This window comes from Biomphalaria glabrata, chromosome 7 (genome assembly GCF_947242115.1).
Source record: "Biomphalaria glabrata chromosome 7, xgBioGlab47.1, whole genome shotgun sequence".
NCBI classification, from domain to species: Eukaryota; Metazoa; Mollusca; class Gastropoda; family Planorbidae; genus Biomphalaria; species Biomphalaria glabrata.
Window position 1 is genome coordinate 5905107 of NC_074717.1, and position 214681 is coordinate 6119787.

Here is a 214681-nt window from a genome sequence, read left to right on the forward strand (position 1 = left end):
CGAAGAAAAGCTGGCTGGACAACGTCAAAGTATGGACCTCTCTCTCTCTCTCTCTCTCTCTCTCTCTCTTGATATCCTGCTAAGAACAGCTGCTGACCTGGAAAAGTGGACGGACCTTGTTACGTGAATCGTCACAGCACCCCTACGATGTGAGTCAAGGGACATGTCACAGCTGATGATATGTCTCATATTGTGTGAGAATTTATTGGATTTTTAGTTTTAGATCTATAATACATGTTCATCTAGATCAGGGGCGTAGCTAGGAATTTGCCATCATTTGGGGGCCCCCGGGGGGGTGACCTGTTTGGGGGGCGCTTGCATTTTGCGTAATATTTAATGATTATTGTAAAAAAAACACTCATTTGGGGGCCTCCCCTCAAGTGGAGGCCCCGGGGGATTTTCAAACTCTCCCCCTCCACCCCCCACCCTAGCTACGCCACTGATCTAGATCTAATCTCTTATTATAAATCACAGACGTTCCTTTGACAGAAAATAGTCTTAATAAGATAGTACTTCAGATGCCAAAGACTTCTTGTCCAGGGCTACAAGGGTTAAAATGAAACCTCTCTGGTCGACGATGAAACTAAAACTGAAACCAAAATAAAAATTACGGAATGTGCTCAACGTCACGAAAATTGAAACATGAAAAATTAAATCAGAAAATTATAAATATTAAAATTATAAAATATATTTAGTTAAAATAATTAAAATATGATTGTTTATATATATATATATATATATATATATATATATATATATATATATATATATATATATATATATATATATATATATATATATATATATATATATATATATATACTGGTAGAGGTCACTACGTGTGACCCCGGCGAGATGACACAGCAGAGAGTGTTCTCTAGAATGCACGTGTAGGCCTATAAACAAAGACAGGATGTGACGTGTCCTCACGTGATGTTTCAGAAGGTACTAGCAGTGTTTTTGCAAATTTGGAGAAGCGATTAGGGACTCTATATAAACCAGAGAGTTAATGTGAAAAGGCAATTGTCGACTTGTCGGTGGAGTCGTCGGTAGAGTCGCCTAGTGTGCGAGACAGTAGTAGAGAGACGTGTACGACTCGATGCGAGTTAACTGGAGTGGACTACTGTCGTTAAAGTCTATACATCGAACTACAGTGGACTTAAGCCGTTAGAGTCGAAGTAAGACGTGTACGGCTCTGATTTGGTAGACTTGAGTACGACTCGGAACCGCTGAGTAAAGCGGAATGCGGCTCGATGCAAGTTTAGAAGAGACGAATTGCAACGAAGTACAGTGAACTATTAACTATCAGATAATAATAATAATAATAATAATCTTTATTGTCCGTATGGAAATTTGTCTTACAATTTGTGCATTACACCAGACAAAAAACATTATAACTATAAGAAACCAAAGTGTACATTCACACCAGACTCACTCATAATTTACATGTGACAAGGTTTATACCAGATTGTTCTTATTTAATGATTTGATTGCCAGGGGAACAAAATATATTGTACAGACTTCTACGCTACTCGTTACAGTGACGAGTTTATAGTCAATAAGATTATATGAAGCTGAACGTTGAGCTATCAAGTTCTTGCATTGTTTTAATTTGTGTCTATTAGTACATTTAGCCAGAAGAATGAGAATTTAGAGAAATATGTAACAATATATATAATATAAGAAGGGTGAAAATGCAACGGTGCCTGGTGATTACATATGCCCAACCTCTGACCGCAGCTGTGTATCAAGGATTGGCCTCTTTAGTTACACAAGACAGACATATATATATGTTATATAACTATATATATATATATATATATATATATATATATATATAGTTCTTCCGCCGTGGTTCGATGATGACCGCTTTTGGGGTTTTGTGCCTCCTCATGTGGCTGGTGATCCCGGAATGTTCGGCTACACACAGGGCAGGTTATTCCAGCTGGAGCTGGTGTCATTGGTCCTGTTTTTTTGTTTTCTCTGGACGCTTTTCTTCTGCCGGCGCTGTTCTCTTGTCCTCAGCAATGTGTGTGCCAGTTTTCACAGCGCGAAGCCATGATGCTATGTCGTGTACTTCCGTCTCCCAGGTGGCGGGGTCAATGCTGAGGGATTGCAGAGTGGTTCTGATAGTGTCTATGGAGTTTTTAAGGATGTTCCTGATCAACCCAACTTTAGTGTACCCGACATTATTCCATGCTAAAAAAATATGTTGTACAAAGATATTTTTGTAAAATAATTATTTGAATAAATTATAGTTAAAACGTTTTAATTTATAAAATCTCTATATGTATTTAATTGTTTAAAATTTAGCATTAAAATAAAATTTTCTTCATAAGATTGATCAATTATGATTTTTAAAATGTTCAGATTTAGATTTTCTTAAGTTTAAAATTGTACAAATAACAAACGCACTCACATTATTCACGATAATTCTCTCCCTTTAAAGTGAAATATTAAAAAAAAAAAAACCGGATCTCTCTCTTTTGGTGAAAGATAAATTATTAAAATACCCGAGTATCAGTCAGAGCCTTCTAGTTACACATTTTATTTCGCAACGAAAAAACAAATTTCAACAAGTTCTTAGTACTGTTATTCATCTATGTTTAATATATGTATGTATCATTTGTTTCAGCACCTAGCTTCAACTCCATGTTTACATTTACAGCATTATTGCTCGTACCCACTGAAGCTTCTATATGTAATGTGTTTATGTTGTCCACTTGTCTTTGTGAGAGATATACAAAATACAATTAGATAGAGCCATCGTTTGTCTAATACATGCCTAACGGCTGTCTGTGTCGGCTCTATCGAAGTTGTTAGTGAACGGATGCTGCGAGGGTGGGGAAGGGCCATCTGGGGCTTGTGACCTTTGACCACTGGGGTGGTAATTTGCATACTGGATCAGAAGAATGTTTTTTAGGACATTCCGATGGTCTAGAGTCTAGAGGTTAGTTTCGCTTGGTGCGTTATCGCTAGGCGATATTGTCGAATCCCGAGTCACAGGTTCGAGCCTCGGTCGGCGCATGCCCTTATTTTCGTAGCATTTTAATTCACTACTTTCTCTCTTAAAAACGTGGTCCCTGGTGCTGTTATTCATTTATGTTTAATATATGTAAAATATAATAATAAGGCTAGTCTTCGAGTACGAAAATTAGTGAGGAATGCAGTATTTCCCGTGGCGGCGCAATCCCAGCAGTGACCTATATATTTTGCCACATCCAGACTGTCTGCAGTCGATTTAGATTTTCTTTTCGCCGTCTACGTTTGTCCTCGGGAGTGGATTTTCTTTTGGTCTCAAATGTGTATCCCGCGGCCTTCGTGAGTGACCTCCAGCTGTCTCGTTCTGAGGCCTCATGCAACCAGGTGCTTTCTTCTATGTCAGCCAAGGAAAGTTGACGCCTAAGCTGGTCTTTCCGTGGGGCGCCTCTGTTACGTCGACCACCTTTTAGTTAAAAGACTGCTTTTGGCATACGTTCGTCTCCCATACGGGATATGTGCCCTGCCCAGCGCAACTGTCGGACCAAAAGAAGTCCCTCTATACTGTCCATGCCGGCGTTCGCAAGGACATCGCTGTTTGTAGTGCCGTCTTGCCACCCTATGTTTATGATGGAAGCGCTCAAGAAGTCTACAAAATATATATAGATCTATATTATCAAATCATAATAATAATAAGGCTTGTATTCGAGTCCGAAGATTAATGAGGAATGCAATATTTCCCGTGGCTACGCAGCCTCAGCTACGACCAGGGGCGGACTGGCTATATGGGCATTTGGGCAAATGCCCGGTGGGCCGGTAACCAAATGGGCCGGTTGGGCCACCGAAAGGTCCGCATGGATGCCACCATGGTTGCTAGGCGACAGCTGTGGGCCCCTATTGGTCTTTGGCCCGGTTTCATTGAACTCTTTCGCGCCATGGATGCTACGCCACTGCCCCTACTGTCGTATGAAACTTAGGCTAACTTGATATTTTAATAAACATCAACTTACATCTATTTAATTATTTTAAATGTTGGTGGTTAACGCCTAGTTCTATATAAATATCTCAATTTCAAATACATATTTGTGTCATGAGTGTGAGATAAGAATTAAAATAATTATTAACTATTGTGTTTCTTGACTTTATCGTCATCTCTGATATTACCTTTATACATTATATTAGTCCAAGTAGTGAGAACCACTCTAGCCATCAAGAGCTGCTATCAAGTTCTTGACAGAAAACACAAACTCTCTTTTGTACTCTTGTAGGTTAGACTTTTAAACCGATAACAAACAAACAAATAAACAAACTTCGTATGGATGGTTTTGAGGTCATACGATGAGAATTCGTCGGATTGGCATCGTATTGGTTTCAAAATCAACCACCGCAAGAAAACAAACAAATAAACAAACAAACAAAGAAAAAAAAACTTCGAATGGATGGTTTTGAGGTCATACGATGAGAACGATTGGGATTGGCATCGTATTGGTTTCAAAATCATCCACCGCTGGAAAACAAACAAATAAAGAAACAAACAAAGAAAAACTTCGAATGGATGGTTTTGAGGTCATACGATGAGAACGATTGGGATTGGCATCGTATTGGTTTCAAAATCAACCAACGCTGGAATCTGCTATCGGAATAATTTATATCGGCACACTCTGAACCTCCAAGAAAACATTTAACATATTGCTGTAACTCAGCCAGCAGCGAGCCCGACGAACCTCAACGAAAGGGATATATCAAAACTTCCCATATGCTAGGACAAATTTGTACAAATACTCCTTCTTCCCTAGTGCTATTAGAGCATGGAATGGGTTGCCTGAGCTAGCCAGGAAAACCAGTGACTTGGCAGAATTTAAGTCATTGGTTAATATGCATGTCTAAATGCATGACGCGTAGGACGTAATCATCTTCTTTTTTGAAGTAACGTCTATATTATATAAGATAAGAAGATAAGAAGAACAATAGTAATGCAATAACAAATATACCACTAGAAGAACCAATAATAGCAGCACTTATTTTTGGTTTACATCCTAGATTTAATTATCGGCAATCTTCGACTTCCTCTTAGTGTGTCTCTGTCATGTGTCTCATGGTGCACAGTCTCGCACCTAATGACAGTGCGCAATGTAGGGTCATAACAATATATATTTTATTTGGCCTTGACAAAAATTGTTTAGATAAGGATCGAACCTAGGACTTGTGTGTCCTAAGCGAGGCGCTCAACAACAAGTCATTTAAATATGTGCAGCATTTTATTTTGAAATAAATGATTCAGTCGTTGGTCTTTTATAATACCTACATCTTATCTTATATAATACAGACGTTACTTCAAAAAAGAAGATGATTACGTCCTACGCGTCATGCATTTAGTCATGCACATGAACCAATGTGTTGAACTGTTATTTCTAGAATCTATTTTATTTCTTTCCTATTCTGAAACATATTGTCAATCTGAGTTAGTGATTTTGCAGATTTTCACATTATGGCCTCATGACCAATCTACCCGCCCCCCCCCCCCCCCGCCCCATCCCACCTCCCGGTGTGCTGTCGGCGATAACGTTCAGGACCTTAGCGTGTAGGACAAAAGGTTGGTTGCCACCTAAATCAATTTAACATTGAAAAAAAAAAATTAAGACCGAAAAACACGCAATGAAATAAACACCGTCCTGTATCAATATCTAAATAAACAAACATAAGCTTAATTCATATAGGGTTGATAGCACGAATATGCTTCATGGACGATCCATGATCAGCAGAGTAGAAATAAAGTTTAAAACATTTCTTCAAAAGCAAGAAAAAATGGTCTTCTAGCATATGTACTCTAACAAGTAGATCTAACCATTCGTGAATAAATCTTAAATTGTATTAGAGACTTAGAGCTACACTAGTAGAGAGCGCCCTGAAGTTCTGATATGTTTGAGATCTGTTTCGTGTTTCGCAATTTAAAAATTCTATTTAAAAAATTCTTTGGGTTTTGTGCAAGGCCCACACCAATAGTCTGTGGTATAGCAAGGTACCCGTGGGTCCGGGTTCAAGAACATCTTTGTGGGCCCCTCTCCAGCCAATAAGACAATTTTAGTGTGTAAGAAAAAAATAAGCAATCTAAGTGTAAAGACATTCCAATGTAAAGATCGTAACTTAAAAAAAAAAATAAGTAGATATGTCATAACCAGGGGCGGACTGGCTATATGGGCATTTGGGCAAATGCCCTGTGGGCCGGTACCCAAATGGGCCGGTTGGGCCACCGAAAGGTCCGCATGGATGCCACTAAGTATTAAATTGATAAAGGTTTTATAATATTCTCTTTAAAAAAAAAGCGGACATCTGAGTATCGTATTTAAAAGAAATCACTCTACAGTGTAATACTAATTTGTTCTAGTAAACTTTCCGAGATAACGTAATAGCCTACATCCGTAGACAGCGCTACTAGTAGTTGGCTTCACCCTGGGCTATTAAAAAGCAACATAAGGCCCTTTTTCAAATATGGAGCTCACAATTATCGACACTCAAACTTAACATAATGATTTTGAGGACAGGTAGGCCTATATTTGGATGCCCATCACATGATAGGTAATTTATGGGCCCGATTGTATGGAAATGCCCGGGCCGATTTTGACACTCAGTCCGCCCCTGGCTACGACCTACATATTGCCACATCTAGCGCAGTCTATGTCTGTCCTCAGCAGCGGATTTTATTGTTCTCTGTAAATGTGTATCCCGCGGCCTTTGTAAGTGACCTCCGTGTAGCTGTAACGTTCTGAAGCCTCCTGCAATCAGTTAAAGCAAGCTGGTCTTTAAAGACCAACTGAAGAAGTTTTCGGGTCAATCACAGAAACCGTTTTAATACCTGTTATCTGTAATATGATGCTAAAAATCAACAACATGTATACAAAATATTTTCAATAACTCAAATCTCAAATGTGTATCCAGCAGCCTTTGTAAGTTACATCCAGCTGTCTGCAATCAGGTGCTCTCTTATATATCAGTTAAAGCAAGTTGGCGCATAAGCTGGTCTTTGAAGACCAAGTGAAGAATTTTAGGGTCAATCACAGAAACCGTTTTAATACTTGATATCTGTAATATGATGCTTAAAAAAACATGTATCCGAAATATTTTCCATAATTTTTAAGCCGTTATTTAGATATCAGTTAGTTTTTAAGAAACAAACCAAGATTCTAATCTAAATCTAGTCTAATTAATTGTCTAGATCTAGAACCTAGTCTAGAAGACGAAGAGAATAAAAATTGAAAAAAAAAAGGTTACAAAGAAAGTTTGTGTGGAAACACAAACTCAAAATCACCCCCCCCCCCCAACCACCTACCTCCGAAGTGGTCCGCTCAGGTAGATAAAAAAGGCAGGTTTCAATATTTTCAGAAAGAATATCAGAAACTATGAACTACAAACTATCAACAACTACAACCTTATCTCCGTCGCTACAAATAAAATGAGACGTGCTGTTGTAATGTTAATTCGACTAACGACTTTCTACTACAGGATACGACAGCCATTGCTATCTTTCAACCAGACATGGTCAGAACTGTTACAAATGAATTACAAATCATTTTACAAAGCTTTTGTGTTTCACATGACATTAGACAGCGATTGATTCCAAGCCCTTAGGTCAATCTGACTTTAATATTGCTGCCACGCCGACGTTTTATGGACTTTGGGTCAAAAGAACGCGGTCATGTCTTGGAAGCATGACTTCCTTTCAGTAAGTGCAATAACACATCGTGTTGCAAGTGTGCACTACACATCAATGTGCAGTCATGCGACATTTATCAATGGTAGATTTATGATGTAAAGTTAGGCCTAGCAGGCGGGAGGGGCAAATGGGTAGGCAGAACTACCAGTTGGAAACTCGAAATGTACAGGATATTATGATTAGAGAGGAACGAGGACAAACGAGGAACAGGAGCGTAAATAGCCGGGGAATAAAAAGGAAGGCAGGTATTTCGAAACACCTTTATTGACCAGTTTTTGGAAGAGATTCTATCGTTAACAACTGAATAATCCGAAGAGAAAACTACGTCAACGCTGCTTAGGGCCGGAAGTATGAAACTCCTTCCCTATCACAATACCAAGTGAGATAACTCTTAACTTTAACGTTATAATTAATGTACGAAATTAAATGATGTAAAGGTCATCTGTTTCTATGGCCGACTGGCAACACTAATGCAGACTCCTTGGCCCACCAGGGAGGGCAAATTCCATCCACTGAACAGGCTGTAAGTTTTCATCTTGCTCTGGCTATAATAAAAAAAAAAAAACAGAAATGGAAAAGTGGTTTGAGTGCTGGGGCAAAAAGCCCGTGGATGCGCCCTGACCGCTCTTCTTCGTGGTGGAGGCTTTCCAGGCCTGAGCAATCTATTATAGCACTGTCCTGTTGGCTATGGTTAAATTTCAATTCACGGTACCCCCGCTGCGGGGAAGAACAGGAAACAGTGCCTCATATTCTGTTAGACTGCCCCAGACTTGTTGATCTCCGCCTCGACAGGTCTGGGAAAACAAAAATCCTCGACCTGAATGGTGACGTGTACACACTACGCAAAACAGCAGGGTTTCTGTCCAGGGCTTTTGCAAGAGAGGATTTAAGCCTCTCAAGCCCTCACTCAAATGGAGTTTGATGATGATGATGATGATGACGATAATGACGATGATGATGATGATGATGGCCGACGGTATAAAAGGTGTAATTTGGTTAGCACAGCGACCAATAGCCTTTGCTTTTCTCCATCCTATTTCAGGTACCCATTAGAGTTGAGTAGATTTAGGGGCTTTCTAAAAACAATCAGAATCACCGGGATTCGAACTCAAAACCAGTCGGCTCAAGCCAAGCGCTGTTCCACTCGGCCACTATGCAACATGATTAAATATATGATTGAGTTTAACAGTCATAGCATAAAAAGAAGACTGATTTCTAAATATCTGAGTAAGTACTGGGGTCACTAAGGGGTGCGGTCCGCATCGGGTGACACCGACCTTAGTGACGCCACTGTGAGTAAGTACTGATTATATCAGCAAAAAAGGGCAGCAAAGATTACGATTACTAAGAAAACTGTCCTCGTTTAATGTTAGCAAAAAGGCCTTGGTTATGTTTTATCACGCTCACATCTGCAATATTTTAAATTTCAAACAGAGACTTAATCCACGTTTTAGTTAAGGGAGACTTCTCTGTGCTATGTGTCAGCACTATTTGTGCAAAGAATATACTTACTTAGATGAATAGACCTACTTAAATGAATTGACCTACTTAAATGAATTGACCTACTTAAATGAATAGATCTACGTAGATGAATGGACCTACTTAGTAATATTTGCGGGTCATTCACGTCTTCATTCTCATCATACTGCAACTGCTCGCAAATCTCTTGGGCCTGAGGTCCAGCACAATGTAGTATTATTGCTTTTTGTCTGATTTTAGGTTTTTCTTCAGCTCCTATTGCTAACAGAAACAGTTCCACTTGTCTTCTCCATTGGCGAAAGTTTTCACTGACATTACCTTCAGTCACATTTAACTCTGTTGGTGGTTTAAGTAGACCTTCTGCCATCTTCAATGAAAACTTCACTCTAGTATATCTACCGTAACTGAATAACCCCGAGCCTCTCGATATATATTCTAATTCTAGATTGACTAGATTCTAGACTAAAGACTGGGACTCTGGAATCTACTAGATTCTAGATCTACACTTTAGATCTATTTTTTTTTCTTAATTTAACTAGATTTGTATCACTGATATAAATCTAAATATAATTCTTGTTACCGCTGCCACCATGTTGATTATTATGAACGAATAATAACAAGACTCTGGATATAACTTATAAGACATGAAATCAGCTGTTTAATCTAACGCCATATTGGTTGACAACAACAGTTACAAGGGATGTTACTCCCAAACACCGATTGGCGATTGGTGCAACCTATATAAAACACACATCAACACTTAGATGAATAGATCTACGTAGATGAATGGACCTACTTAGATGAATAGACCTACTTAAATGAATAGATCTACGTAGATGAATGGACCTACTTAGATGAATAGATCTACGTAGATGAATGGACCTACTTAGATGAATAGACCTACTTAAATGAATAGATCTACGTAGATGAATGGACCTACTTAAAGAAGTTTTCTATACAACACTTTCATAGAAGGGCAGATCTAGAGGGGGCGCAATAACACTGCACGCCGGCATTCCTTCCTGGACGACAAAAAGCATTTTCGGAAAACAAAATGCCCTTGACACTGTCAGCGCACTCGTGTAATGGAGCGAGAAGCACGGGATAAGTCAGTCAGTCATCGTATGATACTGCAGTACACACTTGAATTGCACGTACACTATAAGCCAGCCATGCTTGGAATAACAGGACAGTGAGACGTCTGCGCCGCGGCCTTCCCAGCCCTCTCACACATCCATAATACGAGGACAATAATTTGTGTTCTATATAAAGATATTTAAGTAAGCTTGAGAACAAAGTAATATTCATACTACTAGAGCAGGGGTTCTCAACCTGTGGATCGCGACCCCCTTGGGGGTCGATTGACGATTTGCCAGGGGTCGCCAATGACCATCGAAAAAATGGATTATTATTGTCTATTCTTCTATTGCTGTGTATGTGAGCAAGAGGTGTGTGTGTGGGGGGGGGGGGGGTCGCGGCACAGTGGGGGATTGTAAAAAGGGGTCGCCGAGCTTAAAATGTTGAGAACCGCTGTACTAGAGTAACATCATAAGTATATTCTATTATATTACTATAGAATAAAAAGTATAGTGGTTATTAACCAAGGGGTCTCGGGGTTCCAATCTCGTTGGAGACTGGGATTTTGAATTTCGGGGTTTTAAGGACGCCGGTGAGTTCACCTAACTCTATATGGTACCTGACATTGAGGAAAGTAAAGGCGGTTGGTAAGTTGTGCTGGCCACGTGACCCCCCCCCCCCTCGTTAATGGTTCGGCTGTAGAAACAGATGACCTTTACATCATCTGCTTTTCTGCTTATAGATCATATAGTCTAAAAGTGGCACTAATAATACACACAATACTGAACCATAACCTAACGAAATAGTCTTGAAAAACACACACACAAAAAAGACGAAGGGACATTTCTTATGCCATATGCTAAGACAAATTCGTACAAGTGCTCCTTCTTCCTTAGCGCCATAAGAGCATTGAACTGGTTGCTCAAACCAACAAACGACTAAACAGACTTTAAGTCTCTTATTAACATGCACGACTAACACATGGATAGGACGTATCTTCTCTTTTAAAGACGTTTGTCATTTATAAGATAAGATAAGATAAGATAAGAGTGTGATCTAGGACTTAATGGAAGGCACCCATTTATCAAATAATAAGATACTATCGGAAAGTAACTAAAGAAGCTACACAAATGTAACATCATATGAGCATCGTCATGGCTTCACAATTTAAAAGTAGGCTGAACGGTCACATAATGTTAAAACTAAACAGCATATACCACTTTTAGGCTAGCATTGATTTGTTTAACTCTCAAATGAAGCTCCTTATGTAATATTCATTCCTGTATTATTTATTGCATATTACCAAACCTCATAGATAATATGTCACTAGGTATTCTTTGTTAAGTCAGTCTAAATCAAGAGCAGGGGCATTTTTTTACTAGCCTCGATCTAGTAACCGAAAATTCAAACCCAGTCGAGCCAACAACCTTCTGTTAGCTGGGAGGTGAAATCCAGGACAGCGCATTCGCCTTGACCTTACCGGCGGGCGGTGTGGCCAAGAACCTTGACGCTGATTGGTCGGCTTGCTCACACCCCCAAAACTGGATCAGCTGTTCGCGTAAACAAAGTGTTTTTCGGACTGTAAAATGCAAGAAATTGTCGTGCAGAGACCTTGATGACGCTGCAAATCGTCTGCTACCCCTCTGACATTAACTTTTTTTCTTCACAAGCAATTATTAAAGTATAAAAAAATTTAAAATAAAATTTGGAAAATCAACGAATTTTTTTTTTGGTCATGTAATCTTAAAAAAAAAATATTATTTGAATAGAAGCCTTAACAGTGAATCAATGAAATGTGAAAATGCCTTAGAATGTTTGTTTTATTGATGTCGCTATTAAAAGACAGCCACTTATAGCAGTGGCGTTCTAAAAAATTGAAGGCCCGGGGGGGGGGGGGGACTTGACCTCTTTAAGGGCCCCTGCATTTTGAATTCGTCATCATGACATGAAATAATCGTATAATATTGAACGTAAAAAACTACTTTCGGACACTCATCTGGGGAAACCCGGGGGATTTTCTTATTCGGACCCCCCACCCCACCCTAGCTACGCCACTGACTTATAGCTGCTGTAACATAGCATATTTGCATTTTATATTAAAGTGGACCCCTCCCTCAGCCAGTAATGTTTCGTAAGAGTCACTTTCTAATTTCCAAAAAATCAACAAATCAACACCATCAACTAACTTTTGTCTGTTGACAGTTGGTGCACCACGTATGATCTGTCGACCGTCTTTCTCCATTCCTCTCGACTTTCGCCTTGATTTGAATCTCTTTCAATGATTCTTTTCTCTGGTACTGTCCCCTGCAGGAAGGTCTTTGCAAGCCCCGATGACCACGTGATATGGCCATTCAAAGTTTGCTTATTTTGACACTCGTCAAAGGGTCGTCGTGGGGCCCAATCACTATTGTGATGATTTTTCGAATTTCCTCATTATTGATGTGGCCACAAGAAGTAATCTAATCCTTCTATTAATCTAATCCTTGTATTAATCCAATCCTTCTATTAATCTAATCCTTGTATTAATCTAATCCTTGTACTAATCTAACTTATCTAGGTCTAACCTTGTTCAGTTTAGAGGCCCTATACCTTTCCAACAATTTGGACACACCATCGTTGATTCTAATGGAACTGAGACTGCGGCTTTATCCTGTACTGTAGGCAAAGGTTTTTGAGGGACCGAATAGCCCGCATGCCGGGCCGGTTATGGCCCTCGGTTCGTAGTTTGGGCATCGTCACTAATCTAACTGGTTAAACAAGTCAAATTTTTAAAAAAATACTTTTAAAAACCTACAAAGAACTGCACATTTACAGCCATATCTCACAATACTGTAAGATGTATTTCCCTCTTTCTATATCAAACAAAATTAATTACTTACCACTAATTAATTAATAAATTGGTTATTTCTTTATTGATTCATGTTTTGTTAGGAACAATGAATAATTTTTTAACGTGATCGGAGAATGGGAAACGAGAGCAATAACGTGTACAAATTATTTAAGGGGACGAAACCCTACATAGTTAGCCGTATATGTTAATACTGAAGGATTAATTTCTCTCGTTGGTATCAAACCCAAAAATTAATTAACAGTAATTAATTGACTAATCGGTTAATTTTTTTTTTCATTGATTCATGTCTTGCCTACGCCAATGATCCGAGAATGGAAGAGGGAGAAATAACGTGCACACCTTTTTACTAGACAGACAGACTGACAGACAGAGTGAGTTGGTATTAGCTTTGTAAAAAAACAACTCCTCCTTAGGTCTAGATGTTTAAATATTTTTGTTTCGGGACGGCTGGCCACTAATAACAATGTACTCGTTGAGTTTTGCATATTGTATATTAGTGTACGTTTAATTAATACAAATTATAATTAGGAAAGTGAAGACAAAATGCTTTAAATACTTTAGGGTTAGGCCGAGTGATATATCATAAAGCTTTGTTTGATCTGTGTAGAACTGGGGTTTATCTGAGGGCTGGTTCTTATGGTTTTGTTTTTTTAACTTTTATAATACTTGGGTGTAAAATACAGCGCCAATAAAAACATAAAACATGTTCTTTCTTTCACTATGTTTCTACCAAGGACTGATAAGTCTCATTTAAATATTTTAGTCTCCCCTGATTCAAGGCTGTCCCTTAACTCAGCCCATCCCTACGAATTTTTTTTTTACGCTGCAAGCCTAATCACATACACATATATAGCCTATACATACACACACACACACACTTAATAAATATGCACTCTCACGAGATTTTTTTTTTTTACTTTAACGTAATTATTAGTAATCCGAGCATGCGCAAACAGACAGCTGTGGTATATCGGTCAAGGCTGCTGATTTTGAAGTATTTTATGGCTTGTTTTAGTAACCCAAGCACGAGAACAAAATATTTAGTTGTTTTTTTTTAAGGAATCAAACCTCAGCCCACTTGATATATAACATTCAAAGTATTCTAGCTTTTACTCTCCGATTTGAATGGTGGTCAAGTGTTAGAACAGAACATTCAGGCCGGTGAGAGGGAGCTCTTGTTCACTTTCGCTGGCCCAGAGTTCCAAGAGCCGAAGGCTCAACTCTACCTGACAGTTTCAAGAAGAAGAAGAAAGTATAGTAGCCCCTCAGAGATCATTTCATTTCTCACAGTTTAACAATTTTATTTTGTTTTGCCACAAAGCACAAGTGTTACAAAGTTCAGTCCAAATTAACAATACACACATAATCATAGGGAAACGAAACATAGTAATAACAATTGTAATTGGTAATATAAATTATAATTATAACAATAATAATGAAGGCCCGAACACTGACCTGCAGCGTCGCATCCTGTAGGGAGCGGAGACCAATAGCTGGTTGCCACGTCACAGGTCGTACGACGTGGCAACGAGCTATTGGTCCCCACAGCCCACTGTTTGCGACATGGCAGGTCAGTGTTAAGGCCTTCTCGAACAAGTGGTCTCAGTTCTCACCACTGCTTAGCTGATATTATGAATACCGCAATAGGGTCATTATAATTTTAATAACAGTTATTATTTTTATCATTAGTGTTTCATCTTGAACGAAAATCGCATATGTGTCGATGTAGGACCATGGCCGGCCTGAGGCATAGGCAAACTAGGCAGCTGCCTAGGCCTTCCGATTGAAAGGGGGCTCGCACATGATTCGAGGTAATTTTTTTTTAGAGAAGAAATAGCGAGACTTGTGCCCAATATTATTGTTGGAGTCACTAGGTTTTAAATATTTTGTGTCATTTTATTTTTTCGCTGTTTATTTATTTATTTATTTTTTTATTTGGGGCCACCAAATTCACTTGCTTTATGGCCTCCAATCTTCTAAGGCCGGCCCTGCAAGGACGCTCTATATTATGAGCAGTGGTAGCAGTTAGTGTATAAGAAATTCCCTAAATCTAAAAATATTTGACTATGGCTTACTCTACTCTTCTTATCTTAGCGTTCGATTCCTAAAGCTATCTTGCGTGATAAATCTTAACTTCTTTTAAAATAGTTAAGCTTTGATCTATTTATAGATCTTGTGGTGTATTTTAAAAAAGTGAATCTTCCAAGCAGAACAAAAATATATTTTTATTTTATTTTATTTATGACGTAAGGTATATTTCAGTTCCGAATTGTATTCGTGTGACGCCTCTAGGTAAAAATGTGAGATCCTGCGATGTAAGATAAACCTGATTACGTAGCTACAACCTTGAAGTACTTAGAATGAAGTTACTGGAAAGGAGAGTGGTGGAGACGGCGGGGTCGTCAGTATGCGCCTTGTAGTTACGTAGTGTGATGACCTAAAAAAAAGAAAAGGTATCACCTTTAGGATCAGCTGATCTCATGACCTCGTTTTGAACCCAACTGAAAACCAATTTCCCAAGTCGCAATTTTACGCATGAGATACTTCCAATGCAATGGAGTTCTAGATCTAGATCTAGACTAATAGAAGTCGAACGACGAAATAATACAATATATATAAATTCCTCTTTTTAGCTTGCAAACTCTTCATGGTTGGAACAAAAAATCTGGAACCTGGAGTCGACCTGGACAAGGATTTTGAAAACGGTTCTAAAGATTTTTGTAGAAACTTGACATTTTATGTATGTCTTCAAGGGAAAAAAAACACTACCTGATTGGTCTACAGTGAAATCTCTGGTTCGACCATTATAATTTTTCAAAATATAATCATCTTAAAATTATATTGCGTCTCGTTTAAAGAGTCGGCGGGTGTTCACGCTTGTCGTCAGTAAAGAGTCAGGAACAATTTGAAAACCGTCTTATGTAGACATTAGTCGCTGGACTGCTAGAATTAATTTGTGATAATATACATGTGTATATGATACTTGATTACTTCAATTATTCATTAATACACAATATCAATACTATATGTTTAACTAGTTCCAGTAGGCCTATTTTAGTATAGTCTACTATCGTTAAATGTTTCTAAATCTGGGTCTATATTTTTTAAAAGCACAATTTTCTATACTCTGATTAGATTTTTACATGGGCGTAACCAGGATTTATTTTTCAAGGAAATGGGAAGGGAATCTTGGGTGAAGTAAAAAAAAAAGACAAACTTTTTTTTTTATCTTTTGGTACTTGTTTTAATGCTTAAGAATAACTTTTCAAAGCAAACTTTCTATCAGATATCAGTTCATGTTGGTGATTGATTGATCTTTTTTTTTCTTGTCAAAAAAAAAAACGGTCTTAATCTTAATCATTATAATGATTTTAACTAAACGTGTACTAGACATGTCAAGACGTACTTTTTTTTTCTGTAACAGCTGACGTAGGCCTGGAAGTGATAAGGTTTGTAAGCTTTCAAATTGGAAACAAATTTGTTTTATTTGTTGTAGTAATACAATCAATGAGAATACATTTGCAAAGTCGGGAAGGGGGGGGGCGGTTAGGGAGAAGTGGGGGGGGGGTAAATAATAAGAATAAACTAAATGGGTCACTTAGTCACTTGGTGCTATAAAGCTAACCAGTAGGTCACGTTTACCATTCCTTTGTTTTTATCGTAGAACACAGGGCCTCAGTAAAAACACGTTCCTCGTGGAACACAGGGCCTCAGTAAAAACACGTTCCTCGTGGAACACAGGGCCTCAGTAAAAACACGTTCCTCGTGGAACACAGGGCCTCAGTAAAAACACGTTCCTCGTGGAACACAGGGCCTCAGTAAAAACACGTTCCTCGTGGAACACAGTGCCTCAGTAAAAACACGTTCCTCGTGGAACACAGGGCCTCAGTAAAAACACGTTCCTCGTGGAACATAGGGCCTCAGTAAAAACACGTTCCTCGTGGAACACAGGGCCTCAGTAAAAACACGTTCCTCGTGGAACACAGGGCCTCAGTAAAAACACGTTCCTCGTGGAACATAAGGCCTCAGTAAAAACACGTTCCTCGTGGAACACAGGGCCTCAGTAAAAACACGTTCCTCGTGGAACACAGGGCCTCAGTAAAAACACGCTCCTCATGGAACACAGGGCCTCAGTAAAAACACGTTCCTCATGGAACACAGGTCCTCAGTAAAAACACGTTCCTCATGGAACACAGGACCTCAGTAAAAACACGTTCCTCATAGAACACAGGGCCTCAGTAAAAACACGTTCCTCGTGGAACATAGGGCCTCAGTAAAAACGCGTTCCTCACGGAACACAGGACCTCAGTAAAAATACGTTCCTCGAGGAACACAGGGCCTCAGTAAAAACGCGTTCCTCATGGGACACAGGGCCTCTGTAAAAACGCGTTCCTCATGGAACATAGGGCCTCAGTAAAAACACGTTCCTCATGGAACACAGGGCCTCAGTAAAAACACGTTCCTCATGGAACATAGGACCTCAGTAAAAACACGTTGCTCGTGGAGCACAGGGCCTCAGTAAAAAAAACGCGTTCCTCGTGGAACACAGGGCCTCAGTAAAAACACGTTCCTCATGGAACACAGGGCCTCAGTAAAAACACGCTCCTCGTGGAACACAGGTCCTCAGTAAAAACGCGTTCCTCATGGAACACAGGACCTCAGTAAAAACACGTTCCTCATGGAACACAGGACCTCAGTAAAACACGTTCCTCATGGAACACAGGGCCTCAGTAAAAACACGTTCCTCGTGGAACACAGGGCCTCAGTAAAAACACGCTCCTCATGGAACACAGGTCTTCAGTAAAAACACGTTCCTCATGGAACACAGGTCCTCAGTAAAAACACGTTCCTCATGGAACACAGGACCTCAGTAAAAACACGTTCCTCATGGAACATAGGACCTCAGTAAAAACGCGTTCCTCATGGAACACAGGACCTCAGTAAAAACACGTTCCTCGTGGAACACAGGGCCTCAGTAAAAACGCGTTCCTCATGGGACACAGGGCCTCTGTAAAAACGCGTCCCTCATGGAACATAGGGCCTCAATAAAAACACGTTCCTCATGGAACACAGGGCCTCAGTAAAAACGCGTTCCCCGTGGAGCACAGGTCCTCAGTAAAAAAAAAAACGCGTTCCTCATGGAACACAGGGCCTCAGTAAAAACACGTTCCTCATGGAACATAGGACCTCAGTAAAAACACGTTCCTCGTGGAGCACAGGGCCTCAGTAAAAAAAACGCGTTCCTCGTGGAACACAGGGCCTCAGTAAAAACACGTTCCTCATGGAACACAGGGCCTCAGTAAAAACACGCTCCTCGTGGAACACAGGGCCTCAGTAAAAACACGTTCCTCATGGAACATAGGGCCTTAGTAAAAACACTCCACTCTCCACGGTCTCTTGCTAGTTTTTAATGGGTTCCCAGCTCTTTCCTGTCCTCTAGGCTTCATCTAGTACACTACGACGCCATGTTCTTTTTGGTCTTCCTCTACGTCTTGCTCCCTGGGGGGTACCACTCTAAGCCCTGCCTAGCTCTGTTGCTGGTATCCTTTCTTACGGTGAGACTAATCCATCTCCACTTTATTTCTAAGATCTGCACCTCTATATTTCTCTGTCCGCCCATCTCCTGGTGTTTTCTACTTTGTTACACCGGTGTATTTACACGATATTTCTCAGACATCTGTTGATGAAGTTCTGCACAGTAAATATGAAGGCATCAAGGCAAGCACATGTGCTGGAAACAGATAACTAACGCAACTTAAGCTCAAGTTGTTCTTAAACATCTTCCCTTATCTCATCCTCTCTGCCTGTGATTCCCGTCTGGGAAGCATCAGTCACCAAGAAGCTTCTCCCAGCTGTCTCGGTTCTGGGCGAGTCTCTTCAACTGTTGCCAAATCTTGCTTCCAAATCTCGGTGACATCTATTTCTGGGCCGTCCCCTAATCCTCTTTTCTTGGGGGCTCCGGCTCCGGGTGAGGCTCTTGTCTTGTAATGTCGAGGCAAAATATTTGCTTCGCCATCTACATCTAATCCCAGAAGCCCGCATTCATAGCAAATCTAGAAGCCTGATAGTAGCAGACGTCAATGTAGATAAACGACATCGAGGCAGACGTGATAATATGCCTATGTAGGTAACAGGTTGTTAGGGAATTGAAACAAAATGTAAGGGTTGTGATGTGAGGTGATGTGTGGAACGAGACAGGAGGGGTAATGCGTGGGAGAAGATAATGCGTGTGTGCGAGTGTGATTATTGAGATTATGTAGGAGTAAAAACAGAAGAATGCGGCCAGCATAAAGATCAAATCGCCTAATCCTTCCCAAACAAATGGCGATTGTCTATTAGAGTTTGGTGGCTCAGCTCAGAGTCGGTTTTAACATACCGGTCTTTATTAGGATTCAAACTCTAGGCCCCTTGTTTCAGGAGCGCTTTACTACTCAGCCACCATGCTCGTGTGTCACGTGTTACAGCATGTAACTTATCTCATTCACTAATCCGGTTGGCTCAAATTTAGAACAGTGCTTCTCAATCTTATTATCTGTGTACCCGTGTGTTTTTAAATACTCTTCTTAATAATATGCACTAAGGCGTTCCCAATATATCAGCCAGTTACTGCCAAATCAAGACTTTTATCTTATCTTATCTTATAAAATACAGACGTTACTTCAAATAAGAAGAGGATTACATACTACGCGTGTCCCTAGGTCAATCTAGTCAAGCCTGTTAATCAATGATTTAAACTCTGTCAGGTCAATGGCTTTCATGGCTGACTAGGGCAACCCATTCCATGCTCTAATAGCACTTGGGAAAAAGGATTATTTATACAAATGTGTCTTAGCTTATGGAACAATGAATTTGCCTTTATCTTTGTCTTTTGAGTATTTTAATAGTTGTTTTTTTTTTATTTGAAGGTTACAGTTCAAAATGATTTTTTTTTTTGTAGGATTGCTACTTTACTTTTAAGTCTTCTATCCTCAATGATTTTTACTAAAGGTGTTACTCTAGTCAAATGTGAATATTCGTTTGTTATGAATCTCGCTGTTCTATATTGTGTCTGTTCTAGTTTCTTAATGTTTCTTGTATGTCCATGTACACGCTCCCTTAAAACATGTTTTCTAACTACCCCCATGTCATGGAGTGTGTGTGTTTCTATGGTGACGGCGAGAAGAAGTTAACGATTGGTTGGTGGCTATGCAGTGTGAATGATGCAAGATAAGCTGCACTGTCGTAAGCTGTCTCCAGGATGCCAGAGTGTAAAGACGTGTTTGTACTATGAGTTAGATTTGTTTAAAATAAAAGTTGCTTTCATTTCATCTCAAGAGAAATAAGTTTAAAATAATTAACAAAAATTCAATTTCTTTTGTTCACAAAGAAGTTGTTCAGGTTAGTTCAAATTGTATTAGTTTAAATATAATACACGTACAGCGGTTTTGTTGTCTACCTGCAGTTTGGTGCTACACGTCAACCTCAACAGTTTAGTTGTTCACTTTGAGTATACCCAAACCAAGGCGTCCAACAGTAGTCACTGGTTAAGCACTGCCAAGGCCTGCAACATTAGACACTGGTTACGCAATGCCAAGGCCACAGAGCGGTCATTGCTACTTCACTTCTACTAATCTACTAAACTAGTCCAAAGGCCACGGCCCATACATTTGACACCCATACAAAAAGGAATGTTAGAGAAAAATAGCTCTAAAATAAACCCCCGACATAAAACGGCTTTGTCAGCGCCAGATGTGACAAAAAATGTAGGTAACATCTGGGTCTTTAAAACCATGTGAAATCCATTCTACATTGTTACCATTGTCAAAGGGGCGAGAACTTTGCCTCAGTGTTTGGCTAAAGCTAACGCCCCATTCTACTGCTCCCCCAATTATGGTTTAAATTAATTGCAGTTTGGGACGTCAACTCATTTTATCCCATCCTGCCCCCCCCCCCTTTTTAAAACAACAACACAACATTATTATTAAGTGACTCCATCTCTACATTAAGCTTACTTAACTAAATTTCTGGCCTACCTCTCCTGACCCTTGCGGTTCTTCAAATTGGTCACAGCTGACCTACTGGCATGGTTCACATTTTTAATTCGCAACGGTAGGGGGTCACCATTCACAGTAAAACATGACGCCATACTTCCTGTCTCAACCAAAGCTACACGTCCTTTCGTATTCCATATGCTCGGACGAATTTATATAAGATCTCTCTCTTTTGTGTGCCATCGCGACATGGAACTGGCTTCATAAATCATGAAAACCAATGAGTTAACAGAGTTTAAGTCTCTGGTTAATATGCAAGACTAGATCTTAGAAGAGTTTAAGTCTCTAGTTAATATGCATGGCTAGATCTTAGAAGAGTTTAAGTCTCTAGTTAATATGCATGGCTAGATCTTAGAAGAGTTTAAGTCTCTAGTTAATATGCATGACTAGATCTTAGAAGAGTTTAATTCTCTGGTTAATATGCATGACTCGATCTTAGAAGAGTTTAAGTATTTAATGAACATGCACAACTAGTTCTCTGGGGAGTTTAAAAATCAGGATAGAGGGCATTTAAATGTTCAAATATAAGTCAAAACAGCTTACTGACTGTTTGATTGTTTTAAATTTGGAAATTGTGACAATGAGCCCCTTTGATATGTTTTGCTTCATTAATACAATTTCTGAGATTGTGCAATTTTAGGTTATCACCATGTTATATCACATTAAATTTATATAGCCATTCCGTTCAACATATGCTGAGTTTCGCTTGATTAGTTTCTTTTTTTTTAAAAAAAAAAAGGATCTTAAGCTTCCAAAAATTCTGAAACATTGTTCAAAAGAAAAAAAAAAACATTGTAAAAATCATTTCTTTTGACAGCCATCGTACTATAGTAGAAAGGAGCAATTGATGACATTTCACAGCAAAGAGAAGTTCTTGGTGAATTTCTTATCTAACGAACAAATGCTAATAATATTGCTTTATTACTAGGCAAAAATTGTAGAGAAATATTTTGTTTGCAGCTTTGAGTGTCATAACTCATTTCACCAATCACCTTTGAACTGTTTTGTTAATGATGGAGTCACACTTAATGAATGTCAGACACAGGTTTATTTATAACAGTTTTTGAAACTTCTTCAAGGGCTGGAAAATCAATTCTTCGCCAACAGTGAACGATCTTCTTTGGTTAATATGCATGACTGAATGCATGACGCGTAGGACGTAATCATCTTCTTTTTTTTTGAAGTAACGTCTGTATTACATAAGATAAAGAGAAAGTGTAAGAAGCTCGCAAACCTTTTCACTTTGGGCATATTCTGAACTTTGTCTTTGAGTTCTCCAAAGTATCTCTATCGATGCCTGGATAATTTTTTTCTTTAATCAGGAGGAGATAATTCTAAGAGTTTCTATACACAATACTGACAAAAATTTCAAGTTGTTTAAGCCATTTTTAGCGTTATGTAAATATTTTAAAATTCAATAATATATGTAATGATAATTATTTATTTCTTTAATTTATACAGTTGTATGTAACTGAGGCTGACACTAATGACAGCGAAATAGCAGAATACTGAAAAGGGGATTGGCTATTTTTGTTTTAAAATATAATTAATCAATTCAAAGAAACTTAGATTTACATAAAAGATATTTCTAAATTCTTTGTTATAAAATATGCTGTGTAGTATCAATCTCATTAAATTAGTTGTAGAACGCAAACGTCAATATCACATCCAATAGCATAGGCCTATAAATAACTAACTTTACGGATTTACTAATCATTTTTTTTTAAGTTCAATAGATTTACATTCTAAATAATTTTCCTATGGTCTTTGTTAAAAATAATAATATTGATGTTATATTAATAGAGTTGTAAGGTGTTCAATGATCTTTTCATTCGAGCGCTTATACAGCCGGCTTTATGTCTTGACCAACTGGCAATTTGGTTGGAACCGGTTTGGATTGGAGTAGGCCGAAACAGAACCAGAGAGTATCGTTGTTTACCCGTGGCTATTAATATCGATACTTTCGTTTTAATTACATGATACGAATCCGTATTATTACACGCCTACGTTAACACACAAATAGGTCAAGAAATTAAAAAAAAAAAGCATGCCATTTGAAAACAATAGATCTAAATGAGCACCCTGTGTTCCACACTAAGGCAATACTGGAAGGGGGAAAATATGCTTTGTAATATGTCTAATATCTTAACGTGACCGACAAAAAATGGAGAAATCCCCTGCCCGTAAAAGTAGGTTAAGGGGAACTCCTCACTAGTCGTCACAACAACAAGAAGAAAAAAAAAGTAGTTCGCAGGGATTCCCGCGTTACTAGCATAAGTGAAGTTAGTGGACAAGTGGGAACATAGGTAAAGAGCGGGTGATTTTGAAACAGGACTAAACCAGACAAGGTTAAACTATGCTACGGTCCAGTGACTGTCCCCTATGTCCAGATGTGGATGACATACATAGATCTGTGCTGCTGTAATGGGTAATGCGGTAGGCCTATAACCCACTTTACATGACAATTCTAATGCAATGACAGGTAACAAAGAATGGGACAACAGGCCTATTTAAAAGGTCACAAGAAAAATAACTCCAGCCTGTTGAGAAGGCTGGGTATGTGTTGAATGAAGCGACTGGACTAACTTACTTTCTAAATTATTATAGCAATATGGTGTTTGATTTGTTGCTAAGACATTTAGATCGAACAAGGAAGAAGGATATGAAGAGTTTATGCCCCTGCGCATTTCATTGCGAACTTTGGAGATACTAAAAATAGAAACAATGTCATCAAGGAAATGACTCTGGGAACTGTACAGGATTTTTTTTCCTTGATTATTTTTTTTTTTTTTACATTTTATTTTACCCGGCGTCAGGAAATTTAGGCACCGGTAACTTAAGCACAGGACCTGCAGGGACCCGGAAAGCTAGACACCGATAATATACTAACTAACCCCCAGAAAAAAAGACCTTTAGAAAGTCAACTGAAAGTGGATATTTTCACAAAAACATTTGGATTCTAAAAAAATGTTTACACCGAATACAAAAACAAAATTTAATAAAATACCCAGAAAGACACAAAAATAAAGGCACATTCCTCATCCCATATACTAGGACAAATTTGTACAAATACTCCTTCTTCCTAAGCGCTATTAGAGCATGGAATAGCTAGCCAGGAAAACCAGTGACTTGGCATAATTTAAGTCATTGGTTAATATGCTTGACTGAATGCATGCCGCGTAGGACGTAATATCTTCTTTTTTGAAGTAACGTCTGTATTATATAAGATAAGAAGACGTTTAGGTTCATAGGTCATTGTTGCCAACAAAACAGTAACAAATAAAAAGTACAAGTGCTTGTCTATTTGATTTTGGACTGCTAGAAAGTGCCCAAAAGTTATCGTGTACCTTCTAAACCACATAACTCATCAAGACTTCCATTTTTTTTATTACACCGGATACACCAAATAACTAGCTATTTATAGTTGTCCTATAGCTCGTTACCACGTCGTACACACCATTTACCACTATTTAATCAACTCACTGGTTAATATTTTTGTTGATTCATGTGGCGTCAGACCTGTGACGTGGCAACGAGCTATTGGTCTAAACTGCCCACAGGTCGTGACGTTGCAGGTCAGTGTTCAGGCCATCTATAACGATTGGGCTCGACTCCAGCGCGTTTCCTCTATGGCTGTTTTTCTTCCTTCGGTTGTTTGTTTACCCTTGCAGCAATTAATCTTTTTTTACTTTCAGTAATTAAACGAGTTTCCTTCTTCCGAGTTCATTGATTGGTCAAAACGACCTAGATTATCAGACTTGACCTTTAGCACTGATAGTGTGTTGAACTAAAGAAGCTGAACATGACATCACGTCTACAGATCTACTCGAGCCGTGCTGTGACCTAGAAACTTTCGTTACATATAGTACTAGCTAGAGAAAGTAGTCTACTTGGTTCAATGCAGCCAAATTTAGATCAATTCTCCCTACAGAAAACAAACATGACAATCAGATAACAGTAATGCTAACTAACTACCGTCTGGTAAAGCCATGGTAAAGACTGTAAACTGTATATCTTACAATTTTCAGATCTATAATAGAGGAACTATCTAAAGCAAGGTTGGGCAACCTTTTTCTATGGAGGGCCGCATTTTAGAAATAGTGGGCCGCATAAAACGCTCTGGCGGGAGCATGTGGCCCGCGTGTCGTAGTTTGCCCACCCCTAATCTAGAGCACATGATTACTTTAAAAAAATCCTACAAAATTAGAGAACAGATAGTGGCATGAAGGCTATATACAACTTTTTGTGTAAATATGTAATGTTTATGAATAATTATAATAATAAGGCTAGTCTTCGAGTCCGAATATTTATGCGAATTGCCGTATTTCCCGTGGCTACGCAACCCCAGCTGTGACCTACATATTTTGCCACATCCAGATACAGTAATACAGTTTATGAATAGAAATGAAGATAATTAATGAAGATAATGGAGGAGAGCTGTGTTTCACATGACTACGCAAACCCAGCTGCGACCTGCATAGTTTTCCGCAAAGCCGTTGTCTTCTGCGCCTGGCTTTTCTTTGAATCTCAAATGTGTGCCCCTCAGCATTTGTGAGAGCTCTCAAACTCAGGGGCTTAGCTAGGAATTTTCCATCGTTTGGGGGCCCGGGGGTCTTGACCTCTTTGGGGGCCCCACCATTTTGCGTAATATTTATTTTTAATGTAAAAAACTATTCATTTTGGGGCCCCTCTCAAGTGGGGGCCCGGGGAATTTCAAATTCTCCCCCCCCCTCCTTTCCCCACCCTAGCTACGCCACTGCTCCAACTGCACCTTTCAAGGGCCATCTGCTGCAGGTACTTTCCACTATTCCTTTAATGCCAGTGACGGTGAAATGGTGCCTAAGTTGATCTTGATGAAAATATTAGGCAGGCGAAGATACTAACATATATAAAAGTGATTTACTGATGAAGTAAATAGATATGAAGAGGATAGATATGAAAGTATGAGATTACTATATTCGTCTTATTAGATAAAGATAACAAGAAGATAACAGATGAAGAAAATATATTTCAAGATAGTAGATGAAGATTACAGGGGAACATAATAAATGTATATATTACAAGTGAAGAGAATAGATGAAGATAACAGAGGAAGAAAATAGATGAGTTTGGGTTGGTAAAAAATAATAATAATAATAATAATAATTTTATTTATAAAGCGCTGTTAACAAACAAAATGTAGGCTCAAGGCGACAGGAAAATGAAAGAGAACATAGTAAGGCGTGTAATTCAGTGGGTGTTTGTGTGTGTGGAAGGGGGTTTGTTGTTTGTTTGTAAAAATGTTTGACATGTTTCGGATGTTCCTTCAGAGTTGAAGATAGTTTACTTCCTAGTCCAAACCTCCCGCAGGACGACGGGGGATGAGAGCGGGCAGGGTATGAACCCTCGGCTATCGATAAATCCGAACGACAGTCCAGCGCGCAAACCGCACGACCAGGCAGCCATTGGGCTTATGGTGTGTGTGTGTGTGTTTCCAAGGTGATCATGAAGAAAAGGGAGCATTAATTGTTAGCTTTGTAGACTGATGAAAGATAAGCGGCTCTGTCATAATCTTAATGTCATAATGTTAAGGACGGGAGACGACCCTAGGGAGCGACAGTGTAAGACGTGTTTTTAGAGTGAGTTCAATTTATTTTTATATCAATGTATTTCATCTCAAGTTGAATTTGTCTATATTGTAATCAGTGGCGTAGCTAGGGTGGGAGGAGGAGGGGGGAGAATTGGAAAATCCCCCAGGGGCCCCCACTTGAAGGGGGCCCCCAAATGAGTGTTTTTTACATAAAAAATTAAAGATTACGCAAAAATTCAGGGCCCCCAAATAGGTCAAGCCCACGGGCCCCCAAAGGATGGAAAATTCCTATCTACGCCCCTGATTTTAACATATAAATGTGTTCATTGAAGAGGTTTATTCAAGTCATTTCAATTTCTAAAATGTAAAATATACAAGCAATCTTTGTGCTCAACCACCGTCATGAACGGGGGGTGTGGGGGGAGGCGGTGGAAACGGATCGAAGAGTAATGGAAAGGTCAGGAGCTGTAATTGTATACGTCTGCAAAGCCTTGACAGTGTAGGTTGAAAGATACGACACTGAAAAAAAAAAAGAAGCTAACGTCTATTACGTGTTACTTACTTAATCCTGTGTACTCCCAGGGGAGCAACCACACCTCTCGTTCTGAGCAGCTTTCTTCATCTGCTCCAATCATTCCAGTACCCTCAACTTTACTGATGACTGACCTCTTCCAGGTTTGCTTGGGTCTGCCCACTTTCCTCTTTCCTTGTGGGTTCCAGCCAAGTGCCTGCCTTGCAACATTGGTAGCTGATTTTCGCAGGGTGTGTCCTATCCAGCTCCACTTTCGTTTTGTGATGCCTTGGGCTATGGGCTTTTGTCTAGTTCTCTCCCACAAATCGATAGTAGTTATCTTTTCTGGCCACCTAATTCCTAATATCCGGCGTGTTAACAAAAGTATGGAGCTTTTCCAAATTTGTTTTAGTGACTCTCCAAGTTTTACGTGTTACCAATCTTAAATTGGGCGGGGAAAAAAAGAAAGAGCTCTTCAATGTCCTAAACCCACTAAAGATTTTTTATAGGTTTTTACATGCAAAATTATGATTCAGTGGCCAAGAATATCCTTGAAGGTAGCGCAGGGGGAGGACATCATCGGTCGATTAGAGCGACTTTTGTTCAAGTTGCCTACATCGTCCCAGCATGCATCAGTCAAAGATTTAGTGAAGAGAAAATAGTACTACATCTAGCTGACAACGTTTTATGGAGTGTGTATGCGGTATTCTTATTCTAATGTAAATTTTAAAAAAAAATACCCTATTCAGACCTTGCGATCTATAGGTAATAGGGCAGATGATGTAGAGGTCATCTGTTTCTGTGGCCCACGGTTTACGAGGGTGTCATGTGGCCAGCACAACGAACAACCGCCTTTACTTTTCCTCAACTAATATCAGTTACCATTAGTGCTGGGTGGACTCAGAGGCGTCCAAAGATCCCGAAATTAAGAACCCCAGTCTTCACCAGAATTCGAACCCAGATCCGCTGGTTCGAAAGCCAAGCGCTTTATCGCTCAGACACCGCGCCTCCATTCTGATGTAAACCTGATTAAGTTCATCCCAGTTGAGGTTATAAATAAGGGATTGAAAGTTAGAGTTTGGGAAAATGGGGGAGGGGGAGAATCTGGAGAGGAGTGACAGATAGAATGGTAGTTTTTAGAGTGAGCTGTTTTTTTTTAAAGTATAATTCTTTCACTTGTGTTTCTACATAGTACAAACATCTATATTGAACAGGAACGCTGTGTATATGTCTATGGCCTCCTTTAGTCGCGAAGCGACTATGGATCATCTCGGTGAGACGAATGCCTGGGCATTAGCTGTGGTCAGAACGATGACGCCCACACATCAGTCCCCCCCTCCTCTCCACGCATCTGATGTATCCAAAGGAACGGCAGTGCCGATACAGTTTGGGGTCAGCGGCGTCGCGAGTAATTGGCGCCTTAACCAGTAAGCTTCGGGCAGGAGGGGCTCGTTAGCTATGGCTGGCTACCCACCTAGGAGAAGGAAAACTCTGAATTCAAACCTCTGTTGCCTTGCAGCTATACCCAATCACGGGAAAGGCTTCGGGAGTCATCCCTGAGAAAAAATCAGGAGCTGGCGACCCTAAGGCAGTTTGCAGCACCCAGTGCAACACTCTTGCTGTGTATATATAGTCAATAAAAGTGATGGTTTAAAAAGAAGTTTGTTCAAGTTTTATACAAGTTCTCCGTTAAGGATTGAATGCGCATACAAAGGTTTAGATGGACTAACTGTCTGAATATGCAATTCAACTACTGTGTATTAACATATGGTGTCAGAAGAAAAATATTCAACTCATGGTTAGTCTGTTTAACATTCATAAAGAGTCTGTGTAACATTCATAAAGGCTCTGTGTAACATTCATAAAGTCTCTGTGTAACATTCATTAAGGCTCTGTGTAACATTCATAAAGGCTCTGTGTAACATTCATAAAGTGTCTGTGTAACATTCATAAAGGCTCTGTGTAACATTCATAAAGGCTCTGTGTAACATTCATAAAGGCTCTGTGTAACATTCATAATGGCTCTGTGTAACATTCATAAAGGCTCTGTGTAACATTCATAAAGGCTCTGTGTAACATTCATAAAGGCTCTGTGTAACATTCGTAAAGGCTCTGTGCCTGTCTGGGGTCTAATAGTTCAAATCCCACACCAGCTAACACTTGTCTGGTATTGTTTCAATACCTTAACAAGGTTGTTCTATAATTAGAAATCATGTGCTGCTTGAAGGATGACATTGATCTTCCCGAGAGACACACATGCACTTCACCCACCGAACCACACCCTCACACAAGTGCAAGTGGAAGACTGCGTCATGACGACGCTCAGTAACGAGTCAGTATAATCACAGTGTAATACTAACGTTTGGGGTCAAAGTTCATGTAATTAGACTAACTCAGCGTTTGGGCTAGAGCTAGGGAAATACTAACATATAATCACAAACACACTTAGCACGATAATAAGAAAATAGTAAATCAGCGATAGGCAGAGGAGTAGTGAGGGGGGGGGGGGCAAGGGGCACGATGCCCCGTACGCCACCAATGGAGTCGCCACATACAGTGAGGCGCCAAAAAAAAATATTGTAGTAATTTAAGTTAAGTAATACATTCTAGGGTTGTTTGTATTATATTATTATTAAAATCGTTTATTTATAAGAATATATTTCTATGTGATGTTAATGAAAAATGGGGTTGGGCGGGGGCGCCAATAAAGTTTCTTGCCCCGGGGCGTACGTTTTGCTCACTACGCCTCTGGCTAGAGGTATTACCAAAGGTATTAGTTTCATGACACAATTGAAAGAGATGAACTATCACTCTGGCTCATCAAACTTTTAGGAACTCTTAATCTGCACGAGTCTGTCACTCTCTTCGTAGTCTGACATTCCTGGAAATTTAGTCTGAGAACCGACTTCCTTTTTACAGAGCTTATATCAACTCACTTCCTTTTTACAGAGCTTATATCAACTCACTTCCTTTTTACAGAGCTTATATCAACTCACTTCCTTTTTACAGAGCTTATATCAACTCACTTCCTTTTTACAGAGCTTATATCAACTCACTTCCTTTTTACAATGCTTATATCAACTCACTTCCTTTTTACAGAGCTTATATCAACTCACTTCCTTTTTACAGAGCTTATATTAACTCACTCCGTCTGTCAGTCTGGTACAAATTTTGTACAAATTATTACTCCCTTGTTTGATATTGAAAAAGGGAAATTAATATTACAATATTTAGAAATATGTCATTAAGGGTGCAGTCCTTTACTTTATATGCGCTTTTTAAAAATATTTTGTTTGATACTGTCTTGTTTTATTTTATCCGTTCTTTAATACTGTCTTGCCACCCGACAGCCCTCTGATGCAGTCCTGACATCCCGACAGCCCTCTGATGTAGTCTTGACATCCCGACAGCCCTCTGATGCAGTCTTGCCACCCGACAGCCCTCTGGATGTAGTCTTGCCACCCGACAGCCCTCTGATGTAGTCTTGCCACCCGACAGCCCTCTGATGCAGTCTTGCCACCCGACAGCCCTCTGATGTAGTCTTGCCACCCGACAGCCCTCTGATGCAGTCTTGCCACCCGACAGCCCTCTGATGTAGTCTTGCCACCCGACAGCCCTCTGATGCAGTCTTGCCACCCGACAGCCCTCTGATGCAGTCTTGCCACCCGACAGCCCTCTGATGCAGTCTTGCCACCCGACAGCCCTCTGATGCAGTCTTGCCACCCGACAGCCCACTGATGCAGTCTTGCCACCCGACAGCCCTCTGATGCAGTCTTGCCACCTGACAGCCCTCTGATGCAGTCTTGCCACCCGACAGCCCTCTGATGCAGTCTTGACACCCGACAGCCCTCTGATGCAGTCTTGCCACCCGACAGCCCTCTGATGCAGTCTTGCCACCCGACAGCCCTCTGATGCAGTCTTGACACCCAGACAACCATCTGATGCAGTTTTGACATCCCGACAACCCTCTGATGCAGTTTTGACATCCCGACAACCATCTGATGCAGTTTTGACATCCCGACAACCCTCTGATGCAGTTTTGACATCCCGACAACCCTCTGATGCAGTTTTGACATCCCGACAGCTCTGATGCAACGATTGTGTGTGTGTGTTTGTGTTACTGGACGTGACTTGCGCTATCCGGCCCCTAAAACGTCTGCCCAGTACGGACGCTGGCGATCGGTTCCAACGGAATCGAACTTTTTTTTTTTATAGTTGTTGATGTGGCGCGTGACACATGCATCGGAAATTTAAAGGGTTCCCAGACTGTAAAAGTGATAGACAAAAATTTAAGTTGTGTTTTTTTTTGTTTTTTTTTTTAATTTCTCACACACACGCACCCATTTTAGGTATAAAAATAGTCCAGTTGTCAAAACCATTGTAAATTTAAGATCCTTTTACAATAACATAAGAATTAGAATAATATAAATTATTTTATAACACCAGCAGAAAGGTAACACTGCATCAAAGAGAAAGGAGTCTACAAGACTAAGGAAGCTTCAATAAATGTTACTTCCTTTGAATTAACCTGGATCCTGGCAGCGCCAATGGTGATGGCTTGTAGCTCATCATTCATGAAAATAATGTCTAGTTCAGTGGGGCAATATGAAAGCATATGAGCGCAAGCATTATGTATAGCTGACAGAATTTCTGTTTAAAATAAAGGTGTGTCAGTACTTGAATATTGACGCTTACGGATCACGTGACCAGCATTAGCTGATGACGTGAAAACCGAAGGTCACTGCATGTTCCTGGGCCCTAGATTTAAATATGTAACGAAATCATTCAATTGTATAAAGTGTGTCTTCTCTCATTTCTATTTTTAAATCGGCCTCTACAAAAAAAATCTATTAATCATTTTGCCGGCTGCTAAATTTAAACTTCAAGGGGAAAGATCTAGTCTTCGAATAGGCAAAAATTTGTGAGATCTAGAGATAAAAGTGCACCGGGTGTATCCATCTTGGAAGAGATGAAATTTATTTAAAATAACCCAGGGGCGGACTGGGTATCAAAATCGGCCCGGGCATTTCAATGCAATCCGGCCCATAACTTGTCATATGATGGGCCTCCAATTCTAGATCTTCTTGTCCTCAAAGTCATTACGTATCGATAACAGTACACATGCATACAATGAACTCTGTATCTTGAAGTACAGTTACGATCATTAAGTGTATAGGTCCTAAAAGGATGAAGCTTACTAGTAGCACTGTGTACGGATGTAGGCTATTACATTATTTCGGAAAATGTGTTACATTAAATTAGTATCCATGGTATTCCATGCTACCCTTTCGGTGGCTCCACAGGCCCATTTGGGTACAGGCCCACCAGACATTTGCCTGAATGCCCATCTAGTCAGTCCCCTCAGAAGTGACCTAGATATACAAACGAAAAGAGCTTGTAAAAATAGTTCATATATCATCCTAGTCATCATCCTCATCATTGCCATCATCATCATCATCATCATCAAAATCACGATCCTATTCGTATCGTCTTTATCATCATCATCTTTATCATCCTTACCATCGTCTATATCATTTTCATCATCATCATCTTTATCATCCTTACCATCGTCTTTATCATTTTCATCATTATCATCTTTATCATCCTTACCATCGTCTTTATCATCTTCATCATCATCATCCTTACCATCGTCTTTATCATCTTCATCATCATCTTTATCATCCTTATCATCGTCTTTTTATCTTCATCATCATCTTCATCTTTATCATCCTTACCATCGTCTTTATCATCTTCATTATCATCTTCAGCATCATCATCAGCTTCGTGAGTGTGCTTTGATGAAATCAGCTACAAACGTCTTGACGGCCTCCAATGTGGAATCATAAAACTAATAAACCTTCTGGCTTCACTGTATTTTACCTACATGGTGTCCAGATGAATATAAACAACTAGTCGACCGGTGGCGTAGTATACTGCGCTATTTTGCAGGGCCGGCCTTAGGACACTGCAACCTATGCGACCGCAGTGGACCCCGCACTTTCATAGGACCTACGCTAATTCAAGGTGTATAAAATATTAAATTAAACCATTTTATAACTTAAAAGAGATTTCCCGCGCCCTCCTGTCGATTTACCAGAAGCTCCTGGAAATCTCCCGAAATTGCAAAATATACCAAAACGTCCTTAAAAGATACAGAATATATAGACAAAAATTGTCGTTTAGGGGTGTCATTGAATATGGAAAAAGCCAATCCTACGCGCGATAAATAAAAACGCCATTATGCATTAGCCGTAATGCTTGTGGCAAAATATGTGGGTTAGGGCTGCGTATCCACGGGAAATACTGCATTCCTCATTAATCGTCGGACTCGAAGTCAAGCCTTATTAACCCTTAAAGAGCTGAGCTTTTTTTTTACAATTAGTGCATACAAATCCTAGTGTTTAGACTCCTTAGAGGCTAAATTACAACACGAGTCTAAAGGGTAAAAGCGGAAGTCTAATTTTGTAGCCTACTATTTAACATTTGCATGTCGCCTATATGAAAAATGCAATTGAACGAACTATGGACGAACCTGACAACAAAAATACATTTATATCATTTCGGGGGAAATTTAATGGCTGTCGTTTCGACCAAGAAAAGGGTTTAGCTGTTCTCTGTAAACGATAGTCTCAAAGGGTTAAATTTTCGTATTTATTCATCCAACGAATGTGAGAGGATTAGTGATGAGTCAACCATCGAGCTAGGACTTTGGCTTTTATATACAGAAAACAATAATAATAATTAATAGATCAACTAATGAATAAAAAAGCAACAACAAACAAACAAAGAAAAAACCGAAACAGATGACACCAGCAGTTTAAAACTCTAATCGTAAAACTCTTGTTTGACCTTTTAGCCGATAAGACAGCAGACGTCAGATTCTCTTTCAATCTAGTTCAGCGGTAGATTAAAATTGTAATTTTTTTTTAAATCGACTTTTCGTTAGTTCTAACTTAACATTGACCTGGTTAGTAGTGAATCAATTTTATGCTCAGGGGAAGGGGGACGGAAACAAATGGAGCTTCCGTTGTGTGCGTGTGTGTGTGTGTGTGTGTGTGTGTGTGTGTGCGCTCGCATAGGAAAAATAAATATTAAAAAAAAACAGAAAAAAAACAAAAGTGACTCCGCCCTCTTCGCGATTTATTTTCCATTTAAAACCATATTTCAAACTAATTTAGAAAGTTTCTTAAAAGTTTCTTAAAAACATGAACTTTTTGGCGGGAGATTCAAAGTAGAGTCCAGACGTGTACTTGAGGTGTTTTTTTCGATTCCCTGGTAGGCCAGGCTGCCCTTGAACGCCCCTCAACCATCTCCATATCCTGCATCCAATCACAAAGTAATAGATCAATACTCATTTTGATTCTTGAGATAAATTTTTCTAAAATAGATTTTTTTAATAAATTGTGTATGTTAAAGATTAAAACTTTCTAATTAACCTTTGTAAGTAGATTGAATACATTTACATAAATAGTTTGTTTGTATACTATTTTTACTATTAATAGGCTAACTAAGGGGTAAAAAAAACAAAACATCATAACAACTATTCCCCCTACCCAAAAAAAAAAATCGGCCGACATACCAGAAAAGAAAAAAAAAAAGGGTGGGGGGCAACCAAACATAAAAAAAAAAAAAATCAAATATCAATAAGTAGTCTATATTATTAAGATAAGTAAATATTTTTGTACACATGATATCTCTACGAAAATTAAACGTCACCCCCTCACACACAGAGATGGGGGGCAGTTGAGGGGTGGGGGTCGCCCCTTACCACCCCCACCAGATCATTACATCTTACTTTAATCTATGAGTCATTGGATTTTAAAATTATGTTTCATACAAAAATAAATTTAAATGTCATAATTAAAAGCATGTTTTTTTGTGTTTTTTTTTCTAAATTTTGACTTGACGTTGGCCCCATTCTGATCACGTGAACACAAAGTGGAGGGTCCATTAAAAACGGCATGTTATGCTTGCTTGAACATTTGAGGGCTAGTGACAGAAATAAATCGTGTTATGTGCACATACAAAACACAGACACACACTATACACATATATATACACACACATGTAGCCTATTGAAAAACACATTAATTCCTCCACGTATATCCCTCCCACACACACATCACACTTGTTGTATTCCTATTAGAATTATGCCTATTGCCTAAATATAAAGATACGTCGGCTGTTTATATTTGAGAAAATATACATTTTAAGATCAATAGAGTGAATGCTTTCAGTGGCGTAGCAAGGTATCCGAAGGTCCGGGTTCAAAAATATCTTGCTGGGCTCCCCTCCCCGCAGGGCCGGTCCTAACGAATGCGGGGCCCTATGCGAAACTGATTGCGCGGGGCCTAGTCTGTGTGGCAATACGGATGATAAGTAAAAATTAAGATTTTGTATTAGAAAAAAAAATCGACTTTGCATTTTATTCATTCTTTACTAAGTACGAAATAGCGATCAAATTAACTTTACTTTACGAACCTTGCAACCTTTGACATATTGATATGCCAGTGACTATAAAAGTAAATAAGGTATTGGAACTTTCGGTTATGGTGAAAATTCGTCCGATTATTACATTTTATTACATGAAAGTTGACAAAGCCTTTTTTTTTTATCGCACGTAGGTTTGACATCCACAAATGACAATTTTGTCTATTTTTCAGGAATTTTTTTTAAATTTTCAGGAGATTTTTATGAGTTTTCAGGAGATTTTAATAAATGCAGGACATTTCCATGAATTTTTCGTATAAATTTTGCAATTTAATATTTGCACATAGAATTAGCGCGGGGCCTATGAAAGCGCGGGGCCCACTGCGACCGCATAGGTTGCAGTGGCCTAAGACCGGCCCTGCCTCCCTGAAATAAGACGAAGGTAGTGTGTGACAAAACCACTGAGTAATCTAAATGTATCGGTACATTCGCCAAAAGACATTCCAATACTTTCTGTTCTTTATGTACATCTTGCTGCTCAATTTCCAACATTTCCAACACAACGCTGACTGCGCTTACAATTTTATACTCGACAATAAGCAGAACAATAAAAACGAATGTTTCTAATTTCCTCCTAATTGCTGCAACCTCCTGGCGATCTTTTTCTCCTAGAGGAACACAAAGTAATTTGTGTGCACAGCTTTACGACATCAAAATATCTGAATGTCGTTTGTGTGAACAGCTTTACGACATCAAAATATCTGAATGTCGTTTGTGTGAACAGCTTTACGACATCAAAATATCTGAATGTCGTTTGTGTGAACAGCTTTACGACATCAAAATATCTGAATGTCGTTTGTGTGAACAGCTTTACGACATCAAAATATCTGAATGTCGTTTGTGTGCACAGCTTTACGACATCAAAATATCTGAATGTCGTTTGTGTGAACAGCTTTACGACATCAAAATATCTGAATGTCGTTTGTGTGAACAGCTTTACGACATCAAAATATCTGAATGTCGTTTGTGTGAACAGCTTTACGACATCAAAATATCCGAATGTCGTTTGTGTGAACAGCTTTACGACATCAAAATATCCGAATGTCGTTTGTGTGAACAGCTTTACGACATCAAAATATCTGAATGTCGTTTGTGTGAACAGCTTTACGACATCAAAATATCTGAATGTCGTTTGTGTGAACAGCTTTACGACATCAAAATATCTGAATGTCGTTTGTGTGAACAGCTTTACGACAGCAAAATATCTGAATGTCGTTTGTGTGAACAGCTTTACGACAGCAAAATATCTGAATGTCGTTTGTGTGAACAGCTTTACGACAGCAAAATATCTGAATGTCGTTTGTGTGAACAGCTTTACGACATCAAAATATCCGAATGTCGTTTGTGTGAACAGCTTTACGACATCAAAATATCTGAATGTCGTTTGTGTGAACAGCTTTACGACATCAAAATATCTGAATGTCGTTTGTGTGCACAGCTTTACGACATCAAAATATCCGAATGTCGTTTGTGTGAACAGCTTTACGACATCAAAATATCTGAATGTCGTTTGTGTGAACAGCTTTACGACATCAAAATATCTGAATGTCGTTTGTGTGAACAGCTTTACGACATCAAAATATCCGAATGTCGTTTGTGTGAACAGCTTTACGACATCAAAATATCCGAATGTCGTTTGTGTGAACAGCTTTACGACATCAAAATATCTGAATGTCGTTTGTGTGCACAGCTTTACGACATCAAAATATCTGAATGTCGTTTGTGTGCACAGCTTTACGACATCAAAATATCTGAATGTCGTTTGTGTGCACAGCTTTACGACATCAAAATATCTGAATGTCGTTTGTGTGCACAGCTTTACGACATCAAAATATCTGAATGTCGTTTGTGTGAACAGCTTTACGACATCAAAATATCTGAATGTCGTTTGTGTGCACAGCTTTACGACATCAAAATATCTGAATGTCGTTTGTGTGCACAGCTTTACGACATCAAAATATCTGAATGTCGTTTGTGTGAACAGCTTTACGACATCAAAATATCTGAATGTCGTTTGTGTGAACAGCTTTACGACATCAAAATATCTGAATGTCGTTTGTGTGCACAGCTTTACGACATCAAAATATCTGAATGTCGTTTGTGTGCACAGCTTTACGACATCAAAATATCTGAATGTCGTTTGTGTGCACAGCTTTACGACATCAAAATATCCGAATGTCGTTTGTGTGCACAGCTTTACGACATCAAAATATCTGAATGTCGTTTGTGTGAACAGCTTTACGACAGCAAAATATCTGAATGTCGTTTGTGTGCACAGCTTTAGGACATCAAAATATCCGAATGTCGTTTGTGTGCACAGCTTTACGACATCAAAATATCTGAATGTCGTTTGTGTGAACAGCTTTACGACATCAAAATATCTGAATGTCGTTTGTGTGCACAGCTTTAGGACATCAAAATATCCGAATGTCGTTTGTGTGCACAGCTTTACGACATCAAAATATCTGAATGTCGTTTGTGTGAACAGCTTTACGACAGCAAAATATCTGAATGTCGTTTGTGTGAACAGCTTTACGACATCAAAATATCCGAATGTCGTTTGTGTGAACAGCTTTACGACATCAAAATATCTGAATGTCGTTTGTGTGAACAGCTTTACGACATCAAAATATCTGAATGTCGTTTGTGTGCACAGCTTTACGACATCAAAATATCCGAATGTCGTTTGTGTGAACAGCTTTACGACATCAAAATATCTGAATGTCGTTTGTGTGAACAGCTTTACGACAGCAAAATATCTGAATGTCGTTTGTGTGAACAGCTTTACGACATCAAAATATCTGAATGTCGTTTGTGTGAACAGCTTTACGACATCAAAATATCCGAATGTCGTTTGTGTGAACAGCTTTACGACATCAAAATATCCGAATGTCGTTTGTGTGAACAGCTTTACGACATCAAAATATCTGAATGTCGTTTGTGTGAACAGCTTTACGACATCAAAATATCTGAATGTCGTTTGTGTGCACAGCTTTACGACATCAAAATATCCGAATGTCGTTTGTGTGCACAGCTTTACGACATCAAAATATCTGAATGTCGTTTGTGTGAACAGCTTTACGACATCAAAATATCTGAATGTCGTTTGTGTGAACAGCTTTACCACATCAAAATATCTGAATGTCGTTTGTGTGCACAGCTTTACGACATCAAAATATCTGAATGTCGTTTGTGTGAACAGCTTTACGACATCAAAATATCTGAATGTCGTTTGTGTGCACAGCTTTACGACATCAAAATATCTGAATGTCGTTTGTGTGCACAGCTTTACGACATCAAAATATCTGAATGTCGTTTGTGTGCACAGCTTTACGACATCAAAATATCTGAATGTCGTTTGTGTGAACAGCTTTACGACAGCAAAATATCTGAATGTCGTTTGTGTGCACAGCTTTACGACATCAAAATATCTGAATGTCGTTTGTGTGCACAGCTTTACGACATCAAAATATCTGAATGTCGTTTGTGTGAACAGCTTTACGACATCAAAATATCTGAATGTCGTTTGTGTGAACAGCTTTACGACATCAAAATATCTGAATGTCGTTTGTGTGCACAGCTTTACGACATCAAAATATCTGAATGTCGTTTGTGTGAACAGCTTTACGACATCAAAATATCTGAATGTCGTTTGTGTGCACAGCTTTACGACATCAAAATATCTGAATGTCGTTTGTGTGAACAGCTTTACGACATCAAAATATCTGAATGTCGTTTGTGTGCACAGCTTTACGACATCAAAATATCTGAATGTCGTTTGTGTGCACAGCTTTACGACATCAAAATATCTGAATGTCGTTTGTGTGCACAGCTTTACGACATCAAAATATCTGAATGTCGTTTGTGTGCACAGCTTTACGACATCAAAATATCTGAATGTCGTTTGTGTGCACAGCTTTACGACATCAAAATATCTGAATGTCGTTTGTGTGCACAGCTTTACGACATCAAAATATCTGAATGTCGTTTGTGTGCACAGCTTTACGACATCAAAATATCTGAATCTTGTTCTATTCCTTGCGGGTAAAAGTATTTGAGTGTTCTATTAACTATGCTCTCTCTCTATTGGTTCAAGACGCGCCCATCTTGAGATGCTGTCAGCAAAAAAAAAACCCGCACATACCAAGCCATATAACAGCTGCGACGTTTTGAACACAGCTAACGGAATCAATTAGGACCAAGTTAAAGTCGTGGTTAAAACGGTGAACGCAAGCGGCTTCTTTTGATGAAGCAATGCCCGAAGGCCATTGTACTATCCACTCATATTGGAAGTAGCACCATAGTTTTAGCCTCACAGTTTATTCTGTTCTAATGATGACATCAACATTTTTTTTTACACTATACCAGGGGTTCTCAACCTGTGGATCGCGACCCCCTTGGGGGTTGATTGACGATTAGACAGGGGTCGCCTAAGACCATCGAAAATATGGATTGTTATTGTCTACTCTTCTATTGCTGTATGTGTGTGTTTGGCCGGGGGGGGGGGTCGCGGCAGAGTGGGGGAATGTAAAAAGGGGTCGCCGAGCATAAAAAGTTGACAACCGCCTGCACTATACAGAAGACAAAAAAAAAAAAGCGATGTGATGAAAACTTCCGAGGATGCTGTCGTCTTAATTAAGTGTTAGTTAATGCAAGTGTTTTATAGTATCTACTTTATTGGTTAGGATACACAATTTTTAGAATCAAAACTAATTCTCATCAAACCCAGTAGCCACAAGCCCTTTCCACAAGCCCTTTCTTTTTTTTTTCTGTACCACACCTTAAAATTTTCTTAACCAAACTCTCCCCCCCCCCTTTTTTTTTATTAATACTATATACTAATACTATCAATGGGACGGTCTGGCAACAATAGCCGCAATAGCCGCCACTACAATAAACCTGATGGAAAGATGTTCCTTACATTAAAGCAATCCAAGCCGCTGATGCATACACTCTAGCTTAAAAAAACGGGTTAATGTTTTAAAATGAATATACAGTTTCCTGTAACGCTTAGGACTTTTTTGAGGGAGCTTTTCGGGTTCTTTTTTTTTTTTATAGGCCTTTACTAAAGTACATCTTTTTCCCTTAGTGTCATTCGTAAGTTCTCACGTAGGCCCCAACTAGTCAAGAGTTATGGCCCCAAGTGCAATGAACCCCTTTGCGCCATCTTCGTTACGCCACAGGCTTTGGACCCCTAATCGTCGTGGGCCCGGGTTCATTGAACCCCTTAGCGTCATGGATGCTACGCCACTGGATGATCTGTTCCTTTATTCGACGATTGTTAGCGGCCCCGAAAGGATAAAAGATGATATTAGTTTTGTGGGGTCTGACCGTCTGTCTGTCCGTCCCGTTTAGACACCAAATACTAGAAAAGAAATTGAATATTCAATTTCTAGAAAACTTTGCAGCTTGAAAAGTTCAGGTGAAACGAACAAGTTTACCTTCTGAAAATGAACCGTTTTTTTTTCTTTTCATAAATTTTTTTTTTTAAAAATAAAAACACCATTTTTGAAACTATTCACTACTAATAGTAAAAAACAAAAACAAAAAACAGAGGAGGCTAAATTAAGAAATGATTATAGACATACTGTCATTTTTATAACACTTCTGAATATAACTTTATCATTCGCCAAAACAATATATATATATATATGAATCAGTTTTGTTTGAATCAGTTGTCTGTGAATCAAATGTCTGTGAATCAGTTTGTGAATCAGACATCTATTTTGTACGGAGGAAAGCAACATTGTGGCTATTGATACATTGTACTTCATAGCTTCTGATATTCGTGCCTCCTTAGCTGCATTGGCTATCAAAGAGATTGCCAAAGGACGGTGACCGCATTTGAGTTGGTGTGAAAAACACAAACTCTATTAGTAATTTTATTTTTTTTAGTGATGCCACCCATTGCGAAAAAGCTTAAATTGGACATCATTGGCCTAGGCCTAGATGGTATTTAATAGCCTCTTCTTTTCCTTTCCAAAACTGTTCTACATGAACAATTCATTTTCTATTTGATGGAACTATTGCTAGACATAGAGTGACATAGTTGTTCTGGGAATAAAAAGAGGAGGGGGGGGGACAGGGGCGTAGCTAGGAATTTTCCATCTTTTGAGGGCCCGGGTGGGGTGGGGGCTTGACGACCTCTTTGGGGGCCCCTGCATTTTTGTAATATTGAATGTAAAAAACAATAATTTGGGGCCCCCCTCAAGTTTGGACCTGGGGGGATTTTCAGATTTTCCCCCTCAACCCCCACCCTAGCTACGCCACTGGGGGGGGGGGATGGGAACGAAAAATACATTGATTTCTTTCTATAGATTTAAGATTGCCAAGTGCAATTAAACTAGGGACTATTTTCTGTCCGCCTATTATTGTAGTTATCACCATGCACATGCATTTTTTGCGGGACTATTTTAATTTGACCTCTTTACGTGGAATAAATTAACTCAGATGATATACAACTTGGCCTATTTTCAACCGATCAAGGGAAGACAACACTTTGTTTACTCCAAAATCGCTTATGCTATTTACATTTATTTTTCTGTTTCCATCATGCAGAGTTGTCTTTCTTTGCATGCGAACAAGCAGATTACAGGGCGACACTTTATAACGCTAGACTGGACGCGTAACAAAACCAAAAGTAGAGTGAAGAAATTATTTGTAAAGTGTGTCAAGGTGACAGCTAATGAACACAAGCGTACCTCTGCAGCAACCTTTGTTCTTTTTTTTTTCTTTTTACATATAGCCTACTTTCTGCGAAGTAATTTGCTCACTGCGTATTTTTTTATTCTGGCCTTGAACGAAGTATTGGAAGAAAATAAAAAAGCAGACGGCTGCTAGCACGCGCACGATTGGAATAAGTTCTCTATTGATTCTCTTAACGCTGGACCAATACATGTAGTTCATAAGGGCTATCTTTCTTAATTTTGTTTTCTAATTTTAAAGAATGGATTTCTGGACTGCCAGTATCTAATGCAGATATGCCTATATGTATATGCTACTTAAGTCCTCCTGTGGGCTAAAGACTTTGCACTGGGGTTTTGTGCCTCCTCATGTAGCTGGTGAGACCTAATTGAGCCCTGAGATGAACTCCAATTGGTGACAAGGCAGGGAGACCTAGGTCTCCCGTAGTGCCCTGGTAAGGAACTCTGCTGTTTGGCGTAGAGCCTCATAGCTTCCGTACAAACATAGTGAACCACTAGATACGTCTTCCCGCAGCTCGCGGTGCTGCGGACACTCTTGCAAGACGTGCGCCACCGTCTCTTCTGATTCCCCGCAGTGTCGGCAACGGGCATCAAAATTTGGCCGAACCGGGCGAAGTACGCACCTATGGGGCAGTGTCCCGTACGCCACTGCGCTATTGTTGTTTGTTCCGACCTTTTTAGCCTCCACCACGGGTCCTCTCGATTTGGGTGGCGCATGTGCTGCCAGACTCCCCTGGCAGTGTTGGAGTCATCCCAGGATTTCAACCACTTTTCATGTACCCACTCTCGTATTACTGTCGTAGCCTGTTGGAACGTACTTGGTGACTCGAAAGTGGGCACGGCCAGCGCTCCTTCTCGTGCTAGAGCGTCAGCCACGGCATTGCCCCTCACGCCGCAGTGCTGGAGCTTCTGTCAGTTGCCCCAATTTAAATGGCAGCTAATTAACTTTACAAATCTTTATAAATTCTAAAAAAAAGGATTTTTTTTTTTAAATAAAAGCCAGCCTATTAGAATACTGACATATTATAAATTCAAAACTTGTTTTAGACATAAACAAACGAAGCCGGATATGAAATAGGGCCCTACTCTATTTAGGCCTCGAAACTTTTTAAAATCCAGGCCTAATTAATTGACGTTATATAGATTTATCACTAAAAAGAGTTCCATTTAGCTCTAAATATTGTAAAGAAAAGTTCCCCCTTTCAGACCTTGCGATCTATAAGGCAGATGATGTAAAGGTCATCTTTTTCTGTAGCCTACGGTTAGCGAGGGTGTAAAGTGGCCAGCACAACGATCAACCGCCTTTGCTTTCTCCAACTGATGTCAGGTACCCATTAGAGCTGGGTGAACTCAGAGGTACCCAAAGATCCCTAAATATGAATTACTTTAAAAACGAAGTGTACATATGAATTGATAATAGCAAATGAAAACTGTTTATGGCTTAACAAGTCAGGTAGAGGAAGCTTCCATTCGGTATTATCACATGAAGAATGTAAGGGGTTCTTCTGTTTTAATATGACGAATTCGTGTTAAAAATATAGTAGGGTATGCTAATATTACCTCCCCTCTTTCTCCGCTTCGTGGCGCTCGTGTCGTTTCAGATAAAAACAATAATTAGGCCCTTAGTTACCAAGAAAACAACAGAAGGCAAGGACGTAGTATAAACAGACCTAGAATGTTCTAGATAAATATATGTATTGCGTTGTTGGATAGCATTCATTTTTCGATTTACTTTTTGTGAAACTGTTAAAATAGATTTAAACAGTGATTTGATCTTGCAGACAGCAGACGAAGTGCAGACGTTTATTCTAACACCGTGATCTGTGGCGCCATCTATTGCTGGTGTGAAGGCCGCACACTCCTTGAGAACCTTTCTTACATCCTCGGCAAGTGCAATTTACTGAAGCCTTCAGGATGCCTGATTCGATTACTAGTCGATCCATTTTGTAAGATCTATACCTTTTCATTGAAAAGATGTGGGTTTTTTTTCCTTGAAGATCTTCTGAATATTTTACCAAATCTTTGCCAATGCTGACTATTCAATTTATATTGTTGCCTGTCATGATATATCAACTCCTATGGTATCCTTCAGTCGCGAAGCGACTATGGATCATCTCATGGAAATGAGATGAATGCCTGGGCATGTGGTCGGAACGATGGAGCCCACACATCAGTTCCCCCCCCCCTCTCCACGCAGCTGATGTATCCAAAGGAACAGTTTGGGTTCAGCGGCGTCGCAGGTTCTGCCAGGGTGTAGCACTGGGTGCTGCAAACTGTCTTAGGGTCGCCAGCTCCTGATTTTTCCTCAGGGTTGACTCCCGAAGCCTTTCCCGTGATTGTGTATGGCTGCAAGGCAATAGATGTTTGAATTCAGAGTTTTCCTTCTCCTAGGTGGGTAGCCAGCCATAGCTAACGAGCCCCTCCATCCCGAAGCTTACTGGTTAAGGCGCCAGTTACTCGCCTTTGCCCCTTCTCCTGTTAGTGAGAACAGTTCTTCCGGACTCAATATCTGAGCCACACGTGAAGGCCAGGAGTTGGACTGGTTGTCAGAGGCTATTTGAGACGCATGCCATTAGGAAGCATTTTGTAGGTAGTGGAATGCTTACATCCATTACCACTTCCGGCAATGACATCCTTGCGGAACCAACTGCATGACTCGTTTAAACCTTTAAACCATGGTTTAAACATATAAAGATAATATTGGCTACTCAGTCAAAGGGAAGTAATCATTTTGCCTAACCTAATTTTTATTTATACATGAATCGGATCTATTTTTATATTTTAATCTCTTCGGTTTTACTGAGAACTAACAATAAAGTTCTTTCAAGCAAGAGTTTAACACTTGAGGTCGAAGATTGAAGTCTACATCGGTCCATCTAAAAAAATGACGACCTATATCTAGAGCTACTGTGATACTTGGTGCAAAGACATGCCGACCAGATTCCCCCCCCTCCCCCCCCCCCCCCCCGGCTTGTATCCTCGGGTAAACAAACCAAATATGTCGGTTAACATCAGTGATAAAGTAGCTATCAATATATTGACAGTATTATCACTGAACCACTGCTTACATTAAAGATCGATCTAGAGATGTGCAGTGGCGTAGCTAGGAATTCGCTATCAATCGGGGGGCCCGGGGGCTTGACCTCATTGGGGGCCCCTGTATTTTGGGTAATATTTAATGTAAAAAAAACAATTTCGAACACTCATTTTGGGCCCCCCTCCCAAGTGGGGGCCCGGAGAGATTTTCAAATTCTCCCCCTCCTCCCCCCACCCTATCTTCGCCGCTGGAGATGTGCGTGGGAAAAAGAAGTGACTGTTAGTGGTCTACTACGGTCTTCAGTTGGCTAGTATCCCCAACTGTTTGTGATTATGAAGGTGGTATCAGTGGTCCTTAAAAGATTTTTGATTTGACAGAATAGAAAGTTTTGGCCGGGCTACACGGGGCCGAAACAGTTTGAGCATATTAAATTACTGTACCACTAGACACGTTATGTGGGGGATTTTCATAAATGGAGTCTTTGGTGTATCCGGTGTCCAGGATACGGAAGTATTAATAAGCATGATAGTTGTTTTTTTTTTTGTAAATGTTTAACACGTTTCGGCTGTTCCATCAAAGTTCCACGTTTCGGCTGTTCCATCAAAGTTCCACGTTTCGTATGTTCCATCAAAGTTGACGATAATTGACTTTCTAGTCCAAACCTGCCGCAGCACGACGAGGGATGGCAGCGGGCAGGGTATGAGCCCGGGACCATCGACAAGTCCGAACGACAGTCTATCGCGCATACCGCACGGCCAGGCAGCCACCCTGTGCACTTTTTACAAAGCTTATGTGAACTCACTCTTTCTGTCTGTGCGTAATAAAACATGAAGCAATAAACACAAATACTCAATTAATGAATAAATTACTTGTATTTTATTAGCCTATTTTTATTCGATATGGAATGAGGGAAATGACTTGTACATTATTGATAAATATAGTTTTAAGAGCAGAGTGTTTCCCCTTTTGATAAGCTTTGTTGTTTTTGAAATGACTGAATAGATATAAAATAAGACTTTAAAACATGCGTTCTTAGCACAAAGTAACTGTATAATTTAGTGGGTAACAATGATCTTACAATATGGCGTCCCTGCCAACTTTGTTTAGTTTGTTTATTTCTTAATATGTTCCAATCTTCTTAATACATTTCTTCACATTGCTTCCTCTTCTTTTTCTCTTTGGCAGTATTTTATTGATTGACGAACTAGAGCCGGATTGAGAAGGTGCAATTGTAAATTTAAAAAAAAAAAAAGAGCATGTTACTGTGATTAAATTAAATATGAAAGTTCTATGTAAACGTTCCCCTTTCAGACCTTGTGGTCTACAGGGCAGATGATGTCAAAATCATCTGTTTCTGTGGGCTACGAGAGTGTCATCTGGCCAGCACAACGACCAACCGCCTTTACTTTTCCCCCAACTAATGTCAGGTACCCATTAGAGCTGGGTGGACTCAGAGGAACCCGAAGATTCCGAAATTTAAAAAATCCCAGTCTTCACCAGGATTCGAACCCCGGTTTGGAAGCCAACCACTTTACCGCTCAGCTACCGCGCCTCCTAAAGTTCTATGTGATCAAAGTTATTTCACAATTAAACACAATACATACACTATTTACTGTACACGACGGTATTGCGTTATCCAAGTTACGAAGCCATTTAATCTCTTCAGGTTTTCCCGATGACATCACCATTGATCAATATGAAGAAAATGACGTATTAGGTGGTGAAATTTTAAAAGGGAAACGGTAGGGGTCAAGGGGTTAAACAGACTAGGATTAGAATTTGGTTGTGCATTTGACACTCAATGAATCCTCCTCAACTGAACAATCAAATTTTGGGGTCATTTTTAATTTGCTATCCTAAAAAGGGAGATAAATAGCCTACATTTGATTTTAACCCTTAAAACGCGTGTGGTAGTTTATTTATTGTAATTTCATTTTGTATGCACTCATTTTAAAACAGCTCAGCACTTTAAGGGTTAAGGAGGGAAAGTTCTAAACTAAGTTTTTTTAAAAATCATTACGTTAGCAAGACAAGTTGAATTTTTGACATTCTTGACCGAAAAAAAACAAGTGGAGTTTATGATTATCTATGCTTACTTTAGTAACAGACAGATAAAATGAATACCTGGAAAGATCAAAGGTAGACGTTTTGCACAAATGTTTAAGGCAATGCTGAAATCTATTTTTAATAGCTCTTTTTGTTAAAACGGGACAGACGGACTTCGCAAATACAATAGCGTGTGTCGCTAAGAACGCATGTTGTTATGTCCTAGTTTTATATCTATTCAGCGGATGAATTGATTTTGCCTTGACCTACATCGATGCGCTAAATGTGTGATTCGACTTTTTATTTTAACCTGGCTAGGTTTAGAGACTTTATAATTGACACGTCTTGTGGCTGTTCCTTCAGGACTGATTGATTACTACGTCCTAGTTCAAACCTCGTGCGTGACGGCGGATGTTTTGGGGGGGGGGGGGGGAAATGTGACGGGAAAGGTTTAAACCCGGGTTCATCGAGTCGTAAGGGCGCACACGGCACGACCAGGCATCCACCCGCTTTCCTGTAATTGGGGGGGGGGGGTAGATTTAGGATCTACTTTTCTAAGCCAGCTCTATTCTTGAACTGCAATTAATATGGTAGCATCAAGTGGACATTCTTTTAAATTGCATCAAGAGAATAGAACCGTGACCTTTTTTTTTCATATAAACTTCTTAATGCAAACCACACGCCCATCCAGCAACCCAGCCATGTGGTTTATACACACTGAACTGCTGAGAGTCTCGAGTTTGATTCTTGATGGATGCTGTGTATTTAAAGTGATCCTAGTGTCCGAAATATTTTTTTTTCTTCTTTCCTTTACGATCATAAGATTGGGTCGAAGTGATTCAAGCATGTTATGATAGCACAGAAACCAGTGCGCACTGAAAATGTTATAGTAGAATGTAGACCAGAGCGCAATGAACATGTTATAGTAGAATGTAGACCAGAGAGCAATGAACATGTTATAGTAGAATGTAGACCAGAGAGCAATGAACATGTTATAGTAGAATGTAGACCAGAGAGCACTGAACATGTTATAGTAGAATGTAGACCAGAGAGCACTGAACATGTTATAGTAGAATGGAGACCAGAGCACAATGAACATGTTATAGTAGAATGTAGACCAGAGCACAATGAACATGTTATAGTAGAATGTAGACCAGAGAGCAATGAACATGTTATAGTAGAATGTAGACCAGAGAGCACTGAACATGTTATAGTAGAATGTAGACCAGAGAGCACTGAACATGTTATAGTAGAATGTAGACCAGAGAGCACTGAACATGTTATAGTAGAATGTAGACCAGAGAGCAATGAACATGTTATAGTAGAATGTAGACCAGAGCGCAATGAACATGTTATAGTAGAATGTAGACCAGAGAGCACTGAACATGTTATAGTAGAATGTAGACCAGAGCGCAATGAACATGTTATAGTAGAATGTAGACCAGAGAGCACTGAACATGTTATAGTAGAATGTAGACCAGAGCACAATGAACATGTTATAGTAGAATGTAGACCAGAGAGCACTGAACATGTTATAGTAGAATGTAGACCAGAGAGCACTGAACATGTTATAGTAGAATGTAGACCAGAGAGCACTGAACATGTTATAGTAGAATGTAGACCAGAGCACAATGAACATGTTATAGTAGAATGTAGACCAGAGAGCAATGAACATGTTATAGTAGAATGGAGACCAGAGAGCACTGAACATGTTATAGTAGAATGTAGACCAGAGAGCACTGAACATGTTATAGTAGAATGTAGACCAGAGCACAATGAACATGTTATAGTAGAATGTAGACCAGAGAGCAATGAACATGTTATAGTAGAATGTAGACCAGAGAGCAATGAACATGTTATAGTAGAATGTAGACCAGAGAGCAATGAACATGTTATAGTAGAATGTAGACCAGAGAGCAATGAACATGTTATAGTAGAATGTAGACCAGAGGGCAATGAACATGTTATAGTAGAATGTAGACCAGAGAGCACTGAACATGTTATAGTAGAATGTAGACCAGAGCACACTGAACATGTTATAGTAGAATGTAGACCAGAGCGCACTGAACATGTTATAGTAGAATGTAGACCAGAGAGCACTGAACATGTTATAGTAGAATGTAGACCAGAGCACAATGAACATGTTATAGTAGAATGTAGACCAGAGAGCAATGAACATGTTATAGTAGAATGGAGACCAGAGAGCGCAATGAAAATGTTATAGTAGAATGTAGACCAGAGCACAATGAACATGTTATAGTAGAATGTAGACCAGAGAGCAATGAACATGTTATAGTAGAATGTAGACCAGAGAGCAATGAACATGTTATAGTAGAATGTAGACCAGAGAGCAATGAACATGTTATAGTAGAATGTAGACCAGAGAGCAATGAACATGTTATAGTAGAATGTAGACCAGAGAGCAATGAACATGTTATAGTAGAATGTAGACCAGAGGGCAATGAACATGTTATAGTAGAATGTAGACCAGAGAGCACTGAACATGTTATAGTAGAATGTAGACCAGAGCACACTGAACATGTTATAGTAGAATGTAGACCAGAGCGCACTGAACATGTTATAGTAGAATGTAGACCAGAGAGCAATGAACATGTTATAGTAGAATGTAGACCAGTGCGTACTGAACATGTTATAGTAGAATGTAGACCAGAGAGCAATGAACATGTTATAGTAGAATGTAGACCAGAGAGCACTGAACATGTTATAGTAGAATGTAGACCAGAGAGCAATGAACATGTTATTGTTATAGTAGAATGTAGACCAGAGAGCACTGAACATGTTATAGTAGAATGTAGACCAGTGCGTACTGAACATGTTATAGTAGAATGTAGACCAGAGAGCAATGAACATGTTATAGTAGAATGTAGACCAGAGCGCAATGAACATGTTATAGTAGAATGTAGACCAGAGAGCAATGAACATGTTATTGTTATAGTAGAATGTAGACCAGAGCGCAATGAACATGTTATAGTAGAATGGAGACCAGAGCACACTGAACATGTTATAGTAGAATAGAGACCAAAGCGCAATGAAAATGCTAAAGTTACAAAAACATGCAATATTCACACATTATTGTCCCATGCAATTCAATCATAAATCTATACACCATTTATTAAGGAACCTAAGAAGTTTCCATAGCAACCTTTGTCATCGGGAACTACACAAAAAGAACATATCTTGTACTGATGAAGTGAATCCGATTACCCACCGTGATCTTGCCAGGAATCCCAAACAATCTGATGCAGTAAGCCCAGAGATTACTTTTTGAATGCGAAGTTAATCCTTCAACAAATACACAGAAACAGATGTGACTGGCAGAGAGAGAAAAAACAATTTACAAACAAAAGTAAAGAAACCAAGAGCCGTAGGCCTAAATCCATATTCCCAGGGGCATTAAATCCTTAGAAAAAGACAATATGAACATAAATAAATGTAAAAGAAAAACACACTTATTGTGTGTGTGTTTTTTTTAAAGACCACATAAAGAGGTTGTGGGGGTCAAGCCGGACACCAGTTTTAGTAGGCCTACTTTTTTTTTCATCAAAAACCCTTATTAGAGATTGTCATTAATGGCGGGAAAACTATAAATAGCTAGCGATTACGTATATCCGGTGTTTAAAATTTTGGATGTCTTAATGTTTGGGGCTAACACCTTAAAAAGACTTCTTTTTTGGCACTAGCACCTTAAAAAGACTTCTTATTTGGGACTAACACCTTGAAAAGACTTCTTATTTGGGACTGACACCTTCAGATTTATTTGACTTGCTTAAACAAGTAGATCCGAATCGTGTCGGTGGTGGCCTCTCTTTGCTCTTTTCTTGACCTTTGATCTCCACCGCTTTAATAACAATGTTTTGAACACAAATGCATGACCTATATAAACAAAATGACATTAATCGTATGTCCCCTGTTTACATTTTTTTTTAACTTCCTGTGATAACAAAGTTGTCAGGGGAGATAACTTGTCTCCAGACGTCTGTCACTAGATAGTAATCAGTGTTCTTATTTAACATGGCTAGTGGTTAACTTGATTGCACTGTAATGTGTAGATTTATGTACTGATTGAATGCATGCAGCCACAAACTAAAGGTAAAAAAAAAAAATAAAAAAAAATTTAGAAATATCAGGGGATGTGTCCAACAATCAATGTCAATATGCGTACCGTATGTGTGCTACTGATGACGTATGTGTGCTACTGATGACGTACTGACAGAAATAAGGGAATGAATGCCAGGAGGTAGCCACCATTAAGAGCGCAACATCAAGGAAAACAAAGAAAGCTTCATACAAAGCATAATTAGCAGTAGCCATGTACTGGTAATGTATGCAAGTGAAACCTGGACACAGAAAATCTGTTTCATACTTGAGAACGGAAAATACTTTTAAAAAGTCTATGGTGCTATACAAGAGGAAACTGAGTGGAGGACACCGACTAACCATGAGATATATCAATTGTATGAAGACCCACACCTACAGTGACGGAAATGAGAAAAAACTTCACTGGACAGGTCACCTTGAAATAATGCCGGAGAGCAGAGGAGCAATAATTGTATACGGACATAAGCATCCCAAAGGTAGACCACGAACAAGATGGATCGAGGATCTAGATCTACAACGTCAAAGTTCCGGCATGAAGATGAAAAGCTCAAGAGAGATTTGAATGGACGGATGTGCTTAAGCAGGCCATGTGCTGTAGCGCCACTGGAATGGATGGATGTGTTTAATTTATGTGCCACGACTTGTGGTATGGGTTTGAACCCTAGCCGCCATCAGCAGTAAGCTTTGGTTAGGATGAAAGTCTTCCTTTCTATTGGAAAGTCTGAAGCAGTCTCAAGTCATCTGCTAACATCCCTCCTAAATCCAATGATACATTATCTCGAGACAAACTTGTTACATGGTTCATCAGATTTGTTGTTTTTGGATGTTTGCAAAGAATTATTGAGATTATCTGCAGTTGCTAAAACGATGAAGGCAAAACAAACTCAAAGACAAATTTAAACTTTTAAAACACTAAATTATGTTTCTACCATAAATAAGTTTACACAACAAACATAAATAAGTCTACACAAATTTTACAACAAATCATTTTTTTTATGTAATTTCTTTTTTTTTTAAGGAACTAGTAAAAAGCCAAATTATTTCTTTTCTTCCTCTATTTCTAAAGAGGGACTTGTAAACTGGAACAATTTAGAATCAAAATATTCTTCTGGTAGTGGCTCGGTTGCATCTTCTTCAAACCAGGTAGGCATGGGCACTGACTCGTAACTGGACTCTGGCCTCTTCTTGCGGGGCAGCACAGTGTCATACACTCTGACAAAGGTGTGCGGCCTGCCACAGACAGCAGCGCCAGTGACATACAAGACATTATACTTTGTGTTTATTCTCCAGATCTGAGAAGACAAAATTTAAAAAATTAAATTAAAAAAAAAGAAGATAAAAAAAAAGATTAAAAAAATATCTTAGCTAAGAAACACTATCCACTGCTTGCATTGCCATCATTAGAATCTCGCCTCGTCTAACGAGGGAAATTTCCGTCCTTGAAAATATCTTACCATCAGTCTTTTGGCTGCCTATTTTCCTTTTTACTGGTATGTTTTTTGTTACAAAAAAATATCTTTTGCTAATCCTAACAATTTTCTGACATGGTCGTGCTGCCAGAGTTGGTGTTTAGGACTTTTTGATCCTGTTGTGAATTTCTTCATTTGTGATGTCTTTCCTATAAGTTGTGCCTAATGACTTTGTACAATAACTCAACTATGCATCATGCATCCAGTCATGCATCCAGTCATGCACTTTGCACTCCATTCTGTTGACAGAATCCAAGATTGACAGGCACATAGAAATGTGGATTCCATTTTGGTGCACCCTAGTCTTATCTTTAGGTTTAGATTTGTCATTACCAAAACTTGAAGATTTTCTTATGTACATATGAATCCATTAACAAAAAAATGACACCCAATGTTTATATTAATGAACAAAGACATGCATGTATTTGTTTCATTTGTTCTGGAGATGTTTGTTCGCTTGAAGTCAAGCGGTAGTTATTAGCTATTCATAAACAAAATTCCTAGGTCTGTATTAAGATCTTATTAGTAAAAAAAAAAGAATGGATCTCATTCACCAATCAAGCGGTAGTTATTAGCTATTCATAAACAAAATTTCTAGGTCTGTATTAAGATCTTATTAGTAAAAAAAAAAGAATGGATCTCATTCACCAATCAAGCGGTAGTTATTAGCTATTCATAAACAAAATTTCTAGGTCTGTATTAAGATCTTATTAGTAAAAAAAAAAGAATGGATCTCATTCACCAATCAAGCGGTAGTTATTAGCTATTCATAAACAAAATTTCTAGGTCTGTATTAAGATCTTATTAGTAAAAAAAAAAGAATGGATCTCATTCACCAATCAAGCGGTAGTTATTAGCTATTCATAAACAAAATTTCTAGGTCTGTATTAAGATCTTATTAGTAAAAAAAAAAGAATGGATCTCATTCACCAATCAAGCGGTAGTTATTAGCTATTCATAAACAAAATTTCTAGGTCTGTATTAAGATCTTATTAGTAAAAAAAAAAGAATGGATCTCATTCACCAATCAAGCGGTAGTTATTAGCTATTCATAAACAAAATTTCTAGGTCTGTATTAAGATCTTATTAGTAAAAAAAAAAGAATGGATCTCATTCAACAATCAAGGGGTAGTTATTTGCTATTCATAAACAAAATTTCTAGGTCTGTATTAAGATCTTATTAGTAAAAAAAAAAGAATGGATCTCATTCACCAATCAAGCGGTAGTTATTAGCTATTCATAAACAAAATTTCTAGGTCTGTATTAAGATCTTATTAGTAAAAAAAAAAGAATGGATCTCATTCACCAATCAAGCGGTAGTTATTAGCTATTCATAAACAAAATTTCTAGGTCTGTATTAAGATCTTATTAGTAAAAAAAAAGAATGGACCTCATTCAACAATCAAGGGGTAGTTATTTGCTATTCATAAACAAAATTTCTAGGTCTGTATTAAGATCTTATTAGTAAAAAAAAGAATGGACCTCATTCAACAATCAAGGGGTAGTTATTAGCTATTCATAAACAAAATTTCTAGGTCTGTATTAAGATCTTATTAGTAAAAAAAAAGAATGGACCTCATTCAACAATCAAGGGGTAGTTATTTGCTATTCATAAACAAAATTTCTAGGTCTGTATTAAGATCTTATTAGTAAAAAAAAGAATGGACCTCATTCAACAATCAAGGGGTAGTTATTAGCTATTCATAAACAAAATTTCTAGGTCTGTATTAAGATCTTATTAGTAAAAAAAAAGAATGGACCTCATTCAACAATCAAGGGGTAGTTATTTGCTATTCATAAACAAAATTTCTAGGTCTGTATTAAGATCTTATTAGTAAAAAAAAAGAATGTATCTCATTCACCAATTGTAAACAAACAACATTGAGCCCCGTGTTTCTCTTCTATACAAATTATGATCTAATTTTAATCAACAATGGTTATCATGTGACAGTTTTTTCGTTGTTTTATCAATATTATCATGTGATCGTTCATTTTGGTGAATGAGGGCCATCCTCCCAGTCATTGGGTCAATAAATAAAAATCTTAATTTCTTTGTAAAACTTTCAATTGAAAACCTTTATGTAAAAAAAAATATTATTCAAACTAGGTCTGATTTGTAGAATATTTGCCTTAGGGCTGTAAGATAAATCCTTCAGGATTAAATTTTATATTCCCCTACCAACATTCAAAGTTCATAAGTGACAGTGATGAGTTAGAGACAGTGTCTTCTCTAGTTTTAGCTTGCTCAGTGTGCTCTGGCCCATATTTACATTTATTGACATTTTGGGGAGGAGCTGGATACTTAGGATTCACTGCTGACTCTTAAGCACTTGAAAACCATACCTCATTCATATTAATCTTGAAACACACAGATCTGATTTTTTTAAACTACTTGACCACCCAGAGTTCAAAGTAACGATTTCAACTGAGCATTCTTCCATAACACACAGGATCTTCGAACAACTACATAAGACAAGTGTAACACTTCATTAAGAGAAAGCCATTCAAGGACACCCTGAAGTGATCCAGTTTTCAGAACCAGTTCGTCAAATATTTGTTGACACAAGATAAGAACATTTCACAAAGCTGAGGCTACAGCTGGTGCCCAGTGGTTCTCAGCTTACCAAGTATTGATTCAACAAGGATAAGTATTCAACAGGACCAAAGTTCATGTACTCTGTGTATCTAAACACATCCAAACATTCAAGCTCTCACTTCTCAGTATTCTCAACTTAGCAGGGAGTCTCACTCAATGAATATGTTTATGTCCTGTCAATCACATATGGGTTTTAAAAAAAAAGCTCTTATTGATCATGAATAATATTAACACAACCAGGTCATTACAACAGATTAACAATATCCAGGAGTTGAATGTAAAAAGCTTAAAAACTCCTGCCAAAGCAAGTACAGCATTTATTTGATCATACTTGATGTCATTAAAGGTTTTATTTTTTGTTTTAATTAAAGATTTAACCTTTTTATTCTACCCTGTAGATCTAGAAAGATTGCAGGTGCCAAAGTAGCTGTTTTCTGCAGAAGGGGGGTAGCAGCTGATTGGGCCACATTTCTTTTTTGAAAAATTTAATATGGTCCTCACAGCCAGAAGATTAAAGTCGGGACAAACGAAACTTGCCCTTGCGGAGCATCAACAGAGAATGCTGACCATGTTCTTCAAAGCTGCATACACTATCAAGAGTCACGAATAAGACTCTGGCCCCAAAACCCTCCTATAGCAGAAAAACTATTTGGAGAACTGCCTGATCTAGAAACCACTGCGCGGTTCATCTCAGATATAGATTACTAATCTGAACTCTCCAACATAAAAAATGAAAGAAGAAGGTCCTCACAGCATGTGCCCCCTTTTTGATAGAACTTTTGAAACATGTGCTTCTTTGTTGCAATACCCTGTTTTTGGCTCAGGAAATATTTATTTTCTTTTTAAAAAAATCTAGTCTCAAAAAAGGGATCTTCATATCGACCAAGTAATGCAGTCCTGTTTAATCTGGGACAAATATTACACCACAAAGTTGATGAAGTGTAAGAAACAGTAGGACTAGTGTTTCAACAAGAATCAATAGTTATGTGCAGGACTTATTGGTGTTTCTGTATTTCTGGAAGGAAAGCAGACATAAGATGGAGAGTTGTAATAACTAGATCTATATATAATTGAAGCATAGCAGACAAATAATAATTCAGGCTGTTACATAAAGTTTCTAAAAAAAAAACACACAAAAAAAAAACCTAAAAACTCATCAAGGAAACAGATGAAAACAGAATCCTATGGTAAGTTTTTATTTTTGCTAACTTTATGAACAGCACAAGTACACTTACTTTCAGACCATACTGTGTTCTCAAGATATCTCCCATAATTCCAGGCATGTGCTTGCCTTTCCAAATACCATCTTTATCCTGGACAACAAGAAAATGAAAGAAGAAGATAGTAAAAGAAGTTTGCGTTTGTGTTACACAAACTCATATGCAGACCAGCAAGTCAGTTTTACTGAATATATTGCAATGAATATATACTGTATATCAATATCTATATATATATATTTAGTTTTTAAAAAAAACAAAGTGTACACTTTTGGAAGATCATAAGTAGCTGCTGCACCTAAGAATACATCCTTAACATTTTAAAGTTTTCTTTACTTGACAAATGCCAAAACAATTATAGACATGTCAATGGCAACAATGGTGGCTGAGTGGTAAGGTACTTGGCTTCCAAAAAGAGAGGTCCTGGGATTTTTAATTTTAGATCTTAGGGCACCTGAAAATAGTTGGAGAAAAGTAAAGGCATGTGTTGGCCACATGACACCTTTATTAAACTATGGGCCACAGAAACAGATGACCTTTACATCATCTGCGCCATAGATCGTAAAGCTTGAGAGGGGGACATTATTTTACTTTAATGGCAATAAATTTGTGTGATTGTAACTGTGAACCAGTATACTTGGTATATTCTTTATAAGACTTTTTAATCTTGTTTTAAAAAAGGTATGAGTTTATTTAATTTTGAAAACAAAAAGAATTACTCCCATTGCACTATAACAACTATTAGGAGCAAGATACGTTCAGTGATCAAATCTGATTTCTTTTTGATATAACATAATGTGAGAACATAAATAAGCCAAAAGGCCACCTAAGAACATCCCAGCAATAATTATATCAAGTTGATATGTCTGTGAAAAATGATGTAACTATAGTAAAAAGCCTCATTTAAGAAAACATTTTTAATGCATTTGTTGATGGTGAAATTTATGTAATAGCCTATATAAAATTAAAACTTTATTAGTTTTTTTTTAGCCCCAGACATCTAGAAAGATGGATGCCGCATGTGGTGAACGACAGATTGAGAACTACTGATCTAGTTTACCAAACTAATGTCTAAAGGCAGTAAAATGTTGACTTACACCGCCGCCGCCTGTAGAGCCCATCTTTCTGTGAGACTTTGTAACACCATGAGATGCAGGCATTCCCTTCATGCCCCACCTTTTGCACACGCCCTGAAATCCCCAATCACGTCTGCAAAATGAGGGGGGAAAATAAAAATGTTAACTCATTACTAAAGAAATGGAATTCAAACCACAAGAAGATAAATGTGGCCCTAAGAGTTATAAATATATTATGGTTATTTGTTACAAGGACTTGTTACAAGGTTACAAATACAACATGAATACAATGCAGGCTCAAAAAAGGAAGACAGGAACTTGGTGCTAAAATGTTAATATATGTATATAAATTAGTTACATGAAAGAACCAACATAACCTATAGGAGTTGTATCCATTGATATTCATATTGTTGTAAATTTCATATGAACAGGCACAGCAGTTTCCCCATATACAATGATTCTTAGTAGTAAAGTTGCATTCTACTAAAATCTAGCAAACAATCTCATTTCTCTTTGAGATACAGACAGTGTGCGTTCCCATTCATCCCCGATTAAATGAAAACAGAAATTTTTTTTTTAACAGTTTGATTAGACTTTAAGAATCAATGCTCTCCCCACAAACCCCTTTAAAATAATTCAGAAGCATGAAAGAGAAACAACAGCATAGCTTAGCCTATGAATGATTTTAACCCGGTGTCTAACAGTTTCATGTTAACATGATCACCTCACTAACTATTGTCTTAATGAACTTTTTCTTTCTTCTATTGCTTAAAAAATTGTGTGGGAATTTCATCCAAGTGTCAACATTTCATCATCCAGCCACCATTATATACACTACTAGGTCAGTGAACTGGACCTGACAGGCCAGCTGTCGAGTTGAAACATAAACAACGACATTCAATACATCAACCTAAACAACAACATTCAATACATCAACCAGTCCAAAGAGGATGACGCAATGCTGAGCACACAAAACTAGTAATTGAATGAACAGCTAGCAGGAAAGGGGGGGGGGGGGGGGGGGAGTTGGTGTGTTATGAAGATCTAGCCAATATACAGAAACACTAGCCCTACAGATTGGGGCATGATGATAGGATCCAAATATACTGAGATATGTAATCAAGCTTAGTAAACTGGCTCACTAATTGGCTGAGTGGGGGATAATTAGTGGAGAAAATTAAAGGGAAGCAACTAGAAATGATCTTCAGCTAGCAACTAAAAATGTGTATATGTGTTATATGTGTATGATTAAAATATAACATATCTTTTGCTCAACATGTCATTTGTGGGATGCACAAAGGCCCATAAAAAAAAAGGATCTTTTAAAGCCTTTGATAATACTGACAACAGCAATGGAATCATAAAAAATGGCTTTTTTTGCTTCTAGATAATGAGCATGACACAGGAACATAACTTTCATTATAAGATAAAATCATAATGTCAGACTCTAATCTAATGTTCATGCTAATTTAGCTAATACTTTTTATTGTTTTTCCTCAACTTCTCAATGTTTTCATAAAAGTTATTGTTCTTTCTACATTTCCCATGTGAAGCACTCCTTTGAACTTTCCCTCAACACAAATATAACTTTAGCAGCCTGTATTTTGACAGAGAACTTATGAAGAAGTCGACAAAGTTGATTCCAAGCTATGATCAAAGTATTGTGAAAATAGGAGTGAATTTAAATAAGGAACTTTAACCTGATACTGTTTTTTTTTTCCCATCAAAATATCTCTCATAGACGGGACTAAAGTTATTTAAGTTGCAGAATTGAACATTTATTTGTATAGCCACTATGTAGACAACTAAAAAAGCTTTAAGAAATATGTAATGCTTGATATAACTTTCAGACATTGGTATCAATATTTCTACACAGGACTATATTTATGTATTTTCTATTAACTGGAACCTCTGTCAATATTTCATTGTCTCTGCTGTTAAAAGAAAGATAATGTTCTATTGTTGACTCTCTCAGAAGTAATTACATTCCTGACAGAATACAGAAATCCAATATATCAGCTCTAATAGTATATAATCACATCCTGCAGAGATTCATAGAAATTCTTATCAGGGTCTAAGTTTAGTTCTATTTTGAGATATTGTGACCATAAAACAAAAATTGTTTCATATTTAAATTACAGTTTTCATTTTGTTATTTCACATTTATTGCCTTGACCTTTCATTTCACAATCATCTATACCTTTTTTCCCCCAAAATTTAAAGGATATTTTTAAAAAAAAAAAAACATTAAGAAAATTTCTTAACAAAAACTACAATTTAAAAAAACAAACTGTTTTTGTCTTTTTTGACATAAATACAACTTTTTGTTAATGTTTTATTTAGTATTTCCGAATGTTCTCAGACCAATAAGGGTAATGGAAATAAAAAACTGATAAATATAAGTGTTTTGTTTTTAAATACTTTATACTTATATCTTACATACTATAATGTTTTAAAAGTAATGGCTATCAAAGTAAGAATGATGTAGTTAAGGGGACACTAACAAATGTCATTAGTTCAGTTTAGTCTTCCTACATGCTAATCAGTAAATGATTTTGATTGTCTGGCTATTGATAATATCAATACAGACTGATTGCAGAATTACACAAAAAATAAGAGGGAATGATATAGCAACTCACGTTCTTCCTTGAATATCCACATATTCGCCAACTTTGAAGTGATTTACACTCAGTGGTGTGCCTAGAATAGAGTACACAAAAAATAAATAAATCAAGAAGTTGACAACTTTAAAAAAAAAAAAAGTTGATACATAAAAGAGTTTAGCTATAATGCTTAAACATGGATGGCTGCCTGGTCGTGTGGTTTGTGGGCTGCACTGTCGTTTGGATTTATCCATGGTCCAGAGTTCAAACCCTACCATCTCCCATCCCCTGTCGTCCTGGAGGAGGTTTGGACTAGGAAGTAAACTATCTTTAACTCTGAAGGAACATCCGAAACATGTAAAACATTTTACAAAACATCACATTCATAAATGAAATATTTAAAAAATTTAAAAGCCCATAAAGCAACAACTAAGTTATATCTATGTATTTTATAGCTGATACTGTGAAAATGTTCAGATTCGATTTCACGCAAGTTGAAAAGAAAGTTTGATGGCTTGAAAATTTGTTTGTTTATTATGGAAATATATTTTTTGGCTCTCATAATACCATGCACCAACATGTACACATCTTAAGCATGTGAACTCTAGTAGCCCTATAAAATGAAATTCCTTTTTTTTCTTATTTAAAAGTAGTAGATAGTGTAATGACATTATTTTCAGCTGGATTTATAAGATTGATCAACCAACCACAACAAGTTCATCAACAATAGCAATTAAGTCACCATTACAGGGCAAAAAAAAAAAATTACTAATTTCAAATTCACATTACATAAACCTTTAAATTTAAATGCCAAAACAAAGAATGTCTTACCAGGTTGGCAGGCAGCGTTTGGTGTAATTAAAAATCTGGTCAACCAACGTTTGGGTGGGACACCAGCTTTGATGAAGAGATTGTTGTAAGGTTTAGAAAACTGTGATATATAAAAGTGATACACAAATGAAGGTGAATTGAATTTCTGGACATTTATTGCATAGAAATAGTTAAATTAAATTAAGGCAGTTAAACAATAATTACAGCAGTTTCATTTGGTTGTACACAAAAATCCCACATCACATATCTTAAGAATACATTGACCAAGAAAAGTTCACGTCTGGCATCTTTAGAAAATACTTAACACATAGTAGTGATGCACTCACTTGCCCTGGTGGTGGCTCAGTGGTTAAGCACTGGGCTTCAGAACCTGGAGTCCTGGTTCAAATCTCGGTGAAGACAGGAAATTTAAATTTCTGGATTTTTAGGGCGCCCTAGAGTTCACTCAACACTAATGGGTACCTGACTTTAGTTAGGGAAAGTAAAGGCGGTTGGTCATTGTGCTGTCCACATGACACCCTGCTCATTTAACATTGGCCATAGAAACAGATGACCTTAACATCATCTGCACCATAGATCTGAAAAGGAAACTTTTTAGTTTTGCCATGGCAATACTTCTCTGCCTCAAAGTGGCGCTCAGGTGAAAATGGTCACAAGAGGAGACAATTAGGGAAGCAGAACACCAGGGAAATAAAGTAATCCTTCCCACCTGCACATAATCAACAGAAATAACAGAAACCTATAAAAGCCTTATTAACCCTACTATTTGTTACTTACCATTCTAGGGTCTGAACTCAATGCACCAACAATTTGTAAACCAAACTTCTGTCTGTGGTGGGGCAAGTGACTTGGGTAGGTGGCGTAGACCTCAGGGGGCACATAGTTAATCACATGGTTATCTAAAACCTTGGGAAACACATAAGTTACATTAAAATGGGGAAAAAAAATTAATTAATAGGCTGTTTATTTGATACAAATACTTCAAGTAGTTATTATCTAGATCAGTGAAATGATGAAGCTACTCAAATATTTATACATGGACTCTGTCACTAAGGCAACAGACTATGTTATAGTCTCTAATACTATGGCTAGCGGTTATCTCAAAGACTAAGGCTAATAGCTATGATATAGTGCAAACGTTCAGTTGTTTCTTAAGTCTAAGAAACATACTATTTTACTTTTTATACTTTTGTATTTTTATCACAATAGAACAATATATAAATTATTAAAAAAGGTTTTAAAACAATTATAACATAAAATATTTTCAAACAAACATCTACCCTCTTGTACTAGGAGTTGGCTTGAACTTAAGTCAGATAGCAGTTTGCAGTTCTATATATATATATTTTCTTAATTTTAATAAAATTTTTAAAATCAATTTATAATTTGTGGTCAAATGACATGTTAAAAATGCTACCCTATTTATGCATTAGCAATAGTTTAAGTATTCCAGAGGAAATTTTAATTTGGGTAAAAGTAATTTAATTAGCAACTCAACAGTTAAAAAAGCCGCACCAAACATACCTTTACTTTAATATAAATCCTAATTTAACTGCCTAAAACAGCAATGTGCAAACTATGGTCTTATTTCTATATCTTAACAGTGATACAGAGCAGGGCTGGCCTTAGATATTTGGTGGCTCCAATGAAATAGAAAAATTAAAAATAAACAGAGAAAAAATTAAATTATGCAATTTATTTAAAACCACCATTCAGAGGCCCTAGAGAGCTGCCTAATTTGCCTATGCCTAAGGCCAGCCATGTATAGAGTATACGTTAAAATTTTTTTGTGGCGATGTAGTAAGTGATACAATTAGAAAATAATATGGCCTCAGACACCACTGGGCTAATGCGCTAGAATTATGCAGTGAGATGGATGTATTTAAAACAAAAACAAAAAAAGTAAATTACTTGCAGCAGTGTAACCATGAATGGCTTGCCCTCCGTGGTCCATTGTAGCATAGTACCCAACTTCAACGCCAAGACTCCAGTTCTTCTTGTTCTGAATATAAACAAATTTTACAATGAAACAAAAAAAAACAACATATTTGTTATTGCTAACTACTTATCTAGACCTTATTACACCCAAACAAAATGGGGGATCATCTTCATGTATTCATTTCTTAGCACCCTTAGTGTGACACTTACATATAGTAGGAAAACAAAGATGGTAGAGCAGATTAATGTGATACAGCATAAATGTCTTTAATTTTTCTGTATGTTGTCTATTCAGGTTATCAAAAAAAAAAAAAAAAAAAAAAAGGTTAAACTGATAGTAGTTGACTTTATAAAGAGATATGTTGTGTTCCGAGAATGTAAGAGACATTTCAAAAAATGGGAGAGAAAGATAAAATCTATGATCACCCAGAGAGGAGGACAACATTTAGACAGGCGGGTAAATAACTGACATTCTCCAAGACCAGTGGCAATAAGAGGGAGAGATATATCAACAGTTTTGACTCCCAGTTGAGTTGAAACAACAAAAAGTACATTAAAAATGTTTCAAGCAATCTGTGAGACTGTGATAAAGGACTTAAGAACCAATTGAACAAACTTGTTTTTAATGGTCTCGCAAAAGATGCTTACAACAGTGTTAGCCTAAATGTAAAGTCAAACAAATATTCAACATATAAAATGTAATTGTATAAATTACCAGTAGTAGTAATTGTATTAGAAATTACCCATAGACAGCAATTGTATTATAAATTCCCCATAGACAACTATTGTATTATAAATTACCCATAGACTGTAATTGTATTATAAATTACCTGTAGACACTTACTGTACTATAAATTACCAGTAGACAGCAATTGTATAAATTACCTGTAGACAGTAATGTACAAAATACCCATAGACCGTGATTGTATTATAAATTAACTGTAGATAGTAACTGTACTATAAATTATCCATAGACAGTAATTGTATTATAAATTACCCATAGACAGTAATTGTATTATAAATTACCCATAGACAGTAATTGTATACATTACCCGTAGACATATGGGTTCCTGTCCCAAGGAGCATCTTTGAGTGGACTATCAGAATTTTTGGCGTAGTTTTCAACAATCACATCTTTGATAAATTGTTCATTGCTTGTGAGAAGGTTGTCATCGTACTTTTGCGTCCATTTACGAACATGCCATGTTTTGCGCTTGTTTTGGCGTACAACAAATTTTGGGTAGCGTCTATGCCTTACTTGTTGAACAGAAACATAGCTGAAAAAAAAATTAAATAAAAATAATAATAAATGTCACTAAATATGCAATCACAAGGAGCATTTTCACTCAAGAATCAAGAATACCACCTCAACATCCCTAATAATAGGCAGCATTTACAGACCACCAAATTCTAGTTTAGAATACATGCAGGAACTATGTAATCAGATTACGACACTTAAAGAGACAAATAAAAACGCAGTTTTTTGGATTATGGGTGATTTCAACCTACCTGATATAAATTGGAAAACACTAACCATAGATAAACACCAAAACCTTAAGGACATAAATGAGCTTTTCATAGAAACTTTACACAACCTAAGTTTAGATCAAATCATTAAAAAGCCAACTAGATTAAACAACACATTAGATCTCTTCTTAACCAACAGACCTGGATTAGTAGTTGATTATGATATTATCCCTGGTCTATCAGACCATGAGATTATAAAAATACACAGTCAGATAAAAGCAGTAGCCAATATAAAACCCAAAAGAAAAATCTTACTCTGGAATAAATGTAACCTAACACAACTACACCAAGCTGCATTAAACTTTCAACAAACATTCTTATTAGAAAAAGACATTAACCAACCAGTCGATGACCTCTGGAATTTCATTAAAAACCATCTGAAAAGCATTATAGAAAATCAAATACCAACTAAATACACATCAAACAAAATAAATAAATGCTGTTTTAATAATAGACTAAAGAAGCTTTGTAAGCAGAAGGAAAACCTATATAGAAAATTTAAAGAAACTAATGCAGAAAGAGTTTACAAAAAGTATATAAAAATTAAACACTTAACCCAAAAAGTAAGCAGACAGCTGCAGAGTGAATACATAAACAATGTAATATCTAAAGACAACAACAAAAACCTATGGTCATACATTAAGTCTAAGAAAATGGAAACAACAGGCGTAGCGCCATTAAAAGATGAACATAACATAATACATAATGATAATGAAACTAAAGCAAACATTCTAAACAAATACTTTGCATCAGCATTCTCAGCCCCAGGAGACAAAGACATATTACTGAATTTGAACCAAGTAGACAACATAGAAGATATAGTAGTACAAGAAAATGGAATTCAAAAACTATTAGCCAACACCAAACCAAATAAAGCTTCTGGACCTGATGGTATTCCAGCTAGATTATTCAAAGAACTAAGTAATGAGCTAGCCCCAGTGTTCAAAATACTCTTTCAGGCTTCACTTAACCAGGGCAGAGTACCAAAGGACTGGAAAGAAGCTAATGTCACCCCCCTATTTAAAAAAGGAGAAAAATCTGACCCAGGAAACTACAGACCAGTATCACTTACCAGCATCACATGTAAAATCCTAGAACACATAATATGTAGCAACATCATAAACCACTTAGACAAACATAATGTCCTCACACCATACCAACATGGCTTTAGGAAATATAGATCATGTGAAACACAACTAATAGGACTAATTGATGATTTTTCAAAAGGTTTAGATAATAGCGAACAAATAGATGCTATCTTACTAGATTTTTCTAAGGCTTTTGACAAAGTTCACCACCATAGTTTGCTTAAAAAATTAAAATATTTCGGCATTAATGGTCCACTGCATCAGTGGATTAAAGACTTTCTGATAGGGAGAGAACAAACTGTAATAATAAATGGCTCTAAATCAACACCGATAACAGTAAACTCAGGTGTACCTCAAGGAACAGTCTTGGGTTCACTACTATTTTTAATTTACATAAATGATTTACCAAATTGCATTACTTCAGGAACAAAAGTCAGATTATTTGCAGACGATTGCATAATATATAGAACAATAAAAACAACACAAGACACAGATATTTTACAAAGAGAATTAGATGAATTACAGAAATGGGAATCAAATTGGAGCATGTCTTTCCACCCAGAAAAATGTCAGTTGTTAAGAGTAACAAAAAAACTAAAACAAATTAATTCCACTTATCTTATTCATGGCAAACCAGTAACACAGACAAAAAACGCAAAATACCTAGGTGTTATAATAAATGAAAAACTGTCATGGAATCCACATATTGATGAAACTACAAAAAAATCAAACAAAGCATTAGGATTTATTAAAAGAAATTTCTATAAATCAAATAAGAACATAAAACTAAAATGTTATTTAACCTTGGTTAGGCCAATAATAGAATATGCATCCTCTGTTTGGGACCCCTCAACTCAAGAAAACATTAAGAAACTAGAACAGACACAAAATAGAGCAGTGCGATTCATAACAAACGAATATTCACATTTGACTAGAGTAACACCTTTAGTAAAATCACTAAATTTAGAAAGCCTTCAGGACAGAAGGCTCAAAAGTAAAGTATCAATAATACATAAAACACTGAACCATAATCTTCAAATACAAAAACAAAATTTAATAAAATACTCTGAAAGACACAAAGATAAAGGCACATTCCTCGTCCCATATTTATAATCTATCTATTTTCTATGATATCTATGATTCTATCTCTTTGACACGCGTCTTTGTATCTGACTGATTCAACTGATTCTCATTCTGATTCTGATCTCAGATCTGAGATTTCTGACTGAATAAAACACGACCTACTGACCTAGATCTATACTAAATTCTACTTTAAAAAACAAGTATATTTAAAAATTTAGAATAGTATATTTTGAGTATTAAAATACCTTGTGGGAAGAAGAGATGCCACTGTTCCATTGCTGCCAAGTAAAGTTGTACATGAAGGTCGAAGAAAGCAAGTTAGAATAGACTTGGACGCCATTTTCGTTTCGTATTTTCATGTACGAGCTTCCGCTTTCGGTTTTCTAATGATGTTTGGGGGAATTAAAAATATAAACGGAAATTTCGAATCATGTCTAGATCTAGATCTAGATCTACATCTTACATAGATTATATATCTAGATCTATATTGACTATATAACTTAAATAATTGAATATCTAGAATGTATTCTAATCTAACGAATCTCTAGATGTAGCTTTCTAGATTAAATGTACACCTTATTACTTTAATATATATATATAATTATAAAATACGTTATAATAAAACGAAATCAAATTAGATCTAATTCTTCATTTCATTAACAAGAATGAGCAGCTAATCATGGCTCACTCATACTAATGACTAACGAACTAAGTTACTAATGCCAATGGACTAGTCACTAATGGCTAATGACTGAAATTCTATTTCTAAGTCTTAAAGGAGAATTCGATGAGCTGTGCCTAATATAAGAATCTACTATATATATAATATAGATCTAGATGTAGTAATCTAGATAGATCACTGCCAACAGCTTGGCAGCCACTTGCCATCACTTGGCTTTTGTTTTGTAAACTACACTCTTGTTTAGTTGTTACTATCTAAATCTAAGTCACTACTATTAACTATAGTATAGACTATGACTATAGTGTCACTATAGATTAGGGACGCCTAGTCTACAGTACACTAGACTCTATAGTATAGGCTTAGCTTAGGAGTATAAGGTAACTAACTGTGACTGACTAACATGTGATATTATATTATTATATGTCTTAGGACTTAGATCTATATGATAATATTTATATCATTATTATTTTAAATTTATCAATATTAAAAAAAACAACAACTTATAAGACTTATATGGATGAGTCTTATAAATTATTATGAATATCGTAGACCATAGACTTATTCTCACCTATGTCAAGTTACTGTACAGAGTGTACTTTGTCGATTTAACTAATTTAAGTATTGTGTATATTTTTATATAATATTAAATTTTAATATTATATTTTTAAAAATATACACAGTAGGTATTATATACAAAGGTCTGCATGCGACCTACTGTTTGGATGACACGGGTTGGTTAAAAAATGTGATGTAACAGTGACAATCGTAAACTTATTGGAAATTGGTTAACATGCATGATTAGACGTAGTCTTCTTTTTTGAAGTAATGTCTGTATTTTATAAGATAAGATAAGTAGTCTACTAATCAATACTAGATCTAGAACTAGATCTATAATTTAGTATAAATAATATATATAATTAATATAGTATATTTATGATTATATATGCATGATACTGATACTCAGGTGTGACATGTCATTTTAATCATACTAGTCTCATTGGAATAGAGGAGAGTAGCTGGTAGCAGATGGCCCCTGAAAGAGACAGTCAGAGAGCTCCCACGAATTCCGTGGGAAACACATTTGAGGCTCAGAGGAAAGCCCTTGTAGAAAACAGGCACAGAAGATTTAAGATAGCTTTGAATGCATGGGATGTGAAAAATGACTAGTGACTTGTGCTTGAATTTTGATTTAAGTGAGGAGAATTCGTGCAACACGTCGACCTCACTCCCTCGTCCTAAAGGCCATCCTTTTCTGGAAGCAACATTTGGTCAAGACGTCCCAGGATGAGTTTGGTTGCAATGGATGACCAGAGTCTTTCTGTGTGTCTTGTGAAAAATATGCAGGTCGCAACTTGTTTGCGTAGCCATGTGAAACACTGCACTCAACTTTAATTTTTGGTATCAAAGACATTGTCATTGATCTATAAGATGTCATGATTGTAGGGTAGATCTAATCTAGATGTAGTTCTATGGATACCATCCATTATATGATTATACACATAATTGTTGTTTTATGAAGTAAAAAAATCAAATTATTAATAATTTTTTTGACAGCCATGGAGCCCAAAAAATTAACAAGATTACAAGAAGAACAACTAAAGGCTATAGATGACACTAAAACTAAGATCACACAATTGTAAGTTATTGCAAGATTCTATAATTTAGAGTAGATTGTTTATTAATTTTATAAAAATATGAATGAATAATAATGACTAATCTCTCTGGAATTGTATCAAAAGCCATCTTAAAAATATTAAAGATAATTCAATACCAACAAAATACTCATCAAATGAAATAAATAAATGTTGGTTTAATATAAAATGTTATTAAAGAAACTTTGCAAACCGAAAGAAAACATATTTAAAAACATTAAAAGAAACTAATGCACAAACATAAAAGAGTTCATAAAATTTACCATAAAAGACATCACTTGATCAGAGTGTAGTACTGAGGGACTGGAAAGAAGCTAACGTCACTCTGAGAAAAATCTGATAGGAAACTACAGACCAGTATCACAAACCAGTAAAACATGTAAAATACTGGAGGACATGATTTGTAGCAATATCATAAATAAAGATAAACAGAATGTTCTTACTCCAGCATGGCTTTAGGAACTATAGGTCATGTGAAACACAACTAATAGAACTAATTGATAATTTTTCATAAGAACTAGATAATAATGATCAAATAAATTATTATTTTTAGACTCTTCTTCTAAGTTCATTACAGTAACTAGCTTAAAAAATTAAAATATTTTTGAATTACTGGCTCATTACACCAAATTCAGGATTTCCAAATAGGGAGAGAACAAACTGTAATCATAAATGTCTCCTAATCAACACCAATAATAGTAAACTCAGGTGTACCTGAAGAAGCAGTCTTAGGCCCACTACTGTTTCTAATTTAACTAAATGGCCTACCAAATTACATTAGTTCAGGAACAAAAGACCCTGTTGGAAAAATAAAATTAGGATCTGTACATTACAAGGGATATGAACTAGAACTATTTTAATTGTGTCGTTCCCCCAGGGAGAAGTATAAAGAAGACTACACTGCGCTACGAAACAAACTCAAGACACTTCCTGATAAATTGTCTCATGAAATTATGGTAAGCTAGATTTAAATAGCAATGGAATATATGACATGCCCATAACATACGTACATACAAGCATGTGGACCACCTAACTCTATTGGGTACCTAGCTGTACTTGGTGGGAGGGAAAGGTGGTAGGTCACTGTGCTGGCCACATGACATCCTCATTAATCATGGGCCACAAAAACAGATGAGCTTTACATCATCTGTCCCCTGGATCGTAAGGTCTGAAATGGGTACTTTATTTTTGTGAACCTGAGTGGCAAGTCATGTTGTACTTATAGAATTAAATGAAAATTTAAAAATCTCAGTATCAGAGGTATACTGCTGAGTAAGATCATAAGAATGGTATTCATGTCCTAAATATAAATTATTTCTCTAGCCCACAAAATCTATACTTGTGACATCTTTTAAGTTGTGACATAATTGTATCTTCAATAGCTATTATATATATATATAGAGATTTTAGTGGATCTTTTATTCTCCCATAGACACAAAAAGTCTCAGAACTAAACAAGTCTCAGAATTTAACATGTTCCAGAACTAAGCAAGTCTCAAAACTTATAAAGCTTAGAACTAAACAAGTCTCAGAACTTACTAAAGCTCAGAAGAAATCCGAGAATAGAAACTCAGTATACTTAATTAATGGAACCAACAAGAAGAGCCACATAAGTTAGAATCACAATATTGAAATCATATAAACTAGTTTTGTTTAAGGTTAGATCTCAAATGGAAGGCGCAGTGGTCAGGTGGTAAAGTGCTTGGCTTCTGAACCGGAGGGTCCTGGGGTTCAAATCCTGGTGAAGACAGGAATCAGGATCTTTAGGGTGCCTGTGAGTCCACCCAGCTCTAATGGGTGCATGACATTAGTTGGGGAAAAGTAAAGGAGGTTGGTCATTGTGCCCTAATCCACAGAAACAGATGACCTTTACATCATCTGCCCTATAGACCACGTGGTCTGAAAGGGGGAACTTAGTTACAGCTAGGTCACAATGCCTAGTGTCTGCTCATTAATGTGACAGATATGAGATTTAAACTTCAACAAGTGATTTAGGAAATACAAATTATACACAAGTAGTAGATGTCTGGTTGGGATGCTAGAGACTACACAAAAATAACATGATGTTCTATCTTGCATTCTTCAGGTTCCATTTGGCAAATTGGCTTTTATGCCAGGTAAGATTGTGCACACCAATGAGATTCTGGTCCTCTTAGGAGATAATTGGTTTGTTGAAAGATCAGCCAGTCAAGCTGCGGAAATAGCCAACAGGAGAATCAAAGGTATCAGACAACTAACTTTTTAATTAGAGCTATCTGTTTGTGGAATCTAATTTGTATATATAAAATATATAATGAAACCTTGTTATATAAAATAACTCAGAGACCATGGGACCAATAAAGGAATCTTTTAGCTTTCTAAGTGTTGCACAGTTAAAAAGACCTTCAAATGTCCGCACAACGACTGTCTTTTAGTTACCACAAGAAATGCCAGGCACCTCCAATTTTCTTGTCTTAAAATTGTAAATAACAATAAGTTTCTTCTCTGGGATTCAAACGGAAGACCTATGGCCATTCATCTAAGGTCTACCAATCATCCACAAAATCGCATCATCATAAGAAATATGTGCTATGTTCAATTAAATTCTATTTCAGGGTCCAGTTTCGAGTATATTTTCACTGAATAATGTAATCTTCAGACAGTTTTTTCAAATAACTTTGTCTGTATCTAATGTGACAAAATATGCAAGATTTGCATATCCACATAATTACTTCTTTCCTAAATCTTTGGACCCAATAACATTTACCATATGATCATTATAAAAGCAGTCCCATAACATTTAATATAGTTTTCAGTAATGTAATTTGTCTAATGCATTGATTATCTTTACTCATTAAGCTGCTTTCTCCTTGATGTTACTAGATCTTTTAGTGACAATAGCAAATCATCTTCATATGCTTCTAAATTCAAAATAAGCACTTTTAAAACTTTTTGATTTAGCAAATTAAAAATGTGTACTTTCAGATCTTGACACAAAGCTTGTTGATTTAAATAAACAACGAAAACTCCTAGAGCCTCGTTTAAATTTTACATCAGAATTTAGAACAGCTCTTGAGGTAAACTTAGTATAGATGACTCATCTTGTCGTATGTTACAATTTAATGGCAGAGGATTTTTTAAATTCAATTTAGAACTTTATAATGTTTTGTAAATTTTATAATTATAGGCCTGGAGGCACAGTGGCTGAGTGGTAAAGCGCTTGACTTCCGAACTGGAAGTCCCGGGTGAAGACTGGGATTTTTACTCTCAGGATCTTTAGGGCGCCTCTGAGTCTACTTAGTGCTAATGGGTACCTTACATTAAATGGGGAAAAATAAAGGCTGGCCACATGACACCCTCTTTTTTTATCATCTGCCCCATAGGTCGCAAGTTCTGAAAGGGGACTTTACTTTTTTTTTTTACTATAATTATAGGTCTAAAGTATTTAACAATTATTTATCTTTTTCAACAGAACAGCAGTGAAGTGAAGGAAATAGTTGAAGAGTATGATGAAGAAAAAGAACGCCTGTGGGATGGTAATTATTATTTTAATTAGAGATCTTAGAGTAATGTAAGTTTCTGGAATTAGTTACCTCCCTCTTGTACTATATGATTTGTGTGTTCTTTTTTTATTAGATAAAAAAAAAAAATTTAATTTAAATGTTTCTACCCAAATTTTATTTAGAGCAACATCGTAGAAATGTAAGAAAGTACAAAGCCGAACTAAGACAAAGCTCCACCAATAAAACTATCAAAGAGAACAAAGCTGAAGGCAAGCCAGCGACAGATTCTGAGCTTTGGTCTCGTCTGGATGAATTAGAAATGTTGGAAAAAGAAAAAGGAGAATTAAATAGGCCAGTAAAGTTGTCATGTATTAAAGACTATACTGTAGTGGATGTGGCTAAATATGTAGGTCGCAGCTGGGGCTGTGTGAAAAACTGTACTCCTCATTAATCTTCAGGCTCGAAGATAAGCCTCGTATATATTTGAGATAAATATAATAGTTACAAGTTATTTTTTTCCCCAAAGTGTTTTAGTACTGCCATTTACACCAGTGCCCTACTAGTTCTTGTATATGTGTGAGATAAAGTAGCCTAATAGTTCTTAACTGTGTGCTCACTACAGTTTCCTAATAAATTCAAACCTAAATAACATGTACTATTTATTAGCAAATATTGAATATGGTCTAAAATTCTAGAAGAATTCCCTACACTTGTTATAAATGGTTTTGAGACATTGTCTGAATTGCTTTGCAGTTAGAAAGAAAGGAAAAAGTATTTATGAGTATTTATTTGAATCATACAATGATCTAAAAAATGTCTATTTAAAAGACTAACTAGGAAAGGCATACACTATTTTTCCTTGTTTCTATTTCAAATTGTATGTTTTGTTCATCATGGCTGCCTTGTCGTGCGGTTTGCGCGCTGGACTGTCGTTCAGACTTATTCCCAGGTTCAAACCCTGCCTGCTCCCATCCCCCGTCGTCCTGCGGGAGGTTTGGACTAGGAAGTAAATTATCTTCATCTCTGAAGGAACATCCGAAACGTGGCAAACATTCTACAAACTAACAGACTGAGATATAAAAGCCAGATAACTACATAACTCAAAATAACACTAATTTTCTTTATCATCAACAATTATCAGTCACAATTAATGAGAACATTGATCAGAAAATAGAATTAATTTGTATATGTTTTATAAAGTTACTTTTCACATAAAGGCCTAAAAAGCAAGGTTATTTCTCAGCATTGAATTATTTCTAATTTCCTGTTATCCCAATTTAACTACTCAATTGTATTCTTTGTAATTGTCCCAAGAGTTGAATGGCAGACTCCTGGAACTCTAGGCTCACAGAAGCTTCATTTGTTAGTCTGAAGAAACTGTCTGAGAAAGATCTAAGGAGATGTACATTTCATACATCCCTGTTATTGATGGTTTGTTTCCCATGATGCTTAGGTTAGAGGCATGGTTAAAGGACACTAGGGAAACTCCCTCATATTCTTTTTCTTTACCGCATCATCTGTATCGGTGTCTGGGTGTCTGCCATAATAACGGCCCTTTAAGAAACGGTGTGTGGATAGCGACAGGTTTTTTAGGCTTTCATCCATCTCTGCCAGTGCAACAGACTCTTTCCTTAGGCGCTCCAATGTGAGTTCTGTTTTGTTTCCCTATTGGCCAAGTTTTGTCTTGTAACGACTGTTTACACCCGAGCCCCACATTGAGACTGAGCAGTGTCCAGGCTGCTTCATTGAATAAAATAGTTAATTTTTAAAAATATTTTCTTTAAGAAAAGTAACAATAAACAGAGCTTTCTTTGACATATTCAGTGAGTTTGATGGAGATTCCAATGGATCTGCCGATGACATCTCAGAGTCTGATAAAGAAAAGATTTTAAAGAGACGAGTTAGTTGGGCGGATGTTGAAGAGAAAACATTACAGAGAAATTCCCCCGTTGACCCAGATATACACGAAGCCCCCACAGATGAAGATGACACTGATGATAGCGATGACGATGAAACAAATAGACCTGTGCAGCGGGTGATTAGATTTACTCACACACCCGCACCAACAAAGCTTGTAAGTATTTACCCATTTTATTCATCCCAACCCAGTGGCCCTAAAGCCTATGGAGGTCTCTGGCCTGCTTTAGAACATCTCTCCATTCGGATCTATCTTGTGCTTTACATCTCCATGCTCGGACTTTGAGATTTTATAGATCTGCCTCAGCGGCTACCTTTCAGCTCTCTGGATAGCTGCCTTTATTTTTGAGTGCCATTGCCTTTGTGGTTCCTTCCACTTTCTGCAAGGCAACACGTTTGATTGTGGTCCACCCCGGGTATTTTATTTCCCCGGTGCCCACCTTATCTGGAGGGCATTCCCCTATCCTCCACCTGGGGAGGTGTTCGATGAGAGATCAAAAACTCCACATGAGTATTTACCCAGTAAGTAGTATTTTTAAAATTGCTTTTGTATATTTTATGCTTATAGCATGCTCAGTGGTCTAGGGTCCAATCTCTTTTTGTGGGGTAAGGAGCTATATGGAAGAAGGTTTCAGTGCTACTTTTAAGCGCTTGAGTCGGGTTTCAAACTCAAGCACCCTTGATGGGTAGCCAAGCAGTTTTCACCTCTCAGCTTCACATTGTTCTTTCAATGTTTTTCTGCTCTTCTTGGGTTGTAAGTATTTTGTCTGCATGTGTGTGTGCAGGAGCTGGGAAGTGGAGAGATGAATTAGAAATTAAAAGATCTTCAGGTTACACTAAATCTGCTACCTGGTAATCTGGCATCTGCTTTGGACTGTTGCCATGATGGTTCTGAGTTCTGGCCCCGACTGCCATCATCCCCTGCTGTCCTATAGAAGTTTTGGGCTAGGATATAACAATCTTATGAAGAAATGCCAAAAACATAAAAATGCCCTTTAGTATTGTAACCATCCTTACTTGAATTCTCATCTCCTTGTATGCAGACACCTGGGGATATTTTCATATAAGTTTGGGTATTGTTTTGAATTTTGTGAATTTTATGTGAGTGAGTTTTTAAGATCAAAATCTTTCTGGTGAGATATTAGTACTATTAAATTTGATGTTAACTTAGAGGCAAATTATGATAAAAATTAAGGGTGTAGAAAAGGTTTATGCTGTAATGATTTATGGGACAGATAATGTTAGATATTATATCTCATTCTATTGCATTTAAAAACAAAATCTTGATTACTTGATATACACAATGAAATCCAACTTGTTAACTCAAGATGTATTCTCTGGACTAATTAATACAATACTCTGATGAATGGTAAACTAAGGTTAGGAAGTAATTGAAGAGACTTATCATTAACCTTTTTTTCCCCCTAAGATTGTCACTTTTTTTGTTTTCTTTAGCTATTTAAATGTATACTCTTCAGTCACACCAAGTCAGTGATAGCGGCGATGGAAGGATACAGAGCCCAGCAGACCTTTATAAACTTTACAGTCCAAAGTCCATTCTAAAAAAGACGTCAGGCTCTGGTGATGTTTCTGTTGCATGTGTGAAAGAGACTGACTCAACATTCTGTGATAACAGCGGAGCATTGGAGCCATTCCATCTTTCAGAAGAAGTAGAGCCACCTAAGGTTATAACAGAATCACTCCATGATGCAGATGTGCCTCTGGCATTTTCTAAAGACATTCTTCCACCTTCAAGTTCACAAAAGGTAGGTGACAGTACTTACAGGCAAGAAAATATCTGTTAGGTTGTGTTTGTGATATAAATATATCTATTGTTATAACTCTGCTCCTGTACCAATGTCTATGGTGCGTAAAGGGCACTGTTCAACGCGAGTGTTAGAAGACATGTTGATACTAGAAAGAAGTACTGTTGAGATCTGGCTGAAGTGTTCAACCGGAAGTAGTAGTTTGAGCTGACTGGAACTAAGAACCATCCTTTGTGCTACCTGAGAACTGGATTAACGACCTGGAACGACACTGGGAAGTGTGTCAGTGGTCTGTATTAAGGTTTGGGTTGGAAAGGACTGGTGAAACTAAAAACAAGACTCCTTGTGTATTGATGGCTGAAGTCACTGTCTGTGTGTTTTTTAAACACATCATCTATTATTCATTTCCTTTAATTGCTTGACTTGGATTTTTTAAATTTAATCTAATGGATTTTCTTTCAGGGTACTAGTTAGTGACCATTCTATTAATTCATGATTTAGCAATGAACTCGTACCAATTATGATTTTTGTATTGTCACAATAGTCTTAAGTATTGTCATTGTAACTTGCAAATTTACTTTCTAACTGCAATTTATATAATTCTGAATCAAATTAACTATATGCAAAGACAATTTATAAATAAACTGCTTTGAACTTTTATATGAAAGTAACTTTTACTGGAAACACCAAACTTGGTTGAGACTGTAATTTACATATACAATGGACCTCATTCACCAATCGTAAACAAACAACATTTAGCACGTGGTGCTCTATATCTTCTATATAATTTACGATCTCATGTTTAATTCATGATGGTTGTCACGTGACAGTTTTTTTCGTTGTTTTATCAATAAGATCACTTGACTAAATGTTTGTTTACGATTGGCGAATGAGGTCCATTAAAGCATGTTAATGAACCTAAGTAGCTTACATCACATTTATTAAAGAAAGTAAAGATGGTTGATGGGTGTTGCTACTTTCTGACACCATTGTAAGTCATCAATCACCAAGAAGACTGCATGTATCCTATTTCAAACTTCTACAGACTATTTGATCTTATATGAAAACCAACTTAGTGTAACATGATTAGTTACGATCATGAATGGATGATTATGTTCTAAAATCGTTGTAAAAAATCTTTGTGTCTACAGGCTTTCACTGGTTTGGTTTTAGAAAAATCTACAACCGGACCGTTGAAAAGTATAGAAACTGAGAAACATATAGTGTCAGAAGTCAAAACTTCTGCTCAAGATCCTCCAAAGAGAATTTCTAAATTTAAAGCAGGCAGAATGTCTCAGCAGTCACATTAAGTTTGAAGCTAATTGTTGATACAAAAAATGAACATTTTAACTTGTAAATGGTACATGTTGATGTATGTATGTTAATGTATAAATAAAAACATTATTTTAAATACTGATAAACATTGTGTTATCATTTATTTGTAAGTTTCCACAGAGAATAAATAATCTTAGTTCTATGCTAGGCTCATTTTTGGGCAGCGATTAGTTTTTTGAATTGCTTTTGTTTAGTAAATATTTCATGAAATAAGGACCCATGGATTCATCCAGCCAAAATATGTTTCATTGGGACCAATGGTTCTCAAACTGTAGAGGGTCCACAGAAAAATGAAATGTTAATTAAATTAAAATAACTACTTGAATAATTAACTCGCCCCACACTATGTCTCTTGTGTATTATTCTATGACAACCTAAACCAGATATTGGAAGACATTCTTCACTTGGATTTCCCGGCTGGTTGTTAAAACTCTTTTGGGCGTGGACAAAGTCAGATCTCAATCACAGATGAATCCATTCTGATACAGGAGCAGCTTATTAAAATACCCACCAATGAGAAACATAAACCAATTCTGGAACAGGAAGACCACAAATTCAAATTCCAATTGCATTATTAAAAGATTCTAATTTCCTGTCTTCCTTTTTGGTGGAACGAGGATTTAGTGCCGATACGAACCTCATCACAAATAAAATAAACCTACTAGAAATTTGTGCTGTTTGAGATTTGCAGTTGCTACTTACAAGCATTGTGGGGGACATACATACACTCACAAAATCTCATTAACCCCCCATTCATTAAGCAATAGTTCAACACTCCTTCAACCATTTTTTTTTACATTTGTAATTTGTATACTATGCATTTATGTAGCTTTTTTACTTAAGGATCTGTGGTCAAGTTTTTACTGCATAAAGGGGTCCTTGGGTCAAAAAATTGTGAGAACCACTGATTTGGACCACCTCTAATGACAGCACTTAGAACATAATGTGCAGCTGTTCTTCATTCCCAGAGCATTTACAGAGACTCTACAGGTGTAAAAGGAAAAGAGTATTACTGGTCCTATTGGTAAGGGGTTTGCCTGGTGGAACATACAAAACTTGAAGTTTATAAATAATTCAAAAATGATAAGTAGTTGTTTATTTACACTGCATCATAGCATCCCTAATATAGCTTTGATAGTTTGTTTTCACTGCATGATAGTATCACTAATACAGATGTAAGTGAAAACAAAGTGCCTTCAAGTGGGTCTTAATGTACAGAAATTATACACTGAGGAGCTGCTGTGACTTCGGTGCAAAACATGATAAGGTATAACCCCCAAAGTTTACATGATTGAAAATTACAGCTCTGCAGTGTCCTTGATCAGTAGGATCACTCTCATGGGGTTGTTTGGCAAATTACAAAATAAGATAATTGGACATATTAAACAAAAAACTTATTTTCTCAAAAATTTTATTTTCAAAAGAAGAATTCCTTTGTTTCAGACTGTGAAAAGGCAAAGTACACACATGTTAATAAGCTCTATAGCAGTAATTTGAAACAAAAAAATGCCAGTGCCTAACACTGAACTAAATTCATCAGTTGCTAGCTTCAATGCAGCTACATACAGGCATACATTCACTGGACTGCTACATGTCTTGATAAATCACTCATCAAAACATGACCATTTCCTGATTAGTTGACACAATATCTACTTGCCAAGGGGCAAAAATAACAGAAATAATTACAGAACACTTATAAACTTAAGATAGCCAAAATAGCTCAAAATAAAATAGAATTTAAAAAAACATAACACAAAAAACAAAAATTGGACTAAATTGTACAAGTTTGAAAACAAAAGTTTTAATAAAATTTCTTTTGTACTATAAAAACAGAATCAGATTAAAAAAAAAAAGAAAATCTTTCAGTTAAAGATAAAAATTAAGTACTGGATCCAAGCCCAAACAGTACTAACACAACTCAAAAGACTATGCTCACATTTAATATGCTATTGCAAATTAATATAATCTGACAAAAGGTGATATAAAGGTTGGAAAAAATTAAAGGAGTTTTTGTAAGTAGCTAATGTTAAAGTGTTACAAACACACAGTATGAAGAACTGTTGATAAATGTTCATAAAAACATTATTATATTTATATATAATTTTGTAAAAAATGTGTATTTTAATAAATACTCTTTAAAATGTGTATATTATTTATAGATATTTATGGGCCCAATTATGCAGTATTGTTGTAGTATTTATTAGACATCAGTAAATGATGACACTTTTTGTTGGAGGTCTAGGTTTTAAAAGTTTTATCAAAGCTCTGGCTGAAAAAAAAAACAACCTATGCCTTGTCAACTCTTTCTTTCTTAAAGTTATCATTAAGTTGTGGCATTTCTTTACACTTTCGATAATAATTTCTAATATAAAAATAAAACGTATGCAGACACGGTGAGAAGGTAAATTATAAGTAGCAGCTTGTGATCTCTTGATACCACTAATAATCACTAGAATGGTCAAAATCAAGATGAATGTGAAATGTTTACTGTATAACAAAGACATAAAGATTACAGCTTAGAATAAATATAAACCTACAAACTAGAAATGATTTTCTTTCAAAACAACACACACATAAATGGTTTAGAAATAATGGGATTATTTCACGTGGAGTTTTTATGAAGCACATGAGACGATAAAGTAATTGACCTGCAACACATAAAATAAAGCCTACCTGACATGATCTAGACAAAGGTGTACTCAATAAAAACCATTTTCAAAACAAATCTTTGATAAGTTGCCACTGTTGAGGATCTATGGAAGACCCATCCCACCATGTCCAAATAGTCTATGAATATAAATAGGCAACGAATGAGTGTTATCTACTCATGCAATAGGCATTGAAGGGCTAACTGGCAACTTTTGCTGCTTCAAATGTACAGCATCCAAATAAGCCAATCAGACAATTAGTATGAGGGATCAAAGAATATTGTAATTGCATTCAAAGCAACACTGTTATGACTAGAGTTATCCACCTTTTTTTCAGTGCTATGAAACATTTATAACACCAATTGGCATGCAACAAATCTACCAATCCACATTCCCACAATGAAAAAACAAAATTAAATTGCACAAATAACAAGATGCTTAATATAGACGCAGGTATGTACATCAATACCAACCACATAGGATATGAATCTGTGACCCACATGTTGAAAAACAACAAACAAAAGCTTGGAAATGACTGTGCAGAGCTTCAGCTCAAGTCAATCCTCCCTGATAGGCATTTCGCTGATAGACATGCCCATCATTTGCGCAATGAATTCTGCTTTAAACTAATGAAATGCCACCAAGAAGAACTGACTATGAGCGTCATAAATTGCTCAGATACACAGAGTGAGTGTTGCAAGTAAAAGTTAGACCCAAATAGTGGATAGCCTCCACATTGCTTGCCAGGATAAATACATTAAGGAAAAATGTTTAAAAAAAAAAAGGTACATGAATCTTGATTGTGTGTAAATAGATATAAAAACAATGTTGAACAAATAATCCAATAATTTAGTCAAACATTGGCTCACTAGGTGATCAAGCCACTGTTTGAGGGAAAATAAAATGCACATCGTCAGAAGCCTTGGGAGAGGTGCAAAGACTTGGGAACAGAAAACATTCAATGTTAGCTGCCTAGAGGTGGTGGAGCATGTGTACCATAGAAGCAAGCTGTTACACTTTCTGTACAAATGTATCACCTAGTGATATCCAGTTTGCTTTTACTGTTTATAATGCATTACATTTTAAAGCTTTACCACAGTTAACAATTAAATGTCTCTTAATTAGAACGAAAGATTATACATAAAAGATATCAACCAGATAGACCACTTAGTGTATGCAAATAAACCTAAGTAAATGTATTTTAAATAAAAGCTTAATACAGTTCCACAGTTAACTTGTAAAAAAGGATTGTATCATTACATTCAACTATACAATCATTCAAAAATATTAAAACATCATCAAAGTACAGCTTTAATAGCTGAAATCAATACTTGATTAATTCAGCTTCAAGGGACAGAACAATCTATGAACAATTTCCTTTAGAACTATGGGCTCTCAGCAGAAGTTCAGGTTTTAGTGAGATCATCATTGGTCCATAGACTGCTGACACTTTGGTCTGGTGTATACAAAGCAGAAACAGCAAGGAACACCATTGGGAAGGTCCAGAAATCTCTTTAAACACAAAGATGGATCTAATCTATCTACCAATCTATCTATCTATCTACCAGGACCACACAAAAGAAAAAAAAATTAAAAGCCAAAACTGGCCTGTTCTGTTATGGAGAGTTCAATTGAAAAGGCTGGGCTGTAATAGATGAAAATTAGTTCAAGCCACAATTATAGCAAGACAATTGTAGCTCTGCACATTACTGTCCTATTGAATCAAGTTACCATAATTATTTAGTCTTGGCATGGAGGCAGAAAAAAAAAAAAAAGCTTTTAGATGGCACGGTAAATATTCATACAGGAAGGCACATCAACAAATACAGTCTCTGTAAACATACTCTTCACATCAAGAAGAGTAAAAGTTCATCTGACAATTAACACAGAGCAATGAAATCAAAGATTTTAAAATATATAGTATTTAGAGAGAGCGAGATAATGCTTACAATATTATTTTTTTCAAACATATATTTTGGCCACTTAAGATAAATACAAGTTATTTGTGTAAAAGTTAAGGCTTTAGGATTACTCTTCATAGAATGTAAACACTTTTTAAAAATTTACCTTTTTTGTATTGTATAAAGAAATACCCCTCAAACCTTTGTTTAACTCACTAGAATGCTGGGTCAGCCCATGTCAAGAAACACACACACACAATAAAATATGCAACACAAACATATCGAACGTTTTCTTTTAAACCTTTGTTCAGTTCACTGGAAGAGGGTGCCTGAGAAATTTTTATCAAAGCTAAACGCTGAAGGGAAAAACATATTTAGACAAGGGAACTTATTTCAGGAAGCCTAGCTATTTTCTTATCTGATAAATGTTATACCTCTTTTGAATTCCCTGATAATCTATGTTTCTTTAAAATAAATCTATTAGAGAAAGATTTTTTTTAAAGCAAATGCAAGTATCAAACAAATATTGGATTTCTATAACTCTTCAATACAGTTGAGCATCAGTACATAGAAAAATTCATTCCACTGACATATATTTATAGATAATTTGGAATGTGTCTGGTTGATATTTTTGTTATTTAAACCTAAACTTTCTGTATTTGTCATTATTATGAATAAAATTGAGAGATTAAAAAAAAAAAACAACTTGTTTATATGAATATACAATATCGATTTTGTAAAAATTTTTGCTATTCCATAATTTGTATCTGAATGTCCCCAGAACAGTCAACGTTATGAACTCTAATGAATGATTTAGTTTGAACATACCAAGCAATGAATCGATAAATACGAACATAATGACTGGATTGCAAAGCTGGTTAGTGCAACAAAGTTACGCAGGTAGATGTCAGGTTGTAGGACTCAACACTGGAGGTTTCATTGCCACCTTAACATCTTGATACAATAAATTAAGCATTCAGGAGGCGATGGCGGTTTGAAAAAAAAAAGGAGGGGGGAGTGGCTATGGTTAAAATGCCAATAATATATACCCAACACGACTATAATACAGTGCTAATGATTCAAACAGTGTTAGCCTATATAAAAAAAGAGCAACATGCAGCCATATTAAGACTTACAGTGAGCCACTGTACAGCAACAGCAGATGAATGTATCACAAACAGAAAGAAACAGCTGTACAGCTAACAGAGAATATCAAAACAGTTATTTGGTAGACATTAACTAGACCAGGCTTGTTTTATAAGAAAAAGAACATGTATGTTCCATGAATAGACTAACATGTATGCTCCATGAATAGACTGTATGTGGTCCATCAAGGAAAACTGGTCAATCCTATGTAAGTTAACTCTTTCTCTCCGTAATTATTTACTACATTCTGGTGGAATCAACGTTGGTATCGTCAGTTAGGAGAGAAAGAGTTAAGAAGAGCTTGGTCAGACAAGATACTGAACATATGATGGGGAGCCTAACAGAGGAAAGCTGTCTTAAACCTTTTCTGCTGGACAAGTATGTTACAAGAATGATGGTACAGAAAGCTAGAAAATGTTACAGAAAAATATAGACAATTTTAAAGCCACAAGTCTATGCAATACAAGTATATACCAAGTATATAAATATATTAAAAGCCAGAGTTGAAAGCATTAAGAAGCATTTTATTTGGTTGTGCTAAGCTATAAATCTGGTCAGTCACCATCCACTTTCCACTAGAAAAAAAGTTACAAACAATAGAAAACTAAAACCCTCTAACAAAACATCCTTGTCTTGGAAATTAGTCCTAATTATTGTCCCATTGGAAACTTTACATCAAGTAGTTAAACAGCCAATGAATCATGACAGCAACCAGAATGATTTTTTTCCCTTCCAAGCCACACCTATTAAAACCAGAACAACCCAGAGGTGCTTCAAGGCTACGGATGTCAAGGGCTTCATCATAATATTAAATGCCTTGTATCTTATATTCCGTGCTATCCTACATTTTGTTTTAGTTTTGTTTCTGGCAACTAAGTCTTTACTTTGTCCCCTACAGCACATCCTGACAACAATTCACACTAACTATATACTCTATATCTGATCAACAAACAAACAAAATATTGCAATTCTTATTGTAACATATGAAAGTAATTTTTAAAAAAGAAAGGGAGGGGGGGGGGCAAGACAAAGGAAACTCAATCACCAATGAGATGGAGGCGATGTTATACTCTTATCTCTTTTCACAATATAATTTTACAGTTGTATTGTGAATATCTTCCTATCAATGTAATTTGAACTCAGTTACTGCTACTTGGAAAGTCATTTTGAACAGAAACACTAGAACTGTCTACCAATTTCTTTTCTCAGATGCCTCAGTTATTTGCTGAAGTAATTATGACACGTGAATACCAAACAAGAGTTTTAGTTGGCTGTATGGCTGTGAACAAATGTTGATCACTTCTACAAATCTCATTATCCTATGCAGATGTTAACTTTGAAGTAGTCAGCAGAAATTAAGAAACACAAATAACAAATGTAAACAAAAAAACTGGAAGAGTAACACACAAGAACACCATCACCAGCATTGGTTTAGGTTGACATATTATGTATAAGTGTCATCACAAGTTTGAATTTTGGTGCACCGGGGGATGGGTGAGCCGTGCCAGACATCCATTCAATGTTAGCTTAAAATTATTTCGCTACAACTGAACAAAATGGCTATAAACAAGGCAGCACATCTTGCTAAAAAAGGCAGCACATCTTGCTAAGATTTGATTTTGATTTTAGGCACATCGGCACAATTTAGGCCATGTCGTGCCTGCAGTCCCTCACATCTTGCTAAACAAGGAAGCATATCTTGCTAAACAAGGCAGCATATTTTGCAAAAAAGGAAGCACATCTTGCTAAACAAGGCAGCACATCTTGCTAAACAAGGAAGCTCAATTCCGATGGTGAATAGAGAATTGAAGAGCTAGAGCCATTTCCAATTCATGGATTATTTCTCTTAGAGTACTTTCCCCGTATTTAAAGTTATTTCATTCTATACTTCATAATATTGTGGGCACTGATTAAAACACAAAGCAAGGTTATGAATCAAACAAGGTTGAAAACCTCAGGTCTTAAAAAATCTACCTCAACACAGACATGACAATGAAAATGTCATCATGCAAAACAAGACTTTCATAATGACCCCAGGGAAACCAAATACACATGCGATATAGAAGTACGGAATTCAATAATTATGCTAGTGATTATGTATTGATGATAAATTCTGGCTGGATGCTAGCATCAGTATATCACAATGTACTTGCTGACACATAAGCATATTCACTATGCTACTGTTTACCAACAAACACTTAACATCAGCACTGAAAACTTAAAAGTTGACAAGACTTCATATCGGCATAAAATGAAATGAATAAACCTGAAGGAAGATTTGAGAACGCTGATGAAGAAAGTTTAGGCTAATTAACTCTGACACACAAAGTGCTGGATTTCAGGTAACTAGGTTAAAATACTCAAAACAATAAGGGTTAAAGCAAACACAGCAGTACTTCGGCTGATTCGTTTGTCTTAGAGTAGGTAATCGTTTGCACTAAAAACAATGGTGAGATTTAATACAAATCAATACAACTTTTAACACAAAATTTTTTTTAAATGCTGACAAAGGTACATGGTAAAAAGTGACAACAGAATTCAACAAAAATTAAGCCAGGGGTGGGAGAGCGCCTGGAGAAAGCATGATGAAACAGAGCATGAAATGAAACACTTAAATATTGCCTAGGATGAAAAAGTGTAAATAATCATTTTCTGTTAAAATTTGATAGCATAAAAAAATCAATTTCAATTACCGCAGTGACATAGAAAAAATTATCAACATGCATTATTAAAAAAGAAGCTAAATAAATTTTAAAAATAAATATATTTACATAATACATAAATACAAGGTTTTCAGCTACAGATATCTTTTCTTTCCTTTAGTATATTTTTGTTACTGGGTTACAAGTGATACATGATAAAGTAGTACAATGAAATCTGTGTTAATGATATTTTTAAAAAATTACAGTCAACTTGTAGAACTAATTAAAAATTTAAAAAAAACAAAAACTACATAGACTTTTATTTAATACAAATTTGAAATTAAAAACAATCTCATAATTTGCCAACAAAATCAAACTGTAATGAACACAAGAAAAAAAAAGTCAATACAATGATAGAACAAAGTCAATATCATCGGAAGGTTTAAGTCTACGTTAGTCCAACAAATATAGTTTATAACAAACTGAACTGAAAATCATATCAATGAAAAAATTACATAAAACAAACAGTTAGCTTAACTACTTTCATATATTTGTTCTATGTCCTTACAGGGTGGTGTCAACAAATACATCACTTAATGTATAAATAAATAACATTATTCTAAAGACTTATAGAATTGTATGGTACAAGCTCTCAATAACAAAAACAGTTTGTGAAAATGCATCACCAAAAAACAAGAGTGTGTATATAACAGTGAACCAACAAATCAGCATAATATGCGATGAATAACCAAAATAAACACATCAAATTTAAAAAAAAAAAAAAAACTGGTTTAAATTGGATGTACCTGATTGAAGCCGCGCTAAAATAAAATTTAAAAAACAAAAATTGAGGGAATAGTTCGTGAACAATCACAAAATATGGGAGGTGATTCTATGAATGTTAGGGCGTGAGCAACATGAGCGATTTGAATTGTAAAACTTGTGATTTTGTCTACTTTGTGTCTCGAGTGGGTTCAAGGTGAACAGATGGAATAAAATTACATTCTGCTAGTGCAAAGTTTAAAATAGGGACGAACTGGATAATTTGTGTGAGAGACTGTGATGGGGAAGAACTGAATAATTTGTGTGAGAGACTCATTGTGATGGGGAAGAACTGGATAATTTGTGTGAGAGACTCATTGTGATGGGGAAGAACTGGATAATTTGTGTGCGAGACTCATTGTGTTGGGGAAGAACTGGATAATTTGTGTGAGAGACTCATTGTGAGACAGAAGCGTTTATTGGAGATAATTTGTATTGTACTAATATAATGCTTTGGTTTGAAAAGCTAACAGTAAAACTTGACACCCTTAGCACAGACTACATTTATATCATAGAAAGGTCATATCTTACTCTTCACAAGGGTCAAGATTGAAATGTGAGATGTATCAAGTGTGTGGATGTTTGATCAATCACACCAATTGATATTTGACAAGTCACATGTTTTGATGTTTCACAAAGTCAAGTGTTCATCTATGACTCATGAAACAGATGAAAAGACTACATTTAAAGATCACAAGACTTTTTTTTTTCATTGTATTTGAATATTCCAGGGAACAAAATTAGGGCACGACTGAACTTTTGTTTTTGTTGCAACAACTACCCCATTAGTGAACTGATTAGCTGAGAAAACAAACAAAACCTAAAATGACATGAACTACACTAACATGAAAAATACTTAAGCCCTAAATTGTAACAAACTATTAGACAAACAAAACTGATTGAGCTAGGTATGTTGATCATTGTAATTTTTTGTCTGACTCATCCACCTGTCCATGCCATTGTTTAAAGTCAGTTTGACCTTTGCTAAAGAGCTCCTTCTCTTTGCCAGTGAAACAATTCTGTTCTTTCAACTCTTGATATGTCATGAACACTCTGGCGTATTCTGGTTTCTTCTTTGCATAGTTTTTAAATTCATCTGAGGCAGAGAAAAATGAAACATTAAAAAAAAGGCCTTACTCTAGAAAAATTAAAAATTCATAACAGTGATAACAGAGTACTACTTATTATATGAGGTGAGTGGTTACATATTCAACTGCTCATTTAAATGACTCAGGTTCAAGCCCTGGTGAAGACACTTTAATTTTTATTCAGGATAACAGAACTGGACTAGATAATCACAGTGACCCAGATCTACATGGGTATTTGAGAAAGAAGGCAACTGGTCTTTGAGTTGCTACTTATTAATATTAGGTTAAGATAAGAAAACACACATATCAATGTAATAATTTCTTTGACAAACATCTCATTACTATCAGTTAGTTACATAAGGTGTCAAAAGGATCCTACCTAAAGTTATTTTACCACTGTGGCTTGTGTTCAATTCCTTGAAAATGTTATCAATGTCTTCATCAGATATCAGGAAAGCTCCCTTTAGTATATGAGTCAAGTCGCTCTCTGTGATGTAGCCCTTGTTGTCATCGTCAAACAGCTGGTTTAAAGAACATTATAACACAACTATTAGAGAACCAAGACAGTAGAGAGACAATTGTTGACATATAGTCTGCATGTGAGTAATGGTGAGATGGATCAGAGGTAAAAAGTCTACTTAAGGTTGGGACTTAAGGGAGGAAAAACACACACACACACAAAAACACAAATAAACTAGTGGGATGTCTCCGTTAATTGAACTGTTACGAATCTCACTATCCAGGCTCTCTGCAAACTGCACCATACACCACCAACTTAAAGAACTTGACAACTCAGGGCTCCAAATTAACGTAAAGGTTTAATGTCCATAAATAACAGCCAATACTGTACAATTGGCAGCACGTAGAACAGTACAAATAGCTCTGCGATAACAAATATCTCTCCGATAACACCGTTCCGCCGTATCAAGTCTTGCACTGGCCTCCCCGTCTCGTTCCGGGCTTGCACTGGGTTCAACAGTTCGGGACTGACTTCACACACTTGGGCTCGTTGTGTCGGACTCGATCACAGACCAAGATCAAGACGCCGTTCGTCTCAACTGTACTGACAGTACTCCGCACTGAACCGTCGTAATGCTCCGTACAGAACCACACCGTTGAACTGTGCTGTAGTCGACCGTGTTCTGAACTCCTGTCGTGAACCCGCTTTCTGAACCGTCTTGACTGCGACACCTCCGCTCTTTATATAGGGTCCCTACTGGCCTTCTCGAACCGGACAGAACGCCGCTGGACGTTTCTAGGTGGTCAGGTGACTACAACTCTCGTGACGCTGCGATCCTTCCCGAACCGTCCTGTTGACACGACTCGGCTGACAGTCGTGGCTCGTCACGGTTGACCGCTCGTCTAGCGCTGGCCTGGGGCGATTTGCGTCGGCTGACTACACACACACCACTACACCTCTCTGTGCCACCACCAGGTTTATAACACTGCCCCCTCCTTAGATCTGTCCGTCCCGGACAGAATCAACATCATGACATTGGCTGTAAGGTTTCATCGCTGCAGGCGGGGGTCGATCAGTGGCAGCCGGCTTGCCTCTTGAGCTTGATGGAGCCATCCATGTTGCAGTCAGCTTCCTTCTTCTCCTCCAGTTGGCCTTCACCTGTTTGCCTCGACGTCGTGCTTTCATCGCCACCCACGTTGAATTTAGTAAACGTTTTCTTCTTTTCCTCCAGTTAGCCTTCATCTGGTTGCATTGATGTCGTGAGAGCATCGTCATCCATGTTGCACTCAGGAAAAGTCGGCTTCTTCTTCTTCTCCGCCAGTTGGTCTTCATGTGGCTGCAGTTATTTCTTGGTTGAATCACCATGCACGTTGGACTACGCAAACGCCGCCTTCTTCTTTTCCTCCAGTTGATCGTCCTCTTGTTGCAGTGACGTTTTGGTTGCATCGCTCTCTTGTCTGTCGGTACTGAGGACAGCCACTTGACACATGGAGGGGTATAGGATGTAAGGGCAGGGATTACCAAGATTGTTGACCAAAGAGGTGGCTTCATAGGGCTTTGCGAAGAAGGACTGGGATGGGCTTCAAATCCACAGGACAGGGAATTGTGGGACAGGTCATCATCTTCAGCCTTGTCTGGGGGGCATGCTCGTGGGGCAGGTTGGTAACACTCCTCGTGCAATGGTCCCTCGTCTTCGGCTTCAGGCTCCATTCGGCTTTCTTCTTCATCATCAGGACCTCTCTCTCTCGTCTCAGTATCGGGCCAATCGCCTGTTGGTTTCAGACCTTGTCGATGGCTTTCATCGTGCAAATGTCCATCATCTTCAACGTCAGGCTTCCTTGGATTCTCTTGACCACCATCAGGGCTTCTCTCGCTGATCTTCGCATCTGGACGAGCGTCTGTAGGGTCCAAGCCTCGCCGGTAGCTTTCATCATGTAAATGTCCCTTAGCAACAGGCTTGTAGGCAAACTCAGCGTTCTCTTGATCTGTCTTGCTGTTTGAGGTGCTCATATCAGGTACAGCTGCATCACGACCTTTGATCAAACTATTGGTCTCTTTTCTCGTTTCTTCATCAGTCTCCTTCTGCTTCTCGTTGAGAGCACAATCTTCATCAGCACTACACTGGTTCCTGCCTGTTTCTTCAAAACTTTGGATGGGTTGTAGTTCGACGTTGAATGATGGTGCGGCTCCTCCATCTTTCAAATCACTCTGGCAGCATTGGGTTTCTACCACGTCTTCCGAATTTCTCAGCATGGGTCTCGTCACTTCCTTCACCGAAGTATACATCTGTTCGAGCCCGGAACAGGTCTGTTCATTCAACATGTTCCACATTGTACTCATGGCACGAACCCCTTCTCGTACGGCGCTCATCTGCTCTTGCTTGCTACTGGCGATCTGTCCTTGCATAGCTGCCATCTGTCCCTGCATAGCTGCAATCTGTTCCTGCATGATACTGGTACTGGTGATCTGTTGCTGCATGCTACTGGTGATCTGTTCCAGCAAGTTAGGTTCGACTTCAAAAAGATATGTGTCCGGATCTTCTTTTTCTTCCAACATGTCTTCTCGGAGGCGTGCTTGTAAAGTTTCCTTGTTTCCATATACCTTCAGCCTTCGTCCACGGAGTTCTTGCTTCAGTTCTCTAAAATCAAGTTCGTACAGCAGTTTCAGACGAGCCATAGTAGATCCGATCCAATCCGATTCCGATCCGATCCCACTTCTGACACCAGTAGTTACGATCTCACTATCCAGGCTCTCTGCAAACTGCACCATACACCACCAACTTAAAGAACTTGACAACTCAGGGCTCCAAATTAACGTAAAGGTTTAATGTCCATAAATAACAGCCAATACTGTACAATTGACAGCACGTAGAACAGTACAAATAGCTCTGCGATAACAAATATCTCTCCGATAACACCGTTCCGCCGTATCAAGTCTTGCACTGGCCTCTCCGTCTCGTTCCGGGCTTGCACTGGGTTCAACCGTTCGGGACTGACTTCACACACTTGGGCTCGTTGTGTCGGACTCGATCACAGACCAAGATCAAGACGCCGTTCGTCTCAACTGTACTGACAGTACTCCGCACTGAACCGTCGTAATGCTCCGTACAGAACCACACCGTTGAACTGTGCTGTAGTCGACCGTGTTCTGAACTCCTGTCGTGAACCCGCTTTCTGAACCGTCTTGACTGCGACACCTCCGCTCTTTATATAGGGTCCCTACTGGCCTTCTCGAACCGGACAGAACGCCGCTGGACGTTTCTAGGTGGTCAGGTGACTACAACTCTCGTGACGCTGCGATCCTTCCCGAACCGTCCTGTTGACACGACTCGGCTGACAGTCGTGGCTCGTCACGGTTGACCGCTCGTCTAGCGCTGGCCTGGGGCGATTTGCGTCGGCTGACTACACACACACCACTACCCCTCTCTGTGCCACCACCAGGTTTATAACAGAACCTAAACACTACATTCCACACAAATAATAAAAATAAAAATATAGCTTTTATATAGCGCTACTTTTATGCTTATAGCATGCTCAGAGCGCTTTGGTCCAATCTCATTTGTGGACCAGTGTGGGGGGGGGGGGGTGTATCTAGGAGGAAGTTTTTCCGTGCTGCCTTTAGGCGCTCAGTAAACACAACTCTGTCGAACCTCGAGCCCCCTTCATAGGTAGCCAAGCCAAGCTAAGTTCAACCCCACTTAGCCTCTCGACCACACTTTTGACTAAGGATAAACATGAACTGCCTTTTTAATCCAAATGACAAAAAAGGATTGGAGAGAAACTTTTCAGATCATGTGTGGTGCCCCAATGGTCTAACATGCAAAGGGACAGGTCAAATGATTTTAAAAAATGTTGGTGCAATACTCCTACATTTGTTAGAATAAAAAACGCAGACTTCTGTAAGAACCTAAATAGCTGTTCAAACTACATATGCACACATTTTAATTTTTAACGTTTTTTAAACTGTTCCATTTGTTTAAAAATCTACCACCCAACAGTTAATGTTTCCAAAGGAATGGCAAAAGCTAATACTGTTTGGGATCAGCAGCATCACAAGCTCTACCAGGGTGTATCCCTTTTGCTGCAAGCTTCTTAAGTGTCACAGTTCCTGATTTGTCCTCAGGTTGACCCCTGAAACCTTTTGTAAGGGAACTCTGGTGAGTTCCTTACCACTTACATATGGCTCGATAATCTAGGGTATGATTCTCAATTACACTTGTCAATACTTGCTTAACTCAAATACGAACACTTAGTATACATCAACTCTAACTCCTTATATTCATGAATATCGATAATACTTTAATACTTAATAAAGCACACAATTATATCACTCTTATGAAATACACAAAACACCAGCACCCTACTCAGACCAGGTCAGCTCTCCAACTGCTTGACTGACCGCTAGAAACCTAATTATCCCCCCTTGAAAATCCCGTGATAAAACAATTCACACGCCAACCCATAAAATAAACAAACACACACACAATCTCACATCTTACGCACCCACGCTCTTGACACCTTTCCCATGTTTGGGTATAGCTGCAAGGCAGCAGATGTTGGAGTTCTCCTAAATGGGTAGCCAACCAAGGCTAATGAGCCTCTCCTGCTTGAAGCTTATCTTATATAATACAGACGTTACTTCAAAAAAGAAGATGATTACGTCCTACGCGTTATGCATTTAGTCATGCATATTAACCAATGACTTAAATTCTGCCAAGTCACTGGTTTTCCTGGCTAGCTCAGGCAACCCATTCCATGCTCTCATAGCACTAGGGAAGAAGGAGTATTTGTCCAAATTTGTCCTAGCATATGGGACGAGGAAAGCTTACTGGTTTAGGCGCCAATTACTCGCCTTTGCCCCTTCTCCTGTTAGTCATAACAGTTATGCCATAACCAATATGTAAACCACACCTGAGGGTCAGAAGATGGCTATTTGACCATTTTATATATGTGGGTGGATTAGTTATACAAAAATAAGACAAAAAACTTGATTATTTCCCTTCTTACTACATTACATAGCTTACTTTAAAATAGTATAACTATATTGATAGTAAATTATTTTTAAATTGCACTCTCAGTTATTAAGCTCTGAATGTAACAAAGAGTCCACCATAAAGATGCTGAAAATAGTCCTTTATCACTTACTAAGCTAAAGATTTTACTATCATTTCGTTAACTATCGTTACCTGGAAGGCCAATAATATTGTGTCATCATTGTTTGCTGGGGCGGCGACTAGTGAAAGACCAATCACATACTCCCTGAAGTCTATAGTACCTGAACCATCCTGTGACAACATAAGCACAGTTAACAAAAAACTATAAGACTACATTGACATTGATTAGCCATGCTACTAGACAATCAAAATTAAGTAGTTTACACATTATTGCCCTGCCCTTTCTTGCCATGAAAGATGTACTGATTATTATTAGCACCTGAAAGATGTTCTGATCATTAGCACATCTTTTAAAACAAGAATTATAGCAGTGGGGGGTGATCACATTGTACATTGCACAAGAGTAGAGCTGTCATAGAACGTTGTTAAGTTGATAAAGAAATACTGGTTGCTCAAAGCCAGCATAGTGATAAACTATAACAGTGAATTGTGTATCAATTATGTAAAAATAAATTACACTATTGCTTTAATGTAAGATCCAGATGAACAACAAAAAGTGAACTATTCAAAATTGCATTACAAAGGGATAATGTGTTATTGTACATTTATTTAACATATTATTACATTGATTTGGGTCTAGAAAGATGAACTAAATAACTCCTAAGAATGATATTGGTGCATATTTAATCTCCATAACATATAAATCTAAACAATAGTACTCTATTTTAAACCTACTGACTATAAAGCTTAGAGGATGACAACTAACACAATGAACACTTTGTAGAGAGACCAAGATTTGAGCTGAACATTTTTTGGGTATTCTTAATATAAAGTTAACATCCAGCTAGTGGTCATTGGGATGGACACACAATACTCTTTCACAAGGACAAATGTGAACTTGAATGAGCTTGTGCCACTGATTGTAATGTCTGGAGGAGAAGTTTTCTTCTTGGTAAGCCAAAAATAGCTGACACAAAAAAGGCTGACACAAAATAGCTGACACAAAAAAGGCTGACACAAAATAGCTGACACAAAAAAGGCTGACACGAAAAGGGTGACACAAAAAAGGGAGAGTACTGACCCTGTCAAAAAGTTTAAAGACTTCCAAAAGAGCATCAGACTTGGGGAGGTACAAGTACTGGCTGAACTCATCGTATGTGATCTGTGCCACTTTCTCTTTTTCTTTGCTGCCTTTGATGTCACGAAACCTTTTCAAACAGCCCTGAACTTCTTCGTAAGAAACACTGAAATCAAATAAAAGACTTTCATTGCACAGCATTAGCCACAACATATCAGGAATCAAAAGTGAAAGATTTCACCAAAAATAAAAGCCAGAAGTAGGGACAACATGCAATATAAAAACCTTGAATTTCTTTACAAAGAAAAAGGCTGGATAAAGTGAAGCCTCAATGTAACTAATAACATTAGCAAGTGTTTCAGATTAAACTAATAATTTTTTTTGTTAAATTCCTGCTTGATTGTCAGGTTGTTTCATAAATATTTTCACAACTAAAGGGTGGGGGAGAAGGTGGGATGAGGTGTTAAGCAAAGAAAACTCAGGTGTGTCAAAATAAACTATTATTGTCTTCAGGTTTCAAACTCTAGCTCCCTTAGTTAGCCCAGCTGTTGATTTCCACTTGTTTACACAAGCCACAAAACCCATCTAGTTCAAGGTTTCCTACTGAAACATTTCTATTGAACATTCTAGTGAACACTGCTATGGAACATTCTATTGAACACTGCTATGGAACATTCTATTGAACACTGCTATGGAACATTCTATTGGACACTGCTATGGAACATTCTATTGAACACTGTTATGGAACATTCTATTGAACATTGCTATGGAACATTCTATTGAACACTGCTATGGAACATTCTATTGGACACTGCTATGGAACATTCAATTGAACACTGCTATGGAACATTCTATTGAACATTGCTATGGAACATTCTAGTAAAACTAAAAAAAAAAAATTAATGAAGTAAACACAGAAGTAGATTGGAAAAGTAATGTTTCAAAAAAATGTTTTTATTTAGATTTCGTAAACTAACCCGAGCTTTGAGTGAAGTTTCTCAAATTCAACAATACCAGCATTCATGGGTAGCTTCATTTTCTCGGCATCATTCATCAGTCGACAGTCATCATAAGTGTGGTCAGTCACTGGTACCCCGAGGCAACTAAACAAACAAATAGTGGCATTAGTAGAGAAGCAAACAAATAGTGGCATAAGTACAGTAGCTTAACTGCTTGGGCCAGCAAATGAATAACTTAGTCAAATTTAAGCTTCAATACTGATTCTCTGCTAGTCAGTATTCCAAAGAGATGGGCATTGCATCATGGAAGATGTCAATGATGAATGTTAAAGATGTCACCAAAAAATTGTGAAATGTAGTGGGTAAGTCCTTGATGGACATGACAACCAATCACTGCATTGAAAAACAGTGCATAATAGAATAGGTCTTTGATAGCAAATAGCTATAGAAGGATAGGCCTTTGCAGGCTATTTGGTCACAGAATAAAGTCAATGTTTTGTAAATAATTAGGTAGGACTACTGATTTACAGCAAACAACATTACCAACTTCATTAATATATTTTCATGTACTAAGATATCTTTGTTATAAAGGAAATCAAATAGCATCTGAGCCCAAAAACTAAAGTGTGCAATTTCTTTATTTTATGCTTTAACAGCAAAGAAAACTTAGTTTCGACAGCTTTTTGTTTATAACCAGAACATTTCTACAGCATCTTGAGTCCCTAACTATAAAAGTCTTTATACAGAAACTAGTCCCACATGTTCTGTAAGATATTACACAGTCAAATTAGTTTTCACATTTATATTTAGTACCAATTTGACTCCAGCCAAATAGGGTTCTAAAGTAGTTCCGCTTTCAGACCTTGTGGTCTATAGGGCAGATGATGTAAAGTTCATCTGATTCTGTGGCCTACCGTTATCGAGGGTGTCATGTGGCCAGCACAACGACCAACCGCTTTTACTTTTCCCCAACAAACGTCAGGTACCATTAGAGCTGGGTGGACTCAGAGGTGCCCGAAGATCCTGAAATAAAAAATCCCAGTCTTCGCCAGGATTCGAACCCCGGACTTTTTTTAAAAATAGGATTCTAACTCTCCACAATAGTCTACATTCACAGTTGCTGATTAGCTCCCTTTCTTTCATAAACTAATTCTAATCGAGACTAATCATTTTAGTAGGCCTGTACAGTGACGTGGCAACTTGTGGTCAGTGAAGACCAATAGCTTGTTGCCATGTCTGAGATGTAGCAATGAGCTACTGGTCTCCACTGACCACTGGTTGTCATGTTCCAGCTCAGTGTTCAGGCCAATTATGATGATTGGTCTCACTCTAACAGATAATAACTTGAGCCATTCTATCTTCTTTCCAAGTCTTACAAGGTGCTAACAAGTATCCTAAAAATACAAAGTATCCTATAAATAACAAGAATCCTAAGTTTATGATTTTCATAGTCATCAAAATCTGGGAATCTTCTTATGACATAACAAAATAGCTTGCTTTCTCAATTATATTTCAATATGTGTAATAAGTAAGTCTAATAAAATATACGCCAGCACATTACCTGGCCATCTTCTCTCTAACATTATTAGCAAAAAGTTTTGGATCTTTCTTTTCTGCTTCACTAGGAGTGTACACAGGTAAATACTGGAAATATATGAGCAAATAATTGTTATGCAAATTTCACAAAGATATTTTTTTTAATCGTGATCTCAACTTAAAAGTCAAGTGGTCTTATAATAATGGGAGTAATTCCGTAAGAAATAACAGAATTCACAGACAGAAAACTTTCAAAAATCTATTGACCAAAACAAAGCACCAATTATGCAACATACAGGACAGTTTTACTTTGGAAACCTAAGTAAAAATTTTTTTTTAAATGCCATAAAATAATATAGAAATAAAATATTACAATGAAATTCTGTTGAATATTTTTCTTGACGACATAGATATAATAATCCAACTATAAAAATTAATTTGGTACATACGAGTACATATTAAAGAAACTTTAACAAAGATTTGATAAGCTGCAGAAAAGACATCAATGAATCCCCAGTGACCCCCACACACACACAGTCACACACACAAATACAAATATTACAAAATGTTTCAATAGTAACTATAAATGGCATGGGGGGAACAAGAATTGTGCTCACCTCTATTTCTATTCTTGTATAAAATTGACAAAGAGTAAACCATAGCTGTGAAAATCTGTAGAAACAGGAATAGAAGAGAATATGTATCAGAATTTTTTTTATTTAAATTCACTACAACCAAAATTAATGCATTTATCTAATTTACAAATTCAGACACTAAAGATTGAACCAAATAGATATACACTTACGCTCCTGGTCCTTCCCATGTCCAGGTCACAGTATCCTGAAATCATAGCATTTTTTTTTTGTTAATACAACATTGAAAAGGGAAGATAAATAGGTTTTGTTTAGCTGACACTGTCATTGAGCTAGAAATATATGTCTGAGTTGAACTTCTACTGCAGAAATATGTTTATATATATGCTGCCATAATAATGCCAACACTTACCAGTCTATTGGGATACTTGACACACACGGGCTGCACAGGGACACCAGGATAGAAGGCACCTAACACACAATGAGAGCACAATGTTAAGTCACAGAGTTCTTTCAAATACAAGTTACTATGTGGCTATAAATAGATTTACATATTATTATTATTATAGCTTTTATATAGCGCTACTTTCATGCTTATAGCATGCTCAGAGCGCTTTTGGTCCAATCTCATTTGTGGACCGGTGGGGGGGAGGGGGTATCTAGGAGTTGGTTTTCCGTGCTGCCTTTAGGCGCTCAGTAAACACAACTCTGCTCGAGTCGGGTGTCGAACCTCGAGCCCCCTTCTAGGTAGCCAAGCCAAGCCAAGTTCAAGCGCACTTGGCCTCTCGACCACGCTTCCCACATATGAAATACAGGAAGTCAAAATTCTTTTGTTATTCTTAAATAGAACTAATGCCAGGTACCCATTAGAGCTGGGTGGACTCAGATGCGCCCAAAAATCCCGAAATTAAAAATCCCAGTGTTCACCAGGATTTGAGCCTTAGATCCCAGATTCAGATGCCAAATGCTTTTCTACTCAGCCACTGCACCTAAGTCACAATAATATCTTTGAATGTTTTCTTCAATCAAATAGTGATTTTTTCCACTTCTTTTGGCACAATTCTGGAAGCGAAATGGTGTGTATAAAGTTAATTGTCATAATTTATTGGAGAATAAAAGCTCTGGAGAATAACCCAAGCTTCTCTTTCAAAAAAAGTTGATTCTATAAAACAATTACCTGCCCCAAACTTGAATACAACTTTCATATAGACAAGCCCAAACAGTAGCTTTGTAAAATAAAAAACCCTTTACCAAACTAATTTGAAAGAAGTCTTGTACATATCTTTTGCCAAACTATTTAAAAGAAATCAAGTCTTGTACTAATCTTTTACCAAACTTTTTAAAAAGAAGTCAAGTCATGTTGTACAAAATCTTTCACCAAACTTATTGAACAGAAGTCAAGTCATGTTGTACAAAATCTTTCACCAACCTTGTTTAAAAGCAATAAGACAGGTTCTGTTTGTGCAAGTCCCTTCTGGGAAGATGATAATCTGTGGCCACCGGCCACCTGACTGGGCCCTGCGCTGGATTTCTTTGATGGTGTTGATTCTGGAATTAGGATCTTCACGCTTAACAAGGACGGGTTGAGAAAACTTTGTAAGGGCTGCAACCGAAAAGCATTGAGTCAGCACCTAGACAATGTGTTGTTTTGTAAAACCAGACTAAAAATTAGACTAATTAACCTAACTGTGTGAATTTTGGGTGATAAATTTAGTGAACAAAGCCAAGTATAATTTACATATTGTGTATATGTGTATATTGTATATATATATATATATATATATATATCATAAAATAACCAAGAGGTAGAAAGGTAATGACTAGAAATAGTTTAAATAATAATAACTCAAAATGGAAAAAAAAATACTTTGAAATTGAAATGTAATTTTCTTTAGATATATTAACTGAAACTTGTTTTCAGACTACCATTAAAAAAATTAACACTTTTTGCCAAACAGAATTTTAAATAAAAAAGTCCTTTTCCCTACATTAATTATAATTAACAATTAATATTTAACTTTCTTAAAAGCAATCTTGAGATCAATATTTCAAAAATTAGGAATGAAGGTTTTCAAAGATTATACCTACAATTAAGCAATACTAAGTAGAGTATTTCATTAGAAACACACACACACACACACAAAAGAAGTAAAAATAATTGTGGACATAATAAGCAGGCTCAACAAGTTTTCTAAAAATAATTATATAACCTAGATATACCTTTCATTAAATTTATTTCAAATTATTTTGTGAAATAGAATGATATAAAATCATACTCATTGCCCATATCAAGTACTGTTTTATTTGCCTTACAAAGTAATTTCAAGTTATGATGTATATTTAAATAAACAATGTCTTACCTAACATAAAAATAAAAGCCAAAGACTTAATTACTTAATTATCTAAACTTATGTTAGCATGTGCTGGATAGGTTAAAGTCATAAAACAAAATGTAAACATTGAAAAGAAAATACTGAATCAGTGATCAAAGCCTTGTGTTGTTTTTTTTAACTATTGCATTGTTTCCTCATTGCTTATTAGATAATGGTAACCATGGAAATAGCTGTATGCATAAAGTACTGTTTTGTAACTTTAAAACTGGAGTTTCTTCTAACTAGCAAATTGGTGAGAATAAAAGTAGTCAAGTGTGAATAAGATCCAAAGTAAATTTAAAAAATAATGAATTATCCAAAAGTAGTTATAATCAATATAAGTATATAACCATGGCCAGTACGTGTTAATGTTATGTAATGTCTTATAACTTATTTTAAAAACTTTGCTTAGAATTTCTTCTTCATACAATTCATTTTATTTCTTTTATAAGTGATGATTATTTGAAAACGTTTCTTTTTTTAATAAAAAGGATTAATAAATGTATTGAAAAGAAGAAAAAACTACATATAAAGAATTTATATTTATATATATATATTTTATTATAATTAGTAAATTAGCAGTACTTTATGCTACAGCTTTGAAAATTTAATCTTCAATACACACACACACACACAGACAATTTTAACACTGTGAAAAATTTGTAAAACTATATATATAAAATTGGCAAAACAATACAAACAAAAAATTCACATTGAAAAGTAAAGAAGATTATTATTGGCTAGTTCAATTACTTAAGACACATAGAAGACATTGAACCATCAGGACACATTTTTATCATTTCAGCTTAAACACAAACATTGAAACAATAAGAAAACAAATATAATAATAGCCCCCCCCCCCCCACACACACACCCAACAACCCTGTTTAAAAAAAAAAAACAGAGTAGGATCAAACCTACTGACCAGCCAGTAGAAACACATGAGCAACCAAGAAATTTACATAGCATGGACAGTGAGAACAAAAAAAAAAAAGATTCCTTTTTGCCAAACATGTTTGATAATCAATTATACAATATTTGTATTAACATGAATCCATAAGACATAACATGTCTTTTGTCAGAAATAGCAGCAATTCTGAGATGTAGACATGGACAAGTTTTGAGCATATAATTGAGTCTGCAAATAGCAAGGGGAAACAAATCCATAATAACTCTGATGGAAGCAAACTAAACATAAACATCTGCATGGGGAGACAAATCTATTTCTAGACAAGCGTGATGGTGGTGATGGCTGCCCGACACCCTCCATAGGGGACATATAATTATACATAAATACAACAATTGTGAAGAGAAAACAACATTTCTTCCCACACAATGACATGATGGAATGTTATTTCTGTGACTTTAAATAGCAGATTTCAAGAGATCTTTATGGCTGAGATGCAGAACAGAGTATTACAAAATAGTTGAAATAATGTAAAGGTTAAAATTGAAACAGAGCGGGATAGTGAGTGCAACACCAATGAACAAATGTATAGCCCAGTAACTACAACATTGGAGATTATGCAACTCAATAACTTTCAGGAGTCCTCCACAACAGACGTCAATGGAGTCATCCAGATAAGTTATATTTAATACACTGGCTTGAGATCAGTAACTAAAACATTGGAGATTATGCAACTCAATAACTTTCAGGAGTCCTCCACAACAGACGTCAATGGAGTCATCCAGATCAGTTATATTCCATGCACTGGCTTGAGATCATCCAGTAAAAAATATCACTTAAGAAGAGCACGAGGAAACAAGGCGAGAGGAAAAGGAAGAAAAATGAGGACATGTCGCAATATTGAAAGAAGGTCACGTGTTTCTTCTGGCCACCCCCCAAAGCAACAGATCATGTCACATCTACATCGTTTCTCTTACATATATATATCTTTTTTTTAAAAAAGGGGGGGGGGGGAGGGGGTTGAGTACTTGGGTCTTTCTGTTAGTGTATATTATTAGACCTCAGCCTAGTTCTATCGTATCCATCCACACAATGGTGGCAGCAGCATCTGCTTGGTAGGTCGTTAGAGATTCAACAAACTTGACATCCGAAATAAAAAGAAAATCAGCCTAGAAACATCGTGACAATATCAGCCAAGAAACATCCTGACAACTTAGACTTGCCGCTTTAACAAAGAATAAAGGCAACATAATCTACAATGTACCCGGGAGGGAGGGGCAGAGGTAGATCTAGACGTCACCAAAGGATGTAAAATGGGGGGGGGGATACAATAAAAAGGACTCAGGAGAAGGTACATTGTTTCCGCGTGTCAATCAATAGGATAATTAGGTCATGACCTTATCAGAAGACAGATCCAGTCTTCCCGTTACCCACATCTTTCATATGACTAGCGTACCGACACGCACGGGTCAGTCAGTCCTGTAGACTACGCTTTCCTAGATTCTTTAGCCTAATTTATACACAATTCTGTTTAAAAAAAAAAAAGACAATAATCTAACTGTCTTATACTCGGCACAGGTAAAATGTGGGTCAAGCGGTGCGTTTTAAAGGCGACTGACATGTGTGAGAAAAATTTTGTTTCCTTATTTGTGGTGTTCCAATTTTTTTAAAAAACCATTTCCCTCTTGTATCATCCATTGAATCCGTCACTGTCAGGCTGTCACTAGCACATCTTTCATTGGACAATTAGATCCACACACAGTGTAACCGTTAACTGATGAGAGTATAGATTTCTAAACCTGTTGAGACTAAGTGTTAAAGTAGGGCAAGATGAAATCACGATGCCTGCTGGGCGTATATAAATATATAAATAGACACTTGTCCATAGTTTCGAACAGTGGCGTAGCTAGGGTGGGGTGAGAAGGGTGAGAATTTGAAAATCCCTCCCGGGCATCCACTTGAGGGGGGCCCCAAATGAGTGATTTTTACATTAAAAATGAAATATTACGCAAAATGCAGGGGCCACAAAAGAGGTCAAGCCCCCCCCCCCCGGCCCCCAATCGATGGAAAATTCCTAGCTACGCCCCTGGTTTCGAATGGAGGGAGGTAAAGGAGTTAAGAAGGAAGTTATCCCTGTACTAGGTCAATGATTACTTAGAATGTGTCGGTTACATGCCGACAGACAGATCAAACTAAAACATCTCATTTAACTCACACAAGCATTCAACACACAGGTAAATCACTATCTACTAGTCTATAGCCCATAGGCCTATCTTAGGCCGAGGAGGGGGGGGGGGGGGGGAAAGATCATCCACTCCTGACGTCCAGGTGGGAGAGAAATGGCGATTACACGCAAACCCAACTTAAAACATCTCGCCTATATTTTGATAAACTGAGATTTTTTTTTTTTCAAATAGGGAGATAGTGATGGGAAAGATTCGCATTTTTTCTGTGCGATAGTTCTAACAAGAAGAGTGTTGCAACAACAAAGTGAGCCAGGCCGTTCCACCTTAGCACAGTTTCGCCGAGTTAACCATTGCACGCACACACACACAACAACAGGCTTATAGTATATTGTAGTAAACCATAAATGGGTCAAAGTGAGAGCAAAAAATCCATAACGTAACTCTTAAGGCGTTGACATTTCTTGCGCCCCCCCCCCAGCTACTTCAACCTTTCGACACGGGAATTAAGACTACTATCTAGTATTACCGGGGGAAGGGGTGGTGGTGGGGAAACTTCACATTCTATTTATTCAAGCGAACTGATCGATTAATCTGAGCGATGATCGTTTCCGTGGGTAGATCGATCTGCAACGTCACGGGGGGGGGGGGACGTCGCTAAGGAGCTGCCCTATTTTCAGCCCACGATACAAAAGGTCCACGCGGCATGGTTACTGCACTGGTCATATCTTCCCACCACCACCACACACGATTTTTTTTAAAAATTCTCCCTCGGTAACCAGGTGTAAGTTCCCCCCCCCCCCCTGAATGTCAGTGTGACGCAGAACCACACAGGTATGACAGCAGACAAAAAGGAACCTATTTAAAAGAGAAAAAAAAGTTGTGACAGGCAAGAAGCTCTTCAGACATACGTACTCTTACACTACACTACAATGCAACATTGACACAATAAATGTTTTATACTTGACAGACTAACGGAATGGCCGCAAACTTCCAACGCGTGTTCTAAGCTTCAGTTTCAGAAGCGGGCCAGATACGGTGAAGTGGGCCAGATACGGTGAAGTGAGCCAGATACGGTGAAGTGAGCCAGATACGGTGAAGTGGGCCAGATACGGTGAAGTGGGCCAGATACGGTGAAGTAGGCCAGATACGGTGAAGTGGGCCAGATACGGTGAAGTGGGTCAGATACGGTGAAGTGGGTCAGATACGGTGAAATGGGTCAGATACGGTGAAGTGGGTCAGATACGGTGAAGTGGGTCAGATACGGTGAAATGGGTCAGATACGGTGAAGTGGGTCAGATACGGTGAAGTGGGTCAGATACGGTGAAGTGCTCCAGATACGGTGAAGTGGGCCAGATACGGTGAAGTGGGCCAGATACGGTGAAGTGCTCCAGATACGGTGAAGTGGGCCAGATACGGTGAAGTGGGTCAGATACGGTGAAGTGCTCCAGATACGGTGAAGTGGGTCAGATACGGTGAAGTGGGTCAGATACGGTGAAGTGGGCCAGATACGGTGAAGTGGGTCAGATACGGTGAAGTGCTCCAGATACGGTGAAGTGGGCCAGATACGGTGAAGTGGGCCAGATACGGTGAAGTGCTCCAGATAGGGTGAAGTGGGCCAGATACGGTGAAGTGGGCCAGATACGGTGAAGTGCTCCAGATACGGTGAAGTGGGCCAGATACGGTGAAGTAGGCCAGATACGGTGAAGTGCTCCAGATACGGTGAAGTGGGCCAGATACGATGAAGTGCTCCAGATACGGTGAAGTGGCCCAGATACGGTGAAGTAGGCCAGATACGGTGAAGTGCTCCAGATACGGTGAAGTGGGCCAGATACGGTGAAGTGCTCCAGATACGGTGAAGTGCTCCAGATACGGTGAAGTGGGCCAGATACGGTGAAGTGGGCCAGATACGGTGAAGTGGGTCAGATACGGTGAAGTGCTCCAGATACGGTGAAGTGGGCCAGATACGGTGAAGTGCTCCAGATACGGTGAAGTGGGCCAGATACGGTGAAGTGGGCCAGATACGGTGAAGTAGGCCAGATACGGTGAAGTGCTCCAGATACGGTGAAGTGGGCCAGATACGGTGAAGTGCTCCAGATACGGTGAAGTGCTCCAGATACGGTGAAGTGCTCCAGATACGGTGAAGTGGGTCTTCGTAAGAAATGAAAGATGGAGAAACATCAGTACCATTTAGTATTAATGTGCGTAGCAGCGGTAATAAAAAAAAACAAACAAGGTTACAAAGATTGTTTGTGTGGAAACACAAACTCAAAATCGGTCCCCGAAGTGGTGCACCCAGGAAGGAAAAAAGGCAGGTTTCAATAATCTCAGAAGAATATCGGTATTAAATTCTATCAGAAGTGGTCCACCCAGGCAGGTAAAAAGACATGTTTCAATATTATCAGAAAGAATATCATCAAAGGCAAATGACAGAGAAGGGTGGAGAAAGAAGGTTGACAGATCCTGTGTGGTGCCCCAAAGGTCCAGCAGACCAAGGGATAGGTGAACCTAGCCTAACTGATGTCTTATGAGTATCTAATTAATCAAATTGTTTTGTAAAGGGTCAATCTCTTATCCAAAGCCTCAAGAAAAAAATACATGGTGCCATATGTACTCTGCAGTTCACGAGATAATATGAAAAATTACTTATTAATTGTTGTTTTAAAAAATGTCCAACTTATTTGCATCGTAAATAGATTTGTTCTCTTTAAAAAAGAGTTAACATTTTTTTTGTAAATGTAGTATTTAGTATCACACTATTGACAGAACTTAACTTAGCAATACAATTGTAAAAAAAAATAATTTTTTATCAAAAAATCTAAAACTATTTGCATAAATGTATTTAAAAATGGTAAAGCATTATCTCTCTTACTAAAAAAGCCTCCAGTGTTTGTTACTATTAATAGTGAATAGTTGTAAAATGGTATATTTTTATGAAAAAACGGCTTGCATAATGGATTTAATAATTCGATTTTTCGCTTTCCGAAAAGAAAAAAGTAGCCGTTGCATCAGGACTTTGAATGATCTAAAATAGTATGATGTCCGATTTTCATTTTCTCTTCTAGTTTCTGAGATCTAAACGGGACGGACAGACAGGCCACACAAAACTAATAGCGTCTTTTCCACTTTCGGGGGGCCGCTATAAACCATCGCTAACCCGTTTGTCGTTCGTAGGCATGTGTATGGCTTCACTGAACTATAGAATTTATCTCCATGGCGCTAGGCTGTGACGCGTAGGAATACAACGCGCAAGCACATTGTACACGGCCAACGTTGTCAGTCAGTTCAATGACCCATCCAGTAAGAAAACACACACAAGCGAATGCGTGCAAATCCTATTAGGATGCCACGAGCTTTAGCAGTCTAGACAAAACAATGATGAATAATGCATGAGGCGATACTAGTCTATCTGAGCATGGGTCACCACGTTCTAAGGCCTGACGTAGTTTCAACCAGGGCCGGGCCTTAGGCTGTTTGCTCAATTTGGGGCCCCCCGCGCCTGGTATGGGCCCGGCAATTTAAATTTAGCATATCACTATCAGTCATGGCTCGTCACAGGCTTTTGAAGATGTAGGACTTAAAGGGTTAACATATTAGTGTATCATACGATTGGCGTCACTTTAAATAACCCACTGGCGCCCACTGCATCTGAGTTGCTTGCTACACATGTTGTTTAATAAAAGACGATATAATGATAAGGATATGATCATATGATAGTACGTTTGTTTTAGTACCGGTAAATAATTTTTGTTTAAACTAGAAGAGCGGCCTAGCAAGCTTCCATTATATTGGGCCCCGCAATTAGTAAGGCCGGCCCTGGTTTGAACCCATAATCCAGCGGTTCTCAACCTTTTAGGCTCGGCGACCCCTTTTTACAATCTCCCACTCTGCCGCGACCCACCCCCCCCCGGTACACATACATACAGCAAAAGAAGAACGGACAAAAACAATTCATTTTTTCAATGGTCTTAGGCGACCCCTGGCAAAGCGTCAATCGACCCCCTAAGGGGTCGCGACCCACAGGTTGAGAACCCCTGCCATAATCCAATAGCATTCACACTAAAAGTATCAACGATTGTCACCGTTTCTCTGCTTATGAACCTACGCTTATCATCTCCTATAATCTAGGTCTAGAAAAAGTAGAATAGACTTTCTAATCTAGATTATCACAAACACAATTGATAAGAAGGTAGTAAAAAAAAAAAAAAACTTTTTTTAGGATGTAGATAGATCTATTCTTCTTTCAACCTAAATATTTTAGTTACCGGTACGTCAAAGTGCATCGGCCTCTAAAATAAACTTTTGGCAGACGACTTTCCATACGCATTTCAAATGGGCACACGTGACCGGAAGAGGCGAGTAGCGCGACCTTCTATTCCACGCTGAGATCACGTTTGTTAAAATAGGGAGTCGAGGGAGAAGAAAAAAAAAAAAAAGCAGCATGTTGTTGCCCAATATTATTATTTACCTTGGCAACGAGGCGCGTGCCATAAGTTAAGGGCACATTACTCGCAGCGAATGTCGGGGCGCCTTGATAAACAATGAAGGAATGGCGATCACGTTGGATAAAGATTAAATGCATAATGCATCCTTGTAAAATCGATTTTAAAACAAAAAATGAATTCTACAGGACAGATGGTTTCAGCACGGTGATGGGCGAGTAGAAAGTGGAGTGGTCCCCCTTTCAGACCTTGCGATCTACAGGGCAGATAATGTTAAGTTCATCTGTTGCTACGGCCGACGGTTAACGAGGGTGTCATGTGGCCGGAACATCGATGGGGTAGTGAGAAAAAAAAAACGCGGAACCAATGTAGCGCATACTGGAGAATTTCACAATAAACTAAACAATGTCAAGGTCACTTTACGGTTGCCAACTAAATTATAAATATATATATATATATATATATATATATATATATATATATATATATATATATATATATATATATATATATGAAAATTGACCAATAATTTTAACACTCAATGCATGACAGTTGACCTTCGCATCAACTCCTTAGGTACCGCTAGTTTGTTTGCTCATTTGTTTTCAACTAAGTTTGAATTCGTGGAGTACACGTCTGATGCTTCTTCCACATTGAACTTACGGAAGAATTGGTAGAAAATGTAATTCTGCAGTGCTAAAAATAGGGCACACAAATTATCAATGACCTATAAAAAAACAAAAACATATATCATAAACACTTCCTTTCATTGTGTACACCGGATACACTAGAAAGCTTGCTATTTATAGTTTTTTTCCGCCATGTATGAAAATCTGAATTACAAAGACCCGCTTAGCTATTAGTATGCATGTGGTGTCTTATGAAAACTCCGTAGGACTAAGAACCTTTGTGTGTAGATTTAATCGTGAAATCGCATCAAATATTTTAAATGTACCGTGTAATTGATTTGTAATAGGTGTAGACAAACAAGAATAAATTCTTCGCCATTGGAAAAAAAAAATTAATTGTTACAAAATGTCTAGTGAGCCTTTTGTAAACCAGATTCTTTTTTGTGGGTGGGGTTATGGTGACTAGGAGAAGGTTTCCATGCAGCTATTTAATTTTTTTTTTTTAAGTTGCTCACGTATGAATGGTAACTCGGGGTCTCGGGTCTCCTTTGTGGAAGGCCGACGAGTTAGCCACTGAGCTATACAACTACTTTTTTTTTTTAAGTAGGTTTAATGGTCTAAACAAAAGTCTATAGTTTAAAAGTGACCCGATTCTCTAATTAAAAAAAAAATCACTGCATATGGCTTATCTCACTTAACATCGTACATTTATATATAAAACAAAATTAATTAATTATCGGGTACAGTTAATCTGTATACTAGTGTATACTTTAGACTTTTGTTTAAACTATTAAAAACCTACTATTTTTAAATAAGTACTTGTATAACTAATTGGTTGCTTATTTTTATGGCTCGTGTGTTATCGTCGACGATGAATAGTTTCGCAAAACTTGATCCGAGAATGTGAAGAGTCAGAAATAACGTGTACAAGACTCCACCCAGACAGACAGAGCGGCTTGATATAAGATTTGTAAAAATACAACAACAGATTCACGGGCGGGGTGAAACTTCCCCTCCCATTATCGAAGGCTGGTGAAAAGGGCGAGGGGAAGTAAACAAAGCCCCCCCAATAGGTAAACAAATACAGCCCATTTCCCTACATCCCTTTTGCACAGGTGTCTGACAGCCAGGTGTGGACAGCGGGCATGTTTTTGAACATCAGCAAACAAATCAAGGGGCATGGCCTCAGACATCGGTAGAACAAGAGACACACTTATAATGACCACGACGCAAACATCACAGGTGTGTGTTTGTCCACCTTGACTTAGTCTACTGATTGATGACCTCGTCCAATAGACAATTCACGACAAATAAATGCGCACAAGAGAATGCGTTCTTTCTCAAAATACTGCACGCTTTTTTTTTTTCACAGTTTAATCACGGGGATGCGTTATTTTTCTCTCTCTCACTCGTAGTTTAATCAAGAGAAAGCTCTTATGAATACATTAATAAACAATGCCTTTGTTTTCCATTTTTTTTTTAAGAATAGAGATTGCATGTTTTACAATGCCAAGGCACCGTGCGTTAAACTGTATGTTAAACTGTGTGGGCTGTAGCAGTGCATACGTTTATCTAGAGCTGGTCTAACAGCGTAGCATCACCATCAGAGATTCTGGTTCAACGAACTACCCTGTAAAATACATTTAGCAAAAACAGCTATATATAGCACTTTATCATGACAATGCGCAGGCACTTGATAATATGGATCGTTCCATGGAGTCAAAAGTTCAGACCACAGTTAAGGAAGGGGCTACCTTTCTTTAAGACACAATACAAAGACATGACAGCAATAAGCTACGAGATGATTAAACGCTTAGCGTTAAAACAGACATGATGAAAGAAGAATTAGGAATCGGAGATAGTAATTACTGTAATCTATTATAATTAGTTTCTAAACTGTTCTCCATTACAACACTTCGCTGAACACGTCCAAGTGCTCCGGGCAGACATTTCAGAGAGATGTCTGATACATATATTGTGGTTGGGGATTACAAAGACTCACTTTTTTTTTTTTAAATCAGACTTTTTCTGTCTAGAGTCTTTTACACGTTTTTCTCCCTGTTTCCATTCTCAGATTAAAATAAAACTTTGCACAATTATTCATTGCTGATGTCAGCACACGAATCAATAAAAAAAATATTTACTTAATTAGTGATAATTAATTAACTTTGTCTTACATAGAATAATTGTAACATTGATATTCTAATTATTTCCCTTCTATAGGCTTTGCTTTTTAAATAATATTTTGTATATTCTGCTTTTTTTATTTTTATTATTATTATTTTTTTTTTTTTTTGTGAATTGCATGTAGACTTCAGATGTCTAGAATAACATAAACAATTAAATATTCTACAGATTGCAACCAACTGGACTCGAGGAATAGATGTCTCGCTGTGAAAGACCACGACAAAGAGAAGCGTTGTTTTTTCTTTAAGCAACTGTTACCTAAACAAAGTGTATCGTGATCAGCTTCAGGCCATCCAATCATAAACAATCACAGAAACTCGGATATGTGTTTACATAAACATCTCGCAGTGAACACGTTTACATGTCCAACAAATAGAAACTGTAAAACTGAGAGCAATGGTCTTGTGTGGGATTTCGAAGGTCTGCAGTGCAACAGAAGTACAAAGTAATCGAAACTTTCTCAGCAGAATTAGAAAGTATAAAATAATGAAAACATACTCAGCAGAAATAGAAAGTACAAAATAATGGAAACATACTCAGCAGAAACAGAAAGTACAAAATAATGGAAACATACTCAGCAGAAACAGAAAGTACAAAATAATGGAAACATACTCAGCAGAAACAGAAAGTATAAAATAATGAAAACATACTCAGCAGAAATAGAAAGTACAAAATAATGGAAACATACTCAGCAGAAACAGAAAGTACAAAATAATGGAAACATACTCAGCAGAAATAGAAAGTACAAAATAATGGAAACATACTCAGCAGAAACAGAAAGTACAAAATAATGGAAACATACTCAGCAGAAATAGAAAGTACAAAATAATGGAAACATACTCAGCAGAAATAGAAAGTACAAAATAATGGAAACATACTCAGCAGAAATAGAAAGTACAAAATAATGGAAACATTCTCAGCAGAAATAGAAAGTACAAAATAATGGAAACATTCTCAGCAGAAATAGAAAGTACAAAGTAATCGATACATTCTCCACACGAAAGACAGGGCTGAAAAGAAGCTCTCTTCAAAATCAGCCAGGAAGATGGCGTGGAACTCGCCTGTGCTCAACAGATTATGAAAAAGTCATGTTGTTAACATTAAGACAGACCACCTTAACTCACCCACATTCTCCATTAGTCCTGTTAACTAGTAGAGGCTAAAAAAAAAAGCCAGGAACATATAATAACTCTGGCTCGTTTTCAATGAAAGATAAAAAGAGAGAGGACGAAATATGGACAGAAAAAGAGACAACCGAATGTTAGAACTATCCACTGGTACACCATCACAATTACACCAGCCGTGGAAGCTTCGGCAAATGAAATGAAAACATGAGCTGACATGTTATTTATCGGCATCTCGGGATGCATCATTTGTATTGGCAACCTGGAGAGTAGGTTTTGGCATCACGGGATATGTGGCCGCTTCCCGTTGTCCATCACAAATCAACAAAACAAAAAGAGTAAAAAATAAAAAGTGCAAAGAGAGTTCAATTATAAATATCATTGGTGAGTACAGTACAATAAAAACAAACGAAAAGAGATAATATATCTATATTTCTAATGTTCTGAAATTCGACACCTTTCCATATATGCACCATATGCCACGAGTCTAGCCTTGTTAAGGTGATCTGTTTACGGTTTTGTTGTATAAAAAACACATACACTCTGAAGACCTCCAATCACAAACACACACGCACGTAAGTACAATACTTAATTGGTTGGGACGACAGATACAAACAATAGTACTAGGAAAATGTGTCACGTGGCTAATAATAATCTGTGTCACACTGGTGTTAGTTTTGTCTTTATTTACTGCCCCTGGAACATTTTAAAAGCTTTTTTTGGTAAGGACTCGTCGAAGTGTCCTAATATGGTCGAGAAATTTCCCTTTTGTGACACTTTGACACGGGGAAAGGCTTTTACTGCGTGGCTAGAATGAAAGGTTAGCTCTTCACAGACCTCCCTGTCTGGAGGCCCCCGAAAGAGGAAACCCCATATACCTAGAATGTACCGACGATTTCCGTATGAGGACACCCCCCCCGTATGGTCATCAATCGGTGCGACGGATGAGACTGGGTTAGTAAGCCTTTCTTAAGTTTCTTACATACTCCGCCCATGCACTATTTGTTTGCTAGAACGTACTGTGGTAGTCAGCTGAAGCCTATCTTCGCTCACGTTCTTAGCCTATCCGACATTCGGAGGTGCCACGCAGAAGCGACGGGAGCTGGAATCCTCCCTTGCTGGTAAGAACTAGAAAATGTGAGAAATTAGTCGTTTGCAAGAATGGCTTGTGATGGGTAGACTTGGTGGCTTGTGATGGGTAGACTTGGTGGCTTGTGATGGGTAGACTTGGTGGCTTGTGATGGGTAGACTTGGTGGCTTGTGATGGGTAGACTTGCTGGCTTGTGATGGGTAGACTTGGTGGCTTGTGATGGGTAGACTTGGTGGTTTGTGATGGGTAGACTTGGTGGCTTGTGATGGGTAGACTTGGTGGCTTGTGATAGGGGGACTCGGTCTTAGAAACCAAAACCACACAAGAATATTTTTGTAACATTTCTAATATAATCACACTAAGACAAAATGTCCACTGTAGGGTGGCAGTCGAAGTGGATGGACATTGCCCCGATGAAGAAAGTAGTCCTCGACGTGAACCCTACCACCGCTGTCGCTTTCTACATGACCCGATACAACCAACGAGGTTGAGATAACACCAATCCACCGATACTAAAACGGACAAGAGCCTAGAGTTCACAGACAGTTGACAAAGTGGCACTAGTCATGATAACCGAGTAGTGGCAACATAAACGGAGTTACAACAGCAGAAACTGAAAGTTGCCAGATGCTCGGATTACTACCTAATTTATTGCAACAATTCCTCCAATAAGATTGTAAACCCTTTCATGGATGGACCGACCTGTGTGTCGAAATTTCCTAGAAATTTGACAGATTATGTAGCTTACGTCATTGTATTTTGCACACGGCTTTAGCGGGAATACCCAAAGTCGATTTGTGTTTAGGAATGGGAAAAAAATAAATAGACAAACATGCGCAGTTTGCGCACCGCCCACGTGCTCTTGTAAAAATCATGAGCTGGGCTGTTAATAGAAGAACTTGATTGTACAAAGCTGACTGGAAAGTCTCCTTGCAATATGGAAGCATTACAAGAAAGAACTAGAATGAGAAATTGAAGAGCGTGTTGGGCTTCGTAATGGAGGAATCATTTTGTTCCCAACTCTTTTTATGTTACTAGTTTTTGGGGGTGTTGTTTGTTTTTTTCAATAAAGTCTTTTTGGTGTTAGTAATATAGTCTAAACAAAAAAATCTTCAAGGACAAATTGACAATAAGATGACGATGTTACATCAATGTCAATGTTCGTTTGACAAAGTAGAATTGACGCTCAAATGACCATGAAGGTCATACGAAGACCATTACAAAAGCCATTCAATGGGTTTACCGGTTAAAAGTGAAATCAACTCGAAAGCCACTTAAAAAAAATATGGCCAAATTATTATTTGCGTAACCACTTCGATTACAGGACAGATGTTCTGTTCTTGAAAAAAAAGTGGGTTATCTGTGTCCTGACTTACATATAGACATAAAAGCTTAGAGAAAGATAACTCTATGAGAGATTAAGCTCGTTCAACATTCCCACTCAGAATGCACCGACTAGGGTCAAGGCCACTAAGTTGAATGCCCCTAAACACATACTACACTCAATGGTGTATGATGCACTACTGACGGGAAATTCAAGTCTAATGTGTTGTTTTTTTTTTTTTTTCATTATTATTTAATATTTGAAGTGGTATCGTGAGGCTAGCGTCAGGGAGTGTTCAGTGTTGGTCCAACATTCGGAGGGCTTCGAATGTTTCGAGATTGAATCCCAACGAAGACAAGGATCCTTAGGACATCCCTACGTTCTCCTTATTTTACTTATCGCTCATGTGAAATTCAACTTAAACCTGACAAATAAATGAAAACATCCACCAGTGACAAAATGGTATGTGACCGAGGACTGTCGTCACGATTATGTGACCGAGGACTGTCGTTACGATTATGTGACCGAGGACTGTCGTTACGATTATGTGACCGAGGACTGTCGTCACGATTATGTGACCGAGGACTGTCGTTACGATTATGTGACCGAGGACTGTCGTTACGATTATGTGACCGAGGACTGTCGTCACGATTATGTGACCGAGGACTGTCGTTACGATTATGTGACCGAGGACTGTCGTCACGATTATGTGACCGAGGACTGTCGTCACGATTATGTGACCGAGGACTGTCGTTACGATTATGTGACCGAGGACTGTCGTCACGATAGAACCGACTTGAAACCCTACCCCCCCCCCCCAAACAAGAGTTTTGGACACGGACAATGAATCTAAAAGTCTTCTCTTGGGGCGTTCAAAACGTATAGACTATCTCCCACTAAGCGATGACAGGGAAACTCAAATCCTTCACCTTACATCTCCCTTAATGTGATCTCATGTCTGTCTTTATGGGGGGGGTCGTTATTGTATATTTTGTATCATATGTAGGCTACTATAAATAACTGCAACTATGTGATTATTTCATTCCCTTCCATCTTTTTTTTTAGCACTAATTTTTTTTCCCCTCTCTACTTTACCGAATTTCATATATTTGCTCACCACTCTTAAAGGATTGTGTCACGTGACCAGAGCCCCCCCCCCCCCAGCGATGTTTGAACACACAGACGCACGCGCTCGTTCCAGACTCGTTGTTTATGGCTTGAGAGTGTTTAGACGTTTTCGTTCAGTGCTCGCTGCATAGTCCGAATCCTTTGAGTTATGGCCCCTGAATGTGAGCGCGTCTTTGGGTTGAGGGTTTGTTTGAAAAGTTGGCCTCTTGTTATACTTCTGCAGTTCTTCGATAAATGAAAACCTGTGATTGATCTAAATGTTTTGAAGTAAGGATTAAAAAGGGTGGGGGGGTCTAGACATTCTTTCTATGGACAAAGAAACTAAGTTTTCTCATGCCCACCAATTTGAACAGTGTGATATGCTTCTATGTGTCCCTTGTACTAAATGTCAGCAGTTATAAGATATTAATCTGGCGTTTTGTATTTAATGGATGGATACAACAGTTGGACTCCACGATAAACTGCGAACTGCTGTAAAAAAAAAAAAAAAAAAGTTAACTTAAACTATATGGCCATATTACAAGGTCTTCGTGGCTCAGAAAAGACTTTCCTTCAGGGAAAAGAAGAGACAGAGAAAGCCAAGATAATAGAAAGGACTGGCCTGCCATTGAAACCGATTCTATCCAAGGCAAAAAGACAAAGAGGGATGGAGAAAGGTAGTCAACTGATCTTGTGTGGTGCCTTGTGTGTGATACGCCAATTTCACAGAATGAAGCGATTGATTCCAAGGTTTAAAACAAGTTATCAACATCGATCCCATCGACTTGTGGCTAAACTACCCATTGACATCTACTGCCAAGCTACATTCCCTCGAACCCCATCAGAGGCGTATTGACATGTATATTTATTTTCACAATCTTCCATACACGGTGTTCTGAAACTTCTAATATGATCTCAAGGATCATCCTATGTGGCTGGTATAGGTTAGTCATGTGTGAATAGTATAGCTTCATCATGTGCGAATGGCATAAGTTAATCATGTGTGAATGGTATAGCTTCATCGTGTGTGAATGGCATAAGTTAACCATGTGTGAATGGTACAATCCTGTTTGAATCGTATAGCTTCATTGTGTGTGAATGGTATAGCTTCATCGTGTGTGAATGGTATAAGTTAATCATGTGTGAATCGTATAGCTTCATCGTGTGTGAATGGTATAAGTTAATCATGTGTGAATCGTATAGCTTCATCGTGTGTGAATGGTATAAGTTAATCATGTGTGAATCGTATGTGAATGGTATAGCTTCATCGTGTGTGAATGGTATAAGTTAATCATGTGTGAATGGTATAGCTTCATCGTATAAGTTAATCATGTGTGAATGGTATAGCTTCATCGTGTGTGAATGGTATATATTCATCATGTGTGTATCGTATTATTATCATCTAGTACTATTGTTTGGTAGACGACTACATTATAGTCACGCGACACAGAGCCAATCAATTAGCCACAGCCAGCTGCATGGTGTACTATTTTTTCTACTAAACGGTGGCACACATGTACACACATCAGAACCAAAACATTTGCTAGGGTGAGGTTTATCGGAAGGGAAATAAATGGGTGGCAGAAAAGGAAATGGGGCAAAATATTTTTATTAATATATATATATATATATATATATATATATATATATATATATATATATATATATATATATATATATATATATATATATATATATATATATATATATATATATATATATATATATATATATATATATATATATATATAAAAGATATAAAAAAGATAGGTAAGAATCGTAAAAGGGAATGGGGCAAAGATGTACAAGATGTTTGTTAATAAAAATGTTTGGGTTTTTCTTGGGATAGAGGCAGACAGGTTTCTACTTGCGATCCTTGTTTTCATTACTTCCAAAGATTGGGATGTTTCCATTTTCATTCCTGGAGACCGGGCTCGACATGGGTATTACCAGAAAGTACAATATGATATCGAAGATTCCCGAGTGGGGCGCAGCTACAAGAACAGGCGCCTGGCTGGGTGGCGCTCTGTTGCCCTTGATCGGCCATACGACAAAGCCCGCAGCAACAATGATGGCTCTCCCGATGTAAACTAGCGGCCAGTTCATAAACCTGGTATCGAAAAAACGATCACATAAGGAACAAAAAAAGGAATAAATCGTGCTTCCACTGCTCAGTATCGATACGCTAATATTCAAATGCTAGCTTCCATCTGCCTGAGTTTTACTTTCAGAACTCAAGATTTTTAGTTACAAAATATCCAGATCTACATAATTCAAGAGTTGTAAAACAACTGTATAAAAGCACCAAATAGAGTAGTTTCCCCTGTTCAATGAATTAGTAAAAGGATTACTTAAAAAAACTGTAGTGCTGAGAATGGTTGTAAAATGTCAAGCTTTAGTAAATCACGTAAAATCAATTTGTAAATGCTAACTGCTATGTACCACACACTGAATGAATTATTGTTTTTAAGGCCTACTGAACTATATGTAACAGTCACATTGAGGCAGCTGCTGAAACATTACTGAGACTTTTAATGCTGGTAGTTAGTTGTTTGTTTATGTTTAAATTGTATTTCTCCTTTGTCAAAACATAAGATGTGTTGTTTTATGTCAATAGTAATAATAATAATAAACATAATAGGCCTACCATTGTATTATGCATATATGTCTAATGATCAATACGAATGAAAGGGAGGTAAAAATGTCACAGGAAAAAAACTTTCTTTTTTTTTTGGAGAAAGAATATTATTATTTTGTTTAATTATTATTAATTATACAAAACAACAAGGAAATAAGTCATCTCATTCCAGATTAAGCCAAAAGCTATTAAAAATAAGCGGGAAATTGTGTTGTATAGGAAAGGGGGGGGGGGAGGGGAAATAATGAAAACTACCTATAAAGTTGAATGCACAAGATAAGGGTACAATTAAAGCATAAGATTGCTGGTTGAAAGTTATAGTTTTATTTGATATAGGACCATAACAAAGATTCCCCAGGTCCTTTTTTTATAAGTGTTTACAAAATTCAAGCAAAGAATCTAGTGAAACAATCTATTAAATTTAGAGAAACAATTTCTACAACCTAGTAAAATAATTCCTTAAATCTAGTTAAAACAGCTTTTCTTTATTATTGTGAATCCATTTTGTTTTCAAATACTGTTTCTGGAGAAGTGGTTCTTAAACTTTGGTGAACCAGGACTTCATTACTTCAAGTTGCCCCCACTGAAACTACAATACAAATTTTAAATAGACCCACGCTAATAACCACACAAGAAAATACAGATGAATTGTTTTAGATTGTAAACATTTTAGCTTATATATTGTTTGTAAAGCACTATAGCATTGAAAGGGTTAAGCTGGGAATGTGAGAAAACTTTAAAACTGTGAGCATAAAATTTAGTTTGGCTCGCCAAACTGTTAACCAAATAGTTTTGTTTGGACACATGATTAAAAATCAAAAAAAAAATATTTAAGGACTATAACCCACTATCAATATAGCTCCTCCTTCTTGGTTGAAGATGAGCACATTTCTCAGTTCCTATGAACTGGAAGATGGCTAGTTCAATCCTCACTATAAAAAGCCAGTCATACACATGGCATGAGTAAGTTGGGTCTAATGCAGATAAGCATGCTTCTTCTCTCAGCCTTTTGTTAGCTCTGCATTCTTTCATGCCGGCTGCTCTTCTTGCATCACACATTGAGACATCGACACTCATGGCTTCACGCCATGAGAAGCGATCGAGAGCTAGTGTTTTCCAGTCGTGAATGTCAATATCACACTCCCTGAGAGAGCTCTTAAGGGTGTCCTTGTGACGCTTGTGTTGACCCCCACCCTCGAGAGCACTTTCTTGCACAAAGCTTCCCATTAAGAAGTCATTTGGGAAGGCCCACAATCTAATATAATGATAAATTATTATGGGTGATTAGCAGCTATTGACCTATTGTAAAACAGTTATTTCAAGAACTCACTATTCTAACACAATTTCATGTATCATTCAAAACTAAGATCAGATAATGATAGCAAAGTTCGTTAAAAATAATGAATAATAACCAAGACCAACAGTGCACCAAGTTTGGTTTTCTTCTACTAGAATTCAATATATATATATATATATATATATATATATATATATATATATATATATACACAGAAAGAGAGATACACACACAACACATTTACTTGTAACAACAAATCCAAGTAAAAAAGAAAATTAATACCAGATATAAAAAGAGAGCGAGTGAATCCAGAGACCTATTAATACTAGTGAACAATACACAAGGCCTACTACTATAGCTACTTAAAAAAAAAAGACTGCCAACAAAAGTACAATGCTTTAGACAGGTTAATTAGATTTACAACATGATACCAAAAGAAAAAAACAAGAGAGCAGGATTATCTTGTGTGTATATATTATATACTGTAGTACAACTTAATATCAACCTCTCACTTTTGACTCCACTCATTGGCATATATTTCAGTCTTTCAATAATAATGACTGAGACAAACACACAAAATGGTAGATCTAGAATGCAACATTTAAAAAACAAATGCATTGCCTTGTATTCTACTTTATGTTGTAGAGAAGAGGAAAAGATTTTATGGCGAGAAAACTCTTTTGTTTTCGACACATGCCTCATTTGATCTCATCTGTTTGAATGTTGAGGAGATGTCATTGATAGTTGAACAAAAAAATTGAATCTGTCCAGCACATGCCAACAATCAATAAATAATTATAAGACAATATATATAAACAAAATTGATATAAATATATAAATGTATGTAGCAAAACCTACTTCCAAATAATATCATATCTTGAGTGGAAGCTTTGGCGACTACAGACGTCAAGCCCAGAAACACTGTCGGCAAAGCATCAAGGAAGGATGAATGAGGAGCCAGCAAAAGCAATGGGGCCTCTTTTGAGCTGGCCTGCTTGCCTTTTGTTTTTACCCAGTACAGTCCTCCGGCGAAAAACACCCCCCGACAAAGAACTAGCACTATAGGTCTCAACAATCTAAAAGAAAAGTTATTTTTTTGTTCTGTGTGTTACAAATAGAGAAAAAAAAAAAAACAGAGTGCAGAAAAGTGTATAAAACATATTAAACTAAGTGCTTTGCTTTCTTTCATGACAGAAAAACTAGAGTGATTCTAGCCAGTAACGATGATTAAAAGTTATGAAAAGTCAACAAAGTCTGCGCTAGCTGTTACTCACTGCACTGTTAGAGATATATGTGAGCATGTTCAAATAAAAAAAAAGAAAACAGGAAATTCACTGTCACTGTGCTTTACACTATGTCTATTAAAATTTGGCATAAAAATAGGAAAGGGATGTAGCTTTTAAAAAAATCAAATTTAGGGGAAAGACTAGGGGTGGGGAGTATAAAGCAGAACAATTCTATTGTTTAAGCAAAATCTAGAACTTAAAAAAAAAGAATACTTCTGGTATAAATATATAATTTACATTTTATACAAATACTTTTCTTGTTCCGTACTTATATGTATATTAATTATACTTTCAATATGATCAATTAATATCTAAATCATCCTATAAATGAGAAAGTATAAAACAATACCATTTATATATAACTTTGGTTTAGTTTGTCTTTATGGTTGAAAAAATAACAAACTGAACAGCTCATTCTACAGCAGATTAGTGAAGCAAAAAATAAAAAGACTTACAGACGCCATCCTGTAATTGGTTTTAATTTATCCTCTTCTGACCGAAAGGCAACAGCAAGAGCTGCAAAAGGCCATGCCAGGAGTAATAAAAGAAGAACTAAAACAAGCCGAATGGGCGCTATTGTAACAGACATTATTGCAATCTGGAAAAGAAACAGACAAAAAAATAATAGAACACTTACAAGATCAAATAGAATGGTAGATATCAAGATCTATAAATATTATTTAATTACAAAAAGTGTCTTAATAAGTGAACTGACTATAGGCACAGAGTATTAATATAAAATAAGTATTACATAATTAAAGATGTATTATAATATAGCATCTAGAGACTAGATCTATACTCTAGATACAAACTACTAAATAAAATGGTGAAGTTAAGTGCTGAAACAATGAATGATGAATACATATTACAGGGCAATATATATAAGCTTCAGTAAGTACTAAGCAATTAAGCTGTAAACATAATTTATGCAAATGTGAAGCTAACTGCTTCAATGGTGTATAATGATGAATACCTATTACACATACCGGTATAAATTTTAAATGCACTTTTTATGCAGCACTAGGGACCACATTTTTTATGAGAGAAAATGGTTAATAACGAAATAAGGTACTACTCCACTAAGCAGCAGTGCTAAGCAAGTTGTCTCTCTCTCTGGTCTATACTAGTCTATAGTATTTATATATATAATATAGTTAATAAAAAAATAGTCTATGTAGACTGTACTGGTTACTAGTAAACTGTGTAGTGAAGTTAACACACTTACTACACAGTCACAGGCTGACTCACTGACACTTCAAAAGAACGTTATTAATATTTATTATAGATTCTATTAGTAAAAAATAAGTTTTCACTTACCTGAATTTTATCTCTCAAACTTAAATTAAGTTTATGCACGAAGGGATTTAAAACCTCAGGAGTACTTAACGATTTTTGACGAGGTATATTGTTTCTTGACATGATTTTTTTAAAATCCAAATAACTTTAAAAAAAAAAAAAGAACAGCAACAGTCAACGTATAAAACAACAAGTGATCAATTCGACACCGCTTCCTGATTCATCATAGATGTGTACTAGCCTCTTTGTCGTCAAATGTACACGGAACTAAACTTCCGATTAGACATGCGCATTAAAGCGTTGTGCAGGATTATGGTAAGATAGGAATTGTGGGATACTATTGCTGTGCTGCAACACCCAAGATGGCAACCAGATTCTGTTAATGAAAAGGACTTCTTTAGATTTAGTCTGCTCTGATATTTATGAATTTTCACCATGGAACAGCCACAAGAACGAACGGGAAAACAATCTGGCGAGTTTATAGTTGGCTTAAAGTACAGACTGGTCCGTAAAATCGGCAGCGGGTCATTTGGTGATATATACCTTGGGATCAACATAACAAACGGAGAAGAGGTTGCAGTGAAACTCGAGTCATGTAAAGCCAGACATCCCCAGCTACTTTACGAAAGTAAGTTGTACAAAATTTTACAAGGTGGAGTAGGTATTCCACACATCCGTTACTACGGCCAGGAAAAAGAATACAATGTTCTCGTTATGGATCTTCTGGGACCAAGTCTGGAAGACTTGTTCAATTTCTGTTCCAGAAGATTTACAATGAAAACAGTTCTCATGCTTGCTGATCAAATGATTGGGCGTATCGAATATGTCCATAATAAGAACTTTATTCACAGAGACATTAAACCTGATAATTTCCTAATGGGAATAGGAAGACATTGCAACAAAGTCTTTCTGATTGACTTTGGCTTGGCGAAAAAGTACAGAGACAGTAGAACTCGTACTCACATCCCTTATCGTGAAGATAAAAATCTGACAGGTACTGCAAGGTATGCCAGTATCAATGCTCATCTTGGTATAGAACAGAGTCGTAGAGATGACATGGAGTCTTTGGGATACGTTTTGATGTACTTTAACAGAGGAAGCTTGCCTTGGCAAGGACTCAAGGCTAACACAAAAAAGCAGAAGTATGAAAAAATTAGTGAAAAGAAAATGTCCACTCCTGTTGAAGTTCTCTGCAAAGGTTTCCCTGCCGAATTCGCCATGTATTTAAATTACTGTAGAGGCCTGAGGTTTGAAGAGGCTCCTGATTACATGTATTTACGTCAACTTTTCCGGATCCTCTTTAGGACCCTCAACTACCAGTATGACTACACATTTGACTGGACCATGCTGAAGCAAAAGGCAGCTCAAGTTGCTCAATGTACTACAGCTACTGCACCAACTGCAGGAAGAGGATGATCTTGAACGCAATCAAGTTATGAAAATGTCATCTTTCTTCCTTGCTTTTTTTTTTGTACTATAACTCTTTAAAAAAAACACCATCTTACCATAGCTATCAGGGATTTGGTGATATTTGTGTCTTTATTTCTTGATATGTATTTTTAAAAAAGGAAAACAGTGCTGGAACAATAGACATGAAGAGAATGTAGAGATGGACATGAGGGGAAAAACAAAGTGTGTATAACAAACAATGTAATAACACAAATATATATACAAACAGAAACTTGATGACTTCAAACATGTTTTGGAAATTTATTTCTTTTTACGTCAAGATGCTTGTCATTGAAACGAGATAATGGAGCCTCTTGTGATTAAAACAAGATACTCCGTTAGACATTTTCATTTCTTACTTTATTTTATTTTTTTTTATCCTTAGTACGTAATTGAATGATTGATACACATTTCTCTCCATATATTGGAGACAGTAAAAGATAAAGATAATATTACAACTGCTCTGATCTATTCTTTTCTTTATTTTTTGTTATTGTGATTACATTTGTACAATTTCCAGTTCAACTGCAATGTTCTTGTTAAAGTTTTGTTCAACAATTCATATTCATAGACATTTTTTTTTAAATTATTATTTGAAAGCGATATAAATCTTTCTGAATGATAGGGGTTTTTTTTTTGTTGTTGTTTTTTTTTTGTAATATCAATCCAATACATGGAATTTTAGCTTTTCATTAATATCAATTATAAAGAAAATTATTTTTCGCTTTTTTTTTTTTTTAACAAAACAGTAACCAAATTTCGCGTTTTCTTTTTTTTTTTGTTTTAAGTTAAGAAAATGTCAAAATAAAAGAAAAATAAGTTTCAACCCTTAAAATTTAGTTTAAAAAAATAACAATCTTAATTTATTATGAATCCAATTACTTAAATTTGCTAGAGAGTTTCAAGTGAGAAAGTTACTTTCTTTTTTTTTTCCTTGTGGTTTGTGTTTTATCTTTTCACCAATATATATATTTGTACTATATATATAAATGCATAAATATACGCTACCCTTTCTAGTGATGGTAGTTTGTATGGAAACAAAAGAAAATTAATGAGTACATTTACACCTGTTTACTTGTTCCTGTTAAACAGAGGGCAACTTGTATTTTGGAAAACAGACATACTGTATGCCTCGTATCGGTTGTCATTGTTATATTGACATCCATGTGCATTACCCTTTTCAACAAATAAATGATGGCATGTGTATTCTTAGGTCTGTGGGCATAAAGATGTATTAAAAGACAGTTGACAGTACCCAATTCATTGATGGCTGTTTGAATACAAAAACAAACAAAAAAAAGATTGTGACCCAGTATGTACACTATACCTGTGCTACCTCCTTTGATTCATGGCTCTCTCTGTATTGTTCACCTTAACTTCAATGTTCTTTAGAATCATTAATTTATAATTAAACTACCAGCGTAAAGAGTTATGATTTGCAGGTCAAAATGATGATTAACTTACTCGTTTCGTGTGTATTTTGATTCAGCTATTGTAGCTTTGCTGTATTGGTCTGCCTAATTGCAATAGGAAAACTATTTTTACATTTAGGTTTATATTATTGTGTTGAGGTCTGGTATGCATCTGTTTTTTTAGGACCACATAATTATGTCTGGCAGAAATGTTGAACTTATTAAAAAGTAAAAAAAAAATTAATAATAATTTTCTGACAAAATCCTATTATTATTATTTATTTTGTAAATACTTTCCAAATTGTTCTAATTTCTTTTAATCAAAAATATATTTTTTAAGAAATAAAATATAGATCTATTATATCTTCCTAAGTTTGAAAGTAAGCCTTTCAGTAGAATCAACACTTTTAATCATCAGTCTAGTTGTGACAGTAAAAAAAAAAAAAAACTGTGGAGAGATGTTCATTATTATTACTATGTAATTGCCATTATTTATAATAATTGTTTTTTAAATATTAATAATAGATTTTTTCTTCCGATTAATTGAAAAATATACTGATTTCATAACTATGTCATCCAGATGTAATCAGAGTCAATGTGTAATTAAATCTGTTGTTTCAAACGCTAACACATGTATGCATGTTCCTCCTCCTTTAATGGCTCAAAAAAAAAAAGGTTATTTATTATAATACATTTTCTCTGCTACTTGTAATTTTATTCTATGGTACTGAAATGAGTATAAATAACAGTAATGTTTAAGGAATTCACTTTTCTTGTTTAAGCTTATTGATGTACTTTCAAATTTGTTGGTTTACATTTCTAAGTTTAAAAAAAAAAATGTACAGAATGGAGTAGTTAGAAAAATGACATTCGGCCACCTACGCCATATGCAGAGGTTTTGTTTTAATCAAGATGTTGTACACAAGTGTCTGTGGGGCCAAAACATTTGGATCCTTAACAGACAGGATTTCAGACATAACCAAAGCAAAGGCCATGTCCTTTGAGTATGCTTAACACACACAATAGTTAGTGTGGCTGGTGATTGGATTGGCCACACCATACCTTTGCCAACTTTGTTTGTAACAAAAGTTTTTGGCATTTAATAATATTTTCATTGGCCTTTAAAACCACGAGGTTTTGAAAGGTAAACTGGAATTATTGACTCTATTGCACTATTTCAAATTATAGTGTTACAATTCTGTCCAGTATGGCTATCTTGTCTTTTAAAGATGTGACTGGAACTTTCCTTTTCGATAATGTATAGGTCGGAACAGAGGGCTTGTTATCAATATGTCCAAACAGAATTTTACTATTTAACACTAGGTATTGTAAAGGTTTGCGGCAAGGAAAACAGCTGTTCGGTTAAACTCTTACCTTGCTTGTTTTTTTTTTCAATTCTAATCACTAAAAAAGTATATAACTTACAATACGTTTAAAAGAAAAAAAAACATGTTTACCAATTATCATTTATAGTGATGGGATGTCCTGTACATGTTCATCTTATGTAAGTTATTTTTTTTTTATATCCCACCATATGTACACTTGGTCAGGCATTGTTTTGTTGAGTAACTGAGTATACACCTTGCATCCTTTCTTTCTTTTTATTTATATACGTACGGAGGTTTAGGTCTAAATATTTCAAAATATAATGTACTTTTTTTTTTTACTGTAATTTTTGTGGGATTTTTATGTTAGCAATCTTTATATAATGTGTGTTTAAACCCATTAAGGTCTGCCATATTATCTTATTTGGGACATGTGGAAATCATGAAGTTAATTAAGCTTTTAAATTGACTAGATGGTAATTAAGAAACTAATAGGTTAAAACGGAAAAAAAAAATATGTAATTACTTTTTCCTTAGCTAGTTGCAATTTTTAATTATTATTATTTACCAGAATTTCTATACTATTTGTGTTATTCTTCTAATAGTCTAGCTTGACATTAATACTTGTGCACATTGAACAATATGCAATGCAACTTTCCCACTTTAGCAAATTTTCTTTTTTTTTTGGATTGATTATAGTTCACCAGAAATAATATAGCAGGATGTTGTAACCCAATGTTTATCTGAAATATCAAAATGTTGTCATGCAAGTACAACACAATAGAAATACAAAGCATGCCCCAGGTGGAGTTCAAGTGTCCTCTGGTTCAAGTTCAAAACTCTTGTGTCCTCCCTTGTTGTTAGCAATCAATCCTGCCAGGAATGTCGAATTGTAACATCCGATTTAGCATGTTTCAGAATTCAGCTTGAATGAATTCCTACATGAGCATTGTTAAATCTTATTCTTGAAGAATGCTTAGTTAAGTATTTTTGAACTGATTTTTAACCAAAAAAAAAAATTTTGATAGCCCCTATAAGAATTTCTTCATTTACATTTGAACATATTTTTTGTGTGTAAAACTTGTGTATGGTGGTATCCGATTTTTTTTTCTCTTTGTGTATTTTTTTTTTTTCACGAACTCTTGTGGTCTTGTAAGTTTTAAATGTGTACAGATGTCCAATTTTACTGTTTCTGTATATATATATAAAATATGTTCATGGCCACTCTGTGTGCAGTGCATCATTGTCTCTGGTGCACACCAACACCCTCTTGTCATTGTGAAGTGCTAAATAATGCCATGGTTTCAAAATACATTTATTCAGCAGTGTGTGTATACATGGATAAAGTCAAAACACAGCTATTCTACAATGTTTTTTTTTTTTTAACTCTTTACAATTAAATCTACATTCCTTTGTTAGTTTTTTTTTAATGAAGTTCTTGGCATAAAAATATGTTCTGTACACAAAGAACAAAGAGAGAAAAAAATGTAGCAGTAAGCAAGTGATGGTAAGGCCATGATTTACAAAACAACATTGTAAAGCCATGATTTACAAAACAACATATTAAGTTGTGATTCATGGAATTGTATATTACTACCCAACATTTCAATTTTTTTTTTTTTTTGCTCTGTAGAAAATAGGTGACTTTTGTTTTTTTTTGATGGTACTGTATTTATATCAATCAAAGCTTCAGAATGAGTGATGGTTCTACGACATAGCAGAAAACACTATAAAGTATCTTCTTCCATTTATTGTAGAGAACTGAAGACTGCTTCTGGCATCGGCTGTAAAATACATATTTGTGTGTGCTTCATATCCATGGAGAATAAATGTAGACAATTATACATGTGATTGTGGATGGCTTGGCTTGTCATTTGTGTGCCAGTGATTGTCTAGTTTAGTTGTATCATAGAAGTGCTCCATCAGTTGCTTGCCTTGTCATTTGTGTGCCAGTGATTGTCTAGTTTAGTTGTATCATAGAAGTGCTCCATCAGTTGCCTGTTCCCAAATAAGGATTGTACTAATCCAGTGACTAATGCTTGATGAGATTTGTCATAGTTAGCTCATTTATAACTTCCTGCATTCTCTTCAAAATGAACTATTGGAAAAAGACATTTAGTTAGTTCATTGATAACTTCCTGTATTCTCTTCACAAATGAACTAATAGCTAGTGAATTGAGTAACTAGGAAACATCTTTGGATCATATGTTAAAAAAAAAAATACTTGTATCACAAGTTGAACTCAAAACCTTCAACTCAGCAGCCTAAAGCATAACTACTCATCATATCCTATTCCGGTATGTATAGAAGAACTTGCTATCACTTTTTTTTTTTTAACTCTGTCTGTCTAGGCTAGCAGAGAATTATACACTGGATAAATATGAATTGGATACACTTGTTACACTTCTTTTGAACAAGCTTATTCAAGCTCACCACGTCTATCTGGTACAAATTCTATACACGTTATTTCTCTCACTTCCTATTCTCGGAGCAAATTGAAACTTCGCACGATTATTCATTGTCCCTAAAAAAACATGAATCTTATCTCAAAATTAACCAATTCATGTATTTATTATGTAGAAAAAGGAAATAAATATTACATTATGGAGACTTGCTGTAAATGTGGAGATATTTTCCTAATATGAACTTTTCTTAGTGTTTTTAGCGGCCCGAAAGGGGAAAAGACACTATTAGTTTGGTATGGCCTGTCTGTCCGTCCGTCCCGTTTAGATCTCAGATACTAAAAGAGAAAATGAAAATATTTTAGATCATTCAAAGTTGATGCAACGACTACTTTTTTCTTTTCCGAAAGTGAACCATCTCATTTTTTAAATTATATATGCAAGCAGATGTTTCAAAAATTACAACACTTTACAATGAAAAACTTCAGGGGAGGAAACCTTTTTTTTTTTTTTAAAGGTCATGTACTTCTTCATTACCCAATAGCTACTAATGCGCTCATCCCCAGCTTCATTCATAGATTCGCGCATTTGGTACAAAAAAAAAAATATCTAAGGTCACAATGGTAAAGTGTCATTGAATAGAATACTGATTCAAATGTTAAGAATTTTTATACGAACTTCGTTTTAGTTATAAGTTTTAAAAATAACGAACTACTTATATAGCGCGCAGTTTTGACATATCCTCATTATAGGGGCCTACACTTGACACTCATAATAAGACTAAGAGCCTAGATCTAGTTATATTTATAATAAATGTATGAATAATTTGATGAAAATTTTAATTATTAAGGTAATAACTTATCTTCTGACAGCTTAGGGGTGCATATTTATTTATGTAAACAAGAGTATCACATTAAGAAATGAATCGGATACGAACAGCATAGTATGCCTACACCAATAGTAATGGCATTACCCGGTAACAAAATGATTTTGAAAATGCCTACTATTCATGGTCATAACATTGGCCTAGGTCTAGTAATTTTAAGATTAAACGTGTAAATTCATACGAGTTCTAGTCTAGATGCCGTATAGTAGATTCTAGATCTAGAATTAGATTTGTACACTTAGATCTTGAATCTAGATTTATTTCTAAAACTAGGTCTAGATCTAGCTAGAGATCTATGTCTAGCATGGGCGTAGCCAGGATTTTTTTTCGGGGAGGGTTTTGGGAATACCCCCCCCCCCCCCGACCCCGCGGAAAAAATTATATATATATATATATGTGTGTGTGTGTGTGTACATAATTAATCTTTATTACATTCTGACCCTTTCGGAAGACGTCTATTGTAGACTCCCCGCCCTTGCTAGCAAGGGGGTCTGGGGGAGTTCGCAGCGCTCCCCCAGCGCGGGGCGAAGCCCCGCCGCCGAGCACTATTTCTGGTAAAATGCATATTCTGAGGTATCTACAGTGCATTATCTTGCTATTAAAAAGTTTTATTTCAAAAACCTAATGTGAATGTGCTATTCTTACTGACTTAGACCCTCTCTCGCCGTTCGGCGCATTTTCCGGCAAGCTGTTTCCGCAACTCTTATTTTGCGTAATTCATTTTGTGTGAGAACATGTCCCGCAAAACCTCATGCGACGCTCTGTCACAACCTTACTAAGGATTTGACTCCCAGTTCGGCATATGATTTCTTTGATTTAGACCCGATCTCTATGACTGACTCCTAAAATATCTGTCTTAGCCATCTTTGTTGAGACACATTTAATGATTTTCAATTTCGGCAGAAGACTATTCACACTTTATTAATGGAGCCCAAGCCACTGGTAGAAATTTGTAACCTTTCTTGACTAAGCTCTTGGAATTACATGCCTGTATTTCGCTTTAGATTTTATATCGAAAAGGACAGTTTTTTCGTCAAATCATCTGTTGAGGGGTTTTAAACTAAGAAATCCGGAGTTTTTTTTGTTTTGTTTTTAATTCAAAACCCCATTTAGCTACGATCTTAGAATTTGGTGACTGTAGTTTGCTTTAAAATAATATTGAAGAGAGAGGTTTTCAACTCTAAACGCTCTGTATGGGGAATTTTAAACTCAAAACCATCTGGAGGGGTTTTAAACTTTAAAGAAAAAGCCATCTGGAGGAGGGGGATTTAAACTCAAAACCCCTTTGGCTACGCTCATAGATTTTATAGTGTGTAATTTGCTTTTTTTTATATTGAAGAGGTACTTTTTAGCTTCAAACCCCAACTGGAGGGGGGGGGGGATTTAAACTCAAAACCCCTTTGGCTACGCTCATAGAATTTTGAGTGTGTAATTTGCTTTTTTATATTAAAGATGGGATTTATCGTAAATTTTGGAGGGGGTTTTAAAATCAAAATCTTCCTCAACTATGCTGTTGGAATTTGGGGATTGTTGTTTGCATTTTTTTTTTTGTTTTGTTTTATAGAAGAGGGGGATTTAACTGCATAAACCTCTGGTAGGGGGGTTAAAATTCAAAACCCCCTGTAGGGGGTTTTAAACTCAAAGCCCCCTGGTAGAGGGATTTGTATCTCAAAACACCCTGATAGGGTTTTTTCAAATCTCAAAACCCCCTGGTAGGGGGATTTAAACTCAAAACCCCCTGGTAGAGGGTTTTTAACTCAAAACTGCCTCGGCTGTGCTGTGGTAAGTGATGATTTAGTATTAAAATCTCACCTAAAATAAACAAAATGAAAGCGAAAATCAGTCACTTAATTCCGTTCCCCCCCCCCCCTGCGGGAGGGGGGGATTTCATTTCGGGGGGGTTTGAACCCCAAGAACCCCATCCCTGGCTACGCCCATGATGTCTAGATTGTATGACAATGGAGATATTAATTTTTATTTTGCGAGGGGAATGTCTGGTCCAGGTAGACCTACTCCAAGTCTTTCAACTCATTTCTAGCTTGCTCACTACTTAACTAAAAATAGGTCAAGGATTTATTAATTTTTATTTTTTTTTTGTGTTGCCAATTTATCTAATTATGTAAGAAGAATAAATCTTTTTTTAGTTACATGTTATTAATTTTGAATGTTTAGATACGGTTAATTATTATTGTTTTTTAAAAATAAGTGTACGCTAAATGAACATATGGAGATGCTGTGGCTGAGTGGTAAAGCACTTGGAACCAGAAGTCCTGTGTTCGAATCCTGGTGAAGACTCTAGGTAGACCACTTCGGGGGCCGATTTTCAGTTTGTGTTTCCATACAAACTGTCTTTGTAACCTTGTTTATACCTATCCGGTTTTTTTTTTCCTGAAACGAGTTTAGTGTGATATGTAACGAAATGAACTTCACAAAAGCCTACACCAAGTCACGTGGCTTCTAGTGATTCTAAATACCGGTACAGGTATATTGAGAATCAACGTGTAGTATAGTGTGTATGAACTTGATATATTTTAGCTTAAGTCTAAGTTTACTCAAGTGTCTGGCATTTTTATGAAAGACTGTCTGGGTAGTTCATCGCTCCATTTTGTGGACGTCATATAACCCTAATAATAGTTATTTGAATACACAGTCAAACCCCATATGAAACACCTGGTTACACTATCACATATTTTTTTTTAAACAGCCCATTCAGGAAGTAAACTTACCATCCCAGGAAACTAAACATAGAAATTAAGCGGTACCGGTAGGGCCTACTCGGACTTGGAGCTTGTGAATTGATCTTTAATGAAGAAATTAATTAGTTGACTATAAAAAAAAGAAGCTTTTTGCTGACATGGTGACTGAGTGATAAGACACTTGGCTTCCTAACCGAGAGGTCCCGGGATCGAATCTCGAAGACTATGATTTTTTTTCCGGGATTTTCGTCTCTCCCGAGTCCACCCAACCTTTAGGTAACTGTCTTTAGTTGGGGGAAAGTAAATGCGTTTGGTCGTCGACCACATGTCACCCTCGCTAACCCATAGAAACAGATGACCTTTACTACTACTGCCTTATAGATCGCATGGTCTGAATGAGGATTTAACTATTGTTTTTTAAAGTAGTCTCTGGTTTGAATATAGTTCGCAAGGTCTGAAAGGGGAACTTTACAATTGTTTAAAAAGTATTGCTGTAGCAGTGGCTGTCTGTAGGCCTACTGATAAAAGAAATTATGACCCCCCCCAAAAAAGTCTCTCCCTTGATGTCACACCGAGTCACTTCTAAGTTGTATAGATCGAGTCGCGTTAATTTGACTGTTAGAACATGGCACACATTGTATCAGACTTTGTAAAGGGAAATAGCTTTTGAAAGCCTGTCTGTTCGAGTCGACCAAGTGAACACACTACCGGGTACCGTACTGGAGGGGCTGACACATTTTCTGTGCAATTTTACCGACATGTAGGCCTATTACGGTACAAGAGTCAGCTATCAGAAAGATATTAATAGGACTCTTAAAATTGTTAATGCTAGAAACTTCCTTTAATGGTGAAGCTATTCATTTAACATCTCTTTACTTTACATGAAATGAGGTGGGATAATTAATTACCGGTATAACTTATTTCACACGAACCCAACCACCCCCTAATAGACAGTTCGTTAGTGCATTTTAGGCATACTAATATCGACAATGGTAACACTTGGGGAAAAAAGGGGGGATCTAGGGTAGGCACAAACTGACAAAAATAATTTATTTGATTATATTGTTATAAAATAGGGTTACCTCTCATACGCTCATATCGTAGATACTTTTATAAAAGGGGGCGCGGTGGCTTCCGAACCTGGGGTCCTGGATTCGAATCTCGGTGAAGACTGGGATTTTGAATTTCGGGATTTTTAGGGCGCCCCTGAGTCCACCCAACTCTATTGGGTACGGTACCTGAATTCAGTTGGGATGCGGTTGGTCGTTGTGCTGGCCATATGGCACCCTGCTTGTTAACCGTTGGCCAAAGAAACAGGTGACCTTAACATCGTCTGCCCTATAGATCGCAAATGGTAACGACTTTTATAAGAGAGAATCTCCTCACTCAGTCAATGGAGGTAGACCTTATATTGCTCTATGTTCTCCCATTTGTCGAGCAGTCGGCCTGTTGTTGCCTATGAGGCGAAGGCAGCCCTTTTTAATCTAGATGTGTACAATATCACCACTATCGTGGAAATGGGACACCTTTCGTTGATTAGGGAAAAAGACAATTGCACAGGTCTTGGGAGCTCTGGGTGACAGGTTTTTACAAAGAACAGCCTTGAGCCTTCGAGCATCAGAGTTCAGAAATAAGAACAGACACACACACACACAAATGAGTTCACGTTGCGGTAAGCCCACTCATCCGTGACCTCCATGACCACATCGAAGGTGCCGACTCATCACGGCCCACTCATTATCACGTTGTACGTATAGGTCAATGTCTGCCGGAAAGATGACACGACTTCCTTATACCTTACAGAGTGGCGTAGCATCCATGGCGCGAAGGGGTTCAATGAACAGCCCGTGGAGTAGCAACAATGACGCGTTAGGGTTTCGTTGCACTTGATCATGACCAATTAGGGCCCACATGAGCCCTAGCGGCTGACACCAAAGTGAAAAAAAAAAAACGCACTTTAGTAAAAAGCAGACGCATCATTTCACGTTATTTTTTTCGTGGCCTCCCATGGTTTTAAGACTCTTATTAGATGTACGGAACAATAGCTGAATCAAACGTAATGACATTATTACTTTATTGCATTGGAATGTCTTCTGGTAAATGTCCCGATACATACAGGCTTTTAGATTTTTGTCACACGCTAAATTTGTTTTATGGGGGAAGGGGCCCACCAAAATATTCGTGAACCCGACCCACGCGCGTTCCTTTCTACGCCACATCTTGTATCTCTTGTTGTATTTGATAAATACAACATTCCTTTAAAAAAAAAAGGGGGGGGGGGAACAAACATTGGTTGCATGCATCAATCTCTTCATTAAACGAATTTCTCTAGTAAATAAACTATGAAGTGATATCGTTAAAAAGAGATACAATAAATCGCTAAATGAAATGTAACAATTGTGTAGTGAATAGCACCTTCTGTGCTAATATGTTTATATTGCGTCATTGTTTGTTGTGAATGTTTGAGAAAGACAAACAATGGGAAAAACCTTCAGACAAAATCAACGATTGTAAAACAAGAGTTTCGAAGTGGACATCTCTGGGTACTATAATACCGATGAAGACAACGAACAGCAAATTGTAGTCTATGGAACTTGTGCCAGTCAAGACAACCAGAAGTGGTCGAAATGTTAAAGTTCCTAGTCTTAAGAACTTTAAAAGGAAGGATGTGATAACAACTTAAAAAAGGAAGGATGTGCTAATACGTTTATATTGCGTCATTGTTTGTTGTGAATGTTTTGTTTGTAAAATGTAAAATGTTTTACATGTTTTGGATGTTCCTTCAGAGTTGAAGATAGTTTAATTACTTCCTAGCCCAAACCTCCCGCAGGACGACGGGGGATGGGAGCGGGCAGGGTTTGAACCCTCGACCGTCGATAAATCCGAACGACAGTCCAGCGCGCAAACCGCACGACCAGGCAGCCAATGTTTTGTGAGACAGGTGAATACTACTTGTTCTCACCCCCTCTTTTTTTTTCGCCGCTTAAGTTACGTGGGGTAACTCTAGTCCGACTTGCAGAAATAAAAGAGTGATCTTTCCTTTATTTCTTGGTGTCCAAACTGTTGAGCCATGAAGAGACTTATATGGCAAAAAAAAAAATATATATGTGTGTTTGTGTGTGTACATAATTAATCTTTATTTAATTCCGACACTTCAATCTTTCGGAAGACGTTTATTGTACCCTAGAATATGTTCTTCCTGGAGTTAGTGGAAAAAATATTAGACTCCTCGCCCTTTTCAGGAAGGGGATCTGGGGGCGGAGCGCTGGGAGCTCCCCCAGAGCGGGGCGGAGCCCAGCCGCCAAGCACTATTTCCGGTATTAAAAGCCAACAAAATGCATATTCTGAGGTATCTAGAGTGGATTATCTTGCTATGAAAAAGTTTTATTTAAAAAACTTATGTGCTATTCTTACTGACTTCGGCGCATTGGGTGGCAAGCTGTTTCCACAAAATCTGTCACTGGCAATGTCTGAAGCCTCTTCCCACCTGCTCTGAGGACCTCCATGAAAGTGTGGCGCCTAGCTGTACTAGGATGTCCCTGTTTGCGCTTTCCTCGTAATGGCCTCCATGTCATCGCAACTCTTATTATGCGTAATTCATTTTGTCGGAAAACATGTCCCGCAAACCTCATGCGACGCTCTGTCACAACCTTACTAAGGGGTCGACTCCCAGTTTGGCATAGGATTTTCTTGATTGAGACACAATCTTTGTAACTGTCTCCTAAAATCTGTCTTAGACATGTTTGTTGAGCCACTTTTAGTCTTTTTCAATTTCGGCAGATGACTATCCACTGCACTTTAGTAATGGAGCCCAGCCACTGGTAGAAATTTGTAACCTTTCTTGGCTACGCTCTTGGAATTAGGTGACTGTAGGTTGCTTTAGATTTTGTATCGAAAAGTGAAGTTTTATCGTCAAAATCATCTGTTGGGGGTTTTAAACAAAAAAAAATCTCTGGAGTTTTTTTTTTATTTTAACGAATTCAAAACCCCATTTAGCTACGCTCATAAAATTTGGTGAGTGTAGTTTGCTTTGGAATAATATTGAAGAGAGAGGTTTTCAGCCTCAAAACTCTCTGTAGGGGGATTTTAAACTCAAAACCATCTGGAGGGGTTTTAAACTTAAAAAAAAAAAAAACATCTGGAGGAGTGGGGTTTAAATTCAAAACCCCCCTTGGCTTGGCAATGCTCAAAGAATTTTAGTGTGTAATTTTCTTCTTTTTTTTTTATATTGAAGAAGTATTTTTTTAGTTTCAAACGCCACTAGAAAGGGGGGGGGGGGTTAAACTCAAAACCCATTTGGCTACGCTCATAGCATTTTGAGTGCGTAATTTGCTTTCTTTTTATACTGAAGAGGTATTTTGAAGCTTCAAACCCCACTGGAAAAAAAAAGGGGGGGGGGTTTAAACTCAAAACCCATTAGGCCACGCTCATGGCATTTTGAGTGCTTTTTTTTTATACTGAAGAGGTATTTTTTAGATTTAAACCCCGCTGAAAGGGCGGTTTAAACTCAAAACACCTTTGGCGGGGTCACTAGTAAACATTTGAGAAACACAGTTTTAAATCTCACTAAATATACCGGCATTTACAAAATACAATTTTGGTTTTAAAAAAGTGTAAGTTCTTGTACCGTTCTAGATATGGATCTATCTATAGATAAAACTGCACAGAATCAGTTCAGGACACCATAAGCAAATAGTTTTATGAAGGTATAAAAAAATCCTTTCAGGATTTCCGCCTACTCACTACCAAAACATAAACAAATCTGCGCACTACATTTAGGCCTACAACACCCACTTAAAATACAAGGAAAGCTTGCCTCTATGGATAATAGTAGGTCGTCTGTTACGAATAACAAAACCTTCACCTTTGTCCCGAAGACAGTTCAAACGAGTTGATCAGGATCTCAAAACTGGACTACTCCTAGCTTGAAGTTCGCGCGCGCTTACAGAGTGTAGGGCAAAGTATCCTGTTCGCCTATACCTATACCACTGGTACTATAATATTATTAGATCTATAGCTATAAGTATATAGTCTAAATCTATAGAGAGGGAGAGAGAAAGATTGTTTTATTATCTTTTGTTTTCGAAGGCATGTAAAGGCTACAATTAATAAGAATTGGGTTTCAATTTGTGTTAAATTTCAAACACCATGGACAAGAAGTTACATGCAGGCCTGACCTATACAAAATCTTGTCAGTTCTCTTAGTTTTGAGACGTAGGCTTTGAGAAGAGTGTAAATCCGGCCCGGATATTTTTATAAAAGCAACGTCCTACTTTTTCTTACAAACCTTATATCAACTCACTGTCTATTAAAAAGTTTGAACATGTTGTTTTTTTCTCTACCATTTACCATTCTCGGATGAAGTTAAAACTTTGCACAATTATTCGTTAAACCTGACAAGATTTTAATCAATCAATAAAAAAAAAAATTAACCATTTAGTTAAATAATTGTTGGTGATTAATTATTTTGTTTGATTTTGAAATAATTAAATACTACTAATGAGAGGTGAATATATATATATATATGGGTTTAATCCACTTATGACGTTTTTTTCTCCCACTCCCCATTTTCGTATCAAGTTGAAATTTTGTACAATTATTCAGTCAATAACAATATAGGAATCAGTTAATTAATTTTTTTTTTTTTTAAATATAGCCGAAAGGGAGATAAACCACATAATTTTCAGACAAATGCAGGTACTGAGCAGTTTCTTCCCTTTGATAAGCTTTGTTTCTATTGCTGGTTTTTCATTTTACACACTAGCACTAACTTAGTGCATGTTTAGTCTGAATGGCAAAAAAAAAAACACACAACTAATACTATGGTCAAAATGGGCATACATTTATCAAAAACTGGTTTCCTTTAAGCAATGAATGGTGTGACCAATAAGTTAATCACCACCTTGAGGCTCTGTTTGCAATGGTTCAAATTGAATAATATGAAATAAGTCCAAAATGGAAACAAAAAATAGACACTGCATACAGCCAAGAAAAAAAAAAAAAAATTTGGAATGAATCCTACTATATTGTTTTATGTGAACAGCATTTTTTTTGTTTTAAACAGATGCAGCATCGCCATTAGAGAATACTAAAAACTTCTGTATGACGATGTTTTGATCAAAATTTCTTTTCCGTTCCCCTATCGTTGAGTTTAAAATAAATCACTGACCAAAACAGAAGCTTCTCAATTTATAAAGCAATAAAAAAACAGATTTCTATAAATAATTAATGTATTCATATATAACCCCAACAACAAAATTGTGTGTAAATTGTCAAACCTTGTCAGACACCTGATATCAGTACCCCATTAGCTGAGCATGCAAGAAATTTCCATATACAGGAATAGTTCACAGCATACTTGAGCATCAAACATAAAGTTCAATATTTAAAACAAGGTTTTATAGTACTGGACTAAAAAATATATATTTCTGTTTAAGGCATGTAGGTCTCTTCTGTAACTAATGGCTAATTCTTTTGTCATCTGCTGCATCCATCTTTATCAACATCACTGCCTACAGCGCATTGTTTGCTAAGAATAGCGTCAGAGGAACCTTCAGCCAGTTCACTTTTTATCTCTGTGTAGGACTGAGATGCTACTTTCTTCTCAAGATCTGCATCGGTTGCACTACAAAGCCTGTTTTCTGCGTCCTCATCCGAGCAATGGCTCGGTGACACAATCTTAGAGTTGACGATATCCCTCCACTTCCTACGCAGCTCTTCCGTTTCATTTTTAGGCTCTCCAGTTCTGCCGTCATCCAAACCATTTACAACCAAGCAGCAGACGGCAGCACTCTGTTCTGCCAATTGCTTTGAACGCTCCCTGAAAGAAAAAAAAAATGTTTTGTTATACATGTTTCGGATGTTCCTTCAGAATTGAAGATTATTATACATCCTAGCCCAAACCTCCCGCAACATGGGGGAGGAGAGGGTTTGAACCTGAGATCATTGAGACCACAGTCCAGAAGACATATCACATGGCCAAGCAGCCATTCAGTTGAAATAGTAGATAACAATTTTTTAAAACTCAATACCTCTTTACACAAATAATTATTATATTAAACTCAAAAAATATTTCCCAGTCTTTATAAAAGTTTTTTTGTTAGTTTTGTTTTCATAAAACTCTCAAATAATTTTTGTACAGTAATTTTAATTTCTTGTCAAATTTGGTCACATTATACGATTCTACTTTATAAACCTTTTTTAGACAGGGAAACTATTAGTACAAAATTTAGACATTTAAAGCAAATGCAATCCACAAATATGACAAGTTTTAAAGTTACAATAGAACGTCTGTGCAAATGGAATTACATTTTAAAGAATAAAGTTTTGTAGTGTACGGGTATCTTGCAACCAATTAATAATACATGTATAAAGTATCCAGACTAAAACTATTGTACCTGTAACTCATTATTGACTAAGGCTCAAACCACTATATACAATTAATGCGCACCAGAGATATTTTTTGTGCATTTCCATTGTATCCTAGTAAAAAGAAAATTTGTATTCTAACATATTTCATTACCACTTCATATCACATTGTTTAGAAAAGGCTAAAATAGTGTTCAACATTTGAACTAGGGAATGAACAATTCTTAAAATGATCTATTTACCAAAATGGATTTGTGTACAATTTGCCTTCCAGTTGCACAACACTTTTGAAAAATCTGTCCTGATACCTCTCAGTCTGAAAGCACGAAAAAATACACAAAAGAAGTGACTTTTTTTAAGATTGACAAACTTAAGATTGTATTGAATACTAAGAAGTCAAAGATCTCATCCTGACATGTCAATACTACACAGAAACTTACTGTGCTGTAAACTGGTTTCTCCTTTTGATGTTTGATACAGTAGTTGTTTAAAATTTGCTTTGGAGTCATCAGTGAGTTATAGAGCGTCCTGGCGAAAGAGGAACATTCTCAACGTATTACAAACTGGATAGAATGGTTTGTTGGTTCATAATAAATACAATCATAAGCTAAACACAGAACTGCTCCTAGTGCTAATAAACTAATGAGCTCAGAGCTTTTACAAATGGGGATATGAAGTATATAAAATTAATTTATTGCACAGTGAAAAACTAACTACCTAAGTCATGCTGCTAGAGTAATTTAAGTAAAATTACTAATGCCAAGCATATAAACCTTTGTTAATTGTAAAACAAGATGTGAAGTGTACAGCAACAGATTTTTTGGCATAAAAGGCTAAGGGTAAACAAGAGAAACATGATGCAACAAGACATGAGATTCTACCCAAATATACTTTTAGGATACTAGGCAAAGGACAAAACAAGAAAAACAATGGTCGGGAGAAAGCAGCACCACAAGATGGCTGCCTGGTTGTGCAGTTTGCGCACTGGACTGTCGATCAGACTAATCGATGGTCCCAGGTTTAAACCCTGCCCGCTCCCATCTCTGTTGTCCTGCTGGAGGTTTGGACTAAGAAGTAGAGAAGTAGATTATCTCCAACTCTGAAGGAACATCCGAAACATGTAAAACATTTTACAAGAAAAAGGATCTCAAGCTCATCAGGTCTCACACCAAGGAGCATTATCAGTTTTTAATTGAAATAGTTTCTTAAGAATATCTTAATATGTATGGAACCTTACAATCTAATGATAGCAGTAAATAGAAAAATTGTCAAAGGCTTATTCTATGTAGTTTTTAATTAACAACTCACTTGTCGTATCTCACTGGCAACTCAATTAGTTCAAGACCATTTTCTGTTTTCTTTTTCTTCACCCCTCGACAATCTCCACCTTCGGCAGCACTCAGCTCCATCTCTTTCTGCTGCCTCTCATGGAGGATAACTCTGTAGTCCTCTTGCAGATGCCAAATGTCACTGCACATTAAAACAAATAGTGATTTCACAAGAAAGCTAATATAGATTACTAATAGTTTAGCATCCAGCATATTAAAATTTTGCAAAAGAATTGTCTTGTCTTTCGAATTAATGTTTATAAAAATAGAAGTCTGCCTTGTCGTGTGGGTTGCGTTCTGGACTGTCATCTCAATGGACCCATGTTCAAAGCCGGCCTACTGACATTCCCTGCCGTCCTGTGGACTAGGATGTAATAATATTCTTTTCTGAAGGAATGTCCAAAACATTTATAAAAAATGTTGTCATAAAAGAAATTTAAATTGTTTGCATCTTATATTAAAAAAAAATTATTTTAGTGTATATTCCACATTAGTCACTATTCAAAGTTTTGACTGGTGTACAGGATATTAGGAAATATGGACTAACAAAAAGATACACATCTGTACAACAACATGCTCAGCTGAATCCTTTTGTTTTCGATCATTCTAACTTGCAGTGGTCTTTTAGCCTTCTAGAATTAATAAGAAGCTTGATTTTAGTGCATGATTATTTTTTGTCAACTATTGATTTATTTCATTATCTGTAGAATATTAGTTTCATGCATCAGTTGATATAATAAAGATAACTTTATCTGTTTACATTTTGATTGATTTGGTTCAACAAAAACACTTATCCTGTTCTACTCTGACTTGCAGACAAAAATATTGTTCCTATTCCTGAACTGTTATTTCCAAAAAGCATGTACCCTAATGTTCCTATACCAGTATGCCCAGACACTGATTAACTAATTAAAATAACTAAAATTTCAGCTTATAATATAAATGAAATCTCTTTATATAAGATTGAAAAAACATGGCCTTTATATCACTAGCCAAAAGTTCACATTCTGATATAACACCCAAGTTAATGAATGATTAGATATAAGCCAATACATTCACACAACTTACGCAAATTCTTGCAACGACTTGGCAGAGAGAGAGAAGTCTGCTTCAGGAATTTCCGTCATTTTATCATGAATAATTTGTAAAACACAATATTTTGTATTCATCACATTGTTGTCATACAGAAAAGCCTAGAAATATAAACATAACTTTATAAATGTGTGGATTTAGAATATATAGAATATAACTTTAACCATATAAATGTGGATTTAGAATATAAACATAGTCATATAAATGTGGATTTAGAATATAAACATAACCATATAAATGTGGATTTAGAATTTAAATTTAACCAAATAAATGTGGATTTATTTTTCAATAAGCTAACTAATTTGTTGCCCAATATATAGCACAACATTCCTTTGGCTCACACTAGAAAGTTTAAAATAGGGTCCATAAGGCATACATACTTACATGAAAGATAACTTACTAATGAGCTTACATAATATATAAAACTTATTTATTAACTTATATAAAAAAGAACTTACTACTACTACTAATAATAATAATCTTTATTATCCATAAGAAAATTTGTCTTACAATTTTGTGCATTACACCAAACAAAAACATTATAGAAAACCAAAATATACATTCACACTAGACTCACTCATAATTAACATGCGAAAAGTTAATATCAGATAGTTTCTATTTAATGATTTGATTGCCAGGGGAACAAAAGAGTGTTTGTGTCTGTTTGTCTTTGCTATCAGTGTCTTGTATCTCTATTGTGATGGTAAAATCACAAAATCCTGACCAAAGGGTAATTTTTTATTTCTATAATCTTTTTAGCTTTTTTATGAATGTTGGTCTCAAACAGCTGCCCTAATGGGGTTTGTTTTAAGGCCAATGATTTTACCAGCAGCGTTTAGTATTCTATGAAGTTTATGAACTTGCGTCTAATCTTATAAAATACAGATGCTACTTGAAAAAAAAAAATATGATTATGTCTAACGCATGTTCCTAGGTCAATCATGTTGTTATGATTTAAACTCTGCTAAGTCATTGTTTTTCCTAGCTTATACAGGCAACCTTTTCCATGTTTTATTAGCACTAGGGAAGGAGAAGTATTTGTACAAATTTGTCCTAGCATATGGAACAAGAAATGTGACTTTATCTTTGTGTCTATCTGAGTATTTTATTAGGTTTTGTTTTTGCATTTGAAGATTATAGTTCAGTGTTTTATGTATAATTGCTACTTTACTTTTTAGTCTTCTATCCTGAAGTGTTTTTAAATTTAATGATTTAATTTACATGATATACAAAACTGACATAAAACAGAAAGCATACTAAAAGAGAGTATTTACTCATGAACCTACATGAGACAGTGCACTCATGAACTTACATATCTAAGATAACTTTTCAAAACATCAATAAAAGGTAAAGGTCCATCTCTTCTAAACACAGAGCAGTTCCACATGGCTGCCCGAGCCAACATGACAGAGCTGGCTTCTGTATTGAGTCTAAAACTTTCAACCTCTGACAAGTTGCTGATGTTTTTAGAGCCTCCACTATGAAATAAAAAAAAACACCATTAAAAAAAAAAGACACAATAGACTACCGTACATGTATTTATACAGTACTAAACAAAGTTTTACTAATGACTTAGTAAGTTTTTCAATGCAGAATTACAGTTTACTTATATAAGTAGGTAGATACCAAGCAGATGGGAAGGAGACACTGGGAACCAAGATGCCTGGAGGAAGCTGGTTGGAAACCTATGCCTCAGGACCATAGGCAGAGATGAGATGACGTAGGCAATGATAAAAAGTGAAGTTTCCCTTTCAGATCTTGCTGTCTATAGGGAAGATGATGTAAAGGTCATCTGTTTCTGTGGCCCACGTTTACAAGGGTGTCATGTGGCCAGCACAAACAGCCTTTACTTTTCCCCAACTTATGTCAGGTACCCATGAGAGCTGTGTTAACTCAGAGGCGCCCAAAGATCCTGAAATAAAAAATCCTAGTCTTCACCGAGATTTGAACCCAGGATCTTTGGTTTGGAAGTCAAGTGCTTTTTACTGCTCAGCCACCGCACCTCCTAGGCAATGATACTCAGTAAAAAATTATATTTTCTCTCAAATGGCATCATAGCAAACTAAAATTTACCAACATTAATAATTAACATTTTTTACTTAATATTGGTGCTTCTCAATCAATGGCATAATTTCACTTAGTAACATGTGTCCAATGAAACATATATTGCTAAAAGTACTTTACAGACTCCAAGCACTACCTTATTTGTACTGAGCTCTTACAAAGAATAAAAAGACAATAATGCAGTGACTAATGGTAGATGCTAGTCTTACTTGGCAATGACTGGAATACTAACAGCATTAGACACAGCTTTGATGTAGTCATCGCGGTTTGGATCCCTGGACCTCTCAGACTTGGTCCTCCCATGAACACCTATTGCAGACACTCCTGTGGACTCGATCAGCTTTGCCAAGGCGACTGTCTCTTGTATCTGTAATAAAAACAATGCCCTAATAAAAATGATTGTACAACCATGACAATGGTTCATATAATGCAGATAGGGATTTAAAGAAGTAATATTATATTATTATATAAAGTTTAGTACTTCCATGAGAAATTGAAAAAATGAATTTCAAAATGACTTTACAAATAGATTTCCCTTATATTAAATTTCAGTTTAAATTTTCGGTATTAAATAAAAACAACAACAAAACATTATAAGATTTATGAAGAGGATTTTTAGAAAAACATAATAATGAAATGTGTTCGAAACCAGGATTTAAAAAAAAAAAGTGCAGCTTTGAATTTTTTTGTTGCGAATTGTCAAAATGTATGTTGTTGAGAACTGTGTGTTAAAAAAATAATAAAAAAGGAAAAAAAAAAAAAGAACTGTACAAGTAGAACTGACTTTTAAATTTATTTAAGAACAATGAGCAAAATGACTTCATATTCAATACAGTCACACATTTTAAAATAATTTATTAACTTGAAGAGTAAAATAAACTTACATCCGGAAGCACACGAATTTTACAAGTAACAGGCACATCCAAGCCATTGACTAGAGTTGTCAATATCTGTCATACAATTGAAATAGAATACTAATTGTTATTTATTCTTAGAAGCTTAACTTTAAGGTTAAATTATTTTTTTTAATATCACAAATGTATGATTTAACTTTTAGAATAGATGACATCAACATTTTCTAATTGTAAGTACTGGTATTGATAAGAAATAAATGCAGAGAACCTACACTCTTCACTTTGTCTTGCTGAGTTAATAGAGCAGCGCCCATCCCACCCTGAAAAGAAAAACAAGTTTGCATGACTGTCATTAGAAAACAGTAAGGAAAACAATCTTCTGAAAACTTAAAAGAATTTTTCTGACCTTGATAGAAAACTCTTTTGGGCATCCCATATTGACATCTACACCAGCAACAAGATGTTGTCTTTTTTTGTTTTTGAAAGAATAAGAAGCAAAATATTAGAGTAAAATAAAGACATACATTTTTACAATGTCACAGCATTTCAAGAACAATTAATACAAAATGCTTACACCTCAACTGAATTTCACAGTTAAGATGAATGCTTCTGTTTTGTTATTTTAATTTTATTGCATAAATAATTCTTCAAGCTAACAAAATCAGTCGACTGTCTTTCTCCTAGCAGAAAGGAATGTTCTTTTTATTTACCTTGTAAACCAGACTTCATGTGTTTATCTTTTATGTTAGTTTGATAATTAAATTGTTTTCTCCTATGCTTGAGAAATACAAAGAAACTTACATTTTCTTAGCTGCAGCTAGAGCTCGTTTAGCATCTGATGTTCCCTAAGAGGAGAAGTCAAAAGATTAAACAAAATGAAAAACAAATTTGAAAATAAAAAAAAAGTATTGAATTAATTTATTTTTCTTTCTATTTTCCACAAACAAGATAGACCCAAAGAAAAACTCAAATCAGCTTTTAGCAGGAATTGTTTTTGTATGCATAGGAGTTGTTAAAATATGTAGGACAAAGCTAGGTTTGAACAGCCATGTTGCACTTCTTACTTTATTTTTAGACTCTAAAACAAGCTTTATTATAGATTAGACATTTCTTTTATTAAAAAAAAGAAATTGACGAATAGAGCAATCAGCTGCCAGTTCAACAGACTTAGAGTGTAACTACAGACATGTAATTAAATATGTTATTGAAGGCAGGATGTCATTCAAATGATGGTACCACAGTTCAATGATTTAAACAGTTGTTCATTGTAGTGAAAACTGAAACACTTATCAAGCTTTAAAAAAACATTTTGGCTACAAATAACCCCTACAGATGATCATAACAATGGGTCAATCTTAAATGGGGTCTGGCGCCTGGCAAATAAAAGTTCTTAGCCTCAATCTTAAATGGGATCTAGCAAATTCTCAGCCTCAATCTTAAATGGGATCTAGCAAATAAAAATTCTCAGCCTCAATCTTAAATGGGATCTGGCAACTAAAAGGCACAAAAATGTTTACAACGAGATACTCACTAATTGAAAAATGACCTTTCCCCTTTCAGCAGCACATGTACGGAAGACAACGGTTCCATCTGACATTGTAAAATCTATTGTGCCTAATAGCTCTAAAGAAAAAAAAAGTTTTTCATAGATTATACGAATATTTTAAAAGCTGAGCTTTGAAAATATTCTTTCTAAACTAACACACATTGTACAGCAGTTCTTAAACGTTTGTTTCAGGAAACTATTTAAAATTTTAAATTGCCAATCACCACTTGACAATATGAAAGGCTTCATACACTAGAACTGTAGTAGCTATAGCAAGTGGTATGTTTGATGTATGATATTTATAAGTACTGTACCAATGTAGCAAACCATTTTCAAAGAGCATTTATTTATGAATGCGTTTATCATTATTATGCATATTATATAATAAATTAGTATTACCATTTTTATATTCATGACAAATCAGAAGCTTTCTGTCAATTATTTCCTGCAATAAATAAGATAAATGACTAAATACCGGTATTGCAATATCTTAAATTTACTTAAAATACTTAAAAATAGCACAACTAAGGACTTAAATTGTTAATTCTGGATTGAAATCTAAAAACTATTATTAAGTTATGAATTACAGATTTTCCTTCGGAAAAAAAATGCCCTATGCATATTTTTTATACCTGTTAATTACAGATTAAAATTTTACAAATGCCCTATGCATATTAGTCATACTACCTGTTAATTACACATTGAAATGTTACAAAGTCATTGGTTTTCCAGGCTGATTTAGATAATCACCCATATGCTCTAATGGCATTTAAGAAGAAAGATCATTGAAATGAAATGAATCGGCGCTAACATTCGGAAAAAAAATGTGCCTTAAATTCTTTTGACTTATTGAGTATCTTATTGGGTCATGTTTTTGTATTACTGGGTTATGTTTTTGTATTTTTATTTACTATAATTACCTCTGTATAAACCAGATCAGCTCCATAATCCAACGCCAAGAGTCTCATGGGAAGGCTGCACACTCTCACCATTGGAGCCAACATCACCTTACCACTGTATTGACTGGACTGTTTTTCTTTAGACATCTTAGGTTATTCAAAAGCGCCTACACCAAAAATTATCTCGAGAATCATTCTGCAAAATAAAAAAAAATTTGTGGGCTGGACCATGAAATTTTAGCTCATCTGTCCATTAATAAAAAATACACTGCTTTCCAAACTACTTTGTTGCACTTTGTTTTAAATGGTGAAAGAATCTTCTTGTGCCTCAAACTAATACAGAAATACTTGAGGTCAACAATTCCCAAAGATAGATTCAACAATTAGGCAATTCTTGCTTATTGAGTGTGATCTATGCAAGGAACAGAATTTTGATGGTATACTGTATGTCCGCTACAGGCAAGGCTCATGAAGATAAGTTAATTTGATCGTGATTTTGTACTTAGAAAAGAATAAATAAAATGCAAAGACGAATCTAATTTCTAATACAAAATCTTAATATTCACTTATTATCCTTATCCCTACTCAGACTGTGCTCAGTGCAATCCATGTCGCCCAGCTATTGTTAGGACAGGCCCTGCCTGCCAATTTTTTAAATTAAATATTCCTTCTACATCCATGTAGAGGAAGATTGTACTTTATGCAGGGCCATATTAGTTGCAATAAATTTTTGCTATCGATTCATGAATTAAAAAAAAATCGATTTAAAAAATTCAGTATGAGAGTTCTTTTTAGCACGTAAAACAGTACAGTGTAGTACAGCATTTTGTAGAAGTAAACTTTATTTTAGTTAGGTAATACATTCTAACCATTCTAAGGTTATTTGAATTTAAAAATTATTATTAAAACCATTTTATTTACAAGTCTATATTTCTATTTGATGTTCATGGCACTGGGGGGGGGGGGGGGACCAATAAGTTACCTTGACCCAGGTGCAAGTTTTGTTCACTACCCCTATGATCATATGGCATACAATTTGTGGGCCTGATTGTATGGAACTGCCCATGCCGATTTTAACACCCAGTCCACCCCTGACAGCCTCTAAAGTTACTCTGGCCTCTGGTATTACAATTCAACATGTTTTTTTTTTAATAGTAATTTATTAATTTATACTAGATTTAGACTAGGATCTAGACTAGATCTTACAGATTTAGATCTGAATAATAATATATAATTAGATTTCTTAGATCTATATTATAATAGTACATATATAGAATTATAGATCTATATTGTGAGGACAGTCTCATTTACTGAGTTAGGTGTTAAGTCATTAAATTGTTATTCAGTAATCATAATTGTAATGCCAATCAATAAACAAATTAATCAAACTTATTTATAATTATATATAAAATAGATCTTATTATAATTATATTGTCTTATCAATCATCATTATCATGTTCATGTCTTTCTAAGACAAGATATATATATACTCTAGCTAGAGATCTATCAATCTAAAATTCTAAATCTATCGTTCTATTTTCTATGCTGTCTGCCTTGGCTAAGCTGCGGCATGAAATAACAGATCTACATCTAGTCAATCTAGACCTGTCCAGTGTCCTGTCCTATGTCAATATGATTATTCTCAATGACATTGCTTTGATACTTTGATCAACTTTGATGATGATCGTCTGATTATGACTGATACTAGTTTACTAGTGATACAGATCCATATATTATAAATATACACTTCAAAATTTATAGCTATTTAGATCTAGATCTATACAGTCACAGTGATACTACTCATTAATTTAACTTATGATAATCATATCATTATCATACTCTGGGACTGGGATGCCGATGGGTGACACTCATCAAGACTACTCTAACTCTCTACTCTCTCAAGACTCACTCAGAGTCACTGACAGCGTTGTTAAAATGTTACTCGGTAGTTTTATTTTATGAGACTCATGATTATGATCATCATTCGCATGATAATGTCACAATGAGGATATGAATATAAATAATAGCCAATGCATACTTCTAAAAGTAATAAACTTGCCATTTATTTTTAGATATTTTCAATAAAAAATCATTTTTCCGAAACATATGAGATCGAAAGATCAAAAAATAAAAAATTTCCGGAATGATTTCCCTTACTCAAACTTACTGCCTTAGCCTTAGCCTTAGGAAGTTAGGTGCGTAAGCCAAATACTTATACGTTATAATAATCAAAAAAATTAGCTGTAAACTTTTAAAGCTTATTATAAATTGACTTACAATATTTCGAAACAATCGAATTTAGATGAAACTGTTTTAAAGTTTTTAGTTTTAATTAAGTTCTGTATTATCTCTCAATTCTTTTATTTCTAGATAATGTATAGATCTATCTAGACTATACAGCAAAAATTATTTTCTTTCCAGGCATAGAAGATCAATAAAGAGACAGGCTCACTTCCGTTCTCAAGAAAACAACAACAAAAGATCTCTTAATTGGACACCGGGAACTTCCTTCAAGGAAGTAACAAAGTAAACAAACAATGGGGGACTTTGAAATAGATGCAGTTTTGCAATTCATGCTCTCTAAGGGAGGTCGTGTCCGAAATCACGAGTTGGTCACACATTTTAAAAATGTTTTAAATCACCCTGTTAACAAAGGTAAGAGTTAGAGTACTTATTAATTATTTATTTTATTACTAATTTTTTTTTTTTTTTTAGTCTTAGACTAGAGTCAGAAAAGAGTCTTAGATTAGAGTGTCTTACTGTCATAGACTTAATAAGACTTAGACCAACTTAGGTTAGACTTAGACTAGATACTAGATCTACTTAGAGTAACTAACTTAGTCTAAGAGTAGAGTAGTTAGTTTAACTTAAGTTAAGTTAGACTGTGTAGACACTAGAGTAGACTATTGACTTTAAACTTAGTCAACTTAGACTAACAGAGCTAGGCAGGCCATAGAGTGGAACCCCCAGGGAACAAGACGCAGAGGAAGACCAAAAAGAACATGGCGACGCAGTGTACTTGAAGAAGCAGAGAAGACCGGGAAGAGCTGGGACACCATCAAAAAGCTAGCAAGAGACCGTGGAGAGTGGCGTGTTTATGTCGAGGCCCTATGTTCCATGAGGAACTCAAAGGAATGATGATGATGATGATGAACTTAGACTTAAGAGTTAGACGACTTGATAGTGAGTTAGTCTTAGACTAAAGTTGTACTCTTAGTGTTAGATTAGATTAGATTTTACTTAGTTTTAGAAGTTAGACTGTTGACACTCACACACTGTCGTCTGTGACTTTACTAAAACTGTACTGTAGTCTTCGTTACTCATATTACTGTCATTACGCCATTAGTGTAGTGTTAGAACTTAGAGATAATAAAGTTGTTATTTTAAAGTTTCACTGAAACTGACTAGATCTATATTCTATATAAAGTATAACATATTATATCTAGAATCTAGACTCTAGATAGTAGATCTAATAATACTATAATAATAGTAGACTCTAATTAGTAGTAGTAATATTAAATAAATATACTGTAGACCTAGAATTAGGGATGTGAAATAAAATATTTATCTTTGAAAAAACAATTTTTCGTTAGTACATCATTAAAATACTTTAACAGAGCTTTCCAATGGGTGTATAAATTATGACTGTTTATTTAACAGTTAGAAAGTTATGATTTTTTTTGTGGTGTTTTGACCTAACATCGGTTGACATGAAACAAGAGAGAGGAGAGCTTGTTGCTTGCTAAGCTGGTGAGACACACCCCCAGCTCAAAAGTTAACAAGTTGAAATTGAGTTTCATAGGCGATAGATCTATTTATTAAAAAAGAAATTTAATAGTAGATCTAGTATTAGTAGTACATTTCTAGCTCACAAAGCTGATTTCATTTATAGTTATGAATTTCACTTATGAGTTTCAAGAAATGTCAGAGAGTTGTGGACAAAATGGCGGCGTTGTGATGGCAGAAAATAACAAAATATTTTAAAAGTGGGAGCAAAATCGTCTGAAAACTTTTCTTTTCAAATGCCTTTAAAATTCTTCACCATTCATGCATAATTGAATATATGCAGAATATTAGGCTTTACAAAGCCTGACTTGTTTTTTTTTTTATTGTTCACAAAATTTTTCTATATAGACCAAAACTGTCCATGGCCATTATTTTCTTTGTTAAATGGCATTTTCCACTGTTCTTACTGTTGCTTCTGTATGATACATAACGTCAGTAAGGAGTGACCTTGGTTACCTGAAGTTGTAATTGTGTATGCAACTTACAAGATGAGCTCTAGTGTTTCATTTCAGAGAGGAGGCCTGTTCTTCTTCTTCTGCTTCTAGCCAGCTTTTTGCTGCTGAGCTGTCAGCTCTTTTGCAGACTGTGCCTAGGAAAAATAGTGTGCTGTTTTCTTCAGTTGTTCAGCACTGCCGTACAGGGTGTTGGTTATGTTGGGCTGTAGTGGAAGTAGGGTCTGCCTAAGGTGGATTAGGAAGGGGCATTCAAAAAGGATATGGTTTACAGTTTCATAAGGGTGGGCGCAGTGTCTACAAAGGGGGAGTTGTGTGGGATTTATTTTATTGAGATGGTAATTTAACAGAGGTGTGTGTCCTGTCCTTAGTTGGAAGATTGTAGATCGCTCTTTGCGGGGGAGGAAGTTAATACTGTCCAGTTTGTTAGGCATGTTCATTTCTTTGTATTGGTTGAGCCACTCCTCTTTGTGATTGTTGATTAACATTGACCTTAGGGTAAGGTAGTTAACAGGTCTATCTGGTTGTTCCGTAGATGATCCTGCCTTTGAAAGTTTATCTGCCCTTTCATTTCCCCTGACGCCAATGTGTCCAGGGATCCACTGTAATGTGATGTTGATGTTTAATTTTGTCATCATCTGGTGTATTATCACTATTAGTGTTGTCAACTCTCTTGGGCTTTTTGAGGTGCTGTTGTTAAGTGCTTGAAGACTGGATTGGAAGTCTGTAAAGACAACATTATCTGATGGTGATTGTATCCCCTTCATATAATTTGTTTTCAACTGTCTGCAAAGCTATGGTAATTGCCTCAATTTCGGCTTGGAAGTTTGAGCAGTAGTCAGCACAGGGTACACTTATTTCAAAGTGTTTATTTTTGAGGAAGACCAGGAAGGCACTAAGACCAGCATTGATGGTGGCTTTGAAGGCTAATCCATCAGTGTATGTTGGATGATGGCTGTTTTTGGATAGCTTTCAATTGTTTCGAGCATGCCTACTTTGAGCTCCAGTGGATTTGATTCTTTTGTTAGAGTGTTATTTATTAAATGTGTTTTAATGGTTGGTTATTTGTAGTTAAGTCCAGGAGTTATGTTTGAGAATCTGGTAATTTTTTCTCTGTTATTGGTTAGATGGTGTTTTAGGGCTAGTTCGTCAGTAAGTTGGATCAGAGTTCTTTGCTTTTTTTGCTTGTTTTTCTTATTTCTCTGTGTTAGTAATTTATTTGGATGGTCGTCCTCCAACCTTCTGTATCTCTCAATAGCTTCTAATGCTGCTCTGTTGCACCTTAACTTAAGAGATTCAATATTGGAGTCTATTTCGCAGGCTGCTGTGGGAGTAGTTCTCATAACTCCACTGATTAGATGCAAGGCTTGGTTTTGGATTGTATCTAATGATGATTGATAGGTTTTGTTGGCAGCTACTTGTATGGAGAGACAGTTATCCATTACAGATCTGATGTATCCAGTGTATAACTGTCTTAAGGTTTTCTTTTCAGCTCCCCAGGATGTTCCTGCTAAGTGTTTTATTATGTTTAATCTTTGTGATGCCTTTTCTTTTAAATCTACCATAAAGTGTTTTAGAGACAGTCTTTGGTCTAATTTTACACCAAGATATGTTGGATTTTCTTCTTTATTTATTGGCTGTGAGTCTTTTTTTAGGATGTATTTTCTTTTTACTACTTTGTTGCTGTGGCTAAAGATTGAATAAACTGACTTTTATTTGTTTATTTCCATTTTCCATAAAGGCCTGTTCTATATAGATATATATAGTTCGTTCATCGGGGTTCGATGATGACCACTTTGTCATCCAGGGTGCTGAGGGCTTTGCACTGGGGTTTTGTGCCTCTTCATGTGGCTGGTGAGACCTATGTGAGCTCAGAATGTTCGGCTGCACACTGGGCAGGTTATTCCAGCGGGAGCTAGTGTCATTGGCCTTGCTGTTCTTCTCTGGTGTTTTTCTTCTGCCAGCGTTGTTCTCTTTTCCTCAGCAACCTGTGCGCTAGTTTTCACAGCGTGACGCCATGATGGTCTGTCATGTGCCTCTGTCTCCCAGGTGGCTGGGTCTATGCTGAATGCCTTCAGAGAAGCTTTGAGTGTGTCTCTGAAGCATTTTCTTTGACTGCCTTGCGAGTGCTTTCCTTCACTTAATTGATCATACAAGAGTCATTTAGGGATGCTGTGGTCTTCCATTCTTCAGACGTGTCCTGCCCATTGCAGCTGGAACTGGATCAGGATTGTGTGGATGCTTTGCAGACCCGCTCTTTGACGGACTTCAGTATCTGATATTTTGTCTTGCCATTTGACATTCAGTATTTTTTTTAGACATGTCATGTGGAAGTGGTTCAGTTTCTTTGCATATTTTCTTTACATTGTCCACGTTTCTGAGGCATAGAGATAGAGCAATGTAGGAAGGATGACAGCTCGATAGATCCCTAGTTTTGTATTTGTGGTGATACCTCGTCTGTTTCAGACGTTTTTAGACAGTCTGCCATAGGATGTACTGGCCTTGGTGATACGCAGGTCAATTTCATTATCGATCTTTCCGTTTTTGGAGAGTGTGCTGCCAAGATATGTGAATCTGTCCACTACGTTTATATCATGTCCATTTATCTTGATGCTTGGATCTGAGTAGGCTTTCCCTGGAGCGGGCAAATATAAGACTTCAGTCTTTTTTTTGTGTTAATGGTAAGGCCAAAGTCTGAGCATGCTCTTGATAAGTCACTGACGATGCTCTGCAGATCATTTTCAGAGCAGGCATTTAGAGCACAGTCGTCAGCAAATAGCAAGTTCCTGATTTCTGCTGATTCTATTTTTGATTTTGCTTTAAGCCGCCTCGGGTTGAATAGGCCACCATCAAATCTGTATGATATATTTATCCCATTGTTTTCTCTTTTGTGAATGCATCTCCCAGCATAGCAGAGAACATGATACTGAACAGTGTAGGTGCTAGGACACAGCCTTGTTTTACCCCGTTTGATACTTCTAAGCGCTCTGATGGTTCTTCACTGTCCTGGACATGAGCCTTCATGCCATCATGAAATAGTCTTACCATGGTTATGAATTTTTGTGGACAACCATACTTTAACATAATCTTCCAGAGTCCTTCTCTGCTAACAGTGATGAATGCTTTTGTTAGGTTGACATATATTGAGAAGAGATCAGCATTTTGTTCTTGGCATTTTTCTTGGAGCTGCCTTGCCGCCAAGATCATGTCAATGGTTCCACACTCTTTTCTTAAGCCGCACTGGCTTTCTGGTAGACCATGTTCTAGGTCTGTTATTAATATTTTGAAGAAGACATTTCAATAAGTTTTCTAGAGTATACCTGTTTAAGTCAGAATGGTCACATTTCTTCAGAGTGATGTACTATTATATTGTTGATACTTTTTTTATGAATAAATGATTGAGGTTTTGCTGAACATTATGGTGATTACAAAGTATAAACTCTTCAGCTTCAGATGTCTCACAGTTTTGACCTGTCCCACACCCTCTTGATTTCACTTTACTTGACTCTTCTTACTAGGAGAAATACTGTACTGTAGATGACAGTGAAAGGAATTTCTGAAGCTTTAAATGCAGGAACACGTTTGGAGCTTCCCAAAACTCTCTAGTTAGCTAAATAGGAAATAAACATGCATCTTTTGACCGGGGAGGTCACTAGGAATAGTTTGAGTAACACAGCTCTAGATCAAATCTTGAACCAAAAAAACAAAACTCTGTTGGCACTGAACCTGAAAGTCCAGTGTGGAAGTGAATTACCCTAACATATTGGATTACCCTTTAGCATAACAGCTGTAGAAGACAAAATGTAATTATGTAATTGTTTTCAGTACCTGAATATAAAAGAACACAGTAGTGCATTGTATAGGCTGACATCATCATCATCAAACTCCACTTGAGTGAGGGCTTAAGAGGCTCAAATCCTCTCTTGCAAAAGCCCTGGACATCATACTAGGCTGACATCAGTCCTAGTAAGACTTCTGTAACTGAGTACATTTTGTTACATAATGTAGCTTCAAACTGCATGTCCTTTTTTTCTAATTCTTTGTTCTCAACTTTAAAACCAAGGATTAAATAACTGATAATTTGTCTGTAGTTTCCTTTTTCTTCATTATGGACAAAAATGGGATATTATATTTCAAATTAAATATAGCGGAAAATACCCAGCTTCAAAATCACTACTCTGTTTTCAAGAGATTTCAGATTAGATATAGTGAAAAATACCCAGCTTTAAAATTACTGCACTATTTTAAAGATATTTTAGATTAAATATAGTGAAAAATACCCAGCTTCCAAAGTACTGCACTATTTTAAAGAGATTTCAAATTAGATGTAGTGTAAAATACTCAGCTTTAAAAACACTGCTAGACACTATTTGAAAAATAGGAAATAGCTACTTAGCCAAGTATAGGTCAAAATGAATCAGGATTCAAAAGATTTATTTTTAACTTTATGGTAATCCCATTCCATTAGAAAAAAAAACTGCAAGAGACTTGTACATTTTGTATTGTTAAATTGTTTGATTGAAAAGATAAAACAAGGGGAACAAATGTGTTCAAGCTGGAGACTTTCTCTTGAAGGCTATGTATAGCTCTTTGAACATAAAAATGTCAACATTGTAAAACTTTTCTAAATTAGTGTGTAAATAGTATATAAACTTATCCTATATGCTGGATTTTGAAGACAAATTTGGTAGTAAATTAAGTTTATAGCTTTTGTACTTAGAATTGGTGGAACACACCCAGTAAGTAGAGGTTGTTTTTTTTTTACTTGGTTTAATAGAGACAAATCACTTGTTAAATGTGAGTGGATAGAGATAGTACACTGACATCACATGCACAGAAGGAAGTTTTATTTTATTTGTTATAGGAAGGACAACATGGAAACTTCATAGACTAAATATGTTTAGAAGCTGAGCTCAACCATAACACATCTTGATATCAAACCTTTTTCATTGTATTAAAGATATTTGTGAGAAATTTTTTCCCTAAGAAACATGGCTCACTTCGAATGTAAAATTTAATTTATAAATAACTGAGTCCACCCAGCTGTAATAGGTACCTGACATTAGTCGGGGAAAAGTAAAGGTGGTTGGTCGTTGTGCTGGCCATACGACACCCTCGTAAACCATAGGCCACAGAAACAGATGACAAAAGAAAAAAAGATGGTGATTAGTTAAGACTTATTAGTGGCAGCCACTTCAGCTATCCTAGTTGCATCATTGTTGTAATAACCATGAGTCCTGAAAAGGGAAAATGAACCAAATCATTTTTTTAAATGGATATTTTGTTCATGTTTGTTTATCAGTTAACTACCATGTGGCATACTAAATATCTGTGGTCACATATACACAAAAATCAGTTAAATCCATATAGGCAAGAGTTTTAATGCAGGGGTTCAAAATGTCTTGAATCCATCCAGCTATAATTGGTACTTGAATACTGTAGGGTTCAATTTAAGAGGTTTGACCATGGAACTGATTTCAAAAGAAGGTTTACTTTGACTTTCTTACCTAACTACACAAAAAAGCCAGCATTTATATAAATGCAATTTGGGTTTTCAAGGTCATCATTTGTTTTCTTTGTGAGCATGGCTGAGCCACAAAGTTTGAAGATATAAATGCATAATATTGACTGATCTCTTAGATAATTCAAGCTTTGTTCTCTAAGATGTGGGAATGCCATCTGTATTTTTATGTTTCAAACTCTACAGTGCTGCTATATGAACAGCCAGGGCACCATAACTAAAATTCTTTCACCTAATTATTTTTGTGAGAAATATTATAAGAGTATATCTAGTGTTAATCAAATGGTACTCTAACAGTTTATAAATAAGACACAAAAGTCTTTAGAATGATTGATTGATACTAGAATTCAACTAAAATATAATTCTGCACTGGATTTATTAATTTCTTAACAATGTCTTAGCCTTACATGAGAATGCAAAATAAAATTAGTTTTTTTATTCATCTTATACCTCAAAATTACTAAATTAAAGTTAGTCATATGAAAAACAATAAAAAAAATGTTAGTACTATGTAAAGCACTACAATGATGTGAAATATTTTCACTGTTTGCCAACCACTTCTGCATCAGTACAGTTGGTCAGTTCATTGTATCTAGTTTTTCATGATTACAGATGTTGTGAGAAAACAAAATATAATTAGCAGCAATGAATGAATTAATGACAAAACAATCCTTAACATAATAGTCTCATAATTTTTCTTGTTGTGACATTTAGTCATTACTGCTGTATGGTTGGCATAGATCCATAAGCTTGAATAAACAATCATTTGTGTTAGCAGAAATCTTTAGCTGTCCATACTAATAAATAGAATATGACATCCACCTCCATATGCTAGGACATACAAATATATAGCAAGTGTTATCCGCATCCATATGCTAGGACATACAAATATATAGAAAGTGATATCCACACCCATATGCTAGTACATACAAATATATAGAAAGTGATATCCACACCCATATGCTAGGAAATACAAATATATAGAAAGTGATATCCACATCTGTATGCTAGGACATACAAATATATGTGATATCCACATCCGTATGCTAGGACATACAAATATATAGAAAGTGATATCCACATCCGTATGCTAGGACATACAAATATATAGAAAGTGATATCCACATCCGTATGCTAGGACATACAAATATATAGAAATTGATATCCACATCCATATGCTAGGACATACAAATATATAGAAAGTGATATCCACATCCATATGCTAGGACATACAAATATATAGAAATTGATATCCACATCCATATGCTAGGACATACAAACATATAGAAAGTGAAATCCATATGCTGGTCATTCTTACTTTATTGTACAATTTTTTTTTTTTTGTTCATAAGGAGTTATCTCTCATTTGTTAAGTTAATATCTTTATATGATGAGGTAATATTTCTTCAATAGTTAATAGCAAACCCCAGAATGCTTAGAATTTTTCTATGTTTTTGATAATTTGAGAATCATTCATTTTGATGCTGTGCAGTCTGTAATCTGTGCAGTCATCTAATTAAAATGTGAGCTTATATAGACTCTAATACATTTTATATTTGATTTGATATTTAAGATACATAAGTGCAATGTACCAGCCCTTGTCATTCAAACCAAATTACTTACCAGCACTATTCTCACCTACAAGTGCTTGAAATGCTGCCTATCATACATATCATTTGACCTATCAACTTATAAGAATTCTGAACTAAACTTTTCTATACAGGAAACGGAATTATTTTGAAGAATTTAAATATTGAAATTTTTTTTTTCTTGCAAATATAGTTATATATAGTATATGATAATCAAGGAAAAAAAACAAACAAATTTTACTATTCTGTGTTTGTTCTTCTCCCCTCAGCACTAAACAGAGAGAGATTTAAGGATTATGTAAATGAGTTGGCAACAATAAAGCTTGATTTGGTGAGTTACTCTTTGTTTAGAAATTAATGTGAAACATAAGCTCTACACATGTTTGTTTAGAAATTAGTATGAAACATAAGCTCTAGCCTTGTTTGTTTAGAAATTAGTGTGAAACATAAGCTCTAGCCTTGTTTGTTTAGAAATTAGTGTGAAACATAAGCTCTACACATGTTTGTTTAGAAATTAGTGTGAAACATAAGCTCTACACATGTTTGTTTAGAAATTAGTGTGAAACATAAGCTCTAGCTTTGTTTGTTTAGAAATTAGTGTGAAACATAAGCTCTACACATGTTTGTTTAGAAATTAGTGTGAAACATAAGCTCTACACATGTTTGTTTAGAAATTAGTGTGAAACATAAGCTCTAGCTTTGTTTGTTTAGAAATTAGTGTGGAACATAAGCTCTATACATGTTTGTTTAGAAATTAGTGTGAAACATAAGCTCTAGCCTTGTTTGTTTAGAAAATTATGTGAAACATAAACTCTAGCCTTGTTTAGACATTAATGTGGAACTTAAGCTCTAGCCTTGTTTGTTTAGAAATTAGTGTGAAACATAAGCTCTAGCCTTGTTTGTTTAGAAATTAGTGTGGAACATAAGCCCTAGCCTTGTTTGTTTAGAAATTAGTGTGGAACATAAGCTCTAGCCTTGTTTGTTTAGAAAATTATGTGAAACATAAGCTCTAGGCTTTTTTATGCTTTTGTTTTATTTCTTCCAATATTAAAGCAGTGACTTTATTGGTTTACATCCATTTTTTTCAGGATGTAGAAATGTTTTATTTTTTCAGGTTATATGGTGGCCAAGAAGCTGGGCTTCTGAACCATTGCTCTTATCAATGAGGTTTTAGGACATAAGTCTCTGTTGGGTATACGACATTGGTTAAGAGAAGTATAAAATGTGTTGACCACACAACATTATTATTAACCACAGAAACGGATTAGGCTTACATTATCTGCTTAAAAGCATCCAAATCGTCCTTTTTCGGTCAACTCAAAAGAGAAGGCATGTCATTATCATGTGTAATTATTAATTGCAGAATCTCATATTAAATTTTTAGTTCCCTGGGTTCCTTACTGGTTAGTACTTAGTCACACAAAGCAATACAATGGAACTAAGTGACTATTTAATGTTAACAGCGATGCTATTTGATTACATAAAAAAGGACTTTATACAAATCTTATTGTAGTGTGCATATTTTTAGTTCAATTGCTGCAAAATGTATTATTCTATCTGAAGTTCATCTTTCAGACCATGCAATCTATAAGGCAGATGATGTAAAGGTAATCTTTTTCTGTGGCCCATGGTTAACAAGGTTGTCGTGTGGCCAGCACAACCACCAACCACCTTTATTTTTCCCCAACATATGTCAGATACCCAGTACAGCTGGGTGGACTCAGAGGTGCCCAAAGATCCTGAAATTAAAATGTCTTTACCAGGATTTGAACCCGGGAACCTCGATTCAGAAGCCAAGCACTTTAACACTAAGCCACCAAGCCTGCTGATAACAAAATACAATAATTAAAACTTTTGTTGACTATAACTGTAAAAATTGTTTTTTTTACTTGCAGGGTGAGAAAGTTTTGGTGTTAAAGAAAAAGTATCGTCCAGCATCTGAAAACCTTGAAGGTTCAGATTTAACATCTCAGCCACTGCCATCTTTGGCTTCATCAGTTGCTAAAACTTCTGCACCTAAACCTGCCATGTCAGAACCTAACTTAAGGCCAAAAGAAAGCAGTGTAGATCCTGATCCTCCGTCGATAAAGCCATCAACAAAGCTGGAAAAAAATGACTCTCTGCGTGCTCAGTCTGAGCCCCCTGCTAGTAGGTTTCACATAAAATTTTCTTTTCTAGTCTGATCCTTTCTACTTCTGTTTTTTCAATGTTATGTTGGAGGGTTTAAATGACCAGTCCAATACCTGAGATGAACTGCGGTAGTTTCCAGATCGGACAGCTCTACAAAAGTTTTTTCTTCTATATTGATGTTTTGGGGCCAGTGTCCATGTTCAGGACTCTTGATAGAGTATTCAGATTTGAAGAAGCTGATTTGAAAATAAATGTTCTGAGTTGCATAGTGCCACTAACTGCTTGGCTACTTAACAAGTGGCCTGGATTTAAATTCCAATGTATCCTGATATTGACCATGAATTTTAAATGGGAATCTAACTCAAGCTAAGATGTTTGTTAAGATCACAAAGACTGCAGATAACCCCCTCCTTTCTTGAAAAAGATTGTTGCAGAGTGCACTGAGCATGATATAGCATAAAAGAAAAGCTGCATAAAGAATGTGTCAATTAGACTTACTGAAAGTATCTAAATTCATTTTACGACTACACCAATTACAAAAAAATGTTCAAAAAGATTTGATTATTTTCACAAAATGAAAGTTGCGTGTAACTATAAAAGAGGGTTGCAGGAACCAAAAAGATTTCATTTTTTTCACGAAATGAAAGTCGCATGTAACTATAAAAGAGGGTTGCAGGAACCAAAAAGATTTCATTATTTTCACAAAATGAAAGTCGCATGTAACTATAAAAGAGGGTTGCAGGAACCAAAAAGAAAAGAGAAAAGAACAAAAACCAGTAAAATATATACTGAGCATTGGGAAGGGATAGCCTTAGACCGCACTAATTGGAGAGAGACACTGACCAAAAAAGCTATAGACAGTGAGAAAACAACTCTTGAAGAAAAGCATGCCACACGGAAAATGGCCAGCTCCTCTACCACCAAAGCGAAAGCTACCTTGACATGCAATACATGTGGATGGGAGTGTCTCTCCAAAATAGTGCTTCACAGCCATATGAAAAAGTGTTCGAGATGAACCATAGTCGTTTCACGACTGAAGGAGGCTGACGAGATACTGAGCATCAATATTTCTAGCATACACATTTCATCATCTGTGTATATATTTACTTCTTGAACTTAAGTTATCCTTACCACATTGTGTAGATAAATCGAATGCAAGCGTTTTGTTGGGTCCATTCCACCCTAGATCCTTATCATGACATGCTTGATACTTATGATAAAGAACCTTGACCTAAGTTATGTCCTGTACTTGGTTTAAAAGGAGGATTAAGGTTTTAAGGTCATACTCTCATCCCAAGTAAACATTGACTATTCAAAATTTAAAGCACATCCTGTTTCATCTTGCCCTGTCCTTAACCTGGTTCATCAAGTTCAATGTGACATTTTAATTTGTTTTTAAATATTTTGCTACTGTCCCTGACTAACAACTTATGAATATTATAAAAGTTAAATTCAGTATCTCTTTGACGATGTGACATCATAACTATTTAAACTTGGCAGCTCCTACAGAACTGAAGAAGGACCACCTGGACGGTCTAGCAATGTCAAGGATGAAAAGTGATGAAAATATGAAGGTGAACCTTGTAAGGACTGACAGAGTTGAACCAAGCATCAGGCCATCAGGATCTAATGCATCTCTTGCTTCCACCGTATGTAATGGGCATTTAGATATTCCTGTTACTTAAAATAATTTCTCATAAAATAAGATAGCTCCTCCTTCATGGTCAAAGATGATCACAATGTTATGTCCCAAGAGCTCGAAGATAGCTATGCAGATTTTAAAAGTTAACTACACTCTTAAAAGTTCTGTTGTACAGACATGCTGATTGTCATGACCTCTTATAAGAAATGATGAATTTGATACCTTTTTAAAGACTTTTCATGAAATGACAATTGCTATTACAGGCATTAATTTATTTTGACACAGTAACCTACATTATGGTTTTGGAGAAAATTATCTTTTTATCTTATCATTTATATTACAGATGTTCCTCAAAAGGGAAGATTATTTCTTATGTTTATCAATATGTTAATTTAGTCATCCATATTAAATAAGAGAATTTGCCAAGCTTTTTGTTTTCCTGGTTGATTCAGGCAACTGGTTACATGCTCTAATGGCACTAGGGAAGAAGTAGCACTTTTATTAATTAGTCCTAGCATAGAATATGCTTTTATCTTTATTTTTCTGAGTATTTTATTAGATTGTGTTTTATTTGTAAATTATGGCTCAATGTTTTATGTTTTATTTTATGTATTATTGCTACTTTTTAGTCCTCTGTCTTCAAAAATGACTCTGAATTTAGTGATTTTACTAATGGTGTTACTCTAGTCAAATAGGAACATTCATTTCTTTGGAGCTATTGCTTTAAACATGATGCAGTGAACTTGTGCTGAAGGCATGGATAGGGGAAATAGAGATTGTGATTCAAAACTGATTGATTAATAGGAGCTTTAGAACAAGTCTGTCACTGCTGTCTGTCACATCCTATAAAAGATCTATAATCCATTGCAGGCAACTTTCAAAGACATTCTTAGTTTTTACAGTTTAAAGCATATAACTATCTTACTGACCATGTCAAATTGTTATGTAGGTGTGAGATATGAGAGCTACAGAGAGGCTTGATTTTGGGGGAAGAAGCCCATAGAATTGTTTTGGTAAACTTAATGTTTTAATATGCTCATTTTTTTATTTTACTTCTGATGAATTTAAGTTTTTACTCTTTGAGTCATTTTTATTTGTGTTAATGTTAATCTATTCAGAGTCTTTGTTACAAAGCTTATATCAACTCTTTTTTGTGTCTGTCTGGGTAGAAATTTGTGCATATTATTTCTCTCGATTCCCATTCTCTGATCAAGTTGAAACCTTGCACAATTTATTCATTGTTGATGAAAACACATGAATCAATTAAAAAAAATAAGATAATCAATTAGTCGTAATTAATTAATTTTTTTTTTTTTTTAATAGAAATATACAAAGCTAAGGCAGATAGGCATTGTGTGGAGAATTAGGTTGTTTGTTAAAAATAAGCTTTTTTTCAAACTATAAAACCTTCTTTTTTTTTTATAAGTAATTGTGTAGCTCAGTCATGGCCTTCTCCCAACCCCCTTCCTTTTCCCATCTGGTCCACACAAAAGTGATTGGACCATAGCACACTTAGTGTTCTATGTGTGTGAAAGTTGCGCAAAACAAACAAAATAAATAAAGATGGCTGTCTGGTCATGTGGTTTGCGCGCTGGAATGTCGTTCTGATTTATTGATGGTCCCAGATTCAAAATCTGCCTGCTCCCATCCCTCCGTCGTCCTGCAGGAGGTTCGGACTAGGAAGTAAACTATCTTCAACTCTAAAAGAACATCCGAAACATGTAAAACATATAAAAATACAGATATTTCCAATAGCACATAATTTGTTGGTCTTCGTCTGTTAATAAAAAAAATTATTATTGTTAGTCTAGATCTGTTTAAAATTAATTGCAGGATTGATTCCAAATAATTGATGCAATTTCACTCAATATAAGCTTTTTTTTTTATAGTATTAAAAAATTGTATTTGTTTATTTTTATGTTGATCTATCCAGAGTCTTTGTTAATATTGTTGTATCCATGCAGGAATCTCACAGGTCTACAACATCCAGCACATCTGAAACAGCATCCATGGATGATGATGTCAATGCCTCCGTCGTGAGTGTCAAGGACAAGATTATCAAAATGAACAACATGTCCGTCACCAACCTTCAACTTGCTCCAACCTTCAACAAGAAAAGTCATAAAGTAACCAAGGTGTGTAATTCATTGGTCTATTTGTGTAACAGTGTAGGTTATACCTGACAATCTTTTACAGATTATGAGTTCAGAGCATGACATTCTATCTCTAGTATTTTTTTAGTCTTCAACTGTGTTTGTTAGATCATCCACTCTGGAGTTGTTACAAAGCTTATATCAACTCACTCTTGGTACAATTGTTTTACACATTATTTCTCCTATACCAATTAACAGATCAAGATGGAATTGATGCAAAATTATTCATACTACCTAACGAAATATGAATCAATTAAAAATAAAAACAATTAATTATTAATTTTTTTTTATCAAAAAGGGAAATAAATCCTCATACTTGTTGAGAGATATGACTTACATTGGAGTTATTTACCAAATTACATTTTGTACACATTTTTTCCTCCCACTTCCTATTAACAGATCAGATTGAAATTTTACATAAATATTCATAGTCGAAGACAAGACATAAACCAATAAGAATTTAACCAATTAGTTAATCAATTAGTGGTCATTAATTAATTTGTTTTATATAGAAAAAAAGGAGCTTATTCCTCTAGTATTGATTCTTCCTCTTAAATAAGCTAGATATTTGGGATTCATCCCATCCCAGTGGCGCTACAGCCCATGGAGGGCTCTGGCCTGCTTTAACACATCCTTCCATTCAGATCTCTCCTGGGCCTTTCGTCTCCACGCCCTAACCCCAAGCTGCTTCAGATCTGCTTCCACGTCATCTATCCATCGCATTCGGGGTCTGCCTTTGGGTCGCCTGCCTTTTGGTTTTTGCCTGTATACGATTTTCGCCCCTCTGTTGTCTGACATTCTTTCAAGGTGACCTGCCCAACGTAGTCTGTTCTTTTTTATTTTTTATTTAAAGAAAAATCCTTAGGAAAATCTATGGTGCCATACAGGATGAAACAGGGTGGAGGACACTCACTAACCATGAGTTATATCAATTATATGAAGACCCACCAATAGTGAACGAAATAAAAAAAAAAAAAAAAAAAAAAAAAAAGATATTTGGGATTACAATGATTAATTCTAGAGCTATATTTTTGGGGGGTCATATGGTGCCACTAGGACTGGTGCAGCTATTTTTAGATAAACAATATTTAAAAAAAAAAACTTTGGGGGAAAAACTGACGTGACATATAAATCACATTAAAGACAAAGATTGAAGCATTAATTTCAAGAAAACAGCATAATGAAAGTAGGATCAAATTTTCACAATTCCCATTTTTTTGGGATTAATCATGGGTGAGATATCCTAACAGTGGAGTTTTTACTTGAGTCTGTATACTAGAAAATATCTGCATGTATTTTTAATCCAGGCTTTACAAAAATGTGAAATTTAAAAGTTTTTCATTTTGATTTAAAAACCTGTTGTTTTTTTAATAATAATAATAACATAAATTGCCAAATTTAAATATTTTAAAATATTTATACTTACTATTTTCATAAACATTTGTTTTTCCAACATCGGGATAGTTTTCTGTAAATCTTCATTTTTCATTTTAGATATTAGAATGAGACATTAAAGACCAACATCAGCGTCCTAAAGTAGGAATTGATTTAAAAAAAAACAACTCATTTAAAAAAAAATGTTGCTTGTTTAACCTACAGATTTTTGCATGAGTTGTTTTGACAAAGTCAACTTAAAAAAAAAAAAAAGAAGACAATGATCACAAATTTAGTGTGTTATGGATTCCTTTATTAATTTAACATCTAATATTGCTATTCTGTTTACAGCAATACATTGAGGATGACGATGCGTCACATTCTTCAGGGCAGTTCTACGTTGCTGTAAGTCACATTCATCCTCTTGTTTTATGAAGTTTAATATTGAAGCTTTGATTAACATTGAAACTATTTTTCGGAAAACTCTTTGTAACTTACAAGCTCGGTTAATATTGATGTTCTTCCAGCTGACTGCGGAACAAAAGGATTGGCTTGTTGTGTGTTCCTCTGCAGATTATCAGGAAATGAATCGGCTTCTTTCTAAAAACAATAGTCTTGCCAAACTCAGGGTGAGTGTGTGAACAAACCTGACCTATATAAATCAGTTCCAACAACTGTAAAGATTTTTTTTCTCTCTTTTGTCTTGTCTTACAGATTAATGTCTGAGTAATTAGTTATTTTTATTTCTTTCAAACAGGATTTTACAAATGTAAGTAGAGATATAATAGTCTAAATAAATTATAGCTTTTATATAGCTTATAGATTATATAGCTTATGGCTTATATAGCTTTTATCAGGGTCGCCGCAGGGGTTGTGGCCGTGTCAATGAACGTTGAATGGTGTAATGCTGAGTTCTTGCTTCCTGAATTACTCTAGACACGTGACAAGACAAACACTATACAACTGACTCAAGTCCGTTCAGCAGACAACATGAAGTTTATTTTACTAAAATAATAATAATATACTGCACTCCTTGTTAGTGCTACAAGTCAAGAAATAATAACAATCCTATCCGCATAGCAGCGGTATCAAATGTATCAATCACGTCCGCATCTCAGCGGGTAACAATAAGTACCATTACTACTAGTGACACTGGAGCTTCAACTATAGATATCCATTGAAATACGAATAATACCTTAATATTCAATAAGCACATGATGAAATCAACTCTCAAATATAATTAATCAACAATCATTAGTCCATCGACTTTTATGCTATATACATATATATACACCAGTCCAGGAAGCAACGTCCAACCTTCCTGGACCGGGAGCAAAACCTTACTGACTTGACTTGACTGAACTCAAAGTCAACTTTATTCATTCTACTTCCTGTTTTCTACATCAGGAAATTCCACGTGTCTTTTAAACTCTTAACATGACGTGAACTTTAGATCATGCAATGTCAACTAAGACTGTGACAGGCCGCCTGCGTGTGAAATAAAAAAAAATAGGAAAAAAATGTAATGCGTCTGAGTTTGTAGATCATTTTTGTATACCCTTTTCTGTGTGTGCAAAAATCTTTTTTGTGGATCCTTTAAAACCGAGACATTGCCAATAATAATTCTTTCTATAAAGGATTGCTAAGGCTGCTATTTAAAACCAACACACCACCAGGACAAAATGAAGCAACTCAAAGTACGAATATCATATTTAAAAATATTTTTTTTAGATTTTTGGAATGAAGTAATTAGAATTTATCAAAATATTGAAATATTTGAGTACTTGAAAAAAAAAATTAAACTAAAAATTTAAAAAAAAAAGGTAACCTTGGAATGTTGGAATAATGATTGGCCACCCCTTATGTTCGGCTGCCACTTACATTCGGCCGCCTGCGTTCAATGCAAACATTAATAATAATAATAATAATTTTATTTATAAAGCGCTGTTAACAAACAAAATGTAGGCTCAAGGCGCTGTAACAACATTACAAACATAAACACAATTGCTAGAATAACAGTTAATCTAAAAAAGTTTTAAACAAGTAGGTCTTAATGTTGCACAATAGGCAGTCGCAGCCCTGGCTTTTATTATAGCTTTTTATAGTCTATTGCATGTAACTAAAGAATCTTGTTACTACATTATAATCAAGTCGATTTTATGTGGGTTTTCTTTTTATACTTAAAATTGATTCTCTCCATGTGTTTAAATTTTTGTTTTACAAAAGAATTGTTAACACTTTAATGTATCTAATGAGTGAAAAGAATATTAATGATTATCTCCCTTTATTCTTTCAAAATGCTCTGTTTGCTTGGCACATTGTTACCAAAAGGGGGTGAGTAAAAGTTGTTAGTTTTTCTGTTATTTTAAAATTAGATTTAGCAGAGATAGTCGGCTAATATGAAAAAAAAAATATTTTCATACCCAATATGTACTTACATCCTTTATTTTCCTTTTATTTACTTGCCAACTCTCTGCCTCTGTGATGTGACGGGGACGCAATTAGTATGTAAGTAAATCCTTTTTTTATTTTTTAATGATAGATAGACTTTTATATTTATATCTGGATTGGCCATTTTTATTTTACTACAATATTTCATGATCCATTTTTTCTTTTTAGAATGATGGCATTATATTCTTTAAAATGTTTGATTATTGACAATTTTATTTTTGTAAAGGTTTAGAATTTCTTTTAATTAGATCTAAATGCTGAAAAAATTTTGTTGTTTAATTCATTACATTTTAAAAAGTGGATTGGCTGATTTTTTTTTTTATTTTGTACCTTGGGTAGCAAAGTAGTTTTATGTATAACATAGAGCTAGAAATGTTTATCATTTTAAACAAGCTATTAAAAGGTAGGATGGCCACTTACATAATAAAAAAAAAATAATACTTATGTTAAGATCCTTAAAACAAGAAAAAAAAAAACACATTTGAGTCTTAAATTTTTAAAGTTTTACTATATTTTGTTTTGCTCACTTTGAGACTAAAAGCTACCCAAACAAATAAAATTGATGTACAGTTTGTACTGCTTATATATACTACTAATATTCCATTTATTGTGTTTTAAAATTTGTGTTTGTCTTTTTGGTTATCAGTTTTCATGATATAGTGATGACCATTTCTTCTTTATTCAGACTGCACTCCATTGGGCGGCTAAGTTTGGTAAGGAGCAAGTCATCAAACTTATAGCCAACAAGCCGGGTGTCAAGATAAATCAGAAATCGGTAGGCATTGTCTCTGTTAAGTTTTTGTAAAATTATGTAAATGATCAGAGAGTTGGCCTGTTGGACTGTGTCACAGCTTTCCTATTATATTTATAATAATAACTCAATAGAATCTACCTTAGGTCTCGATATGTCTAGGTGTCCCTGGTTCAGTTCTAGTTAACGAAATAAAACAATGAAACCACTAGATCGAACACATAAACTTTAATCATCTTTACTGCATATCACACACGCTGGTCTCTGTCTAACAACCAACACACTTCCGGTCATTCGCGCAGAATGTAAAAATAGATTATACATACATACATATACACATTCATCCGTGACAGACTGATTAATAAAACATCAAATGAACACACACGCAGCATAACTGTTACCTCAACACATCATGTTCTCTGCATGTCTTTTTGTGTAAAGGTCACGAAAAGGGGAAGTAACTCTATTCTTCATTCATAGAGATTCGTCACTAATTGCTAGGTCCCCTTCGTCCATGCAGTTCATAATCTTGGAGTTTACTTTGACTCAACTCTGATTTTTGATCCACACATGTCGGATCTGCAAAGGTTTCTATCTGCAGCTGCACAAATTAAACTATGTCTGACCATATTTAACAATGAAGTCAACAAAAAAAAAAGCTAGTTGTGGCATTAATTCTGTCTTCCGTGACTACTGCAGTGCAGTGCTCGCAGTGAATTCAGATAATTCTGCTGTTAGACACCTTATTTATATAGGTTAGTTATTTTAGTTATTTAGCGACGCACCATAGTAGACGCATATTGAACGGGACTAGTGACGTTTGGGATATGTTGGGTTAGAGACCGGAAAATCAGTTAGCGATAGAACATTCCAGGGTAACGACGTGTTTAGTGACAGAGACTTCTACTGTGGCCTTTTATCATAATAAATATATATTAACTTGTTCATCATCGTTGACTACATCTCTTCACCTGTTACAATCGATGTGCCAGTTCTTGTTTGTGTTGTTGGTCAACTGCACGTAATACACCCGGACAATTACACCCAAACGATTGCAGAGTAATTGGTTGACTTCAAGACAGCCTGAACTAGCAACATCACAGTGGCGACCCCGAACCTCGAAGCCGAACCTCGAAGCCGAACATCGTACCGGACCTCGAAGCAGAACGTTTACTCAGGTGAGGGTCGTGCACTCGAAGATATAAGATTTCATCGGAGTACGGCTGAACACAGCAGTATCGCAGGGTGACTTTGTTCTAGATCTACATACAGTCGTCGTCTGTTTGATCGCACGTTCAACGAGCCGTTAACTCAGGGTGACCTTCGTCAGGACCGTAATCATCGCAACGCCTGATCTTCATATGCTGAACCGACCTACAACCAGAGAAACCGTTCATTCATAACGGGTGAGAGATCGTTAGTGAACCTGTTGGACATATTTTTTCTTCGTCATAGGAGCCACATTGAGTATCAAGTTTTACCTCGTCAGTTTCGAGAAGGACAGTTTGCCCGCTGTCAGAAGTATTGTGAGTACTACAAGTTTGGTAGCTAACTAAATCGAAATCGCTCTGTCGTCTTACCCTTGGAGAGATTCTTGTGGAGCAGTTTGCTCATTGAACCGGTTGCTTGCCACGTTTATAACGGTCACTGTGTTTAACCTTTGGAAGGTTAGTGAAGTAATCTTTATCAGTACTGAACATTGATATATCTAGTATTCGTCGGTCTAGACCATACCTAGACTTGTTAGCAGTGAAGTTGTGGAAACAGCTACATCCACTTAATTTCGTTGAAAACCGTTAATCGTGTAACGGAACGTCGTTGGAGGTGACCTTGGTTTCACCTAGTCTACATTGGACAGTTTGGTCTAATGAAGCAGAGTACAACAGCAAACTTCGTCGTACTACCAGAGTAGCAGCAGAAGCAGTGAACTATTTTAGAGAACCGTTATTCGTCAGCCCAGATCAAGTCATCGTCGAGAAAGTCGTTATTCGTCAGCCCAGATCAAGTCATCGTCAAGAAAGTCGTTATTCGTCAGCCCAGATCAAGTCATCGTCAAGAAATTCGTTATTCGTCAGTCGTCCAGATCAAGTTGCCGTCAAGAGACTGTTATTTGTCAGTAGTCGTCTACACAAGTCAAGTCATCGCCAGAAGAACCGTTAACTTATTCGTCAGTAACTGTGTACACAAGGTCGTCGGAACTACACATACGCTCATCAACAGTCGTCGAAGAAACTGGAACATTTTGCTGTGGCATATCAGGACATCTGTGGCATTACGTGGGATACTGGTAGCACCGGAGAACAGAGTCAGAACTGGAAGAGAGGCAGTGGAATTTGTTGTGATCTAGCATATTCGGGAGTCCGAACAAAGGGATCTTTCTTATCAAAAGCTAAGTGCCATTTTTCTTATTAGTATATGTTTAGATTGCCCTTAGAAATAGATTTTGTCTAAATTTGGTACGTTAGCCTGAGTAAAATCAGGTGGTGCGCCTTAAAACCCGTCGGGGTAGAAGACGTAATTTAGACGAAAAGCTATATTATATATTTAGGATTGTAATTTGTTTTGTTTGTGTAAACGTCATATCCGTTGTTGCCTGGTTACTTCGTGACGTTATCATTGTGTGCCATATTGTCACATCCCAACCCATAGTGATAGTCTCATTTAATTATTTCATTTGTTTATATTATTTTAAATTATTTATTTTTATTAATTTAATTAGATCTGTATTTTTTTTTTTTTCACTTAATGATAGAAAGTGCGGGTAGGATTCTTTTACTGTGAATCAGACTAAAATAATTTTAGTTTGAGCGGTTAAAATCAAATATGATTTTGCCATGAGAATAATGCCGAAACTGGCTATGTAGTCAAACACTATCGTCTGGCTAAATCTAGATCTGCAAATTGTTGTACATCTCTTTGGTACAATTTAATTATCTAGACTCTACTTTGAAATATTATTAAGTTGAAGATGAATGAAGGTAGTACATTCTAGATATATATATCTTGTTGAAGATATATTTGACATTGTATAAACATATTTGTTTTATACGGTTAAATAGAACCATAATCTACTCTAGATCTAGACTCTAGACAGTCTTTGAATTTACTCTAGACATTTCAGTCATACCAGATTTTAAAATTGATCATAGTTATTCATACTAGATCTAAAAGTCATAGTGCTCTTGATAACTATAGATCTAAATAGTATTATTATACATACTATAATATACTAGATTTAAATTTGTGTGTAATACTAGATCTAATATACAGATTTGAATATAACCATAATAACTCAGACTAGATTTATACATTTACTAAATCTATAGATAGAGACATACCATTTAAAATTTGTATAAAAGTGTGGAAAAACTTAAATATAAAATAAGTTTAAAGTATAGCCATAACTAATATAGGCCAAGTAAAAATATATATAAAATATAAAACACAATGGCTACATCATCATATGTGGACCTTAAGGAGGTTAAGGAAACAGCTATGCAGGATGGAAAGGCCATGGAGTTAAAAGGAAAGGACTTAGCAGCTTATGTACAGCAAGTGGTGAAGGAAGAAACGGAACGTCAAAGACAAGAGATAGAAAGACAAGAAGAACGTCAAAGACAAGAGATAGAGAGACAAGATAGGATCAGAAAGGAAGAATATGAGAAGCAAAAAGAGGACCGAGAACATGAAGCTAAAATGGAGAAGATGAGATTGGATGCAGCACAAGCCAGAGCCCAAACTGAACAAGGAAATAACACAAATAACTCAAATAATTATACCACTCAAAGAGACAACCCTAATTCACAAACATGGCTAAAGAGAAAAATACAAAGTTTTGATGAACAGAAGGATGACATTGGTGATTTCCTGAAAAGATATGAGGCAAAAATGTCTACATTTAATATGCCTGAAGAAGAATGGTCTGAAATACTGATAGACTTTGTTCATGGTCAAGCTCTAACAATATGCCAAAATCATGACCATCATATTGATGATAGCTATCAGGTTTTAAAAAGAGAGTTATTAAATGCATATGGTCATAATGCTACAACTTTTAGAAAGAAATACTTTGACAATATACCATCATTAGGAATAGAACCCCAAACTACCATTAATATGGAAAAGGATTTTTTCAATAAGTGGGTAAAATTAGAAAAAGTAACAAACTCTTATGAGGGATTAAAAAATTTTATTTTAGTGGACAACTTTGTAAATAAATGTGATCCTCAGTTACAATCTTTTATTAAAGAAAGAAACCCAAAAACTATAGATGAAATAACAGAAATAATGAGAGTATACAAAAATGCCTATCCAAATAAACCATTTTCTGATAGGGATAAGAGCAAAGTAGATTTAATAGGATACACCAAAGAAAATGTTGATAGAAGTAGAAATAGAAACAGATCAAATAGTGGAAATAGAAAATATAGTGAAATAACCTGTTTTAAATGTCAAGGAAAAGGTCATATAGCAGCTAACTGTAGAAGAGGGAATAGTAGATCTGGAAGTAGAAATAGATACAATGAACAAAATAACAGTAGATATAGGAGTAGAGATAGGAATGACAGGGGAAATTATAGAAATAGGAATTACAGTAGGGAATACAAAAATAAAGGTACAGATAGGATATATTTCATGGAAGGAAATAGGAACAATTTTGCAGTGTACCCAGGGTTTGTAGATAGAATTCCGGTGGAATTAATCAGGGATTCAGGTTGTAACACTTTGGCAGTAAAAACTAAATTTGTCAAACCTCATTGGTATAAAGGGTTTACTAGGAAAGTAGAATTAGCAGATGGCACCGTAAGGGAATTTAAAGCTATAAGAGTATACATTGAGACTCCATTTTTCACTGGTTATTGTGATGGCATTGCAATACCAGAAATGAGATATGATATGTTAGTAGGAAACATAAAAGGAGTTAAAGAATGTTCAAGAAAAGAATTAGAAGACTGGCAAAACAAATACAAAAACATAAGACAAAATCATGAAAACATAGAAACACAAAATATAACAAGTATGATAATAACAAGATCAATGGATAAAAAAGATGAGAAACAGGAAAATACAATAAATGTAATAAGTAATGATAAAGAAAAAGAAACCAGTAATGTAATACAAATAGAAAATACAGATGTTAAGGAAAAAGAGATAGAAAATGAAACACAAAATAGTCTTGAAACACAAATATCTCAAAGTGAAAAAGAAACAACACCCACATTTGCATTAGAACAAATGAATGACAATATTATTGGGAAAATTTATTCAAGAATATCAGATAAAAACAATAATAATCCAATGGAGAAATTTTGTATAGAGAATAAAATATTATTTAGACAAACAAGTAATGATAACAAGAAAATAAAACAACTTGTCTTACCACAGAAATATTGGAAAGATGTTTTAATCATGACACATGATAATAATTTAGCAGCACATAGGGGAGTAAAGAAATGTTATAGGAATTTGTCAAAACAAGTATTTTGGCCCAAAATGAAAGCAACAATCAACAAATACATAAACTCATGTGACATATGTCAAAAGAGATCTAACAAAAGCCTAGTGAATAAAGCACCTATTCAAGAAATGGATGAACCTACAGCACCATTTCAGAAAGTATCTATTGATTTAATAGGCCCTTTAATTCAAACTGAAAATAATAACAAATACATTCTAACAGTAATAGACATGTTTAGTAGATATCCAGAGGCAATCCCATTATCAAATACAAGTGCAGAAAATATCATTAATGCCATAACTCAAAAAGTAATTACAAGACATGGTATACCTAAAATTATATTGAGTGATCAGGGATCTCAGTTTAAGTCAGAACAATTTAAGAAATGGACTAAACAATACAATATACAACACATATACTCTTCGGTTTACCACCCGGCGAGTAACGGTTTATGTGAACGATATGGTGGATCATTAAAAAGATCACTAACAAAGATAATTCAGAATAATCAGAACAAGTGGGATCATTACATTAACTATGTACTATTTGCTCATAGAAACAACATCCATGAAGCAACACAATTTTCACCATATGAAATAATACATGGAAGAAAACCCAGAGATGAATTAGATGTTTTTAAAGAAAATCTAATAGACAATGAGAATAAATTAAATAATGACAGTGAAACAACAATCACAACAGAATTGAAAGAAATATGGACTCAAGCATATAACAACAATAAGAAGTACAAACAAAGTGCTCATGAGAATCTAAATAAGAAAAGACAATTGAAAACACTAGAAGTAGGAAACAATGTATTAATATTGATAAATGACCTGAAAAATAAAATTGGTAAACAATGGAAAGGTCCATTTAAGGTGATAAAACAAATTAATGATGTGAATTATCAAATTGAAATAAATGGGAAAATTAAAACATATCACATAAATAATTTGAAACTGTATCATGATAGAGAAGATGAGTTAATACAAAACATTCAGGAGGAAATAGAAAATAAATTTTCAGAAAGAGAAGAATGCTTGATGATAATAACAAATGAAAATCACAATGAAAATGATATTAAGGAAATACCTGTAATAGAAACAAAAGAGAATCAAACTTGGCAAAAGATTAATCTTAATAATTTAACTAAGGAAAAGTCAAAAGATATAACTAAAATAATACAGGAATACAAAGAAATTTTTTCCAGCATACCAGGAAAAACTAATATTATTAAACATGACATTAAAGTAACAGACACAAAACCTATCAAGCTTAAGCCATATAGAATACCGCTACATTTACAAGACAAAGTAAAGAAAGAAATAGACAATTTACTAGAATCAGGTATAATTGAACCATCAACATCTCCTTATGCTTCACCAATTGTGATAGCCAAAAAGAAGAATGGAGATATAAGGTTATGTATTGATTATAGGAAACTTAACAACATCACAGAATTTGACCCATATCCAATGCCAAATATAGAGGATATTTTACATAAATTAAATGGAGCAAAATTTTTTACTAAATTAGATTTAACTAAAGGTTATTGGCAAATACCTTTAACAGAAAATGCAAAACCTTACACAGCATTTGTAACACCATATGGTATTTTTCAATGGAATTATATGAGTTTTGGATTAGTAAATGCACCTGCCACATTTAATAGAATGATGAACATGATAATTGGAAACAAAGAAAATGTTATTTGCTATTTAGATGACATATGTATTTTTAATAATAGTTGGGAGGAACATTTGGTAGATGTAAAAGAAGTGTTCAAAATAATAAAAGAAAGTGGACTTACAATTCAAGCAGAAAAAGTAGAAATAGGATTGGAGGAAATAATTTTCTTAGGACATAAAGTAAATAACAACATGATTAGCCCTATTGAAGATAACATAAAGAAAGTACTTAATATTGAAATACCTACATCGAAAAGACAAATTAAAAGCATATTGGGAATAGTAAATTATTACAGAAAGTTTATAAAGAACTTAGCAGAAATAGTGAATCCATTAAATGACTTACTTAAAAAAGGAAAACCTCAAAAAGTAGTTTGTAATGAGGAATGTGTGAAAGCTATTGACAGAATTAAAGATGTTTTTAGTCATGAACTAATATTAAGACTACCTGATAAAGACAAAATATTTTATGTCACAACTGATGCATCTGGTAATGCTATTGGTGGTTGTTTAATGCAGAACTATGATAACTTACATCCTATATTATATGTAAGTAGAAAATTGTCAGAGGCAGAGAAAAAATATAGTGTCATTGAAAGAGAAGCCTTAGCTGTAATATGGGTAATTACTAAGCTAGAGAGCTATTTAATAGGAAGGAAATTCATATTATTAACTGATCATAAACCTATTCAGTATATACAGCAAAAGAGCATGAAAAACAGTCGTGTTTATAGATGGTTCTTAGCACTACAGGAGTATAAATTTGAAGTGAAAGCTATTAGTGGAGCTGTGAATATTGTAGCTGATTTATTGTCTAGAATGACATTGAAGTGAAACAGTTTTGTAAATAAACTATGATTATATTGATTATGTAATATATATTAATATATTGACACCATTTATATGTTATGAAAAGGGAGATAAGTAAAGTTGATGTTAAGCATTTAAAAGTAAGTATGGATATTTTTTTTGTGTGAATCATTTCATATATCATTGACGAAAGTTAGTTCTATGGAAAAGGGTGAGTATAAAAGAAAAATGGACAAAAGCGTATAAAAGGGTGGTAAGAAAAAATGTATTGAATGTGTAAATAAAGTCTGTAATTGTTTTTTGAAATATTGTATTTTATCAGATTACTGCCAGTGAAGAACATTTGAGATGTGTAGGACATGCCCATAGGATGCCACATTTTCCTCTATGATGAACTGTATACCAATGAAGATGATTCTGGAATGTTATGAACTGTTATGAACATTGACATGAATATGAGGAACTGTCAAGATGAAGATGTCAAGATGAAGAGATCAAGATTTTATGTTTGTGGTCTTCCCCTTAAATTGAAAATGCCCTTGTAAGACTTGACAGTAGTGGAAAAATATTGACATATTTTTTTTTCAAGGGGGGGAGGAATCTGTTAGACACCTTATTTATATAGGTTAGTTATTTTAGTTATTTAGCGACGCACCATAGTAGACGCATATTGAACGGGACTAGTGACGTTTGGGATATGTTGGGTTAGAGACCGGAAAATCAGTTAGCGATAGAACATTCCAGGGTAACGACGTGTTTAGTGACAGAGACTTCTACTGTGGCCCTTTTATCATAATAAATACATGTTGAATAGTTCATCAGAGTCGACTACATCTCTTCACTAGTTAAAATAGATGTGCCAGTTCTTGTTTGTGTTGTAGTTCAACTGCACGTAATACACCCGGACAATTACACCCAAACGATTGCAGAGTAATTGGTTGACTTCAAGACAGCCTGAACTAGCAACATCACACTGCACAAACAAGAAGAGTCTCTGGTACTGCACAGTCCATGGACTTCTTGTCAGTGTAATATCAACAACAAAGTGACTACACCTTGTCATCAGAAATAATAAAGAAATACCCTCATATCTTGATGAACTGATCACTCCATATGTCCCTCAGAGAACCCTGTGCCCCATTGAATCATCGCTTCTTGTTGTGCCAGGTTTTTTTCTTAATAGTTATGGTTTGCAGGCTTTTTTCAGGGCATGGACCAAAGGTTTTGAACTCACTCACCATTGATCTCAGACAGACAACTTGCTTCACTACATTCAAGAAGTACATTAAGACTTATCTATTTAAAACTTGTTTAGATCAGTTTGTCATTTTAACTCTCTTGTTTATATTTGTTAAATACACAACGGGCCTTTCATGCCCTTGTCATTTGTCAACAGCACTATAAATTAAATTATATTTTTCATTGCTATACTTTAAACAGGTGTAGGTTTCTTTACATAGGTCCCCTATAGAGTAAAAGGTTTAAAAAGACTGAAAATACTACATGCACCAACAAAGTGTTTTTTCAGTTTCACCATTCTACTTATATCAGTGAACAAAAATAATTTAAATCATTTATTATAGAGTTTTTTTTTTTCATTTTTCCAATAGCCATTGAGTTATTCTTTTAACTAAACAAAACGAATTAAGTTTAACAGCTGATTTAATTTTTTTTTTCTTTTCATGTTCACTGCCATCTCTAGCATGTAAGTATGTTTCTGTTTCATCTGATGTAGTTTTATGTTTATCAAACTTTTCAATTCAAAATTTATATATTAAAACAAATTTTTTAAAGATCCTTTTTTTTCTGTATTATTATTAAATAATTAATATCTATTTTAAAACAAAAAAACAAAAACAGTTTGAATGTGGCTTAAAAAAAAACACCACCACTAATGTATTAACATTCAATTAGAATTTTTTTTTGGTTTGTATTTTTACATGCTCCTGGACATCCCTTTTCCTGATCTAACAGGGGGTAAGTAAGAACATTTCTTTTTCTTTTCAATGTGCATAGAATTTGTATTTATTTTTATCTTAGGAAAATATTTTATAAATAGTATCTGTTGCCCTGACAATTATTTTTGTTCTTTATACAGTGAACTTTTTCACTGTCAGGAAAACGTATACTGCAAGGGAAGGCATGATTATTATACTTTTACTAGTTAGGAAATATTTTCTTTTAACATGTGCATGTAAAGGGTGGGGCATAAAGGGGCACATTTGGAGTGGGCACCATATGGGCTCTAGTGGTTGTAGAGATGGGACAGGTTTCATTCAGTAGGCTAGGCTCTACCTTTTTCATTTATTATAATAATTTTTCACAACCCATCATGAATTGGAATGTTGAACATTGTAGCTTTGTTGAAGTGTATTCTGAAAACAACCTATCTGTAATAGCGACACGATGTGCTTGGTTGAAATGCATCTGTACAGACCAGAAAACCTTTTTTTTTTTTTAAACTTATTTAAACAATACTGTTTTTTATGTACTTTACAGACACATTTTTTCTCTAGATAGTTGTGTTCTTTTGGTAGCTTTATTCGAAATGTGGAGATCTGAATGTCCCACTCTGTATATCATAGAATTATGTAGATAATGAAATCTCTGTTTCTTTTTTGGTCACTGCAGGGTTACACACCACTTCATCTGGCAGCCATCCACAACCATGAACACATTGTTGATCTTCTAGTTCAGACATTCAGTAAGTTTTTTGTTGTGTTTTTTTTTCTCTCATCATTCAAGTTTTTTGTGTGTTTCTCTTTCAATGTAATTAATTTATGTTCATTCACAAATTATTATGGTGTTGGGCAAGGAAAGAAATATTGTGTTTTATCTTTTTTCTCTTGGGAATTTAATAATTCCCTTCATCACACATCAGAGATAGTCACCTTGATCATGTTGAATGTAATCCAGACCATTGACAATCATCCTGGGTTCAAACCCTCTTCACCGCCATCCCATGATTTCCTGCTGGATGTTTGGATCAGGACATCATCATTATCATCTTCTTTTCGTTGCATTCCTCATGGAACATAGGGCCTCAGTAAAAACATGCCTCTCTCCACGGTCTCTTGCTAGTTTTTTTAATGGCTTCCCAGCTCTTGCCTGCCCTCTCAGCTTCATCTAGTATACTGCGTTGCCATGTTCTTTTTGGTCTTCCTCTACATCTTGTTCCCTGGGAGTTCCACACTAAGGCCTGTCTAGCTCTGTTGTTGGTATCTTTTCTAAGGGTGTGACCAATGCATCTCCACTTCCTCTCTAAGATCTGGATCTCTATATAATCATAATTGCTGAAGCAACATCTTATACACAGAAATCATTTAATCTAATTGCTTTCATATAGTTCATTTTTCATGCGTATAGCATGCTCAATGTGGTATTGTCCAATCTTTTTTGTGCTTTGTTTGATTTTTTTTTTATAATTTTGTCAATTTAGGGATTCCATAACTTTTTATTTTTTATAACACCTAGATATTTTGAGTTTTTACTCTATGTAATTGGTTGACCATAAATAAAAGTTTTTATTTGTTTTAGTTTCTTTGCTACTCTTAATTATTAATTCCCATTTCTGTAATTCTTCTAATTCTCTTTGTAAAATTTCAGTATCTTCTGTTGTTTTTAATTGTTCAATATATTATACAATCATCAGCAAATAATCAAACTTTTGTTCCTGAACTAATGCAATTTGTAGAAATGAAATAAATGCCTAAGCATTAGCTATGGTTGAAATGGTGTCGCCCACACAGCAGCCTCCCCTAGTAAAGAAAATTGTTGTTAGCTTCTATATTTATGTAGCACCCTTATCCTAGCTTTTTTCTAGTTTCAATTTTGAGTTTATTTTTAAAACTTTGGTTCTGCCCACTTTCAGAGTATCATCCATTACTCTGACCTATGTTCATTAATTAGTGTTTTTTTTTTTTTAAAGCTATTTTCTCTGATTCCATTTTATTCAAATATTTTCTTGTATACATTAAGTCATTAATCTAGTCTCATGGACAGGGTGGTCATTTTCTGTTGTGCATATTAGTCAAGTCTATTGTACAAAGTTGGTCATGTTTCACAGTACAATGTTTTCTTCCAATAAACCTCCTTTTAGTCAGGTTCAGTTTCAAGGTTCTCCACACCAAGAGGACTTTTGTATAATGTTCCATTTCAGGGGTTCTCAACCTGTGGATCGTGACCCCCTTGGGGGTTGATTGATGATTTGCCAGGGGTCGCCAAAGACCATTGAAAAAATGGATTGTTTTTGTCTACTCTTCTATTGCTGTATGTGTATGCGGGGGGAGGGGGGGGTCGCGGCAGAGTGGGGGATTGTAAAAAGGGGTCAGCGAGCACAAAAGGTTGAGAACCGCTGTTCCATTTGTTATTCCTGTTCTACCTACAACAGTCTTGACTGGGGGCTTAGTTCTGGATTAATTAGTGGTCATTTACTCAGCATCCACTAATTTAATAATACAACACAGCTCCATATAGAGGCATGGTGGCTGAGCGGTAAAGCGCTTGACCACTGAACCGGTGGTTCTGGGTTTGAATCCTGGTGAATATTGGGATTTTAAATTTTGGGAACTTTGGTTGCTTCTGAGTCCACCCAGCTCTAATGGTTAGCTGTTGTTAGTTGGGGAAATAGTAAAGGTGGTTGGTCATTGTGCTGGCCACATGACACCCTCATTAACTATAGGCCAAAGATCATCATTTGCCCTATAGATCACAAGGTCTGAAAGGGGAACTTGAACTTTACTTGAACTTTACTTACACAGCTCCAGGTGAGCAACCTGGGACTCAAATATGAAATTTGGAAAAAAAAAATACTGTTAGTTGTTTTTAAAAATTAAAAAAAAATTTTAAGTTCTACTTATAAGGAAAAAAACAACAACTAGCAACTGTAACACTTATCTTTTCTTTTCTATGTGCTCTGCAGAAGCTGATCCAAACATCCGTGACCACAGCGGCAAGAAAGCCAAACACTACCTGAATGCCAACAGTAAACTGCAACGTAAGAAAGTATTATCTATTTTTAGTAACAACCCTCCCTACGAGACTTTGACCGCCTTGGTCACTAACTCAAACAATGCTCTGTTTAAAACCAAGTCTGGTACCAGACTGTCCATATCTGATCCCATACCATTGGACAATGCCAGTGCTGTTTGATCTCTCATGCCATCCATTGTGAAATGTAATATGTAATCTTACACTAGGATGATGCACTATTGCAGTAGTTTAATCCATCTTTCTGTTTACCTGTAGAACAGAATGCTGATTTAGTTTGAAAACTTGTGGATTCATTCTGTGAATGATATTATGATATCTAGATATCTAGATATCTATTTTCTTTATATAAACACCTCTGTGTTAAGTAACGAGCATATTGATGCATAATTAGTCTAGTCTCATAATTTATTCACTAGTCACAAGTTTTTTAATAGGCTTGTTTAGTTAACTTGCTTTCATATGTGCCAACTTTAGTGCTGTCAAAATCTGGCTCTAGTTTGAAGTATAAATGATTTATAAAAAGAAATGTATATTATGGTGATTAAGTGCCGTCTCCATGGCATTATAGTTGCTTGATAACAAATACAATCGAAATATTTTGTACTCTCTATCCCTCCGATGAAACATTCATTTGACTAATGGACTTAAGTTTGCTAGTTTTTAGAGCCAGACTTGGAAATATTTTCCGCACATTATTTTCTTTGTGTCCTACTCAGAGCTGCCTTACGCGTTGAAAAAAGTTTTATTTGTTTGAGTGTATGTTTAATTAATATTATCCTAAGGATGAAAGATACATGCTGTTTTTCCATTTTTAAACATGTATATTTATATAATTAGAAAAAAATCTACAACTAACTCCCTGCCAATAGCTGCATGTAGTATCAATTTTTGAAGAGGATTTTATCTTTATATTATAGATTTGGGTATTAGCTTTAAAGTTTAAGGATTTTGCTAGACATTTTTTAGTGACTATTTAAGAGGGATTTTTATAAGTCTCAAAGTTTAAGGAAGTACTCCTATCAAAGAGAGGGAACTCTTTCTTGACCATTACTGCAGTAGAAGAATTCAACAGTGCCTGTGTGTAATTATTTCCCCAAAACAGAGCTTAGTTTTAAACCCAGATTTAGCATTTCAAAACCCTGAAACCCTGAGCACACAAGTTTGTCAGTGTTTTCTAAATAGCAAAAGCTCTTTTAATTCAATATCAATGTTGTTTCATTTTATGTAGAGCTGTGAATTTAAAGCTGCTATGATTGGGCCAAACCTCTTGGGGAGTATTTTACAATTCTGAAACAGAATCTGTTATTTTCTAGCCAGGCTTTGATCTAGTAGTTTGTGATTTGATGCATTTTAGAATGCTCACTTTTTTCCCCACTTTGTCTTAAATTGTCTTTGGGGATCTTTTTATCCTTTAAGTTACAAGAGTTTCTTATCTTGTTTATTACAGAGGTTCTTATCTTATTAATTACAGAGTTTCTTATCTTTATAATGACAGAAGTTCTTATCTTATTAATCACTGAGGTTCTTATCTTATTAATTGCTGAGGTTCTTATCTTAATAATTACTGAGGTTCTTATCATTATTAAAGAGGTTCTTATCTTATTAATTACATAGGTTAAGTACCTACTCAGTCATCTCATCTAATCTCTGCCTGTGGTCCCATCTGGCACAAAATCCACAAACCAGTTTCCTCCAGGCATCTCTGTTCTGGGAGAGTCTCTCCAACTCCTCCCATGTCATGCTCCTCTTTTGGACATTTTCGACCTGTCACCTTTGGATTTCACTGACCAGTGTCATACACCTTCCAGCTAGAGAACCATCTTCTCCCATGTCTGCGATGTCTGTTGGTTTGCAGATTGTTGTTTCTGTTGCTGTTGTTTTTTTTACAGGGCTAGCTAATCCTAGGCACACTGCTCCTTGTTTTTAGTCAGGCTTGGAACACAGTTCATTAATATTAAGTAGAGATTGAAATTCTAAGTCACCGGTTTAGCTGGATGATTTAAGGGATGTTTATATATAAAATATGTAATATCTTCTTGTACAAGAATAAATTTATTAATGTTTAATTCTCTTAAATATTTTATGGAGACTTGCCAACTTTTGTATTTAAAATTTGCCATCATTTTTCTCTAGGTACACTTTCAACTATTAAGTGATATGTAAAATGTTATGAGCTCCTATTTTTTTCTTCTTTTTATGCTTCTATATTTAAAAAAAAAAAATCTTTTACAAAGGGTTATTAACATTATTGTATACAGAATTCATTAACATCAATCATCTATCTTTATAAATGTCATAATTAATATTAAAAAATATGTATATTTTTCTATATGTTGCATGTTATATTAAGCATAATTTTGTTTTATATTTTATATGCTGGTTAAAAAAAGGAAACTAACTCTAAAGTATGTTTTGAACTGATCTCCCTTGGAGTTAATAACTTTAAAATCACTTCTATTTTGCTGTGGAGCAATAAGCTTTTTTGTTAGTTGATGATCTAAAAGTAATTGTTCACATCCTGATGTGTGACCGTGTCTTTGGGTTAGAAAAATTTGCTGCTCTATTTCCTTGAACTAATTTCAACATAGTAGATAACAAAGTCTTAACAAATTTTTAATTTAATATAAACTTCTGCCACATTTCCTTGGATTATTTCAAAATAATTTCTAGCCACCTTTTTTATAAAAAAAAAGTTATAAGTGATATTTTGATAAAGGAAAATAAAATGACACCGTATTTGACTTCTGGCTTAAAAAAACAGCTTTATTTTTGCCTTGCCCAGCCATCCTAAGAATGATGTTAAGTTTGCAGAAATGAATAAGTTTATGTGCCTTTTACTGGTGGGGACATAGTGTGTGAAAGTGTGATGTCATTTCCTATTTTTCAGCCTCCATATTGGCTCCATACCACACACATGTATAATAAGAATAGGCCGTACATTATTTTTTTAATATTAATGAAATAAAATAATGAATCACGAATACCTTAATCACAAATTTTATTTAATGAAAAAAAATTTTTTTGTTTTTGTTTTGTTTTAACGAAACAATTTCAATGTTGCATAACATTACTTGTTGATTGTATTATTTCTTAATAATAGAAAAGAAAGATATTTATACAGCTTCAGTTGTGTATGGAGCCAGACATGTAGATATGACTTTACAACTTTCACACTCTAAGATATAAGATGTGGCTTCTTGTCATCAGCAACCTGAATGAAGTGCTTTTTTTCTTGTCTGGGAATAAAACAGTTGATGTTGATCTCAATGTCTCTTGCTTGTTAATCCAGTCTTGACATTTGAGACTCCCTGAGGATAGTGTGTTTCATTTGTTCATGTTTTAAGTTTGGTATAACAATTCTATCCTCATTCAGTTGTGGAAGCTTATTGACAAACTATTATGAACCAAGTCATTACATTTACTTAGAAACGTAAACTTTTTATTAAATTTCCCGACTCAGTTTTGTTTACGCAGGGTTTGTTTCCAGTCTCAAAATCTTTCTTTCTTCCTAGTGTTATTGAAACAGCTATGGTCAAGCTTTTAACGAAATTTAATTGGAATGCTTGAATTAATTGGATATTTTTGTATGTTTAGCCTGTGGTTTAAAAACTGTTTGTGAATTCAGAGAAAGCTTATAATATGGGGAATAATGGGGAGTGGGTCTGGTTCTAAACATGATGTCTTTTTGGAAATTACTGATAAACTCTTCTGTTGACTTATTTCATCCTAGCATTCAGTTAAGACGTTATGACAGCTTTGATATAAATAAGTTTGGTGCCAATTTGATATAAATAGACTAAATTGATTCTGTTGTTGCTACTAAAAGTCCTAACCGAAATGTTGACATAACAAATTTCTGTACTTGAACTGTGTACATAATCTTTGTACATTTGAGAATCCAGTTTTTAGCAGTTTTATATTGGCAAGTCTATGTTCATTTGAGAAGCCAGTTTTAGCAGTTTATATTGCAAAATATTGTCTTAGCTTGTTACATTTTTTGGTTTGGTCCAGGTTTTTTTTTTTTTAATTATTAAATTTTTATTTTCTTTGTGCGTATTGCAACCTTAAAATTAATTATTTAATCAAATATACTTTAACATTTTGTATTAGGGATGAATTATGCGATAAAGTTAATAATTTCTTTTTTTGGGTCAAGGTCTTGGTTTAGTTGTCCTTTATTATTCATTAATATTTCAAAAATAATTTTTGTTAAGTTTAATTAATGTACGTCAAACTGGAGTTTCAAAATGTCTGTCAAGGACAAATTTTGTTTTCTCCATTTTTTTGGAATGGTGGGATGGCAGTCGTTTAATTAACGGATGATGAGTAGCAGTGAAAATTATTTATATTTTTTGCCATATTTTAATAAGTATCACCTATCACAAAGACCAGTGATTCTCAATCTGGTGTGAATGACATGTAAGCACACTTTCAGTAAACACTTTCAAAAAGAATGCACAAACAGTAAATTTGCATTTATCATGTCAGCCTACTGATTGCAAGCTTTTCTTTTTTTTTTTTGAAGTATTATCACTTACCTATATATGGGGGAAAACAAAATTTAAATTTAAAAAATTAGGAAATATGTAAGATGATGCAATAGATTAGATTCTAGTTATAGTTTAATATGAAAACAGGAATTAAAAATAATCTAACTAGTTTTTTTTTTTTTTTTAAACTTTTTATTACATATCTTCATGAAACTTATTTAACTTCATTTAATTTTTGAAAAAACCATCAACGTTAGTAAAGATAGATATTATGCATTATTATAATCAAATGCTTTTTCTAGATTATATTGCAAGTTTACAATTGTCATTATTTTAGTTCTTGGGCTGGAAACAATATAAATAACCCTCTGATAAAAAAATCAAGAGCTTTTGGCATATAGGGCTCTGAAGGATCTATTGACATAGATTCCAGCATAAACTCAATCTAATAAGTGCTTTGTTTTTTAGATGGCTATAATAGGCCTAATATGTTTATAGATGGCTGTAACATACCTAATATGTTTTTAGATGGCTATAATATGCCTATCTCTATTTATGTCATTTATTAATTAATTGTGTTATTTAATGTAATAGTATAACTTCCCTAAACTGGTAGTATAATAGTACAACAGTGTGCAAGACTCACAAAGTGTCAGTGCAATATTAAATTATGTGTGGTTTTCTTCTTTCATTAACATCCATCTACTTTTGAACTAGTGTGTGATGCTTATGTTTAAATTATCCCCCTTGTTTGAAGAAAATATTCTAATTTTGATTCTGTTCAATTGAAGGCCTTTTTTCTTTGTAGTCAGCTACTTTTTAGTACACTCAGTACATATTATTAAAAAAATTCTAGTTTCAGGTGGCTTATACAAAAGGAATGCTGTTTGGGATTAGCTATTATATTAAAACATTTGAGTGTTGCCTTTTTTTTTAGTTTCTTAAACTTGAAGTAGAGTTATCTTCCTTGTGATTTCCTCATCTGTATGTGTGCTTGTATAGATTTACATGGCTATATTATCACACATTTGTCAAAGATTCATAAGAGAATGATGTAGACTTTTGTGTTGTACGGTAGTGACAAGAAGTTCAAAAATGCTTTTATTTTCTAGAAGTAAAAAAAATAAAACTTCTACTCGATCTTTACATTCTGAACTAAATCTAATAATAATAATAATAATAATCTTTATTATCCGTAAGGAAATTTGTCTTACAATTTGTGCATTACACCAAACAAAAAACATTATAACTATAAGAAACCAAAGTGTACATTCACACCAGACTCACTCATAATTTACATGTGACAAAGTTTATACCAGATTGTTCTTATTTAATGATTTGATTGCCAGTGGAACAAAAGAGTGTTTGTGTCTGTTTGTCTTTGCTATCGGTGTCTTGTATCTCTTTTGTTTTGTTTGTCTAGAGTCTATAATATTGTTTAAATGACTTATAAAATATAATTATCCCTTGATCTTTATTTGTTTTAGTGTTTTGGCAAAATTCTGAATCTAGCTATTATAGAGGTAATACTGAGACACCAGCTGTATTTGTAAATCTTGATTGGCCAGAATTAATAAATGGATTGCGAAGATTTTATAGATCTAACTCCTTCTCTTTAATATATTTGTGGGCAGAATCCCTGGAGTATGGAAATTGTGTTGTTTATAGTTTAGTAATCTTAAATCTGAAGATCGCAGGTTTTCTTTTGTTGAATAGTTTATTCATAGAATTCTTTTTTTTTTTCAAATCATTATAGATTTCATGTTTAAATGATCAGAAATATGTCTAATCTAAATTATGTAGTAGTTATCTCTTTTATTGTCTCCCCTGAATAAAATGCTCTTCCAAGTATTTCAGATTTCCATGTTGTCTAAAATTTTTTTAATGCATGTTCATCTTTACCTTTTTTTACTTTCTTAAGAACACTTGTGTATTCTGTATGCTAAAAATGGGTATAATTTAAGATGTCAACCTAGATGCTTTAATATGTAAAACATAAATAGTTCATGTTGTCAGCTGTAATTTATTAACCTTAATTAGATGAAGAACAGCCCATAGTCCTCAGACGTCAGCGTAAAAGCAGCAATGGTAAAAGTTTACAGTTCCAGAGAGCTTGAGCTTGCTGCACTCTGCATCACCTTTATCTCACATCAAAACATCCACCGCATCTGTCACATCTGTTGTTGTCACAACTGTCACTGTCATATCTGTCACTGTGACATCTGTTGGTGGCACAACTATCACTGTCATATCTGTCACATCTGTCGCCGTCACAACTTTCGCTGTCATATCTGTCACTGTCACATCATGCTTAACTTCAAAGGAATCTTGTTCTTCTCAGCCATATTGACTGCTTTCTCAGCATGGCGTCATCTCTTTCTGTTATATTTATCAATTATAAAAATTTAGAAGCAGCGTTAAGAATTGGATGTAGATTTATTATTGTTTAAACACCTCTGTAAGCCATATCTTAGTGTAATGATCATAATGATTAGAATGTTATTTCCTTTTGGTTCTGACATGAGACTATATAAACTAAGTAGTGCACAATTGTTTTCAGCCTTGGGGCCATATCAGGGCCAGACTTACCTCTAGACAACACAAGCTATAGCTTAGGGCATTGGGGCCATATCATCAGGGCCAGATTTACCTCTGGGTTACACAAACTATAGCTTAGACCCACATCATCAGGGCCAGATTTACATCTAGGCAACACAATTTATTGCTTAGGGCCTTGGGACCTTTATCATCAGGGCCAGATTAACCTCTTGGTATAGCTTAGAGCCTTGGGACCATATCATCAGGGCCACATATAACTCTAGGTAACAGAAGCTGTAGCTTATAGCCCCCAAGAGCTATTTAGGTCTTACATATAATATTTGCACTCAGAGATGGATCCAAAGGGCCCAAATCTGAAAAGCTTAGGGGATTTTCAAGTCTAAAAAATGGCACTGCATATAAATTTGCCAACCTACTGGCTCCACTGACTGCATCACCACAAAAACTTGTCAATTTCAAAGGGACCTCTACAGCTAGATTATGCATTGTGGGTAGAAGATTAGAAGAGCCAGATGGCACCCGGAGGCCATAGTTAGGCATCACTGAATGGAGTAAAGCCTGTAACCTCACATTTTTTTTTTTACTGGTGTTAACACGTTGTGTTTAGAGGGTTTAGAAAATAGTAATGTCATTATTTGAAGTTAAAACAAAAAGTAAAGTTTCCCTTTCAGACCTTGCCATCTATAGGGCAGATAACAAGGATGTCATGTGGACAGCACAATGACCGACCACCTTTAGTTTTCCCCAACTAAAGTCAATAAGTTTACAAAGAAAAAAAAAAGGATCTTATCCCCTTTCCACACACCCCCACCTCCTTGTTTACTGCTTTAAGAAAAACTTGTAGTGATGAGCTTTTTTTACTTTGACACTTCATCAAGTCTGCGACTGATAGAACTATGTAATGAGTTGATTGGGTTTGTTAAGGTCTTTGTTATTGACCATCTTGTGGCAGGCAAAGTAGTTTTTTTCTTTCTTTTGTTTTAAATTTAATTTTTTTTTAAACTACTGTAAATGCTTTTGTGGCAAGTGAGTTGTATACATTCTATACGCTTTTTTCTTTTAATGCTTATTACATTTTATTGTACAATAGTTGCAGCTTAATTTATTGTTTTAGAAATTTACATGTCAGAATTCAGGATACTTTTCTTTACAATGTTTGGAAATTTTTAAAAAATGTAAATAAAATTTGTTGAATAAAAATGCATTAAATTGAAATAGAGGAATAATGTTGTGTGTGTGAGTGTGTGTATTTACATGTAAAATTGTATAACTAATCTGATTTTTCATTTGAAAAAAATCATCAAAACGGAATGATTATATAAACTCCCCTTAGATAAAGTGACTAATAACCATGTCCACAGTTTATATTGAAATGACAGTTACTCTAGATAAGCTCTAGATCAGCTATATGTTCTAAATGTGGTTAAAAAATTGTAACTTACCACAAAAAAGAGTTGCATGGTAGATACCATTGGATGTAGGTTGAAGAGGATAAATCCCATTGACGAGAAGCAGTACCTTTTTTTTATGAAAGAACTACAGCTTCTCTTACATTAATTTGTTCTGGTCGACTCTTGGTTTATAGTTCAACAAGTATTCTGTCATGACCTCTTTTTCTAATTATCATGTTCTCATCCTAGATAAAAGTAACTCTTTTCCATTTTTTTTATAGAATCTTACCTCCATTTTAATCACATTGTTCTGTACTTGCTATGTGCTTTGCAGGAAGGATTTCTTATGCTTTATATATATATATATATATATAAATATAAAATATTTAGCATTGTTTGCCTATAAGCTTAAAATTGTTAATTAATGTTCCGAGAGTTAAGAATCAGATGTTTGTGAAACAAATGCAACACTGTACGTAAAACAGTCAATAGTTTTGGTGCAAGGTCTTTTTGAACCAAGATAATCAAGAACGATAAATCATGCTGGCATTATTAAGGTAAACTAATATTTAACTGGATTGCATTTAATTACATGTTTACCTTTCAATCCTATCCATTACTCATTGTAACAAAACTTTTCACCTAATTAATCAAGACCTGATTAGTATGTCATTTTTACCATAGGTCAGTGGTGATCCGTCAGCTTAACGAAACTACTTTATTTAGTGGAAAAATATGTAGGTCACAGTTGGGTCTGTCTATTTTCATGAAATATTGTTATTTGCCCTATTTTCAGACTCATAAATGAGCCTTATTATTAAAATGTTGTAAACTATTTCCTTTTAGAGTTTGTAAATCTGTTCTTTACTTTTGGTATCTCTACTAAATTTAAATAATTTCACTGGTTTGTGCCTTGGTCAATGCAGTGCCAAATTTTTGTTATATTTAATTGAACATATTCTCTCATTACAAATTTGGTCCCTAGAGTTTGCCTTTATGTATGTAATATGTATGCATCATTATAAAACATTAGTTGATATTTATTTGCATTATAATAATAAACAATTAAATCATGGTTGTTCTAGATAGGTCTACCCATTTTTTTTTGTCCATAGATAAACACTGCCCAATTTATTACTTTAATAGATTACCAGTGCCCTACATAGTATTATTTTTATAGATCACCACTGCCCTATGTAATATTGTTTTTATGGATCACCACTGCCCTATGTAATATTTGTTTTTTAAATCACCACTGCCCTATATAATACTAGCCTAATTTCTTCTGTGTACATTTCCATCTCTTTATATAGCTAGTGATAATTGTATACATGTTGTTGTTCTTTTTGTTTCTTTCTTGCTTCTGGATAAATCAAAATGGAGTCCAAGGTGAGAAAACGGAAGAATTTCTTTTTTGTAATAAAAACAATCACATTAGTTTTTTGTTTTGTTTGGTGAACAACCACAGCATGTAGTGTGATGTTTGGTGAGCAGATGCATTCATTCCTTCACTGTCCTTTAGTTCTTATTTAGGGTGATCATAAGGATTCTGGGAAATTCTTGAGCTCAGAGTTATCTAACATCTATGGGGTAGACTTATACTTTTCTGTTTATTTGCATATTTATTTATAGACAAATACTATATCTTTGATACATAGTGGTGGTGGTACCTTTCTACAAAAAAAAGGGGGTTAAAATTTTGCTTAAATTTTACTAGAAGTTAATATAAGGTACCGTATACTATTTCATTGGTTCAATGCAATGTTTGTTTTTTAACCAAATGATTAAAATAGAATGAGGACAAATGCATTTTTTTAATAACATAAAGACGTATTAACTGAATCTTTCTTTTGTGTGCATAACTGTAGCTATATCATTGTATACTTTCGTTAACAATTGTTTCATACAAAATTTCTAGATCCGCATTTTCTATTGCACTTTGTACCTTGTGTTCTTCTGGAGATATTTTTTTTTTTATGATTGAAATAATTTTTTGTTATGTGCAATCGCCACTTTATTTTTTCAATAGTATAAACTTTGAAAACTTTATATCATATAAGAATGTAAATATTCTCTTTGAATTTTATTCAAAATATTTGTGTGAATTTTCTTGACAAAAAAATAAATTACAATTTCACAATTCACTTCTGCAACTATTTCTTTTAAAAAAAAACAACACATTTTATTCAATCTGTTTTATTTTTGCATGCCCTCTGTTTTGCTATTCAAGAAGATGTATTTTTAACAAGGACATCCAAACTTGGTTTTAGCATTTACCTTAAAGTGTTTTTGTTTTTTTCATGTGTTATTTTTCCTACACTTGACGTCTGCTAATCTTTTGTACCTACACTTGACTTCTGCTAAGTATTGTTTTGTTTTTATGTTTTATTTTGTACCTACCCATGACGTCTGCTAATGTTTTGTAGTTACACTTGACTTCTGCTAAATATTCTCTTTTGTTTATATTTTATTTTGTACCTACACTTCACGTCTGCTATGTTACACACAAAAAGAAAATAGCTTAAGCGTTCCATCCCTCTCCCTGCAACACACCTTGAAGCAGAGTTTTGGAACTGCTGTTTACAAAAACCTGGCAATATGGCATTTGTTATTTGTTTGTATAATACTTCGAATCAAACAGAATTTCATTAACCTACTCACAGACAAGTCTTACTAATCTGCCTCCACTTTTTACACTCATTAAGTTTGTCCCATGAAACTGAAATACTCAAAGCAATCTCAACAGCTTATAGAACACTATCCAGAGCCTCCACTTTTTTCTTATGGGGACATTGTTAATGAGATCAAAGTGGATGTGGCAGCTTAGTAAGTCTAGCACATGGTACTCTTTATGAAGCTTAAAATACAAAAGAGACAAAACATTCAAAGTTTATATCCTTCGCCCACACTGATACTTTCACTTGTAGTTTTAATGCTGTCATATCATTCCTCTGCTAACGAATAAAACTTGTGCTTTATCCTTCCTGTTCAACATTTGGCTGGCATGTGGCAACTTCAGTGAACGCTAAAGTATTATATATTTACTCAATTACAAATTCATAACCTAGTCGGAAAAAGTTGAATTGATTTCAATTTATTATTGTAGTTTATTGAATGCATCCTGGTTTAAAAGTTTCTTAAATAAAAAATGCTTGTAGTATGTGAACATTTAAAGCATCTATTGACCTTATTGTCTATAGATATAATATTCATACTTTTAGGAATAATATAAAATAATAGATCTAGATTTATATTTATATAAATATTATTCTAGTTATTTCCCTTTGTATTCTCTAAATATTCATTCCCCTGTCTAACTTTATGTTGAACTAGCTCTCCTGTATGTTGGTAGTCTATAATAATAAAAAGTTTGTTAGTTTTTGATGATGGCTCATGAGTCTGGAACAAAAGTCTGATATCTCAGCTTGATGCTATTGAGGAGTGTGTTTTATTTAATGAAGGCTGACTAGTTTCACAATGCTCCAGATAGGATTTCAGATGTTGGTCCTTATAAAACCTGACATAAAGTATATGTTGATAGTTCTTTTGGTAATTATTAGTAACAATTGTATTTTGCCAATTTCATAGACATAAGTTGAGATTTACTTCTTTATATATCACAATTTTAGCATTACTTGAAAATGGCTTTTCCAACATTCCTGTCAATCCATGGGCCATCATTCAGTTAATCATTTTAGTAAAAACATCCAGACTATGTCTTAATTATTTGTTAGGACTTGGATTCTTTAAAAAAAAAAAGTTAATTGAAAAGTTAAACATAAAAATATACTTCAGTAAATTTTGTTTATCTGTTTAGACTTTTTGAACAAATTTCTACTCAACAGCATGAAAAGTAAAAAAAAAATGTGTATCTCTATGTGAATTTTTGTAGATGTAAAGTGAAAATGTTTAAATTTAATGTTTAAATGACATAATTGTTTTCTTTTTTGAAGTAACGTATGTTATATATTAAGATATTTGAAATAATATAAAATTTTTTGAATAACTTTTTTTTTCTTGTCAGAGCTAATTTTATTTTTTCTCCATTGAAAGCCATGTGTTGTTGTTTTTTTAAATGAAACCTCCATTTCTGGTCTTAATAGCATCAAGGGAGTGTTCATTAATGTTTATTAATTATTTTTTGTTTACAGAATTACTGACTTCAACTAGAAGATTGGGTTCTGAACTGAACACAAGTAAGTCACTTAAAATTTAGTGGCAAAAATAAAAACAATTACTATATATATTTTTCATATACTAGTCTACTAAGTCCAGTTGGAGAATTATTTTACTGGTCCATGAATAAGAACAATTTTTTAGGCAATTTTCTGGGGGAAATGTGGAACATAAAACATTGAACCATAATCTTCAAATACAAAAAAAAAAAAAAACACATAATAAAATACTCAGAAAGACACAAACATAAAGGCAAATTTCTTGTTCCTTATGCTAGGACAAATTTGTACAAATGCTCCTTCTTCCCTAGTGCTATTATCCAGGAAAAACAAGTGACTTGACAGAATTTGAGTGATTAACATGCATGACTAGATTGACATAGGGACACACGTAGGACGTTGTCCTCTTCTTTCTTGAAGTAACGTTTCTATTTTATAAGATTTAGATTAAATGGACTTAGTACGAAATGACTGGCCATTATCATTTGTTCCAATTAAAACTGTTTACTTTGTACTGTATAAATGCTGCTGGTAAAATCATTGGCAAAAAACAAACCCCATTTGGGCAGTTGTTTGAGACAAACTTCTATAAAAAAGCTAACAAGATCCTCGAAATAAAGAATCACCCTTTGTGTCAGGATTTTGTGATTTTACCATCACAAAAGAGATACAAGACACTGATAGCAAAGACTAACAGACACAAACACTCTTTTGTTCCCCTGGTAATCAAATCATTAGATAAGAACAATCTGATATAAACTTTGTCACATGTAAATTATGAGTGAGTCTGGTGTGAATGTACACTTTGGTTTCTTATAGTTATAATGTTTTTTTGTTTGGTGTAATGCACAAATTGTAAGACAAATTTCCATATGGACAATAAAGATTATTATTATTATGTTGCTGTTTACTTTGTACTGTTACAAGATCTAGATGACTCATTTCTTCGTACCAATGAGCGTATGAGCAAGAGAGCCAAGGCTGTATCATCTCTGCTGTTTTTCAAGTCGGAAAGTGCACAGCAGCTGCTCAGGTCAAGCTGGAATGGGTCAAGTGATGACATACCAGAAGACCAGAGGCCACCATCGGGCAGTGCTGGCTCATCCCCCAGCACCGGCAGAAGAAAAGTAGGTCACTTAGGCAGTGTTAAGTTACAATTATATCACATTAAGTGTGCCATATACTGTTGTTTATTTTAATAGTTTTATATGTATCAGCCTAGTAGTCAGTAGAGGGCTCAAGCATTTGTCAGTGGTATTGCCTAGAGAGAATCCTTATCAGCCTAGTAGTCAGTAGAGGGCTCAAGCATTTGTCAGTGGTATTGCCTAGAGAGAATCCTTATCAGCCTAGCAGTCAGTAGAGGGCTCAAGCATTTGTCAGTGGTATTGCCTAGAGAGAATCCTTATCAGCCTAGTAGTCAGTAGAGGGCTCAAGCATTTGTGTGGATGTGTGACTGAATGGCATAAACCCTTTTTGATTAAACAATTATTCTCTTTTTTTTTGTACTGCAGGCCACCTCCAATGAGATGGAGTTGATGCCACCCCCAGCTAATGCCATGATGAATAGAAGAAATAGGCGTAATGACAGATCCAAGTCCTCCAGTAGAGAGAGCCTCAACTCACAAAAGAAAGGGTAACTTTGCATTAAGGGGGATAATCACATTATTTAAAAAAATTTTTAGATTTTGAGTCACTTCCCATTCTCCAGTCTAGTTAAATATACATTTTTGTCTGTCTGTTGAAAAATAAAATTGAGTTCTGTCCTTTTAAAAGCTTAAGAAGATTATTGCTCAAAGCAAAACATCATGTAAACATTCACCGAGATACCCCCTTCTTCCCTCTCCCTTTCACCACTGGTCCAGACAAGTGATAGGATCATAGCGCATTGAGATAGCTAAAGCTTAAAAAAACAATTGGTAAAAATATTTCTAATTGCACAGATTAATTATGCCTAGGCCTATCAAGTATATAATTACATGAATGATCCAAACTAAATGATACAATTACACTTAATATGGGCTTTGTTTTTTTTTAAATATTTTTTAAATCTTTGTCTTGTTCCTATTTTCATCCAGTTTTTTTGTATCTTTTGAGATGGCTGCACTTAGGATTTATATATAGATTGGACTCTTTATGCTACTTCTTGTGAGATAGTGCTAGTGTTATTCTTTTCTAAACATCAGTAAATATTCCCTTTGATAGGTCACATAGAGCTGTAAATCACACCTTTAGAAAGTTGTTATAAATCTGGAATAGTAAATGTAAATGTGAAGCTAGGTGCTGAAACGAATGAATGATACATACAAATTAAATATAAATGAACAGCAGCACCAGGAACCAAGATTTTAAATGAGAGAAAGTCGTGAATTAAATGTGACAAAAATAAGGGACTTTATTGCTCATATTCACTGGAACTTCTGTATGTATTGTGTTTATGTTGTCCACCTGTCAGAATGAGAGATACGGTTAGATAGAGCCATTGTTTGTCTTATGCATCCATAACGGTTGTCTGTGTTGGCTCTGTTGAAATTGTTGGTGACAGCGAGTGTGGCGAGGTGGGTGTGGGTGCAATTTGCAAACGGGCAAATGACTCTAGACCAGAAAAATGATTTTTTAGATTAATATGCCTGTTCTTGTGTTTCTTGACTTGGCTCACTAGGGGGTTTACTTATACGAACAATTATTACTTGATTTGCTTCCAGATATCCACTCAATTAGAATAACTTATTACTGAATAAACCCCAACTCTTGATAATAACAATGAATAACTTTAATATTCAATAAATAACATTGACTCTCAAATAAATATTCATTCACAATCGCTAGTCCATCAACTTATAAATAGAAATACATAAACACCAGTCCATCAACTCTAATAAAACCTATATACATAACACAAGTCCAGGAAGCAACGTCCAACCTTCCTGGACCGGGAGCAAGACCTTACTAACTAACACACTCTCTGGCACATTCAACGAAGACTTAATCACTCAGTTCACAACAGGTGCAATACTATTCACATTCACAGCAAGGGGATATAACAATCATACCAAAATATTAAAGTAATATTCATTCTTGTCATACCGCCCCCTGACACCTATGGTCTAGAGGTTAAGTTCGCTTAACAGTGTGTTGCTGCTATGTGGTGGTGTCGTTTCCAGTGTCACTGGTTTGGGCCTGGGTCGGCACAGTCTCATTTTTTCATCACATTTAATTCACTACTTTCTCTCATTTAAAAACTTGTTCCCTTGTGCTGCTGTTCTATGTTTAATATGTATGTATCAAATCTGGGATAGGTCCCATCTTCCTGTAAACAACACTTGGATATATTCCTATGTCTCTGGCAACAAAACCCGCAATAGATCCTATTTCTATGACTGACTTTCTGGCTAATTGCAGTGTAAACTCTAGCTGTCTGTAAGTTTGAAAAGACTTATTACCTATTTAACAACGTGTCATTATTTCAGGAACAAGAAGAATGATGAAAATGAAAACATAACAAGGTCAGGGTCAGATGCAGAGATGAGGTCAACAGTCATATAAGGTCAGAATTCAAGGTGCTACACAAGATTTATAGTAGAAACAAGGGAGACAACAATTCACCAGCTGTAACAATAGAAATGCAACCAAAAAAAAATGTGTTAAAGTACTAAATTATAAAGATGCAAAACTATTTGACCTCTTTTTTATCTTTCTTTTTTCTACTCTTAATATCTATTTATATTTATGTACTCAATAGCAGTATTACTTTAAAATCTTGTCAAGGAGAATTCTAGAAAAAAAATGGCTGCTTAAATATTTTTTTTCTAAAGATTTTTTTTTTTTTTTTTTTTTTCCTAAATATTTGCTTGTTAGTTTTAGTTTGTAGAAAATGTAATATAAAAATAGCTCTTGGACTAAATGTATAAATTCCTTAGATCTTAATCACTGGTTTAGTAAAAAAGACTGATTCAAATCACTATTTCTTTCAATAACTGCTTGATTCAAAGGACAGATCTGTTCTCCATTTTTGGAATTTAGTGCATTGGTTTATTAAAATTGCCAGCTTGTTGAATCATTAGATGGTTCAAATCACAATTCCACATTGTTGCTATGACTTACTTTTACCCCATGTATTTAAACAAAACCTTTTTAATTCTTCAAAGGTTTCGGTTGTTGCTTTCTAGGACTATCTGTGATTTCCAAGACTTAGCGGACCAAGAATTTGAGAATTAATATTTCACTTTTGATTCTAGTTCCATTGCAATACATTTTGCTTTCTGACATTTCAATGCTGCTTCCTGTTTGATTTTACATCTACATGCTGTCTTCCATATTTTTTTAAAAGTTACCATGAGCATTATCTATGACTGACTTATGTAAGAATTTATTGTCAATTATAAATTTATCATCTAGATAAGACTTCATTGTTTAATGTGTGTTTATATTAAAGGTTTTATTTATACCTGTATTACATACAATGTTTTACAATAGAATGAAATGATGGCAACAGTGAACATAGAAAGTTGACACTAGAATGTTTGTCTGGTTTGGAGAGTATTGAAAAAAAAATGAATGTGATGAATATTCATAATAAGATTAGAGAGTATGAAGTAACTGAGAGGTAAAAATGTTTATATAAAAAGTTTGATTTGGGTTTGAGAGTCTTGTTCAGACTATTGATTGTGTACAAACTAAAACATGTTGTGCTGCCCTATCAGATATTGATGATCACGTGTTCATTGTATATATTAAGTATTGTAGGTCAGATCTATAAGGTCAGTCTTTTTTTTTTTTTAGCTCAGATATTGTGAAATAATTTAAGATTAGACAGTTAACTTCTAAATCCAAAGATTGTTTTGCACTGTCAGTTCTTTGACTTGATTGATGGCTGTTTGCTCATATGAAATTTACTCTTGACTCTGGGCTAAAGTCATGATGGTCTTTCCTGCCACTATGCTCTGCTGATAGGGCAATTCTGAAGAATGTTTGACACCTCATTAATAATAAATAAGCAAAAGCACAACTTAAAAGCACAACTTTTCATTGTGTTTGCTGATATAAATAGCATGTTTCTATTTTCTTGGACTGATACTTTGAGTTACTTTTTAACTCTTTCTCTCCTAACTAACGATACCAACGTTGATTCCACCAGAATGTGGTAAATAATTACGGAGAGAAAGAGTTAATTGTAACGAGAGGAAATATTCTTACCAAGGAAGATCATTGTGATAATGTGCCATTATATATGTTTATCTCTATATATATCATTATTTTTTAAAAGAAGTAATACTTTTTTTTAATAGAGCATCTCAGTCATTCTCTTTTTTTTTTGAGTATTTAATTATTGTTTTACTATAATAGTAAAATAGTTACATATCTGCATGACACATTGACATTAATATGTACTTTTAGTTTGAAAAAGATATATTACATGTTATATAACCAGTGGTGTTTCCAATTATAACACATACAAACTATACATTTTTGTTTCCTGTTCTGCAAGAGATACTTCAGTTGCCAACTGCAAGTCATTACAATTGTTGACTGTTTTCTACATATTTTCCAAGTCATTACTTACTTCATTCCACTGATGTAGTTATTATTCAAATCACTTTTCTGTTATTTGCTTTCTTGTAGTTGCACAAGGGAGGTTATAATAATTGTTTATTGCTCTCCCATTTCACTTTGAAACGGAAACAAGTTTTAAGCTTTTATATAATCAAGCTTGTTAAAACCAACTTCAATGAGGTTTCCTAAATTTGTTAACAATTTATTATGAATGATGTAAGCACAGAGCAAGGAAACAGTGCAGATGTTGTACCTTTGGTGATCATATTAGATTATTGATTTGGTTTGCAAAGGATAGCTTAGATATAGTTTGTCCATCGTGGTTCGATGATGACCACTTGTGTCATCCAGGGGGCTGAGGGCTTTGCACTGGGGTTTAGTGCCTCCTCATGAGGCTGGTGAGACCTATGTGATCCCGGAATGTTTGGCTGCACACTGTGCAGGCTATTCCAGCTGGAGCTAGTGTCATTGGCATGCTTTTTTTTTCTCTGCTGCTTTTCTTCTACCAGGGCTGTTCTCTTGTTCTCTGCAATATGTGCACCAGTTTTCACAGCGCGACGCCATGATGCTCTATCATGTGCTTCTGTCTCCCAGGTGGCAGGGTCTATGCTGAAGGCTTTCAGAGAAGCTTTGAGGATGTCCCTGAAGAGTTTTCTTTGTCCACATTGTGTGCGCGTCATTCTCTAAATTGGCCATAGACTTGATGGACTCTCTCTACAGTGTGTTAGTAAAGTGAAGTAAGACCATTTTATTAGAATGTGTTGACCTTTTCCTAGAGCCTGTTGAATTGTTTCCCCTTGCTGGAAAGATTCCAGAGTTGAGAAATCTTTTGAACTTGTTTTATTTTTACAGTGTCAATAGTTGACTTCATATCCAGATGTTATTCAATGGAATCATGTTTATGTATACAATTTGATGATTGTCATAAATAAAAATGCATGTACATAGTTTGTAACCATTTCTGTGTCCATTTTTATTAGTATGTTAAGCTTGAAGGATGAACATTATGAAGATATAGAATGGAATGGATGTACAATTTTGTAAACAAGCTTGAACAATGAACTATTAAGAAGATAAGATAGGCTTGAAAGTTAAGCATAATAAAAAAGAAAAAAAAACAACATTGAAAATACTTTTTTTTTAAAGACAATATCTCCTTTATATAACTTACAGAGCGGTTGTTGTTTTTTTTTTCTTAGTAACTAATGAATGTTAGATTAAAAAACAATGAACCTTCCATGAAGTCCTGGCTTGAATAGAGGTATTTTAATAAGTGCAATGTCTCTCTTGGTGTTATGTTAATTAGCAGAACAAGTTGTTCGTATGATTAACAATCAATGGCCCAAACTTGTTTTCTACAGGGTAATTGTCGTGGGACTCTTGAGACTATTTAAACAATTATTCTGTCAGATACATGTATGATAGATATGCTACATAACTTCTTAAATGTTACCAATAGCTCGTATCCCAAAACTCTTGGGGTTAGAAAAAAAAAGGCCGCGCAATTGTTTGCCATAAAACTCTTTGAGACTATTTGAACAATTATTCTGTCAGATGTATGTATGTTACATAACTGTTAAATATTACCGATGGCTCGTATCCCAAGACACTTGGGGCTAGAAAAAAGGCCGCCAGGGTGTCTGCCATAAAACGGCCCCTGTGTGGATCGTAACGTGGTCTTTGGGGAATCGTTTACATTACCACCAGTGTAATGAACAATTTTAGGCATCCTATGGGGGGTCTGATTCCCTACTGACCTACTCGTTTCTCTACTCTAAAGGCCGTTTTCAATTGGGCGCCACCTTGAGGATCTGAAGGGTTGCTCAGAGCCCTTGTTATAAGTTCTCAAGGGAATCAATCGCTTGGTGTCTGACACAAAAAGGTGTAAATATACGCTTTTAGGTAATCTACATAAAGTGTTGGGTTAAAGACTTGTGAACACACAATATGATGACGCAATAAATAAGCTTGTAGTTTCCTTTCGTAATCTCTAATCCCCCTACTCGGTTATTAATCACGTGGCTCGTAGTGACGCTTGGAAAGCTAGTGATATACAAGACAGAACACTTGAAAATGTAATGGACCTCATTCACCAATCGTAAACAAACAACATTTAGCCACGTGATTCTATATATCTTCTATACAAATTATGTCATCCATAGTGGTTGTCACGTGATACGTATTTTTCATTGTTTTATCAATATTATGACGTGGCTAAATGTGTTTATTTACGATTGGTGAATGAGGTCCATTGGAAAGAGGAATCAGACATCTTGGACGCTTTCAATGACGTTTTTTAAATAAAGTTGTGGACAAGTTGTCAAGAAGCGTTCCTTCACCAACTTTAAATGGACCTCATTCACCAATCATAAACAAACAACATTTGGTCATGTGATCTTATTGATAAAACAATGGAAAAAAAACTGTCACGTGACAACCATCATGAATTAAACATGAGATCGTAAATTATATAGAAGAGATAGAGGACCACGTGGCTAAATGTTGTTTGTTTACGATTGGTGAATGAGGTCCATTGTAATAAGTACAAGTCAGATCCTTACTTTAAAATATAATTGTACCAGTCATCTACACAGTTACAAAACGAAGACATCTTTATATTTGATGGCTGACATCAGGGGCGTAACTAGGGATTTGAGGGCCCGGGGGGATTGACCTCTTTGGGGGCCCCTTGCATTTTGACATTCGACATATGTCATGAGATATGTACGCAAAAATATATAAGCCCCAAATCAAATTGGTTCAGTATATCAGTAAACTTAACAAAAAGTAATCATCAAGACTCTTTTAATGAATAATACCGTTGTTTATTAGTTAAATAATGCACAAGTGACAAATCTAAATTGATATCGCTTCACGTCGTGCATTCTGTGCAGCAAAGACATCTATAACATCAACTACATCGATACTTTCTAGTATTTGTGACTTCACTGACATTAAAACCATGATAAGCCTTTCTTGCGTCATTGTGCTCCTGAGATACTTTTTGATGAGCTTGAGCTTTGAGAATGATCTCTCACATGACGTAATGTCGTAATGGAAGTGGCCTGAGTTAGCGGTATTCAATATGTCTATTGGTGATTGTATTACTGTTTGTTGATGAAAAGTGCTCGTGCATCAATGACATCATTGAAAAAGCGATTTTCCATTTATTTCATCATACAAACAGGAAAAGTAGCACAGTTTGTCACAAGCGTGTCTTCTAACAGGTGTCTTGGTTCAAGAAGAAACCAAAAGGTATCCATTTTCTTTCCAGCCTTTGGAATCTGCCCTTCATCTCCATATGAAATCTGTCCAGCACTTCTGTCGCAACACGTTTGAATTGCAGTTGTATTGACAGTCCTACATTAGAACTCAACTTCCCATCAAGTCTTTTCTTTCATATGGTTGTTTTGATTACAGGGAATCCATAGTATTCACTACCTTCTTTTGCTTTTTCGATGGATTGGGTTTTTGTCAGTTTCTCATCATTTTGCAGAAAGCATGAAAGGGTACTAATTTCTTTAGCAGATTCCCGTATATGCAGTCCAGACTTTTGTAGTTTCTTCCGAACTATATTAATTGGGCACAGGAGCTTTGACCAGAATTCCAGATAGGCAAAAAATTCTTAATCTTTCACTGCATGAAGAAGATTCTGTGCTAATATTATATGGCATTACGTCATTGTTGGTTGTTTATGTTTTGTGCGAAAGCAAAAGGATTCAGGGTATACAAAAGTGGGAAAGATCCATATCTCGTTATGCTCGAGTATAGAAATACTCCGATAAGTGGACTGCCGTATTCACCATCACAATTGCTGACGAGTAGAAGACTCAGGGAATCATTCCAACTGATCACAAACTATTGAAACCATTGGTAGCTGAAAATGCAGAGACATTACTCAACGAACGACAGATGAAAAGCTAAGTGAAATACGATGCAAAAGCAAGACTACCTAAAGATTATTCTGTCGGAGAGTTCGTCTAGATCAAACATGGCAGAAAGCAGTTGTCATAAAAAACATTCAGCACCCAGATCTTACATCATAAAGACAAACGGAAAAACATACAGAAGAAATCAACGCTTTTTAAATAAGAGTTTCGATGAAGACATCTCTGGGTACTATGATACCGATGAAGACAATGAACTGCAAACTGTTGCAACAAACGAAACAGACAGTTATAGACCAACGTCTAGAGAACTTGTTCAGTCAAGACAACCAGAAGTGGACGAATTGTTAAAGTTCCTAGTAGACAGTGCCGGTCGCAGTGGGCGCCGCGCTTTCATAGGACCCGCGCTAATTCCAAGTGTACATTATTAAATTAAACAATTATAACGTATATAAAATAACAGGGTTTTCGCGACCTCCTGATTTTTCAGGGCCTCCAGGAAATCTCATAAAAAGGCAAAATATACGATAAAGTCCTGAACTTTTTTTGAATTTATTCAAATCTCCTGAAGAATAGACGAAATTGACGTTTTGGGGTGCCAATAAATAAAAAGTGGCATTGCGAGCTTTCATTTGATAAAAATGTATTGCAAAGACAAAAGTAGGCCTATTTTTTTATTAAAAAAAAATAATTTTGACATTATGCTTATCCCTACCCAGACTAGGCCCCGCGCGATCCGTTTCGCATAGGGCCCCGCAAATGCTAGGGCCGGCCCTGCTAGTAGATATCACTATTAAGAACTTTAAAAGGAAGGGTGTGATAATAACTTCAATAGGAAGGATGTATTAATATTATATGATATTACGTCATTATTTTTTGTTTATGTTTTGTGCGAAAGCAAAAGGACTAGATCATAAGATGTAAATAAAATGAGAGAGTTTCCATTGGATTGAGGAAAGATGAATAAAGGGGTAATAACTCGAGTGTGAAGTTTAATTCTGAAATTACAGACGCCAAACCCGAAAAATGGACAATTTTAGCATTGTTAAGAATAACTTTTTAGTTATACTCGATTCTGTAAATTTTGCTTCAAGGTTAATTAGTTTAGCCATATAATACTCGCCATTTAGATCTATTATTAGTAAAGGTAACAAGATACCTTGAATTCGCTGTATATCATGCAGTTTTATTCGTGGCAACAAAGTATAAAACGAAAGGCACATACTATTTTTAAAAACTGATCTCTGCGGCAAAAATATTTTAAAAATATCTAGGTTTAGTCTTTGTGATAAATTTAATCCATAAATGTTGATTAAAAAAAGACACCCGTTGACACTATTTGTCAATCAAATATATTAATTTATGTATTTACAAATAAATTTCGGACACCCATTTGGGGCCCCCCCCCCCCCTAGGTGGGGGCCCGGGGGGATTTTAAAATTCTCCCCCCCCCCATCCCCCCCCCCCTTAGTTACGCCACTGGCTGACATTCAAAAATATGGCAGGCAGTGGACTTATTGGGGTTGGTGCAGTCTAGTTGGGTTCTTGTATTTTGGAGTTCAAGTCTGGGATTATTGACAGTATGATATAAATTATGATAGTTGTGAATGATTTTTTTAAGTTTATATAATCAAAAACTAGATTTAAATTGAAAACATTTATAAATATAAGAAACATAACTCTATTTTACTTGAAGTGAAAATGTAGTCAAAGGGTTATTTCCCCTACAATATAAAAAAAATACTGCCTGCTTAACCTTATCAATAATTAATCTTTAAATGTCTGTCTGTATATCTATCTCATCTCTTCACCTCCGAGCTTTATCAGCGAAAACGTTTTTTTTTTTTATAGTTAGCATTTGACCGGAAATACAAAAGAAAAAAAAATCATCTCTTTGGTAACTGTAACTTTGTCAAGTCTCTGCGAAACCTCAAATAAACCCAACATGTTTTTTTACAAAGGAGTGAGCGTGTGTGTTTAAGACATCGCGTAGTAACATAATTCGCTTGATGAATGATTGGGATAACATTGAAAGCCAAGACATTTTCACACTTTAGCTCAACGCTCTGCGGACGAAGGGAACGAAAAAGGGAGACGTCCTCCTTTTACCGGACTTCTGACGTTATTAAAAATAACAATATCCGACTTAAGAAACAATTAACAAACGCCCGGCAACGCTTTTCAGTCTCAACCTGGGACATTGGGGTGCAAACGGTCGTTAGAAGAGACGGAAAGGCCAATAAGAAAGCAAAACAATATCCCGATGACCCTTAGGAGTGCCTAAGAACACTGGCAAGCCTCAACCGTCATGTTACAAAACACACACCAATCCTCAAGGGGACGTTTTATAACGGACACTCGCTCGGCGCTATGGTACAGGGAAGGAAAATGGAGTTGTTTCGGCCTCACCTCTACTCCTTTTAAAAAAAAAAATTCAGAAGATTACATTTCGAAAAAAAACAACAACAACACATAAGACAAAAACGTAAGTCTCATGTTTTCAAAACGATTAACCCTTAAAATGCTGAGCTGTTTTACAATGAGGGCATACAAAATGGAATTACAATTGTGTTGTTTAGAGGTTAAACTACCACACGCGTTTTAAGGGTTAAGGTAAACATTGTTCAGAAATTGTTCAAACTTAATGATCATTAGGTTGTCTATCGGTAATAATAATAAGGCTTGTCTTCGAATCCGAAGATTAATAAGGAATGCAGTATTTCCCTTGGCTACGAAGCCCCATCTGTGACCTACATATTTTGTCACATCCAGCGCAAGTATAATTATTGTCCACCGGTGGTCGATTAAGATTTTCTTTTCGCCGCCTGCGTCTAACCTCGGCAGAGGATTTTGTTTTTTGGTCTCAAATGTGTATCCCGCGGCCTTTTGTAAGTGACATCCATCTGTCACGTTCTGAGGCCGCATGCAGCCAAGTGCTCTCTTCTATGTCAGCTAAGGCAAGTTGCCGCCTAATCTGGTCTTTAAAGCGTGTCCCCAGCTCCGCGAGCTAAGGGGGGACTTGCCTGTGCAGTCACTCGACTTGTATGGTAGCTTTGAGGCACTTCGCTGGACGGCTAAGTTTCTTGCCAGAGCACTACGGGAGGACTAATCCTTCCTGCTCTGATTTTTCAATAGGAGTTCATCTCAGGTCTTTAAAGCGTTTTCGTGGGGCACCTATCGGTAATAGGGATGTAGCAAATTGACCTCTGCCGAGACAGAACTATTGTTCAAAACAGGTCGGTGGTGAGGAGTTTTCCTAACTCATTGGCTTTTAGTTTCATGAGTCTTTGACTCAACACTTCAGAAATCAACGAACGTCTGAAGCTTGTTTATTATTGGAACTCTTCAAGTTTCAGAGTCACAAGGAAGAACTATTTGTATACTGGTATTGTCACTTGTAATCTCCTCTTTGTTTATACTATAATTTCCAAAAGTCCCGTTTACGGTCTTTAAGCCATTGAATATATATAGAGAAAAAAAATATAATAAAAGAACAGAGAGCCATATTAAGAAATGTGGCAGCGATATAATGGAAACCAAAGACGAAAAAATGGAATACTGGGGGAGATTTCATTGAATAGACAAAAAAAATGTTGATGACGCCATTTTGAAAATTAACTGTTACCATCTAAATAATGCAAATTTCTCTGTGCTACAGCGAAAGAGCTTGTCATTTTGATTCTACATAGTTGAAAAGCGCACATTAATTATTATAGGCCTACGGTTGATTCAAATACTTCACGTTTCAATTCTCCCTGTTTTTGTATACCAGATAGACCAAAAAAGCTTGCTGTTTATGGATTAGCCTCCTTGTATGAAAATTCCCACATTGGTGACGATAATATGAAGGCTTAAGTTCCAGGTTTCTACAAAGCTTATTTCAACTCACGCTCTCTGTCTGTTTGTCTGGTCAAAAGTTTGTACACGTTATTTCTCCCACACCCCAATCTAGGATCAAGCTGAAATTCCGCACATTATTTCTTTTACCTGACAGCATAAGAATGAATGCAATTAGTTAACTAGTTTGTAATTATTTTTTTTTGTTGGTATATTGAACAATGGAAAGAAATTGAATTTGACTGAAGTGGTTGTATAAACTGAATTAGTCCGCTGTATTAGGTCGCCTCTGTAAAGTAAGTTTGAAACTAACTTTATATTTACTATACAATCTTTTATTTTCATACGCACGTTATTGGCAAAATGGTTAGTTTGTCTGCGCTTGAGGAGGCTTAATCCATGAGTTCGAATTCATTCTTTCCATTTTTTATATATAAATGCAGTGATGTTAATATTGATTTAAATATCCCCTTTCTTTCTACCCTCCTTCGAAACGCTCCAGGTAAGTGATAGGATCACAGCGTATTGTGAAAGCTGAAAGTATGAAGGTAGCGCTAAACAAAACACAATTGGTAAATATATTTCTAATCGCACAGATCTATTGTTGTTGTTCTAGGATCTATTACAAAGTTTAATGACATGACTGATCCAAACTAATTGGTACAATAACACTTCGAATAAACTTTGTTGTTTTTAAAGTAGGCTACTTATAGGTCTTCCTTATTTGCCATTTAATATGACCTACAAGTACAAAAGCCTCGCTGAAAAGGTAACTAGGTTAATACCTTTAAAAGTCAAGTTTTTGACTATTTTTGTTTTAAACAGTTATATATTAATAATATAGACATATAATAGCAAAATATTTCCGAAAGGAATTTTTAAATTTAAAAAAGAAAAAAAAAAGTCCCTCATAAACTCGAGAAGGCAAATGTATCATTTGATGAGCTTCCGCCTGGGACTATTTTCAAGCGGATAACACTCTGTTTTTCTAATCAGGGGAAATAAACTGCGCCAGCATTCCGAATGCATGATGGGAGAAAAGGTCAGGGAGTACAGATTTTTACTAGTTCTCGTCTGATCTCGTGTGATCTCGTTGATTTACGCGTGTCTCTGGTGCACGTAAATGGTTAATGTTTCTTTTCCCCTCTCTCTGTCGGTACATTTCTGTCGTCTGCTACATTGTCATCTAATTTAGTATCACAGTGACCTTGCCCTTTCTTTTTTGTACTGTTCCGCTGTAATGTACTGGCTTAGTGGGCAACACTAGAATACTTAACATTTCTTAATACTGTAAGAAATTTCATTTTGTAAAGAGGGATTCTCAACATATGGGACGCACGAAAACGGTATAATTTTTATTTACGGGACAAAAAAATCTATTTGCATTGTCATTGAAAATCCATATATTTGGTATACTGACCACATTAAATTGTCTTGCTTCGAAACGTCTTGACATCATCCAAAAAAAGACCGTATGTGCGATTTTCGAGACAGGAGTCTCAAAATGTTCTCTTGCACATTTCATTACGTCTCCGCCTAACGCGATTCTACCCGTCTTTCTCACGTCGCAAACTGTCGAATTTATCTAGGAACCGTACCAATTGTTCTGTTCACGTGACCAAAACAGGCCAGCTACAAGGCTTCTTGTTTTCAACACGAATATAATCTTAAGATGATAAAGTCTATTACGTTCTAGCATGTTCTACGTGTCTCTCGTATGTAGCTCCCGCATAGTATCGGATTTTCCCGTAACGTATGCTTTTCATAAATTGCGCCCCTTGGTGCACATAAGGGCCTTTATTTCAATAGTAGAGCCAATGCGTTTCTTAACGTGATGACGTCAACGATTGGGTGATGCCAGAAAGCTTGCAGACAGTATAAATACAGGCCGCCATTTTTTTTCTGATATACATTTGCATTTTATCAAACTTTATCTACTTATTTTCTTTTTATCTACTTGCGTTTTTCGATTTATTTACGTGTTTGAGCTCCAAATGGATATTCTAAAATTAATAAACATTACTGTAGGTCTCTAGATCTACATTCGTCAAAGGTTTTATCGTAAACTGGATATTTGTGTAATCACTTCGCGGGCATTACCTCTCCTTATATTATATTACAGAATGTCCCTAATGAGCTCAAAATGTAGCATTTTTGAACAAATGACCTTTGAACTTTCTTTCAGATGTAAGTCTTTCTTCTTGTATTTTTTTCTGAATCATTCGCACATTAACTAGGGACTATATAAGTGGCGGAAAAAAAAGGTAGTGAAAAAACAGGGGGAAGGTCACTGGGTGCAAGTACTAAGTTCTACGGCGTATTGATATTTTCACATCATTTCTTTGAAATAATAGCCGCGGTGTCTCCCTGCGCTGGAGATTACAGGTGGTAAATACCTTCGGGTGCACGCGGTGCTAACCGTTTTGTATCCATTCACACATCACCCTGCCACGTTCACATAACCACACACACACGCGCTCACACACACACGTGTACATCAGACAAGGCCGGAGAAAATAAGTACAAGACCCCGCGAGGTTTACCTCGAAAATGATACCAGAGCTATAAATAGGGAAAAGAGCAGCAACTGCGAACAGGCTAAGGGCGAGTAAGTTTAGCAATAAAATTAGAAAAAGCATCGCAAACTGAAAGAAGATATTATTAGTAATTTAGAAAAACAAAATATAAAGAAGACAAGAAAAAAAAAAAGGGGGTGGGGTAAAGAAAATAATGATTTTAAAAAGTGATGGCATTTAAAGGGAGAGAATGATTGGGCTTGGTATTTCAGCGCGTGCACCAAAAGTTAACCCTATATTCATTTTTTTGTTTCTTTGCTGTCAGTAGTGCTTACGTATGTGATGATTTTACATAAGTTCGGGAATGGACACGGAAGTGACGTCATATGATTTGACGCCATAATTATTTATTTATTTTTGGCCTCTAGGAATGTACTAAATCGTGGTTATCTTCTGTCAGCTAGTCTCAAAGGATGATATGATCTTTTCGGAGTTTTAACTGATCTCTCTGAACGCGAGAGCGTTTACGCCACTCAGATAAGCCCATATGTAATTCCAGTAGGTCCGTAACTGTTAAATGTTTGTGAAACGTTTGACATGTTTCGGATGTTTGAAATGTTTAAGATGTTTGACATGTTTCGGATGTTTGACATGTTTCGGATGTTTTACATGTTTAAGATGTTTGACATGTTTCGGATGTTTGACATGTTTAAGATGTTTGACATGTTTCGGATGTTTTACATGTTTAAGATGTTTGACATGTTTCGGATGTTAAACATGTTTAAGATGTTTGACATGTTTCGGATGTTTTACATGTTTCGGATGTTCCTTCAGAGTTGAAGATTATCTACTTCCTAATCCAAACCTCCCGCAGGATGACGGGGGATGGCAGCGGGCAGGGTATGAACACAGAACCATGGAGACGACCGACTGACAGACCATCTCGCATACCGCACGACCAGGTAGCCTGAAAGGACATCAAGGATACGCACAAGTCACGTGCTGTTCTCATTAGAAAAATGGCACGTGTTCTATTTTCGTTTGTTTTTCAAAGGAGCTTTTACAAAACAAGATTTTAAAAAGCGTTTGTGTTTCGCACAAACTCAAAGTAGGCCCCCTAAAAGTCCACCCTTACGCTGACAAAAAAAAATAACACAGAAAGTCTGCTAAATACTTGGGAAAGAAAAATCCTCCGAAAAATCTATGGTGCCATACATGAGGAAACTGGATGGAGGATTCGAACCAACCAAGAAATATACCAGCTATATGAAGACCCCTCCATAGTGACGGAAATAAAATGGAACAGATTACGTTGGGCAGGTCACCTCGAAAGAATGCCAGAGAACAGAGAAGCAAAGATTGTTCACCGGTAAAAAACAAAAATCAGGCCCCCCAAAGGCAGACCTCGAGCACGGTGGCTTGATGGCGTAGAGACAGATCTACAACAGCTAAAAGTCCGGGCATGGAGACGTAAAGCCCAGGATAGATCAGAATGGAAAGATTTGATAAAGCAGTCTAGGCCCCACCATAGGTTGTAGCGCCACTGGAATGGATGTCCACCCTTGGCTCATCTTGTTGGTAACTAATTCGGATGCTTCGTACGAACTATTAAGTACCACAATCCTCCTTCCAACCATGCAAACTGACGTTTAAAAAATGCTTACTATTATGGAAAGACCTTCCTTCAGGGAACTGCACCAGGAAAAAGAAGAGGCAGACAGAGAAAGCGATGGGAAGACAACATAAAAAATGGACGGGCTTGTCATTGAGGTTCTATCCAAGGCCAAAGACAAGGATGGATGGAGAAAGATGGTTGACAAATCTCGAGTGATACCCCAACAGTCCAACAGACTAAGGGATAGGTGAAGGTGAAAATGCATTCTTTCTTTTTTAAAAACAAAAACATACATGTTCGTTAATTATTAATACTCGTACAAACAGAAAACACATACATTACTATTATATACAGGGGTCGCCTAAGACCAACAGAACTAGAAATTATGATTTTATAACATTATCAAAAGCGCTGTTACTTTAGAATATTTACGGTTGGGGGTCACCGCATGGTGGGGTATAGTAAAAAGGGGTCGCCAAGCTAAATAGGTTGAGAACTGCTGGTTTAGAAGATTCATGAACCCGTGAAGAGTTGGCAACATGATAAGAGGAATCGTAAAAATTGAGCTCCCAATGAAAGAGCTTAGTAAAGTAGGCCACTGCTGCTGTGCAATATACTGCCCAAGAAATTATCATAGGACTTGAACAAACAACAACAGAGGATCAGCACTGCCTTTCTTTTGCGCACTGGATTCACCAAAAAGTATGCATACATAATATATAGATGTTTAAAATAATTACCTCCCTTTCATTTTTAAAATGTTTTCTATTAGTAAATAGTTTTAAAAATGGTGTAATTCTAAGAAAATAAAACGAATTAAATATTTAATTTAAAAAAGAAAACGCTTCACTTTGAGAAAATGAAGATAAAAAGTAGCCGTTGCACCGGAAGTGCTCGACCAAACGACCAACTCGTTGCCAAGGCCCATTGAATATTTGTAAATTAGTCTTCAAGTTGCAGCGGCTACAAAATACCAATCCATGGATATCTCTATGTGAAGATTCGAGTCCGCCAGCTCCCTGTGAATGAAAGAATCGATATCAAGGAGTCAAACTTTGTCATCTATGCATATTTAAATATTATAATGATGAACAGCAATTGTAAATCATGGAATTGATCAATCTGTATGTGCGTCAGAGATCTCTGCGCTCGGTCCTACTATCGTATCTTATGAAATGTAGTCGTCACTTCAAGAAAGAAGATGGTTACGTCCTATGCGTGTTCCAATCAGCAGCCTGCTGTATGTGATTAGCGCCCCCCCCCCCATTCTAACGCCCCTGTCTCAAAGTGCTCTCTGTTCAGTGGTGTGAGCTAGAAAACTTAAAAGAAAGCTTATATCAACTCACTCTGTCTGGTAAAAAGTGTGTACACGTTATTTCTCCCACACCCAATCTCGGATCAAGTTGAAATTTAGCACAATTATTTATTTTACCTGACAAAACAATCAAATGAAAACACACACACAGCTAATTAACTATTGTTAATTAATTATTTTGTTTTGGTATCGAATAAGGGAAAGACATTGTATTTGACTGATGTGGTGGTATTCTTTGCCTTAAAGTTTAAACTAACAATAGATAACTATAAAACCGTCTATTTCAAAAACATTTCTCTGGTACAGTGGTTATTACATCAGCCTGTGGAGGCTAGAGTTCGAATCCAGGTTTGTTCAACTTAATTTGGGTCTTTTGATTACTACAGATCATACTATCGATGAAGGTAAAGCTTATCTAAAGGGAAAGAACTCCGCCCTTAAAATTATATTATTAATGTACAAGTTATCTTCCTTATTTTATTTCAAATAAAATAATTAATTACCAATAATTAACTGACAATTTTTAAAAAATTAATTGATTCATGTTTTGTTAGGTTCAATAAATAATTGTTTAAAGTATCAACTTGATCAGAGGGAGAAATAGCGTTAACAATTATTTAAGGGGACTAAACCCAAGAAAGTTAGCCGTATATGTGAATACTGAAGGATTAGTTTCCTTTTTTGGTATCCAACAAAATAATTAATTACCAGAAATTATTTGATTAATTGGTTACATTTGTTTATTGATTCATGTATTGTCTATGCCGATGATTGATTGTGCAAAATTTCAACTTGATCCAAGAATGGGTACACACGTTTTACCAGACAGAGTGAGTTGATATAAGATTATATATGATAAGATAAGATAAGCTTTATAAAAATAGAGACATAAACTTAGCTCATCTACTCCTACTCTCCACTCTACTCTAAATCACTCTGACTACCTTTAGGTTAGGTTTCGTAACGTCAGCTCCCTTTGCTGTGAGTTTAATGACTAGAGTGAAGGAATGCAAATGTATGTACCCGCCAAGCTCCGTTCCTTCCTCATTGATTGTCCTTCCACACGCGACTAATGACTCTCTTCCACTGGAAAACATTCACGCACACAAATTAATTAAACACACACGCACACACACAGACAAGCGGGTGTACGGGTTGCACTGCTGATCCACTTGATGGCTGCACCCTTGTGTCGACACATCGCACCGAATCAGCGCCCCCCCCCCCTCCCAGAGCCACTCGCCGCATCTTTTGGTAACATCTTTTGTCTGTACCATGTGGTCTTTAATAATTTCACCTCCGCCTTCCCCGCTTCCTCCACAAATCCCGACCACCCTGAATAGTCGCCCCTTAAGGCACAGCCCCCCCCCCTCTCCTTCTTACATTTTATCCTTTCACCCCGCCCCCGCCCCCCGCCATACTAATCTCCTCCTAGCGCCCGTCTGCACTTAATCATATTCTCCTTACTGGTGCAATTTGGGGGTACGCCATTTAT

General features: G+C 35.9%; 7 protein-coding genes across 15 annotated transcripts; 4 read left to right on the forward strand and 3 right to left on the reverse strand.

The window, feature by feature from the left end:
* Positions 1-52575: 52575 nt before the first annotated feature.
* LOC106075457 (39S ribosomal protein L3, mitochondrial-like) lies at positions 52576-67439 on the reverse strand. Its single transcript, XM_056035967.1, has 9 exons — positions 67277-67439; positions 64386-64610; positions 63307-63397; positions 62173-62301; positions 61396-61495; positions 60601-60661; positions 57983-58094; positions 56904-56981; positions 52576-52895 (listed from the first exon to the last, which is right to left on the reverse strand). The coding sequence occupies exons 1-9, from the start codon at positions 67369-67371 to the stop codon at positions 52641-52643; spliced, it is 1146 nt and encodes a 381-aa protein (XP_055891942.1). The 5' UTR covers positions 67372-67439; the 3' UTR covers positions 52576-52640.
* Positions 67440-67484: 45 nt separating this feature from the next.
* On the forward strand, positions 67485-77951 carry LOC106076621 (unconventional prefoldin RPB5 interactor-like). 2 transcript variants are annotated; one of them, XM_056035965.1, is made up of 10 exons: positions 67485-68090; positions 69268-69349; positions 70243-70321; positions 71452-71587; positions 72330-72421; positions 72817-72880; positions 73030-73198; positions 74672-74921; positions 76243-76530; positions 77682-77951. In XM_056035965.1, exons 2-10 carry the CDS (start codon positions 69270-69272, stop codon positions 77838-77840), a joined length of 1317 nt encoding a protein of 438 aa, XP_055891940.1. In that variant the 5' UTR covers positions 67485-68090; positions 69268-69269; the 3' UTR covers positions 77841-77951. The 2 variants fall into 2 exon arrangements, with proteins under 2 accessions (XP_055891940.1, XP_055891941.1); XM_056035966.1 differs by having other exon boundaries at positions 67488-67600.
* Positions 77952-79259: 1308 nt separating this feature from the next.
* On the reverse strand, positions 79260-121983 carry LOC106077957 (lysophosphatidylcholine acyltransferase 2-like). Of its 2 annotated transcripts, none has more exons than XM_056034956.1 (13): positions 121755-121983; positions 120893-121035; positions 117106-117326; positions 99281-99454; positions 98264-98322; positions 98064-98098; positions 97876-97930; positions 97284-97366; positions 95741-95866; positions 94767-94929; positions 93758-93856; positions 88492-88633; positions 79260-88120 (listed from the first exon to the last, which is right to left on the reverse strand). In XM_056034956.1, the coding sequence occupies exons 1-13, from the start codon at positions 121854-121856 to the stop codon at positions 87942-87944; spliced, it is 1581 nt and encodes a 526-aa protein (XP_055890931.1). In that variant the 5' UTR covers positions 121857-121983; the 3' UTR covers positions 79260-87941. The 2 variants fall into 2 exon arrangements, with proteins under 2 accessions (XP_055890931.1, XP_055890933.1); XM_056034958.1 differs by lacking the exon at positions 117106-117326 and adding an exon at positions 120010-120227.
* Positions 121984-122046: 63 nt separating this feature from the next.
* LOC106077959 (casein kinase I-like) lies at positions 122047-127770 on the forward strand. The gene has a single exon (XM_056034959.1). The coding sequence runs from the start codon at positions 122169-122171 to the stop codon at positions 123147-123149; it is 981 nt and encodes a 326-aa protein (XP_055890934.1). The 5' UTR covers positions 122047-122168; the 3' UTR covers positions 123150-127770.
* Positions 127771-137728: 9958 nt separating this feature from the next.
* On the reverse strand, positions 137729-155411 carry LOC106061356 (tRNA-dihydrouridine(20) synthase [NAD(P)+]-like). Of its 6 annotated transcripts, none has more exons than XM_056034950.1 (15): positions 155121-155411; positions 147076-147250; positions 146555-146600; positions 146141-146232; positions 145411-145454; positions 145016-145076; positions 144882-144929; positions 144640-144705; positions 143965-144122; positions 143004-143169; positions 141668-141792; positions 140580-140741; positions 139712-139799; positions 139514-139587; positions 137729-138723 (listed from the first exon to the last, which is right to left on the reverse strand). In XM_056034950.1, the coding sequence occupies exons 2-15, from the start codon at positions 147199-147201 to the stop codon at positions 138381-138383; spliced, it is 1599 nt and encodes a 532-aa protein (XP_055890925.1). In that variant the 5' UTR covers positions 147202-147250; positions 155121-155411; the 3' UTR covers positions 137729-138380. The 6 variants fall into 6 exon arrangements, with proteins under 6 accessions (XP_055890925.1, XP_055890929.1, XP_055890927.1 ...); XM_056034954.1 differs by lacking the exon at positions 155121-155411 and adding an exon at positions 149332-149453; XM_056034952.1 differs by lacking the exon at positions 155121-155411 and adding an exon at positions 149114-149239.
* Positions 149229-190115, forward strand: LOC106061353 (ankyrin repeat domain-containing protein SOWAHC-like). Of its 2 annotated transcripts, XM_056034960.1 has the most exons (14): positions 149229-149249; positions 149476-149709; positions 158672-158733; positions 160298-160550; positions 162033-162181; positions 164139-164309; positions 166053-166106; positions 166229-166330; positions 166459-168209; positions 168838-168927; positions 178562-178836; positions 179491-179563; positions 181781-181855; positions 183985-190115. In XM_056034960.1, exons 2-9 carry the CDS (start codon positions 149592-149594, stop codon positions 166492-166494), a joined length of 945 nt encoding a protein of 314 aa, XP_055890935.1. In that variant the 5' UTR covers positions 149229-149249; positions 149476-149591; the 3' UTR covers positions 166495-168209; positions 168838-168927; positions 178562-178836; positions 179491-179563; positions 181781-181855; positions 183985-190115. The 2 variants fall into 2 exon arrangements, with proteins under 2 accessions (XP_055890935.1, XP_055890936.1); XM_056034961.1 differs by lacking the exon at positions 149229-149249 and having other exon boundaries at positions 188382-190115.
* Positions 190116-190854: 739 nt separating this feature from the next.
* On the forward strand, positions 190855-200966 carry LOC129927227 (uncharacterized). The gene is made up of 5 exons (XM_056034962.1): positions 190855-191680; positions 194443-194487; positions 195394-195593; positions 195978-196099; positions 197934-200966. Exons 1-5 carry the CDS (start codon positions 191623-191625, stop codon positions 198007-198009), a joined length of 501 nt encoding a protein of 166 aa, XP_055890937.1. The 5' UTR covers positions 190855-191622; the 3' UTR covers positions 198010-200966.
* The last annotated feature ends 13715 nt before the right edge of the window (positions 200967-214681 follow it).

Coding starts and splice junctions, on each gene's coding strand:
- LOC106076621 (XM_056035965.1), top strand. CDS start 69,270: ATGGAGCCCAAAAAATTAACAAGATTACAAGAAGAACAACTAAAGGCT. Junction 74,922..76,242: donor CACCCGCACCAACAAAGCTT/GTAAGTATTTAC, acceptor TATACTCTTCAG/TCACACCAAGTCAGTGATAG. Junction 76,531..77,681: donor CACCTTCAAGTTCACAAAAG/GTAGGTGACAGT, acceptor TTGTGTCTACAG/GCTTTCACTGGTTTGGTTTT.
- LOC106061356 (XM_056034950.1), bottom strand. CDS start 147,201: ATGTCTAAAGAAAAACAGTCCAGTCAATACAGTGGTAAGGTGATGTTG. Junction 140,742..141,667: donor AAGTCGTTGCAAGAATTTGC/GTAAGTTGTGTG, acceptor TTTAATGTGCAG/TGACATTTGGCATCTGCAAG. Junction 139,800..140,579: donor TTGCCAGTGAGATACGACAA/GTGAGTTGTTAA, acceptor CTCTTTCGCCAG/GACGCTCTATAACTCACTGA.
- LOC106077959 (XM_056034959.1), top strand. CDS start 122,169: ATGGAACAGCCACAAGAACGAACGGGAAAACAATCTGGCGAGTTTATA.
- LOC106075457 (XM_056035967.1), bottom strand. CDS start 67,371: ATGGCGTCCAAGTCTATTCTAACTTGCTTTCTTCGACCTTCATGTACA. Junction 61,496..62,172: donor TGAGTTCAGACCCTAGAATG/GTAAGTAACAAA, acceptor TATATATCACAG/TTTTCTAAACCTTACAACAA. Junction 52,896..56,903: donor GAACACAGTATGGTCTGAAA/GTAAGTGTACTT, acceptor TTGTCTTCTCAG/ATCTGGAGAATAAACACAAA.
- LOC106077957 (XM_056034956.1), bottom strand. CDS start 121,856: ATGTCAAGAAACAATATACCTCGTCAAAAATCGTTAAGTACTCCTGAG. Junction 121,036..121,754: donor GTTTGAGAGATAAAATTCAG/GTAAGTGAAAAC, acceptor TTTCTTTTCCAG/ATTGCAATAATGTCTGTTAC. Junction 88,634..93,757: donor CAATATTATTGGCCTTCCAG/GTAACGATAGTT, acceptor TCTTTAAACCAG/CTGTTTGACGATGACAACAA.
- LOC129927227 (XM_056034962.1), top strand. CDS start 191,623: ATGTTGTTGTTCTTTTTGTTTCTTTCTTGCTTCTGGATAAATCAAAAT. Junction 191,681..194,442: donor AAATCAAAATGGAGTCCAAG/GTGAGAAAACGG, acceptor TTTTGTTTACAG/AATTACTGACTTCAACTAGA. Junction 195,594..195,977: donor CCAGCACCGGCAGAAGAAAA/GTAGGTCACTTA, acceptor TTTGTACTGCAG/GCCACCTCCAATGAGATGGA.
- LOC106061353 (XM_056034960.1), top strand. CDS start 149,592: ATGGGGGACTTTGAAATAGATGCAGTTTTGCAATTCATGCTCTCTAAG. Junction 149,710..158,671: donor AAATCACCCTGTTAACAAAG/GTAAGAGTTAGA, acceptor TTCTCCCCTCAG/CACTAAACAGAGAGAGATTT. Junction 162,182..164,138: donor ATGCATCTCTTGCTTCCACC/GTATGTAATGGG, acceptor GTATCCATGCAG/GAATCTCACAGGTCTACAAC.